Source organism: Haemorhous mexicanus, chromosome 3 (genome assembly GCF_027477595.1).
Source record: "Haemorhous mexicanus isolate bHaeMex1 chromosome 3, bHaeMex1.pri, whole genome shotgun sequence".
Lineage (NCBI taxonomy): Eukaryota > Metazoa > Chordata > Aves > Passeriformes > Fringillidae > Haemorhous > Haemorhous mexicanus.
Genome location: NC_082343.1, coordinates 101,623,919 through 101,912,276, shown reverse-complemented (window position 1 = coordinate 101,912,276; position 288,358 = coordinate 101,623,919). Strand labels below are relative to the sequence as shown.

Below are 288,358 nucleotides of genomic sequence, written 5' to 3'. Positions count from 1 at the left end.
AAGTGGAGGGTCAAAGATGGTGTCCTACAGGGAGAAGTCATCTTTAGAAAATTCTAGGTATGCCCTTGCATCTGATTCCCTAAATTACAGATATTAATGTACCTACACAGCAAAAGTAAAATATTTTATCTTACTGCACTGTAAGTGGAAACTTTTTCCAATGGAAGGAGAAAAATCATTATTTGGCTTGGCACACACTTTAATAACATTAATCATGGTGAGCTCTTTTAGTATTACTGTGAGTATAATATAATCCACCAGGAATTCCACTGCAATTAAACTAATTTCATCCATATTTGTTACTTTATATTGGCATTTCTTTTCTTTCTGATCAGCTTGCAGCATGCTTTACACATTTATCACAAAGTTCAGCATAGTTTAATGTAGGCAATATCAAATTTTTAATGGGAAATCAGACAGTTTATAAAATGAAAGGGCATTGTCTCTATTGTCCAGTAATGACATTTCAAATTTGACTATCTTCTATTTCTTCTTCATGTCAGTGCAGAGTTGTCTCTGCTCCAAAGAGTCCTGGAGCTGCTATCCAGATTGTACTAGTGACTACAGAAAATTAGACTCCTCCGAGTCTGGACAAAAAAAAAGCCCCAAGAACATCCGTATTTCTATTTGATATCTATTCAGTCATCTGAGAAGTGAATCAAATTGAAGTGTCTGTGTACCACTTCTAACATACCTTCAAGAAGCCAAACTCTGCCCTTCAGCCCCAAGAAAACTGTGTTTCTATGATTTTAAATCTCATCTCTATGACTGCTAAGCACAAACCACACCTTAGACATCCACTTAAATTCCAGTTTTGGTTCTCTGTCCACATAAATGGTTTGATCATGGATATGGTTAGGTGAAAGCCTTTTAGGCTAGAAAAATCCTTGCTCTCATATAATGGGGGGCAACCCCATAGATCTCCAGCATGTTATTGCAAATTTGGTGACATGGGAGTTACCATTCTAGAGGCAGAGCTCTGGATAAATGGTCGCTTACAGCAAAGATTTAGAAAGGTCTCTGAACATTAAATGCAGCTATCAAACAGAGATGTAGCATTGAATTAAAGAAAAAAACATCAATGCAGCACTGAATTAAAAAAAAAAAAACATCCCCCTGAGACTAAATGTTCTGTGTCCTGGAGATAATAAAATAAAACTTACTCATGATCTAATGTAAATAGGAAATATTCCAGAATCAAAATTACTCCAAAACATTCTGCTGTGCCTTGTATTTTAGCTCAGCAGTGTCAGCTGACATGGAAAAGTATCAACAACAGTTACATAAATTTGTGGTAACAACTACTATCCAAATATCTTTTTGGACATCTAGGTCGATCAGTCACAGTTATAAGCTGCATCAGAAATACAGTAATCTTCAACCTTCAGCCTACCCAGAAGTCTTTTTTCAAAGGTGGAGCAGTGACCTACTTCTTTCCTGCAATAGCTGAATAGCTAGAAAACTCTGGGAAAAGGAAACTTAGGTTGTAACTCTTCTTGAACAGGTGAGCAGGTTTAACTCATAGTGCTTGGATCACAGGAGAGTGACCTATTCAGCTCAGTATGAGATATTTGGGAAATGGAGTAAGTGCAGCATCCCCTCTGTTAACAATGGAATGGAAACGGAACAAGTAAAAGAAGGCCATATTCCCATGGGAAGGAGCAGATTCCAGTCCCTGATCTTGATCCTTGGTCCTTGAAATATTTGCTCTACTGTTATTTTCAAATAAAGTAGAAATTGTGTGCTTCAGATCTCAGATCTCAGATTAGGATGTCTGCATCTATCCGTCCTCATGTAGGTGTCCATAGAAATCTAGATAAGAAAACTTTCCCCAGAGCTGTTGGAATTGTAGTTAGCACAGTCAGCAGGACACCTGGCACAGCTGGTAAAATGCCTACTCTAAAATGAAGCTAGTTGCTCCCCAGGGTTATGTGATCCATGCTCTTCTGTGCATCTGATACCTTACTCTGTGAACTGGCTGCTTCACATCCCCCTGAGGCTCCTGGACGCAGGACACTTCCCTGCCCTAGGTTCAAGAGCCTGTGGCTACTCTGAATTTCCTTCCTGCCTTGCCTCTTTGTGTCCTGTGTCTCTCATGCACCAAACTCCTCTACAGTAATGGTTTGAGGGAAAGCAAACATGGAGCTCTCAGGCAGGTAAAAAGCCAATCTGGTGGCCAGGGAAAGTGGGAACTGCACATAGAAATTTGCTCAGGCTGAGGAGGATCCAAGACTCCAAGACTCACAGTTCCCAGGTAATTGTTAATTGCTAAATAAAGGATGGGGTTTGACTTCACCCCTTTAGTCAGTAAGCAGACACACCAAGGGTGAGGAGGTTTGGTGCATAGCTAACAACTCAGTCTTGGAAGCTGGGCAGGATGCCAGCATTGGTCTGCCTAAACCTGAAGTATAGTAAAGCTTGGAAAGAAAACGTCTCTTTTTGCATTTCTTTTTCCTTTTTCTTTTGCAGTCTTACAGTCTATACTGTAAAATAAGTGGGCATTTACCAAATTGTTTATCATGGAAGTCAGGTGCTTGCACTGTAACTTAGACAGGATTTGGGAGAGCTCCTCTATCCTAAAATTTACAGAGTTAGTAGACCTGGCTTATAAATAAGAAATTTTTTTGTGCATTTTTTTCTGGAAAGTGGATGTACACATAAAACCATACCTACATCTATATAAAAGTAATTATCTTTTCAGAAAGGTACACCAAAAGTCTAGCTTTGTTTTACTTTAAAAACTGTGTTTGTTTTACTTTAAAAACAGCAACAACAACAAAAACAACAACAAAAAGCATCTAAATAATTATGTGGCAGAATAGCTCATATTTATTTTGGTAGGTGTTTTAGCATCCAAAGGCTGCAATCATGCCTTACTTAGACTGCAGCTGTGATGGGGTACCTCTGCAAAAAACCAGGTACCTGGCAGTCTGGAAGTGGTGCAAATAGAATGAAAGAACCAGAGATCTTGGGATCTTGGTGTATAACTAACAGGGGAAAAAAAATAAAAAAAAACCAAAAACCCCCCACAAACCACCAAAGAAAACTATCAAGAATTATTTCAGCACTGGAGTTGAACCTTTGAAGATGAATGCCAATAAAAACATCAGTGTGAAAGATTTTTTAAGCATTTCTAGAAGATTAGAAGCAGAAGGATTTGATGTGTCTGTAAGGATAATAAAGCAATGCCTTATTCCAGCGGAGTTTAGGAAATACTGTTCCTGTGCTTCACGCTGGTGAAAGGCATATACAATTTGCCCTATTTCCTATACCAACTTTAAAGTCATTCTTTCAAAGTGCTTTTTAAATCCAGTAAAATTTCTTATATCACTGCCTTGTCAAAGAAAAATCATAGATGAAAATGCTGCTTCTTCAGAGTAGACAATGTGTAGAACTAACTCTTCAAGCAGTGCAAATCCCAAGAACTGTCCTCTGTGCCCTGAGACTCAGACATTTTAAAATTAATTATTTTTTGTTGTTGTTGCATTTACTTTTCAGGTAGATTTCTATATATGACCTCTCCTGAGTGTTTACAGTCTCACTTCAAATAAGGATGCCTACACTTTACCATATCTTTATGTTATACCCACAAGGCATCAGCCAGACGGTTTAGGGTGAGTAACGCAGCCCACAGAGAGACAATACACAGGCAGATAAAAAATGGAACTGGAAACAATCTAGCCAGCTTACTTCAAAGCACAAACTTTCATCATCAGAGAACTAACAGAGCTGGACTCCCATAGCTTTGTGTTCCTGGATTTTCTGTTGTCCAGGAAGGTGAGTAACGTAGAAAAGATTTTCCTTTGATTAAGTCCTTCTTAGTGTCTCTCTTCTAAGTGTGTTTTCTGGCTTAACATAGCAGCCTTTTTCTCTCAGCTATGATCACTAAAAGAATCTATCTATTTTTCATTAAACTTCTTATTTTTGAACTTCCAGCCTTCTGTCCACATTTGTTCAATCTGAGCAACGACTTTAAAAATTATTAATGGGGACATGTAGGTGAGTAGACATGTATGCTCATGCACAGAGGAAACTGAATGAATTTGCTATAAGAATTAGGATGTTAAAAGACACAAAATCTACAAAACAATTGTTTAAATTAAAAAAAACCCCTAATATACAACAATAAAAAATCACCCAAGAAAACAAGCAACCACAATGCAAAGCACAGAAATCCTAGGAGACAAGAAAGAAGAAAGCAGTAATTCTAATAGAAGGCTATGCATGACAAGCCATGGCAAAATTCCCATAAGAATGGCAATGTTAAGTCAACATAGTTTAAGGCACTGTAGAAAAGCATGCACAAACCAAACAACAGCCCTCCATCCTCTAAAGGCCTCCTAAAGACCAAAAAACCCACAAATTTTTGTTTTCATAGCCTTATGAAAATAAAGCTTAAATACAACATTTTGCTAATGTTAGAGATGGAAAAATGTGACAAAAAATGAAGAAAATTCAATTATATTTAAAAACGAGAGAAGAATGAGAAAGAAGAAAAATCAAATAAATTCTTTACATAATAGACAACAGTGACAAAGATATGCCAACAATATATTCATCAAAGTGAAATACAGGTAAAAAAGAAGGAACAAGACCTTTTTTGGCTTCATAAGCAACATTAATTAGATTAAAAACAAAGGGATATGTAGTTTGAATGTCCATAAACAATTCTGAAGACTAAATTCTAGTGAGCTACACAATAATCTCTGAGGGAATGAGTTTAATATTCGTGGTTTAGAAAGATCCTCTCCAAAACTACTAAGATGCTAGTGCAGGAATAACATAAACTGAAAGTTATTTCACCAAATGAATAAGCTGCTTAAAGAAGGCAAAGTGCCTGAAAACATACCATAGGGAGCAGTACTGCAATCTAATATAGTAAAGGTTAGATGGGAATGGTAAGGACTATTTTTCACCAATCATTTCTCTGTTGCAGTATTAGTTGCAGTATTAGTAAAAGTTTAATGTTTCAAGTACAGTAAGATTATGGATAAAAGCTTCTTTCACCGAAGGACTTAGTTTGATCTAACTTTTGCCTAAATATTGCTAAACATTTGCTCCTGGTTTTCAACAATAAAGCTGAAAAGTGGACTTCAAATGATTTGTAATTAAATCTAAATATTAGATGTAGTGTATCTGATATAGTTCAGACACTTCCTAGGGCGAAAAAGGTGTTAAACAACCTTTCCACATATAAATATCTCAGAGCTGGTTTTGTGCCTTCTTGTTCCACATGGCTGCATTACTTTATAGTGTCAGAGCCACGTCCTTGCCCTGGTTTTAGGTTGGAAAACTGTGAGCAGCAGCCTGCCCATAGGGAGCAGAGGGATGACTCTGCTCCTGTTGGTGAAAGCTTCCTGCAGATATAAAGTCGATATTGCCAAGCCCAAAACTCTCCTCTTATAATATTCTCTAGATTAAACATGCTGCAGATAGGAGAAAGGCTTTACCAAAGTTTTTGGTGTTTGATGAGTTCCAGGAAATTTAGAATCAACCTGGAAGCTCAGGGACAGCTTTGAGTTTTTCAGCACCACGTTGGAGCTTAGCTGGTATAACACTCATGTCTGGATTCAGGACCCAAAGCCAGGTCCTGTACAATATTCTCAAGTGCATGGTAAAAATGGATGCAGTCCAGAAACATGTTATTGATATTTCTTTAGCACCTTTCCTATATTATTTTAGAGAAGTCCAAATTGATAAAATTAGAGAGTAGTATATTTCTGCTTTGTAAAGGTGATGTGCTTGTGATAATGACCACTATAAAATGTTTATAATAAAACGACTGAAACAACCATTCATATGTTTTCAGAAATCAGTGTTGGTCCTTGGTATTTTCATCTGTATAACATCCAAAGCAATATATTCTCAATATTATACCAGCTACATTCTCTGACATGTCATGCTGTTTGCTTATCATAAATTGAAAAGAATAAGTAAGTATGATGAGTATGATAAGTAAGACATATTCTATTTAGTATATCCACTCCCTTCAGCAGAGGCTCAGATCAGCAAACCCCCCTTCCCCCCTAAAAAAATCCATGCAAACAAAAAAAAACCCACATCAAAAACACTGCTTTATTTTTTCCTTCAGCAGAATCAAGTACTTGACTGTCTGAATGTGATTCTAGATGAGACTAGATACTACAACTGGTGGCAGCTATTATGCATATGAACAGCCTATTTTTGTGGATCATTGGTGCAAGAACCCCTATAACAAAAGGCCCCCTTTTGTCTAATTAGTAGCAAAAGACCCTATTAGGAGGATGTTTCCCAGGCTCATATCAGTAAATGGTAATGATACAGGTACATAGTAACACATTACTGAAATCAAATGGGAAGGTGAATAATTTTAACTTTAAAAAGATGACTTAGAAAAAAGATTTTGGAAGGCTGATGAGTCTTTCAGGCAGAGAAGTAGCCTGTCCCTTGCACCATTAAAATGTTTCGCTATGAAATACAAAACTCTATAAAAGTACAGGTATTGTTTTACAAGGAGGAAATTAAATTGCAGAGTCTTCAAAAGGCTACAACACACACACACATCCCATGTCTCACAGGTGATTGCAAATTGCCTTTCTTAAGTGTAAAACAATTTTTCAATTAATTTACAAAGTAGTAAATGAGTATTTAACACTTAGATTTGTGCTTTGAAACTCAGCCACTGAATGTACTAAACAGTAAATAAGTAATTGCTGCACATTCTTAGAGTGAAATCCTAGAACTCCTTGTAGAGATATCTTTACCCTGCCAAATTAAGCATCCTATCTGCGATGGTGATTAGATAGAAAATTCACTGTCTGAGTGCTGATTTCTGCTTGCTAAAAAAATTAAAGAAATCAGTAAACTGTTGCTGCTATTGTAGTCTAATGATTGGTTTCCTACAGTAAAAACCTGACAAATCTGTTTTCCTGCAAGTGGCAGCAGTGTGGCTTGCTTTCTTCCTTTGTGCTTCCACAAGGTTTAATTGTTCACATCTTCTGACAGCAGTAAGAGCTCCACGCTGCTCAGTTTGGGTTGAACAGTTATGGGTGATATCACATTTTTATAGTGACACGGGTAAAAATTAACAAAGTACACACGTGCTGCACCAGAATTTTACATCTGGGCTGTGTTTATTGAAACAGAAAATTTGTTTTAAGCAGGTATTTACTACTCAGAAAAGAGCATGAAAGAGATTAATATTTTCAATCTGGAAATTTAAAAGTGGAATCAGAGAACTCCAAATGACATAAGCAAATCATGTCTCCAGAGAAATTCTGGTTGTTACCATGTTTCACATTCATGGACAAACAACATGGTAAGAGAACCTGGAATTTGCTTTGAAAATATAAACACGATTAAAAGCTAAAAAACAACTAACAAGGAATTAAACAGAATTACAGCCAAAACCCAGAAATTTCTCTGACAAGGTGGAGCTGAGGGATATCACTCCTATTTCCAAAATAAGGGAGTTATTTTTTATGGGAGAGGAAGCAGCACAAACTGGAATCTGCCTGTCTGCTAGTCAATCCCTCCCTAACAACTTCTGACTGTGCTACTAATCACAACCAAATTGCACAGAGGGACAGCTCTTCGTGTTTTAGTGGCCAACACCAGAGAAAGGGTGGTCAGATAATATCCCTGTTGGAGTCCACAGGATCAAATCTCAGATCTGTAAGAGAACAGGACATGTTTGTTCAATTACATGAATTACACAGAAACCAAAGCATTTTCTGGACTATACAACCAAATTATATAGCAGAAATTAATTTGATATGAATTGAAATTCTATAGGAAAGTAAAATAATTTTAAAAGTGGTTTGTTGATTTTTTTTTTTTTTTTTTGTATTTTGAGTCTCTTTCCTTTGTTCATGATAATGTGACAGTGTAAGCTTGTTGATAGCATGAAATTTGATGTCATTACTTCCTCCTTTTAAAATAATTTGTGGTGGAAGAGTTTTTGCACCTAGCTATTGCAATACACTACTTGCTAGTTTTTGTAACCAAAGAAGCAAGGATCAGAGAAAAACAAAAAGTGTCAAAAAATAATTTTTCTCCTTTTTATTCCCCCACCACTAAAATATAATATCAACTCAAATGAGAATTTTTGCTTGAATTTTCCCAGTTATGAGGAAAGTTCACTAGGAAGATTGATCAAGATAGAGAATTCATACTGATGGGACTGTTAACCTAGGAGCCTCTGCAAATAATGTTTTATGCTAAATGCAAATACAGACACTTGTTCTTACCTGCTGACTATTCTCAGACTGATTCTTTAGACACATTGAAAAGAATCAGTTCTGCCTCTTGCAGGAAAAAAGCTACACCCAGAATTTTTACATTATTTATGAGATAGAATTGTTCCTTTGTTTGTCCAGCTCTAATAATGACTCTGGCCTTAGGAAAAATTATTTGCTGTGAAGCTGCCATATGATGCTGCAGATGACTGACAATGTGGCATATAGACGGCCTTGGAAAAAAATGCAGTTTAAAGTAAATCACCTTCTTTTTGAACCCTCTAAGGTTCTATAAAGAAATTTTAGCTGAGGAATTGCAAGCAGCCTAACTCCAGTATTCCTATGAGCTCATGGTTCAAAGGACATTTTCATGTTTTTATATTAAGCATTTAGAATTTTTTGTATGTGAAAAATTGTGTAAAGATTTTCAGTTTTTAAAGAGAGCCTTACCAAGATTTTTGGGAGATTGCATAAGCAACGTATCTAGTCCTCAGAACAATCCCATAAAATGAATAAACTTTGACATACAAGAGTCTGTCACATCTTGAAAGTGTTTATCTTTTGAGAATGACTTGTAGAAGATTTTTTCCATCAAAGAGAGTGTCAAATTTTACTATTAGACAAACTTGTGCAGCTCTCACAAAATAAAAATGAAGGTGTTTTGGAAGGTGAAACTTTAGTTCTGTATGTTTGCATTAGTCTGAAAACTGAGTTGAGGAGGACAATCTGCTGAAACTCCAGCTAGCATCAAAAAAAAGACCTATGGGCTCCAAAGAGCTGGCATTTACTAAATAAGGGTTCCCAAATCACTATTCATCTACTTTTAAATCTATACAAAAACACTAAGAACACATCTAACAAACAGAAAATTGCATTTACTTGCAAAAGGTAATCTGAGACAAAAATGCTCAGTACAACTGTTATTCTTACAAAAATCAAGAAGCACCTATTTCATGAAGATGTGTTTTGCAAATGACTCTTGGAGGTTTTAAACCTCGTCTGAAACCCTGTCTCACCATGCTAGATCATGTCAATATCCTTGAGCCCCTGCACCTGTTTCTCACATGGACTGAGCATAATAGTCCACTTGGACTTTCTAACAGTCTACAAGAGAGTTTGCCTTCATGGGGTCACAACTCTTTTTATCTAATGTATTTTCCAGAGCCTCAATTTAACAGAGATCAGACACTGGATCAGGTCATTGTGTACTGAGAGCAAAAAGGGAGTACACCTGGGAGGTGCCTGGTTCCTTATGCTCAGTGATTTTATTGTATAAAGCCATTATACTTTATATTTTCATTTTCCTTTATACCGTGAGGCTCCTGGAGTGCTAAAGAAAGGTGTTTGAGGATATCAGCATTGTAATAGAATTTTACAATTTTTAAGGTTGGGAAAGACCTCTAAGATCATCAGTACCTCTAAGATTATCTACTTACTTGCAAAGAAAACAATTCAGAAAACAGTTCTATAAATGCATGATTTTCTTTATATTGCTCATATTAATTCAGACTCACAGATTAAAAATCTAATGCACATGAAGACACCTTAAGAAATATTTTTAATTCTTCTGTCATGGAACATTCTGGCCATTTCAGACTTTTGGTTTCCATGATGCTTTAAAACAAGTACTGCATTTCTCTCTTCACAAATGTGGCTGGTCACTCAAGTGAGTCTCATAAATATTACTTGCTTCAGGATGTATCTAGGAAATGCCACACAGTACCTTGCCCCAAAATAAAATTATTTGCTAGTCATTTAAAGTTTTCTTAACCAATATAAGCACCTAGTAATAAGTAGAATATCAAAGAGTAAACAAATAAACAACAAATAATGAACATCTAAGCATAGACTTCATGCTCAATCTAGAAGTCTGCCAGAGCTCCTTTGCTGTATTAGTTACAGAGAGAACAAATGATTTGAAGCAGTCCTGATCAATTAGGGGCAGACTTCAGGTAATTCTGTGTTTTTTTTTTCTAATGACAGTATATTGTTACTAGGTCTGTGGCATTTCTCTAAACAACTCTTTTCCCAACTATAAATTTTATCTGAGCAGAAGTGACAATTCCTGATATTTTTCAAGGAAACTCCTATGTAACACAACAGCCTAGTCAGGGCAGTGTCTATAAATCCATGGGCAGTGGATGATAGGTGCTCAGGGTAGCTCTGCTGGACTTTTAGAGGCAGGAAGACATCAGAACTAGAAACTGCCTGTGTTCCATTGGCTGCTCAGGTATTTATGCAGTACCCGTGTAACAAAATTGCCAATTCTGGATATGTTGGAATCATTGTTCATCACTGTGTAGCTGATGTGCCTGACGCATATGGAACACGTTTGGAGGTACAGAACAAACACAGGCTTCTCATGAAGCAATGCCCTGTGTGTTAGATGAACCCAGACATGTCAGATATGATACTTTGTGTGTGTTTGTACCCATCTGTAGCTCAGAACTTCTGACATAAATAAATCTCTTGTGTATATCAAAAAAAATGACAGTCATGGTCACTGTAAATTTGACATCCATTGATGCACTGTATGGACCTCTGCTAAAGCAAGTAGTCTTTCTATATTTTGATTTGTTTGCTCAACTCACAAAAACAAGGCTCAGAATTCTGGGGTGTTATTTGATAATATTAAAAACCAATGAGAGATTAATAATTAAACCAAAGATTTTCTTAAGACAAACGACGAGAATGCAGAAAAGGAAATGATACTCTATACAAAAGGATGACTTAAAGTCAGTTGAAAAACTCCCCATAACAATTTGCTGTAAATGGAAGGAAATTCTCCAGCTCCCTGTAACAACTGTTACAAGTTTAAGAGAATAAACTAGTTGCAAGATGAGGGTCAAAGATATAATAAGGATTCAAATGTCAAGGGGATGTTCAAAAGGTTGAAAATCAAGGTAGCACCGAGTTTAAAGTAAGGGGTTTTTTATTCTATTTGTCTATATCAGGAAAACAGTTTATGAAAACACTATTAGATTCTAACATGATGGTCCTCAAAAGAATCAAAAAAACCAAAAAACAAACAAAAAAGCCCCCACCAAAACAAAAGAAAACCTAGTAAGTACCTAGTGCAATTAATTTAACTCTGATATAATTAAGTTTCTTTCCACTAGGAAATAGACCAGAGGTTTGAATCAAAAAACTCTCCAAGAAACTTCCACAAGGCTCTGGCTATCTATTGTGACTATCAAGGGATGGTTTACTTTATGGGCTAAAGGACTGAAATCTGCTTTATGGAATTCAGACTTTACCCTAAATTTTGATCTGCTTTAATCTTTCATCTCTGCTAGAAAAACAATCTTCAAAATAAAAAAGGAAAACACAAATCAGAGTCAGTTTTTGAACCACACCTCACTATAGATTGGAAATAAGTAGCAGGCATGAAATAAAGAGTTGTGCTCAGTTGGGCATGGAGACAATATGGCTCCAATCAGAATCTCCCTAACTGTACAATTGTATCCCAAAATGGCCCTCCATTTGCTGTAGCATTTTCCCAAAGAAAACACCTTAAGATTAGAAATGTTTTCAGTGTTCAGTGGCTTTTGGAGATTTTTCTGGTTTCACCCCCATTTAAAGCACTGTCGTTTTCTGAATAACTGACTTAGTAATATCAATGTCTTTGAGCAGGTCTTAGTGTATTTAGGAGGTACCCAGAGCATGAGTAGCTTGCTATTTAACCCAGAAAATTTGTTCATACACATCTATATATGATATGGAAGTTTGGGACCAATGTGTGGGAATAAAATGGACAGAATTCTGGGATACAAACTCCTCTGAGCCTTGGCAGCTGCATTTGATGCCAGCAAAAACACAACCTTATGTTCAGGGTTAGTGAAAGCATGTTTTGGGAATTCGATCAGGGACAAGCCAATATGTGGGATCCCTATGGTCCTAGCCACTTCTGTGAACAGGGATGGAGTTTGTCAGTAACTTGTAGAAGGAAAGGACTTTTTTATCAGACAGGCTGCAAACTTCCAGGATTCATGACGAGCCAATGGGACCCCAAGGATCCAAACTGCTTTGAAGATTATAGGTCAGGAGGGAGTAGAAAGGGAAGGTTTTAAGCCAAAAGAAAAAATAAAAGTACAAAGCTCTAGCTAGTTGTTTTCTGGCAAGAATTATTTTGTGGTATTTTTCTCTATTTGATTTCCTCTGTTTTCATCCAGGGGACAGTCTCTTACAAGATTTTTGGCTTCGTTCTGATGGGAGTAGCTGGTTTGGAAAACAGGAGGTACCTGAGGGTATCACTGCACTTCTCAGGGCAGCTAAAACTTTACACTTCGAGCCACCTACCTATCCTGTATCACCTCTGATAAAGGAGAGAAACAGCATGGCTAAGAATGCCATCTGATAGATTGGGGTTTCTGGGAAAACATACACTTTGAAATACCTGGCTCAATGACAGTATTTCTAAGAATTCCATAGATATAAAAAACTTTGCTTCTCAGCCTAACAAAGCATTTCTGCATTGAACACAGGGAGGCCTGACATTACAAATGGGAACAAAATACTCCAAAATGAGACTATGGGATGGAATTTCTGCTGGAGCCTTTTGTCATTTATTTTGCATGGTCTAAATTAACCAATTAAACATTTCAGAAATAAAATTATTTGGCCTGTAAATTGTGCAGAAAAAAATGTTTGAATAGCTGGGTTCTATAAATCAACCTATGTAATATAAGACACTAGTCCTGTTTTTACCTAACCTTTCTAAGGATTAACAAGGAACTGGCAAGAAGAACAGTAATGTTGATATGAGCTTCCAGCTGGGATTGATTACAGGCTACAGCCTAATGCAGTAATGTTTTGTGCTAGCACAACAGTTTAACTGGAGAGTGCTCACAATACATATCCCCCGCCTTCTGCCTCATAAGTGCTGATATAAAGAAACCAGCTAATTTTGTTGTGATTCTGACCTTTGGTCTGTTAAATCCTGAAATTAATTATCTAGCATGCACGTGACCTTCTACTGCTTAAATTAGGGTATATTTGTAAAACATATCTCTTGTTAATTGCTCTTTTCTAGGCAAGTCTTTTCCCCAGCCCCCTTCCTTACCCAAGCCTGAAGTGGAGCATGAAGTGGACAGTATGGGCATAGAGAGATTGTAGGTGTTATTTCCTTACCAGTACTAAAACAGTCAAAATAATACTGTGGATTCTAAAATCAAGAGTTGCAGGAAGTAATGAGGCTACTCTTCCTACAGATTGTCCAAAGTAAACAGAGAAAATGAAATGAAAGCTAATATCAGAAATACAATTACTAGTTTGCTCAGTGGGCTGAAATATTTGACAGTGGTTTTCATCATCAGAGAAATTCCTGGGATGGAATCACAAGGCAGGAAGTGTGTTGTAAGATGTGTCAACAAAAATGGCAGTCTAAGACGACTGATTCTTTTCTTGTCTAGTTATTAATATTTCTGGATGTATTTTTTAATAGCTATTTTCAAGTAGCTGAGCCTGAAAGTATCTGTTTCTGAATATTTCTGATTTGGAAGAATTGCATGCTGTCCAGAAAATCACAGAATATGCAGAACTTACATGAAAGTGCCAAAATAAAATTCAGCACATAAGCAAAAAAATGTTTTTCACTATCACCACCAAATGCGCTGTGGAACTTAAAGGTCACTCTAAGGCCACTGCTGATCTGAAGTCTTGGGTCACTGTAACTGAGTCTAGATCTAACAGCAGCAAAAATGAAATGCAGACTTTTCTCCTGGAACTTAAGGTGGATATAGAGTGCAGAAAAGGGTTGAAATCCATATGGAAAAAATACAAAAAAGTGTAATGCTTCATGCTGATATCCTTTTGGATATAAAATCCATTATTTTACTCTCAAAATTTCTCAGAAGAAAGTGTCCATGGATTCCAGTTCTATCAATCCTGTCCACATATGTTAAATAAGTTTAAGAACACATGTGGAATCAGGGCATTCAGGCAATACGGATGGCTGAGCCCTGGGTTTATCTTTTCTTGAAGGGGCTGGAGCAGAGCTGAGATATTCAGAGATTTCTGGGGATGTGCAGAGGTAAAACGACAATGCAAAGTGAAATACAGAAGCAGAAAACTGGAGTTACACTATGGGCTGGACATTTTGTTCTTGGCTGTTTCATTTCTGTTGAAGGGCTGCTTCACATTACTGAATCCACAGGATGCAATCTTACCTAAATAGAGCCACAAGCAGTGCTACAGTCACATTCTAACAATCAAGTTTTTCCAGTCCATTAACAGACTTCAGCATTTACCACAGATAACATTAAAACATTTTGTGCAAACATGCAAGTTTGAATCTTTTGTGGAGGAGACCAGAAGTTAGCTATTAATACCTCACACACTAATTACATGATTTAGATGTGATTCTAGGATTTTTCTGCATATTGTCTATCAATAAAGGTGTGTTTACTCAGAAAAGTTCTATTTGCCAAGCTATTCATGAAGGCTGACTTGAAAGAGGTGAAACTGCTGAGAAAAAAAATTGTAGTGCAGATTTCTATACTACCTTCAAGAAATGTGAGGACAATCATCCTGTACAGAGATCCATTTATCCACCAAGATCCACTGTGACTGCAGTGACACAGTGCTCTTAATTGAATTTCTTAAGGTGAATTGCAAGCCAAAAGGATTTTGAATATACTAGTTTTGAAATACTGTATATATGAGGACCTTCTTATCACAACTTCACCAAGCTCTGATATTGAACATTTATAAGTATATGTGGCCAAGACCTTTGCAAATATGGTTCTGCACAAATGGAAAAGACTGATATTCTCTTTGATAATGGTAAAAGAAAATTGAATGGATAAATGTAGCCTTTATAACTAATAATAAGTATTTGAGAGCACAAGATGATTGTTGCAAATGTAGCTACTTGGAATAAGGAAACTATTTACATGATTAGGTGCAGCTCTTCACCTGAGACATTTTAAAACTTTGATTTAAGAAATCACTTCATACCTATTCTGACTTTCTACATGAAACACATTTTAGGAACTTTTGAATTAATTCTTGATTCAATGCTGATATTTGATACTGCACTGGAGACTATAGGGGAAAGTGCAAGACAAAACCTTATAGGAAGGGGACCGTGACCTGTGATAAATTTTTTAACTGAATGTGCTTCTCGTCAACGTGCAGGACATGACCAAATAGAAAGAGCTTCTTCCCTCTCTTCATTTTGTAACACTACCCAATGCACCAGGACAGAGAATTGGTAAGACCCCCAACTCACTTCCAGAATGCTAGAATACCAAACATACTCTAGCTTGCTTTTCCAAGGAAATTAAGGGTTTATAATGGTATTTTCTCTTTGCTTGTCTTTCTTTCTCTGGAAGAGCTGGTTTTTTTCTTCACTTTCTGTAAATGAAGGAGCCTGTTATTCAGTTTCAACCAGAATTGACATGGATCCAGCCCAACAAATGAGGAGAGGATTTAGGAGAATGGGAAAGAAGAAATTTGCTGGGATGCCCAAAAGGAGCCTGTAACAAATCAGGCTTCACTAGCTGTTCTTCTTTTATTTTTCTGAAGTGATCTGTGGCCTCCCCTGTCCTTGAATCATATCTACATACTTATCTGACAATAAGTGCTTTCTGTTTACTACAGCCTCAGAGCCAAGACAGTTAAGGACAAGAAAATTGGATTCTATTCTTCCTTATGAGTCACTAGTAAAAATGCCAGCTATGTGACTGTACAATCTTTATTCTCAAAGATAATATAGGAGAAAGAAAACAACCACATTTTCACATTCCAGGCTATGTATGCACTTCTAGAAGCTGGAAAGTTTCTCTCCAGGGCCATAAACTGAACACATTGGTACATATGGGATACAAATGGAATGAAATCCTCAGTGTCTTTTCTTTCCCTGACACTTGAAAATACATGAAGTAGAACATTTAGCTATGCATATTAATGGCTGGACTGCACAGTCCTTTGGTGCTGCATAAAAGTGGAATAATAGTCTACCTTAATAGCAACACGAAATGAGGAGTATTGAAATAAGGGGGCTAGATGCCAGGTTAATATCAAGAGACCATGCACAGTACTAGTGCCACATGGCTTGGTTGTCCACTGCAGACATTGAGTTTTGCTGGCAGGAGCATAGCAAGATTGGGCAGTAAGATGGGACATTCCAAGGCTGAATCTGTTACTCTCTGAATGAATCATTACTTACAACTGGAAAGCTGTTGGAGAATAACTTAGCATCCATAGCTCATTAAAAGCATCTTCAAAGTGAATATTAATTACATCTTGGAAAATATCAGGTTTTCAACAGTTGGAATGACAAAGTAGGCTAATTCGGTGGGGAGACTTATCTTGCCCATCAGCAACCAGCCTTCCGCTTATGTTCCTTTGGACATCTCCTGCCTTACTTTCTTGTTGTTGCCAAGAAAACACTTCCATATTGCTGTACATACTGTACTGGACACTGCATGGCCATGTGCTGTTTACTGAATAAGAAAACCAGCCAATATCAAAGTAATTTTCCATACCTCTTGATTTTTTAAAAAAATTATTTCAAAGTTATTTATTTGTTCAGTTGTTGAGTTTGTGTTGGCAGTACAGGAATTAGAGCTCTGCTGTGACAAACTGGGGACTATGTGATATTCCTTAAACAGGATATCAGACTAAATGATAAGACCAGATCCTTCCGGACTTCAAAATATGTAATTTTATTTAATAATATTTATTAACGTCTGCTACATTATACTATGATATTCTGATCATGGAACATTGCTTCTATCTCACATGTCTACAATTATCCAGTATGGAAATGGAGAAAAAAGAGGCTTGTTGAAAAATAATGTGCTGTGGAATTATATTTACTATTTTGGGAAAAACTGCCTCCGAGGCATGTATCATGAGTTAACCACAGTTCTTGTAGCTTGCAGCTTAGATGGGATCATGTCTAGGCTGGCAGCAAAATGCAGGGCAGAAACTGTTGAAAAGAAATTTTATTTTGTAAGCTCTCAGAGTAGAGACTTAGAAATTTCTTCCATGTTTTTGTTTCATTTTATGATTTATAAAATATGGGTAATATAAGCATTTGGCTCCATATTTCTTTCACAGCCTCTCTAGCTCTCCTCTTCTTCATGGCAAGCTTTTAGGACACCCTTTGTCTAACCTTTTTTCACACAAACACAGCCACAAAGACAAAAAATACAGGTTCATTACTAGTCTATAGAAAATGTAGGTTTGTTTTCTATTAGTACTCTTATTTCACAGATCCACAGGGGAAAAAGAAAAAAGTGAAGAGGAATTAGGGGGAAAAGTGCACTTTTCCTAACTCCTAACTGGAGACAACAGTGTTGCTGCTTTCACTTGGCTGCTATTTCTGTTGTACAGTCTGAATCCATTCTTGGTGGTAAAACCGCTCTGCCCTGCTCCATTCCAGCCCTGTCCCGTGTGAGGAAGTGTAACTGTAAACAGTCCACTGGGATACTGTAGTATTTCTAGAGATTTCTGGCCACCAACAAGGTAAAAATAATTAAACCAACTTAAAAAGCTATGATCCAGTCTTGTCAAGGCCCCCTGAAGTTCCAGAATCTCTAGTCAAGAAAGAGGTGTTATGGAGGTACCAGCTTATGGAGTAACAAGTTTGAATTTGCTAATTTGCAAGGCATGGTGTTCCCCAGCACCTAACCCTTTTTACTTAACAGGAGGCATATATTCCACCTAGAATATCTTTTGTCATACTAGCAATGACATATTCCTTACAGTTTATTTCAGAGAGCATTCTCAAGGATTTTTCTTCTGTCAGGCTTCAGGACACTAAATAAGTACTTTTAAGAAAAAACGGTATTAGAGTCCCAAGCCTTAAATAGTTCCAGCATGTTTGATTTTATTAAACAACCTAAGAAAATATACAACTATTCGATTGTCCTAAATTGGTATGGAAAGATGGTCATTTTCAAGTGGAAATTTTCAAAGAAATTTCCAAAGAAATATATGCATTTCATATGTATTAACATTTCTCTAACTTTTCTTTACATGACTGTTCAAAATGCTTTATAATTTCTCATTGACTACACCTTAGTTCAGCAGCATCAGCTTACCTGAAAATCCAAATATTCTAGAGAATACAGAAAAGATCTGTTTGATGCAGTCTTCTTCTTGACAGCCTGTCTATGCTACCAAGGCACTTCTCTTCTTGCTTCCTGAGCCAAGGAGCCCATCCTGGACTCAATGCTTTTACCCCTGTTCAGATAGAGAAAATGTGTCAGAGGCAAAGGGTAGTGTTTCCCACAAATTACACACACAGCCTAGGAATGATCCACTTCCTCAGACAGGAGCAGGACAGCTGGGGACAGGTAAGGGCAGCTCCTGCCCAGGGCATCAGCACCTCCCTGGGGGTGGGAACATGAGTCCTTGGGTGCCCAAGGCTTGGTGGAGAAGCCCAGATGCTGCAGGGTTGGGCTGCAAGGAACAGATCAGCCCTGCTGTGGAACCTCTTGGCATGGATTCTGACAAGGCATCCTGGGACATGATGAAGAGGGGCACAGTTTGTGGGGGCTGGTCTGGGACACTCAGACCTGTTTGTGTCCTCAGAGCCCTGGAACCCTCTCAGGGAAAAGAGAGACACCACTCTAATAGCAGCTGCACAGAAAAAAACAGAGTGCAGTCACTATTTTCAATATATTTAAATCAATGAACCAGGTAATTTGTACCTAAATAGACAAAAGAACCCATAATAAACAATAAACTATTACTAAAGACAAATGTATTCCTAATGTAGTTTTGTTCTTGCATTTTAATAACATGAAAATGCAAGGGAGGTGTACAAAAGGAAATTAACTCAACTTTCTTGCTGACAAGACTTTTCAAATAATCTGGTTGTGGTTGATAACCTATCAGTAAAAGAAACGCTTCTGCTCATTGCAGATGGGTTTTTGGGAGTTTTTTTGCAGCAGTTTCTTAACATGCAAAATGAAGCTGTTCATTAAAAAGCAAATCAACAACAATGAAAAACACTCATCAGCCTGAAACAGTGGAAATAGTTTCAAAATCATGGTGCTACATTGAAAATGTGAGTTCTTTTGAGATATGTGATGCTGCTGTTCCTCTGAAACTGCACAAGTTCAAAACTAGTTTCACTCAATTTAACTTCCCATTGATCCTTTGGAATTACAGATATTAAACACTTGGTTTCACAACAAACTTAATGAACAATTCTGAGTCTCTTTATGCACAACCACTGGAAATGCATGGACCAGTTGGAATCAGAGATTACAGCAATGTCCCATTGGTCCGTAATTTTCTGGCAGCTGAGAGTCATTGCCTGGATATATATAATGACTCGTGCTGCAAGTTTTTCTCCTGAGGGTTGAATCTAAATGGGAAAATCCTGGCTTCAGAGGATAAACCTACTGAAATAAATAAATCTATTTCTGTGGTATGTGTAAAGCTGTAAAGAGAAGTTCAGTCCAGAGGACAGGCATTTATGTTAAGACCTGTGGGTATATTTATGCTCTGAAGAAAAGAAAAAGATGATGAAATGGAAGATTTAAAGAGGTGAGATTGAATGTGTGCACAGTGCGAAAGAAAGAGAACACTGAAGGCAGAAGGAGAGGTCCAGGCTTTTTGGAGCAGCATGCTGATGATTTCTATTAAGCTAGAAATTTCTGTGATCCTTTCCCTGAGTCCAAGCCCATGTCCCAGCTCACAATATACCCAAACTATTGAATCCTTAAGCCAAATGTCTGTGGCCACTGCTATGGTCAGAGGACTGTGAGGATCACGTGGCTCCTCATGGCTTGAGGGGTATACTGTTTGCTGGATAAAATCTGGCTGGATGGCCAGGCCCAAAGAGTGATGGGGAGAGGCGCAACATTCCATTGGTGACTGGTCACTAGTGGTGTTCTGCAGAGCTTGGAACTGAAGATAGTCCTCTTTAAAATACTTATCAGAGATCTGGACAAGGGGATCAAGGGCACCCTCAATCAGTTTGCAGATGACCAGAATTGAGTGCAGCTGTTGATTTGCTGAAGGATATGAAGGCTCTGCAGAGGGTCCTGTACAGGCTCGATTGATGGGTCAAGGCCAGCAGCATGAAGTTCAAGACAAACTGCTGGATCCTTGGATCACAACAACCCCCTGCAGAACTACAGATTACTGTCTGGAAAGCTGCGTGGTGGAAAAGGGTCTGGGAATGCTGGTTCCAAGCCAGCTGAACATGAGCCAGAGTGTGCCCAGATGGCCAAGAAGGCCAATGACATCCTGGGTTGTACCAGCAATAGTGTGGCCAGCAGGACCAGGGCTGTGATTTCCCCCCTGTACTCAGCAGCGGTGAGGCCACACTTTGAGCCCTGTGTCCAGTTCTGGACTCACTGCAAGAAGGATGTTGAGGGGCTGGAGATGCCCAGAGAAGGGCAAAAGAGCTGAGGCAGAGTCTAAGAGTAAGTCCTGTAAGGAGGGGCTGAGGGAGCTGGGGTTGTTTAGTCTGGAGAAAAGGAGGTTCACAGGGGACCTTATCACTCTCTACAACTGCCTGCAAGGAGGTTGTAGCCAGGCTTGGTCTCTTCTCCCAGGAAAGCAGTGACAGAACAAGCCAAAATGAACTAAGTTTCTGCCAGGGGAGGCTTAGGTTGGATGTTAGGAAACATTTCTTCACAGGAAGGGTGGCCAAACATTGGAAAAACTGATGATGGAAACGCATTAATTACCAGCCCTAGAGGTATTTAAAAGACAAGAAGATGTGACACTTAGGGAAATGGTTTAGTGGTGGACTTTTCAGCATTAGCTTAACATTTGGATTCAGCAATCGTAGAGGTCGTTTCCAATCTAAATGATTGTATGATTCCCATTCATGTCTGATATGGACTGTGAATGAAAGTGACCTGCAGTTAAGGTGCTTCCACCCTTCTTCAACAAAATGAGTGTCTGACTGACTCCAGAGCCCAGTTGCAAGAAATCTCTCCCTTTCCTCTGTGTCTAATAGGCAGTACAGGCAGCTCAGAAATGTATTACTAGAACTGTCTTTTACTGAAAACTTTATTAGGCATAAGAAACTCCTCTCTGCACCACCTCCCACCCCCAAGGTCAGGTCCTTTTAGAAACATTTAACACACAGGCATCTGATCTTAGATGTGAGAATCTACCTCTGCAGGTGAGGTTCAGGCCAGGCTGTTGAAGATGTTCCAGATTTCGCATGGAGCCATTAAACATAGAAATGGAAATCTCAGCTGAATATCCTGATATACAGATATGGGTTTATGATTGCACTTCAGGAGGGCAACAACAGCGTAAGGTATGAGCTGTCAAAGCTCTTCTGTGGTCCTGGGTGTGTGTGTGGGTTACCTAAATCCCTGCTGATGAAGTACTGTTTAAGATTCTATTGGCAGTATTGGACCTACCTTGGTTAAACCTTGCTTCCACAGTTTAAATGGGATTTGGGTTCAAGAAGAGAGGAATACTTTGTATTTAAAGGTAATTTTTTCTATTAAAAAAAAAAAAAAAAGGAGTCAGTCATATTCGTCTAGTTTAAATGATCCAAACTGCTTTGAAACAGTCTAGTAAAACTGAAAAGTTTGAGTGGAACAAAAGAGCAGATGATCATGATATAGCAGAATAAATCATCACAAAAAGCCACCAAAGTCCCATCTCTGGAGGTTTTGAAAGGCAATTCAGAAAAACAATTTTCAGGAATGGTTCAAGTATATCTGCTCCTGTTTTCAAATAGAGAAAATTCTCGATAATATCTCAAGGTCTTTTTTACCCCGGTTGCTATCAGAATATTATGATACCTGTGTTGTCTGCTATCGCCTTCAATGTGAGGAAAAATGTCTGCACTGGGAGAAAACGCATTACCCCAACTTATCTGACTGATAAGAGTAGGTTTATTTTTTTGAGGTTCCTTGTGTTTCTTTGTGTAATTGTTGTTATTAAGTCACTTGAGTGTAATGTAAGTCAATTGTGCTATAAAGGAAATGTTAATATTACACATTCTTTACAGAAGTCCAGATTCCATGATGAACTATCTGTGGTGAATGTGTAATTTAATAAACCTGCAATGATATCTGCAGTTTCCTTCATTGAAGAGGATGAAGGTTGGTGGTAGAAGATTGTGCTTTCAAAGCTCACAGGATGATGAGGAACTAAAATTCATAGATAATTTAAATAAAGACTTGTAGTGATGGTCTAAAAGACTACTAATCCCAATTTAAGATAATGTAACTGCTCCTAGAATCTTATAGAAAATATATACACAAATCCTAAACATTTGGGACAGACATTTCTAGCATGATGTCATGATACATCGTAATTTATTCTTCTGGTAAACTTAGCCCAAGAAAGGACTAAAATTATTTGGGCATATTCTAATACCCTCACCTGAAATGTCATGGTGCTTTTCTTCAAGCAGTTCTACTTAAATGAGAGGGGCAGTTGTGGATTTTGTTACACCTTAACTGGTATGAATAAAAAAAGGTGGGGTTAAAATAGGCTCAAGGAGCAGATGATTAGGAGACTCTCTTATTTTTAAAGAAGAATCAAGTATCAGAGAAGAGAGTGAGTTAACAGTGATCCCCCCTACCTGCACAAGCTGAAATGGGATTCAGCTGCATTTATTATTCTGAAATAGCAGGTGCACCAACACCAACTAGAGAATACCTAGTATATGTACTGCTTTTCATGTACTTTTTGTATAAAGAACAGATTGCCTTTATTGCTCCTGACCTTACATTTCTTTGTCAAACATATCAATCACTCTCCCTAACCTTTAATAGGAAAGGCTAAAGTTGTTTATTGCAGCAGTTCCTATTCACCACAAGGACACCACCTCCATTCTGAACCAGGCATATTTGCATACCTACCACTGATCATCCAAAAAGATTGCTTTTTCCCCTAAAATATTTGTCCATTTATAATTTTTTTTTTCCCAAGGAGGTCATTCATTGCCAGTGAGGTTAAATCTAAAAGTCAGCAGTATTTGGCAGAGATTTATGTGGGAATAGATATGAGTCTGTACAGCTCTCAGACTGATTAAATAAAGAATGTCATGGGAGTAGTATGATAGTATATGCATACTCCAGTAAATGAAAGTAATGCATTAGAATGCAGCTTTAGGGTCTAATTTAAAAACATAATTCAGACACAGGCAGAAGCCTTTAAAATATTGGCAGATGTCTTCATACTGTATTTCATATAGAGGACAAAGTGGATTAAAGATAAATGTAATCCAAATAATGGTGCTGTTTCATTTATTTTTTCACTTATGTCTTATTTCTTTTAAAGAAATTCAATTTGTAGAGGATTGTTTTCTGGCTTTTCATATTTTTATGCAGATCCGCTTAAAAATATGAGCGGGGGTAAAAACCCCATTCATTACAAATTGCTGCTATTCCTGAGACAGCCTATGGTAAGTCACAGTTTTTACTCTTCCTAGGTGAAATAAATACTGTTGTTAAAAGGAGCATTTCAATAAGCAGGAACTTTGATTCCCCTCTTTCTGTCTGCCATCCCCTTTCAATCTCATTATGTGTCAAGGTGATTAGGCTTAAATGGTTATTCTCACTTAGGATTCTCAACTTTTATTGCAGCCTATTGCTGAAGGACAGACAGGCTATTATTATCTCTGCTCCACGTTATATTTTTCCCTAGTGACATTCTATCAGGTTGGTGCTTTCAGAAAATTTTTTTCTTCCACCTTCCATGCACTTCTTTAGAAGTCAGGAGAAAATGAATGAAAATTCAAATGTGACTCAAGCATATTGTTAAATAAAGTGAAAGATTTGGGATAAGTTGGCTGGGGGTTGTGACACACGTTTATGTTCTCCTATGTCTGAAAAGGCAGACAATTGATCCTAAGTGGAGACTTTCTACTTTTCTCACTCATTTAAATGCTTTTGATGGATGGCTTTGGTTTTTCCCTTGGACATTGCAGCATCCCCTTTATTGAACATATTTCTGCATCCAGAATTGTGAGGATATTTGAGGGAAAGCAATCTGTTTGTTTTGAGCTTTGAACAGTTGAACAAGGTGAATACAAATGTAAAGTCAAAACACTGTATTCAGAATTTCAATTCCATTTTGTGTTTGTCCAATCCCTTTAATATCAGCCTTGCCTTTAAAATCATGGGGAATCTGAATCTTTTCAATGGAAATAGGACTGGATTCTCCCAGCTTTTCACACTCACTGCACAAGTGGCTAGTTCAAATTTTGGAGGTAATGAACACTTTGGGCTTTCTTGGGATGTAATTCAATTGCCAATGTTCTCTATTTTGAAAGAATAAACTTATAGCTAACTTACAACTGAACTTTTTGCATACAAATGAAGAATTTTTTTCTTTGAGGAAAGTTTGTTAATGCTGTTTAAGTGACACCCTTCGTATTCATTGCCCCTATTAGGTCGGAGTGGTTTTGGAAGCACACCAGCAGTCAGTGACACCAGCTCTGGTAAACCACAGGAGATGAGAATTGCACCATTCTCATCAGGAGATGAGAAACACATTGTTTCATGGCTTTGTTCAGAGGACTTCAGTATTTATTATAAATGCTAATTAGTGACATCTTAGAACTTGCTGCAAATACTGTCAAACCCCATTCTTGACTATTGTTTCTTTCCAAGCTGATACAAAGCATACTAGACAAGATAACCAAGGGAGAGGAGATGCAAGATTGGACACAACCCCTAAAAATTTGCTATAATTTGGAACCAAAAATGGCAATATTATTTTGAACTGTGAAGCAAACTAAATTTTACAGTAATTTTCTCATTCAGAAAAGAATCTCTCTTTTGCAGATCTGATTAAATAAAGACAGACTCTGATTTTTTGAAAGGAAAGCCCAACTCAGGAAGAAATTTGGATGTTAAAGAAGGAAATTCTGCTTGAAGATTTCTGCTGCTTGTTCTGCAGAAGGTCCAGCAGAGAGCTCCTTGAATCTGAAAGTCATGGAAATGTTGACTGGAAGGAAGTTTGTAAGCCCTTTTCTCTAGTCTCTTGCCTGAAGCAGAACTTTTGCTACATTGATCAGATTAATCATGGCCTTGTCAAACAAAGCTTTGCAAAGCAGAGGTTCTGAAAACCTCCAGAACAGAGAACTGATCCATCATGAATGTAATAATTTAAATGTCAGTTAAGATAGGTACTTCTGTGACTGCAGATGAAATAATGAAATCCTACTCCTGGCCATGACCAAATCCCTTTCATTATCTCATGATGAAGCAAGGACTTTCCTATCTTCAAAAGCATCACTGGACTCTCAATGGGGGTGTGAGAGAGAGACATCCTCAAGTGAGGATCATCCTCAAAGTGTGTTTTTCTTCTCTCATGGGCAGTCTACTACAGCCATAAACAAAGTACAAAAGGGTCCTTCCACATCCTTAGATTTGTATGAGTTTTTTGGTTGCTGATGTGTTTTGGTTGGTGGTGGTTTTTTCCAGTATTTTCTGGTTTTTGTGTTGTTTTTTTTTTTTTTTTAAATCACAAATGTTACTTTAACAACATCTCAGAGAAGAGTACTAGCAGAAATGGAATCATCTTGCAACTGAGAAGCATTGTGAATAAAATCCAAACCTGAGGTGATCAATTCTATAGGCTTCAGAGTGAGCCCTAACTGCATCCCATTTACATTCCAGTTGCATTCCCAATTCTTGGATACACTCTGTGCCAAGGTGAACAAGATCTGCACAATTTTGTTCCTCCATTAAAACTGAACAGGAAACACAGTGCCTGTCCCTGGTCCTAATGATCAGTTTATATAAATAGTGCTCTGCTGGAGTTGTGAAGGACAGCACTTATTTCCAGGTTTGCCAAAAACAAAACATGGAAAGCACAACAAATATAATAATAGCAAAACCCCTGAAAAAAAGAAAGAAAAAAAAAGTGGAAAATGTAAAAATCCAATGTTTTTCAGTCTGCTACAAAAATTAAATTTCTAAATTTTATTTAATTCATAAATAACAAGTGCCTCCTAATTTACAACAGCATTGTCTTCCTTAAAGTCCAAATGGTTTTGGAAACTTTTTATTTCTGTTTGTTTTATTTGGCTGACATAAAAAAAAGAAGAATGTTCTTGGTTTTAGTCTGGAATATTCAGCGTGGAAGTTCTGGAAATGGAAGCCATATGCTGTACCAAAACTATGGTAAACAAAAGCAATTGAGAGATAATTTTTTCTGAAATATGTGAGTGTGTGAGGAGAAGACGAGAGTACTCATACTACATATGTACACATGGCAAGGGATTCATTAGGCTGAGTATCTGGCTAATAATGCTGTCTCAAAAGTCTGCAGTGTGTCAGACTGGAAAAATAATGGAAAAAGACAGACTGGAGGAAGTTAACTGAAGAAAACATGACTTTCGTCCTATAAAACTTGTATTTAAAATACAAGTTCTTGTTTTAAGGAAAATTTAAAACAAGAACAACAAACCAAAACACCAAATAAAAAGTATCAAATAAAAAGCAATGCAATCATAGGAAACAGGAGATTTTAAAGATTAAGTAGCTGTGGTCACCCTTCATAGAAGATGGGAATACATAGTTTTGAATAGCAGTGCCTGCTATAAGTGTTACATTTCTGTGATGTAGAACTCCATAGTTCTGGGATTATCACTGAGCATTGTTCCTGCATTCTTTATTTTGCTACCTACTCTGTGCTTCTATTTCAGGCTCCTTTTAAATCAAGTACCTAAAATCCCTTGCACTACCCATGAACAGAGAAAGGTGCTTCTGAAGGGCATAAGAGAAAGACTGAATCCACTTCCTGCCTTTTAATGCTTGAGCCTCATGAAAAATGCTTAATCTTGGTCTGTGCTGGGGAGAGTTCTTGGCTTAGTTCTTACCCATGCTGCCAGAACAGACCGGGGCAGGTAAATTGCAGCCCAGGTGTTCAAAGTGCTGCTACCCAGGCACACCATAAGCATGCTGATGCCAAGCTCCAGATGAGGTAAAAGATAATTACAAAGCCAGAAGGCTGATCACAGGATTCCACTTAATCAAATCAGTTCTTGAACTCTCTGCTTCAGAGAATAGATTTAAATGTATACACACACACATGTAAATGTAAACAGAGATGTTAAGGCACACATCAGCCAATTGTCTGCTGAGGGACTAGGCTGACTTGCCAGAGCTCTAAAACCATTACACAGCTATGCAGAGCTTTGACTGAGTCGTTCTCGTGTTTTGCCTCAGACAGGATGGATCACTACTGGCACTGAAATCCCTTGTTTATCCCATTCATAGCACCATGCCCAGGAATATATTTGGGAACATGAACTTTTTAGATAAGATATTTTTAAAAGCATACCAATATTATTTATTTGAAAATCTAGAGAGACATTATCTTTTAGGAATAGTTTAGTAATATTGTATATCTCTGATTCCTCTTGTTCTGCCTAATAGGTCTAGTGAGTCCCAAACTAAAACACCAACTTCGGGAAAAAACATTTCTGTCAGGACAAAGATTCTGCATTATATGTGCCCATATTCTTCTGGTTTATGAACTCCCTCCTCAAACATATGTCTTTCTTAAGATTCATATCCAAATTCTGAGCACTTACATAGGATGATGTAAGCAATTTAAAGCACCTTTATCAGATGTTGGTCAGTGGGACCACACCAGAAACAGTTAAAATCTGCAGAAATTTCCCCTGCTCTATCACTATGCAGGGTGTCTATGTGGAAAATACAGACCTTCTTTCTGGAGCCTTCATCAACATGTTTCCAGGCAGGATTTTCAGATACAGTGTATTGAAAAATGTTACCTGACATGAAACTTCTGTGAACCACAAAACACTTCCTCAGGGTGTGCTTCAGCAATATGTTGACAGAATAGACACTTCAGTCTGCATTGACAACAAATATGGCCTTATTGTCAGTAGTGAAAAAGTGTAAGGGATTCAACCTGGCAACAAATTACCTGAATGTAATGCAGTTTGGCATTAGTCTAACACAAAATTGACTTGGTAAATGAAGCAACTTGAATTTTGCTCCCTTTAGGACAAAGAAAGAAAAATAATTATGGAACACTTTCACTTGCAAGAACAACAATTACCATAAACTACATGTGAAATGCTGCTGTGTTCAGATAAGGAGTTAATCTACTTTACTAAATAAATGTGTCACCCTCACATAGGTGAATTATAAAATTATGTACTTAAATGTTATGTAACCAATGTATGGTGTAAGATTTACTTTCCTAAATGCTTTGGAATGTGAACAGCGTGAATTTATATTTATATTTATTGCTCAAGCAGTTTATTTATATATAATTATAAAATTGTTTATATAATTTATATATATTGTTCAAGCAGTTTAAAATTCAGTAAGTAAATGTAACATTGAACAAATCTTCCATACATTTAAAAAAAGTAGGTCAGTATTTACAGCATGACCTTTGTGGATAAAGAAAAGATACCAGAAATTTTTCTGGTCTAGAATTTAATATAAACATAAGATGAAGAGAACATTTCCAATACTAGGAAAGGTAATAACCTCGTGATTAAGCACAGGATAATTTTGGTTTTAGTTACAGAACTGGTAAGATGAGAGTGAGGATATGGCATACAGGTATGAAACCCCTCACATTTAATAAGGCATTGAATGAAAGGAGGAGGAAGTAGGAGAGGGTTAACAAAAATGCACCCTTGGTAGTTTAGTGTGCAGGTAATTTGAGGAGCTTGTGTATCTGTTCATGTTTTTACAAAAATATGAATCTGATTCCAACATGATCCAACATAATTCTGTAGCTGAGCAGATTCACAGATGTTAAAAGATCTTAGGGGGTTTAGAGTACTTCAATATTTATTTTTGCATGGACAGATTCGCCATTTCAAGCGCATGCTCCAACATTTGAAAGCATCAGCCAAGGCACCTATTTTTATAGCCTACACATAATTGTTTCAAATTTGACTTTAAAGTTATATTGCACTTTTAAATGATATTTCTGTTCCTGTGCTGGTGGTTAGATTAACAGGAAGTCTGAAATAATTTTTTCTTCAGATATATAAGTAAATTTTTTTACTTTGGCACATACATTTGGGAAAATTCTTGCTCTGCTTTTCCCCCTATTGATCTGTAAGGGAAAAATAATGTAGTAATGTTCAGTGTTTGAATGGGGCATCAGAGACTGGTGAACTTAAAGAGCTTAAGGGAAGAAGAACCATGAGATCTTGCAGTTTGACTTGATCCTATAGTGTGACTTTGATATACCTTGCAGAATCCATGGCATTTTGGTTTTTTGGAGCCTAATACCTAGTCTTCAGCTGAAACACTATTTTCATCTACTGCAAGTGTTCCTTGTGAGAAGATACCCATCGGTCTTGATGGGAGTACTTTGGGAAACAGGTGGGACAATCCATCATTATCCTCAGTAATTTGTTCTCAAAGTTAGTAATTTCCATTGATAAAAATTCAAACCTAATTTTAATGTCAATTCATGTGCAAATCAGAAAACTGATTGTTTTCTGCTATGTTTTCCTACCTCTCCAGTGCCTGGCGTTTTTCTTGATTTCCATTGAAATTAATAATTTTGAAATTAATGTTTGTAAAATTAATGGCTAGTATGTCCTCTTATTTAGAGGCATGATTTTTAAGAAGGGAGGTTGGAATATTTCTCTAAGAAGGGACAGTTTTTGGGTTTTCTTCAGCAAAGAACATAATAATCTGATTGTAGGCTTTGGTCTCTCTGGCACATATCTCAGGTACCCAGCACTCACCACTGATAGCAGAGAGACCTAACTTTGTAGTGGTGCCTAGTTCAGGTACTGAAACTATCTGGGATGAGCCCAGCAAAGATTGATGCTGAAGAACTTCCTGACTCCGAGATATTTCACTTTCCACATGGCTATATAGAAAATTTTTCTGAACAGAGACAATCACTGTGGAGGATCCAAGGCACTGTATTACTGCCTTGCCACCACATTCCTGTCAAGGTTTCAGGTATGGGAAAATTTTTATTGAATTGTTTTTATGTTTTGCTTCCAGACTGATGATGAAATACATATCAGACACATTGCAGAGCTTTGTGGATGCTCACCAGAATATTTCACATGCATTGAAGCTTCTACCAACAGACTCTTGAACTTGCAAGGAAATAGTTAAGTATTACTTTTTAAAGGAAGGGAAAATCTGTTCAAAAATTAATCTTTTTTTTTTTTTTTTTGGTTTGAGAATGCAATTTATGAGCTCTTAAAGTTCTTCAGATTTGTTTTTAGAAATCATTTCTCCTGTAACCAGAATGAGTTTTTATTACAAATTCTACAGAGCACATTTAATGTGTGGGTGTTCAGCAAACCACACTGCAAGGGTGGTGTTTTTTGTTTTTCTTTCTTCTATAGTTAGGGCACATTAAATAGCATGTGCCAAGTATCTTAAGAAATCAAAAAAGAAAAAAAACAAATTGCAGCTCTCCACCTCCTTCCCTCAAGTAAGTGATTAATCCTCTAGTATTTACTACATTCTCAAAGGCATTCGGCTTCCACAAAATAAACAAACAGCACAACCAAAAAGTCACAGCTGCCCACTTTCAGTGTCAGCTGTTTGAAAGATGAAGGGCTAAATGCAGTCCATTTTGTTATCTTGCAGCTGGGTTTCCTATGATGAAATATCCATTGATCCATTCCATTTTATTGGCTTTAGATGAGTTTTTTTCTGATATGGCAGTAGGAAACCTCTTGTGCTATATAATTTAATCATTGTTTTGGAAAAAAAAATCACATACTTTGTAATTTTTTTGTCCTTGATATTCTCCACATGTTTAGAGCATTGAACAGCTGGGGCCATAGAAAACATTTAGAAATCACATTCTTTTATGTAGATCAATCACTTTTGTATACATTGCACCAGGCAAAAGAAAATTGTTCATTTCCATGTCAGTGGGAGTTTGATGTCTTAAAAGAATCTTTCAGACATTAGTATGGACCACTCTCTGTTTTCCTTTGGAAAAAAAAGACCAAAAAAAAAAAAAAAACGAAAGGGAACTACATGTTCAGGAATGAAGTTCTAAAATTTATTGAGGATTGAGAAATGAAATACATAAACTAGTAATCTCTTCCCCCCATAATAGTATTTCTGATTTTAGACTGAGAAGCATAAATTCCTTCATCTAATGTTATTTGGGCAGACTTAAAACAAGGTCAGAAAGAGTGTGATATGCAATGCAGACTATGAATAAACTTTTTGTGAGTTAACAAGTAGACAAAAATTATAACAGATGTTTGTGGAAGTTATGAAATGCCTTATATCATGATTTTTTTTCTCTTGCCCTCATGGCCCCTTTTCTGGTAGAAGAACTTGTCATGAGTAGCTTCAAGTGGAGAAAAACCTTCTAAGTTATCTTATGTTGCAGCAATAGATCAGAAGAAGTCATTTGAAGATATTTATGTTGTGTAGCTGCAGTCATGTTTAAGGCACCATTGCAGTGAATATGCTCCTTAAGATCTTGCCAGAGCTCACTTACCAATGTCTTTTAGAGGCAATCTGGAAAGTTTAGCTCCTCCTCCATTAAGCTGTGTACCTCGAAGATCACTAGTGGCACATTCCCTGGTAGCTCAAAAACTCCTGCAAAGGACTTTATCTGAATATGTGACTAGCCTGGAATTATTATTTAATGTAGGAGACTTTAATTTCCCTCAGTTCCCTGTCTTAAAAAACAAGATTTTTTTGGCTGGACACTGGCAAGGTGGGGAACAATGATAAAGATAGGAGAACCAAAAGATAAATACGAACAAAATGAAGGCAGTCCTAGTTTAACAGGATTTTCATATCAGCTGGCTTCTTCATTAGCACCCAGAAAATATCCTCCTCTTTCTTAAAAGGGAGACCACCAAGCTCTGTACATAACTGGTCTATCCTAGTAAACAGAATATGAAAAGACAGGATATGAAAGGGATTTGAAAAAGTATGGTGAAACAAAAATAGGTAGACATGGTCAGTTTTAAGACCAATTATATTCAGAGCAATTGATATGGTGAATATATACAGAAGGTTGGGTCAGAAGTACATATGTTTTATTTACAGCTATTAGAGACATAGGAAAAGAGTATTGAGTTCTGAGATGTTTTTATTGACCACATGGAAAGGCTAATGGAAACACAGACACTAAAATCCACAGTGAAGAATAACTGCTGAATAATAAGTGTTGGAAATCTGAGGCAAAAAAGATTTCATTGCAACTGAAAGATATTCTGCTTGTTGCATTTCTAGACACTGTACAGACAACTGCCAGCAGTGGAAATGAACAGGTTTAGTTGTCAGAATAATGGATTGTGAAAACTAGAAGTGTCAATAATCAGGGTTATTGACTCAGGATAAAACTGTGAAAATCTTCTCATCCTCTCATCATATTAATTTCCCCTGAGCTGACCCTGCTTTATCTGTGAAGTCAAAATAAATTAATCTTCCTGATTTCTAGATGGAACAATGTGACATAGGAATGGAGATTTCAAAGCCTGCTTTCCTTTTGCTAAAAATTATTCATTGGGCTCCTACATTTTAGGTGAGAAGAAACCCTTCTGTCCATCTAAACCGATTTCCTGCACAACTGCAGTCTAATTGCTGGGTCACAGCTGCATTTTCCTTGTAAAATCTATTAAAATTAACCTGTCTGAAATGTGAGTGTTGCAATGTGTTTCAGTGATGAGTGATCTTTTGGCATAGTGAAAAAGCTCCAAGCTAAAAACCCTGAAGTCAGTCATGTACAGGCGGCAGTTTTCATTTTGAGTGGTTTTCATGATCCTTGAAGGGACTTTGAGAATGCATGGATGTTCTTTTCCTTTGCATGGAAAAGATTTGGTGCTACTCAAGTTCGAGCAAAATCTGAATGGTTTTCATGGTATCACTGGTGGTAGGTTTCTAGATTTTCTTCACAGCTGAATGCTCTCTGCACATTCAGAATATAAATGTAGGTATCTTCAGATATTTTTAGTCCTGGAAAGAATATGAATGGTTTATTGAACATTCGGAATGAGTTCAAGGAAACCAAACCCAAATTTAGGTGAAAAAAGCTTCTACAGCATTTTTAACTGCCCAAGTCTATGTGGACAGATACAGACAGGTCTACTCTACACTACTTGTGTCCCCTATGGACTAAGCAAGTAAGAACTCCAGTCCATAAGACATGTACCAATGTTAAGAAAATACTATGCTTAAGCTGCTATGTCCTCCTAATATGGTTTAGAGAGCTGGAAAACTACAAGAAGTTGTTCAGCAGAGCAAAGCAAGGGAGGCATATTAGCCAGGTAGATGGCACAGCTGTGTGGAATCCAGACTGGAACCAGCACCTGTCTGGACTGATTGCAGCAGAGGAGGTCACGCTTGTCTGCAGTCTGGACAAACATTTCCACAGTTGCATTGCTTTTGAGAGGCAACTGGTTCTCTCATGACTGCCCAGAAGGTTTGTATGTAACACCGCCCTGTGACATCAAACTGCCACCAGAATTTGGGCAGAATACCATAATTCTCTGACTCCCATTTTGTAGGCACTCCTGATTTCCTCTGCTGTTTATGCTTAACTCATGTGAGTTGGTACTATCTCAAACCTCATGCATCTACAATCCCAGTAAAGGAGGGAAAAGTGGGAATATGGAATGAGGTTTGCAGAATGCGCCTAATTAACAATATGATAATGAGATACTACTTTTTGAACTAGTTGAAAGCAGAGTTTAAGCAATCCCTGCCTTTAAAAAAAAATGAATACTCAGGGTAGAAATGTTTATGTTTTCAAGAAATAAGAATATGTTCATTGACCTCAAGACTAAATGTGGAAGCGTGTCTTGCCTGACACCAAATCATAAAGCTCTTTCAGATCCCAGGCTATTGATGAAAATATTTATTTTCCTTAGCCCATAAAAGCTAGCAAAATATTGCAGGGAGCACATATGATCTGGTGTAAAAGAAGACTGAATGACATCAAGGTCTTTGCAGTTTCTAATCACTATAATTCTGTGATTTGATTTAAGATCAGTTGCATATAAATACCAAGCAGCTTACTGGCTTTTTTTCCATTTTGGGACATCATGAAGAACATTTTTTTTTAAATACCTATGTAAGCACTGATTTTTACAGATGTCTTAGAAGTTGTGTAATACATACAGTAGCTAGGAATTAGCATATTGTGCATACGTTGCTTTGTGTGCTTTCTGGAAGGGGTCCAAGGATGACTTACTAACACATGGGATGTTTCCTCTTCACAACATTAATGCGAAGTCAACACCTGCAGTGATGTAAGCCCATGACTCACCTGCCTGAATGGAGGTCTCTTTAGGATCAACTGTTGTGTGCAGAATACATCTGCAACATCCAAATAAATGAGCCCTTCTAAAGTAAGTCAGCACTACCCCTATTTAGAATGCAAGGCCCTTGTGAAGGCTGAGGTGAAGCAGCTGTCTAGCAGCTTTTGTGAGTCATTTTAAAAAGCCACTCTCACAGCTGGAGAGAAAATAGCCCTGGCAGCACTGGCAATCCATTATGAAATGCAGAAAGTCGTTCTCTGGGCGGAAGGAGAACTTCACCCAGCTGTCAAGTGTTTGAAAGGTGGGGGGGAAAGTGTGCACACACACGCACATGGCCCTGCTTGCAATGCAAGGCATAGAGGGGCCACATTACATAAAATTAAATCTCCCCTGAGAATGGAAAAACAGCATGGGCAGGAGTTCGCCTTTCAGAAATGAGCAAGGGTTTTGATGAATGGACACATCGAGCACTTGGTATAATCCAGGAAGGACTGGTCTGCAAGTGTCTTTTCTAATTTAAATTGTTCTTTTCAGCATACTTGTATCAAAAAGACTCTTGACCTCTGTTTACATTTTGTCCAGTTGTATCGATCTGAAAGTTTCATATTCCAGAGAAATGAAAATTTAAGTGGAAGAATAATCAATCCCTAATCTCATCTTTTTCCATTTGGCAAATGTGAAATGTAGTTAGTGAATGGCTTCTAAATGTAAATCAATTTAAACCAAAAGTTGCTGATGCTGCAAATTTTCAGCATAATAAAAGACTAATTTAGAAGTGTCCAGAGAATGAAGCAACAATGAATTCAAGAAAAAAGATGTGGAGAAAGATGTCTTGCATAGCTGTGAAGCCTGAAGGGATTCCATGGGAATGTAATTTGCAGACCAATGAGAAAAGGGATCTTTAGAAGTGAGGCGCAAACAGGGCTTTCTGGTGTTCACCTTATTTACTGCCACACAAAAGGCAGCCTGGGGAGTATTTTCGTGGATCAGTAGTGACATCTAGTGTCAATTCAGACTGTTCCTGCCCAGCTGTCCCACCCGGAAGCCAAAATAACCTGCTTCTGTCAGCAGTCCTGAATATGGTCCCATCCTACGATCAGACAGCAACACTGCATCACTTCACTTTTGCACACCAGTGAGGCCAAATGTAGGCCCGACTGAGGTCTCAAAACTTGCAAAACCTCTTTGGAATTTTTGAGAAACAATTTTCAAATTTCTTGTGTCTTTCTGTTTGAGAAGTATTAGCACATAGAGGCAGTCAAGGACTCTCCATTTTAATTTAAGGTGCAAGCAATCCATAACCAAATGTAGCTGTTGGATAACATGTGGCCAGAGATGATTATCAAATTACTGTGTTTAAATGGAAACTAATGAGTAGAACAATAGCTTTATCTGTATAACTGGAAGTGCTGCTTGATTGTTTCTGAAAATTATTAATTTCAGCTTTTTACTATTCCAGAAGGGTGATAAGCTGCAGGAGATATAAAGAAGAATTTCTGTCAAGACAAAGCACTGAAAAATAGATCTTGTACTGAAAGACCTAGAGACCAATCTGTTTCCTTTAATAAAGGGAGAAAAGAAGCCAAACATAGATACAGACAATATATACAACAATATAGACTATATCTATCTATATCTATATCTATATCTATATCTATATCTATATCTATCTATCTATATATATATATAGATAGATAGATATATATATGATATCAAAGATTTCTTTAAAGTGCTAGACAGAAATATACAAAGATAGAGTGACTGGCAGCTAAAAGGAAAAAAACTTGGAGTTGAAATGAAGCAGAACTGTTTTCACTCATTAAAAAAATCAGCACTTGAATGGATGAAGGCCTGTGGTAGAGTTTCAATTTCTGGGGCATTTTAATTCAGAATAGAAGGTTTTCTAAGAGAAAATATTCCCTGAAATGGAAGAGCAACCATGAGAACAGCCATCTATTGGGGCAGATTGTGTCCGTTCTTGGAGGTTTTCAAGCCCTGTGGAACCTTGCTTGATCTCATAGCCTGCTTTGATTTGGGCAGTTGGTTAGACTAGAAATCTCTTTAGGATTCTTCCAACCCGATTTATTCTTCAGTGCGATGATCACATGATGTAAATTAAGGAAGTCTGGGATTCTATGGCAAGTTGTTCTAGATAACTTTAAGATTATAATCTCTATAATTTTAAGATTATAATCTCTACAGTGTATAAAATGATCAAGGAAGGAAATACTGCCTCACAAAAATTACTCATTAACACATTCCAAATGCATGGTTTTTAATTTAATTTTTGTTTTTTAACAAAAAAGGATAGACATTAGGAGAATACTGTAATTTCTTAATGCATATTCAAAATCAAAGAGAACTCATCAAGATCAAGATTACCAATGCAGTCACAGAATCACAGGATGGTTAAGCTTGGAAGGGACCTCTGTGAGGTCAGGAGGAACCAGAAGTCACCTGTTTCAACACTTCTGCTCAAGGAGGGCCACCTGGGGCCAGTTACCCACATCTGCACCCAGAAAAAAGTTCTTGACTATGTCTGGGGATGGATCCTCCACTACCTCTTTGGACAGCCTGTACTGGTGCTCAGTCACCATCACAGTAACAAAATGTTGGCCGGTGTTAAGCCCCTAATATTTCTGGAAAGGGTTTCCAGAGATAGCAGCTCCATCACCTACCCAGGGATTGAGGTGAGGTTGACCAGCCTGTTATTCCCTGGGTCCATCTTCCTTCCCTTTTTAAGACAGGAGTGACATTAGCTTGTGTTTATCTTCAAGTGCAGGGGAAGAAGGCATTTCCATAGGTGTTGCAGTAGGAGGGCTAAAAGGCCATTACTATTGCAGCAAAATACAGAAAAAAATAAGTCACCAGAGACAAGAAAAAAAGAACAAATTAAATGCTCCATTTAAACATCTCAAAAAGAAAGGAAAATTGTATGAAGTGATGGGGAAGGAAATAAAACATCTCATGAAGACCCCACAGGCAGATTCAGTCCAGTCAAATACCTTCTCTGTCTTGCTGGAACTTGAGATACATGGGAGTGTGCTGTAGGTCGCAGTGGGATAAGAGGTCTTCTAACAGGACATTTTTAACTTGGGTTTTGGTGGGTAGGATACCCAAAATCTAGTCCAAGAAGGACTAAATAAAAGGAAATGAACATTTTTTTAGGATGCTGGATGGTGGAAAAGCTGTGGTATAAATCTGAATTAACACATGAGCTGTAGTCTTAGTATCAGAGAGCAAGTTATCTAAATTGTGTTCTGGGCATCAGACCTGACAGGATTGTAGGCTGAGGCACAGGAAAGAAGAAGAAGTAGAAAAGGAGCAAAATGAGCACCATTTTTTTGGTTGTTTTGTTCTTCACACAGTCCAGTTGCCAAAACTACTTGTACTTTTTCAACATCACTTATCACCGACTGCACTTATATATATATATATATATATATATATATATATATATATATACACATATATATATATATACATGTACATACATATATGTGTGTGTGTGTGTGTGAACAGAAATAGGACAAATAGAAGTGAGTAAACATTAAAAATATCTCTATTTGAGGCATATGTATGTATAAATATGTACATATATATTTATACAGTTTATTGTATGCTATCATTATATTAAATATTAAGGTGCCATCTCAAACTACAAGAAGACGTTTGTCATTTCAGGCTGGAAGAAGCCATACACAGCTACACCACATCCATTCATTCCCCTTGAACAGGTAAGAAAAATAATACTCTGCCAGCCTTGACTAGCAGTGGATAATGTAATTCCTTACAGCAAAGGAGCTCCAGAAAATATCCGCTCATGATCACCCTTGTCCATATATGTCAACCACCTGTTTAAAGGTCTCTCATACTTCTGCTGTGTGATATAAAGACTGATTTTTCCTCTACATCATTCTATATACAGACAAGCTAACCAGCAAATAGTACAGGATCAAAGAAGATAAAAAAGCAGTTTAAGAAAAGCTCCATCTATTTTTTTTTGATAGCAGATGTGTTAAAAACATTAATGAACATAATAATGTCTCTACCTTTTTCATAATAATAACCAGACCCTGCTCGGAGCTTTAACCCACAAAGTCTTGAACAAGTGGAGTAAATATTAAGCAACAACTTCAACCATATTTGCCTGGCACCTTTACACAGGCTTCAACGATATTATTAGAAGAATTAAATACACAAGTGCATTTATGTCTATGATTTCACTTTTACTTAAAGCTATGTACAAATTTTTTTATTTTACAGCTGCAAAATCATCCTAGCAAGTCATTGTGCTTCTTTCCCTTTGTCCTCTCCTTTGTATTTTCATTCTAAAACTGCATCACTCCATTCTGTCCCTCTGCTCTTTTCGAATTTGTTTTCTTCTTGACCCATTTGATTCAATAGATTATCACTATATACAATTTTCCATCATGCTTATTTTGATAAAGCAGGTAGCAGATGCTTCAGAAGACAGGAAAACTGACACTTCTTACAAATAATTCCTTTTGTTGTATTACACATAGGATGACCAATACCATTAAGCCAAAAGGAAGGTATTTCCAAACTTAGTTATGGTGAATACATTTTTTTTTAATGGTACATGTTTTCTTATTGAACTGCTACTTCCATTTCCAAATCCAGATAACCTCTTCAATGCCATCTGTCAGAGAGTTTCACAGGCTCTACATATTCTGTGAGAAAAGGTTATTTCTTACTCTCTTCCTTTCTCGTGCTACCTGTGAAAGTGACACAATATTTGCTTGCTATTTCAAAATGAGACAAGAAAAAGATCCTAATTACACCATTTCTATATCCTTAATTATTTTTTTGCTTTATAATGAGATCAGCTATTCCTCTTCTAAAAGGTAAACACTGTCAATACAATCATTCAAAGCATCATGTAGATGGATAAAAACATAGAAATACTGCATTTTCTCTTTTTTTCCTCCCCATCACGAAACATGTTCAAATTCATTGCCTTTTCTCCTCATGCCACCAGTGTACTTGCACTGACAGAAAATATACTGCAAAACAATGAAGTATGTTCCCAACAGTATACTGTTGACAGAGGTGATTTTGGTCCCTCTAAATGCCATCATGAAACTGATGAAAAAAATGTTTTCCTTATCACAGAATAATACAATAATTTCAGTAGGAAAAGACTAATAGGATCATCAATTCCAACCATTAACCCAGCACTGCCAAGCCCAGGGTGAAACCATGTCCCTGAGAGGCACATCTACATAATTTTCAAATACCTCCAGGGTGGCAACTCAACTACTTCCCTGGGCAGCCTGTTTCAGGGCTTGATGATCTTTTCTGTGGAGAATTTTTTCCTAATTTCCAATTCTAAAGCTCCTCTTTCACAAGGTAAGGCTTCCTCTTTTTCTATCCCTTGTAAACCTGGGACAAGAGACTGACTCCCAGGTTTTTACAACCTTCTTCTGGGTACTTGTAGAGTGCAATTGAAGCCCACAGAGAAACATAACCTATCAACATAAAGGCTTGGCTGATTTCTGTGATAAAATAAAAATAAAAATTTATTTGCACCTACAAATTCTAAGGCAGAAGAGTTTCTAAAAAACTGGTTGCACCAGTATAACTATATTTTCTGAGAATAATTTAATCATGTGAAGAGGTGCTAGACCAAAATAGTTTTGTCCACCCTTGATGACAGCTGATGTCATAACACATAATAGTGCTGCAATGTAGCTAAAGTTTTCTCTGTCTGTATAGAAAACTAACACTGAAGTAAAGTCACTGTGGGCAGCACTACTTTGCCAGAAGAAAATAGACCTGAAGTGTAAACCAGACAAAAGGATGTGAAATCAGGATTGCCTGACTGCTAAGTTAGCATCAGCCTGAAGATATGTTAGGACAGAGGAAATATCCTCTAGCTGTCTTCTGTAAATCTGACTTAACTGCAATTGTTTGACTAGCTCCAGTCATCATTTAGGGTGTTTTTGTAATACCAGCTATACAAGGGAGCTGTTTCTTGTAAAGGAATAGTCGAAAAGTGAGTAGTAGTCATTTTTATAGAAGATGGAAATAAATGTGATAAACATGAGGCAAAGATTTTTTTTGTCCTTTCTCTCAAAACAGAGAGATAGAACCTTTATATAACAAGATAGGTACCATCTGGGCAGGGTTGGATGCTCCAAAGCAAAGACATAATTTGAAATCCTAAGAAGTCCCAATAGTGGCTGTTTTTTGTCATTTTGGGTCGAGATTGTTGTTTGTTTATATTCAGGTGGGTTCTTTCTTGGCCATACCAGCACTAGAACACAAGCTCGTGGACCTGCTGAGCCTGGGAGACCCATCACAGCCTGAGGAGGAGCAGGATGCCTGACCAGCACTGTCTCTTGAGCAAGGACAACTGCATCTCACCTTGTTTCCTTTTCAGGCAGCTTTTGGAGCCAGCTGAATGCCACAGGGAGTGCCAGGACACAGCACGGACCTATGGCTCCCCAGGGCAGAGCAGCAGCAGTACCAATGGCAGCCGCAGCCCTGGGCACTGGGACAAGGACAGGGTGAGGCTCAGAGAGGCCATGGCCAGGATGGACCAGGCAGAACTGCCTCAGGGCCCTGAAACAGAAACCACTTGGAGGAGCAAGAGTACCCAGACAAGCTCAGGGGACAGGTCTAGTGAAGCTCATATGGCTGTGCCTGCTTGTATGGGGAGCAAAGTTTGAGCAGAGCCTGAAGAAGATTTTTCTAGTTATGCAGGTTGCTGCTGGCCTCACTCAGTTTCTCTTTCTTAAAATTAGTTTTATTTTATTTTACTTTTTATTATAATTTTACTCCTATTTCAACAAGAACAAATATTAGTGACACAATATTGATCTCGTCACTCCCCTGAACATCCTTGGGGTCACTAGGAATAGAGGACTTCTCAGGAGCCTGCAAAGTTGAACTGGGGTAGGGAAAGGACTTAGAAAATAGCAGCACAGGACTAAATAGTTATCTAGTTTCTTCTTTAAAGTGATATTTTTATTTTTATTCTTTTCCTCTGGAAGGTTTCCTCTGACTTGAGGTCTAGATGGGGAAAACGTAAAAGGAAAGAGAAAAGATGAAAATAAAGTCAACTTCCAAGATTGAAAGGGAAAGATTGCAACAGGCACTTGGAAAGAGACTGGAAATCTCTTTTTGAAACACTAAATCTTCTTTGTCTGAAGAGATTGGCATAGAGAATGGAAATAAAATCAAAATGAAAGCCTTCGTACATGTCCTATTATTACATACATTTAGCTGCAAAACTTCAGAAATTAAATAGCCCAAAGAAAATATGTTGATAGAGTATTTCATACAGTTTAACAGAAACAGAAAGAATCTGAATGATTCAAAAAGCTTATATAACTGTTTTGTTTTATTCATTTACATAAATCACATTTACCGTAGGTGTTTTATTCAAAATAAAGTTTTGGGAAAATAAATTGAACAGATGAACCTAAGCAAACCTGGTGATTTTTTCATGAGTAGTGTTTGATGATAAAAGCATAAAAGCATAATGTGGTATCATTTCACCAAGGCACAATATGGATCATCCATATGGAGCAGAAGTTGATAACACTGCAAAGAAGCAAAAATAAACAGAACAGATGTACTTGTAAAATCAAGTCTGCACCCACCCTGAGTACCTGTTTCTTTGTGTAGAAACTTCTCCTGCAAGTTTGTCCCACAGAGTTGCTGGAACAGGAAAACACTCCGGGATGCTGCACTGTGCACTCGGCTTTATGTGTGACCATTGTGGAGAACAGAGCTCCCAGTGAGGCTAGCTTAGAGCCTCATGGTGCTAAGCAAGATGACAAGGGAATATATTTTATTTTCTATCATTCCTCTGCAGCCTTCTTGAAAAAGTACGAACTTATCAAATTCAAACTTCCTTAGAGCTGTGGTACTGAATTGGTTGAGTAGAAACACCTCTCAAAATCCACTGTGTGGTGTGGAGTCATGAGGAGACTAATGGCACACAAGAAGCTCTCCTGCTTAGACTTGGTCTGGTTCTTTGAAAATGCTGTAAGTTTTCAAACCTCTGCTTTTTATATTCTAGAGAAACCAAAACAGTTTCCATTCACTAGTGGAAAATTCACCTGTTTTTTCATGTCAGCAAATAAAACAATTGAGCAATTGCTTGCACAACATTACTCCAGGCCCCAGTGTATCTCCCATGCACCTAAGGAGACAGAGCAGTCTTGTTAAGCTCTCCATGTGCTGAGTAAGGATAGCCAAAGCATCTGGGCAAGACTGTTTTGGCCTGTTTGGGTCTTATCAAGTTTCAATATTGGCTTTGTAGTTATGAAAGTCCAATCACTAATGCCTCCTAGCTGACACTGAGGTTTATTCCTCCACTATTTATCAGCTGCATTACTAATAGCTGTTTACTCTTCTATATCCTTTTTTTAATACAGAGTTGAAAATGTCTTCTTCCACTCTCTTCCACAAGCCATTGTGGCCATATTGCTGCTCCTTAAAAAGTTAATGTATTTATAAGCATGCTGTGCCATTAAAGCATACACCACGGTACTTGAAATAAAGTGACTGCAAGTTCTGTTGTATGTTTATAAGTGCATCAGAAAGTACTTAAAATTATATGAAAAGCTCTCAGTTGTTTTTTTCTTCTTTTTTAAAGCCCATCTCCCTAGTTCCATCAGTAAAACAGGACAGATGTGAATCAGCAGCTCAGCAATTTGGTGGAATGAGTACTTATGAACCAGAATTTTAAAAAGTGGGCACACAGGAACAGGTTCTTCATGACCTAGCAAGGCAGACCATGTGGTCAACATCTGGGAGATACCATACATGGACTCTGATTTAATAAAGTACTCACCCATCTGCTTCTTTCTCAGAGTGAGGAGAATAAATAGCATGCCACATCCCACACACTCCAGCTGTCCCCAGCATCCAGTGCTCTGCAGTTCTTCTAAAAATAAAAAAGAAACTTTACTGTGTTTCAACAAAGATTGCCAGTCAAAAAAAGAGAGGGAGAGAGTGTGCAGTAAAGAGAGCTGTTTAAGAGTGCCTGCAAGCACTTCAAAGTGAAGAAGAAAGTTGTCTTTTGTTTACAAGCTCTATATAAGGGAACATTGTGGTGCTGCAGCAAATAAAGCCATCAGAGTAACAGGGTTACATCAACAAGGGCATCTCCAGCAGAGATAATGTTGTTATCTCACTCTACTCAGTGATTGCCAGACCACACCTGGAACACTGTGCTCAGTTTTGGTCCTTGTCATTAAAAATGTTTGTGAATGGGCTGGAGAGGTTCCAGAGGAGGATCACAAAGATGATCAAAGGAATGGGAAGAATGACATATAAGGAAAGGCTGAGAAAACAGGGTTTGTTCAGTCTTGAGACAAGAAGTCTAATGAGAGACATTACCACCATGTTCCAGTATTTAAAGGATGATTGCAAAGAAGATGGAGATTCTGTTTTTCCAATGAGTCACAAGGAAAAGACAAGGGGTAATGGATACAAGTTACTTATGAGGACATTCCAGCGAGCACAAGAGAAAAATTTCCCATAATGTAAATAATCAGTCATTGCAATAATCTTCCCAGGGAAGTGGTGGATTCCCCAAAATGAAACAATTTTAAGATTCAGCTGGACAGGGTCCTGGGGAATCTTGCCTAGACCTTGCTTTTGTCAAGAAATAACAGACAAGACGATCTTTGTGGTCCCTTCTAATCTAATCTATTCTACTATTGCATGATTTTATGATTGTTTGAAGATTACCTTGTCTTCGAGCACTGTCATGTAGCTGGCTGACATATAAATCATAGCATTCTGACTTTTCCAGAAAGTACTCTAGTTATTTCTCCTATATTCTTTTGCTGGTGTGTTGATATGCAGTGATATCACAGTAAATGGACTACTGAGTCCACAATTAATTGATTGCAGCTCAGTAATGAACACTTTGCAGCTTTACTTACCACAAATCTCCTAGCATGAATCAGTGAAACAGTGTTCCTAACTGTGCTGTAGTAGTGTGAGAAAGTTAATGCAGAACTTCAGAGGTGGACCCTTTTTTCCCTTAGAGAGGAAAAACTTCTGAAGCAGTAGGTCTTTCTGTATTCCCACAGGAGAAAATTACAGGCAGATCATTAGAGAGAATACAGACAGGGAAGTTCAATACAAGTTCAATTAGATATAGTAGACAAATAATCATTTTCCACTATATCTCAGGTGGGTGCAGACTTAATTTATTTCTTTTTACTCAACCTTAAGATTCTTGAAAGTCTGGAGCACAGCAGAAAATATTCTGTCTGGAGCAAGTCAGAAGATTAAACAAGGTATATATTTATATGAAATCTAATCCTAAATAATTTACTGATTTATCTGATTTATAGCAGAAAACCAATAAAATTATGACAAGAGTATTTCTAATATACACTTTGGATCTGCATTGCTTTCAGAACAAATACTGTGGAGCTGACATTACCATCTTCCTGGTGCAGCACAATGTCTTAGTGAGTGCATCTTGGTGGTGACTTCTTGCTTTTCAAGGACAATCCACTCTGCAGTCAAACACGTAGTCACTGCCTGCAGAAATAGGCATGCACTTCAGCTTGCTTATCTCAGAGGTGAAAAGCCTAAAAAGCAGCACAGGTTCAGCCCCTGAAACCCCATCCCTGATAGCCGTGTGCTGTCAGATCTGAAGATTTTTCTGTTGTGCTTTTCAATATTACTGGTAGCAGGAGGGGTTTAAATGAAATACACATTCTTTATATTTTCTAATAGTAGTGTAGATGTAACCAGAGTAATTTGCTTATTTTCTCCTTTACTAAAGTGTGTTTTTAGATATTAATATAAAAACCTGTTACTGTATATTTTCTGTCCTTTTCAATCTGAACCATACAAAGTGCAAAATAGTGCTAGCCTACTGTAACACACTACACCAGTTTAGACCTGAAAACAATCTGATTATGATAGCATGGTGCATTCTGGAACTGGTGAGCCTCTCTGATGCCTCACTAAATATATCTTAACTAAGTTTGGACCCATGCTGTGCTAAAACTTTGGGGCTACATGGAGAGAGAAAATGAGAAGTGTCACCTGATGCAGGAGGGGGAAGGTGCACAAAACCTCTATTCAGTGATTATAAGGATGTCTAAACGGTATCATTCCTTCAGAGGTTTAGTACCAAAATTTCTCCAGCAAGTTTTCCTGTAATTATCCACTTATTCATTTTTATATTTTATCCAACAACGTGTGTTCTACATTAGATCATTATTAAGTCAGACTAGATTTCCAGGAAGTTAGTGTGTAAAGCAGTTCTGTTGTCTGACTGCATGCCTCATTTCAGCTGCAGTAAAAACCTTCCTCAGAGATGGCAAGGGTGTAACTAATTCACACCACTGCATAACTGCAATGCAGACTCCAACACATTCAGAATGCAGAGAACTCAGACATGATGGCCTATTAATTCATAGATAAATATTTTAGCTACTAATCTATGCATGCTAAGTAGGTAGTGTCTCTGAAAAATGGTAAGGCATGAAGCTGATAATAATCCTGTACGTTTATTCCATTTGCAGCTTTACTAGAGATGGAGTTCAGATTCCTAGATGGTTTTATCTACATCTCCATGAAGCATTGCTTGGATATTTTTCCTTTATTTCCTAGAAGAGATGCTTTGGTCAAAAGCAATTAAACACAACCGGAAGACTCAAAGCTAAAGGTAAGTGTATGTTCTAAATTCAGTATAAATGCAAAAAGTAGGTGTCCTGGAGTTCTACACGGACTTAATTAGAACCTAAATGAAGTGTAATTCTAGAAATCTGGACTCACACTCTAAAGTTATGATGATGTAATGGAAAATGGGGTGGCATTATCCAAGACAACAAGTAATTGCACTGAAGGATTTTACTCTAGTGGAAGCAAAACAGCTAAACTTCTGACAGATGTTTAGAGGATTCTCAGCCTTGTACAAGCAAGTTATTATTGGCATTTGTCTAAATGTACTCATATGCCACCCTTGAAGTGTGAACAACCTTGCTAGAATTAACAATGCATTACTCTGAAGCATAAGCACGAGGGTGTTTAAGAGTTTTAACTTACTAAAAGTCTTATTCTCCTTTGAGTTTTTCTTAACAGGTCATTTATTGTTTTCTCCGGTTCTATTCAACATCAGATGTATAAAAAGTATCATCTGAACTTTGTACATTCCCTGTCTTCAAGGATTTCTTCTTGCAGGAAAGATATTTGCCATCTGGTGAACCACCACACACACAAAATTATAATTAAATTGCCCCTGGTCCCTTGCATTCTGTTTGTCAGAATGTTCTCTGAAACAGTCATGGAGTGTGTTATAAAGTTGGATTTTATTAAAGCAATTGGTTTTGTGTAAGGTTTTTTTGTTTTCTACACTTCTGCTAAAGAAGCAGTACTATGAATAACATTCTAGCCTGTTTTTAAGTTCACAAGACCTAAATGTTACATTTGAATAAAGTTCTTTTAAAGTTGTTCCACTAATTTGGGTTCTATTAATCTTATTGCTAATTCTCTGAATTGAACCTTAGCCCTGCACAATCTCCTTGCAGAGATCCATAGAAGGGTAATTTGCTTATGAAAGCAGGACATTTTTGAAAGTAATTTTCTGCCTTGAGAAAACCTGAAACTTGATGAATTATCATTACATAATTTTGCGTGGCCCTGAAATGTAAAGTAGATTATATAATGGTACCTGATGTAGCCACCTCAGTCCTGGCTATGAATGCTGAATGAAGAGTTCATAGCAAATGGTTTATTCAATTTTAAGGCCCTCCATCTCTGCTCAGAGAATACAAAAGAGTAGAGAAGTATTGATTTCCCATTGTCTTTTTTTACTTTGGAGACTGATTGTGATCAGCATGAGATAACTGGTTTTTACTTAATGTTTGAAATCAGACTCATGCTGGCTTTATCAGAAAAATCATAATGCATTGTTTCTCTCCTCCCTGAATGAATGCTGCTCTTATAACCTAGAGGGCATCATAATGAAACCCTTTTTCTTTCCTCCAGGCAAGTAAATATAACAGCTAAGATATTTTAGATTAATTCTATGAGTTTTCCTTTTGAATGCAGATCTCTCCTGATGTGAGTGTGAGCTGCCTATTGTTCTGAACAGTACTGAACTCCTGCATCATTGGTAGGTCTGGGGAGGCATGACAGAAAAAAAAGTTTATCCCTATCATTTTTCTCACATTACTTCAAAATAACTGTGCCTGTGTTGTATTGGTTGTAATTTTTGTGTTTATACCTTGCTTAATTGCACCTGTGTCACAGCTATGATAAGAAGGAATGAGAACCTCATTCCTCTGATTTGGTTAAGTATCAATTTCTATAATGGATCTCTGCCACAGATAGAGAAGTAGTTTCAGCAGCAAATTGAGAGATTTTCCTGTCAGGCAGACTTCTCTGCCCTAGGTTTTGCAAGGGACTAACCCTAACATCAACATTAGTATAGTTTCCTCATTGCAACCCAAGAGATAATCTTAGGTGAAAACCCCACAAATAAAATAGTCAATTTTTGGACCTTGACTCTGTCTATCACACAAAAGGATGTGCTATATGTCATCTGTATGCCAGGATTGCTACTGAGTGCATGAATGGGCACTATCCTTGCTGAGAACACAGTGTGGCCTTTGCCAAGGTCATATTCCTGGTTCTGCACTAAGAAAAGCTTTTCCTCCTATTTCCTCTTTCAGGCCCAGACTGCATCCTTGGAACCAACATCCTCTGCATTTTTTTTTATCACACTGTTTGTTGTTGCTTCTTTCCCATGGAGTAACTTCTGATAAATGCAATCAGCACTGCCATCCTGGGCCTCCTGCTCTGGATAGACCTTCAGCTTGACCCTCTCACTCTGCTTTGTCCAAACAGCATCCTTTAATGTCTATAATGAAAATGCTTTAACCAGCCCATGGCTAGACTTCCGTGGAGCTGAAACCTTGAAAGGTTGTCAAGACTGGGTATCATGTAGCCATTAACCTTTTTTCATAAGATTAAAGGATTTTCTGGGGACTCTGCAGCCTAGTCTTTGCTGCCTAAAGGCCCTCAGATGCTGTGAAAAGCAGATTCTCAAGACCTTTCTCTGCTCTGCAGAATGGGCAAGAGCACAAAGACCTGCACACCCATAAGTGGAATATTTTCACCTATTTCAAGGCAGACTAAAGAATACACAACTGTATATTCACAGGACTTTTCCTCTTTTCTAAGAAATGCACAAACAAAAGCTGTCCTTGTATTTTTCTCACTGCCATGAATGCACCTACCACACTAATACTGGTTTAGTTGCAGGAATTAGCAATACCTTTCAGGCACATTTTTGAAAAAAATAGGAAAAAAGATCTTCTCACACCCAATTTTTGCATGAATATCCTACACTTCAGTTGCCTCAATACAGTAGAGGTTTATTGACTTACTGCAAGCTACATTTGAATGATTGCTTCATATATTATGATATGCAACATTACATCCTGTTTCTTTTCTATTTCTATAGCCCAAAGACTTATTGGAATCGGTGTGTCTCAGACTCATAAAAAATACATGACTTTAAAAAAAGATTATTATATAAAAATCCACCAACCTTGAGAAACTGCAGAGGTGGGGGATTTTTGTGCTGGAATTCATTTCAGTTTGCTAACATTATCCCTATGTATCTTCAGTTTGAAAGTACAATCTGGCAATTTATAATAAAGAGCCATGAAACAGCTTTCCAGAAAGGAATTAAAAAACCCTATAAATTAAAACTCCCAGAAATCTGGATGCCTGATTGCAAGAGAGAGTAATATACTTCAGAGCTGGTGAAGAATGAATTCAAATAATAATAATCTCTGGTATACAAGGACTCTGCTACTTAGTCAATAAAAGATGGGTAATCTTCTCCCCAGAGCTTTGCAATATGAACAGAAAATAACCAAAGTAAAATGTTTTACATGATGCTATTGTGTGTGATTATTTAGTGAGCCACAGAGGCAGATGAGAAGCAGCACTCCAAAGGGGAAATATTGTCACTGAGGGAGAACTGTCAAACTATTGAGATGGATGTTTCTTCCCAGTAGCTGAGTGGTAGGGTACTGAAAATTGGTAGGCAGAGGAAGGGCTTAGGCCAAAGCAATAATCAGAAGCAGTAGTAAGGCAAAACACCATTGCATTACAATGTGAGATCCCCCATCCCAAAGCATTCGTATTTGATATTTTAACCTAAAATTTTACAGCCAAAGTAAAAAAGATGTATTTCTTTTACAAATGTATATATATAAGGACACTTATTCAGAGCATGTATTGGATTTAGAAGCTAATAACAATCTGAAATAGCTGCCTGAGAATAAGTACTCCAAAATTCAATCTCTGCACTAAACTAAAATAATTCATAGGTTTTGTTTTAAGCGCCAAACTCTCATTTTTTTAGAAACTGTACAGCTCTGTAAGAAAGTGATCTCTAGGACTAATATTCTTTATCAAAACCAGTTCTGAAATAGTTCTAGTGAAGTGCCAAAGCTGGGTCCATACAATTAGGTGTTTGTAGAGGAGCCTGAAGCTGTTAAATTAGGAAATGGATCACTGCCTAATTTCTCGCAGTTAAGCTTTTTCAAGAGCTTCTATAAATCTTCGAAAGAAGTATTGAATCTTGTATTATTCTTAAGTAACAGACATATCAAGGCAAAGTTGTGGTACAGTTATGGCTTACCATGTCTCCAACAGCCTCGCTCCCTCATTATGTTACTGACTTATTCAGTTGGGTCAGCATCTTATAAAATTACTCTAAACTCAAGTTAGACCAAATTAACACCATTGAATTAAACACTGAACAAAAGAGACATTTTCTAAAACAGTGGGATTGAATGGACGTGAGTTAAGGTGCACACACAATAACCCTCAAAAGAATCTTAGCCAAAATAAATATGAGCTAAAAGATATGTGACCACATCCCATAATACCAGTTGTCTGGAGTAGGCACACTCAAAGTGCATCCTCTTGAAACTGGGATACTGTGCAATAAAGTCACCTACTGAGAGAACAAACTTTAAGAACCATAATTTTGGGCTCATGATACACATAGTAAGAAAGGTCGCAGGTGGTTCCAGTCATTTGTTATTAGGTTTACCTCATGTTTAAAGTTATCTGTTTCAAAGACAAGAGACCAGAACACAGACTGGAAGTGCAGGAGGTGCTTCTGCTTTAATTGTTTGTTCTTTATCCACCAAAATGAGAAATTATAATCTGAACATCTTGAAATTGGAGAAGGAAAATAGTTGCCTAGATGATTAGACATGGACAGTAGTAGAGCTGTAGGGGCCTTAATTGGTGCTGTAGTATTAGAAGGCGGATAGCTTTTGGGCATATTGGAAATTTGGTAAAATGTGTGAGTTACTCTGTTTGATTGAAAGGCAATATTCAAAAAGGCAAGTGAGTCCATTAGAGACTTCATTCACACTGCTCAAAATGTCAGTATTTTAACAATATTTTAATTCAACTGAGAAAATTAATAAAAATAAATGAGTTATTTCTCATTAAAAATGCATTAAAAAAGCTATCAAAAAAGTTAAGTAACAGGTTGTCGTGGCTTAATCTCAGTGGGAAATGAAGCCCCACACAGCCTCAGTCACTCCCCAGCAGTGGGATCAGGAAGAGAATCAGAAGGGTAAAAGGTAGAAAACCTGTGGGTTGAATAAAGACAGTTCAATAGGGAAAGTGAAGTCACACACATAAACAAAGCAAAGCAGGGATGAAATCATGGCTCCCAAGGGTCAGGCAGGTGTTCAGCCATCTCCAAGAGAGCAGGGGCCCCTTCACATATCACATGTTACTTGGGAAGACAAACACCTTCCCTCTGAATGTCACCCCCTTCCTCCTTCTTACTGCCATATACGGAGCATGATGTCACCTCGTATGGAATATCCTTCTGACCACTTTGGGTCACCTGTCCCAGCTGTGAGTCCACCTCGTGCATTCCCAACTCCCCACCAGCATGGAGTACAACACCAGAAAAGGCCTTGTCTCTGTACAAGCCTTACTCAGGAATAACAAAAACATCACAATATTATGAGCACTATGTTCAGAACAAATCTAAAACACAGCCCCATACCAGCCACTGTAGACAACTCTACCCCCTTTAAATCCAGATCACAGGTGTTTCATAGTTGATGTCTTATACTACTCAAGACCCAAATACTTCCCCAAAACTGAATTAAGCAAAGCTTAAGACCCTCAAAAGTGTTAGAAAATAGATTAGCTTTCTTAACATGGAAGCATTTTTGTACCATAAAATTGCTCACATGTATAGACTCGTATAGATTAAGTAGAAGAGCAAGCAAAATATCCAACCAGTATAACTGCACAAATTTGGTGTCTGTCAAGAAGACATCATTTTCTTGCCAAAAAAGCTGAACTTGCAGTCTAACTATTCCTCTCAGTGTTGGTATATAATGAAGTACAAATTCCTTTGGGAGTTGCTTTTGCTGCTGGAATTGAAACTGGAAAAGCAGACGCTACGGTGAGATAAGGAATACTCCTGTTATGCTCCACAGCTGCATTGTACGTCTGCAGTGTGCAATGTGAAATAGTCTTTGGCCTCCCAAGCATAGGCAAGGAGCCAACAAAGCTCTTGCATGTATCTTTGTGCCTTTGCAGTCTAAAGAATGTGGTTATGCACTTCATTGAGGAAACAGAACCTTGAGGGAATGGAACTGATTATGGGGAGCTGCAGGTAAGGAGCAGAAAGGAAAGTGTGTTGCAGTCATGTCATCTGCATAGTCCTGAAAATAGAGTGGGCACACAAATGGGTTGGAAATTTCCACATATGATGCTGAAAACTTCTGAACCTCAGCCTTACCCTTGCCCATATTTAGCTATTTATCTGCAATGCTTTTGATAGTTCAAAGTTTACTTTTTGTTCATACGGCTACAACTGTAAAGGAAGATATCTCACTCTTCCGTCTCAGGAAAGCCAATGTTATAAGAACTGTAGTAGCAAATGTAAGCTGTAATGACTCATGCATTAAATAAAAAAAGAAACCAAAATGGTTGCTGCTTTTCTTTATGGCTCTGAATTTTAATAAAGTTTGATTAGAATTTTATTCACACTATTTACATGATTTCCATTTCTCTAATATAGAATCCTTTGTAATATTTTAAGGGGATGGGGGAATTCTACAGTCAGAGAACTCTCTCTCATGTCGTTTCAGAGCTAGAGCTAACAGTATGGAGCAGTGATATAGAGTAGGCTTGCTTAAAATATCAGACTTGTTTGTGCTAAAGAGTGTCTGCATTAAACACCAAAATGTTTTCTATAATGAAATCAGCTTTCTAAAAAACTTGTTGGAGTGCCTTTATCATGGAACCAGCGCCCATGAAGGTGGATTAGGGAAGCCTATGCCAGTAACATAATTTACTGACAGAGTACTGGCTCATCAGTTATAAGCAAAAACTCAGTTTCGACCTAAATTGCAACCTGCATAATTTGAGTAGTCATTTAAAAGCTACTGATTGTTACATTTTGGCTTCCACAAAAGCAAAAAAAGAAAAGAAATTACAGGAAGAGTTCTGTAAAGGAATGTAGGAGCACAGCTGAATTAAACAGTAATACCTTACCTGTGAGAGAACAGTAAGGCACCTCAAATATAATAATGTTTCTCTCCGAAATCAAGGTCTTCAGAAAAGCATTTTCTAAGGTAAAAAATGAATTAGGTAATATTTTATTACAGGTGCAAACAGATTTTTTTGTTCTCTTTATAACACAGAATTACCACTCTGTAATTGTAATCTAATCATTGGTGTAGTAATATTTATTCCTTTTTAAAAACTTATTATTTCTGCAAAATATACAGACCAGATAATGAGTCAAGTTCTTACTAAGTGGCGAAGAAGAGTTTAAGTAAGTGAGTTTTGGACTGAATTAAGTAATAGTGTAAATAATAGACAGTGATTTTAAAGAGAAATCAGGTCAAGACAAGTTTGTGAAGAAAAAAGAGATAGAGAATATACTAAATGACAAATGGAAGAAAAATAAATATAGGGAAATCTTAAAAAAAAAATTAAAAAGAAAGAAGAGAACATCAAAATATAAGTTATAATTTTAAGGTTCATCAAGAGGATCTAGGAGAACAAATTTTTTAAGTTCATTTTGAAGCAAATTATAGTTACAACTCCTTTTAAGAAAAATGTTGAGGACTAACATTAGAAATCACGTATAAACCACTCAGGATGGCATCCCTATAAAACAAAAGAATGAAATTTACTATTTAGCAGAGAGTGTCTTCAACTGAGAGATCTAAGGAGAAATCTGGAAAATAAAATATCCAAACTAATCTTTTAAGGCATACAGGAAATTCAAAACAATATTGAAATATAAGGACACAAAAACATTAGACTACAAATTATATGGAGTTTGGTAGAGAGCATTGCTGCTGAAGTTTATCTTTGTTCAGCTCTGTATCTGAGAAGGTAGCATGGCAGTAGTGAAAACTGCATGTGAGGAAAAATCTTTAAGTGAATCAAATTCACCTAATTAATTTACTTAAATTTTGGAAAAACCTTATTTGCCTTAATATTTCCTGAAGCATTTGTTTAATTAATCCATGGAAAGAATTACTCACTTTTAAAGATCTTCAGTGATAGAACCAGAGAGATCAAGCTTAAACATCTAAATTAGACAACAGGTTTTCTTTCCGGAAGCTTTAGATTAACCAAATTATTTTTACTGACTAGGAAACAAAAATCAGCCAAATATTTATGAAAAAATGCTTTTTGAGGCATTTGAACTTATACATAAATCAGAGTATGATTTCACTTTAGATTTAGGTAGGACTGGTAAAAATTCTAGTGTTATTAGGCTTAAACCTATTTACATTCACAGCTGAGACAGAATTACACCAAAGACAAACTGTTTGACCACAAACAAGTGATAAAAGGGGAGATATGGTATAATCCAAAAACAGAGCAGTACCTAACAGAAAAGTAGAACAGTTCCCTCAGTTCATGTAGTTGTCACTTTTGTAGACAATATTTTTTTTTCTAAGCAAAAGCTGATTTGTGGGGTCGAAACGCAGCCTTAAACAAGTACATTGCAAAGCAAGTAAAAAGTAGAAAATGGCTATGTATTGGCACCTCAACCAAGTATCTGGTAATAATTTCTTCAGGAGATACCAACATGTAGCATTTTGTAATGTGTATTCAAAAGTATATGTGTTCATGAAGGTGATTTTATCAAAGAAATTGGACTGTCAAGGTATGTTAGTTTCTCCTTGTGCCAAGCTTCCAAGCAGAATTTTTAATGGGACCAGCAGGAGGAAGTGTTTCTTTTTTGTCAATCCTTCCTTTTCACTGTGAACTTTAAAATTCCCATGTGGAACTAGAACACAAGAAAAAAATCATCATATTCCTTAAAATGCTTTAAGCTATCAATAAACCATCAGAACATGAGTAGGCTGCTGATTATGTAATCAAACTTGCAATGTATGCATTAAATCTGTTTTTAAAAAGCCCTGTTCACTGACAAATTGTAACTAATTTTTTTTCCAAACATGTAAAATAAAGAGTTATGTTAGGAATCCAGTTAAGTGTCTACTTTGTAACAGTAGTTATTTTTGGTAAACGGAAGTAATTCAATGTCTCAAAAATGTCAGCATTTTTAGTACATATTACACCAAAAGCATATCTGGAGAGTAGAAGTAATTTAGGATAAAATATATTCTGATAACTAGTGCGTGGCAAAGCTAACAAATAATGTTAAGCCTTTTATGTGATACATCACACAGCATCCATATGGCGAAGCATAGTTATATTAGTGGTTCCAAATAAGATTGAACTGATTACAGACAAGTTAGATTTCTTTCTTCACACATTTTCCTAACCACTATTCTTGTGTTCTAAGAATACAATGGTGTCACCAGCTGGATTAGGTGTTCTCGGTCTGCTGTTCTCTTATGTTTTTAATTAGATTAATTCAGGATCTGGATGCACTAAAGCTTTGAGATGGAAAACAAAGAGATGAAAATAAAACAATGGTAGAATTATACATCATAAAAAAATAATTAAAAAAAAAAAAGCAGGGTGAGAGGAAAGACAATCTTCTGATACTTATGGAGAGGCTGGGTTAAGGTATGCCAAGATGAGCAGATAATGTAGCTGTGAGGACTGGATCAAAGGAGGAGACTATTGAAAAAGGTCTTAAACAAAGTCTAAGGTAGCTTTGAAAAATAGCAGAAGAGAATTTGGACTGTGCAGATTGTAGGTTACAAATTGTTCTGAATCTATTTTGGTACAGAATTCCCATTGCCCTAGGAGTTCCACACAAAGAACAGAATGGCTCTCTGGACACAAACACAGCCTTGCTCAATTTATTGTCTATGAAAGAGCATTTGCACAAAGACCCTCAAAGTCTGCAATCTAAGAAAAAACAAACACGCTTTTACTGCAGCAGCTTAGAATTTTTTTGAACATTCTTTGTGCAATTCAAGTTGAAAATTGTAAGATGAGGTTGATGCAATTTAGTTCATTTCCCTTAAAAAGAACCCTAAAAGTAAAATATATTTCTTAAGCAGCAGGCACCTTTTCTTTTTCAAGCTGCTTCTTATGCCTCAAGCAGGATGCTTATAGTCTGAGCATTTTTATTATAACAAAAAAAATTCCGGAACAATGCCAGAGACTCCAGCAGCTGCGAGTCAAAACCAAATATCACATGGGTGGGATCGCCATAGTAACTAACTCAAATACAACAGATACAACAGAAACGGGTCCACTCTTCAGTTTGTCTTTCACTTGAAGTTTGTGATTACTTTCTCTGTAAAGCTTACTAAAGAATACTACTAATAATATTGATATATTATCCAATAATATAATAATCTCTTTGTTTATAGGCATTTAATAGTCTACAGCTATAAATTATATTGTACCAAGAAAGAAGAGAGGAGTTGGTGTCTGAAAATAAAGAGGCACAAAAAGGTATCATGAGGTCCCTGCTTCACTTCAGAACAGGGTTAAGTTCCTCTTCTGTTTGCAGAAGAAAATGCACTCTTTATGGCTTCTGATAGTCAAGATAAAAAAAACAAGTGAACCACCTTAATAGCAGGTCCTGGGAAAGCAATGGAATTGTAGCAGGTGAAAAACACCACAGCTCTGGACCTTCTCATGATACAGTCCTTTAAATATGTTGGCTCTGTGAGCCCCAGTTGGCAATGATGTCCTCAGCCAACCTGGGACCCCCCTCCTCAGTGCTCAGGACCCTGTTTCAGCCCCCCAGGGCCACTAGTCCCTGTTCTGGCAGTGCTGCAGCAGTACTGGTCTCCACCCCATCTTTTCTCATCTCCTTTTGCCAAAATTCATCACTTGCCACATTGGGGACTGTTAATGGACCAACCTGTGCCCATGGGTGAGGGCATGGCCAGTTCTGGGAAATCCTCAAGCTTGGCTGCCCAGCTCTGGGGAATTTGCTGGTCCATACTCTTCTGGACAGACTCTGTCACAGAGAAGGTGAGCAGCAGGGCAGATCACCACGTACAGCAAGTAACTCACAATTATTCAGTTAGAAATGGAAGGTGGTTTTGAATGCAGGGTTTTTACTTGGTTTAATTTTGTTCAATGTTTTCACTAACAATCTGGTGAATGCAATAAAAGGTATGATTTACTGGGGCTGACCTAGGGGGAAGGACTACATGTTGATTGGAAAACAGCATAATCAATGAAAAGGGTCATAACTGCATTTTACTAAAATTGGGATACAATTCATTACAAAAAAGTGAAAGGATCTGTGCTTAAGTGAAAATTGCCAGATGAAGAGAAGTATATGGAACATCAGTCCCTTGGGAAAAAAATTAAAGGCAAGGGTGAAAGAGCACACAGGAGTATATCTGGCAAGATACTAATGAACATTTTCTGCTTCATCTGGGAGAGTAGAAGACTTGACCTGGGGTGTGGCTACAGCACAGGCAGTCTAAAGGAGAATAATGCAAAAGACCAGAGGTTTAGAAAACATTAGCTATGAGGAAAGTTTTAAAGAGTAGAAATTTCTTCCCCTTAGAAGACTGGAGGGAGATAATGATAAAAAACTTCGAGTATGAAAGTCTGTTTTGAAAAAGTGAGAAGGTATTCTATGTCTGTAGGATAAATTGTGACAAGAAACAATGAAGCTGAAAATTTAAACTGTGAAAAGTTAAGTAAAACAGAGTGCTGAGTATTTTGTTTTGAGTCTCTCTGCCACTGAGGTCTTTAGAAATATGCTAGACAGCCATCTGTCAGCAATGATAACATGTATAGTTAATCTTGTCTTCTGGGATGGACTGTCTCTTAGAGACCCTTCCAACAGTTTTTTAACATAGTTATTGCCAAATCCCAGCAGATCTTTAATGGGAACATTGGCAAGATAGTATATGCTGCGGTATCTGTTAAAGAAATACACAACATCTAGAAATATGGTCAACTGAATTTTCAGATAATTGTGTAGGACTCTGTTCTTAGCTGTTATTGCTGCTACACTTTGTGGGGAAAAATAAGACACAGCATGTTTACAATGGTTTACAATGGTAGCTGATACTTAAATTATTAGTACAAGGTTTTCTGGAGAAACAGAAATTCAAGGAAATTTGAAGGACAAAGTATGTCAGATAAAATGTTTGTTACTGCTACAAACCCCATGAAAGAACTTATTTGGAAGTATCAAAGACAACTTCAGTGATACACTGTGAAATATAAAGACAAGTTCATAGCTACTCTGTGCTGAATACAGCATTCCTGGGATGAAGTTTTGTTTTGTTTGTTTTTGTTTGTTTTTTGGTGGTTTTTTTTTGAACAGTAAAAAAGAAAGATTTGTGGAAGGAACAGTGTTATAAAATAAACTAAACTTTAGGAAAGGTAAAGCATACAATACAGGGGAGCTGAGTGATAGTTTTTTTAAGCAACTGGCCACTGAGAGGTCTCCTTCTTTTTTATGTCAAAGATGAGGCAGATGTCTAAGGTTGGATTCCTGTTTCTGCTCTTCTTCTGGTCCTCTGATGAAAGATTTATTATGTTCTGCAAAGCAAAACTAGTATTTTGGTTTGGTTTTTGTTTGTTTTTTGGGGGGAGAAAGGGTGTAGATAATAAAAAACTGGAACTGATTTTGGCATATATCTTAACTGTGTCCTGTTGTAGTTAAACTGAAGGGGAGATCTCAATTTGAGAAGGCCAGTGTGACTCCCATACCAGCTAAATGTTTTAGAGGGCTGTTTCAACCACATGCGGCAAAGTGAGGTAATGTCAGAATGTAGAATGATGTAGCAATTCACCTGAAAGAAGATTGAGGTAAATTCTGAGAGTCTTTGCTGCCACACTAAAGGACAAAAGGACAAGTTACTATTTAATAGGCATTGGACAATTCACACAGATTTCTACAGCAAAAACTAATTCACTAATTTGAAGGCATTGGTTCCATCAGAAAGCACAGGTACAACAGCAGTGCACAATTGCAATGGTATATAATATTATATATATATAATGGTATAAAACAGCTTTATAAATGGCTGAACTGTTGAAAGCTCACATACACGTTGGTCATTGCAGCTAAAGCAGCAATTTCTTAAGGCAAGGGATGAGACACTGGGCAGCAGTTTTTCAGTGTATCAAGTGTAAGGCCAAATGACACAGCCTATAAGGCTCAGGCATAAAGTGTGCAGAAAGAAGTAGCTGGGTTAAAAAAGACAAAAGCAATAGCCCATGTGTATGGTAAATCTCATTGGAATCAGTAGTGTGGCACAGAGCCAACAGCAGGACTAAGAATGCTCTGGATACGTGCATCTGATCTGGACAGGTTGTGATTCCAGATGGCCAAAAGACAAATCACATCCAGTTTCAACATTTTAAATGTTTAATTTTATTTAAAAGTCCTAACGGAGCTTTTCTGAGCAGGAAATGGCATGATCACTGCAATGCGCAGCTCCAGGTGGGAGCAAGTGCATTATTGTCATTTTTATTTTGAGTGAAGTCCTCCTGGTGTGGAGCAGCTGCATGGTCCCTAGGCATCCTGAAAGGTGGCACTCCAACAGGATGTCTGGAAGCACGGCTGGCGTGTCCCAGAAGGGGCTGCTCAAACCAGCTCTGCACAGACGGCTGGGAAAGTGAGAGTTCCCCTGTTGGTCACTGGCGTTCAGAGCGCCAGCTTGGACGCCAGTCTGTCAGAATTTAAACTGCCTTCACAAACGGCATGAACTTTATACATGAGAGGAGTAGGCAGCCTACAAGGACCCAGCAGGGATGCTTTCCAAAATGATCTAAGGCATGGGGAAAAAAATAAAAGTAAAAAAGGTTTTTATTGCTAACATGAAGTACAGTTTGAAAAATGCAAAATATAAAAACTTCATCATTGGATCACTTTTCTAAAAGCAACTTCCTACTGTTCACAGGAGGCATGACTGAGAATGTAGCAGATATTTAAATTGGTATCATGATCTTAAGAAACTTTAGAGATTTCTTAAAGGGAAAAAGTTATTGAATAAAACTTATTTGAACTTTTTTTCTGTTCCATACCTTCCTAAACTCTCTAATCATGTTCTTCTTCCTGCTAATTAAAGGCCAATATACTCCAGCTTATTAACTGTCCACGATTCACTGAGAAAGAGAATGAGCTGTCTTATTCTACAGAAAATCATCCATGAACCTCCATCCCATCATCATTTATTTTTAGAAGTAGACTTGACAGCTCCTCTTCTGGGCCTTGCTGGCAGCCTAGTATATTTTGCACCTCTGTGCATTGCACCTTGGACAACACCAGCACAGAGGATGCAGAGCACAGGACATCAGGGCAAAAAAAGGCTAAGGGTCCAAACTATTAAACCTCACCAACTGGCCATGTCCACCCAAGGAGATTTCTAGAATTATCTTTAATTAGTGGTAACAATTCTGTTGTCAGAAAGAAAAGATGGATATGAGATTTGAAGCCCTCAGCCCCAGATGTGCTTTGCAGCTGGCAGATAGAGGACAAAATGCTTTTTTCAAAAGCCAATAGCTACCTGTGGAAGGGCTTTGACTTCTCTCTTCATGAGAGCTTGGGAATTTTAAGGCAGCAAGCTTTCTTGTAGAGGTTTGCTTTAGTGGTTTTATGCGTCTCTAACTTAAGCAGAAGGAGATGTCAGGAGGTTACTAGGTCGAAGGAGGAACATTGCTCTTACATACAAGCACAGTATATCTGTGTTCCTGTGACATAACATTACAGTCCTTTTTTTATCTAAGCTAGCCAGTGGGAGTTCATTAAATAAAGCCAAACTATTCAAACCACAGGTTGGAATATTCACTGCCAATGCTGCATAAACTCACAGGACTTCTTTGAGTACATGGGTCAACCATTCAGTCATATCTGCTAAACAGCTGTGAAGTAGCAGCAGTGATTTGCCTGCATCCCCTCAGTTACTTAAACATAAGCCATGAAAGTCTTACTAGAAGCTCTTTTGCAACAAGTCAACCACTAAATTAGCTTGTAGATCCATTAGACCCAAAGCTTTGTTTATATTAGAACTGCCAGAGAGGTTGTAATTTGCTGTTCTTTTTAGTTATGAATACCATGGATTGCAAGACGAAGTAGAACAACACTGAACAATAAATGAAATTAGGGAACAGTTAACATCGATTGGTTCATGTCTGTTGCCAAGGGCAATCTTGGTGAGCCTAATTTTAAATTCTATTGAACAAATTAATGTGTAATTTCCTTATCGCAAACAGTGGCTGATCAGAAGAAGTTTCAAGAGGTAAGGAGTGCTAATGGATTATGAAATTGGATCCTAGCCATGGCAATGAGCCTGGAGCTTTGCATCACCAGTAATGGATGGTCTATAAGTACAGTGTGAAGAGATAGCATATTGGTCACTTCTTCATGCTGAGTTTTCTTCATCAATGTTTCTTGTCTTTAGAGCATCTCTGCCTTCTTTCAAGATTTTTTTTAAATGCCATCAGGATTATTTATTTTCTTTGCCTCCATTTCTTTTATTTCCTTGCACTTTTCCTACTTTGATTTATTTTTAAAGGCACCTAAAATAAACTTGAAGAATTTTATGAATCAGCCGTGTCAACTTCTGTAGGAGCAGCAAACACAACTGCAATTTTTGTGTGACCGGACAAGTGCGTGTTCAGGCATGCACACAAATCTACCCAAATGCTGAACTACTTTGTTGTAGCTTATTTGTGATTTGGTGAATGAAAAAGAGCAAAGGGATGAAAAAGGAAGATGCTATTGATTAGCACCTCTGGGTACAAAATCAAAATCATCTCTTCATCTTATTTTTTTTTTTAAAGATGGGACAGAAAAACAATTATACAAGAAAAGCACCTTCAGCTGCATGTTGTTATTTTTGTAGCCTATTTGGTTGAACTGGGTTTTGTAACTGAAAATTATTTTTGTTCTACTGGCAATCTAAAGGGCTTTGAAATGTCACATGGAAGTTGGACTTTTCATAAACCCTTCAAAATAGCTAATTCCATATAACATAATTTCTTCAAACAAAGTAAGAATTACTTCTACAATTTTTTTTTTTAGCCTTGTTTTACAAGCAGATTTTCACAACATCACCATAAATGTTTTTCCTACTAGAAAAAGTTAGAGCAATTTGTTTCTGGTTCTGGAGATCTTTGTTTATTTCTTTAGTAAGGGCAATATGCCTTTCCAAATTTCTCAACAGAAGCTTAGAAACGGCAGAGGTTTCAGCTCCAATAGAATCCAAACAGAATTATTTGATAAGCTGGATACACAAACCCACCTACAAAGAGCAAACTGGGAGGACAAATGGCAATTTTGACAGAAGCAATTTAAGAAATTGATTCATATAAATCCCTATAGCAGCATATATCACAGGGCAGAACTGTAGGATGAAGGAAAAAAAGGAGGAGAGAGAATACAGAAATGTGAATGTTGGGTGCTGAGGAGGGAAAGAGCAGTAGGGCACGGAAATGGCTTTGATGCACAATGCAATTATTAGCTTTTATTTTCCTTGTGCTATAGGTTTTCTCTGATCACACTGTAGAGCTTGTTCAAGTATCAATATATCGGTTTTGTGTTGAGAAGAAGACCTTATCAGCCAAGCATGATTCAAAGTTCTTATTGAGAAATTAATTTTTGACTTCTCCAGAGAAGGTAGTTTTTGTGATAACGTTTTGCTGTTGTATTATTTTACAAGTGCCACATATAATTTACCATAGACCAAATATCTTCTTTACCACTGGTAAACACTCACTGCCATTCATCAGTATCAAAGGTGTTTTATATATGGTCATAACTGAGAAGCTGAGCAGTATTCTTTGTTAATAACTCTCAATATTCATCCTTTTTGACATATTCTTTAAACATATCCCAGAGAGGTATATAGTTTTTAAATAACATGTGAGATCTGTTCCATCCAGAAAGGAGAAGTAAACAAATAAGCCTTCATTCAGTTAAAAGTAATCTTGAAATTTTCTAACCTGTTTTTATTACTGATCAAAATTATGACTTCTCAATCCTTTTGACCCCTACAAGTTTAATTTTTCATTGGCTATTGTTTCCAGTAATTATTCCTTCAGCTTTCTCTTTAGGATCTTTTTTTTCTGATATCTCAAAATCTGGTTTTGCCAAAAATTTTGCCTCCTTAATAAACTATTCATTTCCATATATTCTCTCTAAAGTCCTGGTTGTTCTCAGTGAATAAAAATGACGTTTCTCTTGATGTATTCTTTGGTTGATTACAGATTAAAACCCTTTGGTTCAAGTGAAAGAATCCAAAACGACACAAGAGAAAACCCCCCACATAGCTAATATAGGAGGATGATGTCCGTTGAAAGCAAATATCTCATAGTTGGAGAAACTGAAAGCCCCTGAGGCAGAACAGCACTGTTCTGCCTGGAACAAACTCCATAATGGAGTGGAAAGTACAGTAAAAAAATATTCTGTGGACATTTGCTAAGCATCAAGGTTTATGCTCCTGTTTTCCTAGAATTCCTAAAATAATCCATCTCTAGGTGTTCAATAAACAGCTCCCGAGTTCACTTTAAAAATTTTGTCTTCACAGAATCACAGAATATGCTGAGTTGGAAGGGACCTACAGGGATCATCAAGTCCAAATCTTGGCCATGCAAAAGATTACCTGCAAGAGTCAACCAAGAGCATGTCCAAATGCTTCTTTAACTCTGTTAAGCTGGTGTCCAAATGCTTCTTGAACTCCCTAGGGAGCCTGTTCCAGAGCCCAATCACCCTCTGGGTGAAAAAACTTCCTCTAATACCCAGCCTAGACCTTCTCTGACACAACTTCAAGCCATTCCCTTGTGTCCTGTCCCTGGTCAACACAGAGCAGAGATCAGTGCCTGCCCATCCTCCTCCCCTCTCAAGGAAGTTGTAACTGCAGTGAGGTCGCCCCTCAGACTCCTCCAGCCTGAATAGACCAAGTGACCTCAGCCACTCCTCATGTGGCTTCTCCTCAAGGCCTTTTACCATCCTGGTTGTCTTCCTTTGGACACTGTCTAATAATTTAATTACTTTTGTATATTGTGGCACCCATAACTGCCCCCAGCACTCGAGGTGGGGCCGCCCCAGGGCAGAGCAGAGCAGGACAATCCCCTCCTTTGCCTGGCTGGTGATTCTGGGCCTGATGTCCCCCAGGACACAGGTGGCCCTGCTGGCTGCCAGGGCACTGCTGACTCATACCCAGTTTGCCACCAGCCAAGAATCTCCCTTTCCATGGCACTGCTTTCCAGAATCTCATTCCCCAGTCTGTCCATATGTCCAGGGTTGCCCCAGCCCAGGTGCAGAATCAAATGCATTTTCTCTTGTTGAACTTCTTCTGGTTGGTGATTGCCCAGCTCTCTAATTTTTCAAGGTCTCTCAGCAGTCCATCCCTGTCTTCAGCTGTCTTCAATAGCTCTTCCCAGTTTTGTATCATCTGCAAACTTCTTTGATATCCCCTCCAGTCCTGTGTTCAGGTCATTTAGGATGATGTGGAAGGGCACAGGGCTGAGGATGGAACCGTGTGGAACTCCAGTAGTGACATGTAAAACATATTTATATATCACTGGAACACTAATCACAGGTAACAACTTCTATATTTAATCTCACTGAAATGTTAATACTCAGAATAAAAAAACATTCCCAAGTCCATGCTTAGGAAACTCTATAGCCAAGCTATTACTCAATGTCTGTCATGAGTTTACTGGTTAATTTAAAACAAAAGGAAACAAAAACTGTTTGCAGATGACTGATCAGTTTGGAACCAACAACTTGCCACCTGTCCTGTACCAACAGGTCTCAGCAATTTAAACCACCTTAACTCTACATTCAGAGTATTAAAGAAAAAAAAAAATTAAGACACTTAAGGGCTGGTTCCTCAGAGGGACAGCATTACAAAGATCTGAAGTGTTCAAGAATTGCTAGCTCAAATTTTCCATACAAGGAAACAATTAAGTATCAATAATGTGATGTACAGATGCCACAATGTGGACAAGCTGCTACTTACAGTAATTAATTGAAAATCCTGAGGACAGCGGCAGGACTAAAACCGGTTATTTACCAGGACCAGAGCAAATAAAAGTGCTCTAGCTGCTAACTCAGCCATCAGAAATAGCAGTCCATCCTTGGATTGTGGTGTTTTAAGAGGAATCCAAAGAGAACTGTAGAATTTTTCCTTTGAGCATTCCTATATTGTGTTGGATGCCCCATTCAGCATCTTCTTCATCTCCCTAAGTTGATGCTCGATCTCAATTTATTTTGAGATGACACATCCAGAAAACTTTTCTTTAGAGAAAATGCTTCAACACTTTAGTTATTCACAATAATTGCAACCCACATCTGCTATTAGCTTTTGCAGTGTTCCCCACTGGCCCCTTAAACTGCAAAACTATAAGATATTTCTGAACAATGAAACTATACTGACAGATCATGCAGGTGAAATGGCTTGAATCATTACACACAAGACATATAGTCCTGAGTCCTGCCCTGAGTAGCACCACCATTAGCTTGTATATGCCCAGCATTATAAAGTTGGGAAATTAATTTTGGCAGGTTGAGATTAGCCAGCAATGGAGAAGAGATGTTGATCATTTCAGCAGGATGGTTGCAGATTAAAGTACTTTTTAAAATAAAATATTAGAATCTTTGGGTCCTATGAACTTGTGAAAATATACTTTAAATAGCTGGCCAGCATTTCTCTTCTAAGGACCCAGGCAGAAGAGTGAGCAAAAGTGCATGATTCCACCCATCACTACAGGAACCCTCATATTTTGGTTGAAAAGAAGATATGTGCTATAGTCCCCAGCAAAATGGCAATTCTTTTCACTATATGCTATAATCTATAATCTATAATCTAAAATCTATATGCTATAATTCTAATCTCTAGTAATACTGTCTGAACATTATAAAAGAAATCATCAGAGATGGAAAAATGGAAAATTTCTTGCTGCGTCCTCTCCAAATATGGAAAACTCAACTGAGAAATCATCCCCACAATATAAAACATACTAAGCAATTGTTAATTTGCTGGCTTTGTCCAGTTCTGTCATTTCCAGGGCCTTGACTGTATGAATCCCATTCCTAGAGAACAATTATTCATTATTTTCTTTCATTTTACAGCTAATTTCCATGCATCTACATTGCAATGCAGTTCCTCTAAAATACTCGTTTGATGTGTATAATAGTTAATGAGTTCTCAAATAAAAATACAGGTGCATTAACCAAAGAGTTTACAAATGTTTTTAATTATGGGAACTGGATGCAGAACACTCAACAACTGTGACCTTTGTTTCAGGCTCTGAGAGTCTCATTACAATAGAAATGTTCCAGCAGCAGCAGCAAACAAGGGTCAGCTTTGTGAAAGATACCTATCAGCAGCTGCTGTCAACAAGTCAAGGCAGAATTAAATACAGCAACTAGAGTTTTAGGGTTGGTCTGACCTTGTACTCCTATCTGCATGGTCCCAAGATAAAAAAAAGTTGGTAATACCAATGTTAAATGATCAGCTGCTTCCCTCTAAGCAGGATAGTCCTCTATTCAAACAGGAATAAAATGTGTTATTTACTAAGGTTTCACTAACATTTTAATTGGAAGAAAATTCAAACTATAATTTCATAATGAGGTGAATTTTAAGTTCACATATATGCCATGATCAAAATTTACATCTCATAATCTTCTCTAAGGTGAAGTTTAATGTGGTTGTATTTTTAGTATGTATCAGGCAGTGCTTGACAGAAGGTGCCATGATGGAGGTGGACATTAAAAGATTGTTTATTATGAAGTGTTCTTTTTATTGGATAGAAAAGCTTTATAGTTTGCTGGCAGTGAGGTACTAATGGAACTAAACCTTCTGGAAGATATGGAAATACAGCAACACAAGCTTAAAATTCAAGTATTTTTAGCTTGAGGCAAATCTGGCTAAAGTCTGGGAAAAGTGGGACAATCCTCCAGAAGGTCAGAAGTTTGTAACATATCATTATTTGACATAGATCGGAATGCAAAAGGGCTACTCCCACAGAAGAACAAGAGCTCCTGGTTCCAATCTGTCCTGGGATGGGACAGTTGCCAGAAGATGCCTTCCTGGCAGCTGTTGGACCATGCTGGTTCTTACGAGCCTGATGGTTTCAGTGCCAGCAGCACACTGGAAATGCAGGGCCTGGATTTATGAGCACCAAAGCTTCCAGTGTTTGGAAGGGTCTGAGCATGTTAACAAACTCAGGGATATTGCAGGCTGCTTCCCTGCAGACACCTGAATCCCACTGTCCCTAGCTTCTGGATGAGCTCCTGAGGTGTGGGGGCAACCAGCAGCCAGTGTGATGCACAGACATGGCACAGGTACAGAACTTGCTGTGCTTAAACTTGTGTGCACCTTGGTGAGTGATCCAGAGAATTCCTTCTTCATATGAAGCTCTGTACTGTCTTCATGCTTAGCCCTAAGCAACATTTATTTAACCTCTCTATGACTCAATTTCTCTGACTGTAGTGTGACTATACAATAACATACCATCTTTAAAGACTATTGTGCATACAAATCTCTAGAGCATGTGGAATAGTATCATCATTATTATTATTGGCATTTTTCAGATTTGGAAATCCAATAACCCTCCCTTCTGTGTTATCTTTTGCAGGCATATGTGTTCTATTTTACCTGTGTCCTGAAGCAGCTCTACCATTCCATGATGTTTGCTAAGCCAAGCATTTCTTTATTTTAAATTTATATATCTGTAAACTCCTATAGTTTACTGATGCTTGAAACACTAGCTTGATTTCTGTTCTCATATCATATATAATAACATTTTTTTTTTGCTAATTTGTATATCATTGCCAATAAATGCATTTGACATACATGTTGCATTTTAAAGACATTACCTAGAAATGTAATCCAAGACCTGTATTTGACAAAGCAGAAACAGACAGGAACTAACTTTCAGGGATTTCAACCTCTTTCCATTCTATGGAACAAAAAGAGTAACAAGGATGCTCCTCATGGATATAAAGATGTTTAGCACTGAAAATCTGAGTCCTTAAATAGGAATCTGGCTTAGATCAGAAGAAGTTAGTATGATGACTTTTGCAAGAGTATTACAAGTTTCCCACATGACAGTCACTGAAAATAGATAAATATTAAAATCACAGAAAATATCTTGAAGATGGTAAAGCTAAGATGCAGATACCTTTTCTTTTACACATCTGTCACCAAATTTAAGTGCCTCAGTGTCAGTGCTAGGTGGACAGTCTTTCACACTCTTTGGAAGAATTCAGTCCCTTAACCCTTAATCAAGAAGATTTTTTTCTTAATTAGAATGACATAAGCTGCACCAACTCATTCAATACATTAATAACATACACTACAATGTAAATGTACACATCAGTAGATATTTGCTTGGGTTTCTCCCAGAAACACCATCTGTATAATCACAAATCATTTCATGAGTGCTTTGATTAGAGGTAGTTTGGGTTCCTCGTTTGATGTAAATAATTTTGCAACAGTGTTTTGAAAAAGTGGCCTAGTACTTTGTACCTGACCTGTTTGATACATCTTTGTAAACAACTAAAGCTTTATGTATGTCTATATGAAATAATCTGATTTTTTGAGTATTCTGTTCTTCATTTATGAACAAAAAAATAACCAAAAATAACGAAAAGACAGTGATAGCAAATCCATGGTCACTTTTCTTCATAGTATAAGGTAAGTAGATGGGTCTAAAGGTTCTGATCACTGTTTAATATGTTTACAATGATTTACAAATTGTGGTGTAAAAAATTAAAAAACGTGTGAATAACCCAAATCAGAGTCACCTTGGTTAAATCTGCAGAGGCCAGAAGATAAAAAGGACTGAATCAAGTTATGAAAATTTTTAACACAATATAAAAAACCATCCCTGATGATATCTGGAAATCCACTTGGAGAAAATATAGTGTCGCAAATTATGTTACATGTATAATCTTGTCTAACAATGGGTTAAGCAGTATTCTGTGTTCCTGAGCCATAATGCAAAAATATAGACTGCTCAAAAGTTTCATGGCAGAGGGAAAAAGGAAATGTTATGGACTGTTCACCATGAACTTTTGCTCCATGTACAAGTGTTTGGAAAGGAAACAAATAGATTCCTGAAGTACATAAAAACTGGGATGGCAAGTAACACAAAAAATGTATTTTATATTGTCACTGATACTTCTTGCTTTAGACTGATATCTTATGAGAGAAGGCATACTGCAAAAATAGACAGATTGAGTGAAGACAGATAAGAGCAAGTTATTGGTATGGGAAAAAGTCTCTACTTCAAAGATTAAAAAATTATTATTATGTTATAAGATTAAAGGGAAACATGATAAAAGTGAATTAAATAAGATTGAACTGAGAAAGCAGACTTTACAGGAAATCATCCATCAACACATTGAAAACAAGTATTTCTAATCAATAAACATAATTTCAACCTGACTTGTGATTGCATAAGGGAAGCTATTTTCAGAGCATGGCTTTGACTATGGAAATTGAGAAAGCTTGAAAGTGTTTGGATGAACAGGTGATGAATGGCACAGTAATAGCACCTGTACCTATTCACTCTCACATTTCAAGTTTCCTTTTTCTATGATATTTGGGGTTTGATTCAGTCACCTGGGTCTAAGCATGCATATACCCCTAGTGCAATTTGAGATCCTGCAGGATATGCTGTGTCATATTGACACTAGATGATGACTTAGTTACAGGGTGGATCTCAGATGACTAGACACTGGAAATCTACAGATCTGAAAACTTGTCACTGTCAAAGGAAAGTCTGATCTACAGCAGCCACAGGTCTACTGTAGTGTGAAAATCACAAGTTTCTACTTAGTATTTCCACAAGACTGAACAACAATGTGGTGAAGAAAAAATGTTCTTAGTGAAAACCAAATAGAAAATGATCGAAAACCAACCTGAAGACAAATCATTATTTTCAACAATATACTCAACAGAGAACCCAAATTCCGCAAGACAAACTCCAAAGGAATGGGAAGATGGAAATTGTTCAGTTCTTCCCTTGGTGTCCTCTATCCACCTTACAGTGGGTCATGCAGCTGCGAAGGTCAGTGATAAACCGACTGCCTGCTGGCTTGCAGGTCTGTAAGATTACACCAGGTACCTGATAATTATTTTTCTGAACATACTTCTAGGAAAAGCTATTATGTTCAGGGCTAAGGGGGAATGTTCTACTCACTTCAAACCATTTTCTTCATGGATAAATGTATCCTTAAGTTCTGTTTAACTACTATAAGCCTGTAAGGACCAGTTTGTCTAATTTCCCAATGAAGGTGATGCTGGAAAAGAAGGGACTATAAAATATTGTTTTACCTCAGTATGGAAATCTGATTTCTGTGAAACAAATGAAGAAAGCATTATACTTATTTAGAACATAAGCATACTATCAGGAACATAAACACACTGCTTCAGGAAATTTACATTTGTATGTATAAACAAAGACTTTTTTTATTTGAAGGAAATACCTTATTAACTTATTCATTTAATTAAAAACTCAAGAGATCTTACATCCTAACAAGAGCAAACAGCGGCATTCATCATAAAAAATGGAAATATTTGAAATTTGCAAGAGCATAAACAGATTTCCTTTAAATTGGTAAGTTTTTTTCCAAACCTTCTGTCATGTATAGTAGAAGGTTTAATGGCCATCTTACCTGAAAATGCACATCTATAACAGGGAAACAGACAACTTGTGTAGCGTCTGTTCTGAGGTAATTTTCTATCCCATTGTCATTAAGTAGAAGATGAATCCTTTAATTATACTTTAAAATTCAGTCATGCTGTTATCCCACTAGTTAATTCAATTAAAATGAACCCTTGTTAATTCAATCAAAAGGAATCAAACCAACTCTTGAACTGTTTTTCTTCCTTGTGTTTTTTTTTTGGAGGAGGTCTGAGGGGATAAAGGGAAGAAGGATGAACTAACACCAGAGTTCTTGTCCCTGGACCCTGACAAAGCAAACCTTACACCCTTTCATGCATATACAGCAGCTCCCTGTAGGAAGGGGCCCTTCACTGTTTCAGTAGCTTTTCCACATGCTCAGAGTCTGTCCCCTTGTTCATGTGCAAGCAATAAAGATATCATCAAATTATTAGATAAGAGATTAGAAATGGTGATGGGAATGGGAGATGATTTATTTTATATGACGTGCATTTTTGTTTGTGCATTCATGAAGGCCATGTCTGCAAGATCTGTAATGCCAGCTTGCACACACTGCACAAATATGAATAAATGAATAATTGTTTTGATAATATTAAACAGCATGTGTGATGTAGCAGAGCAACATCTGTTATTAACGGTATAAACAAAAGGAGTTTTTACTGATTGCGTGTCATTCTGCATACAAGAACAATGTAATAGGCCCAATTTGGGAACTCGTTGCAGACAGCAGGAGGGATTGTGTAGGCCTGCTGTGAAAAACAGGAACAAGATTAGAGCAACAGTTCTTTCAAATGTGGAAAGCAAAAATGCTCTATAAAAGTGCTAGAGGAAGAAGGAATAAAATGTATATAGAATTGCTTGAGCTCATAGAAACCATTTCTCTTTTTGAATGTTACCATCTTCCCTTTACTTTTTCCTGTGTCCTGCAGCGAGCTGAATAGCAGTAGCTAAGTAACCTGGATTTCAGAGGAATCTGTCAATGTTAAATACTTTTAGGCACCACCCAAGATTATAACCATACAGTTATAATATCATTTATGATATTATAGGAACTAGAAATGATAAAAACAAGTTTTTCCCGTTCTAAATGTGTTACCAAATCTTGATTCAAAGAATGATAATATTTACTGAGGATTGCACAAAAATGCAGAATGTAGTTTTGGCTGTATAGATGAGCAGAAATGGTATCTCATTGCTGCTTAGAGAATGGTGTGCCTAAACACAACCACCACTCTCCTCACTGAGGCCATCATTGGCATTTTTCTGATCACAAAATGAACTTTTGCAAGAAAATAAGCCAACAGAAAAGACACCTCTAAGGTGTCTATGTAATGAACTCTATGGTGAAACTGGACTTTCTGTCCTCCAAAATGATTTATAAATCAGTATGTCACAGTGTCTGGATATTTCCTCACTGGTTTTACTGCATATCACTCTTTTGCAACCACTTTAGTATGATTATTTATTTCCAACTATTGAATGGAAGCCCCCAGGTGTCTCTAAAATGAACCCTGTTCTGAATCCATACCTGAGCTCCTCACTCAGCACCACCCAGATGCAGTATCTTTACCTGACTTAGCAACTGCTACCTCATCACTCCATCTCTGAGGCTGTCATATGTTTAAAACCATGCACAAAATCAAATCTCCTTTCTTAGCTAAACATATCAAATGGCTGCCCTTCTGAAAAATTGGAGTGGAACGTCAAAACACAAGCAGCAAAGTACTTAGGAGAAATAGTACAGCTAAGTAAAAATGGGGGACTCTCCCTCCTCTGCCATGGCCAGCACTGACTCCATTTCTCACGCAGGGCAGCAAGAGTTCTGCTCCTTTCATCCCTCCTCCTGATGGTAGGGACTCATCCTGAGCTTGCCTTCTTTAGAATGCAATCATGAATAGGCTTTCAGTTGCACAGTGTGTCTGAGACAACAAGTACATGCTTATGTTGTCTGACTTGTACAGTTCTTTGCTTTCATTCAAATATCTAGTTGTTTGGGTTTTTTCTAACGTGCATAGAAATGCAAATGTCTCTTTCAATTATTTCATATATAACAGAAACTTAGAAATTTTTTGTATTTTCACTTCTGAACAAGGCAAAAAAAATTGCTTTCCATGCCAATCATTTGTCTTTTCATTTCACTTTTGAATTATTTGTGTACAAAACTGAGAACATCATACTGCGCTCATGACATCACTGTAAATATAAGCAAGCTTTTCTAGTGAACGTTCTGAGTTGTAGCAAACTGACAAGTGTGAGTTTTGTGAATATGAATGCTTCCCTTTATTCCTTCTTGATGAGCCAGAGTGGCTTCTAAAGAAAGGTATAGGACATTTTCATGAATATTCCAGTATGGTTAACACAATCACTAAAAAGATATAGCAACCCCAGAGAGAGGTACCTTCCATAAATATCAGATAATATTTTACCTGAATTATCAGTGAATCTTAGAAATCTTCCTAGAACAGACATAATAAATATTTTCTTCTACTGCTTAATCCAGCATTCAGTACAGAAGTGACAGGTCAAAGAGAAAGCATACAACTTGCAGGACTGGGACAGCAATCTCATTCTTGAAGAAAATCCAAAAGAATTTGGAAGAATAGTGGGGGCGAAAGAGGGATGTTTGTCATTTTGTAAGCAATTAAAACCTGCCTTTACGTGATGCCAAAAGGACAAAGTGGTAAATCTTATACTGTCAATCAGAATTAAGCTAGCATGTACCATGGGAGGATTTTTAAATTATCACGACAGGTTTTCATTGTATTCTTGCCTGCTGATTGTTAATACACCTTATCTCTAAAAGATTCAGTATTAGAAACACCCTGTACTCTACTTCCTCCCTTCCACAACAAATAACAGCTACAACACCTTAGAGAGACCCTAAAATCCCCACAGATACCAAGGAGAGAACTTCTTTGGAACAACTGAAAAAATGGAAAATCTGATCACTAGCTTTTCAGAAGTTCATTTGCACGCTTCAAAGCAGAGTTTTAATGCATCTTCTATGGCTCTGAGAGAAAATGGAGCAAGACCAGTGACAGCAGACATAGTTTTGTGGAAGGTAAAATCCAAAATGACAGTCTGCTCTCTGCTTTATGAAATCAGGATGCCAAACAATCTGTGTTGCTAAAAAAGTACATTTTGGTCTTTCTATAAAGAAGAATCTTAGTTTCTGAGAAAGACAATACAATCCCAACACAATCTCCTCTCCTGCATTAAGGAGAAACATAAGATATCCCCTGATCATTCATTTCTGTGTCATTAAATGTCTTTGCAGGACATAGAGTCATAGCAAGACCACTTTATAAGCTATCACAGAAAAGGAGGCATTTTAACATCTGAGATGAGTGACACAAAAGATTATTTTCACTAGGATGTCTCATAAACCAGGGGACAGTTCAATGCTGCAATACTGATATATCCTAATGTACAAGTTGATCCTTAAGAATTATTTTCTAAATTATTGTTGGAGACAACTATGAAACACTGTGGTCACACAATTAGTACAAAATAAATATAGCTACAGAAAGGAGTCACAGTCCACACTTTCTAGTCTGAATAATATTAAAAGAAAAGAATAAATAAATAGAATACAACTTATGAAATCAAACAAAAACTCCCTCAGAAAGTACTTTCAAGATCCAGTATCCAGAAAGAGAATTTTTTCAGATAAGGCACCAAATGCAAAAATAAAGCACAATTATTTTCATGCAGGTTTTGATAAATACATTTGGCCCACTATTGCATTAAAAAATTTACAGCATTTTCGCTGACATGTGTCTGTGACTTGATTTGCATAAAAGAAAGGAAACCAGGAGTTGTTATGGCAGCAAAGAGCAGGAACATGGTTGCAAATCTTTCTTCCATCCTATGTTAATTAAATATACCACAGTGTGTGAAGTAGCTCTCAACAAACTTGTATTTTAAAATTCTTGAGTGTAATTGAAAAACTCACTGCAAAGAATTCAAACGGCTGCTGGACAGATCAAAGAGCAGATGAAGAGTTATTTAGCAGGTTTGCTAATGGAAAGATAATGGCTTTTATGAAGATGATGGAACAAAAATAAAGCAGCAGACCTGAGGATAAATTAAAAGATGGAAAGAGGCCTTGCAAAATGAAGCAGTATCACAAATCCATTAGCTGTAAACACTGGGTAATATTAATCCTGTAAATGGTACTCCACGTCCATTTTGCACATCATCTTGGGTGAAAGGTGGTAACTTGCAGCAGAAAATAGGTGCTCTTTTATTTTAATGGTCTTGAATAAGGCTGTTGCCCATATTGACAGCTGTGCTGAGTAGCAGCTGGTAGCTAGGCAAAGTTGTTTAATGTTTATAACAATAAATAATAGATTTGTATGGTTTAGAACGAAAAGCTTTTTTTTATAAGTATCTAGAATAAATATTATAAAGTGTTGGAAAAATGTTAATTCACAGGTAATTTCCCATAAAAATGACATTTTATTGAAAGAAATAAAAGACAGAAAAAGGATGAAGGCAATTTTCCATACCACATACTCAGATTCATTAATCATATCCTCACTCAGAGCAATAAAGTTTAAAAAAGTAAAGAAAAATAAATATTTTATTTACATTAAATAGTTACATTAAATGAGAGATACGCAAAGGAAGAGGGTATGGGGCCTGATCTGGCTCCCAGATGTTTTCAGTAAGAACTGGTCAGAATCAACAGTTTGTTAAAAACCTATTAAACCTTATTGAAGGCAGTGGAGTCTATTACTTTGCTATGAAATGTTATGGGGTCAGGTTTTTGTTCTGCAATCATTTAAAAGAATCTTGAGAAATTAACCTTCCTTCCTTCCTTCCTTCCTTCCTTCCTTCCTTCCTTCCTTCCTTCCTTCCTTCCTTCCTTCCTTCCTTCCTTCCTTCCTTCCTTCCTTCCTTCCTTCCTTCCTTCCTTCCTTCCTTCCTTCCTTCCTTCCTTCCTTCCTTCCTTCCTTCCTTCCTTCCTCCCTTCCTCCCTTCCTCCCTCCCTCCCTCCCTCCCTCCCTCTGTTCCTTCCTCCCTCCCTCCCTCCCAGATGGACGGACTATTGATGGATGCATGAGAACACCATGGTAAGGTAGGAAGAGAGAGATAATCAACTGGTTTGATTTATTTTTTAGTAAATTAATTTATTATTTCAGGCTTTTAGACCAATATTATTTCGTGGTGTGTGAAGTTATTACAACAAAAATTACCCCCCTACCACCATGTTTAAAAGGGGTAAATTGAAAAACCTCAACCATAACTGATTTGCATAAAATCGAGCTGGTCCCTCTCAGCCACACTGTTCAGTTCAGTTTTTTCAACAAAAAACATACTGCTAATGGTTCAGAGGTGGACTTAAAAGTTTTAATGCAGCGTTTCACTTGCTTTTGGTCCTGTAGACAGTGCATAATCAGGTTTTAGAACCTGCTGTGATCTTTCAGTTTCTGAAATTAACAGGTCACAGACTGGGTTTATTTTTATAGGCATTTACTACTCTCAGTGCCTTACTTTGTCAAAAAGAAAAGGAAGAAAACCCATTTGGTGCATTGTGTTCTGTAACACTGAGAAGAAGCAAACAATTTCTGCAAAATCTTAGAAAAGCTTTCTGCTATTTCTTTTTGTAGAAGAGTTTTTCATCCACCTGACTCATCAAGGTCCTGGAGCAAAATGAACTGGGCACTGAGGAGTCACCTCTGTAAGAGAGGGGTTCAGTATTCAGTAAGATGGACATTCCACTGGCATCTCACTGGAACTGACAATATACCAACTACCTGGTGCATTGACAATTCCCATTTTCCGTTTTTCAGAGGCCTTTTTAGACAGGTGCCTCTCCACAGGTTGACTCTTATGGTCATACATGGGTGATCTCAATGGATTAACATTGCATTTGGATGATCTGCCAAACCTGTGTCTTTGGGAAGGACAACTCTGCCAGAAAAACATCTCTTTTCACTCCTCCTAGATCCCAATCAGTAATCTAGAGAAGCACATATTCAAGAAAATCCTGTTTTGCCCTCAGGTTTGTTCCACTGTAAGCTGCAAAGTCTGGTTTTACATTTAGAACTCATTGCACTCTTCAATGGTGTGCAAAATAACTATTTCATGCTGCAAAATTCAAGAAATAGAAATAGGTGAGAGTGGTTGGGTCCCTTGCAATCTCCATGTCTTTTAGGGCATGTCATTGCATGAAGTCAGTAGCATGATGCAACATCTTGGCAATATCTTATCCAGTCTTCAAAAGAAGTTCAATAAAAGAAGCTCTTCTCTAAATGAGAGATAGAACAAGGGCCAGGAAAAGAAATAATGTGTTTCTCTTTAAATAAACTCTTTATCGTGAGGAGGAAAGGAAATCTCTTCAAATACTAAAATAGGTTTTCTAGTTTTAAAAGACTATCATTATGAAATTAATTTCTAAAGAGCAGAATTATTCTGTCAAAAACTAGGATTTTAAATTACTTTGAATTAAATGAAACATCAGCAGAGATTGCCCTGTGTTTCACAAAGCTGATTTTGTGATATTTCATAACATTTTTTCATGCTCAGACAAGTTAATAAAGAAAACTGCTTATCCAATGATGGCCAACCACAGATACCTGATGTGCTATTGTAGAACTGCCAACAGTTCCATAGTTCTTCTCTAAAACATCACCTGGGTTTTCTATGTTGTCAAGCTATGACATGCAAAGTCATTGTAAGTGCTGTGGGTAATGAAGTTTCTAATCGTGGCTCTGAAAATGCCATCAGTCTAAATTTTCAATGCATGGTAGCAAAGAAAAAAAAAAAAAAAGCAGAGAAGTTTTTCCCTTTATAAAGCTAGGAAAAAAGTTCAATGATAAGACAAAAGACAAATGCACCATTTTCCTGGAAATAATCACTGCTGATATAAGTAAGTGAAAATAAATATTTTAAAATTATTATTGCAGTTTTTAATAAATATAAATACCTTTTCATATGTTTGTATGGACATTTCTGGTGTTCAGGTATGGAATGGAGCTGAAAGGAGCTTTAATTTTTTTTGTGTGTGTTAGAAAATTGGAAATTGATATGGTATTCTGTGATCGCTGAGGTATTTTTTTCAATTAAAAAAAATTGCAAAAAAGAATGGAGAGCTGCTGAATTTCATTTTCTGTCAAGGAATGATTGGGTTTTCTGGAAATTTTGATTTTTTTCACCAAAAAATAAAACCACATATGTTAATTTCTCTCAATATTGATTGACTGCATGCCAGAGAAGTTTAATTATTAGGGAAAACATGCCTGTCAGATTTATAGTTATTATAGTTATACAATATATCATTTTATATGCATATATATTTTTTAAATCTATGCAGTATATATATGGTTATATAACTATATTTATATATCTATATATATATAGATATAAAATATATATATATATATATTTATAACTGTGTTATATATTGTTATTAACACAATGTTAATGTATGTCATTAAGGGTCAGATTCAGTTGAACACGGAGCAGACCTGCACCAGTTCTTGGCCAAAGACAGCACTTCTGCTATCCAGTGACTCTACCCAGGGACTTTACCCAGCTTTGAGGAACACTTATGGTTTCACTGTCCTGTACACTTAATAAAAAGGAGATAATCCTTTCCTAATGCCACTTCTCAGATTTACTGTCTATGTTCACCCTGGGCTATTTTCATTTCTTAGTATTGGCACCACACCATACCTACAGTGAAAAATTAGTTTATTTTGAAGACATGGCCAATCATCAGTGTAAAATGCCATGGCCATTCTCAAGCATCCTTTGGAAGGGCACAGAAATCTAAGACTTCTGACTTACTAAACTCATAGAAATTCATGTGAAGTTTAGTACTTGTTAATTATGTAGTACTTCTATATTTACACTCATAGTAATTAAACTCATGGAGAGCATGTGAAAATACCTGGATGGGTAATAAAAAAAAAAAGACATTTTCTTGTCTCTCTAAGGGAAGGACATGCAGAACAACATGGATTCCACCCCTGTGGGTGATAGCACAAGAGCCCACCAGCATTCATGAACGTGCCATGCAGGTAGCTCCACAGTGCTCCCTCTCCTGTACTCTGCATTTGTCACAGCAAGTCTTGGAGGAAGCTACTCTTATGATGGAGAATGCAGTGGTTTCCAGGGCAAGGATTAAATGAAAACCAAGTTTTATGAGTTTTGCTGATATCAAAACAGCTCATTTTCCTAAAAATACGTATATACTCTTAGATGTTCATGCTACAGGAAGACACTTTCTAACAAAATTTAAGTCTTGGACACTGAAGGCTTCTAGCTGCAAGTGCATCAAATAGCACAGTTTTTCTGAACTCATTTAAGCTGTGTCCACTTATATTTTTCTCCATTTCTACAGGAAAATGATGGGGTGTAAGTTAAATGTACTATAATTCAAAGAAAATTAAACAGCTTCTCTGTATGGGAGATGTGGAATGTCACATTTCCAAGGGTGGAAACAGAAGAATTTCAGGTATAAGGTTTCATATAGGTTTCTTGAAAGAGCTAGGAATAGCAGCCATCTTACTATATTTTTCAATATGAAATATTAGGTGCCTAGACCGAGCTGCTTGGCCAGGTCAATCCTCTGCCATTATTGGGGAGACAGTCGCTGCAGGACAGGAATTCTTCCATTTGCTTTTCTCCATTACTTAGACAAGAGGTCTAAAAGAGCAGTGTAGGCAAGATGACAAATGGCAGATGAGCTAATCCTCTCCCTGTGGGACTAATAACAATGTGCTCTAAAAATGTTGAGAAGTGTCCCTTGGTGAAAATCTGGAGTCACTTTTTTTTCCCATAAGGAGCCTCCTGTCTATTCTTAATCACAGGGAATACTGTGGTTGCTGTCTATTGTCTTCCTCCTGAGTACATAGAAAGGTTATGTGAACATTATAAAGCTCCAGAAAGGAATGGATCCTCTTAAATCTGATGGCTTTTATAGCATCACGTTGTTGCTGCTGCTTGCCATCTTCAGGTACCCATTCATTTCAGATCAGCCTTTGTTCCAATCTGTGTAACAAAACACAGGGATACAAAAAAAGTGTCACTAACAATAAAAATCTACAGCATTAAGAACCAGTATTAATTTTTACTAATATTTACTATGGCACTGGTTTGACATATGAGACCTCATTTTAGGGAAATTCAAATAAATCCTAGCACTTTTGCCAAAACCATGATTTTTTACAACTGTAAAAGAAAAATATTTATTCATCTGCCGCCTGAATTTATCTCTTTGTTTCAAATTTGAATGCACACCCAAGATTTTTATGTGTGATTTCAATGGATATTTTCTTTGTACAGAAAAAGATGTAATTTTAAAAAGTTGAATTTTGTCATATGAAATTTTCTTTAAATTAGTTTAATGTTTTCTTTACTGGTAGCATAACTGAAGAAAAATCAAGTTATGTAAGAACACAGCTCATAGGGTCTGAATTATAAACAAACAACATAAAAATATTTTAGAAAAGTAGTAAAATAAAGTATAAGTAGTAAAATAAAGTATTCCTCAGATGTATATGTATTGAAAAACCAATTTTGTGCAAAACAAGTCTTCAACTGATTTTATTAACTTCACACCTTTCTTTCCTTGTAGCTCCAGTGAACATTCATACACATTTGGAATTTTTACATTGTGTGTGTATCTTATTTAGTATTTGCACATCCAGAACTTGCATTTCCAAGTCAGCATTAATATGCATAAAAACAATTGGAAGCTCACTGCAGATAAGATGAAACATGTAGTGTCTATTTCTCTCACACCAGAAGCCAGGCAAGGAACTGAAATTTAAAACAAAAATATTGGTCAGTTCAAACCCAGACGTGGCCATTTGAGTCAGATATAGGTGTCTAGACAACTTAAATTAGACATTTTGACTCCAATGGAAAAACACACTAATGAATTCTGTGCTTTGGACACAACTGAACCAGCAAACTGGTGTGAACTGGATGGCAGCAGGACTGGTGGCTGCCAACAAAGAGGCAGACAGACAGGCAGAAAGACTGACAGGCAGACAGAAAAATATGAAAGAGAACAAAGAGTAACACAGCATCAACTGAGTTATATCAAGAGTTGTTTATGCAAGAGAGGCATTCTCAGTATTTTAGCTGCTATTGATAACTAATCACTTGACATTTAACTTTCTATGCTGCCATTTTGTGATAAGACAGAGAATTCACAAGAATTCCTATAGTATGTGGAAATTCATTCATATACATGGGCAAAATCCCCAGCATTTGTAGCAATTGCAAACAATGATTTCTTAATCCAGTCAGATTAAATATATTTTTTCATGCTATTGGATTCCCAAGAAAAGGAAGAGTTAGAAGTCCTTAGAGCATTCCCTCATTCTCTGAGATCCCACATTAGTACGAGTAGAAACAGTGTTGCATATAGTTCTGGTATAAACATTGTCTTTATAAAAAAAAATTATACCAAATCAGGAGTTATATACAATCTTTGAACTTAGAGCAGATTGCCCATGAAAATAAGAAAATTTGTGGCTGCTAATGTTAACTATTATGTGGACTGATTCTTATTTCTCATTATAAAAAAACTTTTAAAAATTACTAATAAGTTTTAAAAACTTCAACCAGTTGAACTATGTTTTTACAGCCTGGACACGTGCCTCTGACTGTTCTGTTTGTTTTCATTTGTGCATGGTTTTTTTTAATCTTTGCCAAACCAATTAGGTTATCTTGAAGAACAGAGGAATGAGGTCAGGGAAAACATTTCTTGGCAAAATTAAACAATTCTGAATATTTGCCCAGTGAACGTCACCCATTTTGTGCACTTCAATTAAGAAGGGTTCCTATCCAGAAAATAATGAGTATGCAATTAATGGTCATCTCATAACACATGCACACAAGGGATTATAAAAAGGCTGGCCAAACTTCTGAGTGCTTTTGGTTCAAACTTTGGATTTCTTGGACTTATAACTTAATCATGCCCTTATAACGCAGCTTGTTGTTGCTATTTGCAAGTCTCATCGAGTGTTACTGGGAAATCATTTTTTCTTGTAACTCATTGCAGCATTTATTCCCAGTGAGATTAATGCAAGGATCCCAATTATGTCACCTCTTCTTCACAATCAAACAATGCCTTTCTATAACACAAATTCCAGTTGCTGATAATGGAGTGGTTCCAGTTTTGGCTGGGTTCAGCTTCTCATATTGCTGTCCTGCTGCTGACTTATCATTGTCGGCTTGTCTGGCTCCTGCTTCTCTCTCCTGTTGCAGCTGGGTTGGCTTCAGGCTATGATGATTTTGCCTGCAGTCCTTACCTCCTGTTGTTCTATCAAGGACAATAGTGCTTGAGGCTGAACCTTAAATTTCTAAACCCTTTGTTCTGCAAAGCCTTAAGGCACATTTTACTGCTTCAGAATGAAATCACAGTGATAAATTGGTAGGTTTGTATTATTTTCTAATCCTGAGACCTGAACTTTTTTGTGGCAAATGTTGAGCAGAGCTGCTCTAGACTGTACAGCCTAGATAAAAGTTGATTTCTTTAACACAAGAATTTCTAATTTCACCTTTCTTATATGCTGGTTCTCTTACAGAATTTCTTTTTGCAAAGAGCAAGTTGGTTAATATTATAATGTAAAAACACTGTATGCATAGTTCCTTTCTTGCAAGGCAGAGTGAAAATCTATAGTAGGAGACATGCCATTCACAATTTTTTGACCTTGTAAGTAAGTTTACTCAGGAGAGTTTTTAAAACATGCACTCACCAACTTGCAAATAAATAATTAATTGTCAGAGGACTCTACTTTACCATTTTACATTTGGAATTATAGCCACTCCAAGTAATGTGTGTCATGTAAAACCCACATCAAGACAATCAGAATCTATATTTTTTTTCTGTATCATAATTGTTGCACCAGATCAATAACAGCTTTGTAAAGATTAAGTGAAGTGTATGTGTTATTTATAATAATTAGAGCTTTCTGAAATGGCATTGCTTTTCCACTGTGTATGTTGTCCTTTTGTTTGACTCTTCTTTTTTGCTCTGGTGCAAGGGAGAAGAGAATATCTGCAGATCCTTCTAGTTCCACATATTCCTACAAAGCAGTAAGTTCAGTCATTAACAAAGAGCTTCAGATTTGGAATAGTTCAGTGAAAAGCAATTAAGGTATTTGTGTGATTAATGCTAAAAGTGGTTAAGTACATTGGTTGGGACCTAAAAGCTACAAGCTTTATTTATCTGTAGATTGAACATTTTATATTTGCATTGAACTGACTTATCTTGTTTTGATTTTTGTACCATTGTGTCCTATTTCAGTGTTAGCAATGCAATCACAGCCATTTAAAAGTCCTGGAGTAGTCCAAAGTATAAAAACCTTTCAAATTTTTTTTTAAAGATTCCTTTGGGCTTAAAAAGCTCTGATGATCACAAACAGGAGCAAAAGCAACACTTTTTACTGAAGAAATATGTCAAGAGGAAGAATGCTCATTACAATTTAGATTTAGATTTAGATTTAGATTAGATTTAGATTTAGAAGTGGGTTCAAATACATATTGCCTACGCATACTGAGCAAATGACACTGTCTTTTAAATATAGCATTTTTAGTCTGTAGAAGGAAGACATTTAAAGATAAAGCCCTTACATCAACTTGACTGCAAAGACAAATGTGTGTGTATGTTTGTGCTATGAAATAAATGCAAAGGACCCCATGTACAGTATATAAATTGCATATTATATGTAGATACAGTTTCTCCCACTTCAAGCATCTCAAAACACTCTCTAAAAAACCCTGTTCATAAAGGTAATTATTTGTCTTCTGGTTTATTTAAAGAAACACAAATGTTGCAAGATGAAAGCTTCATTCTTGCTTTATTTAAACTAATAAAATCACATATTGACCTTTGCAGAGCACTAATGTCAGTCTGTGACTTCTCCAAAATCACACTGGAGGTTTGTGAAAGAAAGTCTCTGCTCTTCCTACATAGTCAGTAGGACCATCCTACAGTCTTGCTACAGATACTCAGGGCTACTAGTCACTTTCTCTAACATTGACTGATAACTATTGGTCAAAATTCACATAAATAAAATGTTCCAAGTTGTCATTTTTTTGAGTGATAAAAACAAGATTCACATTTCTATTTGATTTACAGTAAGTACCAAAAAATGGTAGAAAACACCTGATGTTTTATCTTGAGGAAAAAAAAGCTCCCTTTCCTTCAAATTCATAGTTCAGGGCCTTTTGAATGCTCAAAAGTTTCACAGTTAAGGTACAACAGAAGCCAATCTTTATTTGAAAGATAAAAACATATGTTTATCTCACCTTCTAATCTTGTTCTTCTGGCTCCAGCAATACACCCTCAGCTGCCAAGCAATCTGAATGTACATCTGCCTCCAAGGTGTATCTGCCTCCAGAACTGTACAGAAAGTGGCCAGCTGTGATGACATACAAACCAAAAATACTTGGAGAAAGTGAGGAAGAAGCAGTGTCTCAATGACGCTTTTGCAGCACATCATCTGTGAGGGGCCAACACAGAAAGTCTGGCTGCTAATCAGAGCTGGATACAAGCCATAAAGTTCAGCTACAAATGCAAACTTTTCTGAAGCCTGGGGACATTTGGCTTTGTGCATTCAGTAAATAGAGAAGGGCTAGTACTTACTAAGTGTAAGTATTTTAGCTTGTATAAATCAGGGGGGTGTTCTGGTGCAGATGTTTTCTTCGGATTGGTGTCCATTAATACTGCTGAATGAGGACACAGCAGGAAATAATTGCAGACTGAAGGCTATTGACAGAATTTTCCGCAAACCTACTTGTTCTGTTTAATAGGCTTGTTTTTTGGGATATAATTTTTCTTCAAGAAGAGAACAAATGGGTTGGTAAAAGGAGGGAAACTGTCCCTTCTCTGTGTAGTTACAGGGCCTGATTTCACAGAAGGCTGTGGGATGTATTAGCAATCAGTAAGGAGGGACAGAGAAGCAATTAGGAGCTTGCAGCCCAGACAGAGAAGCTACTGAGAGAAGAGGGCTGCAGGAAGCTGTGCCTTGGCACAGTAAACCAATTTCATAATGACCAGGAGGGAATTGCTGAGCTTTCTGTTACTCAGGCAATCAATATAATATCCAGAAGTCCTGACAACATGGACCTTCCCAGCAGACAGAGTAGGCAGTGAGAGACTGAATTCAAAGCCTTTTCTTTTCATTGCTTTTGTCTAGTAATTTTGAGTTTCTTTTTGAAAGTTAAAAATGTCTGTTTATATTCTAATGAAAATTTAGTACATTTTAGGTTAGAAAAGCTAGATATCTTGAAGCCACATACAGGCATTCAGTCACAAGAGATGGGACACAGAGATGGTGAGCTTTCTTTGTTCTCATGATAAGACAAAGAGAAACCCAGAGTGTCCATTTGTTTACAGAGCTCTGCACTTTGCTCTGGAAGGATATTATTTTTCACTGTTCATCATTCATGCCAAATCTTCATTCAGCTTGCATGTGCCAGATAAAGAAAGAAAGTTTTAGTTTGTCTTTTATTTTTTTATTTTGTTGTTTACATTGAAATTCTTTGTATGAAGACATTCTTCCAACTCACATACAGATTCCATGGGAGAAGTTGAGGTTTAGGATATCTGGGAGCTGTTCTAACTCAGTCTCCAGTGGCAAAACAATCTTTCATTAAAAGAGTCACCTGGGAACAACAAATATTATTTTTCCCCCTCTGCCCCCACTCCTCCAACAATGATTTATGCAAAGTTAGAGGACTACACATCCAGCAGATGTGTTTGTCTGCATTATATAAATCCATACTCCCAAGCCTAGACTGAATAAGTGTCACCTTTATGTCCAGGAAATGCCACATCCCACAGGGAAACTTGTTTCCAATTCTTTGCCTTGTCACTGTCAAGCATCTGAACCCTGGTGCTCAAATATATCTTTGCACCTTCTGTCTCTCAGCCTCCTGATCATTCAGACCCCTCACCCTTTGGTTCAGGGTGAGGTACCATACATTTGATATATACAGCCTGATGGCTTAGCTGCAAAACTTGGCTGTGTTTTTCCCTAAGGTACACACACTAAGATTATAAATATCTCACTCTCAGGGAAGCGGGATGGGAAAGAGTATTTGTGGTGGTCTCAGAAGCAAATTAAACCGCATCTAGAAAGTCCCACTGTGAAATACTTCCCTTTTTGCAGAGCGGTTTAAAAGTGCTTTGTTGAGCTTTGTGACCTTGGAAGAGTCAGAGCAGAAATAGGTGAACACAGCAGGTGGAGAGTAGGAATCTTGTTGGCTCAATGAAGGATAATTAAGCTATGGAATAGTTTTCTCTAGCCTTTGTTGTTCACCTGAGGACTGTGGTATCATCTGCCCCAGCCAGAGGAAAGGCAGGAGTGTGGCAAATGTCAGTCAGGCTGGTGGCAGTAAAAGACTGATGGTTGAGCAAAAGTCTGCAGTGGAGTCTGAATTACTTCAGCCTTTCAGTCAGGTGGACCCAATGATCCAAGGGGGATTTTGTTTCATGACAAATCACAGCACCAGCACCTCATATTTCTTACAAATTTTCCTGCAGGTCTACACCATAATTCTGTCTCAGATTTTACAATGAAGAAGGTTAAGAATGGATTGTTAACTGGTAGGTCCTGAAAAAACAAGCCAAATTACAACAGAAAGCAAAAAAACAAACAAAAATCGTGAAGTTTTTGGTTTTAAAAGGTTGCCTTTAATAACACTTCAAGATCTGATTGAATCACTAGTGTGTATAAACTGGTGTTTATATACTATGTAACATATCCTAAGGCACATAATAAAAACATAATAAGGTATACAGAAAGACAACAATTGAGTACTGGAGCAGTGGCTACAATAAAGATCTGCTAAAAAAAAAATTGACCACTGCCAGTTTTTGCTAGTGGTTGTTTTAAGAAATACTGATATAACTCATTGTGCTTGCACTGAACAGGATATTTGAATTTTCTGTCTTAGACTTTGGAGAACCTTGTAAAGAAATGCATTTTGAACAGTTTAAGAGTAGTATTTAAGAGAGTATTTTTTTAGGTAATTTGAAAACTCTTCCCCTTTTTTGTCCCTAACTCTTATTTTCAACTGATGTTTGAGCTCAGCCACATCTGTCTTCAGCATTAGAAAATTTCATATAAGATCTTGCCTTCTGTTTCTTTTTGCACACTGTTATCTTTTTTTAGTTTGTTCTCCCCAACCCAGAAAAGTCTTTGAATCTATTTTATTACTTTTTCGGTCGTTTTTGTTTTTCTTCTATTAGAAAAGTCACTGAGATTTTCTTTAAATCTAAGTTTCCAACAGTTGTCTTCTAAATGTAACTTGTCTGCATCTGTTCATAAAATTTTATAGTTTATGCTCTTTCTCTGGAAAAACCTTCAGTTCCCAGAGCTTCTTCTCTGCCAAAAATGTAACAACATAAGCACATAAAGGTAGATTTCTATCCCAGATCTGCAAAAATAAACCACCTCTCCTCTGCCATTTGTCCACTTCTTGACAGCTTAGTGCTCAGCTTAGTGCTGACTTTCTTTGAGGCATATAGGGAGCCTTTTTTAGAGCTCCCTCACTCTATCCCAGTAATGAAATCACCAAACATCTCACATTCTGCATACATGGAAATCCTCGGTCTTGGCACTGGTTCTCAGTGTTATCTGTGAGCCATGATCTACCTAACAAGATCTTTTCTGAAACATTTTGCCAGTGTATTCTGTCAAAATAACTTTCTGGATTTACCTTTGACAACTAAAAGTGAATGACTTTCCTCAGGCACTGAGGAAATATCTATATTCTTTCTCTGCTGAAGGAGTATTCCTGTCTATCTTCTCCCTCACTCACTAGCAACTCAATTTCTGATTTATTCCTGCTTCACGGGTGTGTAAACCTTACTATTTTCTGTAATAAGCAAAAGGAAGATAGAAACAAATTTCATTACCTCACTACTATCCTTCTTCTTTTTTTCCTTGTTTGTGTTTAATTTTGTAAGCAAAAAATTGGTCATGCCAGGAAACTCAGCTCCCCTGTTCTCTTTCAGATCCAGGCCACCACGTCAAGAAGAATGGGAGTGGGCTCAGCAGTGCTTCCAGCTGTCCTGTTAAGAAGCTGTTCAATTACTTAGAGGAGAAAGGCATCAGTCCTGAGCAGGCCTCATATGTGTATGTTAGTCATTGCCAGATGAAGCTGTTACACCATCTGTTCTTCTTCCTTATGACTGCAAATCTTTTTAAGACCCTTCCTCAGAATGACACAGGCAATGAAGTTACTTATAAATGCACAAATTATTGTATAGCATACTGAGCATGAATATGATAGACCAAATTTGAATCCAGTAAATGCTTGATATTATACTTCTGAGACATGATTCTGGCCTATTTTAGATACCTACTCCAGATTTAGATAAATGTACCCCAAGGTGCCCTCTATGAATTATAAAAAGATGCTACGTTGAGTGCTTGTAGACATCTGCGCTGTCAACTCTAAAGTTGGGCAAGATGAATACCATCCATAAGGCCTAAGAGTAGTAGGGCTGCCTGCAAGGAGAAAAAACAGGTTTATCCACAGTACATTTAATCTCTAACAGCTCACTGGAGCACAGAGGGCCAGAAAACCTGGGTTTGGTCCATTTCATCATTGTCCTGCTTATAGCTGTGGCATCTCACACTCTCCTAACTCCTGTTCCACACATTTTTCCTATCTCCTTCCAAATGGGTGAAGCTGCTGTGCAGCTTCAGAGACCACATATACATCTCTGTTAGTCAGTTACACAACATTCTTCTTGTGGGTCCATGCAGATCTTCTGTTGGATTAATTAGCCCAACTCAAACTGTACCTGAGGTACCAACTCAAAAAAGGAGAAGGCAAGGATCAGTCCCTTCCTTGCATTGGAAGTTGGAAAATGATAGAACTATATACTATATTCTGTAGTAAGTGGGGCACAGAATGAAAATGCAGTGCTGAACATGCACAATTTTACAACTATAGTAAATTTTATACATTAGTAGACCACTTGAAAAATATGGGTTGTTATGCAGATATTCAAGACAAGGCACAAGTATTTGCAGGAAGCTAATGTAAATCAAACACAGAATCCATAGAAAAAGAAAAATCTTCTGTGTTCAAGTCTTCTCTATTGTAACCATAATATTTCTTCATATTTCTGTCTTCACACAAAGCTACAAGCAGCTTAGATTGAACATTGTAATGACAACAATACTCTGAAGTATGTTTCATGTAAAACAAATTGCATGCAAATGATTCAACCCAGAAATTTGTACTGCCACTGTATTCTGGGAGCCTTAATTCCTTACATTCATGGGGGCTGTAGTGATTTCTGATAAATCAAAATGCTATCTCACCTCATGGCCTCTCTCCCACATTCTCAGATTTCCCTCCCTTGGTTGGCACCACACACCTCTGGGATTGTGTTGGTGGGTCCTGCTCATATTATGGGCAAATAGTGCTCTGGAGGTCCCCTACCCTAGGATACTACAAGGTCGAAGTCAAAAGTGTTATCTAAGAGAAAAAAAAAAAAAGATGTAACATTGAGCTAAATAACTCTAACAAATGCAATTTTGTTTGATAACAATTTCATTTAAATTTTTTTACTAATTCTCAACGGATTTCAAGTATGTTCTTGTTTTGCCAGTATTATTCAATGTCCCCTAATTTTAGACATACCAGTGCAAGTCATTGTTTCCAACCAGCTCGATCCTGAATTCACACAGCTATTAATCAGTTTAATATGCTTCGTGTTGCTAATTTGAAAAGCACATAAGGAAGAAGTCTGTGCAGTACAGATATGACAATTAGTGAAACAATCCTTTTTCTAAAAATTTGCTTGGGTAGCACAAATTTTACCAGAAACTTTGTCTCCTTGCACTAAAGAAGAGTAAAAGAGACAGTTGTTCTCATGCCAACTACTTTTGGTGCCAGAGGTAGAGATAGAAATATGTTGCCTCTGGAGGTTCAAGAGTATTTCATAATCCTCCCCCTCCCATCATTATTTTCTATTATTGGTCCCTCTTCTCTCTTCCTTGTTATCGTCTAAAAAACAGACAAGTGTGCAGACGCAATATATAAAACTTAAAAAACTAACATGTCCATAAAGAACTGGTTGTGTGCCTGAAAGAAAAAAAAAGAAAATGAAAGAGGCAGTGAAACTCCAAGAGAGAACAACTTTGACTCAAATTGTGTCATGCTGAGGTGCAGCATAAGATTTTACACTGTACATCACATTAAGTTCTGACTTCAGTTAAAATTTTAATGTATTTTTACAATATTTGTGCTTGATTTCTCTCACCACATGTGTTTAGAACTGGTGAGATTAAAAAAAAAAAAGACCCTGAAGAATTTGAAAGGTGCAGGGGGGGAAACAAAACTTCTGACCGGAGGAATATGTTGCATTCAAGAAATTAAGAAAAACAACTGAACAAAATGGGGTTTTTACCTAGTTTATGATGATGGATATTGGCTGAGCTCAGCATCCAGAATCAGATCAAATAAAGACTGATTTTTTATGAGATATTTTTCAGAATCAAAGCATAAGCTGAGTTGGGAGGAACCTACAAACATCATCGAGTCCCACTCCTGGCCATGCACAAGATCATCCCTAAGAGTCACACCATGTACCCAAGGGTATTATCCAAATTCTTGCATTCTCCTGCAACCACTTCCCTGGAGAGCCTGTTCCAATGCCTAACCTCCCTCTGAGTGAACAACATTTTTCTAATATCCAACCTAAACCTCCCCTGGCACAGCCTCATACAACTCGCTTGAGTCCTGTCACTGGTCACCACAGAGCAGAGATCAGCGCCTGTCCCTCCTCTTCCCCTCATGAGGAAGCTGTAACTGCAGTGAGGTCTGCCCTCAGTCTCCTCCTCTCCAGGCTGAACTGACCAGGTGACCTCAGCCACTCCTCACACAGCTTCTTCTCAAGGCCCTTCACCATCTTTGTTGCCCGCCTTTGGACTCTCTCTAACAGCTTTACATCCTTCTTGTATTTTAGCACCCAAAACTGCCCCCAGCACTCGAGGTGATGCTGCCCCAGCTCAGAGCAGAGCAGGACAATCCCCTCCCTTGCCTGGCTGGTGATGCTGGGCCTGATGTTCCCCACGACACAGGTGGCTCTCCTGGCTGCCAGGGCACTGCTGACTCATACCCAGTTTGCTCCCTTTCCATGGCTCTGCTTTCCAGAATCTCATTCCCCAGTCTGTCCATATGTCCAGGGTTGCCCCAGCCCAGGCGCAGACTCAGATGCATTTTCTCTTGTTGAACTTTTTCTGGTTGGTGATTGCCCAGCTCTCTAATTTTTCAAGGTCTCTCTGCAGGGCATCTCTGCTTTCAGGGGAGTCAACAGCTCTTCCCAGTTTTGTTTCATCTGCAAACTTCCTTGATATCCCTTCCAGCCCTCTGTCCAAATCATTTATGAAGATGCTGAAGAGGACAAGGCCAAGGACAGAGCCCTGTGGAACTCCACTAGTGACAGATCACCAGTCTGATGCCACCCCATTCACTTTAACTCTTTATGACCCACCCATGAGCCAGTTGCTCACCCACCCCATGATGTCTTTATACAGCTGTGTGCTGGACATTTTTTCTGAAAGGATGCTGTGAGAGACAGTACCAACAGCCTCACTGAAATTCAGAAATATCAGTTGGCTTCCCTTGATCAGCCAGGTGAATTACCTTATAATAAAACAAAATCAAGCTTGATAAGCCGGACTTTCCTTGCATGACGCTGTGCTGGCTGTGAATGACTGCATTGTCCTTTAAGTGCTTTTCAATACCTTCCAGAATAATCTTCATAACCTTACCAGGCTGAGAAGTGAGACTAACAGACCTGTATTTTCCAGGGTCATCCTTGCGCTTTTTGAAAACTGGGACATTAGCCTGCTTCCAGTCAGCTGGGAGCTTTTACCTTGCCTATCTCAATGCAAGTGCAAAGCAGTCTGCTTTTGAACCTAAAGACTTATGATACTAAATAAAAATGAGACAGTTGATAGTTATCAATATAAGGACTATAATCCAGAAAAAGATGTATCTAATCTAACTTAAATATCCTACAGTATAAATATCTACTACTGTTCTAGTCATAAAAGATTCCTTTTACAGTCATCAGATAGAATTTGCATATCTAAAATGCCATTTTAAAGCAGGTGTCCAAAATAGACCAGACTAACAGATTTAGAGGTATAGTACTCACTAATTTATTGACTGTTAGTGAATTTGGATGAGAACTGTCATTTCCATGATTCATATGTGGCCTAGAAATCATCCTTGAATTTAAATAGCCTGGTATATTTGATATCATGTGTGTATGTTGGTAGGCCCTCATCCAGAGTAAGGTGAATACTGGAGATAAACACGTCACATATGCTTTGTCTTCAGATTATCCTTTCTCAGTTATAAATCAATACAAAACACTTTTGCATAGGCAGATAGTGATGGGACAAGGGGGATTGGTTTTAAACTAAGCGAAGAGAGACTGAGACCAGATGTTAGGAAGAAGTTCTTTACTAATAGGGTGATGAAGCACTGGCACACATTGCCCAGAGAAGTTGTGTTCCCACCCTGGAACAGTTCCAGGCCAGGTTGGATGGGGCTCTGAGCAACCTGGTCTAGTAGAAGGTGTCCCTGCTTACAGCAGGGAGTTGGAATGAGATGATCCTTTTCAACCCAAGCTAACATACTGTGATCAGTGGGATGCACCACATCTTGCAGAAGTGAACAAGCCATTTCTTTCTCGGAAAGAACAGAGAGGTTGAGCTAGATGTGGTTATGTGATTTAAATTATACTTACTACTAATGTCTTCTATTTTATCAAGATGAGCCAGTGGTCTAAAATATGAGATACTGGATTTTTAGGATAAATATAGACTGTTTTATTGCTAGCAAAAACAGTTTTGCTAGCAAAAAAATTGCCATTCTCATTGAATCTGTGAGTACATCTAACCCACTCATCTGGCCAAAGACAGGTTGAATGCATATTAACCATATTCAACATGTAGCTAGACCCATTTAGAGCCTCTCAAAAAGGGGATTCCACAGCATTTCCAAATAAACTGCTCCAAAGTTTAACTTTTTCAACCTTAACAATTCTACAATTCTATGATTCTGTAATAAGTGCAGTAAAATCTTCTTCCTCATAGGTAACTAACAACTGTTTTGCTGAAATGTAATCCCATTGCTTATTGTTCTCTCCCCAGCAGACAAGAGTACATGTCCATTTGGCAGCACTTTATTACATGCTTATTCCACATATAAGAGACATTTCATGCCTACTGAAAACAATATCTTTGTCTGTTATCTGTCTAACTAATGTAATCAGAAAATAACATGAGTATTGTGTGCATCTGTGTGTGTAGCAATGAGGTCAACAAAATTCTGTGCTGTTTGAGATGTAGGTATTCTGTGCCTAGTTATGTATTGTCAATCTGACTATTAACATCTTGAATCCTACTCCCAAGAAGATGTCTCTCAACATGCAATCCATCAGGATTCAGGTTGACAGCACATGAACGTGAGTCCAAGTAAATGAATATTTTGTATAGAGCAGCTTAGAAGAGGGGTATCTGGTGATATTCTTTTTCAGTAACATGTTAAAAAAAACTGAACTTCAAAAATGCTATAAGACATCATTCTGTTTTTTGGCATTGCTCTCTTTTATATTACAATAAGGTACCAAAACACCCACATTCTTCATAAATCAGTCCAATACAATCTAATTGGAGCTAATTGTCATATCAGGTATGCCACTGTAAGATTAATACTGAAGGAGTTTCATAGGTAAGCAGAATTATGCCCAGGTTCTGTTTTTCCTAGGAGTTGTAGTTCAGTCTGCAAGTCAAAATTTCAAGGAGAACTGTATCAGCTGGGTGCACTATAAAGCATTATAAATAAAGTCATAGCTCTCACTGAGCTGAATTCAAAAAGAGTCCTCTTGTGTTATGGATTATTTTTCTTTGTCCTTTGACTGAAACATGTTCTTGGAAGAATACAATTTTTTCAGGCATGTTATGGATAATGTGTTTAAATGTTAACACTAGTAAAGATAAAAACAAAAGGAGATACAGCACCATTCTTATCCCATATATAAAATCTCCAAATCTGTGTACTAAATGTGAAGCCAACATTTTATTCCCTGAACAGTTTACAGTTCATTAGCAACAGCATTCACCACCATCTGACAGTTGGCCAGAACACTGATTTAAACTAGAAGATAATGAGGTCAGAAAATATCTTAGAGCTGTATAAGAGCTATGGAGTATCATCAGAAAGTACAAAGAAAAACTGAAAATGATGAATGGATCTTTTTGTTTTAGAATGCCTCTGCAATTTCTGTGTGGTACAACAGAATGAACCCTACTCTGAAAAATTCAGTGATAAAACCCCAGGAGTAAGAAACTCTTGTGACCAAAATCCAAAGCAAAACAGGTTTCTTTCAAATCCTTTATGTAGTACTTACAGGAACCAGTAATGGGAAATAATCTTTTGGCCATCAGTGTCCAAGGGACCACATTCAGTGTTTCCTTGCTACGTGGCATTTAAGACAGGGCAGCAGAGATAATCTCCCATGTTTCTTGTCCAAAATGCCATTAGAAGAGGAATCCAAAGGATTAGGTGTCATGGGATATGAACGGTTTTCCAGGTACAAAAAGGGCAAGGTAATGTTGTCACTTAACAAATATCCATATATATTTCCTGTGGAATCTAATATAACAATTGCAATTTGTAATAGCTTCATAAAATAATCACATGCATTTTGCCACAAACAGTACAGTTATCAGTCATGTCCACAGATCCACAAAACCAAATTATTCCAGAAAGCAATGGCTTTTGCAAACAAACATTACACAAATTAAGTGGAGAGGATAAAGAGAATGGGAATAAGAGAGACAAAATGCTGAAAGGAATACAATTAAAGGCCTTAGAATGGAAAATTCTTCTAAATATTAGATGCAACCATTACTGCTGGATTTGAAGTGTGATTTTAACAAACTGACTTTCACGTAAACCATCAATCTCTTTGCTTTCTTTTCCAGCAGCTTTGGAACTTAAAAGAAAATATGTCTCTGAGCCCTTCTTTTTTTATCGTATCCAAACATGACAAAACCATTCAGGAAATGACCCACTTACCTATGCCAGTAGGGAAGCATAGGCCATCTTTTTCTTTACAGGATAGAGTGCTGTACAGGCTGTTAATGACTACAGATACACCCTCCTTCAAAAGTCTTGGTGGCAGCTAGGGGAGCACTCATCAATAGACACTTCTGCAACAAGGACTGGCAGCGATGCAGATTTTTCCCAACACTGCACCCTGGGCTTGGTGATGAGCAGGATGTTGCATCAACACTCGTAAAATTTGCTAGAAATGAGAGCTCTCCTCCACTCCATTAATTTGGGGATGCCTCAGTTGACACAAATGAGATTAGTTAATAGCCTAAAAGAGAAGGATCTCAAAGGGTTGAATATCTGAGTCAGAGATTACACTTGCAGTCAATTGTTTTCTTGGAAAGCTATCAAGCAGCTCTTCTCTTACAGTCCTTCTCACTCACAGACCTGAAGTACTTTACAAGATTACTTCTGCTACTCTCTTTCACAAATGGTGGACTCAAGATAAGAAACGTGTGTGTGGAAGCAGAGAAATTAAAACTAGAATTCCCTCTAGGCTTCATCTTTCTCTTGCCCTGAACTACCAGTAAAGATGTGAAGTTTAGGCCTAAAATACATAATATTGAGTATTATCTCCTTATATGGATGTGTATGTGTTAAGGAATTGGGAAAAAATTCTAGCAATTTTGGTACAAAAGTCATGTAGGGAGTCTGGCCTGTTTTGTTGAGTTGCCATCAAGGTTGTCTTGCAATTTTGCTAGAGATCAGTGAAAATCCATCTCAAGCGATTGTACACTGAACCATTGTAATATTTTTGCTTGGATTATCTCTTTTAAATTGGGAGCCGAGTTTTCCCTGACTACCCAGAACCACAGAGTACTTGAAAGAGTTTCAGTCAGTCTCTGACAGCTCCTGAACATGGTGGGCTTTCATGATCCCCTTACTGTGTGGGGGAAGAAGCTTGAAGAGCTGCACATGCTGGATAAGAATTATCTTCCCACAACATGAGTTGCTCCTTTAAGTACAAAGAGAAATCAGGTAACTGTATTCCAAACTGACAATTAGATAAGAATCTGCAATTCCTGTCTTTTCAGCAGGAGTTCATGGGTAAAGTGTTACCTGCTTTATCCTGTATTGTAGAATACTCAGTCACACATGCTACACTTCAAGTACAAAGAAACACAAGGACATGCTATGCACCAAGGTGATTATATGCCAAACTAATTTAAAAAAACCCTTGAAAAAGGTATATTTCATTCTGTGGATCTAATTTAAGCCTCATATATCTCTATTCTAGACTGACATTTATGCAGCCTGATGTTCTCTTTCTCTTTAAAATAATACTGACAAAAAAACATAGGTCATACATATTTATGTAAAGACATATCTGTCAACCACTAAAAAAATAAAATTAGACATTTTTGGTTTGTATTGTTCTGTTTCAAGGCATAGAGAAAGCTATATGGAAGTATGTAGAGAATAACCTTGCATTCTCTGGGAAGTCCTAAAAATGATCCCTGTTGTTTTGTGTGCTTTAAACTTGAGTTATACTGAATATGAAGTCACAAATATGGGTTATACTAACATGTTTTCCTTTTACAGCAATAATTACTTGGAGGGACAAAGCCCGGATAGAGGTTAACTATTTAGTGTAGTGATACTCCTTATGTGGATTTACTTTAGTTCCATAAATCTGGTTTGTAGTTCAAGGAGGATAGACCATACTGAAAACACAGAATCTGATTATTATTAATAAAAAGAGACCTCAAGTTGCTTTAAACTCCAAACTTTATAAGAACATTTCTACAAGCAAAATGGCTCTACATTCTTCAAATATTTTTCATTTATCTTTTTGGTTCATCAGAATGATTCAATCTTAGAAATTTATATTTTTTGTCAAGACTGCTTTTTGTTCTTTTTCTTAAGATCCTAAAAAACTGCAGAGAATTAAAAAAAAAAAAAAAAAGCACAAACAAAATACACAAAGAAAATCCCAAGGGAATTGGCTGTTTCTTTATTTAAGTACCAATACCTTACTAATTAGTGCTACTTACCTTGCAAACCTGAATGCTGTTATTTTCTTACAGGGCATATCTTCAAATCACTAAAAGATAGTATAATTAGTAGCCACACATTTGAATGTGTTCACTTTTGACCACTCCACAGTTTGCCCTTGTTTAAGGAAACATATTTTTTCTTTTAATCTCTTAAAGTCTGAAGTTTCTGAATAATGTTTATTGAAGTCTTGTTATGAACATGCTGTAGTAATGATGAGTTACCTAAGCATTTGCTGAAGGCAACCCAATATAAATTATTTTAATCATGTTTTTGCTCCTTTTAATTTCTGAATGATGCATTAGAAAAGTCAGGAAGATTTTTCTTCCCTCTTGTTTTTTCTTTTTTTTATTCATTTCTTTAAGGAAACAGTGAGGAAAACAGGAAAATGTTTTCTTTTAGGGTCCTGAACCTTATCCAAAAGTATGGGAGTGCCATATCTTCAGTAGAGACATCCTTTGTCTTAATTATTGGGATTTATATAGTAGCATAATGTTCATTAACATGCTGTGGGTAGCTTGAACCCACATGAAACCCTGCTGAGGTCACTGGACTTCTTCTGTAGTGCAAGAGTTAATACAGGCTCATTGAGCAGTGAACCATCCCATTATAAAAATACTCTGAAGCTAAATTGACCAGAAATTTTACAGTTTGAAAAAACAAATCTGATCTTCTGAGTATTATTCAATTAAACCCAGCTAGTCCAAAACCACTGTGTTTCAAATGGTCTGCAGATGGAGTCAGACTGAAAGGGGAACAAAGTTGTGGACACAATAGTGTGATTTCCCCATTCATTTGCTTTTAGATACTGAACATACTGCTCTTTTGCAAATATTCCTCAGGTTACTACAGTGACAGCAGCCTTGCTTACTGGCTGAACTGGTCTGCTCTACATCTCTTTTAGACAGTGCTATTCCACTAATGCATGAGACAAAAGAATTGCCACAAAACAGGGGGTAGTAACAAATGACTTTTGAAACATGTCCAGCTAAATACAAAAATAAAGAGATATTCAAAACAGCTCTAAATAAAATGGAAACATTTAAATATAACCCTCCAAAATACTAATTGCAACCATTTGTTTCATAGGATTAAATCCTTGTAGAACATTTTATCCGACTGTTTGGACTAGGATGTGAACTTTACAAATTACTACATTTTTTTCGTTTTATTCGGCACCAGCTGTGTGCATGCTTCTGAAACATCACCAGTCATGCTGAGCATTTAGTAGGAATGTTGCAATGGCAATTTAGATGTTAAAGGGCATTGTGATTTTTAAGGGCTTGTTATCATGGCCAGCTGTAGCTAACAGCTTGTAAGAGATCAGGAAGAGGTATGTGATTTTCCAAGTAACAAAAGCAGCCTGTGTTTACCACGATTTCTTTTCTGCCACAGTATGTGAGGTGCTGGATATGGAAATAGATGTTTTCTCAGGAACAGAATTAATAAATGACATTATAATTCTGTTGTCTTTATTTTAATCTCTCAAATAGTCTCAATATTTTTAAAATGTATCAATTGTCCTCTCCAACATGAAATTTAATTTCAATGAAGTTGTTACATTGAAAGTTCTGGAAAAGTAAGAGGTTTTTGGGGTTTTTTTGTCTGTTTTGGGCATTCGAACTTGGGAATATTTGTTACAGCCTCCTTTCAAAATTTCCTTATTTAATTTTTACTAATCAGAGCCATTCCATGGAAGATGGTGATCTCACAAGCTCTTCCCAGAGGATATTCTGTAGCTTCTTCTGATGCAATGGCTGGTCCATAGAGACCAACCTGTTGAATCATTCAGGGTAAATGATTCAGGGTGAATTAGTGTGGTTTGAAGAAAACACCACTATTATTTCTACACAAAACCAGCATTTTCTTGATTACTTGGAAGCCTTGAAAAGATATATGTGTACTGATCTTTTGAATGTGAAGAAAATCAAGATACATTTCTGACTATTTTCTCAAAGTTTTCTTTTGCTGGAGTTCTTACTTAGAAAGAGAATTATTCACCACTCAGTAAACATCTCATCAGATCTGTTTTTTAACACGTTTCAAAAACTTCTAAAAGATTGGTAACGTAGATTCTCTAGTATATAAATGTCTGCATAACTGCAGATTAAAGCAAAAGTAAACAAGCAAATTATATCTCAGATGCAGACTTACCAGGACCTCATTAAAAGGTTGGAACCATTGGCACCCCACAACTAGCTTTTGTGTCTTGTAATTATGGCTTACAGCAAAAGGTAAATTGATAAATCTGATGAAATAAAAGCATGTAATGTGTTGGAGGTGCCCAGTTAGACTTCCCTTTACACATTCCAGGAAAGATTAAAAACCTCTCTGGACATGCTGAATGTTAATTGTACCAAATGGGCAACGTTACAAGTAACTGACCTACAAAGAAAGAAGGATGCTTTGCTTTGTGTCTTAGTTTGGATATGTAAGATGTGATTGGGGCTGTGTGTTTTATTGCCAGAGGTAGGACAGTTATCTTCTGTTAATTAGGTAGTTTTCTTTATCTCTTCCACAACCCATCCTCCCTCCAGGAGATACCTTCTGTTAACGGGCCATTGAGTGTCACTGTCTGACTGATAAAATGACACCATCCCTTTGTGAGGTGCTCTGCCCAGGGGGAGGAGCCAAGCATTCCTACCTGGATATAATCTGAGATTTGGAACACCACTGCAGCATTTTCCCACTGGATTCCCAGAGGAAAACCAGGCCCATCTACACCACCACTGGACCTTCAGAGGAAAACTCCCCCCTTCTACAGGAACCCTGCTCCAACAGAACCACGGCTGGCACTGCAGGTGGGCTGCAGCCACCATGGAATGGGACTGCTGCCAACACCCTGACCAACAGGGTGCCAGGTCATATGCTGACTCTGTCAGTGTTGTTTTGTATTACAGCATTTTTTTATTTATTATTTTTATTTTTTCCGAATAAAAAATGTTATTCCTACTTCCATATCTTTGCCTGAGAGCCCCTTAATTTCAAAATTATAATAAATTCGGAGGGAGGGATTTAAATTTTCTGTGTCAAAGGAGGCTCCTGCCTTCCTTAGCTGACACCTATCTTTTCAAACCAAGACACTTTGCTACAACTCTGAGACATTATTCTGTGTATTGCAGTAAGAGATCAGTCTGTATTATCTTTGTAATAGGCAGAAAACAGGAAAAAATGTAAGCAGGAGTGCAGAGTAGCAAAAAGAAGACCTTAAATATGCATATGAAACTATGATTATGACAAATATCAAACATACACGGAAGAACACAAAGGTTTCCATTAAGGAAGAGCTCTTAACTGACCTCTGCAGTAGTTATGTCTTGGTAAAAAACAGACTCCAAATTAACTTTTTGATATCTGGTGACCAAACCATCTCCCACAAGGTAGTTGTCATCTTATTCTCCCTTGAATTACCAAATGTTTCAAAGTAAGAAATGTTTCGAATTTCTCACAACTTCATTATGAAAAATTTGAAGATAACCTGCTACGAGATGTCCTGATTTCATCCACAGTTTCTGTGCCTTGTTTCATCTGATTCCAGTGCTCCTTGTGCTAATGTGAACCAATATTTAAGTACAGCATACAATATGCTAAATGCTATCCCTAAGAAAAAAGGACCAGTCTCCCTTGGAATGATGCATTTTAGCTGCTTTAGCATGCTCTTGTCATGAGTTCTGCAGTCTTTTAATGGCACTCCCTCTAGAAATTTTTCCCCTTGGTTTTTATCTTGCCTCCCTTCATAATCTGAAAGTAAAAACTTGGGAAGTAACTAGTAGAAAGTAAATTTTCCTAGGCCACTCCACTCCATCTATTCATGATCCTCATGGTGGAAGTTACATTTTTTTCTGATTTTTCTGTTTCCCAGATGGAAACAGCCATCATAGGGCTAGACTACAAATACTTACCTGAAGAAGAAATCTGTGTCTTGTTTTCCTTATCCTTCCACAGGAAACCAAATTAAAAACCACTGCTTTTTACATAGGCTTAGCATAACAGTTATGTCAATTCTGTGATCTAAATCATCCTGTGAATAAAGTTCATGTTAAAAGAGTAGGAATTAATTTCTTCATTTTAACATAGATAAGGCTGAACAAGGAGTATGATTTCAACATCATTTTGATATTCAAGATTCAGAGGGGGTTTTCAGGGCAAGCAGGGTGCTACCAAGATCTTTAGTTTGGGACACACCCTTGACTCTTCTCTGACTTTCTCATTTATAAAACAGGATGAATTCTGCACATTCTCTCTCTTTGCTTGTGGCACAGAGAAGGAATCTCATCCTAGTCTGCAGGTACTTTGCTGATTTCTGCATGGTGTGCCTTTATTTCTTGTGGGATACATGACTCTGCAGCACTTCTGTTGCTCTCTCAAGCAAGTGAGGTAAAGGATTTGGTGCAGACATCAGAGGTATGGAAGATAACGAGGTTGTTTTCTGAGTCTCTCTCTCTGCCTCTCCCCCTCTCTCTCTCTCTGAGTCTTTACACCAAGCAGTTGAGCCAGAAGGGGACCTTTTCTGCTACCTTTCTTCAGAGCTGGGGAAGAAGAGAGAACATAGCAACAAACAAACCTATGCTCCTCATGATGAGGAGGGGAAAACAGAAATTGTGTCCTGGGAGGAGTCAGAAGACAGGTATCATCAGTAAATAATGATGCTAAAATGTAGTGAAGCCATTGCATAATATTACAGCAAACATCAAAGCATTCTCACTGTTAAATTTTTCTCACCATCCTGGGAGCCATTTTTGATGAATCAGATACTTGCTCTAGTTTGTGAGACCTGCAAAAAATATTTTTCTTCAATTATAGGCACCTTGATTTGCAGCTGCAGTAAATGAAAGCAGGAACAGCAGGGAGTCTGGCATGTTTCAGCATCACATGTAACTTGTGATGCTATATCTTAAATTAGGATGCTGCAGATGCCCTACTTTCTGAAATATGGTTTGATTTAAAATAGCTAATTATGAAAACAGCTAGTAACAATCCCAAACAAATAAAATCCATTTTCTGTTAGTAAGTAATAAAATAAAGACTATTTGCTATGAACTAGAGAAAATGCCCATTTTTCATCAAAGTCGCTTTGACTTCTATGCATTTTCAAAGCTTTAGTCTGTCCAGCTAGAGAGGAAAACAAGCTGAAAATCAAGTTGCATAAATATCTGCAAAAATACTACTCATTCTCCATATGTTCTGGCTTAAAAAAAAGCTTTTATGAATTTCTCTGAAGTGTCTTCCATTTCAAGATTCACAATAATTCTACAAATCAATTACCCGTGTTTGTGATAATAGGGGTGTCCCTCTTTGTGCCCTTTTTGAGAAAAATCTGTTTTAACCAACATGTTGGTGCAATCCTTTCCAGCTGTCTTTTTTTACTACAGCTAAGTTTTTTTTTCCGAGGGCCCAAACTATACCTCCTCTTGGCTGCACCAAATGAACAAAATGCAAGATTCTTCATGTCTGCTTGATAATGAATAGGGCTGAAGACACAGATGTTCATGTTATGGGGATTTAATTTTTAGTCCTAATTCCTCAGGGCCTCAAGTCTTCTCCAGCAAAGTTAGAAGGGCTTTCATTCTTGTCTTCATGGGAGGTTGGTTTATGACTCTTATTTCTTTAAAGTGTTTTGAAAATCCTCTTTTAGTATTGGCAGAATATGATACTTGCTTTTCTCTGTTGAGAAGTCATACTGCTACTGTTTCTTCCAACACACTCATAAAAAAGGAAGGGTTCCTTCAAGTGTCCTTTGGGCTGGGCTGGGGTTTCAGTGACAGTGCTCTGCACAGAGAATTTTATTCTCAACTTTGAAAGTCACTGGCAGCTGACTGATGCTGAAATAATTTCTTTTTTTTTTTTTTTAACCTCAGAAACTTCTCAATCCTGACAAATGTTAATGCAAACCCTATGGCATCAGCATGACCTGGCATCTTCCCAACCTCTGCACCTGCACAATTACAGCCAAGCTTTCCTAAACACTTTTTTCCCTAACAGCTTGTTTTGGTTTGGGTTTGCTGTTGTTTTGTGCTGTTTTTCCCCACCTTTCTCTTTTTAATCACCAAACACTTATGGCAGGCATAATTTTTCAGATGTTGTTTTGGAGAGTTTCTTGGAGCTAATCATATATGCCCCTTGAGAAGGTTTGCAAGAGTGGCCCACACCTGAAGCTGGAGTCAGTGAATTCCAGCAAAGATCCCAGCAAAGATCCAGAGCCACCTGGCTTGCCTGGAGGGCAGCAGGCGAGGCTGCTCAAGGAGTGCAGAGCCAGCAGCTGCGTTCTGCTCAGGCCACTCTGACAGCTCCCACCCCACTGATGAAAGCAGAGCTATCAATCACCAAATAAGACCAGCCAGCATTTTAGCATTTCCCTCCCCTTCCTGACTCTCTTTTGCAATTGGCCTCGAGTGTTCTGCACTGATATACAGTCAGGTGTGTTTACACACAAGGCATTTGCATGAGGGCTTGTGACCTGTCAAGACACACAAAATTAATGTCAGCTCATTAGCAGAAAGGGGGAAAAAAAGGAAAAATTTTCACAAGCTGGAGACCAGGAACCAGATGCTTATTTATGGTAACTGCCCAAGCCCCTGTGATTTCAGTTGGCTTCTATCAATCAATTCTGCTGGGCATCTGGTATAAGATAAAAAGAAATAAGGATGTTCACCTGTTAGAATGTAGATCTATTATGCCAAGTTTGTAATATTTGAAAGGGTGTAGTCAATAGGCTGTGAATTATTTTCATTTAGGTTGATATAAATCTGGAATAAGCATTCAGAAATGTGTTGTGATGTCTACGTTCAGAATGTGCAGCCTTATAAATGTCTGATTCATTTCTAAGCAGAACCTCTCCTCTGACATCAATGGAAGACCTCTACCAAGAAAGAGATGGTATGGAATGGACCATGGTTTGATCTTTCATCTGCAGTCTGAGAAGCTGGCAGTGGGTCTGCATTACTGATCAGTAGTTAAATTCAGGAGGCCCTTTTTTCAAAACACAAGGAAATCCATAGCTCGTTATCTAAAAGCTAGATCATGAAATTCGCTCCTAATTTCCTTTTTTCCTATTCAGAAGAAAAAGAAAGAAAGAAAACACTGCTTGCTTTAGGATCTTGATCAGACTGATTATTAAGTATAGGCTGTCATTTCAGGACTTTCTACAGAAGATTGCCTGTATCTTGGCTACTGATCTACCTTTTTAAAGAAAAAAACACAAAATCCTAAACTTGTACTTGTCATTTACTTGCCTTAAGCTCAAAATATTGGTCTGTAAAGACTATGAAGAACTAATGTATCAGTTGATAAAAATATATGTGTATTATCTGTAGCACCATATTTTTAAAAAATAGAAGGTAGAACAACTGAGTGACTGAAAAAGAATAATTTGAAATAAGAGAGGATTTTTGAGCAGCTGTTGAAAAGTATATGAGTGAAATTCTGAACTTCTGTTGTGGAGAAGGGATCCAGTGATTTACTGTAGCCTCATGGAGTTTGCAAATTTGTTTTTGGAAAGAATGATTAGAAATTTGTATTTGAAGCTTTACAGACATGTAGATTCAAAAAATGTAAAGGAGTGTATGTTTATGTGGAAGTCCATTAATATAATATAAATTTTAAGGAAGTACATTTGTACTTTGTTTTTCTCCTTAATTTTGAGTTTTTAATAGTCTTTACTGTGTTATACTCTGAGAAAAAAAATTTAGGCAGAGACATCTGTGTTTCAAAACATGCAGACATAATTATCACTTGTTTCATATCCTGGTGTTTGCCTAGATAGTCATTCATTATCTCTTTTAAAAGGTCAGTTATAGGGGTAATGTGCTTACCTTTTTAAATTATATGAAAATTTTAATTGCTTAAATCTCCCCTTGCTGGTTGATTGAAGTATCTTTATTTATATACTGGAAATAATTATTTACAGACTTTCCTTTCAGGCATATTATGGACAATAAGCAGTTTTAGCAAATTCAGAGTCCCTTGACTACTACTTGTTTTGGAAAATCAAGTCGATATTACTAGTTCACACTATTGTCTTCTTCACAGAGATTATGACCTCTACTCCCTCCAAAAGACATGGTAACAGCAATGAAATATATTTATTTTATGACTTGATAACTTGTAATGATTAAAATTCCTTTTTTCCCTCTTGAGGTTTTTACTGTTTATTCTAGCGGAGGAAGATACTCATCTGTGTGTGACTTTAGCAGACCTGCTTCCAATGGACCCTTCTTGATGAAACTCTGCTCACCAGTGGCAGCATTTAGACTTTGCTACTCACCCAGTATGATCAGTAAGTATTGCTATGGCTGCAACCAGACATTTAAACTCTACAAAAGGGCTGGTGAATGTAAACTGACCTGCCCTACCTCAGCCCAACACTTATCTCACATTGTGCTTGTCCTACAGCTATTTAAATATATATCAACAGTGAAGATATTACAAAAGGAGGTCCCAAATTAGAAAAGTGCTTAGTGTCTAAATTCAAGCTAATAGGCATAATGGCTTTAAGACCCTGCTGAGTCAAATTTTGTGTGTCTAAATTGCAACCTGAAAACTTGCAGGTCTGAGCATGACAGATACCATGAAACAAATAATTGTAGGTACCCAAGAGACAATTGCACATCTGCTTATGGAGCAGGATGGAGAAACTGGAAGGGGGAAAAAAACAAGATTGAACAAGTCATGTTGTGTTTTGTTAGTTAAGAGTAATATTTTGGTATGCAAAATATTTTTCCTTTTTTTAATTAGGATCTGATGCAAATTCAATTAGCTTCAGTGGACTTTGGATTGTATCATGGAAAATAAAAGAATTTACCTTGAATAGAAAAAATTCAGATAGAACAAATGGGTAACCCTACTCTCAAATATTTGATTCATACTGAATAATGTTTTATGCCAAATCTTTTGCTCTTTGCCCCAGACAGTATTAGTTTTGATCAAGTTAGGGCCCTTTGAATTATTTCCAAGTTTATCCACGCTTATGAGTCTTGAAAATAACATGTCTCAGTTTGGATTTGAAACAAAGCTGAGAAATGAGAAATCAAGGTGGTTTTTTTTGTTGGTTTTTTTTTTTTTTAATCCAAATAGACTTGTAATAGAGGCCTTCTGGGGGATTTTTTTTCAATTTAAACATTTACTCTATTTCTCCAGACTAAAACATCATACTGACTTCAGGGAAATCCAGAATTGCAAGAAATGGTTCCTCAATTCTTTTTATCTGTTTACAAAATAGGCTGCAAAGAAACAGTCATCTCTGATATTTGTTCCACTCACTAACACAGTTTTGAAAATCCCCAACTAGTATCCTGGACTGATTTCACCACAAGTCTTGCAGAAGTTGCCTCATAAACTGCATGTGCAAGATCAATTTCAGGACATTGCAGTCTAGAAACAAATGAAAATGGCATCAAGGCTTTAAATATTGATGTAGAATTTGCTTCTTCTGGTTTTACTGTGTTCACTAAACATACTCAAGAAAAACAAAACAAAAACCCAAAAAAATAAAATTTTAAAAAAATTTAAGACCCCAAACAAACCAAAAACCCCACAAAACTTTTTTGGTATCTCAAATCAGGTACAGGTCTTGCCAGAATTATCTGCCAAAGTCAATGAGAGGATTTCATACAGAAAGCATGAAAATTCTTGTATCTTGACCCAGTACTACACACAGAATGAAGGGATTTCACATCAGTGATAAAGATGTACAAAATACCTGCTATCAACCATACCCTGATTTCAAAGAGTTTGCACGAGGGAGGAAAAGAGTTGCTCATTTCAAGTTATGAAAAACCCACATAACCTCAGCAGGCAAAATGAAGCTGGAAAAAGGAACAGGTAGGAAAAAAATAATGTGACCACTGACAAGGTGATAAACAGTTCTTCATCTGTGACTAGCAATTGGCACAAATGCACATCAGCTATAACATAACAGCATGGATAAAACCCCATGATTCCTGAGGTTAAAGAAGCCAGGGAACAGATACAGCTGTCACGAACATAGGCAACCATCTGTAATAATCCACTGCAATTCACTGAACTCCTTTGGGTGGACACTAGGTAAACAGGGGCAAAAATGGGTGGAAAAGCCTCCATTTTAAAAAGCGAAATAGCCTTTTTTTTTTAGAGCAGTAAACAAAAACAGCAGGAGCACTTCAACGTATCTGGGCTACTTCCTGCATGTAATTTTATCTTTTCTCAGTTTGAGCAGGAGAAACACAGAGTAAAATAAGATATATATTGCTATGCACATTTCTTTTCAAATGACATCTCAGGGTTTTTTAATGATGGGGGACAATAACAAGCACTTTTGAACTACACATACTTTTACTGATACAGTAAAATGCAGATTATGATGTTTCAGTGATGGCTGTAGTGGAAGAACACTTTGTACACAATACATACACTGGAACTGCTGGCTCTGACAGCTGCTTTTAGTGTTAATGGGGATATATCTCCATATATGGGCCATACAGATTCATATACACATGTACATGGATGCACATACATAACCTCTTATGGGATTAAAAGAGAATTTGCCAGCTATACAAATATGAGAATGCTGGGAAGTAAATACTACTTTGACCTGTGGCAATTGCACAAGAAGCCATTAAGTGCCATAGTTCCTTTTGTGACAAATCTACCTCAGGAAGCAATAGATCCTTTGTATATCTTTATTTTGCAAGAAAGATCAAGTGACCTTAGACGTCCTTAATGTATGGATGTTGGTCACCTATGGATGTTGATTTTCCCTCATGCCATGCAGAGCAGACCTTGGGAAATGACTGACAAACGACCTTATGAATGCTAAAATTTTTGATTATTGATTTACCTGGAATTAAGGCAAAATTATTTGATTTATTTGATTCACCTGGAATTAAGGCAAAATGAGGCAAGCATTCAATAGAAGAGATGGAAGAAAATCCACCAAAGTTACAAAAATTATAGAAATCCTCCTTGGTTCAGGAAATACATGGAGTCTGAAAGAAACCTGGGAGAAGGATCAAGGCCTCTTGTTCTGCTCCTGCAGATGGTGAGGTGTTTCCTTTGCAGCCCTCCGAACAAAAGCCAGACCCAGGCTGACTCTTGCTCTCACCCCCTACACCCATTCCAATCATCTGTTCTCTTCTCTTAAGACACCTAGAGGTAAAACTTAGTTAAATAAATCCAGATTATAAAGGTTCACATTTGATTAGCAAAGAGCAGATAATTATTTGATGAACAAAACTGCAAAACATCCCTCCTTTGATTTTTTAGGCACCAAAACAACAATTCCATATTTCACCCATGATATATCTGTCATTATTCAGACATAATTTTCTGCTAATGTCTTTCTTGCTAAACACTTTTATGTCTGGCAGAATTCAAGAATTCTACAGAACATATAAAGTCACACAGTGAGGTATGTAGATTTTGTGTAATTCAAGCTTTTATGATCTTGGAAGTGATAACACTTTAAAAACCCTTTTTAAGAAGAGGCCAGTCTACTACAAAAATGATGCCATGGTTTGCCTACAAGTCTGTAATTAAAGCACACTTTTATGCCATTGGGTTGATGGACACTATTTCTGGTCAGGGAAAAGACCCACATCTTACTGCAAGTGAGCTTAGCAAGCTGATTTTTTCTGGTTTTGATAGAGGTTGTTTGGTTTGGTTGTTGTTTTCTGAAGATAATCAATAGCTAAAAATTAACTATAAATAACATTTGGTATTCAGTTCTTTCCTCTGTATTAAATATAGTCGTGGTTATCAATCAGTAAAGGAACTGGCATATTAATAACCTTTAATGTATCAATGACTTTTGTAGTTCTAGCCCAGGCAATAATTGCTTCTGCTTCCTCTTTAAATGCCACCCATCACCCCCTCTCTACTGAATGCTGTGAAAATAATTATCTACCTCAAGTCCCTAGATCAGATCAAGGCATTGATACCTTTTCTATAGTTTTTTCTCATTCAAAAGTGCAATTAGAGAACATTGTGTGCAACAAATCTCAGAGCAGACTATGGACAGGACAGGAGTTTTGTCCACAGTGTATCCATTTCCTGTCCGGTGGCACTGTTAGAATGGGGTGCAGAACATTATTTTACCCCTCTTTCCTCTAAGTGAAAACATTTCTAATGATTAAAAAATGTCATCATGTCCTCTTGTGAGGGAGGGTGGAGACCATGATCCAATCTTCCATGGTCCCAGAATTTAGGTCTCAGGGATGGAAAATAAATTTTACCTTTTAGCTTGTACCTTTTGTAGTGGTTTTCATGGATGCAAAGAAAGTGTCGCTTGTTACCCTCTAATATATCTTTTATCTTTTATAACTTTATATCAAGGTGTTTTGCCTTGTGACATGACAATAACCAACACAGCAGAGAATCAAACTGTTACACTTCAGCTCTTACCCCACAAAACTTAGGTACACATCTACCAAAATTCTATTTAAATATTTGCATACTGCATCAACATATCCTCCTTTTCAGGGGCTTTTTTTTTTCTGTAGATCTCCAGAAAATGTTAATCACCAGTTTTAAGCTGCAGGAGGTGGAAATAACTTGAGAGTTATTTTTGCTAACGTAGCAGAAAATAAAAACTATCAAAAGATGTCTGCTAATGGTGTGATTCAGGTAAAAAAAAAATAATAAAAGTAACAGAAATAGAAAATAGCAGGGATTGAAATAAAAGAAATGGAATGGAGTGTCAGCAATTTAATGTGCATATGAGTTCCAAACACGACAAAAAACGCTTTGCTTCAGGCAATTTCTTCAAATAGAAAAAAACAACCTTCCATCATTTTTATTTGTGGAGGTTTTTTGAGTTACTAAGTAACCTCTACACTGAAACATTTCTCCTTTAAAAGAAAACTACGGAGGAAAGCAGGAGCCATGTCTTGCAGCTTCTGAAACAGATCACTAATCTATGATGTCAGGTTAGAAAGCAGAAAAGATCATTCTTTAAATAGCCTGCTTTTGCAGATTACCCTCTGTCTTTTCTTCCATCACAGGTTTCAAAGGTTGAAGAGCTCTCTAAGAAAGCCTAATGCAATGGTTCCCAGCAGGTATCCTCTTAAAAGCATCTTACCCACACAATTTTTTCCCCTACGTCCATGGATAATATCAACTCTCACAGCTCTGACTGTGGCAGTCAGTCCAGCTGGAGAGCAGACATAGGGTCACACAGCTCTTGGCTGCTGAGTGGGAGGTGGCTGCAGCTGAGAATAGGTAAAATTTTGATTTATACTACTTCACTTTTATCAATATTCTGATCATTTCAGGAGCCCTATAATTTGTCTTTTTCATATAGAACCTTTATACCCTCTTAGGCTCTTGAACTAAGCTCATAGGCAGTAAATGAAGAAAATCTAGGGTAAGAAGGGAAAGTACTCTTTTACTTTGAATCATTGTTTATATTTAATTAATTTCAAATTTTATATTTTTCTATTTTTAATTTTCCTTTTTATTGCATTTCAGTGATGGACACAAATTAAAATGTTGAACTCCCATCACCACTGCTGAGTGATAGTGTCTTTGCTACCATTTTCTCTCAAAGCCACCAGAGAGAAAGAATAGTTATCAGCACCACTCACAGCCTGCTGCCCAGGTGATAAACAAAATATTCCTTTTGGGGAATAAGGCTAAATAATCATTAAAATAAAATAGCACTTACTCTGATGAAAAAATAAATATTATACTTTCACCAAGAATAAAGTAAAATTCCAAATAGAATGTGACTCCTAAAGGACAGTTTTAATTTAATACAGATGATAGTCATTTCAGTTCCTGAAAGACTGTCTTGTAAATTTGAGAGCTCTAAGAGCTGAATCTTTCCCTCCCACTTCATTCATCTATCCTTTCACATCATCAGCCAGAGCAGAACACTTCCTTGCTTGCCTGCTCTAATCAATCCTGAGAGCCTGTGAACTCCCATTAACTTACTTAACTACTTCATAGGGGGTACTGGAAAAATTAATTAAAGAGTTCCTGTTTGGACACTGCTTTGAATATGTATGGTGCTGTGGAAATGCTATGCTATTATTTAAGCAAATTCATTATTTAAGCAACAAATATTGAATAAATAGTTTCATTTTTTGGCAACCTCCAGCTCAGCTGCAGATCAGCTATTTCTAGGCTTTAGGAGTCACTTACTGGGTGTGTGGATGTAAGTCCATGCATTGGGCATGTGGTTGATTTCAGTATAAATAGGTCAGAATCCATCAATTTATTATCTGAGTGTAAATAGGAGTGTCTGGTTTAGGTTCTCCTGTATTCCTGCAGCAGGTATCAAGTATTAAAAGAAATAACTTTATCTCTCTTTTGGTCCCCCTTTTTTTTCACAGAAGGCCTAATGTATGAGAACAATCTCCTCATGGAAGCAGAAATGCAGAAAACTGTGAAGAGATGAGAATAAGCATTCTACATTCTGAAGAAGAGAAGATGGGGTCCCAGAAGCATGTACAACTTGCAGTACAGAAAGAAGCTGGAAAATTTGCTTTTTCTTCCCTAAATTGTACCTTATCCTCAGCCCACCCACGAGGATCCCAGAGTGCCCTCTGTGTTCCCTGCCAAACGTGCAGCAGAATGCCTGCCAACATCACTACAAAATTCTCAGTAAAAGAAACTTAAAATTGATTAACTGAGGCACATATATGTTCACACAGTCCTTTCTGAATGTTCGTACAGTGTTTGAGGAAAGGTGAACTATCTCTACTTAGTTTGGGACATTTTCTTTTCTTTGAGATGAGCAACTTCAATGCTCTGGGGTAAAAAAAAAAATATTTTCAAAATTTTTGTTCCATATGCTGATTTCAAAAACATTTTTGAGAAGCATGTTATCCCACTGTCCTTTCTTCCTCCTTTTAGTATAGGATAGACCGGAAAATGAAGATTTAAGTACAGTTAAGAAAGAACAGAGAATAAATTTCTCTAAAACATTGGCAAACATAATTGGGCCTGGTTGAGGAAACTGCTCACTAAACAATTCAATCTGCAGATCTTATTTCCCCCATTCTCAGGACCAGTGCAGCAGAAAAGTGACCTATTCATTCTCTAAAACTATCCATCTTAAAAGTTGCAGAAACACTTCAGCCTCCAGGTTACTCATGACTATCAGTTTTTACTGTTCATTTAACTGCCTTCTCCAGGGGGTTCAGCAATCATGCTATTGAAATGAAGCTACTACCAGAACAGCCCAGGTGAACCACTGGAGAAAGACAGAGGGACATATGCCAATTTCCTCCTCCCTAAGGCCATGTATTTGCAGCTGAAGGGCTGGTCTGAGGTGTAGTAGCACCAAAGGATTCAAGAATTACTGAAGAGGAGAGAGTGTGAATGTGCAAAATTATAGTCAAAAGGTCAAGGCACTCAAATAAAAAAATAAAAGAAAAAAAAGCAGAGACATCTAGGAACATTAGGGAATATTATAGAGCAGTATGGCAGTGCTAAATTGACTCAAGCACATAAAGGAATGGGTAGCAGGATAAGGTAAGCTGGGCTGCTTTCCTATGTGAGCAGGAGAGAAGCAACAAAGATGGTGCCTTGTAGTCGAGGTGCCTTCACTATTTGGACTAAGGAGCTGTAGGATCACAGCAGCATTTCTCACCAGCTCCCACGGTCTTTTTTTTCCATGCAAAACTCACTACTGGGGAATGAAGAAAAGGGTGAACACCTCATTCATATCTTGGGTCAGGGCCAAGTCATGATCTTGGACATGAAAAAGGAAGAAGGCTGCACAAACATGCCTCAGACACCAAGGGGAACATCTGAGAACAGTGTTTGCAAGAAAACCTCCTAAAAAATAATAATTTTTAACCTTTTCTAAAAAAAACATAGTCTTCAAACTTCAGAGGTTTTTTAACATTATATACTTTTATTTTGACAAACTTCAACAAAAAAGTAGATATTTCTTCCCCTAACCCTTGCCAAGACTGAAACAAATCATGGAGAAATAAACTTTAAAAACTTCAGTTGTGAAAGCACTAGGTCCAGTCCCACTAGACCCAATCACAAACACACTTGGGGAAAACCCTCAGAGGACAGTGCTGCCTGCCTGAGGCATGGAGCTCTGAACTGGTTAAGGGAACTGAAGCATCTCTACCTACTCCACCTCTGCTGAGACAGCATTGGGTGGTTCCCAGTGATCCCAGATTTCAAATATTTTTTCCTTTTCTATTTTCACTTTTTTTTTTTTTTTTAATGTCAAAGAACCAAAAGAAAAACTCAAAAAAATCAAAGGACACGGAACAGGATTCCTACAGATCTTGTCAAACTGGATTTCATGTAAAATGGTCATGGCAAACAATTCATAAGGATAGTATTTGTCATTTTTCTTCACTTCAGAAGAGAGTTTGTCTAAACCAACTTGTAAACTGTGTGAAGAAAGCTGTATGGGAACATGCCAGACAATTAGCCATTCAGGGATGACCAAATGTGTCTCTCCCTACTCTTGGTTTACTATTTGCATTGAACAAAATACTGTGTAAAGCATCTTCTTGATACCAGAATGAATTGCTGAAGTTTCAACTCGAAAGCTACTGCTCTTAATTGTTGGGTACAAGGAACTGACACTACTACCTTGTTTAGATGCTTACAGAGGATGACCAAAGTTAAGAGACTTATCTCCTACCCAGCCAAAAAGAGAGAAATAGGTTCCATGTGGAAGCTAATATAGAGCAACCTGTTGAAAAGGATACTATGGATTTCTCTTGGGAAAAACTTAATTTTCTCTGCTGACAATAAAGGGAGGCTACAGAGACCAATCTCCCAGACCAACACATAAAATAGATACTTAAAGCTAAGATGAGCGCACACCTTATTTATTCTCCTTCATAAAAATTCTAAAAGTGTACTTCCAATCTTGTTTATATATATACATGTATGTGTATACATACATGTATTTAATATAAGTATTAAAACAGGGGGAAAATATACTTTTTGTGTAAATATTCAGGATCCCAGATGAATATGTGTTTGCAATAACCACAAAAAATATTAATAATATCATCTGTTTGAGCATTTTGATCACCACTTCTTTATTTTTTACATAGCAGGCTCATAATTTCATAGCTGAATTTTAAATATGCCTATCAGTAATCAAGTATCCTTATAGGGACTCTAAATGTACAAAAAAGCTTATACAAAATGTGTAAATCTGAACAGGTAATTGATATTTTAGGTCTCTTTTTTTGAATAGCTGTTTGCAATAGTTAAAAAAGTAAAAGTTTCCAGGTCACTAAAATCATGTGTTTTATCAAACAGGGAGGGGAGCCCTCTGGGTATGCTGACTAAGAACTCAATAGAATCTAGCCTTAAAACTTTATGCTTTAATTAAAATGTATACTGATGTGTAGTCATTTTCCTGAGCACAGCAATATGGTAATAAGCCTTTAAAAATTCAGATCTCTGCAGTTTCATAGTACATTTTTCAATCTGATCAAACATTTTTTTTCTCTTGCTAATCAGTACTTTTTGTGGTTTATGAATACAGTATTATATTTGATTCCATTCCCCTGTGGGTTGTTACATATCTTAAGAATGTTGAATAAAGATTCCTCAGAAAAACCAAAAAAGGATACAAAGTAAAACTTCCCTGAAAAGACTTGGATACCTAAAAAGACACTCCTTCCATAAGAAAATTTTGTTGTTCTTGCTACCTTGCTCAGTGTGGGGGTTTTGGCTGAGAGAGGGTTAATTTTTTTCACAGTAGCTGTTATGGGTCCATGGTTGGGATTTGATAATTGATAATTTGATTTTGATAATTCAGAGATTATTTCATTACTGCTGGACAAGGCTCACAGAGTCAAGGCTTTTCTTCTCCTCACCCCACCCCACCAGTGAGTGGAGTGGGGATGCACAAGGAGCTGGGAGAGGACACAGCTGGGACATCTGACCCTGCCTGACCCCCCTGTAGCATATTGCATTCTCAGCACATAAAGCTGGGTGGAGAAGGTTGAAGGGAACATCTTTGGCATGATGACATTTGTCTTCCCAAGTCACCATTATGTCTAATGCAGCTTTGCATTCCTGGGAATGGCTGAACACAGAATCACAGAATCATTTATGTTGGAAAAGATCAATGAGTCCAACCTTTGACCAAACAGCACCTTGTCACCTGGACTGCAGCAGCAAGTGCCTCATCCAGTTGTTTCTTAAACACTTCCAAAGAACAGTGATGACTCCACCTGCCTGGATAGTCCATTCCAACGCCTAACAACCCTTTCCATGAAGAAATTCCTGCTAATGTCCAACCTGAACCTCCCATGGTACATAGCTTGAGGCTATGTGCTTTTGTCCTGCCAACACCTGCCTGCCTATGGAACACAGTAAATTAACTCCTTGTTTTGCTTTACTTGTGTGCATGGCTTTGGCTTTACCTGTTAAATTGTTTTTACTTCAGTCCATGAGTTTTCTCACTTCTGCTATGCTGATTCTCTCCCCCATCCCAGCAAGGGGGAGGTGAGCAAGTAGCTACATGGAATTGAGCTGGAGTAAAACCACAACACTTGATGTACTCACAGCAAAGCATAAGCTCATGGTTAGATTGTTCCCAGTTCTGTTCTGCTGCAAAAGCAGCTATTAATCTCTGGATGAAACAAAAGAAACTAGAGGCAGCCATGGTGGAAAGCAAAGTGTGCAGACATAGGTTTACCTGGAAGGCAGCCACAAAGAAAATGAATGTATCTACTTCTAATATCAGGAAAAATCATTTTTTCACATTTCTTATATCCTGTAGGTGAATCTTTCTCTTTTTAAGTTTCAGTCTTCACTGCTGTAATGAAGTGGTGTGGAATGAATATCTGCTTGGAAGAAAAGGAAACTTGTAGGGTTCACCAAGTTAAACAATCAGTTCATAACTGAAGATTACAATAATGATTCAGTAAGACATGTGAATCACATTATTCAGGAAACTTGAATTTAGATATCTTTTATTGTTGGGAATATGAACATAAACCTTCTTATTTCACACCGAATTTTATGTGTGTGTGTTTTTTATGGACTTACAGTGTCAAACTCATGTACACATGTAGTTATCCACCTTCCTTTCTCACTAGCTGATATGCTAGAAAGAGAAATAACTTTCCTGCAGTTGCCTGAAATGAGGAAGATTTTAGTCCCAGAACCACCCAATAATCGTGTTCATTGTTTTTACCACATGGAATTACTATAATTAATTACTATATATTACTATATAGCTTTATTTTGTATTTAGATGAAACTGTAAATATAGTCTGTCTGATCAGCAATAAAATAACTTTTGAACTTGAAATCCCTTAACCCCTTGAAGTTAATTTCAGTTACTTGTAATTTAATTTCAATTTTGTTAATTGAAGTTGTATTTTTATTTTGCTTTTTTTAAGATGGTTACAGAAGTCTATTCAATTTACTATGTATAGAACTGCAGTTTTAAGAGTCTGCCTGGTGAAGGGCAGAAGGGCTGTCCTAGGCTGTCAGGATCCTAGGACACTATGACATGCTTGGAAGTTAAGAAACTGCATGTCTTTGTGGAAAATCTTTCTAGGTTTCCTTGTTGAGACTTTTCCTTCTAGAAGAGAGACTGTACAATGTATGGTGCACTACTTGAATGCAGCTGAATGAGTGAATCAACCATGGGTTTGTGCAGTGAATTCACAAGGAGCAACTGCAGGACTGTGAAAACAGAAAATGACAATTACACACGAGCATTTAGATTAAATGTGTTCTGGGAATTTGTATAGAAAAATACTTCTTTCATTTTTGTTACTTCAGAACAGCTTAAAACCAGATTTCAGATGGAATAGTCTGGCATAACACATTAGTTTATCCTTTTCATCTTGCCTGCGGTGTTTGTGAAGGGTTTGAGCCTTTTATCCCTACCTGGCTCAAGGAAGAGAACTTCACTGTACATATTTTGTTCAATGTCCTTTGCTAGAACATGTAACAGTGTTTGAAACAAATTCCACTAATCACTCACATCTCATTTCTGTGCCATTTGTGTTTCACATCACACAAATCTTTGGCTTCAACAGTGACTCCACAAACCATGTACTCCTCCAGTAGGACTACCTTTATATTTATGATACCAAAATCAAATTTGTTTTATTTTACCAACATTTTTAACATTTATTTTATTTATCAACTCTTCTGTTTACTAGAGGCTCAAAAAAGTTGCAGACTAGAAGTTCATAATTTAACTTATTAGAGAGAGGTCATTGACTTTGCCACCCAGCTCTACAATGACAACTCTTATATAGAGACTGGTACAGAGAAAAACACTGATGCAGTTGTAGTAGAAGCAGCTTACAGGTTCATCAGAGCAAGCCTTAACGCTGGAAAAGACCAAACAGAGGAAAGTGGGGGAAGGAATGAAACTGGTGGCTATATCAAAAGGGTTCTTAGGTCTTTCAGGCAAGCACAGCACCACCAAACACTGGATCCAGCAAACATAACTGGTGAATAATTACTCTGTGTGGCAGGGACTGCCTTTGCTTATGTCCATTTTATGATGTCAAGTACCTTTTAAGCCCAAGAAACAATAAGAATTATCATTATGTGTTTATTTATGGGACCACTGGGGATAATAATCTGTTAGAAGCTTGCTGTGCTGAAGAAAGCATTTAACTTTTCTAGACACGCTCCATGATTCTTGTGTTTTAACCTATAAAATTAATTAAAATATTGCAAATGTTTCTCCTCAAGTGGTCTCTAATTTGCACATGTATAGAATCCTAGAAGTTAGAATTAGAACAGGCACATTATTCAGTTTCATTACCTGTATATACTGTATATTCTTTAGAAAGAAATTGTCATATTTAAACTCAAATAGGCCCATTTGAAAGGGCAAATGTTCAAAATAGTCAAGATACATATCTATTTGCATAAAAGACCACATATATTAAACTGTGAGAAAATTTAAAAGATTGAGCTGAGGAAGACAGAAAACTTAGTTTTACGTCTGGGGTAGACAGGTTATAAACCACTGTGAAAACTCTCAGTGTGAGGTAGATCTTAATATAATACTAAAATAACTTAGTCTTGTTCTTTTCATAGATATTTTTCCAGTCAGACCTATGCAGAGATGTTTCAAATTGCTAACTTAGTTTGAGTTACAACACCTTGTACACTGCATAAAATCTCCATTTTCCACCACAGTTTTGAACGTATTCAGGGGCTTTCACAGACCAAGGGAACTTTTGGACATTTACTGCAACTGAGTTTTGAAGTTCTTCTACTAGAAGATAAAGCACAAGTTGTTTTTATTTCATTAAAAAAAGCCAAAAACATGGCAGTGTGAAACTCAAACTCCATTAAACTTTAAGAGGAAATAAACTATATTTATTAGGTAATTTGGTGTCTGTAAGTCAGAGCAGGGAGATTCAGACTTAATGTCGCAGGCTTTTTCCAGGCTTTGTTATCTTTTTCATAAAATAACATGCATGTGTGATGCTGGAAATAACTGGTTAGGCAAAAATATCATCCTCAAACAATTAATTTTCCTTTCTAGAGGGTTTGGGATGGGGGCTGAAAGGCCACATATACTGATGTTTTCACAAAAGCAGCCTTTCTCTTACTACTAAGTTGACTAAAGAAGAGCTTTTGCTGCTCCTCTTATTGTAACCTTGAACCTTCAGTGATGTTTGTGTCTTGACTGATATGAGTTTTTCATTTCAGCTCCCATGAGTGCATGTCAGAGAGCACTCTTTTTTTCACCTCTTGATTTCTGCCTCAAGGAACCTCAATTACCGTTGCCTTGCACATGTGGGTCCATCAGTTTTCAGCGCTGAATAAATGAGAAGTTTCAGTAGGGGTGAACAACTCTAACATGCTGTTTTTAAATGGAAAGAAGCCTAAAAACTATTGAAACAGTTGCATGCTTTTAATTTGCCCCCTCAGTCAGAATTACATATGACTTACAGAAATTTGGGTTCAAGCCTATACGCACACATCCCACCCTGACCAGTAGTTTCCCTTGCAAAAACTCAGCAAAAAATAAGGATCCCCCTGACATTAGTGTGGTCAGCACCACAAAGATGACCAGAGCCCACCAAAGCACAAAAAAGTCTGTTACTTTTCAAAAACAAAGCTATTATTAGAAAATAAATGAGTTTGCTTTTAAAAATACTTCACATGAGCTAGATTGGAGTCTATAAAGAGTTCTGTGCCTTGCAGAGCCCTCTCAAGCACTTACTCCAGCAGCTCCCTTCAGTCACTTGGGACAAAACTGGTTGTGGTTCAGCTCTGTCTCTGCTCCCTACTCTTGTTTCACTCTCTCTCCTGGATGTTTCTGTTTTACCTCCTCAGCAGGAAGCCTCACACTCCAATATTGTAAATCACCGATGACTCCAACGAAGGGGAGAGAGAATGATGCATCTGACTCCATCATCAGAAGGCTAATGAATTACTTTATTATACTGTGTACATGGTATCTAAACTGAATCTGCCAGGCACTCACTCTTGCTCACAACTGCACCGAACTGCACTCATCTCTCCTTCTCTCGTGACTGTCTTGTGACAGTCCCACACACACACACTTCTTGGCCCTGATAGGCCAAGGGAGCAAAACATCCTCACTTTGGGTAAACAATCTCCATATTGCATTCTACTTTAGATCAACACAGGCACAGCAAGCGAGATAAGAATTATGTTTTCCTTCTTCTCTGCTTGTCTCACAGCTTCTCTCTGTTCAGAGGGCATGTGAATACTACACTCCAAGCCTCACTTGAGACAGGGGTAATTGCTGCTGCAAGGGTGAACTTGACCACTTGGGCTGTGGTCAGGACAAAGCCACGGTCAGCTGTGGCCTCAGCTGCCCGGCTGCAGGCTGTTAGCCCAAAGCCCTGGGAGGAAGCAGTTTATCCCAAAGCCCTTGGAGGAAGCAGTTTAACCCCAAGCCCTTGGAGGAAGGAGTTTACCCAAAGCCCTTGGAGGAAGCAGTGTGGATATCCCTTTCTGACCCTGCCCCGTCACGCCGCGGCTGCTGGCACTGATTGCGGCTCACCCCGGTCACGGTGATTTCCACGACTGATGGATGAGGAGATTGCAGTGCAGCTATTCAGATGCTGCTGGTGTTAATGAGAAGACAATGTGGGTAATCAAACTAAAACACAATGCAAATGCTTTGGTCCAGGTTATAACATCAATATTTGTTCTCCCTGCTAATACAAGCCTCTTCCTTCCAATGTTCGCTTCCTTCAAATGAAACAGCTTGTTCTATCTGAAATGAAGTGTTTATTTCCAAGAGACAAAAGGAAGCATTTGTAAGGAACAGCCACTATTTTTTAAAATTCCATGTAAGTACATATGAAAAATCAGCCAATTTTTTTAAAAGCACGAGGACAAAAATTCTAACCTTTTCCATTTTTTGTTTGTTTTCCCCTAAAATAATCTGACAAATTCAACACATATTCCCCATTCAGTTCAGCCCAGAAATGAACTGCATTGCTTTCTTTACAAGACATTGTTGTCATATTTTTGCAATTAAAATTTGTCTTTTATGTCAATCCTGTTGCTGATGTTTCCTGCATAATAAATCTTATCTGTGGTCCTATCACCCAGCTTAAATTCTAATACGTGCAATGTCCCCCCTACTGATGCAAAGCTGGAAAAATACTGCACTCAATTTACTGGACATTTACATCCTAGAGCTGCGTGGATAAAACCTTTAATTACACAATGAACACAGACATTAGCAGTCTATTGATGATGTACAAGAGCCCAAATGAAATCAGCTCTTGGGAAAGATATAAGAAAAATCTGCCTTTCTGGCTCATTTATATATTTTCATATCATGCACAAAAGAAAAAATAATGCCAAAAGACCCATATACTGTTTCTCCTTCTAAGTTTTCTTTATTTACAATTTTTTGGTCTTTGCCTAGAATAATACCTATCATACTCACTTTTAGAAGATGACTAATTACAATAGTCAGAAATTACCTGGAATAAAATTTCAAACTTGTTAAAATGCAAATTCATTAAAATCATTTCCATTAATAATGGTCAAGCTTGTCAAGGCTTGTCATGAAACACAACAATACAGTTGGGTAGTGACTTGAACATGGGCAAGAAATCTGAGCTCTAAAGCCATGTTTTCTCCCTGGTGCAAGTGCAGCAAAGGGGCTGTGACTTCCCTTACCAGAATCTCACATGACAAAAATTTCCAGTCTTTCTTGTCTTTGATAGTAACCAAACAAATTGGTCCCTATTTCCTATTCCAGTACCATGAGGCAGAAGGATTATTTGTGGGTGATTGAATCCAACCCTCTTCATTTGCAGGGATCATTAGCTTTGGGTTTTGTGCTTTCTGAACAGGACCATGCACCCATCAGTAGCAGGACTTCAGTCACAACTGCTGTCTTGGTGTCCATGCTATGTCTGATATTGCACCATGTCCCAGAAGCTTGATTTCTTCCCAGTATGTTTCTTGGGGTGCTTGAAAACATGTGCACATATTTGTGTGAAACTGAGCTACAGGGGCAGAAAAGTAAAGTGCCATTCACATGCCCTGAGACCGGGCAGTATGGCACTGCAGCAGAAGGACATCCTTGTCCTCTGGAGCAGCTGGAGGTTGAGATGTGCTCAGTCATCTCAGATTACACATGTCTTCTTTAGGCTAGTGGAGCCCATCCATTTCAGTAGGTTCTTACCCTGAGATTAAGTTCAAGAGTAAAATACACACATGTAATATCTACATATCAATATCTCCCATTATCATCTATGGATGTTCAGGAATCTGTCTGGGTTCATAGAAGCTGGTATCTCACATTCCATCCAAGGAGTGCTGGGGTATCCTGCCCATCCTCTATCTGCTGCACCAGAAAAAAACAGGTCTCCAGATAGGCTCTGGATCCCCTAAACCAGCAGATAGTCCAATCTGGGCCAGATTATCCCTAAATTGCTTTTATTATCCTGCTTTTTGAGTCTGAAATGTAACTGGGGACTTTTTATCATATGTATCAATTATTTACTTAACATCTGTATTAATATTATTACAATATTATTGTTTATTATATGGTTTTGGATCTATAGTTTTTTATTTATTGTATATTCTCACGGGAAGAGGCAGTTATATCTTCATACCTTATTCTTTATTTTCCTCTAAATATTAGACAGTATATAATGATGAAATATTGAATGTTGTTAATGCTGTAGTGGAAAGGAAATGAATTAGATTGGGACCCTGAAGGTTTATTAGTCCTATGGTCTGTGCTTTTTTAACACTATGCAAATGCTAAGTGTAATTGCTTTTTTACCATTGATTTGCTTGATTTATAGAGTTTAGGGCCTAAAGTTCGACACTGATTATCAAGAATGACCTTTTTCATTATACAGGCTACTAAATATAATCCAGTAATTCTTTATGCAGCCCACTATGTTCTTAGTGAAGTAATTATTACTGAAAAAAAAAATCAGATGCAATTTGGTGACCACATCTAATTTCTCAAAGCCATAAAACCCCTTATAAGTCTTTGTTTTCCTGAGGATACCCTTCAGCAAGAACTTACTTTTGTGCTTTAGCATTTTAATATCTAATTATAATTTTAATTAAACAATGAAGATACTGCAATAATAGTTTCCTCATTAAAATATGAATCAACAGGAAAATTAAGGTATTACTGCAACCTAAAGTGGACTGTGTGGTTGAACACTAGGTTGTATTTTATTTAAGAGTTAAGTCTTTATTATAGTCTCTTGTCTAAAATGTATATTATAAAATAATAGGTAGACAAAGGATCATTGTGTTTAACCATTTACATGGTGAGAAAACACCAGGCAAGATTATGCTGCCAGCTCCCACTGGGTCTTTTATTTGTGTCCAAACTTGCCCAAATATGAGCCAGTTGTGGTCTTCTAATTTCTGGTTTGGGGTTGTTTGGTTTTTCTTGCACTTTTTGGATTATTTGAAAAGTTTGCCTTGCTGAGGATTTGAATTTGTGGCAGCCCCCCCTGAAGTGGGAGCCACTCCTGAAGTGACTTCCTAACTACAAAGAGCTTCCACACTCACAGAGATACCCTCAGGGGCAAAAGAGAAGTTAAGGAGTGAAAAGATGTGCTGGAAATACACACCTAGTCTCCTGGAAATATTGGAGACAAGATCTGAATTAGCTTTTCTAAAGGGACTCAAGGAAGTAGACTTCTACAATTGATGTAGAACCCAAGGAAACCAGGAAAAACTGCGTCAAGTAATTTCAGAAATTATATATATGCCATAATCTGGGAAGAAAATTATACAGGAACCAGTGTTGATGTAAAAGCATGAGACATTCCTAATAAATACAGGGTTGAGGATTGTGACAGTTGTTTCCTGAGAGCAAGTTCTTCTCAGGGAGCTCCCAGAAGCATCACAGCCATATCCTGCCTGTGCCACCAAGCTGAATTTCCTCATGGCTCCATGCTGGCAAGCGTGTGACACAGCACCAGCTCTGTGACCACCCTGGGTCACCTGGGCAGCTGCTGACAGCTGTGGGACTGGCTGCTGGCACTCACAGAGGGGCACAGCAGTTACAGCAAGTTAGTCTGCAGGGAGCAGTTTGGGAATTTGGGCTAATTTGCTCCACCTTATAACTGTGACAGGAGGGTTTGAGATAGACAGGGTCTTAAGAAATGTTTTCATTGTTTGGTTTTTTTCCTCTTATCATGGCAAAGCTTGGCTTTTGCAGATCGGAAAACACTGCTAATCTCAGTTATTTGTACCGGGTAGTTAATGAAACAAAAATGGGGCGTGTAGGGGGGAAGCATCTTCAATTTATTTGTAAGGACTAGTTCTAACTTCTCTAGCAAATATAGTTGTCATAGAGTGAACGTGTGCTGCCACCCAAAGGCAGCCCCAAAATTGTCTCCCTGCCCTTGCAGTTCTAACAAGCATCACGGCTTGACTCGCAGAGGCATGGTCCCCTGTCCTCTCCCATCTATCCTCAGAGCTACCTAGAGAATGCAGCATTAAATTAAGTATAAACAAGGTGAGAACGAGCTAATTTCAGTAGTTAAAGGTAGCTCGCAGAAAACGTCTCACCACTTGTGAATACGGTGAAACAATTACTGCTGTTTTTCTTTATCTATTAAAGGAAGTGAGCAAAGGGTGATTACCCCCCCCCCCACTCCCCATTATCTGGTGTGTTGCTAGCAATAGTTTTCTGTTAAATATAATATTAATGATTTTTATTAATTAAACTCAAGTATGCTTGCTTAGCAAGAGGAAGTGAAGGCTCTGGGGAGACTACAGCCTTTCAATACTTAAGGAGGGTGCTTATAAGACCTGTAGCAACAGGACAAAGGGCAAGAGTTTTAAAATAAAAGAAGGTAGATTTAGAATGGATATAAAGAACACTTTTAATAGGAGGCTGTTGAGGGACTTGGCCAGGTTGCCCAGGGAAGCTGTGTCTGGAAGTGTTCCAGGCCAGGTTGGGTGGGGCTTTGAGAAACCTGGGGTAGTGGAAGAGGTCTCTGCCATGGCAGTGAGGTTGGAACTAGATGGTCTCCAAAGATCCCTTCCATTCCAAACCACACTATGCTTCCATGATTTTTATGTGAAATAAAGGTTAATTAGTACATTTTGGTAACTTAAAATTTCTGTACTCCACACACCTGAATAATACTTTGGCATTAATTAAGTTAGCTATTGCAGAGCACCAGCTGATGAGTTGGTTTAAAAGAGGGAGAAAATTTCATAGTACTGAGCCTTCTGACTTACTGACTTATTGCAGCCTTATTGGCTGCACACTGGAAGCAGTAAAAATAACAGGTTTTGTTTTTTGGGGGAAAAAACCAAATTAAGATCAGCAAAATCATTTCCAAGCAAGACGTGAATTCAATAGCATAAATACTGAAAACTTTGCATGATCATCCAGGAAAAGAGACAGCTTTGTTAATATCATTGCTACTAGCACTAGTACATTGCTACATTTCAACATATGGCTTCAGCAAAACAGAAAAAAACTATTGATAACTTGACAAAAGTGTTGTGTCTCGGCCTCTTCGCAGCAGGGAGACTGAAAAAATCAAGACTGTTATAATCAGTATCAAGTGTTCCTACTGCAGTTTTCCTTTTGCCTGATTTTTTAAAAAGGTGAAGAGGGAAATCACATTTAATATTTCTTTTAATTCATACACTCAAATGGTGGCCAGTTTTCAGTTTTTAATCTTCACTTTAACAAAGAGCAGTTGGGCAGCCATTGACAGTGGAGCACAGCAGTCGCCTACCTTGTAAATTAGAAGCTGCGGTAGTAAAAATGGATTTGTATATCACCGGGAGTAGAGAGAGTGTCTGCCTTGTAAATTTAATTAAACAGCAGGTGCAAAATCAGGTCATATGGCTTTGATGTGCCCCATGTGAGGATGACAACTAGACAATGATTCTAATATGAAGAAATTTGCATACATTTGCATTGGATTGCATAGAACATTGTAGCTCACACCTACTTTCTGTGTTTCATTTTGGGGAAGTTGGAAATTTGAATGAACAGTTCCTATTTAGCTCCTACGACGAAACACAAGCAATGCTTTTGTTCTGTCATGGTAGGGAACATATGGGTTATGATGCTATTATGTACCATTTTATAGAGTATGCTTACATGATAATCAAACATTTGAAAATGCAGCTGAGATACTTGTAATGACAGGAGAAACAAAACTGGAAGTAGGGGGGAACAGAGAGGAAGAATGGAAACCACCTCAGTGTTTTAATCTTTCCTTGATGATCATTTGTTTACTGGAGCATTAATGCAAATCTACATTCTGGTCTTTGTCCAAGGGGTGTCACAAGCAATTCTTTTTGCTTTTGCAGCTAATATTGTAAACAATGAAATTATGTAGGCTGGAAGTATTTTCAAATCTGGCAATTAGCACCTCATAATGATTATTAGTTATATAAAAAAAATGCATTTTCTCACATTACTAGGAGAAGTTAAAGGTAGAAACGTAGATGATAGTTATGCTACTTATGCTATCAGTTTAATGGGAAAACTAACTATATAGATCCCCAGACCTTTTCTTTGCAGTTAAAAATGTTAATGAACAGTTGGTTTCATTTTTGACAGTTTGTCTGTGAGATTCTGAATCCCAGTGCTGGTTTTGCTGACTATGCTAGAAGTATAAGTTTTAGAGGCTATTAAAACACAACTGGGAAGGCAAAACAAATCACTCTGAGAGCAGAGGATGCAGCTGAAAAAAAGGCTGAACTTTTCTCCTTAGGTAGTGCCTAAACCTGGATCAGAGAAGACTGAAACCTGCCAAGAAAAGGCTGCTCATCGGGGAAGCTATAGGCATGAGCCTGTCTGCCCTTTTTGTAGTCTGATCTGCAAAGCGACAAACCCACCCAAATTTAGAAGATTGCAGTGGCTCAGTCCTGGCTGTGGCTGTCCCTGTAAACTGCCAGATCTAACAGCTATTATGTCGTGGTTGCCATGTCTCAACTATTGTCACTGAACTAAGTGCAGCAATCACCCCAGACAGTTCAGTTCACTTCAACTAGACACAGAGATCAGATCTAAGGACACAGCAGAGAGTCCTTGTGGCAAAGGTCTAAATACCACCTCTGTAGGAGAGCTCCCCTGAAAGGCAGTGCCAGGTGACACCAATCTGGTCTGCATGGATACTCAGGTGACCTCAGCTCAGGGTGTCTATGTTGCCCTTTAGTTTATGGGACAGCCTTAAAAGAAGCACCATGATGTATCAGGAGGCACCACTTTTAAATGCTCGTGATGTTGATTTTCACACATATTTCCCAGCATAGACTTCAGCTCCTAGGGAAGAAAATGCACTTTGCACTAGGGTTACACAGTGGCTGGACAAAAGCCAAAAATAACATGAAAAAACTTCTGGTACAAAGACATTGGCCCTTTAGGAGCCTCACTCTACAGAATAGCTCCAAAAAGAGACATGTGAGGGTCTTTCTGACTTTGAGTGCTTCACTTTGCCTCTGCTGGAGCTCTCGACTGCTGCTGTGAGAACACCAACCTTCACATCACTCAGCACAGCTGGGGGGGTTGGTGGGGAACAGCTAGAAAAGGAAAAAGGAAGAGAAGGAAGTGGGATGAGAATTCAAGGAAAGGATGGGAGAAATCTGGTCTCCTAGACAGATCATCTGCCAACATAAAGTACTTCCATTATATCAACAGCTGATCTGCTTCAGGAGTTTTCTTTATTTACTGCCTACAGCCTCCTCACTGAGGTTTTCTTGTGGTGATTGCTAAATCAACTGTTTCTGTTTACCCTCTTTAGGGATAGAGACTTTCCAAATGAGTGGCAGAACTACTATAATTTTTGTAACCATTGTCCCAGAATCAGTCATCACTGGTACTGGCTCTGCGAGGCACTGTGTGCACTTTCTCAGGTAAGCGCCCTGAACTTCCCCAAAGTGGGCACTGAAGCTTATAGTGCCCTCAGCATGTAAATAAAGCAGGTTTACTGAATTTGGTCCTAAGTATTTTATTTTAAAATATCGTATTCTTTGTCCTGGAGCTCCCAGAGGAAGTGTAATGAAACTATCAATATACTGGTTGCAAACATGTAATCTCCAGCTCTAAATAAACACCAAACAATAATCTAAAACTTCCATTTTTAGAGAAAAATGTGTTAGTTACTTTCTTTATTCAATTTCCTACCTTTATTTTTAAAAGAATTGCTAAAAATTAAAATCGAAGAAAAAAAAAAACATGAAACAAATAGTTTAAATAATAATAATCAAGTAATTTATTTAATTATATTTTAATTTCGTGGGATTTTTGTTTGGTTTTGCTTTCCTTGTGGTTGTTTGGGGTTTTTTTAATTACATGAAATGGTGCCCAGGAAAGCAAACATCAGAAGTAACACAATTAATTGTGGCATCAATAAACAATTCAGCAGTTCTGAGAAAATATTCAAATGACCTTCCCAAAAAAAATTTCACCAATATATATTAAACACCTGTAAAAATCTTTTTAAAAATAGTTAGCATGCCAAGTATTTTCAAAGAGATTTGTTACCCACATTAATTGTACAGCAAGGTTATTCCCATGGTTCACAGGGCAAGAGAAAAATTAAGAGAACAAAAGCAAAACCACCTGTCAAAAGCAACCAAGCACAGTAAAGAGGACACCTACAAAAAATAAAGACTGAGGGGAGTAAAGAGGTTTTGTTTTACTCGCCCTTCCTGCAGTGTGAAACCAAGGAGTCAGTGCTTAGGAAGGGCAGGAGAAAAGGAGAACTGGTCAAGTCCTGCAGGTCCCAAATGTCCCGAGGTGGTGAGGAGGTATGGGAGGTGAGGAGGGATGGGAGGTGAGGAGGGGTGGGAGGTGAGGAGGGATGGGAGGTGAGGAGGGATGGGAGGTGCAGCCTGCATAGTCACTCTCTCCTGGTGGCTCCAGAACAAAACTCCTGGCAGTTTTTCCAAGTCAGTATGACTTCAGACCATTCCTGCACAGGCTGACTCAGGCTAAACTGGGCTTCAGTTTCAGGAGAGGACCTTTGTTGCTTCCACAAGCCCTTTTTTCCCAAAGGGCTGCAAGCAGTTTCAAGGACTGGGCCAGAACAGTTCTGCATCCAACAGTTCTGCTGCTGGGCAGCAGAAATCCCCCCCACTTTCTTGCAGTGTCAGCTTTCTCACCTTCTCCTGAGAAAAAGCACCCAAAAATATCCAGCAGAAGAAGTAACACTGGTCAATTCCACACGTGTGTAAAAATCTCTACAAGGTGTGAAAGGAATATAACTTTCCAAGGGAATTCACCTAACATGATATCAAAACTAACATTCATAGCAAGGTGAAATATCAGACCTACCCTTTCCTAAGCTCCAAAATGTAAAATTAAATATTTTATATGCCAATGTGCTCAATTTATAAACCAGTTGGATGACATTTTCAAGGAACATGTATATGGATATTAAAGCAATAATTTGACAGATGTTTTAGAAAACTAAGAACCTGGTTCCCAATACCTTCAACCTCACAACAATTCTCCTTATTGGATTCACTAACAGCAATAACTGATATCAGGAAGCATTCTGGCCATTGAGATAAGTACCTCAAGTGAATATAATTAACTTTGCTAAAACTGGTAAACTTTTAAAAGTCCCCACTCCAGTGCTTTGCTTCAGTTTTTCACAGTTTGCTCTGGTGCTTCATAATTGATATGCTTTTCTTCCAAGGTTATTCAGACAGAAATATGTCCCTCTTCACTCCCACATCAACCAGAGGAAACACCAGATGGGCGCAACTTACTGTTATTAATTTGTACTGCATTGTAAAAAAACATAGCAAACAAGCCTAAACTATTTCCAGCTCACTTACAGAAAATACAAAAGTGCAGAATGAGGGGAATGGTCTCTGTTTTACGGAATGACACACTGAAATCAACTTGGCTTAGGGAATCATTAAGCTAGAAGTTACAACTAAGTCTCAATTCCAAGGAGAGCTGGGGAAAAAAAGTATTTCCCTGATATATCAAAAAAGTATCCAAAATCTAGACAATTGCATAATTTGATGAAACTAAGCCCTTTCAAAGTTAAAAAACCTCCATTTAACCTGGGAATATTCCAGAATTTTAGGTGCAAGTAAGAAATGGGCTCAGGTCCTTAGGTTAAATGAAAATGAATTTTAGTTGGAGTTTTTTTTCATAATTTGAGGTGAATATCCTAATTTTTGGGTTAATCTGGGGTAGAATTATTTGTAATTTTAAGCAAGAATTTTATTCTCATCAATACTACTTAGCACATTATTTGGAGAAGTTTGAAATTAATGAGTTTGCAATTTTCAAAAGAAAAATAATGAAGTCTTAGTATTATCTAGTATCAATCCTTTAGGTTCTTTCAAAACTTCTTTTCTTTCTTTGTGGTTTCTTAACAAACACAACACAGTAGAAGACAGAAATTTGAAATTCTGCAGCTTTGCTATACAGCTTAGAATTTTCATTATGGTTTCTTACTCTCACTCTTGAGCTGCTATAATACCTCTGGTTTAGCTGCTCATTGCTAGAACAGAAATTATTAATACTTTATCATTTTAATGCTGCCATCATGTCTCCTTTTTAGATAAAAACCTTACATATGTAAGGTGAGCTTCACTGTAATGTTCAGATAAGATAACCAAGCTTAGTGCTTTTCCTATTTCATATGGAGCAAACATGTGTAAACACTTTATTAAAATTAAAAAAAAAAAGAAAAAGAAGAAGTGAAAGCTGTTCCCTGCTGATTGATTTTTCAAAAGCTCCCTAGACTGAATCGGCTACAGATGTTTGCAAAATGATTGGATGTAAAGTGGGCTTAATTCATAAAAGCAATAAAATGTTGCTTATTGACTGAACAGATGAACTAGCTGAGGGGACATAATTTGGAGTGTTCTTATTGGAAATGCTTTGAAGAAATGTAATGATAGTGCAGAAAAAAAGCCTTATTAGATGTAGTAGAATAAATTTACTGCAAAACATTTTACAAGATTTGAGAAACTGAGAAAATTAATTCCTGAAATTTGGATTGTACAGTTATGCATGCATATAAACTTGTTGTGGCTTTTCAGACTAGCAGTGTTATTCACAGTTAGAAATGAAATGATTTAAGCCTACATTTAAGAGAATGTTAAGATGAACAAAAAGAAAGAAGTGCTGGTAACTAAATTCTCTCCTGTCTACTAGTGTCTACTCTGCATTTTCAAGGCTGTAAAACCTCAGGCATATTAAAAAATAGCTCCTGCTATCTGAGATCATCACTCCCTAAAGAGAGAGTGAAAAAATCATTGTAAGATTTCTATGAGTTTTCCTTCCTTGAGAATCCATGCCTAGCAAGGAGGTGCAAGGAGCAGATTCAAGTCATGCTGCTGCAGGGCAGTGAGGTATTCTGCTGTCATGTTCTGATCAGCTGGGACAAATGTCTGAGGACACACTTCTCTACAACTTATGGGTAATTTTTAATATTATTTTAGGTAGAACTAGCAGTCACCTGGAAATTTTGGTTTCTTAGGGTCTCTACCTTACTAATACTCTGTTTCTGGCTCCTTAAACCTTAGCCATGGGAATTTTGAGCATTAGTCTTTATCTGAGGTTCAAAGGAAGACTAGTGCAAGATCCCATCTCAAAATTATTCTGGTAAGTCTTCTTTTTGGGAATCTTGAAAAGCCCTTATACCTCTGCATAGGGAGCTGAAACTCTTACTTTAGAGCTGTTACAGACAGTGCCTGAAATTTAACCTTAAAATTTAGGTACCTAAAATGAGCAGATTGCATTCATATTCTCCAGGCCTTTCTCCAAGCATGTGTTTGCAGATGTGTTAACTGCAATGGATATGAGTTTTTTCTGTTTGACTAAAGTTTTCCCTTGTGTTGGCTCATGAACATTATTCCTGATGACAGCAGGGTGCTGTGAAGAGCACTGCTGGGCAGGATGGCAATGAAATGATCATCAGTGGGAGCATCTACTTTTCTCCTGGCATGACTTACAGCACAAAGTATGGGACTATGAAAAGAACATCCAGTCGTGCTTTCAGCAGTTGCAGAACAGTGGAGTGGCCAAATCACACAACTCTGAGCATCATTTAGATGCCAATGCTTCAAATGTCATGTGTATTACTGTGATCTGCAATTCCCTGTATCATATACTCAGCCAGGGGCAGAAGTTTCTGCCACAAGAAGTTTCTGCCCAGTTTGGATTCTGGAAGCTGATGGAGTCTGTAGACAGTTAACACAACCCACACTGGAGCAGCTGAGGAACTGCAGCCTTCGTGAAGGACTCATGTTGGAGAAGTTTGTGGAAAACTGTTTTCTGTGGGAGGGACCCCACAATGGGGCAGTGGAAGAGTGTGGAAGTCCTGCTCCTGAGGAGGAATCAGTGGCAATGTGTGATGAAATGACCACAGGCTCCATTTCCCAAATCCCCGCATCACTGCCAGGGAAGTGCAGAAAATTAGGAGTGAAGTTGAGCTCAGGAAGAAGGGAAGAGTGGGAAGAAAAGTGTTTTTAAGAATTTGGTTTTATCATTATCATGTTCTGATTTTATTGGTAATAAATTAAATTAATTTCCCCATGACAGTTACTGGTGACTGATCTCTCCCTGCCCTAATCTTGACACACAAGCCAGGCATTATGCTTTCTCTCCCCTGCCCAGCTGAGTAGGACAGTGACAGAGTGGCTTTAGAGGACAACTGGCATCCAGTCAGGGTCAACCCACCACAGCCACAGACATTAGCCTCTACATTGAGAAATTTGATTATCTTAATGGAGCATGACATTCCCATTGAATATTACTGTTTGAGTCAGTAAGGGTTTGATCTTTTTCTCTTTTAGTTTTTCTATTTTAATAAACATGTGAGAAAATTAGAGTCATGGACTGCCATTTTAGTTCCTGACACCCACCACTTGTCTGAGGGTGATCTGTCTTTAAAAAGGGAAGCAAAGCTATGTGTTTCGCTTGTGTAGGAAAAATTTTGTTTCTAAATGTACCTATACAGTCCCATTTGATATGCCCAGGATGCCTGAGACATCCATGTGGAACTAGCAGATCCCACAAAAGATGTATAGAAGACTTCTGGACAAGCAGTTGAAGTCTGGGCAGGATTGTGTGAGGTGCTAAAGGAAACAGAATCACACTGATAATTTTGGTCTGTTGAAAGAAAAGATTGAGACAAGCACAAAAACTGCGCTACAGAAAAACATGAAAAATAGTAACAGAAAGTTGTATTTTCTCCCTTTAAGTTATGAAAAGGAAAAATTCAGCCAGAGTCTTTTTAAAATCCAGCAATGCAAATGATCAAAGGTTTTATTCATACAGGCACTCTCATGTTTAAATTTTAAGCCCATTTGAAGTCATCTTCTCATCAAGTTAAGCCCATGTACAGGGATTGCCAAGATCACTGTCTTTTCCTGCTGTAACTGATGACAGCAGGGTTCCATCTGCGTGTACTAGCCCACTGCTGCCTGTCTAAATAGATGCAATTGTCAAATCTCTGCTCATGGTGTTTTTAAAGCAGCAGCGAACATTTAGGCAGGCACATGAGCAATTGTGTGCTTACAGGTGAGCTCAAACTCTTTATAATGTGTTCCTAGAGCTGAGAAGAGAGGGGAGGAAAAAAGGAGAGGTATAGACAGTGAAAACTGGGGCTAGTAACTTAATAATAGAATAACTGAGTCTTGATCTCTACAGCCTTCCATTCACCATGTGTATATGTCTTTTTCCAGTTGGAAAAAGTCATTATCTGGTTTCAGAATTTGTGACACATGGGATAACAACCAATGATAACCTTTTGAAAGTAAAACCAGCACAAATGATGGTTTCTTGAAATTTTAAGCCTTTGTACTGAGTTGCATTTTGTTTCACCTACATGAGGCAGTGCTGAAGAGGTTAAACAAAAGTTGCCCCCTTTTCAAAACTGTGTTAATTAAAAATGCAAAACCCAAAGAAATCACAGCTGGATAAATAAAAACAGCCCAGATGGTATAGCAACAAACTTCTGGCAGGTCTTGAAGCAGACAGTATTCCTGCATATTTTATTTCCTAGCACAGGCTATCAGCAGACCACACCAGTGATGGCTTGTGCAGTGCCCCGGAATGGGGGGCACTCAGGCTGTCCTGGTGCTAAAGGCACAGGACAGCACAGTTCCAGAAACAACTGACTACATACCTGGTGTTTGTTCATTGCACAAAACAAGTCCCCAGATTCCTACTGTAAGTCAACTGTATGTCTCATGACTGAGAGCAAATTCCTTTTGGTGATGCTCTTTCAAGTGTGCACATAGGCAAAGTTCTACCTTTCAAGGTGTCCATGTGTGTTTGTCAGCTTGAAATGGACTCTGCCAGGGACTGTAGATCTAGTTTGATGAGCTTTAGATCATGTTCCTGTGTGCAGAACTCCAGCAAATTTCAAATCAGGTTGCATTAACTTTTGGAAAGAAATGGGGTACTACCAATTCTCCACAGACATGTCTGGACAACTCCTCATATCCTGTAGAGTGGCTCTGCCTAGGTACAGGAGGGGAGAAATGGAGATGTGTTGTTACAGCTGTTGCTTCCCTGGGCTGCTAGCTTCATGAAATTCTAGACATTCAATATCTAAGAATATTTTGACAGAGCTTTTAGGTGAAAAAGAAGTTATATCTGGATAACATGGACACATGGTGACCAAGACCAGGCTCTGGACAGTAGGAATAACATTCATAGATACTTTATAAATTGTGTCTTTTCAAGAGTCTTCTAAATTGGTTAGTCGTGAGAAATCATTCAACTTATCTCAGTTGTTTTTCCAGCTCCCTGCTAAGAAAGCAAGTTTCAGAAGTGGTGCAGACACTACAAGGATTCACATCTGAGAATTAAATGGTTGGGACAGAAAAAAAGTATGTTTGAGGTACGAGAGAGAGAGGGGGAGAAAATAATTGAGTAAGGTTAAAATATCAGACTGTGTACAGGAATATCAGTTAAAAATAAGTGTGTCTAGAATGACCATTCTTCTTCTGAGTGGTCTGCATCTTATATTTGTCTTTTTGAATGCACTCTGTTCTTAGTACACGTGGTAAATCCAGGGCTAGCACTACACCAAGTCATTGTGCTCATTACACACCACACAAGCTATGGAAAAACAGTGTGTGAAATGCACAGTTTTTTTCTTTTGTTGGAGCTGTGGGTTGGGTTGTGCTCTCAGACCAGCCCCACTTCAGTGCACGGCTCTGTCTTGCAGCCCCTTGCAAGGACTCCTCACAGCTGGCAGGGCTTTCTCTGCAGGCTGGAAGGTTCATCCTCCTGTAATGGAGAACAGAATGACCTGGACTTGAGGTTGCATCTCCAGCCTTGGGGAATTCCTTCACAGCCTTCATTTACATTTGGTGTTGTGATGAAGATCAGACTCTTTTACTGTCATATAAACTTTGGGCATATGGCTTTATCCAGCACAGAAATTCTCTGTAAGATGCATAAGAGGCTGGAAACAATGGATTGCTTCTGGTCATGAGGCACAATGGATTTTTAGGCTTTATAATTGAAGAAAGCTTTTGGTGAGGGAAAGAGTCCTGAAAGGCGACATGGCTGTTGCAGCTACAAACTTTATTATTGCTATAGCAGAAATTAACAACATCCATTTTGTCTAGGAACTCTGAGATGGACTTGTTCCAAAGATGGTCTCCTGAGTGATTTGGATTAGACTTTGACTTCATGGCCAGATTTTCATGCAATGCAAGTTGTTGTTGTTTTTCTCCTTCTTTTTGTAATAATATATGTGCTGCTCTGGCAGATGTTCTATTTTCACAATTTTTTTTCAAAATCAACACTACTGAGTGATACTGAGATGCTTTGATGGCGTAATCCTGACTGAAAAAGCCTTCTGGCACATTGGATAAAGACTCGTGATATGCATGCTGCTGTGCTACAATAGATATACCACTGCTCAACCTCCTGTTCAGGTTGAGCCCCCACATACTTTTCTCACGTCTTCTCCTGAGCCTCCCATATGGTTTTGGGAACCGCTGAGTTCATGGGCTGACTCCCACCTTCTGTGGGGCAAACACTGCAGATTGAAGATCCTACTCACACACAGACTCACCCCCCAAGCACGAGCACAAATAGAGACAAACCTGTGTTTCAACAAAAAGAAAAAGCAGCTGTCAAGAACATGACTGAATTCTTCCTTCAATAGATTTCCTTCTGCTTTCTTTCCACCCACCCTTTTCTCTTCGGTTGCTTGTCCCTGGATCATTTCCTGCTCCAGGTGGTGTTTCCTTCTACATGGAGAATTCAAAGACTGGAGTGCCAGCACCCTCACTCCCTCAAGTAATAGCCTACTCAATGTGCAAACATCTGTGTTACCGCCTGTATAGTTAATAGCCTTGAGTGAAATTTCCATTCTCTGGCAGATAGCTTGGTGGAACTGAATACTCATCCTTAAAGGGTATATTTGCTCTGCTTTGATGTGGTGGGGACAGGAGTCTCAGTGAGAGGCAGGTGACTTATGCTGTGTGTTTTAACTTGGCATTAATTCCCATGGCAGTGATGACAGTGGTTCCTCTCTGGTCTGGAAAACTATTAATAGAGACTGGACTCAGTATTGAGCTTAGTCTTGGTCTGAGGTAGAGAACAAAGAATTATCACTCACTTCAGATTGAACATGGATTTCTAATTAACAAGTTGTTTATGACTGTAATTTCATTGCAGTATAAGTTTTAATTGCACATATATTTTATATATATTTATAACAACATACTAGTCTGAGGTATTTAATTATTTCTTTTTTCTTTTCCTATCCTTTACTTTTTGCTTTGGTCCCAACTCTGTTTACTGGTATTTGGTTTTTCCTACTGGAATAATATTGACTTTGTTCCTTGAGAAATGTACAACAGCTGCACATAGTGCACTTTTGGAGGAATTTATCAATGGATATAAAAAAAGTGGAAAGCATTTTGCTGACTTTTTCAAATATAGATAAGGATCACCTGAATGACAGAGCTGAAAAACAGTCTGGGCCCTTGACAGAGGAAGGCTGGCCCTGAGCTCCTGAACCAGGAGGCCGGGGTGAAGGGCTGTGGTTTTTACCTGAACAAAAAGCTGGTGCTCCGTTTGCCCCTGCTCTTAGCTCCTCTATCATTGGGTCAGCTTGTGTCATGGGAGCTGTAACTGCATTGGCAGTTAAGGGGGCAGTAAGGGTAGCATTTCGGGAGAGATCTGGGAGGCAGTTACTTGTAGCGGTCTGAGATGACCATTTCCAGGGTACAATGACAATTTGTTTCCCAGACTGATGTCCCTGCTGAAGATCCAGAGCTCCACGACCAGATTACAAAGCCTGGCTCTCCTTGGAGTGTGCTAGAGTCCTGACTGCATCTATAATTTTTTCCTACCAATAGAATCTCTCCTGGGCACAATCATTCCTATTTATGAAAAATTTAGAAAGGGGAAAGTATTTCCCACAGAGCAGTATATATTCTTTAAAAACATCTGAAAAAATGTAATTGTACTCAGTGCTGGACTGAATTTTCACAAGCAGTAGATTAATTTACTCAGGGAACAACTTTATGCATAAGTACTTAAAATTGCTCTACAAAATGCAATAACAGGGTGCATCTTTAGATGCAAACAGTCCATTTGTAAAACTATTTTTTTAGCTCAAGAAATTAAATGTAAAATTAATTGTTCAAGAAGTAGCATCAGCACCACAGTGACACGAGCTAATTGGATGTTATATTTCACAAACATCAGCCAATTTAGTATTATACTTTCTCACACAATTCTAGGTACTCTTTTCTATTGGAATCTCAATAAGTTAATGTGTTTTACCACTTGAGAAGATCTAGAGGTGCCAGAAAATTTTCACTGCTTCTATAAATGCATGAGCGATGGGAACTGCTGTCTGTATTTGTTACCTGGCAAATCTGAGAGAGCTCAGTTCATAAGAAAAGGGATCAGATTGGTGCTGAACACTCATGTTTTCATTTGAAACAAATATAGCTGAAGGAAGCAAAGAATTTTCTGGAGATTTTCAGCATGCTGCAGTATAGAGCCTTTAATGAAATTACAGTGTAAGGATGTCCAGCCAAAAAGATGGAGTAGTGAAGGTTTAGTAAGGGTAGTGTGATCAAAACTTTAAGACAAACTAGATCTATGGGGGTTTTTTGTATATGTTCTTCACAGGTCACATAAAAACAGTTTCACAGTAACTAGAAAATGGTCTGCATAGCTCAAATATATTCAAAGCAGCATTTCACACATCATCCTTGGTAAGAAGTCAGAACAGATTGTGTTTATTCCTGTTATTTGCCTTTAGTTTGTCCAGATGTACTCCAACAGGTAAATCTTACTCATTATCAAAGATCTATGAGTCACTGGAAATCACAGACTCATTCTCACCCTGACTTGCACATCATGCAGCCTCTTTAATTTATGAGCACTGCAGAAGAGGAGGATAGCTTCTGGACTGTCTCCTTTTTATGAGCCCTCCTACATCTCAACTTCAGCCTGGCAATGAATATCAAATATCTGCTTGTCAAGGTATGTATAGGCTTAAGCCATAGCAAAGTTGGCCTTTGAATGCATCATGCTGCTGTTCTTCCACCAGAATTTAGCTTTTCCTTGTGTCAACAAAAATAAGTTTAATAAAATTTACGTCTGACTAACTCTGAACGGAAGCAAAAGCTGGGTACGCTTTCAAGTCTGCAAAACAATGTCAGTACAGCTGCCCCCTTAAAGAGAGGCTACTGCAATCAGTCAGCTATTGCTGATTCATGGGCCTGAGTCCCACAGAGGCCGAGGACTGATGTTATAGTAACCTCTTCAAGCTAGGTCTAATAAGCTGTAAGAAGCCTACGACACACCCAAAATAGCTCAGCTACTTTTAGAAGCATAAAAATCAGCAAAATAGCTTTTGTTGTCAGAAATAAACAAAAGTTTAATAAAAAGCAAAATAACAAACCAAAAAACCAAGCTAAATGCTAGATGTTCTTACTCCTTGTAAAACACCTTACAAAAGCAATTAGTTTCTTTGTTCCCTCCTTTTTCTAATTAATTGCTTAAATGAAACTTTTTGGCTTCTATCTAATTATCTATCCTTAAGTTTGAAGTAAAGTCCCCTAAGTCCTATGAAGTGTCTTTTCACTTAATAGAAGAAAAAAAATTCTAAACTTCTTTCCTTTTTAAGAGACAAAAAATGGTTTTGTCACTCCATCAACAAAGAGCACACTCCTACAGACTTATTATATTTCTCAGGCATGGTCAGGTCCGTGGTCAGATTTCAGTTCCATGCCTGCCAAGTTATTAAGATACAATGCTTTATTTTCCATAGTGCAATCTTTGCCATCACTGGCAAATAGTCATGACTAAAAGTACATCCTTCTGGCTCTTACCAAGATAAATTATCACATTAATCTGTTACTCTGCCTATATTTGAAATTGTGTACTTATTTTCTTTTGTGAAAGTCATCCTCTATTTAACAAAATGGACAAGAGACATAAAAGTGGTTTGGTAAGCAGTGACAGAAATCATCCTGTGACAAAGCTGCCTGTGAGAGGGCTCAGTGCATGTAGAGATAAGCTCCAGCCCCACAGTGAGGATATGTGCTGAGATTGGAGGATGACTAGGACACAGCTTGAGCAAACACTTCATTAGCCATGAATAATAAATGAAGGCACTGGACAAAACTGAGTGCAGTGTTTAGAAGGAAAAAGAGAAAAAGAGCTGAACTGTCAATACTTTGTGGTATTTGTAAAGAGCAAGACAGGGTGCAAAGCTGCAGTAGGGACCTAACACCAGCTAACTCCCCTGATAACCAGCAGCTCAGATACCTTCCTTCTCCAAGCTTACGAGGGATCAAATTTGACTCTCTAAAGATTAATATGATGGGCCAGCTGACTAATGATTTGTTTTTACTGACTTTCTGAGGTCCTAACGTACTTAAAAAAATCACCAACAACTTGAAGGGATAAGACCACTATGTAATTCTACAGTGGAACTCTTATTACCTTCAGAGTTGTGGTACAGCAAAATAATTGTTCAGAGTTTTTATCTCTAGCTACAGTAATTAAAGCTATATTTATAATATAAAGAATTATATAAGTATATATTAGCACATATATATATATGTATAATATAATAAGTAATAAAATCATTCCTAGATCCTACTTGAATGTGTTTGCCATAGTCTATCCGAGTCTGTCAGAGAACATGCAAGGCTTGTTTAAGGATTTCAGGTATAAAAGAAGCAATCATAAGGGCAATTGAGGGAAATAATTTTAATTTTCTTGCCTTGTTGTTTTACCTACAAACTAAATTTTCTCAATGGATGTGAATGGGATTTTCTAAAATGGGGCTTTTTAAAACTGTTGAGGGTGCATTTTAGAGCTCGTGGATCAGTTGCAAAGTAGACATCAGCCTTTGTGAGACTGTAAGGGGTGATATTTATTTCACTGACACTTTTCGTGGGACATAGGACATGACAGGAACTTAGAGTACTTAATAAGAAATGTAATGAAATAAAACTCACATCACTCTCAGAAATGCTGTAGAGTATCGTTAATGTTCCTTAATTAGTCCTTTATATTATGTTGATGCCTAAGCCATTAGAGTAAAATCTGAATGTCTTATATGCCCTATAAATAAAAGAAAATATAACTTCATCTAGTGGGTAACAAAAAAAAGGGAAAACAGAGGTCAAGAATCTTTTGAAAGCCCTGATTCTTGTAAGTACACTTACTGTGGTACAGACAAGGTAGATGTGAATTATTTTTGGGCTGATGATGGTGTAGGATGGCATGTCATTTCACACACCATCAGCCTCAGAAAAAAAAACCTAATTAAAAGAAAAAAAAGAAAAGCAAACCATGCCGTTAATAAAAACCAAACAACAGATAATTTGAAGTCTGTGCTGAAATCTGCAAAAGACCACTCAAATTAAAAGCTGGAAGTCTGTGTCCTTCGTGTGTCCTGTTATGGAGTACAAGGCAATGCATGAGTTGGGGAAGGTATAGAAATGGCAAACTGATGGACAGGAATGTGGAACAGGGATTTGGGGATGTTCATAAAGGTCTGCCTAAATCTAATCAGGGGAGTCCTTAGATGCTAGAGTGGTGTGCTCCTCTTGGGAGCACCTAAAGTTGGTTTGCAGATGGAAACCTGAAATTGTCTTCTAAAGGGACAAACTTCTTGTTTTCCAAGCAGAAGTGAGAGGGCCTAGCCCAGCTACCCTAGGCTTTGGGACTGCCTGCTACTCAACCTAATCACATCTGCAATAAGTGTGCCTCACTTTGAAGCCAGTTTTAAATGACCTTAGTAAACTACTTCAAATTCAAAAATTTAAAATAAAATCACTATGTGTCATCTAGTTCATATTAAAAAGAACAGAGTTGCAGAGGACCCATACCCTCATCTTTTTCAGCTTGCCTATTGAGCTGTTTTATTATTTGCTTGGTTGATAGCACTGCCTTTTACCAACCATTTTAACCTTTTGCACACCAAGTTTTTAACCTTTGGACAAGCAGATCTCTAAACTGGCTGTCTTATGTCCTCTTTTGGAAAGAATTTTAGAGGGAATTTAAGGACTAGTTGAGTCTTGGCGAACTTTTCTAAAATGCATTACCTCAGAAAATACCCTTTTTTTGGGCAGGGCTCAACTTTCATGACACATCAGAAAACATTTTATTGGGACACTTCCTGGAACCACCTTTGCTGCAGTTTGCTTGTTCTCTGAAGAGAATTTTGATTAAGCATCTTCCAGCAAAGAGTAGGCACCATCCCAGGTTTTCCCCAAGGGTGCATTTCTGGACTGCCACCAAATGGGATGTACCATATCCAGGACTGTAGAAGTACATAGGGAGCAGGGAGTCTCCTCTCTTCCATGATCATCAGTTGCTGCTGTAGTATTACATAAAATAATCCAGGATATGCCCTTTTCTGAGAATAAATGGCTTTATGCAGTTTACATCCATGTGATTTAATTCTCTTTCCCCTGAAAACAATGGCCTTGCCTGTGTCTTTCATCCTTGGAACTAGTTATGCCCTAAGGCATTTATGGCGGTTATCTGACAAAATATTACTTACTGTGATGAAACTTAGGCAAGTGAACAATCATAATGCAAACCATTAAAAAAATAGGAAAACTCTGGTTTCAGCAATCTTCTGTACTAGTCCTGGGAAGTTGCTCTTGTTAATCTGAATACTGAGGACTAGAGGGAATTTTGTGGGAGAAAAATGTCAACCATGAAAGCTGGCTCGACTGAAACATGGAATGGAAGCTGTGAACTGACCAGCCAAGGTTTTTGTCCAGACTGGAATCTGGACAGAGGGTGAAAAGGTTAAGGCTACATGGAGTCAGGTCTGACAAACTGATAAGGCAGAGCAGGGTAATGAGTAAACTGCATTGAATAGGAAGAGAAATTTACCAAATTTAATGAAATAATTTCTGTTCTGGCCCAATATCTTCTGCTTGATCCATACTATAAATATTAGAGGAGCAACAAATTTTGATTTATAACTTTATAATAATGGGAAAATAACTTCTTTGAAGCAAGTGGTTCCAATAGATAACATGGATTTCAAAACATAAATCTTAAATTTGTTTTTCAGATGACACACAGTACATTGTTACATCTTTCTATTAACAGTAAAGAGGCATCTGTTACCATTTTCTGCATAGGGGACACTTAAACATTGAAATAATTTCTGAAGCTTCTCTTGAGCAGACTCAGTAGACTGATCCCCTCAATTTCCCATCATAAACAGAGTTTCTGGGTCTCGTGCCTCTTCAGCTCCTTCGGAGTCACGTCACTTCCTCAGCACTACTGAGACCAAAAGTTAGTGGTGCATTCCCACGGGCTTTTAGCATGTCCTGCAGTGCTGCATGGCTGTGCTGCTCCTTAACACTCCCAGCTCAGCCACAGCAGTGCTCACCCTGAAGGCAGCTCCCTGCAGTAGGGTCTGGGAGCAAGCTCTTCTAAGTGCAGAGACACTGCCTTCGAGAGTGCTGCTTCATCCAAGATTTAGGCCTCATGGATTATCCCTCTTCTCTCCATCACATTGTTCTTTGCATAAATGTAATGAATATATGAAATCCACTGGCAATCAAAGGGCTGTTCTCGGGTCCCTGTGGGTTTCACTCAAGGAAATCCTATGAACAAACAGTTGAAGAGATTGGAACTTGTTTGCTGTGCTGTGTTTAATATCACATGAGTTTTATACACGAAGTAGTAAATATCCTTCCTTATTCAAAGGGTAACTTTTCTGTTAAAACTGAAATATATGGCTTCTGTTGATTTTTTATCACTAATCTTTTCAGAAAAAAATCCAGATATTAATGTTTTAATTTGATAATTTTTGGTGTAGAACTTGAACATTTTTCTACCACAAAAATATCCATGATAAATAATGTACTGTAAGTTCTCTTAATGGAATTTTTATTGGAAACTTCACATTTTTTCAGCAGAATTGTTCATAAAAATACTGACTAAAACCTGGACACATCACAGACATCTCATGCTCTAATATTGAGCTACTTTTCTTTTTTTTTTCTGGATAATTTTATTGACCATGGGAAAAAAGGAAACAAATCGAAAAAGAAAAAAAAAATGAAATAGAAAAAAAATATTTTAAAAAACCTGAAAAAATCTGCAGTTTAAGACCTCTTGTTGCAGAAGCAAAGTACCTTCTAATTCCTAGTATAGGACTGAAATGCTCCAGCATAACATCTCATGTAGAGCTCTTAAGCATGTGAACAACTCTTGAAGACCTACTGCTATTTAAACTAGCAATTTGTTCGAACTTTTGTCTTTGGTACCTTGTTTTCTGAAGAATCCACTTTTGTCATTATGAATAATCCCAATGGTAAAGACTTCATCATTACCTTTTGTGGTGAATGGATAAAACAAAATAGTTTAACTGCTCTACTCCAACCTTATCTTTTTGTTTTATGTTCAGAGTGATTAAGTGGTTCTACTGACTTTATTAAAAGGTGACTCTTTTCTCCTTCATGGTTTTGTTTTCTTAATTGCAAGGGAAATATTTTCCTCACTATTCTGAAAAACATACTCTTCCTCAACCAAACAGATGCTACAGGGGTGATTAGTCACCTTCTTGAATGACAGTGAACGAAAGTCCAAAGATTGTGACTATTTTTTTTCCTCATCACTTAGTGTAAGCATTTTTTAGTCATATTTTGTACTGCTGATGAAGTGTTGCTCACTGACATGTTACAATTTGGCAACATCCTTCTTCACATTGTGTTAGTTTTATTTATGCATCTTTTAACTAATTGCAGGTTAGATACATAGTCTGATGGAGAGAAGGAAATTTGTTTTAGAAGTCTCAGAATTGCAGAACTAACCAGGAAGGAAGGAACCTCCAGGGGTTTCTAGTTCAATTAAATGTTCAAAGAAGGTCTAATAACTCAGGGCCTTCCCCAGTCAGGTTTTGATTATCTCTGAGGACAAAGATTCTTCAGCTTCTCTAAGTTCCTGTTCCAGTATTTGTTCACCATCAGAGTTAAAAATCTTCACAGCTTGTATTGAAGGTTGTGCTTGTTGATTCTCAGCCCTCAACTGCACTTGACACCTTGTATAAAGACAAACCAGCTCAGGTACTTGCAGGATCAAAGAATCAGATTCTGTGATGAATTTGAGAGAAAGCAACCATCTTGTTACAAACATCTTGAGTCTCCTTTCAGACTGAATTAAACTATGATCTGGGCTGAATACATTCCAGTGTTGCCATTCCTCTATTACTATTGTCTCAGGCCAGTAGTTTAAGGCCATGAGATCACAATCTGCCAGAAAAAATTCCTTACTGGAACTGGGCACTTATTTTACCTAAAATATTCCCAATTTAAACAGCCTAATAGGTTGTCAATACCCAATTCATTAACACATTAAAAAATTCATTAATATTAGCTATTTAGATAACTAAATAATTCTTAGTGTTGACTTCCAAATTCTTCCTATTTCATTGTATGAGCTATTCTGCTACAAAAAAGAAACCTTTTTTCAGTGTCTTGGAAATTTTACTTTGCAATTTCTGAGTAGTGGAGGAAAAAAAATTTAGAGATCTCATTTCTGGGAGGCAGTTAGTAACTACAGGACATTTATCCTGAAGGAATCATGAAGAATGGATGATAGCTACTTTGAGATACATCTCACCAAAGGAACCCTTCTAGGAAACACTGGTCTTATCCTAGACCAGTTATGGAAAAACAAACAAACAAACAAATGAAAAACAAGCAAACAAAAAACCCCAAACAAAACACCAAAAAAAAAAAACAAAAAAAAAAAAAAACCCAAGCTAAATGAAAATGTGTTGCAGAACAAAACCCAGAAATAAAAAGACATTAAGGAATAATAGAAATAAAAATGAATATGTTGGAGCCAGAATATGCACAGTGCCTGTGTGGGTGGACAAGCAAGTGGGGATATGCCAACAAGAAAAAGGCTGACATTTCCTATTCTGTAAACTTAAGATATAAACAAACTTTCTGAGGTCTGTTGAGGCTTAGCTTCTCTGACCTTGCTCCTACCAAGTGGTAGGGCTAAAAGGGTAATATTTATGGGTTTGTGTTCCTGTAAAGAAAAAAGAGAAACATGCTCTTATTGCAGCTCAGTTATTACTAAACTGATATTTCCACTCTTTTTACCATTATGATCACTGGAAAAAAAATGCTAGCAGGATCCTGCTGACTATTGCTAGATCTCATTTTAGGAGTAGTGTTCTTTGTTGTACTCCATAATCAAGAATCCGATCAACTCCATGACGATTTCTTCTGCTCTTCTACTTTCTACCCAAGCAATATTCCCTCAATATTTCCTTCCTCAAGCTCTATGCATTGTCCCATCCCTCCTCTCCATGTGCCTCAGTTCCAGCACGCACTCAACCCTCCCTTTCCCAGCTTTTCCTTTTGAGCCTGGTTCATCTCCAAAGTACCATTGGATTCATTTCTGCTGAGATCATCTGTCACCTCCTGCCCTCTCACAAGACGTCAGTGAATTCTGGGACCATCTCCAACTGCTTATCTAGGAAATAAAATAATTAAGAGCTGCTTCAAGCATAGGGGTGGCCTAATTTCTTCAGACCTATTCCTGTTCCCCATCCAGGATAAAGAGCTGAAGTTCTACAGAGCAGCTTCTTAGCCCCCCACCAGGAAACCCAAAGTAGACAGAAGAACACACAAGGAACTATCCCTATTTACTGCCTCCATCCACTCACTATGCTGCTCTAAACAATGTTGAATCCTTTTATTCATAATTACAAACCAGCCTGTTCCATACTCAACAGTGACAAGACAGGGGTGAAGAAAGGAATTGTGACTGCAAGGTAGGGAAATAACTGTCAATAATACCAACAAAGTATCCAACCAATGTGTTATTTTTTGTATTTTTAAAGAAATTGTTGTAACTGAGACTAACACTAACAATAAAAGCACTTGTGATTGAAAAGACATATGAAACTTGTTCAGCTAAAATTTTAGTTACAAACTTTTAAGTCATCTAGTTGGAAAGAGATTTGAACATTTTAAAACACTGGGATCATTCATATGTTAGTTCAGTAATCTGCAATGTCTCATGTAAAAAATCCAACACTCAAAGTTTTACTTCAAAATATGGAAAACCTACTGTTTTCTAGAGAACCTTTCTTTCAGCTCCTGGACAGGAAAATCAACAGGTAGAAAGGTGAAGAACAGCACATCATTCTCAGTTGAAAGCACACATGAAAAGTCTACCAAGGGCTGAGAGCAGAATGGTCCAGGAGTGACCGTGGAGATCACGCTGTGCCTCAGGGATCCCAGTGCCTCCAGCCTCACTCCCACACCTCAAGAGAGCCCAGAGGTTCCACAGCTGCACAGGGCTATGTGCCGGGTCAGAAGCTGTTTGGCTGAAATATCTGTATCAGCTGTCTGAACACCCACTCCTCCTCCACCCTGGGACCAGTGGTTGGATCAGATGGAAGAAATTTTTCGGCCAGATGTGACCCATGGGCCATGTTTTGAACTGTGCTGATTTAGTTTTACAGGGTTTCGAGCCTAGTTCTCTCCTCAGTAAAGACTAATTAGGATTTATTTAGTTTTTTATAACATACCTATAATTAGGAGTGTTTGGAAAGGAGGAATCTTACCATTATTTTTGTTATAATCCATAGTGGAAATTTTCTAAGTTTCAAACTTACAGACTCTCCACATTCTGTAACTAATTCTAGTAGCTTTAGGGAGTTCCCCAGCTGGGACAAATCCAGGCTCATCTCTTTCTGGAGCATATCCAGGCTCACTTCTACTGGGGGGCCTTGAAATTTTCCAGCATCCCTAGCCATGATGCAGACCCATTTGGAACTCCTGCCTTCAGGCTGGCCATTCTGTAGCTTACAGAGTTCCCAGGACTTGGGTAGGCCTGCCAGAATCACAGTTTCTCTTGGAATCTTGCCTTGGATTTGGCAAAATTTTATCAAACCCAAGCTGTTTAAAGTGAAATATTTCACACTCAACCAACTGGAATTTTTTAGCAAACTTTGTTTCAGCAGAAAATTTCTGACCAATTCTATCTATTAACAAAACATCAGGTCCTTAGGGAATGCTATATAGTACCATCCGAGATACTCAAGTGTCAACTCCTATGAAGAATCTACTGTAACAATATAAGCATGCCTTTGGTATCTGGATTTGTTTAATGATCATTGTATGTGCTGTAACAGCCTCCAGAAACAATTAATGTTCAGATTCAGTGGGCTGCTGCTTCCTCAGATTTTGTAAAATTATATTCTCTTGTCCTGGTGGCTGGCAGCAGCATTTGGAGCCAAGGAAGCCTCCATTTCAAAGGAATCTACCTATGTGGGTGATACCATAAAGGATTGTGCTGCCATTCTCTACAACAAAAGGTTGTAGAGATGGGCAGAGAGGAGCAGCTTGAAGTTTAACAAAGGCAAATGCAGGGCCTTGCACCTGGGGAAGAATAACCTCAGGCACCAGCACAAACTGGGGCTGGCTTGCTGGGATTCATCTGTGCAGAGAAGGACCTGGGGAGGCTGGTGGACAGCAAACTGTCTGTGAGCAGCAGCGCCCTGGGGGCCAAGAAGGCCAGTGGTGTCCTGGGGTGCATTAAGATGAGCATTTCCAGCATGCTGGGGAAGAGGATCCTGCTCCTCTACTCAGCCCTGGTGAGGAACATCTGGAGTGCTGTGTCCAGTTCTGGGCTCCTCAGGACAAGAGAGACATGGAGCACCTGGAGGGAGTCCAATGGATGGTGACAAAGATGATTAAGGAACTGGAGCATCTCTCTTATGCAGAAAGGCTTAGGGAGTGGGCTCTGTTTAACCTTGAGAAGAAGCAGCTGAGAGGGGACCTTCTCTACAAAAGTATCTGAATGCAGGGTGTCAAGAGGATGCAGACAAATGGTGGTGCCAAGCAATAGAACAAGAAACAGGCAACCAGCAACAGGAGGAGGAAATGGCCTCAAGCTGTTCCAGGGGAGGTTCAGGTTTCACATCAGGAAGAATTTTTTCACTGAAAGGGTGGTTAAGCCCAGTAATGGGATATCCAGGGAGGTGGTGGAGTCACCATCCCTGGAAATGTTCAACACGTGACTGGATGTGGCACTTAATGCTATGGTTTAGTTGCTGTGATAGTATTCAATCAAAAGTTCAACTTGATAATCATGGAGGCCTTTTCTAACCCTAATGATCTATGACTCTATGGAAGTGATGGACCTGAGCATGAGTTATAACTTCTTTACTGTGAGGCTGACTGAGCACTGAAACTGGCTGCCCAGAGAGGTGGAAGAGTCTCTTTCCCTGGAGATATTAAAAACACATCTGGAGACAATCCTGAATAACGTGCACTGGGTGTACTGTTGGAGCAGGGAGGTTGGACTAGATTGCCTCCAGTGGTCCCTTCAAACCTGACCCATTCTGTGATTGGGATTCTGAGATGGGATGGTGAATAACATGCATAGAAAATGGAACGGGGATGATAGATCAAAGATGGATCAGAAGAGTTATAGGCAAGATAATAACTCCTCAGCCACTCTCTGGGTGCTGTGCTCCCATGGACTTTGAAAACTCTTCTGCCTGACGAGCTACCCCAGAAGCAGTTTTGCATACTTCTCATTTGTAACATGCTTCACATTCATAAAATGGACTACAACCATGTCCTCAATATCTACAATCTCCTGATGACTGAAAACAACTAGCAGTATTCAGGTAACAAAATGATAAGGAGAAAGAAGCTGTAGAGAACACAGTATCCCCAGTTATATGCATTTTCAATCACTATTTTATCAGTATGAGAACTGAGTTTGCAGTATAAATCATGGGGAAAATGTGGTCTGCACCTAAACCTTACATGCAGAATTCTTGTTAACATGATAGACATTTTAAAAATATAAAAACATAGTAATAATCTACAGCCTATGTTCTGACTTCATTAGAATCAAGCACTATTGTATAGTAAAAAAATATTTTAAATAGTATTCTTCTTTTATGGATGATGCAATATCTCTTGATATTTACAGCATTTATAATAGACTAAACAATATACATTAACCATACAATTTGCCTTATCTTTCACCATTCCATTTGTTTTATTGCTCCTATAAAACATAATTCTCTAGGCAGTTTAGATGAGCGAAGAGTGTGACATACTGCTGGCCCCATATCTCTTCCTTCCATAGCTCCAGACAGATTTTTCTCCGGAGTGACTGGTCTCAGTATTCCCAGGCATTACAGGAGAATTTTTTTTTAGCGATTTATCGATATGCTTTTGTAGCAATCCTCAGGAAAAAAAATCAAAGGGAAACAAAATAGCTAAGGAAACTAAGATTATTGCTTTGTAAAATCAGTTATCTGAATTTGAACTGCGATCTAATAAATGCCATTTATGTTTAGGGTTAGGTTAGAAGGCTAGAAAAGTAGTCAAAATGAAATTTACTACCTGAAGGGTGAGAAGGAATGCAGCAACCCCACATTCTGTTACAGGAAACATGAAATGTATGAAACAATTGGGAAGGAAAATGCATTCTGAGATTCCTGGGCTGGTTGGCAGAGGTTACTGTGTGAAGTGGGCAGCTGCTGGAGGTGTTGCCATCCTGGCTTTCCCAAGAAAAACAAGCAGCAGGACCCAAGCCTTTTGCAGTTTGTTCTCCTACATAATTTCCCTATACTTAAAGTCAGCAAAGATAGGAGACACACCCAGTAAGATTTAAATGAATAATGGCCAATAAAACATGCCAGATGAGAGCAAGCACAAGCACTAATATTTCAAATAGCTGTGGTTATTTCCTCAGTAGAGATAGGACTCGAGCTGCATTGCAGTGAATGTACCCGGAAAAGTGCTGCATGTTCTTTGTGCCATGCACTGTGATTTCCTGAGAGGATTCTTGTCATTTTAGCTTTTTAGGCTGGTGAGACTTCAGCAGAGAGAAGGAATGATGGAATAGATTGTAACAACTTTTTCTTTTCTAAACCAAATTATTCTTTACAAGGCCCTGTAAAATGAATGATTCCACTACTAGGAATCCATTCCTGACTCAATTTTTTAGCTGTATAGGCATAATCTGTGAATACAATTGTTTTGGTGATTAATTCAAATAATTTATCTTGGTGGCTAATGCCAAAACTCTTTCTTTCATGATAAAAATTACCTGGAGAAATTTGATGGCAGAATTTGAATGTCTAAAGGCAAAGCAATCTGTTCTGGGTGTTTTTGCACCTTTGCATGGCAATCATCAAAAAGCAAATATTTAAGATAAATATTTCAAAAAATTAAATGCATATTTTAGTGACAAGTTTTCTTGCAGATACATGTGTGTGTAGCTGGTGTCACTGTTTTATGCACATTGATAATATTCTAGCAGAATAAAAGGGTTTTGCAGGGGATATACAAAAAAATATATTACAGACAGCGTACTTCAAAAATGCAGCATAATTCAGAGTCTCTCCAGAAGTAATTTTTTCAGAAAGTTTGAAGCAATAAAACCTTATAAAAGTAAAGACTATTGCTACAAATTATCCCAGTGTCTCTTGTTAAGTCTGACATGGTTTCAGGCCAGCTGATTCTGCTAATGCCTAACCAGATTTCCTAAGAATTTTACTGCATTTTTCTAGGTTTGCTTTGTTGCTGATGTTTTTCCTCCGGTGATGAGATAGTGGCTTGCAAAATTTCTGGTCATTGAAATGACAGAAGACCTTCAGATTACTTCAAAACCACATTTCATCACTTTATTTAAACTATTTTCTGTTCCCATAGGGAAGAGCTTATCTTCTCGGGGCATGGGGGAATGGTGGAGAATTGAACATTTGTTGAGCCATGCTGAAAGCCTGGGTAGCCCTTGGTCTTTCAAAGAATTGTAAAGATCTTTCCCCAGGATGGAAAAACAAAACCCAGAAAACACAAAACAAAAGCAAACACACACCCACCCACCCCCCCCACCAAAAAATCCCAACCCAAACCAAAACCAAAACCAACCAACAACAACAACAAAAAAAACCCAACAACAAGCCCTCCCAAAAAACAAACAAAAAACAGCAAAAAAACAACAAAAAAATCCAACAAAAAAAAAATTAAAAACCAAATTGAAAAAAGCAAAACAAAACAAGGCAAAAAAAGACAAACAAAAAACCCTAAAACAAACCAAAACCACACCACAACCCCAACAACAGTTGCCTGGAACACAGCTTAACCATGTGATTAAATAATGCATCCACAAGACCAAAAGTCCAACAGGGCTATTCAGCGATGCTCACAGTTTGATGTGCTCTTAGGGCACTGCAGAAGTTACTGTGGGTCAGGAATTCAGTCAGACATTTCCCTGGCCATCCTGTGGTGTATCAGGTCTAGACATTGACACAGAGGCCAGGTCTGCAGAATAAATTCTGGCTTACCATAGTTAGTTAGGTGTTGTGACGAAGTGTGACTGTCAGAATTATGGCAATATAAACTGCTAGCGTAGACAGGATTTTCTAGCAAAGCTTTTCATGTGCCTAAACAGTGTCTTTAATTTAGAAAAGAGGGCACAAACTCAGCCAGCAAAATCATAGTTTTGCCATTCTAAAATATATGGCCTCACATTCTTTCTGAGGATATATATCAGGTGGGATGGTAGGAAGCTTTCCAAAAGCAGACCTTTGCTTCATTTGTAAACATTTTTATTAGAAAATGAATATGTCTCAAAGATTTGGTTTGTGTCGTTTCTCCAAAGTCAGGAAAATTCATTAGATCAACATTTGTTTGAAATTTGACTTTCCACCTCCTTCTACCTCATATATTATCTGTGAAATGTGGATTAGAGTATTCTCCTGCTTGACAGGAGTGTTGTATATATGTTTATTGAAAAAAAGAAGTTTCTCAGGTACCTTAAGCTCACAGTGCTTTTTCTGGAAATTGAAACACTCTTTTATTTTTTTTTTTTGTTCAAGTTCTATGGGAAAATACACTTTTTAAGAAGTATTTTTCAACTCAGAGGCTTCCAAATTTCCAGCCATTTTAAGACAAGAGAAGGATGGTGGGTTCAGGAATCTGACATGTCAAGATGATGTATAATTTTTTACTTATTATAAACAATGTAGAAAAGAAAAATCTGTTCCAAACTTGGATAAAGATTCAAAGAACACAATGTTACCTTCATTTAGCTACCATCCCAGGGAAAATCTGAAACTCCTTTACTTTCTGACTACAGCCTGACTAAATATTAACAGAAGAAAGTACACCTAGAAGAGTTAGAGAAGTTTCTCTAATTTATCAGTAAGACATATCAAAATCAGGAAAACAGATATTTGAAAAGCATAGCACATTAGCAAAGAATGTGTTTGCACCCTAAATAAAGAGCAGAGAAATAGTAAATTAAATCAAGGCTTGGTCTTTCCTCTGCCAAACACCAGAGTTTCTGAAATCCAGACCAGGTCCTGGGCTTTAAGTGGCTTTAGGTGGTTACACAGAAAGCAGCATCATTATGCTCCTGCCATGCTAAAGGTTGTGCAACTGAGAGATTAGAGATGCAGTTGACCACTTAAGTACTTTCCCAAGTCCTTTTTTATTTGTGTTTTAAACTGAAAACACTGAACAGGTTAGGTCTTGGTAGAGAAACACCCCACCACTAACCAATGAATACCTTCCTTGCCACAGTGCAGGTACCAGTCACTCCTGCTCAGCCTCAGCCAGCTGCAGCAGTTATAGGCCCATCCCCTGAGCCACAGCATTGCTGCAGTGTGTGTTCTTACCCTGACCCTTTTATAAGGCAAAATATACTTGCTCATTCTTGGTTTAGGCTGTATAAACTGGCCATACTCCAACTCAGCTAAAAAATGTATGCGGCAAGATTTAGGGTGACTGAGCTAATCAACATTACTAAGACACTGAATTTGCTCATGGACTCATGCTTTATTTCTGTTATATTGGTTTCTGCATTCACAAAATTTCCACCAGGCATTCTGTAGACTGGTGGGTAGGTACATTTTTGTTTACTGTGGTTTAAGAGTCGGACACCAGAATACAAAGAAAGAGCCAAAGTCCAGCTAAGGCAATTCTGTTCCCTTCAGAAGCTGTTTTTCCTGGCCCTCTAAGGAGGGATAAGATACCAGGGCACAGGCTGAATTATTTATAAAAAATGACATAATATTCAGCATATAAAATTCTCAAGTCAGATTTTCTATTTCAGACATTTTATTTCCTGACCATTATCAGAACAAATTTGTCTCTTTAGGTACTTATTCACACCTTTGGTCTCTTATAATGTTAAAGTGCACAAAAAGGTATTTCCATCAATTTAATTTACAGATGTTGCCATTTAGTAGCATTAAGTGTCCCTCTTTTGTGTAATATCAAAATCATGGGGTTTCACACTCAGAGAATCAAACATTCCTCGTGAATATAACTTCCCAGTCCTTTCATGAAAATGAAATAGTGAAAATGGTGATTGAAGAGAACAGATTCATGACCATGTTACAAACTGTCACGTTATATTTCCTGAACTATGTTTCACTGGATGACCTTCAGGACTATTAGCAAAGTGATTTCAAAAGTTTTCAGATTGCTTTAGTGGATATGCCATTCAACTGATGTTAACATTTTAATATATTGAATTTGTTGTGATGTAAACACCCTAGAGTTTTTCTCTCGTGAAAAAAACTAAACAACAGATAATCAAATTATGTTGGCATGCTGCCACTTTCAGAACCATGACCATGTTATGTCAAGGCATTTGGATGATGGTAGATATTTTTTATGGAAGGTAGCTTTCTGTTTATAGTTACAGTAAAAAATGTGCATTGAGGGAGGAAGGAACAAAGTTCTGCAGCACTTTAGCAAAAGCAATAGACCACTGCCATTAGTGTACCTTTGGATATGCTCTGGATTATCCTTGGCTAAAGGCCAAACACCTAGCCAAGCCTCTCCCTCACTCCCCTTCCTTAGCAGAACAGGAACAGAAATAGGATGAAAAAGCATATGGTTTGAGATAGTCAGGGAGACCCCTTACCCATTATTTTGGTGGACAAAACAAATTCTTCTATGATAAATTTATTTTATTTATTGCTAAATACAAATAGTTAGGGTAGCAAATAACAAAACCCTCAAAATTTAGAAAACTGCCTTTCCTCCCCCTTTTTCTAGGCTCATCTCACTTCACTAGTATTTTAATTCCCTTTAATTTTTTCTATTTTTTATCTTTTCCTTCTGCTTTATTTTTAAATGACATATTTTTCTTTCTTGCTTCTTACCCTACAATTATCGTATTTTTAAATAGACAGCAGTGCAACCTTACTTCAGCAATCGTTTTAGACAAAATTATTTTATACCATTCTTATTTTCCCTCAGGCATCAAAAATACCAAAACAGAGAAAACAGAAAAGTGTTTGTTCCCTGAAACTTTTTGTTGTTATTTCTAGAGCTGGTCTAAAAATAGAAATAATTTTCAGTGAAAAAATATTTCTGAACAGTATTCTGCTTTTTAAAGATTCAAACCCTTTTCCAAAACACCATAAAAGTGATAAAAATAGCAAATAAATTCAATGCAAAATGTAACAGATTAGTGTTGTTAAAATTCAGTGAAACCTCTCTGACATGCAGAAGTAATCTCTGTGAAACACCGCTGTGAAATACTGCTTCCAAAGCTATTCTGAATGTATTTGATATCTACTGCAGAATTTAATTTGTATCCCCAAAACATTGCTAAGTTCACTGGGATTGTTCTTATTCCACAGCAATTTCAGTTTCAGCAAAGAAAAGATATTTTTTATTTTGATGAACTTATCTATGTGAGCTTCCATCACTTGATAATTAATGCTGTTTTAAAGGAGCTTTGTAACACTATGGACAATTGTCCATAGAAATGGCTTAATTTACTTCTGGAGTATCCTATCAATGGTATATTACAGTGAAAGTTTTATTATCTATAACTTTGCTTTCAAAGTTATGCCAGCTTTTTCATTTTTTCCATTGCTACTCCCTATCTAGAATTATTTTCTTATATTTAATGGTAAATCCTGCTTTGTTAACAAGTTTTAGGAAATATTTTGAGGTTTTTCTATCACTGCAGTGACACCTGGTGTTGAAAGCAAAGTTGTTAGTAGCTCAAAGGTAGAGGAGAATCCATTTCATAGCATGTATTGTCTTAAACCCACCACTGTCTCTGACTGTTCAGCACCTTCTAACTTGAAAGAGAAGGAAAGGGAGAGGGGCTAGGAGAAGAAAAGCAAGGGGGAAGAAAGAGGAAGGAAGGAAGGAAGGAAGGAAGGAAGGAAGGAAGGAAGGAAGGAAGGAAGGAAGGAAGGAAGGAAGGAAGGAAGGAAGGAAGGAAGGAAGGAAGGAAGGAAGGAAGGAAGGAAGGAAGGAAGGAAGGAAGGAAGTGGCGGAAGGAAGGAAGGAAGGAAGGAAGGAAGGACGGAAGGAAGGAAGGAAGGAAGGAAGGAAACATTTTCACAAGTATTAAGATACTTATCAGTTGCTGCATGATTAAGATTTCTCCCCAGTAAATAATAAAAAAGAATTTTGTTTAACTCTGATGTCCCTTGGTCAGGGTCTAATATAGAAAAATATTGTCAAATAACTCTACTACACTGAAGACAAATTCAGACATTAGCACAGTTGCCAGGGTTAATTTTTCAACCTCACAATAGCAACTTCTCAAATGCACTGGATTTAGAAAAGCCTGAGGTGTCTGTGACAATAAATCAAACAGAGAAGTGAAATACTCCGGTATACTTAATTTTTTCCTGATGAGAAACATTGACTTTAAAAAATATAAAAAATTAAGGGAAATTAAAGCATTCCTTTACATGCCTGTGTATGTTGTACATACACATGTTTCTGTTTCAACTGAAGAAATGTAGTTCTGCGATTGAATATAGAGAAATGCTTCAATAAAGTCTAAGTGGAATATACAATCGATGGATTTAAATCCATATATACAGTTTTCTCTGTAACAGAATTCCTGTGTGCTAGCATACATAAAATATGAGCATCTCTAATAAACAGCAGCTGGAGTATATAGCAAGCTGGATCTTTGTGTGGAATATCTTTAAGGTGTTTTTGGCACAACTTCCAGGACTGTCTTGACCAACACTTTCCCAGATGTGTAGGATTATGGGATATATCTTCTGGAATCTCTCAGGAAAGCACTTTAATTCACAGCCACACCTGGGCTGGATATTGCAATCAAGCTCCCATTTTCCACTTACAATTTTCCTTCCTCGTTCATTTTAATTTCTCTGTTTTCTCCCTTATCACTTAATATATTTTCCTCATTATTGGCATCTGGGCTGTGTGTTCTAACACAAACACCGAAAGACCAAATCAAGATTAAAAAAAAAAGAGCAAAAATATTCCCATTTCAGATGGAAGAGCAGATGGAGCTCTTGGCACTTCAGAGGATTCAAATTGACCCTCTGCACCAAGCACAGGGAAGACAGACTGTCACTGCTGACTGGAAAACACTAAAGAGACCTGTTTTCCCATTGAATATACAGTAGCATTTTCTAATTCTTTAGCTCTAAGCTGTGCATGGCCATGAAAGAGCAGCTGAGGGTTTTTTGGTTGTTTGTTAGATTAGACTCTTTCATATCTCATGGTTGCTAACTTCTCTTTTGTGTTGAAATTATTGTCCTGAATTTTGAGATTAAAATTTGATTCTTCATATTTTTATCAAGTGCCTGAGAGAGGCTGTGATAAAGGGGTGAGTACACCCTGCTCTTCCCCATCCAAGGATTAAAATACTCTGAACAGAAAGGGATAAAAACTCAGGTGGTGCAAAAGAATTCAGCTCTGCACAGAGCAGTTCATGATCTGCCTGAATTCTCAAAGCTTGCCTATAAACATTCAGGGAATAAATATCTTTCCCAGGTACTATGCACTATGATGGTTGCCTATTGTCAGTATTACCACACTGAGCCTTTAATGAGCTTTTTTGAATACTTTATGCTATTACATTGTTTATAGCAATGTCTCATCCGACTGATACAAAATACTCAGTATGAAATATAATAACTTGTTTCTAAATTATATAACTGCAATTTCAACTTTTTTTTCCCCCTGAAGAGGAGAACAGAGTTACACTTTGGTTAATTTTTTTCTGAAGAAATAGAGCAGACACAAGCAGTATAAATCTTAATGTAATAGATATCCACTTTAAAGGCATCAAAGTTTCAGCTGAATTCAGAAGCTGAAAAACAGACACAAATCAGATCCTTGCAAAATGCTCAGGTAACTCAGATTCTGACAGAGCCTGAGATTTCTTGGAGATGTCTCCTACTTTGGTATCTTCACATTATTCCTTATTCTGATCATATTGGGTCCACTATATCAAATATGCCTGTACCTGAACTTACAGGAAAGATGGGGCAAGACTATTTACAAGGGCATCTAGTGACAAGACAAGGGGGGATGGCTTCAAACTGAAAAAGAATAGGTTTAGATGAGATGCTAGGAAAAAATTCTTTACTGTGAGGATGTGAGACACTGAAACAGGGATGGTTGTCCAGGGATAACCCATCCCTTGAGGTGTTCAAGGCTATGTTGCATGGGGCTCTGAGGAACCTGGTCTAGTGGAATGTGTCCCAGACCATAGCAAGGAAGTTGGAACTAGATATCTCCATGGTTCCCTTCCAACCCAAGCCATTTTATGATTCTATGATTATTTTTGTGCAGTCACATTCAGGAAAAAAATCTGTCTGAGAAGTAAACAGGTGATTTGAAATTATTTTTTATGTGAAGAATGATATCTTTGCTGCTTGACCAGCCTGCCTTTGTTTCCCTAAACCAGAGGAATGAGCAGGGGAGTAAGCACTTCCACAGGTTCAGAAAAAGTAACATGTTTTCAATATTTTAGAAAGGATATTCCATAATTTGAGCTAGATCCTGAACTGGGTGCAAGTTGCTGTATTAAAGATACTACTTTTCTGAGGAATTTTTATGAACAATTCTAAGGAGAAGGTAGGCTCTGAAAGATACAATAAGGCTCCTCTCCTCTCTCCATGGAAGAGAACTCTGCCTGGGAGATGCCAAGAATCCTCTTTCCAGACACAGATCACAGAACTTTTCATTTTGTCCACTTTCTTTGTTTTCTGTAATGAAAGTCTAAATAATCACTGAGTTAATTTTAAAGAGAACCTTGACAGAAAGCTACCAATTCCACCCTCTCTGCCATTTTTCATTATGCCATTGTGGATGTATTGCAAAGGGGACTTAGATGTGATGGCAGTACTTCATCTGGCAGGAGCTGCAGAGCCACATCACACAGAGCCTCCACCATGAAAGATGCAGATATAACCTAAAATGTGCTGAGATCCCTCATGATTTATTTAAATCTGAAATTAAAAGTCAGAGCTGTGCAGAAATATTTCTCATCCTATTTTGCTGAAACTAGGATAATAAAGAAAAATCCTTTGCTCTACTGAATGCATAGCAAACTAAAGGTGGCTCTTTTACTAATACAGTTTTAGCTGTCCCACTCTACCTCAATTTTTAAATTAATTCATTTTCTTCATGTACCCTTATTTTCTCTATAAAACTGGCAAAAACAGATTAGCTTCAAAAAACATTTCCCTTTTAAATAGTTATTGTTCATTTTTAAGGGAAAATAGAAGCATCTGAAATTATGAACATCATTCACCACTCGAATACAGTTTTGTGCCAAGTTTTGGTAGAAAGAAAATTTTCAGCTGAGTGACAATCCAATAAATATGTAGGCTTAGAGTAGCTCTTCTGAGAAACTGAACTTCAAATAGTAACTTCATAATACTAACAAAAATGTGCTAATTTTTATGCTTATTTTTCTTACTTAGTTTGTTCCTGATGGTTAGGAAGTTGATTGTTCATTTTTCTGCTGCCATTCACACCAGCTGCTATAAAGCAGCAATAAAAATACTCCCAGTGCAGATCTTGACCGTAGATCACTGTACCTAGACCCAGCTGCAGATGGATGGAGCAGCTGGTCCAGAGAGGTGCTGTTCCTGACTCCCACACACACTTGGTCATGATGCATGAACAGCACAGTTGCTCCCCAGCCACAATTCCCATTCAGTCACAGATTTATGAAATAATGAGCCGCCTACCAGAAAAAAACAAAACCAGCAGCTCTCCAGCACACTTTAAACAAACACCCAAGAATATTCCATAATTATAAATAACTGCCACTCAGCCATCAGATGAATTACTAAAACTTTTTTACATAACTTGTTAAATGGGAAGCAAATGGAGTAGAGCAAGGAAAGAAGGAAATCTGCCTATGTTGGGAGATAGCAACATAAAAATTGGTAATTCTTTTTCAGGATATTTTATCTTTTATTTTTAACAACAGTGTGATGGTTGGTGGGGCTGTTTTGCAATGATTTATTAATATTTCATGTAGCCTGGCTATTTAATAATTATAATGTGAACATGCCAGCTTACCCTGACTTCAGCTATAAGAGAAGCATGAAGAATGGTGTGAGATAAGATATGGATTCTGTAGTAAATGCCAATATACTGCAAAGGGACAATAGGCAGCCTACAGCTTGTGAGGATGCAAAGTCCTGGCTCCAAAGCAATTAACATTGTTTTTCACTAGCTTGGGTATAAGGGGCCATCAAGAAGTAGTGGCCAAATGGAAATAGTCTCTCCAGAAGGGAGGTGGGAATTTCTTGTGAGGTGTTCCTACACAGCCCCTTTTTGTGGCATGTGTGCAAAACAGACCTGTGCAATCCACAGTTTGAGATGATGGGGCTTTTGGTAAGGAGGGCATGGAGAGGGCTTGCTGTTCTAAAATTAATTTCCTCTTGCTGTTTTGCTTCCAGTTTTAAACTATTATTTCAAGAAAAATAGTTACTGCAGCTGCCAAAGCTGTGAAGTTTTTAAGTTCTTGCACAGAGTATCTCCCAGCTGTATACTGATCCTGCTTAAAGAAATCATGCTGGTGGAGGATACACTGCTCTTCCCATGTCTAATTCTTGGGTTTCCATGTAAAAACAACACAGGAACAGACAGAAGAAACCCAGTGCATAATCTGAGCACCAGTGCTCAGCCTTGACCTGGACACTGCAGTTCCCAGAGGGGTGCTGTGGTGCAGACACTGCTTGCTTTCATCAGCCACCAGAGCCTTGAGTAGACAAGAACTACACTTGTCCATTCACTTTGATCTGATGGATGAGTACAATGAATCTGTAGAAAATAACTATATATTACACGTTAGACAAAGACCAGAAATAAGAGCCTGAGAGTAAAAGTTTAAAACCAGTTATTTGTAAAAAGATTTACATAACAATAATGTAGCCTGCAGTACGCCTTTCAGAAACCTAATATTACTTGACTTTGCTTAGCATTATTTAGTGCTGCTAAGAAATATGTTCACAGCTCTAAAGAACCCCACCTCCTGTTAGCTATTTGTTCCTGCAGAAGCAATACTGAGCTGTATTATTTATTTTGTTTTCTACCAATTTTTCTTGAAAGAAACACCACTGATCTTAAGGCTTAAAACAGTACAGTAACAGTGGTTGATTTTATTTGATGTCAATTACCTTTGAAAGGGCAGGCTCAATCTTTTATGTCTCTCTTCTTCAACGAGCATAAGTAATTCAATGACGGGTCCTGTATCAGCAGGGAAATGGCTGCATTACCTAATAGCCCGCTTCCATCTCTAACTTGTAAGATCCTATCAATGTCAAGAGTTGAATTGTATAACAGGGCTAATGTATTTACAGAAAACCAATATAATGGAAATAATAAAATCTAGACTGAGGAACTCTCCAATTTTAATAAGATAATATGTTGATTTATTTTTTTTTTTACCAGGCAAAGATTTTCTTTCTTCTTCTCAATAGCTCTCCTCATTAACTTTGTCCTCTTTTTTTTTTTTTTTTTGGAGACCTCTTATATGAATGGAATCCCAGAAGAAATTAACCATAGTCATATATAAACTGATTAGTTAAGCAATGCATGACAGCAAGGGCTTGTATGCACAGAGACTGAAGGGAATTTGGGACAGAAGTCCAAACTGTGACCTTCCCAGGTACTAACATTTAAGAAATGAGAGTATGCACTACTCTAGAGAAATCTGGAATGAAGTTCTTCTCTAACCTTTGCCTTCTCACACAGAATTAATTGTCCTTGCTCATTCCATTAACACTTTATTTCACTGAGTCTAGCCAATGTAGTAGCAGAAGAAACATAAGGGTTTTAAAACTGGGGCTTATAGGCAGCCTGGGCTACCTATACCTGGGCAGAAGACAGCTAATTTCAGAAGGTGATTCCATTCTCCTATTACTCCTCACAACACAGTAGAGTTGTAACCAGAACGTTCATTTTAGAGGTAACAGTTGGAAAAGTCTCCTTTTTGTAGCACTCATGTAAAGTGTACTCTTTGATATAAAGGAAGTCCCACCGATAACCCACCATGGTCATACAGAATTGTAAAACACAAATACAGAAAGCCCTTCTTTGCTTGCTGGGAAGTTTAATTTTATTTCCAACAAGAATGGTTGCTGAGCGAAAATTGTATTTCTAAAGTCCACTTCCAATATCAAGATGTGAATGAAATCTAAAATATGATCAAAAATTCAGTTTGCTGTCCTGCGGCCTCTCTGTTCTCAAGCACAGTGAAACATATCTGTCCACAAACACAACATACTTCATTTGTTTGTTTTCTGAAGTATTAGCTCAAACTCTGTGACTTTTTCCAAAGTTTCATGTGCTGCTCTGAGTGCTAAAATGAACCACAGCATAATTTTCTGTGAAGTTCTTTGGAGTTTATTTTAGATGCATGAATTTCAGAGGCATTTACTGCAGAGGCATTTCCTCTGGAACCATTTGCTTCACAGCTCCCACAGCTCCTGAGCAGTGTATGTGCTGTGCTTTTTGGGGTGCAGTGTCATTTTCCACTGCCTCTGAAGAACGCCTTTCTGTGCTGTAGTGGCTCACCTGCATAATAATAGGAAATTGCTATATAATCATTAACTGATCAATATCTGGTAAAGTAAACCTGAAATAAGGAAAAACAGATGCTGTTTTCTGTGTTTAATGAAAAAGGCTTATGCATTCTCATGCTGTATTGTCTGATCTTTCTTGGGTTTGGATCTTATTTACCAGACAGAGGTATTTGCCACATAATCCATGTATTTGAATGCTGTTTACAGATTACCCAGAATACATCTGGAAAAGCAAAACAGCAGGCCCTGGCAAATGTGCTGATGAGCATAACCTTTGAGGGAAGGGAAGCAGGACACCTGAGAGCTGCAGATCCTAGATGCAACTGCTCACATGCCCTGTCATCCCCTGGAGGCATATGAAAGTTTCTACCGTTAACGAGAAGCCAGAACATTTCACTTTCTTCAAAATTTCACAACTAGGTGAAGAGGAATAAATATCACCCCATCACCAGTGCTCTTTAATTATTTCATTCTGCTGTGGGAACAAAAATGCATCATTAAAAGTTTTCCAGACAGAAACAGTTTATGACACATCCAGAGTGAATGGCAGCTTTTCGTGGTTGAATACAATAAGGACTTAACCCAAAGGGCTGATAGTAAATGTGAAATGGTGGGATGATTTCTGAATAAATGGGGAGCACAAGCTAAAACTTTTTTCACAGGGGGCAGACCACCTTAGAGATAGCATTGACATGGCCATAAATCAAGATGCAAAGATATCCTTAAAGGTATTTGACTCCATTTTACTGGTATAACTCAGGTGATTTCCCTCTTACGGCAGATTTTATAGCCTCGTTGAAATAATTTCTTCTATGGCAATCAAGGCTTCAACAGGGCCATTAGTCTCTGTGTGTGACCCAGTCACCTCTGGAGGGAGGGTATTACCCCAAAGAGGCAGGAATAGCAGCAAGAATAGAAGCTGCCACACCCTTACTTCAGCACTGAGAGTGTTACTCTAGTGCAGGAGGGCACGAGGGATGCAATCCACTGCTATGATTTCCAGCATTAAGCTGCAAAGTCATATAGATATGCTAAAATTAGTGCCTTTGCTATCAGAACTGTATTGAAAACCACACCTCCACCCTCTCCCTTATTGTCCTATAGGAAACCAACACCTTTCCTCTCAGGGGAAGTCTATCTACATGACTTTGACCCTCCTTATGTTGAGTCAGATCAAAGGTTCATCCAGTTTAGAAACTTGACTTACAGTGAGCAGCCATGGACTCAGGAAAGAATAAAAGGAAGTCACGTGTAGAGGGATCCCTGCCCTGCTGCTCCCCTCTAGTTTCTGATCATCTAGATGTACTGACTTTCATTGAATGAAATACACAGCTTCTTTCTGTTGCAATGCAAAGTCATAGTTTTTATTTTCAGCTTTTTGTTTGCTGGCTTGTTTTTAATCTGACAGCCAATTTCACTGTTTTCCCTCATTGTTTTTTGTCTTACCATGGTCCACAGGTACAAGTGCAACAATTTTCCAACTATGCCAGTTGCTCTAATTAAAGATAAAGTGTGTCTTCCTGTAAAATTTGTTTTGCCAGGGGCTGCTTTCTAGTTCTTGTATTCTAAGAGATAAGTATTCAATGTATTATGTATACGTATTATCCATGGTTTTATACACCTTATCATAATTTCTTCCAACTGCTCTTCTGTGGATGAAGAGTCCAGGTCTAGCTTCAATTCTAATGGAAATAAGAAGGATTCACTGGTATAGCAGCTGAGACTCTTTGTCGAGCTAGTCAAGAACACTTCAACAAAGCACTTATTCTTGGAAAATGTCAGTGTTTTTCCAGGAACATTCCAGTCTTGAAAAATCTTCAGTGAGAGGTTTCTCTAGTCAGGTAGGTTTTCTGACCAAACTGAAAGCAGAGAGGAGAGAATTACTGCACAACCATTAGTAGCTGAGATGTAACACAATGGAAATGTAAACATCATTCAACCTATCTTCAGAACCACAGTGCTTATACAAAGTTAAAGAAATGATCACTGGATTAAGTAATTTGCAATTGATCCAGGTCAAAGAAGGAACCAGTAGGATGGTATAATGAACCAACAAATTTTCACACTTCTGGCATTACTCTAAGCACTCTGACCCAATGCACTCCATTCTCCTTCGCCCTACAGCTCTTTTACCAAAACCAGCAACATAAAGAGCCCTCAAATTGTAAAGTAAAAATAAATTATTATCCCTTTTCATGTAGTTCTGCACAAACTGTGTGTTGCTGCCCAAGAAACACTAAATTGCTCTGAAATTATAACAGAAAGGAAAATCATTCACCAGAAATGTGGAACTTGCCTTTGCCACTGAATAGTGGCTTAAGCTGCATATGGACACCAGGCTGCATCTTTGGTGAAACTTGCCACAATATTTTGCTTTTAAAGAGAGCAGGGTAAGAACAAATTCACCATTTCTCATTTAGGAGGCTGAAGATGGAGGCATCTAAGGGTCATTTCTGGTGAAAGGCAGGTTTTGGATTGTTTACCACAGTTCTCAGATACTCAGCATGTTGCAGCCTGTTTTGCATGAAGTCAGCTGTAGAGCCAGTGAGCATCAAGAATGTCATAGCCAACATTTCATTTCTTGGCTCAGTTAACAATTGCAGAGTAGATGCTGCTGACTGTGAAAAGTAGGCAGTGAAGTATTTGTGCATTGAACTCAGTCCTGAGTAGATGTTTTACTTAATTTAAAAAAGTTTCAAGATTTTCTTTTTTGCCAAGTTTAATACTGATATTATTTCCAAAGTAAGAACCAAGGCTGATTCCTCCAAGTGCTCAATCTCCTCAGCAGCAGCTGAATTCCACATTAAGCTGGTGTGTGCATATAGTGCCAACCAGAGCAATGCAAAGATACCACCTAGAGTTGTACAGCAATATTAACAGTTCCTATCAGCAAGGCAGGCTGATACATCTCTTTCAGCCCTGGATGTGATGTGGGTAACTCCAGAGCAATAGGCAATTTCTTTAACCCACCTGCCTGAAGGTATAGTGAAAAAGAAGTATGTTTTGAAAAAGAACCTCTTTTCTCTTTTGGCTCCATGTAATTCTCTTTCAGATTGGAATAGCTTTCTTTCCCATTCTACTGCTAGAAAGCAAGTGAGCTTTTGGTGAGGCTGAACAAAAATGGGAAAAAATCAGTGAAGAATCAGTGTTCTTTACTATTTAAGCACCATGTATGAATGCAGCTCAGAACAAATGTACCTCTGCTGACAGGTGGAAGAGACAGACTTACTTGTGTTGATATAGCTGTATGAGAAAGGAGCTAAATTATCACTTTTCCCTACCATTCAGTATCCATGCTGGGAAGAGAGCTTATTATCTCTATGACAATTACTCTCCTGTGCATTGCAATGTGGAGAGTGGTTCAGCTAAAGCATGTTATCTCTGCTGAACTAAAAATGACAAATTTCACAAACTCATATTCAATGTCAGCTTCTCCTTTGTTCTTCAGTTTTTGTGATCCACAAGATTAATCTCCTGATTAAATCACTTAACAGCCACGGTATTTACAGCTTTATTGTTTTCACATTTTCCAGCACATCAAAACCCAAGCCAAAGCACCCAGGCCAAATCTTTGAATGGGTGTGTCTAGGAACAAGTTTTTCTTTGTGAATAAGGAAGCATTTATATAAGGTTTTGATTAAGAGTGAATACTGTATAGCCAGTGAAAAAAATATTAATTTTGTAGTGATTCTTTGAGCAAAATGTTTCCTGTTCTGTGCTGCATTGTTGACTAAAGTGGGGAAATGTGGTTTGTACTCTTATTTTATCTACACCATGTTTTGATGTCCATAGTTTTTCGTGTTGCAATGAGTTCACAAAAATCCAGGGTCAGGGCAAGAAAGCTCCAGAATGATGAATGTTAAAAATATACCCTGAAGAACTGTCAAAGATAAAAAATTAATGATACATACAATAAAAAATCCTAAGCCCTTCCAGAAAACAAATGAGAGAACAAGCAAACAAAAAGATGTAAGGAAAGAACTGTGTAAAATTATTTTTTATCAGAAATTTGTAAAATGTACTTATATCAATAAAAATATTTCTTCAACCTGCTGAGAAGACCCAGTTCTTCAAGACCCAGAGATTTAAGGGTTTTTTTGAGGATAATACAACTGCTTTTCACTATGACAAACGTAAAACACATATAATTCCAGTTTTAATTCGATTTTCTCAATCTAATTAAAAAATTTGTATCTGTGTTCTGAAATCAGATGTTTCCATAGAATTAGAGGCTCTGCAGAAGGCCAGGTAGATTAGATTCCCCAGATTTTCTTTGTCTCAAAAATCAGATATCTTCCCAAAGCAAGTGAACAAGCTAGTACATAAAAATTACCTTAAACTGACTTTTTTGTTCAGTTTTTAGTTGCATTTTTCTGCGCTTTCCTTTGAAGTTTGTGCCACAATCTCACCTGCATTTAAGAGATTGGCACCTCAGCACTGCCTGCAGCTGCCAGATGGAGGGAAGTCCTGGCCCAAGCCCTCTCTCTGTCCCAGACTTTTGCAGAGACCTTGCATTATTTTATGTCTGTGACTCCTGTGTTATCTCTGAAGTGGAGCTGCCCTTCCTTTAAACAAGCAGTGAGGAGATTTACAGCGCTGCTCAGTGGCACCCTCGAGCTCCCCCCCAGAAACAGCTGCATGCAGGCGTTTGCATGTCCGCACGCAGCTCCCTCCTCATGGGCACCCTGCAGCTTTCCAGCAGGAGAGCACCGGGCAGCTTTCCTTCCCAGGCCACATGGCTTTGTGTGAGTGCTCATGAGGCCCCTACACACACACCTAATCAGGTACCAAGCGCTCTGATAAAGGTGCTGGATGGCCCCTTGGGAAGAAAACACGGCTGGCAAAAGGTTTCTCCCAGTTCTGCAGAGGAGCGCGCTGGTGCCTCCTGATAGCACGCGCTACCGGCTATTGCCTCTGCAAAAGAAGGTAAAATGTGAAATTCAAGGCACTTCTGCATTAGAAGAGACACTGAAGAAGCAGAAGGAATAAATGTAGTGAATGTAGCTGTAGGGGATAAAGCTATCCTCCTTCCACGGAACATGTCTGCAGAAAAACACTTGAGATAAGCTTCATTATCTTTCTGTAGACACCTTGCTAACACAGGTGGGAGGCACTTAGGTAACTAGCAGATGAAGGTTTTGCTCAAGGTCAAGCAGAGTCTGTCAAAGTCACTGTTTAACCCAGTGAAAGAACATATACTGAAAGCCTCCCACCGATAAAAAAGCTCTTTTTCTCTTCTCAAAATGCAAATTTTCTCAGAGAATGTTTTTTTTCTTTTTGTTCAGTTTTTTCATACAAGTCACCAACAAATGTTTGATTTTTTAATTGTGATTTTCAAGACCCTGCATTTTTCATGTCTTTCCAATGTTTTGTGTGGACAATATTGCATCCCTCTTAGCTGTAGTTGGTGCCAGTTGTGGAATCTGGAAATACTGATTTCCAGACCCTTGTACTTAAGTATTTCATTTTATGTTTCAGTATTTCAGAAATACTGTGGCTAAAAAAAAAATAAAAGAAAAAAAAATAAAGAAAGGAAAGGAAAAAAAGAGAAAAGAAAAGAAAGAAAACTCCCAAAATATAGCTCCAAGTGATCTGCATAAAGCAAACAGAAATGTAGATGCTGGATTGTGTCCAGAACTCCTGGTTTCCTGCTACACTTACAAGACAAAAGTTAGGGCAGCATGCTGCAAAAAGATACCATGCTTTTCCAGCACTGATAGGCTTTCCACATCTGCAATGCCACAGCTATAGAACTCATTTTCAGACCAAAATTATCTCTCTTGCAGGCTGTACTGTCTGGGTTTGCAGGGCCATAAATCAAGGCTGTAGTCTGGCAATTGGGAAAGGAAAGAGCTTTTAAATAAATATTTTAAAAAATCTATTTTTTTTTTTTAAGTAATTCCAATTAACTTTTTTATCTTTCTGATATTTTGTTTGGTAGTTTGGGTTTTTCCCCCCACCTTCCCCTGTTACTTTTTTGTAGCAAGCAGTGGGTTCATTCCATGAGAGCTGCTGGAATAGGGATTATAGGGGAAAGACAAACGTGCCTTCAGAGATGATTTTTTTAATTAATAGCTGAGGATAGTCTAGGAGCAAAGATAGGCTAGAAAGAAAATCTGGATTTAAATACTGCTGAACAGGGACCAGCTCATGCAAAAGCTTCAAGTACAGAACCTTCAGAAGCAGGTCAACCAAAACAGCAGAACTGAATTCAAATATGGTTTGACACAGGTCTAAAATTAAGCAGGTTGATCTTATATTTCATTCCTTGATCCTTGTCTTTCTTATTCCCATATTAATGGCCAGACAGCATTTCTGCTCTTTTTCCTTGATTTTAATTTTTTCTTATGTAAAATAAAATTAAGGGGTTTTTGGGAGGTTTCTTGGGGTTTCTTGGGAGGAGAAAAAATTATGTGCCTTTTAGGTAGGGGGCTCCTCCTTTTCTGAGGAATCACACTGAAAAAGAAAATTTTTGTCAGAGTTGGAAACCTGAACATGAATGCCAGCAGGAATGCAGTTGAAGTGCTACAGCACCATCTCCTGGAAGTCAGACATTTCTGAATTTCTAGACCAAATTAAATGTACAGTCACGCAGCGAGATTAAATTTACCTTGGGGTTCATTTAACGCATTTCTCTTCACAAAAATGTCTTAACAAAATCTGGAGGTAGTAAAACCGATTTCCATGACCTATAATATTTTCAAATAAATTTTTCTGTATATGGGTTTACTGCCATCAGGCAGTACTTAGTCCTTGAATTCAAGCATTGCAGGCTAAATCATGAGAAAAGGGAGTCATAAAATTTGACAATAAATTTGGTTAGAGATTATCCTTCAACTACAAATTGTTAGTTTAGTTTTTAGTAATTTATTCTGAGATAAAAATGAAAATATCAAATTAATTCTGCAAAAACAAAAAATAAAAGTATCTAACTCTGGGAAAAAAGCACTAAAAGCAGTATTTAAAATGTTGAGAGTTTATAGTATCGATTTCTGCTGTCCTAGAATCAGCTTTATAACTCAGTAGTATAGTCTTCATAAAAAAAAAGATAATGTGTAAGTATGTATTAAAAAAAAAATACAAGTGTTATATCCTTTTGTCATGAGTATTCTTGATGATTTCCTCCGAAATATCTACTGAAATTTTTTAGCTGATCATAGAATGTCCAGGCAAGCTTTATCCAAACCCAGAGGTTTTCCTCAATATTAAGAGAGTGATTTCCCACTCTGGCTGAAGATATGACTCCCTGAGTAAACGTCCTGCTTCTCACCTGTTATGGCCTGGAACCTGTCCCCAGTGTGAATGGCCCAGAGCTGCTCTCAGTTTCTGGTCCACACCTCCCTGAGCTCCTGCTGGCTCTCAGGGCACGTGGGATGGTGCAGAGCAGAAGCTGCAGTCTAAGGAGCCCTGACTGAGGCCATTCACAAACAGGGTTTGGCAGGTCAGCTCTGTTTTCCAGTTCAGGTGTTTTGTGTTGGGACTAAATCTTCTCTTACCCTGTTTTTGATCCATATGCATTTTTTCTGCAGAGGGTCACTTTTTAGAAAAGTTATGTCCAGCAGTAATAACTCAGAGAGCCCTGGAAAGTGGTTTCCTTTGCTACAACTCAGTTCAGCAACACTGATAAGCATAACAGGCACTCAACAGAGCTCAATAGGCTTCAAGACAATTTGCACCACTCATGCACCACTGCTGAGACATATTTTGGCTTTTTTTTTTCCACTGAATTCTTCCCTCTTTTCTGCCTGTTCTCTGCAAGAAGCCGTGTCTTGTTGAGACACATCCAGAAACAGCTTATGTTTTTGCCGTATTCACATTTCTGTTTTAAATTTACAGTGCGAAATGTCTCAGCCGAGTTTGGCAGCCGGGGCAGCTCCTCCACCCCGCGGAGCTCCGCTCCTGGCAGCAGCGCCTCCGGGCTCCCCGGGGCGGCCCCAGCCCCAGCGCCGGGCACCGCACACCGCACAGAGCCCCCAGCGCCGGGCACCGCACACCGCACAAACCCCCAGCGCCGGGCACCGCACATGGCACAGAGCCCCCACCGCCGGGCACCGCACATGGCACAGAGCCCCCACCGCCGGGCACCGCACATGGCACAGAGCCCCCAGGGCCGGGCACCGCACACCGCACAAACCCCCAGCGCCGGGCACCACACACGGCACAGAGACCCCAGGGCCGGGCACCGCACATGGCACAAACCCCCAGCGCCGGGCACCGCACATGGCACAGAGCCCCCAGGGCCGGGCACCGCACATGGCACAGAGCCCCCAGCGCCGGGCACCGCACATGGCACAGAGCCCCCAGGGCCGGGCACCGCACATGGCACAGAGCCCCCAGCGCCGGGCACCACACACGGCACAGAGCCCCCAGGATCGGGCACTGCACACTGCACATGGCACAGAGCCCCCAGGACCGGGCACTGCACACCGCACAGAGCCCCCAGCGCCGGGCACCGCACACGGCACAGAGCCACAGCGCCGGGCACCACACACGGCACAGAGCCCCCAGCGCCGGGCACCGCACATGGCACAGAGCCCCCAGGGCCGGGCACCGCACATGGCACAGAGCCCCCAGGGCCGGGCACCGCACATGGCACAGAGCCCCCAGCGCCGGGCACCGCACACGGCACAGAGCCCCCAGGACCGGGCACTGCACACTGCACATGGCACAGAGCCCCCAGGACCGGGCACCGCACACGGCACAGAGCCCCCAGCGCCGGGCACCGCACACTGCACAGAGCCCGCAGCACCTGCCAGAGCTGGGGACAACCCGCGTGCTCCTTGCTGCCATCGGCAGCTCGTCTGCACCGCCGCCCGCTCCCCCTGCAGAGCGAGGGAGCGCGGCACCTTCCCTCCCGGAGCGCGTCCGCGCTGCTCTGGCTCGCTTCCTTGTGCCAAATTGCAACATGGTCTGGATGCACACCCTTGGGACCAGGGAACGGTGCCCTTAATGATGTGAGAAAGACCCTTAGAGTGTCTCAGGAGGAAGGGCTTCAAGTTCTGCTCCTCTGAGCATCGCTGATTACATCTACTCTCACCAGGAGAGGAACTCAAACGGGGCACAAAAAAGGTTAATACAACAGTGCTTTCAACATGGAAAGTTAACTCTTGTACAGATGAATCATGAAAAAATCATGTTTAAAGATACCATGTAGCATAGGGCTTCTCCAAAATTATTCCACTCATGAGTGAATCATGGCTAAACACTGAACTGTTTCATATTAAAAAAAAAACAGAACCATAAAAAAATAGGATTTGAAGGAATTTCAAAACCCTACTGCTCTGAGATCAGTCATACTTTCTAATTATACCCTAACTATGCCTTGAAAGTATAAATACATAATATATATGCTAAAATCTCCTAATCATCAATCAACCTCATCCACTGTTTCACTAACTTCTACTTTATTTTTTTAATTTCAGTAAGCTTCCACAGTGTCTGAACTGAATGTCTTCTGCATTTCTTCAATTCCCTCATTGTTCAGGATATCCCTACTGGATGTGAAAAACAGATTATCCTTTTGCTCTCTGCATTAGCACTTTACATTCTTGAAGCTTTTGTTGTTCTGTCTTCTTTCAGGTTTTTCTTCAGGTTGCCCTGCCCTCCCCTCCCCTTTAGCTATATATGACAGCATTTCCTCATTATTCATGCTCTTCAGACCTCGTATTCAGCTTCCAGACTCTCCAGAAGGTCCACTTAATTCTTGCAGTACAGTACTCATGGCTGTGCTACTCAGCAATAGCTGTAGTGGTCCAAATAAGCCCTTAGCAGCAAGGAGAAAACTTTCACAGTACTTATTTCTGCCTTGTTTCTTGTGGTTTTGGTTAGGTTTTCTTTTTAGATATAAAGGTATCTTCTTTCTTTTGTCTTCTTGTGGTATTTTGTCATCAAGTGTACATTGTATTTTATTATATTGTTCAAAATTCCAGAATGGATAAAACACACCCTCCACTTGGAAATCCAGTCTTTTTTGCATGTGAGCTCTTCAAAGTCAAAACACTCTCATCCTTGAAACACAGACTGGGGTCATGTCAAATGTATTCAAGATTGACTTCGCCATGAATGTTACGGTCCAACAGGAAGACAGAAACCAAATGGGCTGAGAATTTGGTTCCACTTGGAACAACGGCAAAACACAGTTGGCCTGAGCTTCTATCCATCACACCTGGCTCAGAGGACTTCTAAGCTAAAGAGTCATGCTGGCATCAGCTGTAGATTGCATTTTTTTATTATTATTTTTGTGAAATTCCAGGAGAAAGAATGTTGAAACACTGCATATGTTACATATCAAAACCACCTGGACATATGTTGCTTCAACTATTGACATTACATCATGACAACTGAAATAGCATTGCATAAATCTCTCTAATACCCTTCATGAAGGCCATCAATAATTTTTAAGTGTTCACAACCCTGAAGTGCAAGATAGAAAAGATAATGTTGTTCCTTTGGATGTAGGCATGCATTGCACTTAACCACAGCATTTTTAATAAACTCTCCATAATGAGAAAGTACATAGTGACACAGTGATGGTCTTGATTTATACCTCAGTTACCTCTGACAATTTAAACATCTTATCTTTAAGCAACTTTACTTGTACTGCTTCTCATTCTCTACTTTCTCACAGTTGTAAAATAGACTTACTTCAAGATACAGTTTGAAAACTGCTTCCGGATCAGAAATACATGAGAAGCATTGAAACATATAGCTTTTATTTTCACATCTGTGTAATCAAGATTGCAAAGAGTAAAGTCTTCCCTTAAGCAAGTAGTTTTATGAACTTTACAGCCCACTATTTGCCTGTTTCAGGAATAGCAGAACAGGTATTACACCATAAATGTAAAAATCTTGCAATTTGAAACAGATTAGTAATGGGCTTTGGGCTATCTAATAGAAGATATCAGGAAGAATATTATCTGTTAGACACGTAGTGAGGAGCAATATTAAAATTAAAATTACATATCATTATATTTGTAACTTATTTCCTCTTTTTTCTTTGCTTTGAAATTTAGTCTGGGAACTTGTTCCCACACTAGAGAGCCTTGCTAGCCATGGACAGACCCAAGAGCACCGACAGATCCAAAATTCCAGGTGCCACATGTAGGCCACCACTGTGCCATCTGATTCAGGATGGGAGAGGCTGGCCCTGCTTAATTCTGTGTGCACCTGCATGTTGCTGTGCCAAGCAGCATGGACAGGTATTTCTCCTCAACAGCCTAGTCTGTTTTATGGATGTAAGGGATCAGGAGATGGGAGAAAAGCAAAAAGGAAGAAGAGGAACCAGATTGAGGGTGTGGTAACATTCTAAAGTTAAAGAAAACCAAAACAGCAACCATTTCTGGAGTTAAAATTCCACTTTTCCCCTTGCTCCCTACGAATAACATTTAGTAACAGCTATCCTGGTCTTATAGCAAACTTTATTCTGAGACCACTGATAGCTCTGAGAAAACCAAAGATTTTAAAATATGCTAATTCTCATCACAAAGGAAAACATGTCAGCAGGGAAAAAAAGCAGAAGAGTGAACTGCATCTTGTTCTGGAAAATCTATCATACCATGAGCATTGCATTGCTATAGAAAATAGTCACACAGCAAGCTGGAAAATAAGGTTTGCCACTTTCCTGCCCTTTTTTTTTTTTTTTTGCAACAATCTCTCCACATCTTTCTCTAGCATCACATCTCCAGCATTTAGATGATGAATGAAAGACCCATGAAGACTTTTTAGAAACTGACATTTTAAGAACCTTTTAAAGTACTCTGCTGAGTTTACTGACTGAAATAATAATAGTCCTAATTTTATGCCACATTTTTTAGTAATAGTTATCTGAAGATTTTCTTTAATAGATCTGTTCGGTTTTTTTCTAACAACAATTAAGTAACACCTGATTCACAGGTGGCTCTTCTTTAAAGGACTTTCCATTTAAACTATTATATATATTGACATAATATGAAAATGCAATAACAGCTGACTAACTATCAGTTTGCTCTGAAATTAGTATAAAATATCCCATTAACTGCAATGGCTTATGTCAGACTCAGCTGCAGCTTTCCTTTAGATCCCTTTTCATGTCCCCTGCCAAAAGCTATTGACATTGATTTGTTTAGTTTGTGTCAAAAAAGGTGTCAACATAGGGGAGTTCTGGTGTTCTCCTGGAGATACTGGAGGATGGAATGCTGCTGAGCTCAGTGGAGAAGTCAGTATCAGAAATAAATGGGGCCCTGGTCAACTCATTTACTTAAGCACAGAGGTTTGATCCAGACTGTTGGTCTGGTCTTAACTTGAGGCTCAGAGGCAGCAGCTGGGAGGGTTAGCTACCATGGAGAAATGCTGATTAGTAAAATGTGACTAAAAACCTCTTCAGAACATCAGCTGACATTTCGACTCAAATTTCAGTTTCATCTTTGAAGTATTAAATCAGGGACTTAATTAGAAGCCCCCTTTCCCATAGAAAGGTTGGGATCACTTAAACAGCAACAGATGGCAGCAAGAGAGACCTTCATAAGGAAATTGGAACAAACCAACAGTTTACATGCTATGGAAAAGAAGGCCATGTGATTTCTCCCTGCTAGAGCTGTCTCAGCAGCCAGCTCTTCCTCCACTTGCCCTCAGGGGAGCTATGACCAGACTAGGATCCCAACTGGAGGTGTTTTTATCTGGGTCACAGTCTGGATTTTCAGGGAATGTGGTTTACAGCAGAATCCAGAAAGCCAGGAAGTGCAATTTCCTAGAAATCAAATGGAAGAGCTACAGGAAGAGAGGGTGGGCTGAGAAGTATGAGGGAAAGCAAAAACTTCACAGATATGCTAGACGTGGAGACTCCAAGAACAAAGAAGCTGAGGTCTGCAGAAGCCCCAGCAAAAGAAAAGGAACACATTTCTCCACAGGGAGAAAGTTGGCTGTGACCTACTATTGCTGGCAGATGGAGCTTCAGCCTCAGCTGGCAATCTATTAGGCTTTAAAAAATGTAGTAAACTGTCTTGGCAATGAGAGGGAAGCCAACTGCATTGCTGAAGGAAGAAAAACCACATGCTCTGACAGCTTAGTAGTTCATGACCCCTGCTCACAAAAGAAGCTGAATGGTGGCAGTGGTTGGTGACTCACTCCTCTGCGTAGCAGAGACATCAGTTTGTTGGTATGACCTAATGCTTATGGAGAGGCTTTGCCCAAACCAGAGCTATTGCACAAGTTTGCCAAGGCTCGTTCAGCCCTCTGACACCTCCTCCACATGGCTCAGTCACTTCAGAGCTAATGCCACTGCTCTAGGAACAAGCAAGGGAAAACCATAAAAAACAGCAGGGATCCTGAAGCGATGGCAAGAGAACTGGAGCCTCAGCTGGTGTTCTTATCAATCCCATCAGAGAGGGTAAAAGCCCAAGCAAGGACAGACATATCCTGGAGATAAATATATGGCTGTACAGATGGTGAGCCTTAGAGTACTTGAGTTTCCTGAAGGGGGAGGCTGTATTCATAATAGGGTCATAAGAGGGATGAGAAGGAAATGACTGAACCGGTTGTAGATATGTGTAAAGTGTTTTGCCTTATATGATGCAGGATGCACATGTTCACTCTGAGATCTGGAGTCTGGAGGTAGACAGACCTGGTAAAATTCCCCAGGGTAATAACAGAAGGAGGAAAGGGCATATTTGGGGGAAAAAAAAAAAATGCAGAGAATGCAAACTAGGGTGTGTTTAAATTTATTTTAGTCTTTTCATAATTAGGTATGGAATTTAAACTAGTATTGTAGGCTAGTATCGCAATCAGACCCTTTCACCTGTCCTAGACTGCTATTTTATGATAGGAAGAACTGCCTCTGAAGGAGTTTGTTTCTCTACAAGGACTCTGAATGAAACCTAGAAAACTACTGAGTGCCTAAGATAGCTAAAAAATCAGACTAAAATATTATCTCTTTCACAGATCTAAGTGGAATCCAAATTTCTTCTTGACTTGCATCTGATCAAAAAGGAAAACATGACTGAAAATAAGGAGGGACAGTTCAATTAAAGGAGAATGAGGAGTGAAGTGGTAGAATTAGTACATCTCAGAAATGGAAGAGAAGGGAACATTGGAAAAACAGGACAGTGAGCTTCAAGAAAAGAGACTTTCATAACTTGGTGAACTGAACCCACTAGGAAACACAATTATAGAGAAGAGTCTAAGGGAGTTGCAGCTGGCAGTTTCTTCAATAAGATACAGAAAAGATGAATGGCAAAGTATAAGGAAGAGTGGCCACTGCAGGGCTTAACTCTTTTTTTCACCAGCATTGGAAACAGAAGTGAAATCTTTTACTACCTCACAAGTCTCTTTCTCCCTTGTCTCTGAATTTCCCCTTAGCTGTAATGAAAAATATTCCTTATAAGTTCCACCTCAGATTCTTCTTGAAAGAAAATGAATGAACATAACAGTGAAATGCTTTAGCTACCTCTTCAGTATTTCACTCTCAAGAAAGAAATTAATATAAAATACAAACTGGTCAAATTATTAATGACAAGCATGACAAATGACATAAATGTGAAGAGCCAAAGGCAGAAAGAACAAACAAATTTCAGTACACTTGTCTCAAAAAAAAAAAAAAAAAAAAAAAGAAAAAGAGCAACATTAAAGCATTCCACAATTTTTAAAGTAGTAAGATCTACTCTTCTGCTTAATGGAAGGGGAAGGCTAATGACATGTTGCCAATGGATTTGAAGAGATTCTTGGGTTTTTGGCTTTAGTCTTCACCGACTGCAATTAGATAGCTAACACAATTAGCATCAATGTCAAGGGAGTATGAAGTCTGCTGGCATAAAAAAAGAGCATCTCGGAGGCTATCTAAATAAGTTACCTGCTTTCAAATAATTTTATACTCTCTTTAAATTCTGCTCAGAGAAGTTAGGGCACTGTCTAGGGCAATGCCAGAAAATGCAGTCATGGAGGATAGCTGGATAGAAGAGAGAAGAGATAAAATACAGTGTAATGTGTATAAAAAGGAGGAGTCCTCAGTCATTTACAGACCAGTGGAGCTTCACTTCTGCTGTACAATGATCCTGGAATAAATAAATATAAAGAAAAAGGATATAAGTGTTTGACACATAGATTAGCAAAGAAGAAACACTGTTGAATCCATTGAAAGACATTTGATGGCAGAATAAAGTGGTATGTGGATAGTAAAGAAGAAATAACCAAGTATGACATAGTTGTGTTTCTTTAGGTTTTGACGTCTTCTATCCCAATTCTATAAGTAGGTTAGGAATATATGGTTAAAAAAATAAATGCAACATCAAGATGGGAAGATGCATGAAGATGAGATCTTCAAGGTTCTGTGGATGGTATGGTAGTCTCTAGATGAACATTTAAATTATTTAAACATTAAATAACTTGGACAGGTTAACAGAAATGTGCTTTTTAAATCTGAGGCTGTACAATCCTGTAATGGTAAATGCAGTAGACAGCAAGATAAGAACTCAAAATGATTTTGATAAATTGAATATCTTCTTGGTGTCAAGAATGACATTGAGATTGAGTAAATGACATGCAAAAAATGGGACACAATTCAACAAGGCTGTGTGCAAAACATGGCACTGTGAGAGATAAACAGAAGTGAAGTACAAATATACCACTAAATTAACTGGCTACAGATAAAGCACTTGAGGCTACAGTGAATAACACAGCACATAAACTGATGGTTCAAATAAAGTGTGACTTCAGCCAGATCTCCATTCTAAATGTGTTTCTGAAAAATAGGACACTTATGGAGAGGGTCCAGAGGTCACTGACAACTCTGATCAAAAATTCGAAACATAGAAGACCTAGCAAGGACACTTGGAGTCTTTGTGTTGGGATTTTTGGTGGGTTTTTTTAAGTGCGAAGAGAAGTGAGGGAGAGACTTAAAAGAAGTTTTCAACTACATCAAAGTTTTTTGAAAAGGAGGAAGAAAGTTTTGGCATTAGTTGTTTTAAATTTTATTTTTGTGCACACTGGAGACAGAGCAAGTACTACTAAATAGAAACAGTAAAAACTTTCACAAAGTTTTCACACTGTAAGGAGAAGGAAATTCCAGATTGTTTTGTCAAAGATGATTACAGTATTCTCAAAGTCTGTTGACCAAGTTAAGCAAACAGGTATTATACACAGTAACAAGGGAGGTAGAGAAGGAGGGATTTTGCTTTAGGTTTAGGCCTTTTGAGTTACTTCTTTTAAGCTTTTTCCTTCATACTTTCTTTGAACCTATTCCTCAAGCTAGCTGAGGTCTCTCACTGCAGGGCAAGCACCTGGTAGTGTCAGTGTGTTAACCCTAACCCTAACCCCACTCCCCAGAGTTTTGCAATGACATGGATGCAAGCTGACACCATGAATTTATGCACAGCACTGTTGGTTCTTCTTTACACAGAGACATATACACACACAAACATGCATATGATGCACTGGAATATATAAACAATGTGTAGGCATTGGACTGGATGAACATTCTAGCTTCCTTACAACTGAAATATTCTATTACTCTATTTTATATATATATATATATATATATATATATATACACACACACATATGTATAAATGTGTATGTAAGGGTATGTATGTATGTGTATATATATATATGTGTGTGTATATATATCTATGTATATATATACACACTGATAGGTATACTTGAGGTGTACTAGAAAAAATTCATGGGGTATGAGTAGCTTTTAGGTAGATGACTGACATTTAGAGCACATATTGGAATGTGTCTGTCCCATCCTTTAGTCACAGACAATGGAGAATTATGATGGTGGACAGTGAGCCACCCTAAATCTGATCACCAGAATGTGCCAAGCGCAGCACAGGGGTGGCACATGCCAACACTCTCCTGGATCTGTCAGTTCTTCAGAAGGTTGGAGATTGTTGTACCTACATAATATCAGGGTTCATTGAAGCACACACATCCTGTCTGTCATCCAGCTGAACAAAATATGCCCACCTTGGCAGCAAATCATGGAGAAGATGGCATTAAAATGCCTCTTTGCCTCCACCCAGTGCAAAACTCCTTTTAAAATTCTCTATGCTGCAAGAACTGTGCTGTTATATTCAAAATTCAGAAGTTAGTTGCATTTTGATGAGCGTTTTAAACAACTTAATTAAAAGGTGCCTGCAGGAGAGCTGACATTCTTAAATGTCCTTTAATAGGACATTCCAATGCCAAATCTAGAAAACAAGCAGTATTTAATGTCTTTAACAAAAGGCTTTGGATGTCATAGCCACAGCAGAAAGTAAAACCTGGATTTAGAGAGAAGCAAGCTGATATTTAGATTGAAAGAGATTTAGATATGAGATTTAGGCAGAGTGGACAGAAAAAGATGTAGATGGGAAGACACAGTGCAGAGATGGAGAGATGAAGAGCTAGATACAGCAGATAGATTCTCATGAAATAGCCTTTCCGTGTTTGGTGTGCAGCTGCATAGCACCTGCCTGACATTTACAGCAGATAGCTTTTATTCATTTCATGGGATATTCATCAAAATGTGGTTGAGAGATGGAGAAAATTCCAAGTATGTGTCATCACTTTACTGGTTTGTGCAGCTGTTTCCTAAAGCACACAATGATGTTGTGTTGTTAAGGAAATACACTGTCACCCTGCTGAACAAATAAAGCATTTAGTTTATTGAGTAACATTACAATAAGGATGGGAGATAATAGACTAAAAATACTGTTTATTCAGTAAGAATGGACAAAAACTTTACTGTCCATGAAAGAATCCCTTCATGTACAGAAAATAAAAATTGTGTTGTTTATTTAAGCTACCTTTTTAACAGCACTAGTGCAAAATACTTCCTGACATAAGCTTTGATCAAGGATAAGAACCAGCAAACATCAGACCAGAGCTCAAACTGGAACCAGACAGGGGACTGTATCTACCACATGTAACAGCAAATAATTATGCTGGCAAATACATAAACCTAAGATAGATGAGGGGTGGGGAGTGGGGTGGGTGCTCTGATGCTGTTGGGATATTGAATGAATAAATTTCTGATCATAACAAAGGCTCATGTTACCCTTTCCTGGGAATAAGCTTGTCTTGATTTTACAACTCTTTTTATAGGATGCTAAGTATTTCTCAAAACCTTATGATTTCAGAAATATTTATTCAAGATATTTCTGACGAGGATGGTATGTCAGCCAAATCACCTGAGTCAGTTACACAGGACTAGGCTGTTAATTGTATGAGGCTCTTTTACACAGGCAAATCTAGCCCAAAGTCACAGCATTCTCTTCTGTCCTATTTTGTTTCTTTTGATTTTGCAACTGATGCAGGAGAAAAAAAGAAAAAAAAGAGAAAAAAAAAGAGAAGAGAAAAAAGAAGAAACAAAAAGGAAAAGGGGAAAGAATAAGAGGAAGAAAGAAGGAAAGAAAAAGAAAAAAATAAAGAAAGAAGAAAAGAAAAAGAAAAAGAAAAAGAAAAAGAAAAAGAAAAAGAAAAAGAAAAAGAAAAAGAAAAAGAAAAAGAAAAAGAAAAAGAAAAAGAAAAAGAAAAAGAAAAAAGATGAAAAATAAGTCTCATAATACTTCCTTTAGAGAGGCAGGTGGGGACAATTTTATTGTCACTGTTTCATCTGTAATAGATTTTTCATATGTTTCTTATGTTTGAGCTTATGTTTTGGGGCTCTCACTTGATTTAAGCAAACATTCACAAAAAAGTTCAGGGACAAGATACAAGTATTTTGTGTTTTGCATGCAGGACTGTCTGTTGGTCTAGACTGGATCAAAATAAGACTTAATTTCAAGCAAGGCTCCTTTCATATGCTTTGCCTGCTTCATCCTGAAGTTGTCACCACCTTCCCACACATTTTTCCCTCTGGGATATTCCCCAGAGAACACCTTACCCCTCACTGCCCCTCAGCAGCTCAGCAGGGCTGCTGCAGAGCACAGGGACAAACCCACCCCTGGGCTGGGGAAAGCACTCCCATGAGGACAATCCTGGGGTGCACACAAGCCACCCCATGGCTGTGGGACAAGTGCAAAGGCAACATTTTATGGGGCCAGGATTACCCAGCAAACCAATATGAGTTCCCCTCCCATGGCCAGAGGAGATGTGCAGACAGGAAGGACACAACACTGTGCTCTGCTGGACCAGTCTGCTGGAGCAAGGGACTGGAATGGTGCTGGGAGCCAGGAGATATAAAAGGGGAAAGGTTCTACAAATGAGAGAGACTGCAGGAAATAGTGTTCAATAGATTTATTGGAATCTAAAAAAAAAAAATTCTTCGGTGAACAAGTTGCTGCAGAGGGCTGGATGCTGAACTACTGACGTAAGCCCTCAGGACAATCCCTGCAATCAGCTATGGTGCCACACATTTACTGAGCTGGCCCAGGCCATCTGGGGGGGCAGCTGAAGCAGGGGGCTGGGATGCATGGCTGTAATTTATGGAGAAAGCTTCAGAGCTCCCTGAGACCCCTCCCTGTTCTAGTGGCAACCCCAGCCACTGCGACCACAAGCTTTTCTGGCTTGAGCACTCAGTAGCATCCTCTCAACTAAGAGGAAAGATGATTCAATTCATAATGCAAACTGTCTCCTGAAGCCTCCTGGAGTTAAACAAGGAACTCACAAGTGTTGGAACATTGTAGACTTGGTCCTTTAGAACAAAGTTGTTAAACTATGACCTCATGGTTCCTCTATCTTGGCCTAGATCCAAAGGCAATTGAAGTCAACTCCTATTGGCTTCAGCGGGCTTTGGAACAAGCCCCCTTCCACTTCAGCACAAGGCTATTTTAAATTAATCAAGACAGCCTCATTGGAATCCGTTTTGGCCTTTAAAAATGGAGTGCACTGTTGCCCTGGAACTGAAGGTCTCATCATGATGCTTGGCTGTGATATCAGGATGGAAGCAGAGATAAAAGCCCTTTTCTTGCATCAAGCTGCTCCTGCTGGAGCTGCTCTTTTCTTGTTTCTTGTTACTAAAATAGCAGTGCTATTGTTTCCTTCATTACTCTCATCTTTGGGGATTTGGAAATTCCTTTTAGGGCAGGCAACCTGCACACACACATGCACCCAGACCCCCCTACCCACACAGGCACACACCAGTCCTGCGTGCTCATTGCTGCCTGTATTTCTGCAGAGGTATTTTAACTTCATGGTCTACAATTCAATGGTTACCTATTCAAAATAATTTATTTTTATTTATGTATAATCCAAGACAGATTTTCCAGAAGAATCTGCTATCATATTGCTATACACAAGCACTTTTTCCATTTCTTAAATATGCAGCAGAACAACTTAGGTATTATTTTTTGTGCTCGAGGGAAATTTTTTACTTTATTTCCATTATTTTTCATAGTGTGTTATCTTGCCTTAAAGAAAAAAAGACTTGTAGTAACATAAACAGGAGACATTGATTAAAAAAATGTAGAAAAAAAAAGGGAAAAAATAAGATATTTCATTTTTGCTATGCTACTAGACAGCAGTCTCCTCCACAATCCAAAACATAAAATCAAATAAAAATGGATTTTTCAGTCATATTTCTATCACATTATGATTGTTACAGGCAGTGATAATTTGTATTTTGGACTGTAATTAATGATAGATGTTGCCTGTCATATGTATAAAAAAAGAAAATCTAATTTCATAAGTAAAACATAAAACTTAAGAATGATCTCTGACTTGGTATTTCAAAATGTTAATAACTTCTTAGGTTATTATATTTTATAATATTTGTGTCATAAGAAATCAAAGAATTATAGAATATTCTGAGTTGGAAGGGACCCACAAGGATCACCAAGTCCAACTCCTGGCCCTGCACAGCACCATCCCCAAGTGTCACACCATGTACCCAAGAGCATTGTCCAAATGCTTCTTGAGCTGTGTCTGGCTTGGTGCTGTGACACTTCCCTGAGGAGCCTGTTCCAGTGCCCAAACACCCTCTGGGGGAAGAACCTTTCCCTCATATCCAACCTAAACTTCCCCTGATTCAGCTTCACAACATTGCATTTTGTAAATGTAAATCAGAATGAGAACAATGCTACAATTTCGACAAAAATTAATTACAATTTTAAGAGGCCTCTGAACTGTGAGAAGGTCAGAAGACCTGTGTTTCAAGACAAAAGCTTTTTATCTTGCTTGATATTAATAGAACTCATAAAAGGAAATATTACGAGCTTTCACTGAGCTTTGTGGATGCAAGTCACCACAGAAATGGAAAGTATTGTTATTAAAAAGAAAAACAGTGATTTCGGGTCCTGAGCCAAAACGAGCCAGGATATGGAAAGATCCACATCCAAAGCCCTCTGGAGTTAATCAAAGTCTTTCCATTGCTTGCTGTGGAACTTTATTCAAATTGTGAATTTCTCATGGTGACATCTGTGCGTCCTTCAGTGATGGATGTGGTGAAACAGTGCTGGAGACGATCACAGATAGATGCCATTGCTGGAAAATGACAATTTCCTGGCTTTGTGTAGCATTTCTTCAGTTTTTTTTCATGCCATTCTTTAGATGTCATCATTCATCTGTTTCCCATGATTCTTTTCTGTTTCCTACTTTGATTTAATTCTCTTCCCTTTTTTTTTTTTTTCCTTTCACAAGGTAAAGTAATAACATATACAATTGGATGTAAAACATAATTCTGGAACATGATGAGTCACACTCTACACTTTCTGTTTTACTCTATAGCATTTGAAATACAATACAATACAGGTAAGGGTGGAAATGAAGTACAGTATGGCATTTGTGACTACCTGAGGAATAACACCACCACTCCTTTCCCATGTGAGATGAAATTACGACATGTTTTCATGCCACTTCTCCATGTGTAAGTTCTGATGTCATCTTACATTAGAAATATGCAGGAAAAATGAAAGGGCAGTTATTTCCTTGCTTTCTCTTTCATAGGAAAACACATTGATATGATTTTGCTCCATTGCTTTGGGACTAGGGGAGAGTTTAGGTCCAGTTTAGGTCTCCTAAACATGTGCAAAGTTATGTGAGTTCAACTTGTGTAAGCCTTGCATGAGTACTACTGAGCTGGACTACTGCTCCTCAGTGCATGCATTGTCCTGCAATACAATTGTCCAGCTCGTATCTCATAGCCAGCCCAAAGGGACTAAGAAGGTACACAACATACACCTAGAAAATAGTACATTATCAATATGTGGGGATGTTATCTCCACTTTGATCTACACAAACTGGGAGCAGGAGCAACTTGGGTTTGTGCATGGAGGATGTGTAGGTCTAGAAAGTGTCTCTATATTCCAGAAACTTCATGATATGGTAGGCTTTTAAAGATTATTCCACTTCAGTAAAACAATAAGAAAACAAAGAGAGTAGAGGTTTAGCCTATTGACTTCCCAAATAAGTCTGATGAGGCGAACATCACTGCCTGCTATTTCTTTCCCCTCATAAAAAGCTTAAAACTCTTTTTTTAAGCACCGCAGCTGATACCTGCAAAAACCAGCAAGTCTTGTCTCCAACCAAAGTAGTATTTCATTCTTTTTTTAATCTAGTCAACCTGGCAGAACTGGTGTGCCAAACTGTCCCACTGTGTGGTTATCAAAAAGAAAATAAGGTTATTGAATGTGTCTCCTTCACATCTTGCCTTATGAGCAAGCAAACTTGGTTTGACACAGGCTTTTGAAACAAGGCTTTCCTTTATTATTGTTCTTTCCTAAATACCCTTTTCTCTGTCTTTTGTTTCTTGAGCTTTCTTCACTCCCAAATTTACATTGAAACTATTTCAAAGTCAGATATTTTCCCATACTACTGTCTTTTCTCAAAGCCTCTATAAAACTGACCTCATTGTGCAGGGTGGTCTGTCCTTTCATTGTAGGCTGTTGCAAGGGCAAGCAAAAGCCTCTTGCATTTGTTAAGCAAGACTCCTCCTTTGTTGACAAACAGCCACTAAATGGTGACATGGGCACCTACATCCTGGTAATCATGTGAAGCAGCAGCTAGGACAAACTAAGGCTGCCTTCTCCATGGGCTGTCTTGAGTCTTTACCTCCAGGGAGAGAGATTTTAGTAGAATTCCTAGGTTATAAAATACCTTAGTGACTTGCCCAAGCATAGGTCTGAACTTTCCTGAAAATTAGGAATAGGTACTCGCTGAATCACTGAAGATAAAACAAGGTCCCAAGGTGGATTTAAAATCACTGAACAACAGAGTTCAGGTGTTTTGTGAGGTCCCAATCCATCACCAGAACCATGTACTTCCTAGGAAATATTTGTCCAATCTCTTATAAAAACTTCTATCACAGAGAAATATGAAAATCTTTAGCCTGTTCTTGGGTTTCACTGGTTCTGCAATTAGTGAACTTTTGTTTCACTTCATTGTCCTTTTTTGCAGGCTAAAGCCACTGTTTACCCATCTACTACAGACAGAATATGCTTCAACCATTCAACATCTTGCTCTGAGGAAAGCAAAGCAGCTCAGGTATTGCAGGATAGCCTGACACAGTGGGAAAAGTTGACAGGAAATTATAAGCAACCCCTGCCAGAAGAATTTTGAGATAATCTTTGATTTAGCCATGTAAAGTACCTATTTTAAAATTACTCCATAACTATTGGTTCATAACTTGGAAAAGTTATAGTTGACTTCCTGTACATGAAGAGGGCCTACAAGAGAGCTGGAGAGGCACTTTCTACAAGGGCATGTAGTGCCAGGACAAAGGGCAGTGGCTTCAAACTGAGTAGGTTTAGATTAGGTGTTAGGAAGAAATTCCTTACTGTAAGAGTGGTGAGACACTGGAACAGGTTGCCCAGAGAAGCTGTGGATGTCCCATACCTGAAAGTGTTCCAGGCTAGGGTAGATGGGGTTCTGAGCAACCTGGTCTAGTGGACTATATCCCTGTCCATGGCAGGAGGTTGGAATGGGATGATCTTTAATGTCCTTTCCAACCCAAACCACTCCATGACTCTGTGATTCTGTAAGATTACTGTTTAGGTTTTCAGGGGTTGCATACCTGCAGATGAAAAGAATTGGCTGAGGGGTGACCAGTCTTCAGGTGGAAACTCAACATCTACCTGGATTTTCAATGAAATGCCCAAACAGAAGAGGGCTGATGAAATCCCTTCCACTTTTCATACAGGCACATATCTTCCCTGTGCAGCCAGAAGCTGGGGTGTATTCAGCAGATATCTCATTTGCTCAGCTCAGATTCTGGTGGGGGATGTTGCAGAACCTTTCTCAAATGTCACATATACTTCAGCAGCCTTGAAGGCCACTAATTACAGAATCCCCAGACCAAGTGACTAAAATATAAACTATTTTCTTTTCCATTCTGATACCCAGAACCTTGTTACTTTGAGTTAGGAAGGGACTTAGAGCACAAAATATAAGATTAAAAAAAAAAAAAAATAGAGGTTTCATCCTAGGTCTTACTACTCCAGAAATAATATCATTGGTCATAGCCTTCAGATGTAGGAGATTATGCTTTCAAAGAAAAGTGAATATAAGACACAAGCAAAACTTAATTTCAGCCAAAATACATTAATAGGTAAGACTTGCCAAAAATAGGATAATGGCAACAGTAAGGGAATTTAGTTTGACCTGCATTTTTTGAACTTCATTTTCATTATAAAATATTATTTTGGAATATCAAACTGCCAAAAAAACTGCTTAACGTGTGTTAAGCAAGTCTTATAGAGTCACACCATACAAAGAATTATTATTTAGGATTTTTCAGTAAGAAAACATCAAAACATTCATCCTTCATTGTGATTTTTCAAAGTAACACACCCATCAATTTTTAAACTGATGAATTGCTCTAAAAACAAAGATCAGTCAGAAACAATAAACCAGAGGGGACTATAGACTACATAGAAGTATTCAAAGTGAAGACATATGGCTTCTGGCACCAGTGTTCTGCAGTTATGCTGGAAGAGAAAAGAGAATGGAAAGAAGGAATATTACCCAAAATTGTATTGATTTAAAATGTGAATGTCCTGATATGGATCTTCTAATATGTGGGCTACACCTGGATTTATGAAGTAGTGAACAGCTATGTGGAAAAGGTACAAACCTGGTAGATATGAACAACTATAAACAGAAGAGTCACCAAGATGGCCCCATATGTTTTAGGTGAGTTTAAGCAAGTGTCCCCCACAGATAACTCATATGACTGTTTCTAATCACAGTTCAGAACAGGCACAAAATCTTAACTATTTGCATTTTCACTCTTAATCAAATTCACTTTGAGTTTCCCATGTATGTCTGTATCAAGTTCACTGTTTTAATTTCTCCACTATCAGGTACTTCCCTCAGGAATTCTATTGCTGAAATACAGAGCATGTGCAACACGTTGTTTGCATTTCCCCAAGAGATTTCTAGACTTTTTTCCCCCCACAGAAATAACACTTGAAAGCAGCAAGTCTATCCTGTCAGCTCAGAAATGAAAAACAACCTCTGTAGCAGGCAGTCAGGACCATAACCCTCTAACCACTTCCACAAAAACAAACATTCAGAACTTCTCAGAAACAAATTTATCTCAGGAAGTTTAAGACGCTAAAACTTATTCATCTCAGACTGCGATTTTACGGTGACTACAGTGATACTTCCAAGGGGCTGCCAAATGTACACGAGGAAAAGTATCCCACAAGCTCCAGTGTTGGTTCTTGGGAAGAGGAAAACCTTCTGTCAGGCTTGCCTGGGCTGTGGGAAACCACCCCTATGGTTCTTCAACAGCAGTGGACTGAGAGAGGGAGCATTTAAACTCATCTTACTTTTCTTAGATACTAACTTAGACACACTTGAATAACTTGTGAGGTAAGCCTCCTCTGGAGGGAACTGTTTCTTTCTGTTGGATGTAATAGGAGGTTTTGCTGTGTAGCTCTAAATCACAGACATCCAGTTTGGGTGAGATAAAAAATGTGAGAATCAGTGTAAGAAACTCAGTTTTGGGCTCCTTATTACAGCTTTGTGAAAGGAATGAATGAATAATTTTGCAGAATTTAGTAAATAAGCCCACCAAATGTAAATGCTGGAAATTTGCATGTTTGCCTGTAAAAGGAAGAGAGTAAAAGATTTTGAAGAAATAAGGCTGTCTTGTACATCTTTATTTCTTTTGGACACATTTTCACTGTTGCTATTTATATCCTAGCCCCCAGACTAAAGTGGGATGGAAACTTGCTGTGCTACTGCAAGGTTTTGTTGCATGTTTTGCCACCACTACTAGAGCCATCACTGTTGTTTGATGTAGATTCCTTTACTGTTTTTAAAAATCAGAAGTTTCTTCAAGATACTTAATGTTTTGGTTGTTTCATTGAAAAAAAAGGTAAAAGGAAGAGAAGATGCTGAATAATATAAAACAAATTACTTCTCTGTTTACCTTTTGGGTCAATTTCTTGACTGGTCTCAGTATTTGCTTGCAACACTGAATACAATAAAATGTTCTTAGAAAGAAAGGATGGGAAAATCAGGGTCAGAAACTTTGCAAAGGGGGAATACAAGTGGATTTCTTTGGAAAGATGTCAGGTACTATCAGCAAGGCCAGCAAAGACTGCCACCCGAATGTCTAGTCTACAAAAGGCAGCAGTTTCCAGCCCTGTCTCCTGAGGGGTCTGACCCTTTCATCAGTAGCACATTGTTTGGTTGAGAATGGTGTCTCTGGCTCCCACCAACTTCCTACTAGGATTGCTTAACCTCTAGCTTGGGCAGGAAAAATACTGACTGGAAAAATACCCTTGAAAGGGTGCCAGTCCCTGACTTCAGTCCACATTCTGCCAAGGTCAAATTCCTCTCAATTTCCAAACTCTTTTCATTTAGTATTATTCCCTGTGGTTGAGAAGAATTTCCCATTGACATCTTTGGAACTGCTTCATCATTCTTTATACTGATCTAACTCTCATTAAATGTTAAGCTATAAGAAGTTAAAATTACAGTATTACAAGGTGAGGCCCTTGAACTTGCCCAGTAGGATGATGAAAAATGACTCTCCTCAGTGGCCCTGGTTGGAGTGCTGAAGGAAGGCAAGTCAGTCTGTGCTCAGCCAGGTGGGAATGCTGCTGCCATGATGGGAAAGGTCCTGCCAGCAGTCCTGCCTTGAGCAGATTTGCATGGCACAAGTAAACTAACCCTGATATACACTTTTCTACACAGACAGTGTTTTAACCACAGTAGAAATAGTTTTTTACACAGGTATTCTATGAAATAAAGAATGTCTTTTCACATAAATGTGTTACACTTACTTGATTTGGTGTTTTTTTTTCTCCTTTCACTTGTATTTGCAAGATGGGCTTGTATGGTGGTTTGGTTTTGTTTTTAATTACACTGTGGTGTGTTTCCTTTTTTTTATTAAGTACAGCATCCTCTTGTCCTCTGCTGGACAATTCTCCCCTTATACTTTAAGCTTTTGTCCTTGCCCCCACATGAATCTGCTTTGCCAAGTGTTCAGCTGACATAACATTGTTCATATCCAGGAAGCTGCTGAGCTCCTACTGCTTTCCCACTTCTGTTTAGCTATGGATTAAACAGACAGCCTCTCTTCAGCTGCCTGCAAGGACTCACTCTTTTGCTAGCTGGGACTTCATTTTTCAGAAGTGGCAGTTTTGGGAGCATTTTAGGAGAAAGGGTTCACTGGTATACATCAGGACTCCTGACTGCTGCCTGCTTGCCAGTCAATATGGAACAAAACCTGGGTCTCATTATCACCATGCATAAAACAGAGTAATTTAAAACAGTATCTGAAATAAAAGGCAATAGCAAGTTATGGAACTATCTGAAAACATGCTAGAGCAATTCAGATTTTAGAGATCCTCCAATATAATCTGTAACCAGTGCTGGCTGCAGGCAGTACAGATTCAAAACACTGAAAGAGAGCCACAAGGAAAGCACTACTCCTCGTAACTGTGGACTAGCAAATCTGGTTACTTCCTTGTCTCTTACCCACCCTCCTGGAGCTTCACAAATTTCTCCAGAAACCTGAAACACAAGTGGTATCACATACCAGAATATTTTCATCCTGCATCTTGCGGAAGTGTCTACACCCCAAAATATTTCTGTTGAACTGAGTAACTTTCCGTTTTCAAAAAATATGAGTTCACCTCTTTGATGCCCCATATGCGGACCCGGAGAATCAGGAAACGTGCCTGACTTGTCTCTCCCATCTGGTAAGTGGATCAATTCCTCAGCACTGCATGGAGGACATGTCAAGACGTTGTTCAGTGCTTGTTGCTACTTTTCCCATATGTTCTTTAGCTGCTGAGTTAGCTGTTGTTCTGACAGAAATCAGTCACAATATTCAGAGGTTATTTATGCAATACCACTGATCCCTGATGCCAGTCTGGGAGGGCATTAGTTTCTGGAATTTCAAGTCATCAGCACATATTGTGCAATAGCTCTAGAGATTGTGTTGAGACCCCAGACGTAAATAAGTGTGGAGAAACTCAGGATCAAACTGTCCTGCAAGTAACTCTCACTGCATGCAAAGGCTTGAACAACAATGATGTTCACAAGCTGCAGGACTGCTGAGAGCCTAACTTCTGTGTGAGTAATCAGCCCAGTTAAAGAACTTTTTTACTCTTCACTAAGTCAAGAACTAAATGCATTGTGACATCTGAATATAGGTTGTTGGGGGTTTTTTTGCCCCCCAGACAGATATAGTTTTTCATTCCAATAAAAAAAGCATTTCTCTTTCTCATTAAAAAAAAAAAAAAGAAAAAGAAAGAGAATATTCTGTTTAGTCAATGGTAGGTTGTTTGTGGGCACCTTATACCTGGAACATCTAAGTCAGACTGATTTGGCACAAAGGAACTAATCTGCATGCAAAATATTTTGTACAAAACACAGAATAAAATTCAACACCTTATTATCTCTATTATTTATTCCAAAATCCTACTTCTGAAGATTGTGCTATATCTCAGATTTGATTTTTTTTTTGGGGGGGGGGGATTTTTATAAAAAATATTGGTTCTGGTGATCACAGTGAATGAAAACTTGCGGACACGGATGTTTATCATTCAAAAGACTCCTTTTTCTTTATGATTAATGCCTTTACACCTCTCATGATTTTCCAGAAGCTGCCTCATAAATGGGTCACTCATGCATCACATGAGAACTATTTCTGCATTCTGAAGAACAGAGGCTGAAGGAATCTGCTGCAGGATCTCTCAGTCTGCATTTGGTCCTTCACAGGATGCACAGTATGCCTGCAGATGGAAGTGCAAAATAGACTTGCTGGTACAGATTTGCAGGTTTGCCAGAGCTGGCAAACCAGAAATGGCTTTCCAGGTGTAAGAATTCTATCTAATGGTTAAAAATTGAATTTGATTCTATCTATGTAAAAACTATAAAATACATGACTCTTTAGCAATGTAGAGCAGAAGAGAAAAATTAATTTAGTACTTTGACTTTGAATGAGGAAGTAAAACACTTGTTAGGCTGGAAAGTCTAACTAAATTTTTATTGAGTTCCCTTTGTGTACCATCAAGGTATCTTTCAGGTTAAGGCATCACCATATCAAAGCAGGTGCTGAGCATTTCTCAGATGAAATGCATTCTCATATCTGATTAATTAGTCATAAATCAAATCTTTTTAGGGAAATTGTTAACAGTAATAGTTTTAGAGCTGTTCCTGTTAAAAAGAGCATGCATTGTTTTACTCCTAGAATTTACTAAAGTTTAACAAGATCTGTTTCACTTAATCACTTACTACCTCTTCCTGCTTTTCCCTTTGAATATTTTTTTGTCTCATCTCTCTGTAATAATTCAGTTTTCATTGGCAGCTTACTACATATTCAAATTAATGACTACAAGATCTTTACCAGACAAAGAAAAATCTGTAGTAGCAAAGAGCACCTCTGATATTGCTTTGTCAAAATTAAATCAGGAGGCCAAGCTAAATCAAACATAATACAAGTAGAGCCCATCTTGCCTGGATTATAATTAATTTTGAATTCCTCCTGTTGCCATGACACCATGCATGAAAAGAAATAAGGCAGGCATTGTGCAGTACTCAAGAGCGTGTTGAAATTTTGGGGTTTGCTTCTTATGTTTAAAATAGGAAGAAAATAGTGAAACAAAAGCCAGCAGTAACACAAGAGATGTTTTCCTCTCTGTAAGGTGAGAGAGGGGTACATGCCAGATGTCTTTTGAAATTTTGCTTGTTGAAGGAAATAATAATGAATTTGAGATATTTGCTTAAATTTCCTGATTCTACTCCTGACAAATCAAGTGATTATCACATTTTCTAATCTTTGTGGACTACCTTCATTTACTATTCCTCTGTGGCCACCCCCTCCCAGCTGCTTCAGGGGCAGCAATTAGCCTGAGCACTGCACACAACCCACACACTCTTCACACAAACCTTATGTCGAGCTTTCAGTAGCTCTTCAGAGAAGCCCGGAGAGAATGGGTTCTTCAGGTGGAAAAACCTATTGCACACAAAGGACATACAAGATACTCTAGAGTAGAATGGAATTTTTTCTGAACCTCATGTTGTCACTGCATTTATGGCTTTTAAAGAGATTATGATACTTTCTTGTTAACAGAAAAAGGTTTTCTCCTCCCTACCGACATGTTGAGTGCTCCTCGTATCCAGGAGATTTGTTTGTAGTGCTTCTCATGTGGTTGTTGAACACTCAGATACATAAAGCTCTACAAAACCCTTCCATTGGAGCATTGTTAGATGTTTTATTGGCAAATCCCACCTGACACCGCCTCCTGAGCAAGACCAGTGACTGTTGCTTGAAGAAACACCACAATCATTTCCGTCGGGCTGCTGCCCATGCCTGTTCGGAGATGGCCATCTCTGAGCAGAGACAATCATGACCATTGCTAGGGAGTGCTCCATGGTGCTGTGAGCTGCATGAAAAGGACAGGCAGGTAGCTCTCAGCTGCTTTGCTGGCACTGGATAGCAGCTAGAGCTTCTCTGCAAGCTTCATATTTAAGTTGGAGAAAGGAAAGTCATAGTCTATCCAGCTAAGAGCAGTGCTATAACCTTACTGAGCTGTGCTGACAGGCTGCACATCTGAGGTTGCTGTCAAAAACTTTAAATACTTTAAGCACTGAGTGTCCTGAAGGGTCATTAAGGTATCCTGTGATTCAAAACAAATGTTGTTGCAACCTCAAGCATTTCTCAGTTTCCTTTCCTTCACAGCCCCAGCTTTTCCCTGCAGCTTCTGGCCAGATGCCGTGGCTCAGGTTTTCTCAGGCTTAATGTTAAAAGCTATGAAAGAGAGATGGTTGCACCCAACAGGACTCTAGGTTTGAGGAGCCCTGGGATGTCTCTAGAAAGAAAAAGGATGTTGCTTACAGGTGCTGTAGCTTTTCACATTCAGTTTATTTCCTCAACACAATGGCAGTGAAAATATCTGGGTTAGTTCTCTCAGTCTTAGGGCGCAGGAGGAGCTGAGTCAGAGGGTCAGCTCTCACATAAGGCACTCACATTTGAACTGAGTCACAATTTTCCTCTGCCTCCCTTACCCAGTCTTAGTTGTATGCTAGTCCTTGACTGCAGAACCTGCAATGCAGCACATCCTGAGATCACAAGTAAGGAAAGGATAAAAATTGCTGGTAAGGATGATTGCACTGAGCACCAATGCACATTTTAGTCACAGAGGTGACAAAGAGAAAGGTGCAATTTCTCACAGCCTCTCCCTTCTGCTGCTCCAGATGTCTTTGCTTTCTGATTCCAGTTGTGGGAAACAGCAAGATAGCACACACCCCCTTCCCCACCTGATTTGTGTCTTTCAAGGGCTATTCTTCAATACTCTGCACCTAGAAACACTACCCTGCTCCTGGGGAGCCAGGAAAAGCTGCAAAGAACACTGAAAGGCTGGAGGCATCCTGCACTCTGAGGATTCTCAGTCTGTAGCCCCCTGACTGATGTTGAAAGCTGGGAGAATTTGCTGAACAAAATGCATGGATATGGTAGGGGGAAAGTTTTAGTGGTCTGGTAAGACAGACTGTGTTACCTCAATCCTCTAATTGCTCTGCTCCACCTGAGAAAATTTCAAAGATATGAAAAGGAAAAACAGATTCAGCTCAAAAACATGCTCCAAACACATCCCTAACAGGCTGTAATTGGCATAAATTCCAGGACTTCCTGGAATCCTGTCAGGGAGATGGTAGCAACCAGGACTACACATTATATCGTTTTTAAAAAAAGTTAAAGTCTGTGTTAGTATTAGCAGGATCCTGAAGCAAAGCTCTAGGCCACAAAAAATATGAGGAACCAACTTTTCACTTTGATCTACTCAGAAGTACTTTGTGGCAGGGCAGGGGTAGGAAGACACATGAACTTTGGAATGTATATAAATAGAGAGGTAAAGGCAGAAGGACTCACAACTTCCCTGTTGCATCTGGCCTCCCCTGCCAAACACGTTGACTGTTGAATGGATGGCTGGAGTTATTGTTTGGACAGTTGCATTGTTTCTGCTGAACATCTGTATTAAAGAACACAGATACAACAGCAGGCGTGGGTAGGAAGAGAGAAAATAATTTGGCTGAGCTGCAATATCCGTCCATTATAAAATATAGAGAAGATGCAGTATTATTAGCCAAATTTTATTCTGTTTGTAACCAACATTTTTTAGTGTTCCCCCCTCTTCTCCCAGTGGAATCAGTGGAATCAATTTTTTGAATTTGGCATTTTGAAAGAGACCTCTGGTTTGCACCTCTCATTTTACATTTGTAGACTGGAACATCTCTATATCTGCTTTTTAAAGTTCAACACTTGGTCTTTTTCCCTGTCAGAAAAGGTTTATACACCCTCAGAGAACAGGAGCAATAATGTATGTTAATATCCGAGACTAGAACAGCCCCAGCAGTGTCAGCAGGCCCATCACAACATCGTTATTTTTAGCCCTATCTTTACAATTAGCTCTGCGGAGGCTTTGAAACACAGACTTTATAAGCTCGAGGTAGAAATCTGGCTGCCAGGGATTTCTCCCGCAAGGCAGCCCACGCCGAGCTGCGCTGATCGGCGGCTGCTCCCTGCTGGCCGGCGGCAGCACCGCTCACTGCTCGAACGCCCTTCCCGGCACTCGGCTAAGGCAGCTGCAGGAGTTTATCCCTATTCCAACTCAGGAATCCCGCAGTCGACCTGTGCCCCTCGTAGCAATTACATGGGACTTCAACAAAACGAGTCCAGGCATGAAAACAAAGAAACGCTGCGCTCTGCTCATCTGCCGAGGCAATTTTAAATGCGATTTTGCACAAGCTCATGCATTTCTCCGGTGGCTAACCCCTAAAATGACAGTGGCATTCTCAAAATACAGTAAGACCTCAGGATTTTGTGGCAGCCCAAGTATTTCTGCCACGCACCAAAACATCATTTTGAGGGAGCAGAGGGGAAAAATAAAATGTGTGCTTGTTTGTAATTGTTCTCAAGAATAGCATACAGCAGTGAGATCTCAGGAATGGCTGAGCCAACATCTTTAATTTAGACTGGTATGAGGAGGTCAGGCCTACAGAACCTGCTAAATTATTGCATTTCCTACAAAATTATGCAATAGAATTTCTTCTTCCTGTAGTCATATATGAGTACACAAACTAGAAGACACATTTGACATTAAAGGAGATGCTGTGTATAAAAATAAAGTACACATCAGCTAGACACAGATATGTAGATCCAGATTTTAAAATACTGCACTGAATTAGGACACCTACACTTTACTCCCAGGGGCTCTCTTTATTTGGCTTACAGCGTTTATTCATTTTTGGCCTTAAATACCAAACAAAAAAACAAGGAACATGGGAATAAATTCACAGACAGCACACACAACTTGACATTGTTCTTTCTGTCACACACAAAAGGACTCTAATCTTTTAAGTGCATTTCCATTGCTTGCATGTGTGAGTTGGTTTGTATGATCTACAGCATCTAAACATTTTGTATGTGGCACATGTGTTAAGCTATGGTCATCACACCACACAGAGCCATCTGGAAATACAAAGTAACCTGGTTCTGATTTGCACCTGGTGTCTGAAAGCAGTTCTTGTGATAAGGCACTCTATGACTGTTGTCCTCAGTTTTAGCCGTGTAAAAGATGCCTGGACAAGGACAAGTTTAGACTTATGTCATCAAAGCATATGGGGAAAAAAAAACCCCACACCTGAGAAACAACTTTAGAGGCTAAAAAAGGTAATTTGTCTAGACTACCACCTTAGTAAAAGCAGTATAGGACGGGAAGGGAGAAAAGATATGTCTTTGCATCAATTACCACCAGTTGAGGCCAGACACACATATGTCAAGACACCTAATACTTAAGTGATATCAGATACTACAAGCTGAATCTTGGTTCCCACAGCACAGAATCTGGGTAGCAAAGGCTTCCTTGTACCAAATAGCCTTACCTGTCTTTCTCAAAATCAACGAAAGCTTCATTGGTTTCAATATATCCCACATAAAATTTTGATATAGATGCAGTGCTGACAGGTCAAGTACCCATGGCACAAAATCTCTTATGAGGAACTTCCCAGCTGATCTTCAATTAAAAAAAAAAATAGAAGAAGAAGAAGAAAGGTGCTTTGTAGATGCTGCGGATGCCCTGTGCTCACAAGATGGTAGTGGCAATTTCTAGCACTATCCCTCATGCATGTGTGTGTACACAATACCAAATCCATTAGTACCACTGAAACTAGCAGAATGCTAGAACTAGCACAAGGGTTTTGTGCTGTGCAATTCTCTTGTCTCAATCTTTCAGTTATAACAGGACAGTTAATGACATGATTTTGAGCAGAACTCTTCCATCCAATGCCCAAATACACTTCAGGAGTTATTCTGGGGCTGTGGTCCCTCCTAACAGAACTTACTAGTATGGATGTGGTTCAGCTAGGGCAACTGAATGGTCCTGGACACTGTTTACTAGAACATGCATGTGCTGTAAGTTTGCCACTTGAGAATTCAACTCAAATTTTCTAATTTTAGACAGATGACTGGTACTCTACCTAATTTATGCAGTGCTTGTCATTCTCTGATGACAGACTTGCAATGCAGAAAGCCAGTCGCACAGCTGAAAGGCACAGGTTAGAAAATCCTTCTATAGCAACAGAGACCAAACCTGGTAGAGAAATAGAGGGACTGCCCAGAAGCTAAAGGTCACCAAACTACACAGTTATTGCACTGGACTGGGAAATAATCCTACTCTGCAAGAGAAAACTGCAACACCAAACATCCATTCATGGGAAGCAACACAATGTGGGAACAGCAGAAGCAAGTAGAAAGATCATTGTTAAGAATACCTGCTCCTAGAAGAAGTCAAAACACCTTGTGGCTTTTAGACACTATTTTCTGCCCAATTAATTGAACAAAATATCTAATCAGCTCTTACCTTTATAGAGAAAAATCATTATGCTCCATGAAAATGAAAGAAATTAGTTAGCAGCAGCTATTACATGGCTTTTTCTAAAGTTGTCAGGTAGAAAGCATATTCTTTATGCACACCATTTTCTTGAAGAAATCATGCCTGTTCTTTTTTTACAGGTATAGACAAATGGTATCCTAACAAATGAGAAATAAACTGTGGGAACTAAAGGAAAGTCTGCATTCTCAATTACAGTTAGGCAAAATCCAAAGTGCTTGTTGATCGATTCAAGAACATGAGAACTCATTACCACTGTCAGAGAGCTAAATATGCTCAGTTATTCAGGAGATTTGGCTTCACTTTGTGGAAACCCAGGGCACCAGGAATACTTCCCTGTCTGCTCTGGGTGCCCTGACCCCCAGGGGAACACTGACTTTGACCTTTATTCATGGAGAAAGTTTCCTAAACTCCAGAATAGACTAGAATCCACTAGAGTGTGAAGTAGATTGTAGAGAGTAGTGTAGATGCATTACTTAAGTGGGAAATCTAAGGTTTAAGATTTTTAGTATGTAGTGGATGGAAGCAACATGAAGGGCACAGGGTGTCATCCCGGGCTGCTTCTTCCTCCTTCTTCATGGGTTTGGGTGGCAATTTTGTAATTGGGTGGAAAAGTCCACTTTGCGGGTTATTGGGGATCAGGTATTGGGTTAAAAGGGAAATAATCTAGGTGTCAGCTCATAATTGGATAGTTTAGCTTTAAAAGACCTTGTAACGATAGGCTGTTTGCCATTTTTGCAGTGCTTTTCTAGTGTGCTGAGCCTTGTGTGGTCAGCGTGCAAAACTCTAGGTAACAATAAACAAGAACCTGAAGAGATCCAGTGTGTCTCTCTTTCCTGACACAAGACCATTCCAGGAGGGTCTCCTCCAACAGGGGAGCCTCCTGGGAGAGCCCAGCCAGAGTCCCAGAAGTCAGGGAATTGGCAACAGGTACCCCAACATTAATTTTCTCTTCCACACCAACAAGGGGGAGTACAAGGTGCTCACAGTCACCTGCACCAGACCTAAACCCATGGTGCAAGAACACACCCACACCTCAGAGTGATCCTTGGGGCAGCACGTCCACCTGCCCAGAGTATCCATGGACTACAAATGGGAGCTGGATCAAGGATTCACTTAAAAGATGGTTAAATTTAGATAAAAGGCAGTAAGTGACTTGGCCAATGTCACAGGGGAAAACCCAACCCTACCACCATTGAAGATGAAGTGGGCTGTGCTCCTGATCTCTCTCAGGACTGGCTTCAGCCCATCAAAGATCCAGCTGTGTCCTAGAGATATTCAGATTCCCTCTTCTAGCTAAGCTAGAGGAGATGGTGTGGCAGAAACCACAATTACGTCCAGAATTGTGGCAGGAGGTTTCCAGGTTGCAGGCTGTGCTTTCTCCAAAAGCCTGAGAGGCAGAGAAGCACAGAGAAAAGCCACTATGAAGAATCACAGGAAACACATTCATTTAAAATATCTATTGAAATTACAAATTAAACTCTCCAATATGATTCAAAGTACAAAACACCACATTAAAAGGCATTCAACAGCTTCTTTATACATCACAGTGTTAGTGGCACAAAATGCACTTACAGTTCAAATACATCAACAGAACTATTTTTACACTGGTCAAATACATTATTTATACATACGCATGACTCCTTCATGCTTATCCCTATACAAGTTTAAAATACATCATAATAAAATGATCAAGAAAGGTTCAGTTATGTACCATGTACCTGTACCTAATGTTCCCGGAATTCTTGTAAGATATACACAAATCAAAGCAATAATGAAGACCACAGGGCTCTAAACACAAACAGCATGCCTTACTTAGTACAAGTGCATTAGCAATTAAGGGCTGATGCAGGCTTTTTTGATGTCCTTAGTATCACTGTCATCAACAACTGTAATTTACTTGTATTCCTCAGGCTTTTAGATTATGTACATGAAATGTACAAACTTTGGTCTTAAAAAAGCAAACCTACACAAAGGTTTATGCATGCTGCACCTCACTGGAATGATAATGGCCTGCATTAAAAATATTTATTCCTATACAGTAAAAGGTCTGCAGATGAAATGCACAGAACTTCATTCTAATCTTCCCGCCCGTAACAAAATTTTTTTTAAAAAACACTTAGTATTTTTCTCACCTATGGGTATTTTATTCTGTCAGCTCCATAAATGACAACTATTCACTAATTTTGATGGTTTTCTGCATGTCAGGAGCTCAGCTGTAAACTGAGCGTTGATTCAGTCTGCTGTTATTTGGGATTTTGCCTAATTTATGCACCAGCGTATCTGAGGAAAGATCATGCTCCTTAGTATGTGGGGGAAAGTAGCCTAAATTCTTGACATGCTAAAGTCAGTAGTAGGAGGCTTCAGGATGAGTGCCAACATGAATAAAACTGAAATATTAACATAAAACTACAGTAATCTTTTATATATAATTGTTCGTCATTCACAAACTTTTGAAGAGCTTCAAAAGCAATGAATGTGTCGTAACAGCTCTCCTGAGGTAAGCACTGGTCCATTCACTTAAAAGATGGTCAAACTGAGATAAAAGGCAGTAAGTGACTTTGCCAATGTCACAGGGAAAACCCAACACTACCACCATTGAAGATGAAGTGGGCCGTGCTCCTGATCTCTCTCAGGACTGGCTTCAGCCCAGCTAATGGCAAGGCTAGGGAGATGCAGTCTCTGGAGTGGGACTCCACACTCCCTAGATGTGACACCACATGATACCCCAGAAGAAAATGCAGAGGATGCACGAGTACAAACTCCATTAAACAGCATTTATGAACACACCATTCACTCAAGAGCTGGACTTGATCCTTGTGGGTCCTTTCAAATCAGAATATTCTATGATTCTGTGGGAATACAAACCCCCAAAATAATAGCATAACCATAAAAATGCAGTAGAAATCATGCCGTGATACTTATTTTTCTGGTGCAAATCCGAAAAGCCATAACTGTTGTAACAGATTTTCATTTGAAAGACAAAGAAACATTCCCTTTCCCATGGCAGGGGGTTTAAATGTCAGAGTTTAAAATTATGTATTTACAATTGAGTTTTGGGGTATTAAATGTCACAGTATCAACATAATCTGTAACATAAAAGCACCCTGAACTTAATAAATCACCACCACAAGTTGCTACTTTGGAACCAAATCAGCATTAAAAATAATAATAGTCATAATAATAATAATAATAATAATAATAATAATAATAATAATAATAATAATAATAATAATATTAACGACCATAAAAACAAGCAAAAAATCCCCGAGAATACAGATGGAATGACATTTAACAAACCTGAAAAGACTGGGTGGCTATTTGGTAAAAATATGTAGGCATATAGTCTGTTCCAACTGCTGGGATGTGAAATGAGCTGTGTCATAAAAATCACCAGTAGCAATTCAAGTATGTTGAGATCCGAGATACACTGACACAGTTTTCTGATTGCATATAATGTTACCTGTGAGTATCAATTATAAATTATCATTTTAAAATTTCTGTATTTGCAAATAACTTATTTATCTTTTTCTTTTAAATCTGGAAATGCATTAATTCTGACATGGATTATTAACTGGCTGCACAGCACTTTGGAAAAGGCAAGTTTTGCTGTATTTTGACATAAATTCTCTAGAAAGGCACAGAGAAAATAAACCTCCTCATACCAGGGCACTCAATACTGTTCACAGGCCAGTGAATCTCTCCTGTTTACTATGATCCCAGTAGGAGAATTGGTCATCAGTCACAGCCACAATACAGCAAAACCCCTCAGCACCCCAGCTAGAAAATTAATAGCCCATGAAGTCTTTACATCCTATTGTCCAGGGGTTTTTCTCCAGCCAAGCAGGAGTACAAGGCCAGGGAGGAAAGGTCATAGTTGAAGCTAACCTTCAGGAAGCTGTCCTTTGCAGAAGGGTTTCAACTAATTCTGGACAGTGAAGCTATGACTCAGGACAACTCAGGGGCGTGGCTTGGGATCCCTCTGGGAAATGGACTGAGCTGATGCCAGAGGGAGAGAAGCACCTCCCTGCCTGCTTCACACTCAGCAGTGTGAACTCAGCAGTGCTTCACATACCCCTGGAAGCTGGCAAACAGGGATCAAATGCACTACCAGCTTTCCCTACAGGTATTTTTGAACAATTAAGCAATTTTTAATAACCAAGATAGTCAAAATACTAAAGATACTCAGATAACAAAAGAGCTGAACTGTGCATTGTCATAAACAATCTGAAGATATCATGCGTTCAGATTTGCTGGAAACAAGCTGTCCTTTTATTCACATTACAGAAGGTAAACTTATTAAAATCAAACCAAGTAAGTGAATTGCAGACAATCTCCCGCTCCTAGAGGTAAAACCTATGGTTAGTTAGATACAGTTTGAATTTGGATAGCACTAAACTTGGAAGATAAGGGAGGAGAACAGTTTTATAAAAAGAAATTGACCTTTTCAAAACTGTGCCCTACAATATTTTTATTTAACAGATAGACAGTGTAAACCAAAAGCCAATCAAGAGTAATTTTTTGATGGCTGAGCTATGAAAACATATTCCCAGCCTGTGACAGCAGCCAGAAGCAAAAGCATTAAAGTATCTTAAGATATTTTCAGTGTAAATTTATCCTGGTTTTAAGATATTCATCCACGTCAGTACATTACTTATGGCAGAAATAAATGATGAACAAAAAATGCAGTAGAACTTCAGTCCACAAGCAATTCAAAAGTATGTTTTCCTTCGTATTACAGACATACACATTGTTTCAGGTGCTTCACATTTCATGGCAAGAAGTTATTAGTCAAATTCTTGTTGGCTTTAAAATAGAGCAAAATGGTTTTCAAAAAAATATTTCTAAAGAGAAACCTCAGTGATGCAGTACGTTGAATAGCACACTTTACTACCCTGAAAACAGAGCACTGAATTCTGCAAAACTATCAAGTGATTAGTTCTCAAACAAAAACTTATTTTGTCACAGTATTGTTATTAGCACAATACACCACATATCATACAATACTATCTCTGAAAATGGGCTAAGTAGTTTAAATGCAAAGCACAACTTCCACAAATATCCCAGGCATTTTCATATTAACTACAGGGATAACCATGATGTATTTTTGTATTTAAAAGGAAAGACTCATTGATAACCCAAAAGTCTGCTAAACAGTACAGTTAGTCCTGTATTTTTTATTAATTGTCCTAAAGACAGAAGCAAGCTATTCTGAATTTCCAAAATATTTCAATAGCACAGCTATTTACACATTTGGTTTAAATAGGATTTTTTATATATATATATATATATCTATCTATGTATCTATAAAAAGATTAAGATACCTGGATTAGAAGTTACATAGCCCTATAAGTGTAGCAGAACCCTAAACAATAGCAAAAAAATAACAATTCAGAAAAACACTAGTGGTCCAGGGGTAAGCAATACCATCAATGTATTTTTAAAAGAAACTTGATTAAATAGGTTTGTGTCACCACTCAACCTTACAGCTTCATCAATTAATTTTAAAACATAGTTTTTAATCAAACAAATTTTTTGTAAGACTTTATAAAATTCATGGAAGGCAGCAGGACTAACTTTGTCCCTCTGATCCTCCCCAAACTTTAAGAAAGGCATAGGATGGCCTATATGCACCTTACTAATTTTGTTACACTTGGAAAAAAATAGGTACTAAAAAGGACATTGTGATGGCCTTAACAAAATCAGATGTGTAATAAAGTCACACGAAGTTGACTGTCTGATTTAAATGATAGTCAACTCAAACATATGCAGGAATAAGACGCCAAATTTGGAAGCAAACAGATATGCAGAAGTTTGTAGGCTTTTTCAGCTTAGTTTGCTGATGTCATTCAATACAGTCCCCAGTACACCAGCAGGGCAGCACCAACCTTTTGCATTATTTTTAGCAGTATCACCTCTTAATTTCAGACAGCTACCCAGGTCTGTGGTCTCCCTTTAGCACCAAACTTGCCTTCTATTACCCTCCTTGTCTGTTATCAAGTGATCTGCAGAACAGTAGTAACAACAGCTCCTGGAATCAAGACTGTGTCAACGAAAAGCAGAATGGGGCAAGTAAGGCTACAGCAATGTAAGTGCAAGAGAGAAACATAACAGCAACAGTAAAATCAAAACATGTTGTCACGAGTCCAATCTTCCCTCAGTCTAGCTAGGTAGAGGGTCATCATCTCCTTTATTACATTTGCACTTGCAGCACAGAACAAATGGTGTAGCAAGTAGAAGAAAAGGGGAGGCCACCAAAAGTAGAAGACCAAATCCTGCAAAAATGCCTACCACCTGTAAGAGAAAGGAATAGCATTGTGTCAGGACAGCATTGCCTAGATTCTGTGTCTCCTACACCACTGCATCATCTGTTCTATCACAAACACCTCAGCAAATGCCACTGACTTTAACAGAGCCAGAACTCCTCATGTGTATACTACAGTCAGCTCCTGAGACCGGAAAACGTGAGTGAAAGCAGTGTGAATGTTCATGTCTTATGGCTCCTGTCAGAACTGTGCCACAGAACCCTGTTTTATCACACAAGGTGATGCAGAGGGCTATTTGCCTTTTTGAGTTTTCTTATATCTCAAACAACTAATGAAGCAAATCACTACTTCTTTTCTAGACCAATCCTAAATATTGAAATCAAGGCTACAAAAAAGACTTCCACTTTCAGGTGCTCCCTTTTTTTCTGGAAAAAGCTTCAAGAAGAATTAGTCAAGGTGTTGGTGGTGTTCAGAGAATCTGGGAAGAATCCCACAATGTCCCACCAGCATGCACTCAAGCTTGGGAATTTCAGTCACAGATTACTAACATCAGGGGCTATAAGAAGACTTTGCATATGCAATGGCTTTTTGCAGTCACACCTGAGCTCATGCTGCTGCTTCAGGGCAAATGATTTAACTCTAAGTGCATCTTTTTCACTTACATTTATTGACCACCTCCTTCCCAGGATGAGCAGAGGATCATAGATTATCTAACTGGTCAGCGTGACAAAGCAGTTAATTTCTACAGAGCTTAAATTTGGAAAATTATTTAAGAAACATTCAAGTTGAGCTTCATCACCTGAGAAAGTTTCCCATTTGCCATAGGCAACTCTAAGAGTGATGCTGCAATGATATGCCCACAAATTATTTAAGAGAATAATTTAGATTTATTCACATGAGAGTGTCTGTGAATAATTTTGAATAATGATGGCAAGAGTGGAATACTAATGCAACAGCAAAACCTCACAGCAAAAGGCAAAATGAAATTAGAGTGCAGCACTCATTACAGATTCTTCTAGTCAGGGCTAGATAGGCCACTTTAATTAGATGGCAAACATTAAATTAGCCATGGTATAGATGGGACGATGCAGGAGCACTTTTGCTGGCCACGGATAATCGGGCGTGGATGATCCTGCACAGGCGGTGGGCCGTGCTGCCGCGGAGCTGCGGCGGGCGGAGCGCCGGCAGCCGCGGGAGATGGCGCTGTGGGACAGCGCTCCGGGCGCGCACCCGCCCGGCCCGGCGGGACCGGCACCCGGCTGCTGCTGCCCGGCTGCGGAGAGCCCCCGCTGCCTCCCCCAGCCATTCCATTCCTTTTTCAGCTTCAGAGGTGGGCACGTTTCATAACCCATTCTCTTTTTGTTTGGTGGTGCTGACAATCTGATGCAACTTCTACTAATCTTTGCATTTATTTCCCAGAAACTAAATTCTCATCTTTAAAAAACATGAGCTGCCAACTACTGCCATGCTGCTCTTTGCAACCCAGGCTGAGTGCACTGGTCAGACAAACTAGAAGCTGGCAATTCAATGGACCAGACTGACTACTGGTAATTAATATAAAACATCTATTTACACCTTCCTTTCAACCTCAATATGCCATCAATCATCAAGTTTCAGGTTTTTTTGTTTTGCTGTTTTTGTTTTATGGTGTGGCTTTGTGTGTGAGTGTGTGTGTGTGTGTGTGGTGGGGGGTGTTGTTTATTTTTGAGTAAAACTGCCTGCTGAGTATTACTTACTTTTTCCTTGGTTCTTTTTCTTCTGAAGAAATTGCTGCCCTACTAGGCATCAAGCCATTTTCTCTGGCCAAAACAAATATTTTTTTAAACCCACAAACAACAAACCAAAGACTCACCTCAATTTGCTTTGGATAAATCTAAGAAGAACCTTAACAACTTACTCAAAGCTAATATAAGGAAACAATTGCAGTGTTGATTTGGCTTCAGCAGGTTTAGCAGAATTACATCCTGACTAGAAGTGAATTATCACCTTCTTTCTCAACAATAACCAGATCATCAAACATTCCATATATCAAACACATTTGCACAAACTGCAATGGCTTAGAACAGATTCCAAATATCAGATTAATCACTTTATACTACAGGTTTATCAAGTAAACTTCATGTACCCACACACCTCCTGAGATACCATTGGCTAATCCAAGCAAAAGCCAGTCCACAGCTCAGACACCCCATGGTGTGGGTGAAAGAAGAAGGGTGAGATCCTTCTCCTTTTATTTCAGTTTAGCTGTTTATCCAGACTTGATGATTATTCTATAGACTTGGGGTTTATGCTCACATGGAAAGAAATCTGTACTTCAAAAATGAAGTACCTCATCTCAAAGGTAGCTTTTTCCAGGCACACAGTTAATTTCGGAAGAGATGACTCAGATACACAGATGTCCCCCTATCTCTGACTGTAAAGGAGGTGGATTGGACCAAGTCACACATTAGCATTTATACTGCATGCATCAAAGTGCTGCAGAGAGCTCTTTTATTACAAGCATTCTTGCTGAGTCAAGCAACACTGAATCTAGACTACAAGAGGTATTCCCACACTCTCTGCAATTATCAGTTTGAATCTGTGTTTGAAACTACTGATAAACCCCCAGGGTTATTTCTAGCCAACCAACAGGAAAGAGTCATTGAGAGACCACAGCAAGATAATGTCTGTATTCAGGTTAATTGCTTTCCAGTTCTGGATCCATAGCTAAAACTGCCTCGCAGAAAGAGCTTCCTTGTAAATAATACTGACAGTGGCAACCTAGTTCATCCTGCAAATTCAGTGAGAACAATCTGGACTGGCACTGAACCGGCTCTGCAAACATACCTTTTCTGGTTCTCAGAGGCATTTTGCCAAGGAGGGCCTTCTGTAGGAGAACTAATTGTTCCACTCCAAGCTACTGCCCTCTTTTTATCTGCTACAAAAATCAGTTACCATTTGGCACAGAAGTTAAAATGAGGCACTATGACAGTAGTAGACCTGTAGAGAGCTTTCAAAGATGTGAGCTTTACCTGTGTCCTGTGCCAGATAACAGATGCCCTGGAGTGCCCCAGCTTGTTTCGACAAGGTCCTTTGTCGTAATGTATAAGGAGAAAATCATCCTACAAATATTAAATGAGAAGGTAGGCAATAAACAGAAGTTCTTCAAGTTACAAAACACTATATTCTGACAACTTAAACCCAGGAATCACACAGGAACATAAAAGCAAGTGGATATGGCCATGTCCAACCTTTCCAAAGTGCTTTGTTTATAGTTAGGCGTCTTCACAAGCAGGTTTGTTTGGTGTGTGTTATAGATACATAACAAATTCCTCTCCCAAAGGGTCTCAAGCTACATATTTAAATGCTAGCATGAAGTTTAGTAAGAGAATCCAAGAAGATAAGCTGACCACTGCATGTATTTTGCACACATATAGCAAGAGCAAAGGAAAATCACTTCTTGTCCTGCAGACTTCCCAAAGCTGGTTCCTTAATCTAGCTGAAGAACAGAATGACAAAACAGATTTTTGAGATATTATATCCCTATCAATTCTATCAGCCTCTTACAAAGCAGACAAGATAGCAGGCCTAGTTCTAAAGCAACATTGCTTTTTTTATCTGTGAGAGCATGTGAGAAGCCTGTGACTTCAGGATTGTTAGTAAAGTATTCAAATGGAACAACCACAAGATTTGAATAGTTGGAGTAGCTCTCAGGAACCTAATTTCCTTTACTATTGTTAACAAAGTTATAAAGTAAAACTGATGACATGGAAACAGATGTTGTGTATTGTATATACTCTGATCTGTGGGCATGATAACAGGCTGATTTTTAAAAAAATATAAACATATGACAGTAGCAGCTTATAGACCAATAAATTCCTGCTGTTGGGAGAACACCGTATTCCTTCTCCTATGTCAGATCTATTTCTTGTCCCACGGAATACAATGAATGGTAAACAAATTAGACTGCTAGTGACATACCACACCTAGTTTGTTAAACATCCTAAGACTAAGAGCATTGCTAGTCTCATACTGTAATGCCTTCAAGAAAGGCAACATTGAAAAGTCATCACTGGAAAAAAAAAGCAACACCCTTCCCCATGTTAGGTGCCATGTAAAGATTGTAAACAAATTACTGTCATTAAGATTTTACTTTTTAATAATTATTTACTGACTCAGACCAAATGCTAAATTCACACAGGTCAGACAAGTAAAACAGAGGATACAAATCCTACCAAATTCCCAGCACCAGCTCTGGTGAGTTGTAGCCAGAAGCTAGTGAGCTATTTATTTAACTGATTAAAGAGACAGCTGGATGGCAAAGCAATGAACTTCTAAGCTTCTGAGAGCCAAGAGTGCACAGTGTGTACTCACATCAAGAGATTCCAGACAGTACCAGCAAAAGGCATGTTTGCAATTCTTACACATCATTTGGGCACAGCCTTCATCTCGTTCAATGTAAACTTTACACTTTGGACAGCGTTTGATCGGAGCATCATCATCTTCCACTTTGAAAACTGAACTGTGGGAGAGAGTGAGAAATTAGTAAAATGCATGACCACGTTCAGTTTAGAAAAGATTGTCTAAGAACTGTGCTATGAAGGCAAGCCTGCTTTTTTTGCTTAAAAAAAGAGAAATTACTAGAGATTTAGGAATTCAAGTGGTTTTATTATTCAGATATTATGCTGTGCACTACTTTTCAACTATATCTTTAGAAATATGCTTAATGACTAGAGTGTCTACATAAAGTCAGGATATTTTCTTAATCATGTAAAAACCAGCTTTTTTGTTATGTAGTGATACTAACAGATATTAAAGAGTTTTTTCCTGTAACTTACCAGATGAGCAGCAGGTAGCTCACACCTAAATATTTTGTACATCTAGATTATTTTCCTTTTCTCTCCTTTCTTTCTCGGATGAAGAAACAATCCCTTGATTGCGCAATAACCCCAGACCACACTCCTTTGGACTGGGGCACCAGGGACAGAGAACTTGTCTGTGCCTTCCTTGAGGACCCTGCCTAAGAGTTTCCCTCCAAATCAAGAGCAATAAGGTTTTAGTGCATGTTGCTCTTTCAGTAAACTTTGTCTCTGTTGACAGATTCCTAACAAGTCACTGTTCATGAGTTAGGGTCACCCCTGACTGTTCTTGCACAAGTGTTCAAAACCACAGATACCCCCTGATACAATCAGCACAACACCGAGGAATGTTGAAACAGCGGAAGAATTTTTATTTCCCTTGGGTAGCTTTCTACTGTATGCAGGTTTTACGCTCACTAACAACTAAAATGTACCTTAAATGCCGAATCCTGCAGCTACTGCCATTGTGAGATACAAGAATGACTGATGGAAAATCAACAATTCGCTGCAAAACAGGACTGATGATTGATTGATTTGCCCAATAGCAGGATAAAAGGACATGCACTAATTATTAACTCCAGGGGTGACTGTACTAGAAAAAAATGCTTTGTATACATAATATGTATATGAAACTCCTAATGCTGCTAACAGGCACATTATGCTCCAGAACAATGAAAAAACAATTTTTACTTTTACTTGGTAGAGTGAAAAAAATTAAACATGGTATAAAGACTAAAAGCAACCAAAACCCTAAGCAAAAGTAGATAAAGTTTGTTACCTTGCCATGAAATTTAGCAACCTTCAGTTCTTGTCATGCACACACAAAAAGCATGTGCCAAAGTTAGTGTATTTGATCACGAACGCATCCTAGCTAGTCATCTGTTACAGCAAAGCTTGAAAGAAGACAAGGTATGAGTAACCAAGTCCAAAACTGGACAGGGCTTTAATGCTGCCTTAGAGTGCAACACAATCTTTGAAAAAGCCCAGACATGAAGTGGAACACATGCACAGTGGTCTTTCTTATTCGGTGGCTGCAGTTTGCCACCAGAGACCACTTGAAACAGAACTTAAGATCATACAGCAAATGTGTAGCAGAGGGGATGACTGACAGGGTATCCTAAAAATCACTGTCCGGCATGATGTTAGCAACTCTCACATTGTCCAGGAAACAGTAGTAACAAAATCATCTCTCAAGTGAAGCTGATGAGCTGCCTGCATGTCATATTTTTCCCACTGAGGCAAAAGGCCAAAGGCTCAAGCAGCTCTTTTATGCTTTGCTGGGAATGCTGGCAAAGAGTGAGGCTGCCAAGAGCTGTTCAGTTTTAGAATACAGCATAAAAAGAATAGGAACAACTAAGTGAAGGAAACAGCTTCAGAACAAAACATCAGGAAAATGCCTCTTTGAGTTTTTAGCTTCTAAATACTTACTCTTTTGCAATATCTTACCTTGTTTCTCCTGGAAGAAAAGAGATTGGCATGCTTTCTTGACAGCCTTGACCTGGATGCCAATTAGATTTGCAAGCAGAGCAGAACTCAATGTCACACACTTTGCACTGGACCAGCTGAGGGTCCTGTGGGCTTGATTCCTGGAGCTGGCAAACTGCCTGGCACGTAGAGGATGGACACCAAGTCCGGCATGGATCCAAAAGCACTTCTGCAAAGGGACATAAAAGAACCATATTCAAAGGCGGATACAAGATCAGCCTTCCATAACAACACATTTCAGCTGAGGTTGACTGGCAGGGCATTTGAAGACACATATTTTCAAAAGGAGCTTTTTAATTTATATGACCCACACTGACAAAAACCTGGCCTGATTTACAAACAGGTGCCAAACCAAAGCGAGCTCCATGAGTCTCAATTAACTGCCCACTTTCATTCACTGTACCAAACTTGTTCTGAGAATGAGATGTATTTTTCTCAGTTGTACTTGAAGTTCAATACAGCGTATACTATGCAGTTAAACCCACCAGAAAGTGTTTTTACAATGCCTTGCCCAGTAGGAAGCTATTTAAAGTTGACCTCTACCCTAATGGAACCGCATGCTTAACAACAGCATAAGATACAGTTTCATCTCTTTCTTGGATACTCAGTGCAGGTAACTCATTTCAGATTTCAAAGCCCAGTGAAGGCAATAAAAACCTACCAATGATTGCAGGGGTTTCTAGGATGGGTCCTGCCCCCAGCAAAACTTTACTGTAAGTTCTCTATGGCCACACCATTTCATATCTCCATAGGCATGCAGTCAGCTTATGCTCTTTATGCATTTGTATGCATACACACTTGCTCATTAATTCTGTACCAAATGCTAACCCAGGAGATAATCTTGGCTCTGTGAAACAGGTCAGTATTCTTCTCCAGCCCCTACAATACTAGTAGTCAACTTAAACAGCAAAGCTCAAAATAGAAGTCACTCCCTCCCTTAGTTATTTAGGAATATAATACATAGCAATTTTCTTTCCTTAGTTTATTCCCAGAGTGCTGCAGTTCTGGGAATCATGCAGGCAAGAACAGTAGCAATTACTTTTTAGGTTTTGGGGTTTTTCTTTATGATGACCAAGCAATTAACACACAATGCTACTGCAAGAACATTTGCAGAGATTCTGATTTATGGGACTGCTCTGGAACAAACCCATTATCACAGCCTTCAGTGGGTAGTGTTACATGTGTTACCTCTTTCAAACTGTAGCTTCTTATACCTTTGCATGATTTCTGATGCAACCATGCACTCAATCTGTTGAAAAAAGGAAAAGAAAAAATTCCAATTAGGAACAGTAATAATCTGTTAAACAGAGTATTTGACCTTTGAAGAATTAATAAAAGCATATGTTGTCAACAATGAAGCAGTAACATAAAAAGCAAGACAGATTTAAACATCCTGTAAGGAAAAGAAAACACTCTCTTTGCAGGAAGAGTGTACCTCATTTTCTTGGAGATGACCTCGCTTTGGGCAGGCAGCATCAGGGCAGCTGATTGCTGTTTCTAGACCTTCTTTGATCAGAAGTTCCACATACTGTTTTAGGCACTATAAGAGAGACAAACACTGAGTTAGCTATTCTGCCAAGGTTAAATCACTCAGTATTTTAACAGCTTTAGTCTGAAAACCTGAAGAACTCAAACTTTGAAAAAACTGTGTCTGTTTTACAGCCATGAGCCACATTCATAGCTTTTGCCACAGTTATACCTCTAAGTAGAAAACAGAAAGTTTATTTCCCCACTAAAATTATAGAATCATTCAGGTTGAAAAAAACTTCTAAGACCACTTAAACCAAAATTAACCAAACAGCTGTTCATCAATTTAAAATATGCAGCAAATTACAAAATAACAATGGGGGAAAGAACAAATCAAAGAGAATGCAGAGGTGGAAAAAAACAATAAAACACCTCCATGATACAATTAGATTAACCACACTCTAAAGAAATGTGTGACTGGAAGCCACAACATATCTTAGTAAGCAATAATTCCCCACAGACAGGCATCTGTCAAGCATACTAGAACACAAAGGAAGCTGAGTATCCTGACATCTATTCTTGGAAAACAACTACCTGAACTTCACGGTTAAAGAAGTAACTTTTCCACAGAAAGGAAAAATGTGAGAATTAGGACTCCCTGAAGAACTATAGTTTCCATGGGGACCAAATAATAAATATTGGTAATACTAATACTTTTCTCTCCTAGCAACCACAGAATTTTACCCAACTCATAACTGCAAATGTAGCCTCCAGCACAGCAGTGCACAGCACGGCTGTCAACAAAGCAGAGTAGAAAAGTGTATCTTTTTGACCAAGGGCAAATTAAAATTAGACCTTGTTATTCTTGATGAGCAACAACTCCCCTCCACCTCCATCCTTCTTACAGCAAGCTGAGAGCTAATGCATAGATGTCTACTAGAAAGACAGGGGAGTGATGAAGAGATCCTGCTTTCTGCTGCTACCATGCAGCTTCTACCAGCCCAGCCCTACACAGAAAGAGCAGATGGGGGTCTGCTTCCCAGTGGATGGGGCACCCTGTGATGTTCTCACCCTGCCCATGTGCTCAGCTGGCATAAGCAAACTGGAGACAATTACAGAATGAGGTTCCTAACTCTCTGCTTGCAGATGTGTGAATAAAGAGTGAGGCTAGACCAAGAGCAGAGTGAAATGAAGATATATAACACCAGCTCAGCATACAGCTAGCTGTGTGGGAGGCAAGAAGGATTACACACTCTGCAGCAAACTGGCAAAACAAGGATTTCAGTTACCATTTCCAGGCATTTGCTAAAGGTATGCAGCTGCTGACTAACCACCAGCCTGGGAAGGCTGCATTGATGGTACCAAGGCTGGTGTGCCTAACTTCAGGTCAGAACACAAAACTGCTTCTCCCAAACCGCTTCTTTCTTCATCCTGTGCAAACAGCCCATCAACAAGCATCTTCCAGCCTAACCCTCAGGCAGGTGGCTTGTAGCTGGTAAAGTTCAGACTTCAAACCTGATCTCTTTCTCTTCTGCCTCTCCATTTGTCTATTCAGCTCCTTTCAGACACCTCTACTACCAAATTACTCAAGATTTTACCTCTTGCAGCTTGATTGCAGCAAAGACTGTACTTCCTGCCCACACACTCTCAGCTGCTCTGGTCCAAAGCATTTCTGGTGGCAAGTTGCCACCACCTTGATAGCACAACAAATCATTTCTGTTAGAGCTCCCTTTCTCTGTGTCTCCCACGCATTAGAGAAAGCGGGTCAATTTTTTGGAAAAATAAAACAGAGATCAGATAACTGAAATTTATAACATTTTTAATTGTGCAAAGAAATCCATGTGTGACAGACTACACATAGTCTTTGTCTTCCTCAGTAGGGGTTTAATGAGGACAACTGTTCATTTAGTAGATGTTGACTCGCAGAAGGTTTCCAAGCCTTCGCTCGGAGCTCTGCAGGGCAGGTGGTGGAACACTTTAGGAGAACCAATATCACTAAGCACAACAGGCTTGAGCTCTACAAGACCCAGACCCTAGGCTGTGTGCCTTGGCAAGCTGTGATTTCAGCTGTGGTGAGGTATTAGTGCTGCTATAATGACACTGCTGGCTCTTCCCTTTCCTCTCCATTCGCAGATGCCAAGTGTGGATTAAAATGAAAATGCATACATTTTTAATGCCAGCACTTAGCACTTAGAGAAAAGTACTTTTCAAGCTGAATGAGCTTTGCTATCATTAATCATTAATGTGGCTAATTTTCCTCCTCAACCTGTTTAGGACTATTGCCAAAGCCTACTCAATTTGCTTCCCTTTCCTCACATTTTCCAAGAAACTACACAGTTCATTCCTGTCATGAGCAGTGTCCATGGCCTTTCCCTTCCCCTTGATGGGGCATTGGCTGCTGTCTTCTCAAAATCAGCACAGCCAAGTGCACTTCTCATGCTTCACCATCTGAGAAATGCCTCAAGGCTACAAAATATTGCTGGAAAATAGGTGGAGGATAAAACATGTTATCCACTCAAGACTCCCCTGAGACTTCTTGGGTAGAGAAAGAGGAATGCAAAGCAGTTGCAAGAGAATTTGATGCACAGGGTGTACCTGTGGCTTCTCTTGAGAGCAGACACAAGACCTGCAACTTGTATAACATTGGCTACAGTACCAGAAATGCAGCAGTGTGCAAGCAACACAACAAAGCAGGATTAGGTATTCAATCATATACTATGAAAAATTTTAAAACAATTAGAAAAAGATGACAAATTTTTGCAAATTTTCTGTGCAACTGGATTCATTGCTGGAAGAAAGTATTTTCATAGTCCTTCCATTAAGGCAATAAAGTGCTCTACAGCATGAACAAAAAACATGGGAGTGTAGGTCACCCCAAACAACATTCAAATGAAGTCTATTACATAACTTTTCTCAGAGAAAACAGGAGCTAAAATTAGATACCTAAGGCATGAGATTGGAGTAAGGTTACAGGAGTACACTGACGTGTATAAAACTAATATGCTGAGGAACATCTTCATTATTCCTCTGATGGATGTGTATCAGAAGAGACCAGTTAGCTCCCCTGAGCACTACTCCTGTATTGTTCCCTGTGTATGCATACTCCTTGTGCATCCCTGCTCTGTCCTCTTTCCATCCCTGTTGTCCTTTCTAACACATGCATAACTTTTTTTGCCACCTGGTAACCCATGAATCCTACAGGCATTTGCTGTCCCCATGACAAAGAGCAGAAGCACATCCATTTTTTAGGAGTATTGGCCCAGATCCATTTCCTCAAAAAGATCAATTGAGACCCCAATTCAGCAGCAGTTTTACTATAAGCTGCCTATATAAATTGGGAACACTTTTTTTTTCTGTTGCCTCAGAGACAGATGACTAATAAAGGAATGACTTTCTGAAGCTGCCAAGCACAGTGCGGTATTTAAAGCTCAGCAAGATGTGTTGTACTTCTAACCTCTATACATCAAGGATTGTGCCACACAGGAAGGTATGTACTGTGACCACTGAAGTGACACGGCTTTAGAGCTTCATATATTTCTGCTTAATGTTACAAAGATCAACACACTCTATATAGGAATCAAAATGCTTATTTTTTGCCTAATTTCAAAACCACAACACTATCTTGCTCTCCTGCATTTAGCTCTAACAAATCTGCACAGGCCACAGCAAAATTTTTGGATTTTCCTTTTCTTCTAGAAGAATTCCAGAAAAAATCATGCTTACTTCTGATGTTGGTGCTTTGATTTACATCTCCTGACATCAAACCCCAAATAAATCCCATCATAATTCCAAAAAAGGAATCCTGACTTTCACTGTTTACATGGGGGTAACACTTATCTACCATCTACTCTGACAGAAAAAATGTATTCACTTGGCACCTGAGGTCATTTTTCGATACAAAATGCATGTAATTAAAAACACCTGGAGATGGTTTGGGAAAGTTACAACTAATTTATTTTTAGGAACATGTTATTGCTACTACTGCAGCAAACAAGGAGTGGTTTTCCAAGAGACCACCTTTTATTTGAGTTAGGCAGACAAAAAAATTATCATGCACTATTTTCTTAACAGCTGATAGGTGAAATTTGTTAAAATGTAGACTTCTGATTACACTAATGCTGAGATGCAAGTGCCAAATCATATGGGAAATTTTTAAATCATTCCATGGATTTGGAAAGGCGAAAAACACATGACAAGAATGAGGTATATCATCACTACATCATTTGACTTATTTCTTAAACCTTCAAATGTATTTTAGTGCTGGCACTAGGCCATAGCCATCACCATATGAAGAGTGCACTACATGCAGAATCATCACATGCTGGTATTGGAAAACAATTTTTAAAAAACCAAAACACATGCACCGATAAAATTGAAAGGGGGAAAATAAAAATAAGAAATCTAGCATTTACCAAGTTATAAAAAAGGACAGGAATTATTTTTTTACAATGTATTTAGTAGCAATAAATATTAAAGTTAGGCAAAGGCATTTGCTATTGTGCACAAATATTAACCTTGGAGATAAGTCTGCACTTTGGGTAGACAATCACTAGGAGTTTACACTGCACTTCAGAAACACAAGGAAGGGCTGACATGCTTTTTCAACAAGGGAGATTTTTTAAAGCTCAAGCTGAAAATCTTTTCAAAGAGGATAATTATTAACATGTAGACTAAATTGCTGGTCTCAAATTCTATATCATCTGCAAACCAGAATTAGATGAACATCCAAAAATATCGTACATAAATACACACAAACATAATTACATAAACGCGCATTCAACCACATGAAGACTCAGGAAAAGCTGGTTGGTATTTTGAGACCCATGTTACAAGTAACATTAGGATAGGTAAATGCAAAGATCCCTTTGGGTGTTGCATTCTAGGGTAAGAAGATTCTTCTGTATGAAGAATATGAAAGTATATTGAGTGAGAAGCACTTATTTTGTTTCTTGTAGCTAAAAATCTACAGTTTGGTCTATGGGTCACTTTTATGCTAACAGGATACTAAGACAAAGCTCAAAATTCATGTGATGGGGCTATACAGATGACCAAAACTACTACAGCATCAACTAGATTTGGTAGTATTTTTATGCTCTGCATACTGAGAATTTTTCTTTAATTGCTTTAAAATTAATTCTAAGAAGGTAATATCTTTTCCTTCCATAAGACAGGCCAATACCATGGTTATTCTGCTGCCCTGTGCATATTCCCCTAAGCTAATTCTGCAGTCAGTCTGGTGAATATGTACAATTTATACTTGTACACAAACTGCCTGTAAATCTTTTGGGTAAAATGATGTAATGTCCTATTTTAGGTTCAGATTAGAACAGTGCAGTGATGTAGCGTGCAATACTCACTGGGGCAGGAGGAGAAAGCATGTGTGAGAGAGAGTGAATTTCTTTCACTACAAAAAAATCAGAGTGTCTGTGTCTTGGGTGAAGACTAACACTCTTGGAAAAATAGCTCACTTCCTTTTGTCCAAATAGCAAATTCACTCTGAATGTCATTTTCTAAAAATATTTTCCATTTAGACAAACCTGAACAATTTCAAGAAGAAAAACTCCCCTAAAACAAGCAGCCTGCATCTGGGGGGTTCTCTGAAAAAGGAAGAATGATACAACGAGGCTAGAGCCCTCCCTATTCTTGAAAGAGAGATTCCTGTAGCCACATATAACTATCATATGCTACCTTTTTAAATATTTCAGTGCATACTTCTTAAAGTAACAGGAATGCTTATCTGGTAATAGGATAAATCACAGAATCATAGCATAGCTTAGGTTGGGAAATACCTTACAGATCATATAGTTCCAACCCTTTTGGCATAGGCAGGGACACTTTCTACTAGACCAGGTTGCTCAGAGCTCTATCCAAAGTGGCCTTGAACGGTTCCAGAGATGGGGTACTCACAACTTCTCTGGGTAACTTGTCCAGTGCCTCACCACCACCATCATAGTAAAGAATTCCATCCTGGTATCTAAATCAATTCTTTTTCAGTTTGAAGCCATTCCCACTTGTCCAATCACTACATGCCTTTATAAATAAAGCCCCTCCAATCTTCCTGTACAGCCTCCTAGTTGGACTCCCTGTAGCAAACCCCACCAATAAAGTTACCTGCCCCTGGCCTCCCTTTGATCCTGACCCATAAGCTTTTGGTTGTCTCCTTAGTCCCCAAGTGTAGCTCCACACCCTCCGGCTGGTTACTGACATACAGAGTGACACCTCCACTTCTTCTGCCTGCCCTTCCTAAAGAGTCTGTATCCTTCCATTCCAACATTCCAATCATAAGAGCAATATAATTTAATCTTAGTGTTTTACAGAAGAAGAAAACTACTTTCTGAGAAATTTCCATGGTATACTTACCGCACACAAGAAAACACATGCAAAAAAAGAAAAAGAATGGTAGGTTCCTCAGAGAGGTTTTAAGCTTCTTTCAAATTTACTACATGGCCTTTTTGTGTAAAGTAGTTATAATACTGCCTCCAATCTACTGTTGTTTAATAACAGGCTCAACTCGAAACCACTCCTGCACTGCTGCTCCAGTGTGCCCAATTCTCTACAATAGACCTACAGCCTAGCTTTTTAATATCACCCTAATCCTACTTTGTTAACAAGGGACTTACTGGAAAATATCTATGCACACTTAATCACAGAGATCTCTTTGAGGCATATGCCTGACTGTGGGAGTGATTTTTCTTCTTTACTGGATAAAATGTCAGCTATACTGACCAAAGCTGCAAGCACAAGCTACATTCAACTTCACAAACCTTGTAGATCGGAGACAGATGCACATTAGAAGTGTTTAATGTTTGTGATAATACTTTGAACTTAAATAATTTCCACTTCTACAGACATCTTTTCAGAAACAATTATCTACTTGCAAAGAAATCTTCACTACTAGAACTCAAATTTTTATTAAGCCTAATTTATCATCTTAAGAATAAATCACAGGAAGAACAAATTCACTTATCTTGACATGCAGTACTTCAAATCTGAAAGCAGTACCAGAGAACTGTCTTACATGCTTATCCTTTATATCCTTTGTTTTGTTACAGAGACAAAAATTCTGCTACACGAGCATACCAACCCTTGGCTCCAAGAGAAGCACCTGCAAGGCACTCCAGAGCTACATAACAGGGAAATACCTAGAGCCTTATGTTGTGAACAAGAAGGTACACACTAAGAGAGACTTTGGCCAGGACCAGGGAGAGATAACATCACAGCTGATACATGTTTTTCCCAAAGTGGCAAGCAATTTGGAAGATCCCTGTTTGACAGGTTTCCTGCCTCTATCCTCCTGATACTTGGCCTAATTTAAAGATACTTTTTGTATGAAATTGCCAATTCATACTTTTTGTATGAATTGCCTTTTTCCCATGTTGTCAATGTTTAAAGACTCCCTTAGCTGTTCTGTAGCCCTGCTATAGACTATATTGTCAGTCTAAATACAATCACATCATCTTCCCTGTGGATGATGGCCAAACAGGATGAGGGCTGGGAAAGATAAACACAACCCATGTCCTTCCATGTTTGAGAACAAACCATCTGAGCATTCTTTCCTGAGCTGTAAAAATTATTGTTGTCCAAGAGTCCTTGTGCTCCCAGCAGCTGGTATAATCTTAATATGGGGACTGGCTGCATCCTGGCAGGAGCAGGCACTCACCCATTGCAAATTCTGCTGTAGTTAGAGCAGTGGTGGCTGTTGATTCCTCCTGTGGACAGCAGAGTAGACTTTGCTGCATTGGTTCCACCTCTGTCCAAATGCCTTCTGACAGTACACCCAAATATCACAGCAGTCCCTGGTACATGCTTCTTAATGAATGCAAACAACAACTCACAGACAAGATGTTTATATCAGGGATGAGGTGCATCACCCGTCTGAGTCCAGCCCCCAAATCCCTCCACATGAGACTGCGCCAGTTTGAGTACAGGGAACAGCACCATCAGGCCATTAGTCAACACATGATGAAGTAAGGCAAGAAGAAATGTATTATCAAGAAAACAGAAAGAGGAGCCCTGATGACTACTCTAGCTTGAGAAATGTCAGGACATGACAAATAACCTTTGAGACACAGCAATCAATGGCTGCAGAAATCACAAGCAAGACCAAGCAACCAGAACTAAAAGCACTGGAAAAACAAGTGCCTTTCTCCACCTGAGTATCTTGAAAGAGAAAGCAACACAGACTAACAGCTGCCTAGCCTTTGAAGTGGTGGGCTTATTTTTTATATACACTTTTATAGCTCTGTACTGTAAAATTTATAGAAGTTGAACAATTTTTCTTCAGAAGAATCAATCACAGCAGTAGACAGCAAAAAATGATCAAATGACACAAGGATAATACCTTGTGATACCTCTTCATCTTTGAATAGGTATTTCAAGCAGATGTACATGTAAACTTTTTTCATTATAAATTTTTATTCCTCCATTACCTTGCACAAACTTTTTGTTCTTACCTCTTTAGAGCTGCAACTGGTAAAAACACACAGCAAACTTTACAAAAATTAACTTATATTCAAATGCCAACATATGTGGGATGAAAATTAAATATTCAGAAGGAAAAAACACCACAAAAAATTCTTGAGAAAAGTTTATTCCATTTCAGAACAGAAATAGCAATTCTGAGTGGGAGGAAAACACACCTGCAGCAAACAAAGGCCCTTCCTTTTTACATGCAAAACACTATGCAAACCAAAATGAGCTAGTTTTCCCAACAGCCTGATAAAGACAGGTAACATTATTCTCACTTAGTGACATCACACAGGAGAGGAGAGCTGAAGGCTCTGAATCAAGTTTAGTTTTCACCCAGGGTTCTGTGGTACCTGCTAATTAAAGCAGGGAGGTCTGCCATCCCACCACCAACAGGACAAATGAGAATGCAACCAGCCATGTGAACTGCTATGCAAACACACAGGGACCTCGAACCATGAAGCCTCTATGACACATCACGTGTCAAGATCAGTATCAGTTCTCTGCTAAGGTTGTGGTATATGAGCACAAGCAAGCTCTAATCTTTGATGGTGGGAAAAAGAAACATTACAGCTGCTAAGAAGGACCTTGAACTCCATAAAACCTCACAAGCCATTAGGTTTCCCCCTCCCTCCTGTCTCCAAGCAAGTGAGGCATTTCCTTTGGTAGAGGTGAGGAACAGCCTGGTGTCAGCACAGTGCTGCCCTGCTAAGGCAGGCTTCTTTTGGCAAGCAGAGACAAGCTACACAGGAACAGGAAGGCAGCCAAGCCCACCTGTTTCCATCCACGTGGCTCTTGGTGTCTGCCTTGCCCTGGGGGAAGGAGAGGCTGATGCTGCCTCTGCCTCATTTGGAGTGAGGGATTACACTAAGTAAATCACTTTTTTCTGTCCTTCTACTCAGAGAAGCTCCATGTGCTTCCGGTCAAGCACGACAAGAAAAAAAAGGGGTGCCTGATACCAGTTATAGGCATGAGAATTGCCTTGCTGATCATCAGACTATAAGGAAGATCAAATAACAGAATGATTAAAATTAAGAAGACCTGTAAAACCAGTCATGATTAGGCAAATTCAGTAATCGTGTTTAAAAAGGACTAGTGATAACAGAAGTCTATCCTACTGTCAAGCTACTTGGGATAGAATACAACAAACTTAGAGGGACACCTAAAGGTCCAGGTAAGATTAACCAGCTGGCTCAAGTGCTTAAGGCAAGAATCAGAGTATGAGTATCTACAAAGCAGTGTTAGTTTCAAACACCAAAGTTGATCCACATGTGCTATCTGACCAAAAAGAAAGCACAAACAGGAAGCAGAAGGCAGGTCTTAACCTTAGTTTTGTTATTTTCTGACTGTTGGTGGCCCTCTCCTTCATGTACCTGACTACAGTTTCTTCTATCAGAAACAAGGTAGGCTACAGAGGAGTAATTAAATTTTTTTATCAAAGACAAGTTTTCTGACATGCTTCATATTTCTTCTAGACATTTGCTTGTTTGGACTGCCTACTTGACAGACTTTGGTTTTAAATTTGAGTAAAGTAAACAATGATTCCACTAGTACCAGAATGATCAGTAGTGCATAACATCATGAAGGGAACTAAATAAACTAATGTGAGGTCAAAAGGAGCTTAGCCTGTCTTGAGTAATGGTGGCATCACTGCACTTGGAACACATTGACACATCTATGTGTGTGTTTTATATGTGTATAAATTATACAGTATTTATGTACACAGGTGTACATGTAAATCATGAACCAGAAAACATTCAAGCAACTAACTGCTTGACTTCCATGCAAGAATATAAACTGAAAAAAACCTGTTGTAACTCCAGCACATATACAATTGGTAACACATCAAAGAAACATCCTGCCCATTAAGATGCACGTTAACTTCATCACAGATTACAAAATAATGCAAATTTCAGACAGGAACTGGATAAAATTGCGCCCTGCTTATCTCCCGTAATTCCCTTGAAAAAGCAAAAGCTACGTAGTAAGTAAAAATTCAGTGCAGCAAATACAAAAAAAATTAACAAAAAGTGGTGTTCTCTGCTTTACTCTCTTTTTCCTTCTCTAGCTTTCTGAAGAAAACATGCAAAACCAATTACTTCTTCTGAGGCAAGCAACTGCTAAGTGACTAAGTATGTAAGATAAATAGCACACAGTACATAGCTAATAAAGTGGGGAAAAATTTTAATAAAAAGATATTTAGGTGTTTTGGTCCAAAACTACACAAGCACACTTAAGACTGGTCCTATTGTTAACATTACTGGTTTGCCCCTTCATAATACTCAGAAAAACAAAGAAAAAGCTAACAGCAGGTTAGCTTGTTTTTCTCCCTATTCTTTAGACTTATGTTTCTCTGGTACCTCAAGCAATCCAACAATGGATTTGCTTGATGTACCAGAGAAAATGCACTCTCATAACATTCCTAATGGATGAGATATACAAAACTTGAGAGCTCACAGCATTGTATGGGCATTAATGATCACAATGATAAAAACAATAATGGAGTATTGTACTAACTGGCAAAATAATACTATGGGAAATTGTAATGCCTGTGCCTTATCAGCAGAAGAGTGGCAGTCTGCTCTATTTAATCCATGCACAGCTCTGCTAGAAAGTAAATGGAAACAGTGTCCCCATTCTATCTTTCTGAATAGAAATGCTCTGCTACTATAGAAGTGTCAGGAAGAGACAATCCTTCATGGTATCTTTACTACAGCACTTCTATGATTATAAAGTGTCAAGACTTGAAAACAGAAATATAGGATTGAGAGACCTGTACATTGTTCCAAATGCTGCCAACATAGCAGTAGTACTACACTTGAAAGATCTCTTTGTAATACATATTCATGTTATTTCAGCTTGCTGTGATTTAGACAGAAGGGCTAGAGCTAGTAGTAAAAGCTGTAGAAAAAGTAGTCCTCACACTTGTATGGACATTCCTTTTTCTTTTTTGCTCATATTCCTGGAAAGACTACTGTTAAGACCACAAAAAAAGCCTGAACAAAACTACATATTGGTCAAACAAGAACAAAGCAGAGATGAACTGGATCTATTGTACATAGACTCCATGCAAAATCTTGAGTCAAAGGGCTACTCTTTTTGATTGTTTGGCCATTTACAAAGCCCAATTCATACACAGTGTCCCTGGTGTTTCTGGAAATCATTGCTGAAAGAACACCAGTGGAGGATTCTCTGTATATCTGTCACACTCTTCCTTAACAACTGTCAATAGGCCAAACAATCTTGCTAGACTCATGGGAGTATTTTCTTTAGCAATTTATCAGCCTTCAGGCTGGCCCAAAGGTAGAGATGAAGGCCTTGGGTTTCAGGTGAAGGCCTGGATGGCAACAGGTTTATAGCTATTGCCGCTTGCAACATTGGGATTAATTCTTAATACTTCCCTCACCATCATCAAGGAAAGCAAGGGTAATACTATCTGTTAATTCATGGGAAAGCTTTAGGATAAAAAATCTTTTCAGGGCACTCAAATGTCACTGTATATAAAGCTTATTAGTAACAAACAAGAGACAGACCAACTACAAAAATCTCTTTAAACAGGACAAAGCTGAACAAACTATTCAACACAATCAAATAGAAGTAGGAAAAACTGGCTTATGATTCCACCTGAACAGAGTTCAAAATGCAAACTCCATGTCATCAGTCAGATTACTACATCAGGTGCTAAGAACAGGTTATCGGTAAAGGTTACATATCTGGTATCTGCAACTGGTTATATCTTGCAAAACAGCTGCAAGAGTCAGCAACCACATTCTAACCAAAAAATCAGAAGATCAGGGATGGCAGTAAACATTGAAAGGAACAAGGTGAAGATGAAAGAATGTATTTGGTAACCCAATCCTTCTGCTGCCATGGAAATGTTACTGAAAACTGACATTTAAATATTATTTGCATTCAAGCACTAGGGAGAAACACAACACTCAGCTGTAAGCACTAGAAGAGAAGTTTCCATGGAGCCTATTATTTTATATGCTTTTGCATGCTTGAGCAACTTTTCTTTCACAGTAGATCTACCTGTTCCATTGGTTGCCTCCTATATCTTCAATAACCACCAGGAAAAATGAAATCTAGTATTAAAAAAACGGTAGTAATTCCATGAAGAAAAATCAAATATATAAGATCAAATCCTTGATCTTATATATTAAAAACACACACCAAAAAAACTTTTCTGGGAAGGACCTTTTAAATTAAAACAAAAGTCACCCAATCCTATGTCTGAGTCTATAATACCATATCATAAACTCTTGGGAAATTAAAGTCTGAGCACTACATGTCCCACAAGTTATATTCTTACCGATAATACTCAAATTTTTCCTCTGCTGAACCATCATTACAAGGTTTTTGGTGCAATTGCACTCATTGCAATATTTAATGAACTGAAATTTTAATTTGATTCAGTATAAGGGATGGAAACTGACTAGAAGTTTCCTTTGTTCCTAAACAAACAATATTCATTAACTGTGATGATGTTATTTGTGAAATACTACACATGGTCCTCCATGTTTTGTATTTAACTGACAAGATTCTTGTTATTCTGGGTAGGCACTTGTACAATATGGTAATGGAAGCCTGTTTTGTGACTGTAATTATGATGCAGTGAAATTAGAATCTATAATACATTAAATACTTCTCTAGTTACAAGTGTGTGCATGGCTATGCTGGGCACTATTGAAAGGCATTTAAAGAACAAGGCAATCATCAGGCACCGTCAACACAGGATCAAAAAGAGAAAGACTGTTTAACTAATCTGATAACCTTCTATGACAAGGTCACCTGCCTGGAATTAAGGATTAGGCAGTGGATGTAGTTTCTCTGGATTTTAGCAAAGCTTTCAATGCTGCCCCTCTCAGCACCCTTCTGTATAAGCTGTCCAGCTGCGAGATGAGCTGAGTGTAAAACTGGGCTCCAAGGGTTGTAGTGAATGGAACTACATTTGTTTGGCAACCAGTCACCAGCACTGCTCCTCAGAGCTCAGCTCTAGTGTCTAGTGTCAGTTGCGTTCAATGTGTTTATCAACTGTTTGGACACAAGAATCAAATGTAACATAAGCACATTTGATGATACAAAATTGGAAACTGCTGCTGATTCTGTTGAGGGGCAAGATGCCTTGCAGAGGGATCTAGTTAAATAGGAGCAGGGAAATGATTAATGGAATGAAATTTAACAAGTTGAATTGCCAGTTTCTGCATGTGGTATGGAATAATGCCAGGCACAAGTATGAATCAGGAGAGGAGAGGCTGGAGAGCAGCCCTGCAGAAAGGAATCTGGGGTGCAGGGTGACAGCAGGCTCCATGTGAGTCAGCAGCAGCCAGCAGTCAGGAGGGCAAAGCCCATCCTGGGATCACCAAACCCAGCATTGCCAGCTGCTCAAAAGAGGTGATTGTCCCACTGTGTTCAGAGTTCAGCCTCACCTTCAGCATGGGTGGGGTTCTGGGCCCCACCACTTCAGGATGTGAAGGTCCTTTGATGCATCTCCAGAGGACAACAAAGCTGGTGAAAGGGCTGGAAGGAGTGTCCTGTAAGGAGCAGCTGAGAACCTGAGATTTGTCTAGTTTGGAGAGAATGAGACTGAGGGGTGATCTCATTGCTCTCTAAAGCTTCTTGAGGAAGGAAAGTAGAAAGGGAGGTGCTGAGCTCTTCTCCTAGTATCCATTGACAAGACAGATGGGAATGGTTCAAAGCTGCACCAGGCAAGATTCAGACTGGACATAAGGAAGCATTTCTATACAGAGAGGGAGACAAAACATTGGAAAAGGCTTCCTAGAGCAGCGTTTATGAGGTATTTGGACAATGCCTTTTAACACCATGCTTTAGCTTTTGATGAGCCATGAAGTGGCCAGGCAGTTGGACCACAGATCATGGGTGAAGCGATCCCTTTCAGCCGAAAGACTCTCTTCTCAAGTTAAAAAAAAACAAAAAACAAACACCTCAGCACCAGTCAATCATAAAACCACTGCCAGTAGTCTTTGATATTCAACTAATTGTGGGCATGACTCCACCAAGGTCTCTAAAATTTCTGAAACAAAGTGAAGATTTCGTCAGCCCTCCCATTCAGTCCAACTCACTAGAAGATGTCTTTTATAAGGTACATAAGGAGTACGAAAACCATCCCCAAATCCAAGCCACTGAGAGATAAAAGGGAAAGTGTGAATAAACTTGGTAAGCAGGTAACTATACAGTATACTGAAGTGCTGAATAATTTATTTTTTTATTGCAGGTAAACAAAGGTTTACTTCCTAGTTTTTGTGTCAAGTACACAGTAACAGTATTTATTTCCACTGCAAGATCAATACTTCAGGGTGAGTCCCACCCAGCAGAAACATCCTATTTCTGCACTAAAACCTATGTCTTGTTTTTTATGTCTAATAAAGAACACAAACTCACCAGGGTACAGAAGATGCATTGGCATTGTGCTATTGTTGTCATCTGTTCCACAGGGTATTCACCAAGGCAGAGCTTACAGGACACTAATGGGTCAAGTACCAAGTCCCAGGTAGGCCTGTATCTTGCTGTAGTCATTGCAGAGCAGTCTGAAGAAGAGCACAAAAAGTAAAAATACTCCATTATTTCCTTATATTGATAGTCAGTACACCTTTGCCATTGAAAATCACATTGCCAGGTATTGCCTGTTGAGTTTGTTTTTTTCAACAACCACACTACCCAGCAATAGTTAACTTGACAGTGCCAGAACTTGCATTCCCTCAGATATCCCCTGCCTGATAGAACTTGCATATAGAAAGCAGAAGGAAAAATAACGCCACACACAATACACTACACATATGAAGGCAAGCAGGAATACTCTTAGGTCACAGGCTTTTGTCACACATTACAAACACAAAAATCCCATTTCCAATTCCTGTGATTTTCATCACTAGTTACAAGCTTTCTCTCACAAACATTAAAATTTTCTCATGACGTTCCTTAACCTCAGCTACCCAGGCAAGACTCAAAGGGTCTTTCATAAGCCAGACATTTATTATGCCCTTTTCCAGCATGATGATATTTCAACTCACAGAGCCAGATATTTTTGTTCCCAGGAGCATGACAGATCAATCAGTTTGCTGTTAATTTTAGCAAGAACAATAAATATTTTGTGTACACTGCAAGTTTTAGCCTGCAATTTCCTCAACCCGTTCAATATGCTGAGAACACAACTTTGTTGTAGCAACAACCATCTGGGGCAAATAAGAGCACAAAGTGAGCTACAAGAAGAGGCTAAAATAACCTATATATCACCTTCAAGACAGTGATAGGATAGGATCATGCAGAGAATCTTTATCCTAGGCTTCAGGGCCCAGATGGTGTGTTGTCAACTGACTAAGCAGAAAGAAAATCTCACACGTAAGAAATGTATTCCCAAAGAGAAAAGCTAATTTATGAATTTTACATGAAGAAAAACAAAACAAAAACCCACACACTCCTCCAAAACATCTAGGGTAACTTATGGAGCACATCAAATTTTAACAACATATTTACTAGTAATGTTTTATCACTGTGACATTGACCTCCCAAGCACAGAAAATTCACATCCCAAGCTGCTGAAAGGTTCACATTATCATGCCTTTCTTCTTCCCAAAATTAGATGGTTCCTTACCATCATTATACCGGCAGTTACATTACTCGAATCACGGTTACAGTTTTTTTGGGGTTTGTTTTCTTTTTTTTTTCCTCCATTTTCCCCCCATCTGCCTCCACTACTCCTTTCAGGAACTGCTAATTTTTAAGTCATATCTGTTCACTTTGCAAGGCTCCAGAACTGCAACAAACTAATGCTCACTAGACTAGATTTAGGCAAATGTTCAAGAAAGTGTGCTTTCTGTCCCCCAAGAAATCACATGCAGACTTCACAAACATTTCTTTGAAGTCCAAATCTTTGATATTCAATTAATTGTGGCATGACTCCACCAAGGTCCCTAACATTTCTGAAAGAAAGTGAAGATTTTGTCAGCCCTCCCATTCAGTCCAATTCATTAGAAGACGCTTTTTATGATGTACATAAGTACCACCCAAAGATTTTTCTTCCTAGTGCAGTCAACAGGGAGAAGAAGGGGCAAGACAATAAAGGTTAAGCAACCCCATTTCCAGGGCTGCTCTAGAGCATTTCCTCTGAAAGCCCACACACAAAACTCAACACTGTTTCAAAGCAAACATATGGAACAGCCCCACAGGACAGCACAAGAATAATGGCTCCACTTCACAAAATACAACTTGTGCTGTGCAGTCTTTTCTGAGACCTCAACACGAAAGTCCGACACGGTGATATGAATAAAACCCCATGATTTCTAAAGCTACTAGACTGTTTCTATACTTCACCACTACTTTTTCATTTCACTCACAAATTACTAGCAAAACCAATTTCCTTCTCCCAAACTTTGGTTTATCTGACATACACAGACATATTCATGAGGTATTTGAGAAGTAGTGACCAAACACATCTGAACTGTCTGCTATTAGTTATTTGCTTGTCCTGCCTAGTTTATTGCATATCTGATGCTTATGATTGCAAGTAGATGAAACCAGGAAATGAACAACAAAGGACAGATTACCTAAAGGATGCACTTGCGTACATCAGGCAGACCAAAACCACAGCAAATTTTATGGTTAAGATGTAGAATCTGACAATTCAGACTAAAGCTCACCAAATGTATGGCATGGCTCAATTTAGAAAAAAAAAAAAAATACATATATATATTCAGTGTGGGTCAATAAGTGACAACAAAGGGAAATTATCAAGCTTTCAGCCCCAAGGCTTAGCCTCATTTTCTAGGATATTCAATAGAGGCTTACTGGTATCACTGTGGTAATTCCACTTTTGCAGAACAACTATACTGCAATAACACCTCACTGGCAAATATTTCTCCTCTTTGTCTTTTGCAAAGCAAGAATGAATCAAATGCCTTTCAAGTTGGTTTCAATAGACCAGCAGAAATCAGCTGCCCCATACAGCTGGCATGTAATCCATGCTGAATTCAGCCAGGGTAATAACTGAGCAAAATCTGAATTCAGCCCCAAATAGTAGCAGAGCCATTCCTTCTTTCCCCTCCTTCCAAACACCTTCTTTTAATATAGAAATTTTACATTCATTATGGGGCAAGGAGAAGACACAATGTCACTGGTGCCATAAAGCAGGGACCAAGATGTTTGCCACCTATCCTAGAAAGGCTTGTACAAAAAGCTTCCACACCCCATTGAATGATTTCTCCTGAGTACCCCTGTAAAGGAACAGAGAATGAAGCTTTTCAATGCATGGACCAGGTCTTGTTTCATGACCATCCAGCACATTGCTGCAACTAAATAATAAGCTTCTCTGTTTACATCACAACACTTTAAAAAGCTTAAAAAAATAAAGCATTAAACAAAACAATAAACTTGTAAGAGAAAGTAGAAAAACAAACACCTTCTTTCAAAACCAGATTAAAACTCCTACTGTTCCACAACTGTGGTCTCTTGTAGCTTCAGATTGTATTCAAGCTTCATGCTTTCTAGTGATGTGTAACACCTCAGAAAGAATGATAAGTAACTGCAAGAAAGACAAGGTAACTAAAAGGATTTCTAGAGGAATAAGATATTGAAAAACATCTTGGTGTGTGATTGTATTGAATGACAACACTAGGTTACACAAACAGCCAGTAGAAAATATTGCCCCATGGTTTGGCTATTTACTAGGAGGTCCCAAGAAATAATGCTAGTGAAGGTACAGCTCAACAGACCTCAGCACACTAAATATATAGTTCACTGGAGAGTGTGTTGCTTGCCAAAGTCAGTCCAAACATCAATACTGCAGCAGATACACCAAATCAGACTTACACCAAATCAGACTTAGAGGAACAAAAATATCAGAAGAGAGGTTGGTCATCAGTTCAAACTCCAAATTCTACTGCAGTCAAGGTCAATCCCATTTATGTATTTTTGCTGACTGTGGTCAGCCAAATGGTAATACTGAATTTGTAAGATATATAGTAAGGTAGCACGTGATTTTCTGGGACAGCATCCCAAAGCAAACTGGAAGTCAGAAGCATAGGAAATAGCTTTAGTAAGAGTTTGTTCAGAGCAGTCTTGTCATAAATAATTAACAACCTAACTAATGACTGTTTAATTCTTCAATCATGTGCATGTCCACACTGAAAAGGAACCTCTGCGTAAAGAGAGAGAAGGGACTGAAGTCTTCTTACTGTAATAACACAACACATATGAATGTGACTCTTAGGGACTCCTGGAGATATACATGGAATGAAAAGGAAACTTTCATTCTTTATTTCTGAAGAATTAATGAATTAAGTGAACAAAGTGAACATGAACTGTATATTTGAACAGTAATCCCTCAGCTTTTGGTCCACCTACACAGACTACATTTTCTAGTGAGAACAAGTGGCTGATAACATCTGAATAGAACAATTCTTTTTAGGCCTCAAAGAGTTGCAGAAAACAGTGAAGCAGAAATACTGTGAAAGCTTCTATAAAAGCAGCAAAGAATGCTATTTCTTCATAGAAGTCATTCAAGAAATCATAAAACAACATAATTTTTCTTTTTGCAGGCTAGTCAAGTGTTTCACAGCATTGTACATTTAAAATGCAATTGCATCATCAACACTTAGGATACGTGACTGCCTATGTGATAAGAGTGACAAGAAAATAGGGATGAATAGAAGTCATATGCAGCACACTAGCTGGTGGGTCTTTTCCACCAAGTGAGACTCAAAATAGAGATTTCAGCAGAATCTCAATTTCAGCTTTAGGTCAGGGATGAGTTTAATTTCTAAATAAAGGGCTTCAGTCCCCACTCCTACCAGACAGATAATTAATCAGGTACACTTAAGTCATCTGCCTTAAGGAGTTAACTCCTTGACATGATGAAAAGCATGAAAATAGAAATCAAAGGAAGGCACTTAAATGGGATTTAAAATTTGGTCTCAATCTTCTTGTCCCTCTTTATCGAAATAATTCAAATTAAAGTAATACAGGCTACTAGATGAAATCAAACATCTGCTATAGTATAGTTTTAGTATTGTGTATAAGTATTTATAGATTTAAAAAGTATATAATACAGACTGCATTTCCTCCTATATAAAGTCAAACACATCTGTTAGTACAATTGTATGGGTTTAATATATGAAGTATGCTTCTATACTATACATTTATACCACTAATATTTATAAAAATATAAATCTGTACAAAACCCTACATCTTTTTACTTATGTGGAAGAAGCCCACAGATGTCTGAAGTGCAGTCATCTGTAGAAAGGCTATTACACTGCACACTGGAACTGACACTGCCTACCACTTCTTTTAAGTCAATATTTTTGACTTTGAGCCTTCCTCTGCAGCCACAGCTGTGGCTCATCACACATGATCCCACAGCTATGGGCATAGCAGGGCAGCAGGGACTACCCCCCATGATCCAGGTGGCTGAGGGCATTCAGCAACAGTCCTGGAGCTTGCATTATTTGCTACCCCTCTGTCAGAGCTAGAACTTGATCCCATTTTTCATTGCTCCTAGGCTTTTCCAAAGATCTTCATAAGGATCATATGAAAGAAGCATACATGACATAATTGACCACTTTACAAATATTCTGTGGTGGTGGCACCAGTTTTTATTATGCAACTATATCACAGATAAGGTCATTTTAAAGTCACTTTATATAGCAAATTAATTATTACATCCACCCACCAGGTAGATTTTACAATAACAAACTGGCAGGAAGACTTCATATCTCTCACTTATCAGTCACAGTTAGTTACTGGCATCTATCACTGTAGTAGCTGTGTCTCCAAGTCTTCATCTTCACACAACTGCCTGGTAAAGCAGAATCACTCTCTCTGATAGGTGTCAGTCACACTAAGACAAGACTGATTTACATGGATGTTTAGGGATTACTAACTTGAGTTTTGATGCTTGCCTTCCTTACGTTCTTAAATCTTGTCAACCTGTCAAATGCCTACCAAAGTCTCCAAACTCATTCATAAATCTGATCCACAATCAACTGCACAAGTCCAGCAGATAGGTATCATCCTTTGAATTCCAGAAAATCCCACTAAAGACACATTCTTTATTCCAGCAGTATAAGAGGCTGCTGTTTATAGGCATAACTTTTTTCTACATCAAAACTTCAACTTAGAGTAGTGCAGAAAGTCATGTCAGCTTTGTCTATCGTGAGCTCTTCAGACCTAGCCTTAAAGTCCCTACACAGTCTAACCACCAACTTCAACCTCTCCAGGTTCTTATTTTTTAAGCTATTCCAAGGCCCAAGCCCAGAAGAGATAAAAAAATCATGTATAAAAGCTTTAGAACACTGTCAGCAACTTCAGCCTCTCAGACAATAAAGAGCATGGGAAACAAGCTCTTACTTTGAGTTGAAACAATTATTCCAGAAACTTTAGTCCACTCATGAGTAGCTACTATGTTTCTTTGCTTTACCTCCCTGACTGATAACATCCTGTATTTTAAATATTTATACATGTATCATACACACACACACATTTGTATATGTATATATGTGTACAGATAGAGGTGTATAAATATATACATTTATAAAGATTACATTGAAACATTCCAATGCCAAGAAAAAAGTGTCTTTTCACTGATAAAAGCTATCTGAACAGTAACATTGAGTGCAAAACAGAATAAATCTAGCGGACTGCTTCAGGGACAAATCACTGTTCGGGCATGTTAAAAGAAAAAAAAAAAAGCTCCACACCAATTTCTTTGCTAAAAACCTTGGTAAATTTTTTTATTGTTTGTTTTCTAGAGAAATTAGATTATTATATACAGCAACCACCCCTGCCAAAACCTTAGACAATGGGGTTTGGTTACTGCACAGACCATGAAAGATTTTAAAGATTAGAAAAGCAATGGACAGTTTCTAGATCTACGGATATGAGAATACTGCCTATCAAATACATGGGTGGGTAGAGAGGAAAAGAGATTATCAAGACAAATGCAGAAAAGACGAAATTGCTAAAACTCTTTCTTCAAAAGAATACTACAAATAGACATGCCATAAGCTGTCCACGCAGAAGTGCCCCAGAGAGCTAGATCCTTGCACATATTCCAAAAAATACTTTCAGCAAATGCGACAGAGCCAAAGACTTTCCTGACCTTGCATTTTCCTATGTTTGCCACCAGCACTGGTGCCACTGTGGCTTCTTGTAGCACTGCCAAACAGCAGCAACCTGAAATAAACTGGGTGAGGTTGTTATTCAGATCCTGTAGGCAAGGGTGAAAACATTTCAAAGAAAAAAAGAAAATCAGTTAATTTCATCTGAAAGAAACTGTAGATGGGACAGGCAAACAGGCAGAAGGGAAAGAACTGAAACAGAGTCAAAGGTAAGGAAAAAGAAATGTTATAAAAAGAAAAATGGTGTAGTAAGTAAGACAATTGAAAACATAGGAAAGACGGGAGAAATCTCAAGAAAATAGCTGAAACAGATCAAACAGCTCACCTCAGAAGTAGCGTACTTCTATATAGAGTAAAATAACAATTAAAATGGAATCCCACTGCAATATGACCAAACATTCAATATTCCCAAAAGAGGACATGAACAAAAGGACAGGTATGTAACTACTAAAGAACATTGCTCAGAATTCATGCGTCTAATCAATGTTTGCTATCCAAGAGATTATAAAAGCATTGGAGCAGATGACCTCAGGCAAAAACTGGGAAGCCCTTGCACTATGCCACTTCCCAGTAATAGAGCTCTAGATTCTGCACACCTCAGAGCTCCCTCAGCAGCCAGAAGCACAAGGCTTAAGGTAATTTGAAACAGTGAGGTCAAGATGATAGGCATTTTAAAGGCCTCTTTATCTCTGCTGGATGGGAAAACTCCATCCTGCATAATATGGGAGAAAAGCCTGAACACTGTAGAACTGGTTTTGCAACTGGATCTAAAATGGGCACGAGTGCAACACATTTTGGTCTGGAGTGAATGAGCCTGCCTGTCTCATTTTCTTGCTTTAAGAGTCATGGACCTATTAGATCCTTATTAGAGACTTCCACAAACTTTACTGCAGAACCATTGCCTTTGAATACTGGGGCCAATACCAAGGCACCATCTGTGAATTACTGTGTAAAGACATAGGTGTATAAAATACAATATACAAAATACATACAAAAATGGGGAAGGTCACAGGTTAAATCACTAACAATCAAAATGTTTAAGCTCTGAGTATTTTAGAGAAGGGCACATCAGCTGCATACAGAACAGGTCTGAAAGTGAGGCAAGATGAAGCCAACCTAAAGCAGACTCATCTTAAAGTCAGTTGTAACCTAAGCACAACTGCAAAAACCCCTCAATGTAATCTGGCAGTCAGAAGTGATCTGAGACCAAACAGTGTCCTAGCTTGTAAAGGCCACAGATAATTCCACTGCTTTCTAGGGAAGCACCTTATTGTTTTCCAGAAATTCCTAGACCACCCACTCAAAAACAACCGCTTTGCTCTGTCCTTCCTCCCATCCCTTATATTTCTTCTTGTTTTTATTTTCTCTTCCCCAACTCTTTTCCCCTCCACCCCCTTTCTTGTTTCCTCCTATTCTTTCCCTCTTCTCTGCTTACCAGAATTGATGAATTAATATACTCTGGGCTGTCTCTACACAAGCAATAAATCAGTAAGGAGCAGTCTGACGCTCTGACATATCACAAGCTTTTTCCTTCTCCACAGTTGACTCTCCCAGAAAAGCAAGAGCTATGCTTACACAAAGTCCAAATAACACCAAGTTTGAGCTCTGTAAGAGCCTTCTTCCCAGGGCGAAAGAGAAAAACCTCAGAAGCTTCAAGCTAGAAAGCACATTTGAAGCTATGCAAAGTTATTGTGAAACTGAAAATACGGGCAAGGAGAATGGAGCCCTAGTTCTGACTGAGACACTTGGACCACCTCTCAAAAGGAAATCAAAACCATCTTTTACTTGCAACTATGACAAAATGCATGCTTAAGGCATGCTGTAACTCCATTGTGCTTCACAAGTCTCAAATGAGGAACAGAGTACCTGGGGTTGAAAAACCCACCACAAACCCTCTCAAGGTGTCACTTGCACACTAACAGCGGAGCTCAGGTTAGAACAACAGTGCTCCTGCACTACTTGTAAGGCAGCACATATCCAAGCACCATCCCTTCCTATGCTAGATCTGAAATGGAAAGCATATATGCTGCTGGCTGAAAGCAGCATTCAGAGTGGGGTGAAGTATGGTTTACTTCCCTGTAGCTCTTTGTTCTTTTGACTCAGTAACAATCACAAAATTCCAGGTAGGTAGGTACTGATAAGAGACAGCAGCTTTCACAGTTCTCAGTATGGACAAGTTCCTGGTCTCATGTCCCACATCTACCCCTCAGAGTTAGAGTAAAGGTTTCCCTTGCTCTGAGGGTTATCTTCCACAAGCAGCCTTAAGAGGAAGAAGAACCAAGCGAGCACATTTAATCAATAGGAGCAGAAAGAATGTATTGCCAAAACACAGGAAAAGAGAAAGATTCTTCATAGAGTAAATCTTTATAGGTGTGTTTTGTGCACTCATTACAATCACATGGAAAATTACTTTTACTTTTTCCATAACTATTCCTAAAACTGGAAGCTCTAGTGAGAAGTCAGCTTCTCTCCCAAACCACTAGCTTGTGTCATACCATTTCACCCTGTGAATTAGATGGTATGGTACATGCACTCATTCACCATGCTGGTGTGACACACAGGACTGAGCATAAGGAAAAACTTAGGATGGGATTTAGACTGCACAAGATAGTTATGCTGCTGCTGGTGCCTAAAGAAGCAGATTTTCAGATAACTGCCTACACTACTTATTCAGAGAGAGGAAGGAAAGTGATTCTGAAGACCTTCAGAGGTAGACAGTGTTTCTAATACCAGACACCTCAACCAAGGGGAAAAAACCCACCCAAACAGAAAAAAAAAAAACAAACCACCACAGATGTTTCTGTAAGAATTCTGCCCCCAAATAATAAACCAAATGGCTTGAGCTATGCAGTGGTCTGAATTATATATCAGTATATACACCCTTCCCCCACCCCAACACTGAAAAAACTGATACAGCCTGCTCAGTACATCCTGCAGAGAAGATCTAGTCTGATCAACACTAGCTGCTACTCACTGTTTTTCTTAGTAGTAGTCCTAAATTTAAAAATAGATAAGAGAACAAAATATTTTTATCATTATTCATTTAATCTGATGCTTTACATGACAAAAATTACAACTATCAGCTAGGACATTTTACAACAAATCTCTGGCCTGAAACACTAGATGACTCTGGAGTCAAATCTCTCTTTTTGCACAGTTCAAATCCAATTGATTATTCCCCAGCATCCTCCTAGAAGTTTTGTCTTTTTATCTCCCGTTGTTCTAATTTCCTCCTGCTCAAAGGAACCTGCCCTCTTCCCATCATATCATCAGTAGCACAATCCACTTCTTCGTTCTCACTGTCCTCCTAGGCAACTGGCTGTTCCTTTCCTCTCTGGCAAAGAGGAATTTTGCCTCTAAGCACAGTGCTACAAAATTTAATTATATTTTGGTCTATGTTAATATCTCAGCCATGCTAGAGTGATGAATAAAGTGGTGCTTGTTTCCAAGTTTCATCTTGCATATCCAGAATTCCATGTTCCAAATATGAGTCTCCATGTCTTTGTATGACAGCCAGCACATGCCTGTGCACAGATATGTCACTAACACAGGCCAGGGAACTTAAAGACAGATGTTTAATATACAACAGTGCTTGGACTAGGGACAGATGCTTAGTTTCTCCCTCTCTAAGTGTAAGTCATTTAGCCCACAGGCACACTGGTCAAATCATTTAGCACACAGGCCTTGACAGACCTTCAACAAGGTCTGTTCAAAGGAAAGTTCAAGAGAAAGTTCTCGTGTCAGTGTGAACCACTAAGTTTGCATGCACCAAAAAAAAAAAAAAAAAAAAAAAAAAAAAAAGAATCTGATGATTAGAACATCACCTGAGTTATAAGGAACAACTGATAACCTCTTCTGTCCCAAACTTACTGCATGACTGAACAGCTCATGCAGCTTAGTCACAGAGACACTTCAGATGGTACCTACCACACCACATGGGCTGAGCAGAGGATGGGGGGATGAGCAGTGCATTAGCTGCCTGAGTACATGTTTTCCTGCACTTCTCCCTCTGCAGAGAATCAGCATGTAACAGTACTCTCAGGGGTATAATGTATTAGCCTCAACATCAGCCCCAGCCCTAATTCTTCACAGTAATATTACTGTTGCACAGTAATGCTTCCAGCTTTATTGCTGTTTTTTCCTCCCTCCTGATCTTGAAACAACATTTGCAGTACAACACACATATATAAATAACCCTTGTTTACTGCAGAAAGCAGCAGCACATGGCAGAGACCGTGCCTAATGCCTCTGCAACCACACAGGCAGAGATACCAAAACTAAAGGCTGAAGTACTGAGGGCACAAACAGATAACTGAAAGCATAACAGGGAAGGAAGAAAGAGCACAGAATCACTACAGTGATGGAAATGCTCCCTACAGGGCTTCCCTTGTCTAGGTAACAAATATAGTAAGTTACAGACCTCTTGATTTTGGGAACATATGCAGAGAAATTCTATTGTGATTTCCTCTGTACCACCTTCTACACTTGAGGACAGCTCAAAAATCAATAGTCTGGTTTATTACTTCTAGTTTACATTTAGTTTTCTCCTTTTACTCATGAATAATTGTAGCAAATTAAGATCAAAAATGAAATTTTGGCACTGGCACTTTAACTATAGTTTACTTCCTCATTTACAACAAAACGTTAGGAACAAGCTTCTGAAAGTTCTACAGTGGCAAATCACTTTCCCTAGTGATTAATTCATTTCATAAAGATAAGAGTCAGTAGGCAGAAACTGATGCACAGAAGGTTCCACCTGAATATGAGGAAGAACTTCTTTATTGTGGAGGTAACTGCGCAAGAACAGGTTTCCCAGAGAAATTCAATAACTGTCTGAACACAAACCTGTGCCGTGTGCTGCAGGATGATCCTGCTTGACCAGGGAAGTTGGATTGGATGATTTACTGCAGTCCCTTCCAGCCTGACCTACTCTTATTTCAACCTTTGTGATTTTAAACCTTTTCTATTATGCAACAGACTTGGCTTTTGAGTTACACAAACAGAAGAGATGTCAAAAGTTATTCAAGGAATATACCAATAGAATAAGCTATCAAAAAAAAAAAATAAAGCTTTTCTAACATGGAGTTAGCAAAATCAATTTGAATTGCAATAAAAATATAAATAAAAAAGGATGCTACCTTACTGTAGCATAACACTCATAGTACTGTATTGCTATGAAGAGAAAGCTGAAGGTAATTAAGCCAACATCTTCTACATACTCCCATAACTCATCCTGTTAAAGAGGGAACTCCTCAGGTACCAATGGTGCAGGCATTAATACCTAGTGCACCAGAGTACTTAACTCTGCTGTAGATTTGGTATGCAGTAAATGTGACAGCCTACACAAGACAGAAATTGCCTGCTACCATTTTGCATCATCTCCTAGCACTCCTAGACCATATTAACCCCTTTCCCAAATTAACACAGATGTTGCAAATGATAGTCAGTCCTGGTGCTGAGGATACAGCCCATGCTGAACACCCACTGGAGCACTTTTGGGTTTTGCGTCTGTACAAACCACCCGCATCCTGCTCAATCTGTAACTTTGATGTGCTCATGCACATGAGCAGGAAGGATGCTGAAACACAGCCCTCACTGCACATCTTGAGGGTCATAGTGCTGACCTGCTTACTAGCAGAAAGCACTCTGGGCACACAGATGGAAAACACCTACTTACTCTTCAGTTTCCCAGCAAAGAGATCTGGATTGCTGCATAAAGTGACTGAAATTTGCATAGGCTGATTCTGGCAAGGAGAAAAGCATTTTTAGAGCAGCTTAAGCTTGTGGCTATTATTCTAGGGGTTTATATAAAAAAAAAAACTTTTAAAACAAAAAGTCAAACAAAGAGCTTTTTCAGTGAGTCCTGATGGTTTTTAGAAGAAGTCAAAATTATCAGAATTAAGTACTTTTATTTCCTAAAGAAGGAAATAAAATAAAGCAGTGATACTTTTATTTAAAGCATTTACATACACAATATTTTCCCTAAGTCACTTCATAAAATGAGCTTTTTCCACAGGTAAAAATGATCAGTCTATGTCCATTACCAAAAAGGTAACTAAAAAGGTAACTAAAGCTTGTCCCATGAAAACATCCAGGAAAAGGCTAAGAGTTCTTTGAAAACATACTTCTCCTTATGTAAAATAACTACGTCAGACGTTTTACCTTGGACATTGGTTATGTCTGCAAAAAACCTTTTCAGGACCTTGACATATATTCATATGGGTACTCAGAACAGCCTCAAACAGTTTAATAACAGAAATCAACTGCAAATTCCTCTGTGGGGAAAAGATCCTCTTATGTTTGCATGGTGCACACTGCAGTGGGCCAGAGGTTACAGAAGTTTACATCAATACAAACAAGCTGTAAGACAATTCAACTAATATCAATAGCCTTGGTACTAAATTCTCTGTATCAGAAAACATGAGTGTCTGAATTTAGTAAGCAACCTTTTTTTTTTTGGTTTGGGCATCAGGAAGTATCCTGATACAGTATTTTTCTGAGCAGTTCTGATTCCTGTAGCTTCCATCCCTTTGTATGCAGCCCAAAAAAAGTAGACCAGTCAAGTCAAGTCAACACTGAAATAAGGAATAAAGAAAAAAAAAAGTTTTTTTCCTTAAAAAGTTATGACTAAAAGACTGAATTTTAAAATGGTAGGCAAAGATCCTCTACACTTTCCAGAGGTCAAGTGTATACTTCAGATAGTAGGAAACTTTCCAAGTTCAACTCATGCTTTCCCAAACCAAACAAGACACAAACCACAGAAGCCTGCCTTCTTTCCAGCTGCTGGGAAGATCACAGATGAGGTTGTTCATTATGGTCCCAACCAAGTAACATGGCACACACACCACCACCCACCTCTTCAAACATACTCTCTATTTAAAGGGAATCCACTGCACTAAAAAAAAAATAATATATTTTTTTTTTTTACGTTCTTTAGTTGTTACTTTTTCCTATTTACTTTAATGGTCAAAGTGTTTTATGTTCAGGACATCATAAAAAACAGAGAGGTCTGACATACTGGTTTAAAATAGACACTTAGAAAGGAGTTGCTGAAGGGGTTCTAAACCAAACAGCATGGATTACAACCCACTGTTTAAAATTAGGTTTTGTGGTTGGTTTTTAGATATTCCTAGTAACAAACTCAATCTGATTGCTCTTTCTTGGCTGAAGTTATTGCACCTAGCAATCTAGGAGGCCAATAATAGAAATTTCATTTTAAATATGGCTATTAATGTTCCTAAATATAGTCTACCACATGACTGACCTGTGTAACAGGCCTTAAGTCATTCTCTAGGTTTTGTTGGGTTTTTTTTTTGACCAAAGACAGTAAATGCCTGACTAGAACTTAAAAATTTGACATGTTATTGGGATTAAATAGTTTGTCAATATTAAAACCACGCATTAAAAAAAAGCTTTCAGGAAGGAACTAAACTTGGAACATGTTGCATGTTTGATGACAAGAGCCGCCACCAAAGAACTGCTGTTCTTTGAACAAAACAACTGTTAAACCATCAAAGGTATCACACATTTCTTAAAATGAAATCCTTGGGTAAATCCTACATTGTCTTCTAACAGAGTGTTTTGTCCTAGTTAATTGGCAAAGGCAGTCCTTGAGTTTCTTTCCAGCAGGAAACCAATTAAATAGATGCAAGAGCAAAGCAGTGCTACTCTAAAAAAACAAACAAGAGGGAAGAGCACAGGAGCTGGCTGCTGCTCCTCCAAAAGAGTTGGAACCAGCCATTCCTTTAAAAAGAGGAGACACAAAGCAATGTGTGTCCTTTATACTGGTGAGCACAGATGGGAGCAAGAGCATCTCCACTTGAACCAAGGCACTTGGTGGCCTTCAGAACTCACTGTGCTGGGAAAGGCTAGAACATAGCAGTGTAGGAAGACCCTATAATGCAACAGAATAAATTCAGGGTTGTTTTCAGCCACACCAAACTCTGTTCTAGATGGAGAATAGGGAGGATTTAGGATCAGACATAGGGGATCAGCTGTAAGCCAAGGCAGTGCTATATAAACTCTAAACCCATGAAGTCTAATAGCTGAAGTCATGCAGTTAAATTAATGGGGAGTTTGGGAATATGACTGACAAAACAACTAGGTCAGTAACTACCAGCACATTCATAATTGATCTGTACTTGAAAAGAACAAAAAACCCCAAACCCCACTAAAGAAGGCCCATGGAAGACGGTGAAATGAGAAGGATATGTAGACCAGGAGTCATCCAAATATTAGATTTAAAACATATTAAGCAAAAGCTGAACACATGGGGCTTCTAACCATGTGGTCGTTAGAAATTAATAAAAGCAACTAACCATTTGCAAAAATAGCTAATAAAGATTTAAGAAGTATAAAAAAAAATTGAAGCACTATAAAAGTAACAAATATGGACACAGATAAATGGCACTAAAGTAAGAATTGAGAGTGCTGGGCAGAGACCCCTTCACCCAGGTATTGAACAGCAATACAGGCTCTCATACTTGGGCACAACATTTTAATACTGGGCAACAAACTGAGTTTAAGTTCTAACCTCAAGCCAGTTCAGAATCACCTGAACTGTCTTGAGGAGGATGCTACAATATCTGCTAGTGACCTGAAATAACCAGGAGGTCTGGGTTCTTGCAAAGACAGCAGTGGTTAGAGAGTTAGCAGATGGAAAAAGCAGGCAAAGTGGTATGTAGTGCATAAGACAATATAATTATCCTGTGACACAGACAGTTTGTGCTCTCTCCTGCCTTCCCTACTAACACTCAAAATGAAATGTTTTCTTCTGTGGAGACTGGCTTTGCTGTTTGGTTAAAGAAAGCCGTGTTGAAAAGTAGCTGTTGGGCTTGGAACAGAAAGAGCTGAGGTTTGAGAGGGCTCCCAAGTGCTTGGAGAAGTTCTTTCCATATCCCCTGAGAAAACCAGCTTGCTTGTGAAGCTCAGCTTATGTCTGACAGACCAGCCACCAATCTGCTTCTTCCCCAGCCCTGAGCTCAAGGCTTGAAAAAAATGGCAACCAGCACCTCAATTTATAACAAAAATATTAAAAGGACTGCTGAATGATATGGCAAGCTGTAAATCAGCCTTTTACCATAACAGAAAAGGAAAGGGATTTGGGACAGTCTCCCTCTGAGATCCAGATCTCTCTAGCAGTTTCACTCCCATTATCAGTCTTTATTCTGCAGTATTACTCCAAGCCAACCAGCAAATTTTATAGAAAAGTTTTATAGAAAAGTGAAACTGGAATGAGATATGCAAAATGCAAGCCAGAAGAAAGCAGGCAGAGCTGAATTTGTAACTGCTAGGGATAGGAAGAAGATTTAGTAATACTGACCCAACACAGAACACCAGAAAGAGCTATCAATTCTTGTTAGGATCAATACCTTACCAGGAGAATGGAAACCTGATCAGAGAAAATTAGAGACTCCACTGTAATGTCTGAATCTAGGGACAAGAAAATTTCTCACTTCTGCAACAGAGTTGTATACATTGCATTAGAAAAAAAATAGAAAAAGTGGAGGAAAGCTCGTGAAAGCTTAGGAACTGACTGTTATGCAGCAACGAGATTCTTTTGCACAAAACAAAAAATTGCTGTAAGGTGTGCAGTGGTTACTTCACTTTATAAAGGTCAAAACACACAACAGCAGACAAGTGTCTTGACTTGTGACTCTTTCCCTGCTTCATGCACTGCCAGTACATTCCACTGAATACTCTATACATCTGCAGTAGTCAGTGTCCACTATTTCCTTTTTCATATGCTGAGCTGGAGAAAATTAACCATCCCCAACACACTAACTCTTGCAATCCCCTCAAGAGAAAGGTGATCAATTTTACAGATCCTGGAACAAACTACAAAAAGGAAATGTCACATATACATGGCACCCGTGTAAAAACTAAATATTCACAGCCAGACTTAGTTCTACAAACTTCAAAAGAGATGAGAAATAACTCCTAATCAGGTTTTGGTATATGGTATGACCCCAACACATTCCCATGTTAGAAGCTAATACTGGTTTAAAAAAAAACCTGCCTGCAACAACAAAATGAAAAAATATATAGGAAAAAAAACCCTCCAACATTTGAAACAAAGCCTCAGAAATACAATCTACAGCTATTTATTTCAATAGGATGCTAAGTTCTTCTGCAGCACTAGAGGGGCATTCAAAACTAAGAATTAAAAGCAATGAAGGCTGAGAAGGCCATGCCTGGTCAGAACCACTTCCATGTCAATATGAGGTAGCCACAGACCCAAACACAAACAACCAGGTAAACAAAGAAACACAGATGGATTAAGAATGAGCAGAGATAATTTACTTCTAAAAATTTTGCATACTGATAAATATTTCTCACCCTCAAACCCTTCTTTATTAGAGGGGAAGTGTTTTGTGACTAAGGCAAATAAATACATTTAGTTTTTCATCTTGTTTCATTAACTATAATTACAAATAAATTTTATTTTGTGGCTGACATCATAGAATGAGTTTGTCACCTCCACAATGTAATTCTTTCTTTATGTCACAGGCTGAAAAGACACTTTGACTTTTGTAAACAGATATCTACATCTTTATCAAATTTTATTTTAGTTACCAGTTTCCTATGCTGGACTGAGCCAAGTTGTCTCTTTGGCTACTGCTATAAGACATAAAATAATAATGATGATTATTATAAGAATTCAAATTATTACTGTATCACTAGATCTTGATCACACACTTGTCACTAAATTACGGTACAAAGATAAAGTCTATATAGGTGTCAACTGCCATTAAGGTTACAGACAGCTACTTAGAAAACACCTTTATCTGAAGCAAAGCCAAAATATTTTGATTGTTTCCTTCCACAGTGAAATGAAACATTAGAAATATTAAGGTTATAAACAATGGAACAGAAATTATCAACTCTAATAGAAAATCTGACAATTTCAAGCCAACACTAGATCATTAGAGAAGAATTTTGCATTTTACTGGCAAACTCTGACTTTCCCCATCTGCTCCCTTCTCTCCCTATTAATGAGCAGGAGAAAGCTATGAAAGCAAGTCTAAAGAAGATGACAAGAGCACAAGCCTCTTTAGATGCTTAGGAAAGATCAGTGAGCTGTCCCCCTATGTTCACTACCACACAGACAGGAGTGGCAGGATCCTGCCTGCCAAACAAGGAAAATCAGAGGGCAACGTTTCTCTGCTTTGTATTAATCATCTGAGCTATGTATGGTATGTTCTTGTTCTTTACACAAATACCTCATGATCATCTGTATGCCACAAATATTTTCCAATACAGATCTCTGCCAGGACATGCTCCATTTCAGTAATCCCTTAGAGCCATTTCAGTGAAATAGGGTTGGAAAGCAGTAGAATGATTCAAGAAGTCAAGGCACATTTTAACCGTCTATATTCACAAGATGTCAGAGCTGCCCTCACACTGATCAGAGGCCAGGAAAAATCATACAAGTTCACAGTTGTTTGACTTTTGCCAGAACATAACACACTCAACTTCGGTTTCCACTTGTTTGAGAAAATGAAAAAAAGACTGACCAGTTATACATGCCTTTCCAAGACAATGGACACAGATCCTGAGAGTACATTACACCTGTTTTTCCCCTTGTGTGTCAGAAAATGGGACATGGTGCCTGGAGAAGTTTGAGGATCTTCAGAGGCACCTTGGCAGAAAACTAAACAAACAGCAAGGTGAGAACAGAACAAGATGCACTGCTAAAAGAACACAGTGGTGAATGGGTGCAGAGGTAGATGACCATGACAGGACTCTTCAGGAGAGGGATGGAGAGCTGAAGGAAGGGAGAGAGAGGCTGAGGGACCTCTCATTTACCTTCCCATAAGGAGATCAAGAAGAGCTGTGGTCACTCTCTGAATACCCATGATGCAGGGTAAAGCACATCACTAAATGGGAGAGGAACTATTTCAAGAAATCCTTGACCCCAAGGACAGTCATGTATAAACTTGCCATTTCCCACCTCTTATAAGGATTTTCTTCAAGTTTCTAAGTATCAGGAATGAATTATATATTTCTAGCATAGTTTTCTCAAAGTAGGAAAAATGCTGATTACTTGTAAGCTGAAAGTTTATCAAAGGAATTAACTATAGCACTGTGAGGGACAAAAAAAAAATCTTTTTATTTCTTTGTATTTAAATTTTAAATCAACTAGTTAAATTAAAGAAGAAAACAAAACTGTAGATTTACTTTTTCTAACCATAACTTTTTAAGCTTGGGGTATGAAAGATAGTATCAGACATTTTGGTTTTAAGATAAATGTTATCTCTCTTCTTTTCTCCTCCCATTTAGATTTTCAGCTTGTAAAAAATATGTGAAAATACAGACCTTTCCACTTAGTACTAAAAAATGAAGCAGAAAAAAAAACAGATGAAAAATATTTAAACTAGATATAATTAGGAAATACTTCATTATATTATGTTACTCAAGTAGAGCATACAAACTGTTATATTAAATCTTCAATACTTAAATACAAGCCAATGAGGGTATGTTTTCATAAGAGGTTTTTCCTGTAGTCAAAATGAGTCAAGTAAGAACACCATTACACTTTGATAACTAAGCCAAGAATATGAGTTTCAAAGAAAAGGAGGGGAAAATACTGTACAATCTGCTAGTCCTTAAGTATGACTTCTCAGTACTATTTCCAGAAAATCAATGTGTGCAAAAGTGACATTGCTTGAAAAATGGAAAGCTACTAACAGCAGGTCATGAGCTCAAGCAAATAAAAAAATCTAAAAATGCCATTACTTCTGCATATAGCCATATATAAGAGCAAGCATAATGCAGAACTTGCAGCTGTAGTGATATTAGCAGGATGACCTTTTTCAAACCACAGAGAAACAGACAGGTTTTCATTACTTAAACATAAGTTCTGCTGCCTTCTAAAAGACCTGAAACTAAATATGTGCTATGTTTTTGACTGGACATACATTTTCCAATTATATCAATAATTTGCTATCTAGTACATATAGAACTGTAGCTATCTCAAAAAGGAAATCAGTTTATTATCACTCTCCTTTATTTGGAGTATGAAGTATTTGGGACATATGGACTACACAGGAAATGGAACTATTAAATCAAAAACCATATATGAGAGCACCACAGGCTCTGTTATAGAGATGAAGATACATTTTTATACGTGTTTTATACATGTGTGTATATATATGCTATGTAGAGATTTGAAAATGAAAGCCAAGTGAGCCCATTTTAGGTGGTACCATTAAACTGAGCTTTGAGGATTGCTATCAATCAAATCTCCGTGACTTGGATTTTGCTAGGAGGCTAATTAGAATGCAGATTTGGTTGTTTTCCTACATTTATTTGGTAAATGAACCAACCCTTTTCATAGTAGAGCTCCACAATTAAAAGCAAATTTTGACAAATTCCCTCCTCTTACACTACACCCCTAAGGCTAAGTGGCTTCCACTTTTATGGGGAACCACAAGAGCAATTCCAAAGACTGTAAAACCCATCTCTCAGGCCTATTTTTTCCCTCCCACAGCTTCTGTTGGCATAAGAGTCCTATGAAAGTGTGGCTGCATTGAAAATTGCATCTGTCTGTAGCCCGGCCTAATGTTATCAAGACAGTCAAGGCAAACACCTACCACAACAATCTCTCCTTTGTCAGTCACAGGGATCCCATGAGAAAGCACCAACCAGTCTACGATTTTGGTAGTATTAGACAAGCCTGAAAGACAAAAAAAAAAAAGGGTCACACTTTATTTCAACTGACCATATAAAACCAGAACTGAGAGTTCCATTTTGCCAAGCAGCTTTTAAAATTGTGTGATAGTACAGTCTTAGCAGACAAAATTTTGTGGACTTGGCAGTGCTGGGTTAACAGTTGGACTTGATGATCTTAGAGGTCTTTTTCAACTAAAAAATTGTATGACTATGAATTCAGAAAACAGCAACTGGCAGGAGTCCTACTTTCCCTGCAAGCTAGTTCCCATTTTTCAGATTTATCCAATAGTGTTTTTTCTCAGAAATAAACTATTAGCTGAGTTCCTTTCCAACAAATACTCATAAAACTTATTTACACAATCTGAGCATGTAGATTTTAAACATAAAACCTGTTTTTTGTTATCAAATATATTAAAAAAAAATGCAGCTTGGAGTAAGTTTATAGCCAAACACACAAAATTCTCATCTTCCTTACTCATCTGAAGTTTTAAACAACATGCTATTAAAAAATATTTGTAATTATTGAATTATGCCTTAACATTTAAAACTCCTAAAAATAAGTATTTTTTTACATTCTCATTCTGCAACATTCTCATCCTCCACTGATTTCCATTTAGAGGGAGATGTGATATGGGAAAAATATCTACCATACTTCTAGAAAAAACAAACAGTAATTACTGTTACTCAGGCAACCAGTGCTCAAAAAAAGCTCAGATACATGTACTCCAAAATTCTAGGCTACTGATTAGTTATACAGCCAACAGCTCTGTCACCAAAACAAGGTTCCCCCCTCACTTCTTCCACATCCTCCACACTTTAGCCTTCCCCTCCTACTTCTTTAAAACAAATCCTGCTTGAAAATTAGGAAAACTGAAAAAAAAATTGTTATTGCCCTCTTCCTAAATTATCCTGACATTTCAGGAGGAAAATAAAAATTTATTTTCATTATAGTCTATCTACTTGTAAAATAAGAAAACTGTTTCCTGTACCCTAGGGTCAGAATGTCCATGGGATGTATTAGATTGCTAACCTCAACACCACCAATTAATACACATTTTCCAAGTACCCTGACAGCAAGACAAGTAGCTTTTACATGGATAACAAATACTGCCTAGGCATACAACCTGCCTTGGGCTGGAAACCTTGAGAGATTCACCACTTTCTCTAATGGCAGGCAGGGCAATTTACTGGTTTGAAGAGCTACAGCTGTTCACCTTTCCATGTAAATTTCCTTTCAGACAGTGTTCCTAGTTTTGTTTATCACTCTCTAAATGGGAGGAGGAAAATTAATTTAATAAGGAAAGAATTGAGTACAACACACTTTCTTGTCAATGCAGTCTCTTGTACAGTAAGGGTATGGTTAGTGCTTAAGTTGCTTTCAAACTCATTTCCTAAAGCTCTATCACAGATGTTTTTCATCTCTTCTGCCAGCTCTCTTTCTTTTTAGCATCCAACTTGTCCTGGGCCAACACTCTCAGTCATTGCATCAGATTCATCTGACTTATGCATCTCCTAATCTTTCTTCCTCTGAAAACCTTGCCCTTGCCAGCACCTCGCTCAGCACTTCCTAACTGCTCTAGCAGCGCTGCCTTCCTGGGGCCCTCTCTCCCACTCGTATCTCGCAAAGGCGGGAGGCATCCTGAGGAAACAAACACTTCTTTATCAGCAGTGTTTCTCACTCCTCCTGTTCACTCCTGAGCAATCTCTTCCAACTACAAAAATTCAGTTTACCCTCTCCACAGAAGGACCTCACAGATTTACCTCCTACTCCAAGTCTCTCCCCTTATCCCAACGGGAAATTTCAACCCTTCTCCCTGACATTTCCTTGCAGTTATCCAGTTATTAGGTTAAGCTCCACACAGATGGACAAACCAATTATCTCCCCTCCCAAGACTTTCCCAAGGGGCTCTTCTTAAACAGCCAGCATCCTGCCAGTCCCTCAGCCTGCAGGCTGATCATAATATTCAACAAGAAGCTGTATTTCTAAATCCTGTAGAAAGAACATGCATATAAATGTACATAAAATGCAGTCTTTTTTCTGATCTCTTAGACAAATAAAATGGTTATCCTGGTTTATAAAATGGTATCCTTTTATCCTGAAAGATCTTCCTCCTTTTCTCAAGCTTCAACCAAATGAATCCAACCTCAAGAATTTCTGAAAGGACAATGGTCATCTCCTGTGCATGCCACTGGGCTATTTTAACTCTTTTATTGTTATTTAATTCATGCAAACTGCCCCCCAGGTGCTTTTCCCATAGTCTTAATAACCTGCTCAAATCTTCTCAGCCTTTTCTCTTGATCATTTTTTACTGATGTTTTATCCTGCATCAGCAACTAAACAATTTATCTCACAAAAACGACCTGACTATCAACATTCAACATTTTTTAGACGATTCTCTTCGGATGACATGAAGTCAGTATTAAAATTATCTGGACAGGAATCCAGTAACTACTAATAAAAATGGAGGTGGAAGAAAAAAGCAGTTGCTCACACTCCACCCTTTCCATATTACATAATTTCCAGGAATTTTTTCACCACTAATAATTATTGTGGCTCTTTCTATCCACCTGAAGGTTTTCAAAAGACCTTTCAAAGATGTAAAAACTAGGATCAGATACAGAAGTTGAGTGTTATTGTCATTAGTAACACCTCTATCATGCCAGGAGAAAAATGCTTATTTTATAAATCACATCAACCGAGGATTAAATTAGTCCTATCTTCCCCTCCTGTACCAGTGCACTGATATCTTAAGAGTCTTGTATCCAGCTTGATCCCAACACTTTTGCAGAGTTGCTGCTCTCCAGGATGCAGCCCCTCGTGCTTCATGTCTGGAAAGCTTTTCACCAAGAAACCTGAACAGCTACATCCTGTACACATACCTTTGGTTTTACTCATCAAAAAGAAAGAAATCATTATTTGTGGCTACTTATTATTACAATCTGGTGAACAGCATATTTGCTGTTTATGAATGCTTTTTTTTTTTTTAAAGTTTCTGTCTTAGAAATGAAAATGTTAAATGGCATCTTGCCTAGGCCCAGTCCTGAAACATTGTGATTCTCAGTTTATTTCCCACAGATACCTATCTACTTGTTTATACTTTACAGCTGGCTGCTGCTCCATTCACCTGGCAGGCTTTTGCTGATGTGCTGTAATGGTTTCCCAACAAGAAAACTGTATTGTACAGAGCCACAAGCTGACAGGCAGAGGAATTAAAAAACCTGTGTCAGCCTCAGCAGAAGACTAGTGGCAGATGTGGAAAGAAAGGCTGTGGGATCTACTCTATATTTCTGTGACAGCTCATGGGTCATCTGTTTTTTTTGTGTCAGCCAAGAGTAGCCAGGAGGCACAAATGGCCATGAACTCATCTCTCTGCACTTCATCCTGTCAGAGCTTATGATGCAGCTCACAGCCTGGCAGCCACAGGGTCCAAGGACAAACGCTAAAGGGCACACAGGAAAGAGGATGAGGTTTGACAGGTTATATGCACAAGAAGGAATTTCAGCTTTGGATTCTCACTTTACTTACAGTGGTGATAACTTGTGATTATGCAAAACATATCCTCAGCAGCCTCCTTAGCTATGTCAGGAGACAGAATTTCATACAGTCCTACACTGTCAGCCCTAGTCACAGGGGGAAGGGAGCAAAAGATGAGATCCCTCAGCAGCACCAGCTCCCACAGGGAGCCAGGGACACAACACAGTTTTCAAAGGGAAATTCTGCTGTGCAAGAACAGGTCACAAACAAATTGAAGCCCTGTGCCAAGGAGACACAGAGCTACATTCTGGAAACTTAAGCAAAATTTAGGCATACAGCTTAGGGAGAAGCCCTTATGAACTCTGGGTAAAGCTCCTTGCTGCACAGTGCCAGCTTAAGTATGCTGTTGCTCAAGCCAGGAGATGAAATTCCCATGGATTCCCTGAAGCAGAGTAGGAAGCTACCCACCTGCCACAGCTCCTCCCCTCCTTCCCTCTGGTTTACATATCCCACACCATTTTCTCTTGGCAAGCAATATTCAGGTTACCACAGCTGAACAGCTACTCGACTGCCTGCTTCCCAACAGTGAGGTGCTTTCCATCAGATCACATGTGGGAAGCTCTTTAAAGGCTTTTTAGAGAAAGCAGCTACATGATTTCATGAAGACAGAAAAGCTCAAAGCACAGGGATAAAAGGCATTTTAATAGATCCATTCATACTAATACAGGAGATACTGTGTGCTGAAAACGGGGAAATTGAAGACATTTTTAGCATGATAGGCCAGAAGATTTAATTGCTAGCTTTGCTTTGAACTTGACAGCTATTACTACTCTACTAACTCTTGGATGCACTTCTAAAGAAGCTCTGTCATTTTAGATTTTTTTTAAGAACAGATGGTCGGATTTAAGTATCAGGTTTATTATAATATATATAATAGAAAAGCACACAGACTTGAGTCTTTGTGAGAAGACAATTCCCCACCACATACACACCTGCTTATTAAAAAGCAGGAATGGAAAATGTCTTCCCTGTATTTATTTTTCCCTCCAATGAAGAATAAACAATCAAAACCTATGGTTAAAATAATGAAATCACAATTACATATTCATTTTGCCAGAAAAGCTTTTCTAAGCCTTTCAGAAGATCCCCAAATGCAGTAATGTTGACTAAATATTCTGTTTTCCTATAAAAAGGAAGAGTAGGCATATTACATCACTTCAAAAAATAATATAATTTTTTGGGAAAAAAATACCTTCTCCACATGGCTAGTCTAATTTCCTAGGGAAAAATATTAAAATAATTTGGCCATAATTGGGATCTGAGTGAGGTGTAAGAACAGTTTAAATTCTGTAACTTTCTCATAATTGTGTGAGAAAATAAACCAATTTTTAATTCCCTCATTTGCAAATATTTTTAAAGTTATTGTTCACTTAGAAGTACTAGAGAGAAATTAAACTAAAAATGGGTCTAAGGTTCAGTCTGACCTAGAAATCAACACAGACTTTTAACCTGCTCTCATTTTGTCAGTCAGTCATAAATGGACCAAAGAAGTTGCCTGTAATCTCAGATACATTGAAACACACAAGGTATTTGACTGAAAGAAAAAAAGGAAATACTCTCATTTTGAAGACCGTAAATTCACATTCCTTCCCTCTTGAAACTTGACCACACAGGAGACGTAGTGGGTGAAGAGAAACACACCTGGCAACCCCTTCCAGGCTACAAAGTGGCCCCACAAAACAGGAAGAGGCACAGATGTGAACTGAGGTACAGCTGCATTTTGCATAGGCTAAGCCAGATGGACTGACTTGGCAATGGCTCCATCACTTCAACTGGCAGTGAACTGCACAGCCAAATTAAAGGCAAAACAGGAGGCAAGAAGAAATTGATATAATGGCATTATCCCAAAGCATATACTACCTGTAACCCTGGAACTTCTGGGGATAGTCTGCCTATGCCTGTTGGATGAGAACTGTTTCAAGGTGACTGTCAGTACTCTTCTATATCTTGTGCTATATCAGACATTTCCCAAAGGCAGTCTATCAGTTAAGAGAGGACTGTGGTTCTTGGATGTCAAAAAGGGAATTACATATGCAAATTATCTTCAGTTGTCTGCCTCAAGTTTCCCAAAGAGTGTCAAAACTAAGTCAACTAACCAACACCCCTCTCCTCAGACAAACAGGAGAACACAGGGATAGAGTGAGAAGAGGGAAAAGATCCAAATAGGAATTATCGTGAAAGAAAATACAGCTCTATATACAGAGCTGCACCCAGCCCCTTCCCTGTGTGCTCATTTATGACAAGGCATGCAATGCTGCAATTCATAACACCACAGTAGCCAAAGGCCCACTCAACATGGCTGTCTTCATGGCTAGCACCAGACAACCCTCTGAGAGGATTCTGGAAAAACTCACATCTTTCCCATCACACAGCACTGCTCATTCACTGGCAGGCACATCAAGCCTTCACACATTAAGAGTTCATACAGATTAAGCTGTACCATCAGATGCCCAACATTTGGTCACTTTGGGACACACTGCCCCAAAGCCACTCTTTGCATCTGCATACTTTGCATTTGTGGTGCTTTCCCAGAATAGATGATATCTACAAAAGTATACTGCATTGAGAGGAAAACCACTTTATTTACATTATTGCTTCCTGAGGAATTCATATCTTTTTTAATTTGACAGTTTCATTATACTCCTTAACTGTTAACATTCAAAGAAAATATCAACATTCAAATCCAGCAAATATTTTTGGAAATAATTTATGCAAAGTATCCCTATTTCAAAATATCCTCATTTCCTTATTTCCATGTACTAAATGGCTGCTGAGTAGGAAGAAGAATATGGAGAAGAAACTGGAGAAAGCTTTTTCTATTATTATGAAAAGTAACTTGTTTTAAAGAAATATGGACACAGTATATTCAGGAAAAAATCTCTCTGCTAAATGAGAGAATCTTTTCTGATCCCTGCAGATTTTCCAACACTGGAGGTATGTAATCCTTTCAAATGTCAGGAGCTACCTCAAAGAGAAAGTCAATTTGGCACTTAGACTACTGAAGAACATAATGATGCAAATCACAGAAGGTTCTGTTACAAAGCCCTTTTGAGCATTCAATAAGTGCATGAAAACATGATCTGCTTTATCTGATGCACATATTCAAAAATTAAGTGTCTGTATAAAATAGGAACACAAGTCTTTAAAAATATTCTTTATTTTCTTTTTATAGCATTTACTGTTCTCAGGTAGTGGAATTCTACATATTTTCACTGAATGGAAAAAATCAAAGCCTGACGAATCCCTAGGAACAACCTCGTTGAGCAACCTCCGATTTTCTCCCACTCAAGCACTGAAACAGCTGGACAGCAAACACAAAGACTTCAGCTAATATGAAATACCTAAACTCAGGTCTACAGCTCCAACAAAGAGCATTTCCTACACATTTCTAGGAAGACCTAATTGCTGAGGGACAGATACTAACCTTCTTCAGCCTTTCAGCAATTTCCAAGAGCTTGGACACACACTGTCTTTCATTTAAGCCTGTTGTTTTAAGTTTCTTTGACTGTAAAGATTTTTTTCTTTTAAGAGAATGATTTCCTCGCTTTCCCGTAAAGCTCCAGATACTGCGAATTCTTCATAACCACTAGGGATGAATAAGTCCCATACTAAGGCAATCACATGGAAACTCCCTTGGTATTGAGAAAACAAATGAATTTTTACCTTAGTTGAGGTGATTTTGATAGGACATCCTTATGTGCACATATTGCTTTACCCTGGAACTCTCCAGGTTATAGTTTTAGTAACATCCTGTCCAGCACAGCGCAAAAACTGTTTTGTTTTGCAGGGTTTTTGTGTTTGTTTTTTTTCCCCTCCAAAAATAGCACCATCTTTGCCCTTCCACAGTTCAAGATCAGAATTGGTTGATAGCAGAGTGAAAATACACTGTCATTTCAATGAAAAGGATGGGCTCAGTGTCATGGAGTGAGAAATGAAGCTGCACGAGAAAAGATCCTAAGGCAAAAGGGAAAAAGCAGAGATCCTCACTGCCCTTGCAGCAATCCCTTCTGAAGCTGCCACTAACAGCAGTGCTGCCAGCCAGCAAAAAGGTACATCACTATTATTAGCACAATGAAGAGGCACAATGTTTTGACTCTTCCTTATATTGGCAGCTGTGGTGAATCATCCCATCTAAAAGCAACTATTCCTATTAATAAAAGTTACAAAGACATGCCTGTGTTGGTCTGAAGACCAATACAGTAGAATCATGGAGGACAGGAAACAAAATCAAACGAAAGAAAACCCCCCAAAACCCCATGCAGACTTTTCCGAGAAGACAGAGCAAAACAGTAAACTTTCCAAAAAAGAGCAGCCCCTGAAAACATTCATCTGTAACTATAAGAAAGCTTCACAACAGTAGTCTAAACTGAAAAGCAAGGAACACAGTCAAACATTATATTTCATTCAAATCTGTGAAGTTCACCTTTCTAAGGAATAGTGGAAATGTGAAGTGACTGATGCAAATATTTAGCACCGACAGTTCACTAAAAAGACATCACATTTTTTGGATTTATGAGTTGTCTATGAATTTGTCATACCTTGATTTTTGCCTAAATACGTAACATGAACTGAAATTAGAACTACCCTGTTGCTCCCACTGAAGTAAGATTTTATTTTTAAGACAATGACAAGCTAGAACAAAAGAGAACAGAAGACAGAGAAATGGCTTATCACACTCGTAGTGACTCTACAGATGCAAAGAGGTTAAGACAGTAAAGCCACTAAGAACTATTATGTTTCACCCTCAACAAAAGCCAGTGGTAAAACCTTTAAGAATGGTTTTTCAGACATAAATCCATGCTGAGTAAATGGCCAATGCTGCTGCCCCAGTGGGACATCACATCATGCAAGAAAGGAGATAGGTGACTTGGCGTTACATGTTCTGAACACCACCATAGCTGATGCCCAGTGACAGCAGCAGTTTGATGGAGCCAAGCTGTTTGCTTCAACAAGCAGCAGAAGTGAAAAACTACAGCGGAGAGAAGGATGAACTCATACTGCAGAGAAGTGCCCCCTTAGAGCCACAAGGATCCAAAGTACAGGGCACAACCAAACACAGAGCGGAGCCACCTACAGCATGGAGAGGTGCCAGGGTCAGCAGCACTGCTTTGAGCAAGCTTCACACAGCACCAATTCTTCCAGCACAACCTTCCCCAAGGCCAGACACTGTCACATCACATGGTAAAGAGAAAAAAAACAAGCTTGTAGCCTTGAGATAAACTTACATCCTGCAGGCGAGTATGAATGGATGAGCACCCACAAACTTTGTAGGTTTAAGTGCTTACCATCAGAACTACAGATAGTACATACAGCACCCTTAGGAAGCAGCTGGCTTCAGCTCCTGTAGCAACTACGAGGTTCACCACCATGTTGTGCTTAACCTGTATCAATTTCACTTCTCAGTGATTAACAGGAAGAGAGCTGCTCTGTTTTACCTGAGGCACAAAGCTTATGAGGTCAGCTCAGCGTTTGGAGCAAGCCAGAGCCCAGCTGGCTCCAAGTGTGGTCCAGAGGATCAATGAGACCAAACAACAAGATGGAATAAACATCAACAGCCCATTTGAGCTGGCACATGAATCCTACAGCTGTGACCGAGGTTATCCTAGCTCTCACAGCTTTCCAGTGACAGTGAGACCTAATGAATACTGTCACATGTTTGCTAGAAAGCTAGACACACACAACTAAGAAACAGTAACTGATACCAGCAAAACCTGGTGATTTAAAGTAGAGAGAAATCACCAGCAAACCTTTCAAGATACAAGTTGCCAATAACTATCAAAAGTACAAAGGAAAAAAAACTGGAAGCTCTAATAAAAATTGTGGCCTGGTTTGGTTGGTTTTATTTAAATATGGTCTGCCTTTCCACAAATCTAACATACCTTATACACCCTCAACATGTATCTTTTGGTCAGCATTTCTTCCACTAAAGTAAGAATAAGCAGTACACATCAAAGGTAAAAGTAATGCATAATTAATCTAAGAAAGTAGGTATAGGAGTCTTCTCCTCTGGGCTCCAACTGTATGACAGGAAATACATTATTCATGAAGGAAGATGATGGTACAACATTAATCAAGTCAGCGTGACAAGACAAACAAAGACCACAAGATGTATTCAACAGATAGCAGTGTGCAAAAGTGATCAGCTAGCTGAAAGGTTCACACAGAGTCTGTTTACAGAAAACAAACACAGAAATAAGACTGAACTGTTTCAGTATGCATCTTATTAAGTCTTGTATCATATAAAGATTGTTCCCCAAATGGAACAACTACAAAGAAAGTTTCTGGGTGTCTAAAGAGTAGCTATTGTAAAGTAAAATTAATAAAAGAGTTAAAATAATTATTTTAACAAACAGGAATTCACATAAGCAGGACATATATGAAGAACAATAGTAAAATAAAATCTTTTAAAAAAATAGTGACTCTTTCTTTTCTCATCATGCACTTTTTGCCATATTATAAAGCTACCTGGGGCTAAAGACTAAACACTTGCTCTTCTTCATATTCAAAACTGTTGCAAAAATACTCAGTAATGAAAGTATAATTTGAAAATGTGTCAAAAAATAGGAACACAATGTAAGTTGATTTGTAAGCAACGGGGGCAGCAAAACCCAGTTTCCTAGGAATGTGTGTCAAAGTTGCAGGAAGAGTTCAGATTTCAATCTGTCCTTCAGCAGGCATCTTTCCATCTGCCGAGGCTACCTACTGCCAGAAAAGGTGTAGGTTTATCAGCCATAAACTACCACCATCTCACAAATGCAATTGGAATTACTCAAAAGGTTTAGAAATTGGGAGCAACAATGAAAGTCAGACATTCACAGAGTTGCACGAAATCTCTATTTTCTCAGAAAACCAGGCTAGAAATATGTATAGTGACTGCACATAGCTTGGTCTTAAACTTGAAGTTTCTGTTACTAGACTGCTCTGGAGACATGAGCCTGACCACACAAGTCGCAGGGCATTGCTCTCATTCTGTCGGGATGGATGTATTTCTTAATAGGGAATAGAGAGATGAAGGGAAAACCGTAGTAATAGAAGGAAACCCAGACTTAAAAAACATTCATTTTCCTCCTAAGAAGACAAACACTGTCTGAAGCATCAGGCCCAGAAAAATACAGCTGCTTAAGAGAATACAGCAAGACCCCTCCCGTCACCCCAGGAAGGGGGCATTTCAGCAAGGAACAGACTCTGCTCACCCATACCACCACAACCATCCTGTGTAGTCACTGCAGGGAGACAGCCCTGACTGAAAATATTGTGTAGGAAGACAGCAGGCAGCCACTTCTGATGCTTCTGTCAGACCTGCCCCCATCAGAGAAATGAAAAGTAATAGATATGTTTCTATACATACATTGCATAAAATGTTCTAGATAGCATATATTTTATATACATACACATAAAAAGTATATATAGAAGGAAATTAATAGCTGTGAGATTATAAAACCCACACACAGATCCTCATCAGTGATCAAACATGAAGCAAATCAACTGCTGAACAACACAGAAACAACAAGCATAGGAAGAAGCTGATCATATACCTAATTATCAAAGGCTAATAACAGATTTTTGCCTTAATATATTTTCTTAATTAATTTTAATATTCCTGGCTAAATATAAGAGTTGTCTGCAAGGACTGGATGTGTAGAACAGTATAAGATTCTTATGCTATATATGATCTATTTAGTGGAGAGTAGAGTTGAGACAAAGGCTGGTCAGCTGAAACTGTCTCCAAGAACCATAAGTTCTTGGAGAACTTATGGTTCTGTAGTTCATACTGGAGTTTTATGGTTACAGGAAATAATCCAAATATTCCAGAAACAGAACAGTCAGTAAAATTTCCAAGTGAAATTCAAGAATAAAGACTCCAAAACTACAGAAACTGGTTGTTCACAAACAAAGCAGTTATCAGTGCAAATAAAGCTGAACATTTGTAAGTAATGAAAAAATTACACCTGAACCTGGTAAGTTAGCACTTTATTTTCCAGACAATCTGAAAGACCTGTCCTCATTCTGAAGTATTTCAGATGATCCACTGGACATCATGAAGAAGAAAAAGTTTGTATTTAATAAGCTTTAGTGCATTTTTTCAATCACAAGCAATTTCCATTGAATATAAACAGAATGAAGTTGTATTAAACTGTCATAGTGATACTTGGAAGATAACAGCAAGGTGTTTCAATGCAACAAACTACCACTCACTTGATAGTCTATGAATGAAAAGGTGAAAATGTTGCTGTAATAAGGAAGTAATAGTCATGTCAAGACTAGAACAATCTGACAAGATATTCTGTTTTCACAGTAAACAAAAAGTTACCATACATACTGATTCACTTTCTCTGTTCCTCTTTCTTCAGCCTTTTAGAAAGGACACTATAAGAGGCACCATCAGCCAACAACCAAGCTATTTGAAAATCCATTTTATACTATCTTTGCCGGCTCCAGAAAAAATGTAAGCATTTCTTATCCCAGTTGATTAGGAAATAAAAAAAAAAAAAAAAAAAAACAACAACTTTGCAGCAAGCAGCCAGAAGAGCAAGTCTATTTTCAACAGCTTCTTCGCCCAGGCATCAGAAGTGAAAACCAGACATTATCATTATGATCTTTTTGTCTGATTGCCTTCAAAATGAATTTTATGAACTTGTTTCCACAAAGCAATACAGAAAAGGATCATGCCTTATAAAAAGAACAGCTGACCACAGCCTAAGTTAGACACAGCAGAATCACTACGCCACTCAACACGAGTGGTGGGTTAGTTTGCAATTGTTTTCCATTTCCTATTTGTAACTCAAGATGTAAAAAGGAGCAGAATGAAAAGCAAGTCTTCTAATCAATCCACAGACTACTAACTCAACTGCATAACTACTGATACTAATCCACAGGAAGCATGATGGTAAGTATAACAGGTTCCAATTCCCCTGCTGCATCAAGTCTCTAAGAGAGAGAAAAGGTCTGTGCTTGCCGACCAGGCTGCAGGATGATCAGAGCCATTATTTTTCCCTGAATCAGCACTGCGAGGGCAAATACAAGTTTTCTGCCAGCCTATGAGAGCATTCCTGTAAATACAGCAGATACACTGAAGCCATTCATACCCACTGTATGACACTGCAGCCAAAACTCATGTTTAAGACAGCAGCTTTGTCCTTTGGCTTAACTGAAAGAAAAGCTGTCAGAAGTTTTTAAAAAAACCCACATGAAATCTTACAAATACTTGGAATATAGTATTGAGGGGAAAAAAAACTAACCCAAACTTAAATCCAAAGAACTTAAGCAACTGTATTTTTCACCTAAAAATTATTTTTTCTTTTTTCCCCCACAAATTATTGCCTTAAAATACTGAATCAGGCCAAAAAAAAAAAAAAAAAAAAAACCAGTCTGTGTTACCTCTAATAGTGTAAAAGTGTAACTTTCAAAACTGTGCTTCAAGGGCAAAAGTCTACAAACTGCAGACAACAAACACATGATTTGATCTAGCAGCTCCTAGGAAATGAATCATGGTGATTTAGATATGAGGGGAAATCAACCCTGTTTTACATAAAGGATGGCTTATTCAAAGCAGTTATATCAAACTGAAACACTTATCATTGTAGTATTATTTCAATCACAAATGTTTTTTGCCCCCCTCATAAGACACAGATTGTACAAGAGGACAATGACAATGAGACATGATGGTCAGGGAAAGGAGGGGAGGGGGACTAAAAAAATAAAACTTCATCCCAGGGAGCAAGGATGGCAGTGGGGGAAATCCTGTCTTTTTCAAGACACTCCTAAACAAAAGGAACTATTTTTCCCTCCTGCCACTATTCTTCTCACTTGATCTTGCTTCTCTTGGGCTTTTAACAAGCTTCATGTCAGGACACCTTGATACCTCAGTGCCAGGAAAAAAATAATCTAAGTTTTCCCACATTGTAAAGTCCCATTAAAGTATAAACTAACCATTTTCATGAAAAGGCACAAATCTCCCCCTCTCTACAACCCCACATACCCTTTCACCCCCCCAGTCACCGTTTCACTAGCCTCGGATGCCTGTGAGAGAAGCACACACAAGCAGACAGGCCAGCCACCAGAAGTTTACACTACTGATATAATCTCTAAAGTAGCACTCGGCCCAAGAGCATGTAACTTCAGCTTAGCCACTCCTGGGCCAGCACCGATAAGCTAATGCGAAATGAAGCAATCCATTTCCCAATGTAAACAGTTGTTTGGCTACACGGGGAACAATATAAACAAACGGCTCTATTTATAAATCATCATTTATGCTTGTTATAGAACGGGAATATTATGTTCCAGGACAGAAGTGACAGTATTTCCAAGAACACAGCAAAAATTCAAAGAGCGGGTATCTTCTTCCATCAGCCTGCCCTGCTGACACTCCCGGTTTCAGTACTATAGAAGCAATAAACACATGATGCAGGGCCTGATCTCTTTAGGAACAAGATACCCTTGATCCAGCGGGTGGGAAGACAACCTCATTATCGTACCTATGGCTTCTTCCAACAGCTCAAAAAAAGTCAACGGTAACATCACTTCAGCTCCGGGAAGGAAAACCCGAGCCTTACTCCTACTTCTTCCACCCCTGCAACCCAAACGATCCGGTTTCTCCCTAGGCTGCACACTACGCTTGTACTGAGAGCACCGGCTGGGGGTGGCACTCCACAGACCCCTGCACTCATTATCTCTCCCTCTCCGAAGAATGGCTACTGCACTCCAGGGCACTGGCTGGGCTCTTTCCAGACGTTTTCCCTCGTTTATGGAAACCCCAAGACAGAGCACACTGGGGACTGAGCTGCCGCTGTCATTACGCCCCCGACGCGGCGCTCTGCCGGCGGCAGCGCTTCCCGCCGGCAGCCTGCGCCCCGCCGTGCCCGCCCCGCCGCCGGGCACCGCTCCCGGCACAGCGCCCTGCAGCCGGGGGCTCCCGGCGGGCGGCAGCGATACGGCCGCCGCGGGGAACGCCCGCCGCAGCCCTTCACGCAGAGGGGTCGAGGGTGCCCGTGCGCTCCGGCGCCGCCTCCCGCTGCCACAGCGCCCCGGGAGGCGCCCCCGCTCCCGCCGCTCCGGCCGCCTTACCGTGCCGCTGCAGCCCGTGCCGACGCGGGGCGGCCCGCGGGCGGTGCGCGGCGCTGTCCCGCGCTATCCCGCGGAGCCGCGGCAGGACGACGCCGCCGCCCCAACCATGGTCTCCACCCCCCGCGGAGCCGGAGTGTGCGCGGCGGGCGCCGCTCCCGGTCTTTTCTCCGGCGGGGGAGGAGGAGGGTGGGGTGAGGGCGGGCGGGGGCGGGCGCGCCCGCGGCGGGCGGGCGCCATTAACGGTCGCGCTCGCGCCGCCGCCCACTTTGAAGCGGCCGCGCCGCGTCAGGCACAGCGGCGCCCCCTGGCGGCGGCGGGAGGCGCCTCCCGGGCGCGGGGATCCCGGGATTTCCCGCTTGGCAGTCCCGCCGGCCCGGGCGTGTCGAGCCGAGCCGAGCCGCCGGTTGTACCGGGAGGCTTTTCATCTGCTTGAAGCTATAGCACTTCGGGTTGCCTGAGCGTGATGGGCCGGGCCCAGCAGGTCCGTTCAGCGGCAGAAAGAACAACGGGGCTGGTTGTGCCGAGGAGGCGGGGGGTTCGTCCTGCCTGCCAGGGAAGGAAGGAGGGGAAGGCACGGGAGCCATGGCGGGCACGGCTGTTCTGCGGGAGCTGTCCGAGCCTCCCTGCTGTTGCTGTCTGTGCGGAGCAAGGGCCCGTGCTCCTGCGGCAGGCAGGAGGCAGGGCAGGAGCCGCACGGGAGCTTTGTGGCGGATTCATGGGGCACAGCCCAGCAGCCGCCCGGCGTGACACGCACAGAGCGCAGCAGCCCCGGGCGCGGGGCACACAGCGGCTCACTGCGGCACGGCTGCTGGGCCCCTCACAGCACCGCAGTGTGCGGGGGATGGCAAAGCGGGCAGGGGGGAAGCCAAGCATCCTCTCACACACGGCCAAATACTGTGAAAAGCTCAATTTGAGGTTGTCTAGTACAAGTTTACACCGAGCGCGAAGATGGAAGATGAGCTTGAGAAGCTGCTTGTCGTCAGTCTTCTAAATAGACTGGCTTTTCTCTCTTATTTACCATAACAGCAGATAATCTTATTTTTGTCCTCGGGTATTTATGGATAGCTGTGCCTGTTGGGTCGGCTGTCATCTGAACAGCACAAGGTATTTGAACTGTCTTCTCCCAGCACAGACCAGTCCTCTCAGGCTTGTAACAAGTGCCTTTCATCACGAGGAGAATCACCACCATTGTTCTGCATTTCGGCCTCGATGCTGCCCTTGGCGCCATGCAAGCAGCCCCCCTGCTAAATACAGACTAAATACAACCAGAATTACAGATCTCTTGTGAATGCAGCCACACGTTCTGCTAGTATGGCTTGTACTACAGAAAAAAAAAATACAGACAAGCTTAGGAAAATAGAAACATTTATTGAAAGGTGCAACACACTCATGAAATACTTAGCACTAATTATTTGACACTATTAGTCCAAAATTGATCATTTGTAACATTCAAATATATCAGCATCCTTCACACAGAAAAAGAGGGCATCCTAAAGTGCATCTTAAGTGACAATTTGACTCGTTACCGAAGGTATAGTCACAGTTTTATCAGAAGTCATCCTTCCAAACATTCATTCTCTACATATTTTTACAAATAGAAACAATTTTAAAATGTTAGTAGAATGCAGTGCCAGTTGCTTCCCAATTCAGCATCTTTAGCAAGAGCTTAGCTGCAATACCATGATATTGTACACCAAGATACAATTAAGCATGTCTGTGCTTATGAAACTTAAATTTAATCCTGACTTTTCAGGATCACAACATAGCTGTAATCAATAAGCCTGGGAGTAACTGTGTTGAATTCTGTTTTATTTTTCTAGTCCCATACTGGAAAATAGCCCCTGCTAATGAAAGCCCAAAGTCCCCTTTTGGTCCAATATGAACTGTGTTTATAATTTTTTTAAAATAAACTAGACTCATCAACTGTAGCCAAATTTTTGTTGTTTTACACAACAATACATTTTGCATATAAAAATGCCAATAGCTGTTCATTAACTTAAATTACTCTCAAACTGTAATGTGAGATTCTCAATTTCCAATGTACACAACTCATATTTCCTTTGAAAAGGAGTCTCACACAGAGCAGAAACCTTTTACTAATTATGTAGGTGAAATCCCTAACGTTTTAAGAAGCTAAGCACATAGAACCTTCCAACAAAAGCCATCTTAAGTGTCTGTGCATTATTTACTGGATTTTGACATTTTCATCTCCTCCTTGTTTCTCATACAGTTTCCTCTGTAGGCACAGAGGAAGCAAAAGAATAGCAATTTACAGGGTAAATGCAAAGGAAAGAATGGCAGGATTTCTGGATCTGAGCAGGAGTTTGTGTACCTCATATCTGTGTGCTGTGCTTCAGCTGGCATTTTCTGCAGAAGCTGCAGGGTGGTAGATTTTTTTGGTACATTGATGCACTAAATCTTTCCCCATCCTGGGACTGAGACAGCAACAAAGGAAAATGCTTATTTTCTATCAGTGTGGTGTAGGTACTGAGGAAGAGACTAGATTTAATATTTGGGCAGGGGAAGTCAAACACCAGTTACATAAATTTGCACTGCACATAGAGCCAGGGAGAACTCCAGCCAAGGTCAGTGAAATAGCTGCCAAAAGACTGTGAGGTTACTGTGTGTGGGCCACATTTTAAATGTCACTTAGTGTTAATACGAGAAAAAAAAATACTGAAATGTCAGTGTCTAGGAAATGTTGTGACTGAAAAATGCAAAATACAAAGGGACAAAAGAGCACCACTGAATATAGTTACAGTTAGGATAGTAAAAATAGACACTGAAGGAATTATAAATGGAACCATTTTCACAGAGTACTCAGAGGAGCACTTTCCTTTACACAGAAGTAGCAGCTCCTACTTAAGCACTTTCCCCCTTCAGCTTTGAAGATACATTAGGTAAATGCAAAACATTTCTTTCAAAAACTTCTCAAAAAAATCAACTAGCATTTCCAAAAGGAATTAAATAAGGTGTCATTTTCTCTATGTGGTATATTTAATGCATGCTGGCTCCCAGCTGCTGCAAATATTTAAATGTGTGAGACAGTCCAGACATTGAGCTCAGTGGACACGATGAATGAGTAGTGCCATCTCCCTTCTGCTCTGTGCAGTGCCTATCCCCGTGCCCTTCAGACAGAGGAAAGATGGAACTAGTTAAATTTGAAAACTTGCAATTATAAAGCCATAACAATTGCCAGAAAACCAAGAATGAGGGCAGTATATTAGATTATTTTTCAGGTTTGGGGGATTTTTCTTTTAATTTTTGTATTTTATATTGATGCTACCTGCTTTTAAAGTCAAAGGTAGCTCTCACAAAACCAAATTAGTTTCATTTAAAGTCTGCAGGTTTATAACCAGAAAACTAATTAGTTACTGAGATAAGCAACCTTTAAAACAAGGTTGCTTAATATATGAACTTTGTTGTTTGCAGTTCCATAGCTTAGCAAAATAAAAAGCTAGTATGCAACAGAAAATATATGTTAGGTTGTTCTACATGGTATTAATTAGTTTAAGAAGGAATATTAATCAGAAATATATGCTCACAATTTAAAAATAGTTTAAAATAATAAATCAATATTTGCAGATTAAAGGAAAATTGAGACACTAATAAAATGAAAACAATGTTTCCCTGTAAATATTTGTTAGAACAAATATTTGAACGACATTTCCAATGTGAAATATGATGTTGTTTATCATTAGGTAAAATGTACCTCTAGGTTCTAGGATGAATGAATATAATATTTTTTCATGACTAAAAATATATTTTCAAAAAAACTACATGCCCCAACATTTTTGCCCCAAAATATCATGTGTTTATACAGCAGAGAGGGAGAAGATGCTGTTACAATTAAGTCTTAAAGAATAAAAACTGCCAGTTTTTTCTCCTCCATTTCCTTTTAAATACATTATTACTGAATGATTCCTGGATTCTGCCCCTCTCTTACCCCTGAAAAAAGCAGAAGGTGCTTCCGGAGGCCTGCCAGCTGGCCCTCCAGTGATCTACCCAGGAACTGCAATCCATCTAGCCCTGAGAAACAGGCAGAATGTGTTCCCTGATAAGAATTTTGACTTCTCGTCATTACAGCTGTTTTGAATGGATTAGAGTTTGGGGTGGTTTTTTGTTTGTTATCTGGCCTGCACACTCATGTAGTATTTTATAAAAATAGTTTGCCTTTTAGTCCTTGGTGCAATGGATGAGAAAGTTTATTTCAGAGATCTGGTCATGTGAAAGCTCTGAAAGTATTTGGTCATGCTCAAGAAAGGAACAGACAATGTAATCTGCATTTAAAAAGCATGTAACATATTCACATGTAGAGCTATGCTGAGCATCAGTCTGTGTAAAATACCAAGTGTAGTTAAAAGCATTAGATACAAGTATCCACTCACCTATAAAGATACACATATTCTTACAGAATGCACTGCCCTAACTCAGTATATTGAGTCACCAGTCCAATTTCATATCTGCTTTACTCCACACATACTTTCCTCCTCTTTTTAGGAACATCTTCTCATCAAATCCACTGAATTTTATAGCTGCTTCTACACCAACATCCAGGATAGACTTGGAGGGTTCCTTCCGCCCATTTCTACAGTTTAGAAAACGCATCTGGAAGGTAAGATAGATAAGATGATAAGATGTTAGAAAGTCAATTTGCAAAAGCCTAATTTTTTTACAGACTTAAACAAGTTGCACTGCAATTCCACCAAAGCCTATTGTAAGTGCATGAAGAGGTTCACTCTAGTCCTTAGAAGTCTCAAAAACTCATGGTTAGACATGTGAGATATCTTAGCAGGAACAAAGCAATATCGTAATTCTTGAAAATTAAATGCTGTCACTTCAGTTACATGTAAGCTAAGTGGGAACTCTGAAACTTACCTTTCAAGGCAAGTTATGCATTTTTATATTAAAGAAAAAAAGCAAAGATGTCCTGCAAAAGTAGACATCTACACCTTAAGATTTGTGATGCAAGGATTATGTGTGTAGGCTGATGGCAATGCCTCCTTAGGTCATACTATATTGTAGGCCACAACATGTCTGATGGGCATAAATCACCTCTGTTCCTTGTACTGCGTGGTAAAATTGTTAATTAGAATGCAGAGAAAATTAACTGGTTATCACTGTTGTATACATACATACATATATTAGCATACAAATACCACGTATCAAAAAAAGACTTACATATTCATCCAGAATGAGGTATGAATCCCTCATCTGTAATAGAACAAAAGAAAAAAGTAAATTCATGTACAAATCAAAATTCCAATCCACTGAAAAAGAAGGGACAAAACAAACAACTAATTATTCAAGGTCTGATACAAGTCCTTAAAACATTTGCTGTATTACCACTGTTTCAGTGAGCTTGGATGAAACTTATAGAAATAAATGACAGAATTACTAGAAAAACTTTATGTATGAATAAACTAATAAGTCCTCTCCAGTGTCTAAGTGAAATGTGGGTGCCCAACTGGACAAAGTTGTTTTAAATAATATCCAAGTTTTCTATTAACTTCTACACCAGAAGAACTTATTTGCATGCTGGAATGATTATGCCATTTTCCAAACAAATGACATGACCATTTTAACTGGAATGTTTAATTATAACCCCACTAAACAAAGGTATTCTGCTGGCTCAAAGGTAAAAAAAAGCTCTCAGGTCTCCACAAAGAAATATGCCAGCAGCTGAAATTAGACATGTTTGCTTAGCTAAATGGGCATCTCCTAAATCCTCTTTAAAATTCTCTGTGTTGCTGCTGTGTAGTACAGGAAATCTGATCAATTTGGTGTTCGTCTTTCACACAGGTTTACCAGAAATCAGAATCAGTCTTCTGGAACCAAACCTATCATGGGAAGCCTTTTTTGTAGGACTTCCATTATGAAAAAAGAAACAAAAAAGAAAAAGTAGAAACAGTTCTGGGTTCTCATCTTAACCCTTTCTCTGATGAGTGCTCCCTCTCACCAAATGCCTTAAATGCTAACAACACAGCCCCACCTTTAGGTCTTACATAACAAAGGCAACCCAGTCTGCTCACTTAACCTCTACATACATTAAGAAATAAACTGTAAATGGAGTCCTTATCTGCAGAAAGGAAAAGGAACACAAGACAGGAGATTTAATGCATTCCTGAACTTGGTTCAACTTGCTATTTCTTCACTTAGTTAATAAACTTTCCCAACAGTGAGTCTTCTAACTCTCCTCATCCCATCTTTAGGGTCTCTAGGCATTTACAAAATGGCCTGAGCTCCACCCTTAGGCACCAAAGTCCTTTACTGTGGTTATGTGAGCTGGATGGCAGCTGATCAAGTTAACTGGTAGGCTCTGAAGTAGCACAAGGAGTCTTCTACTGATTAAAGAGCCTAAGTGTGCAATCCGAAGGAGTTCAGACAGAAAATGTTAAAAATGCAACTTTATTGTGAGAGGGATTACCCAAAAGTACTATTAGTTGGGTACTGTTCCTCAGTACCCAATATAATGCTGGTTGGGATGCTGTCTTATTCATGTAGGTTGATGGCGCTGGCATAATGTGACATCACAGTCAATCTCTATTAGGAAACTATACTTAGACTATAAAGTGTGTTTACATTATCTCTGAAATTTTCAGGATCTTGTGCCCAAGTCAGGAAGAGTACTCCCACTGGTGTCCACAGGACTGAGAACAATGGGATTTTCCTCTTCTGCTAATAACTTTGTTGTCAATGAAAAGCCTTAAGAAAATTTAACATCTTGGATTCCACCATAACAAAAGCAGTTGCTGATAAAGTTGTACTGCACCTCTTCTAAGCCACTATTAACAGGGAAAGTATTAACTGCCATTAAAGTTTCTTGTTCCTTTCAATTATTCTAGCATTATTTAAAAATAAAGTTACAGAGGGACATTTTAATTTTTACCTTCTGATTAGATTCAGGTACCAAGCAGGAGATGTCTTTGTGGCGTTCCAGGAATCTGTCAAAGTCTTCATCACTGATAACAAATTTTTCTGCTTCTCTTAGAGCATCCTCACCACTGTTCTCCCCTTCAATAAGCAGGCACTGGAATACCTGGACAAAGAAAGCACATGCTTAAGGCTTTATGTTTTCACATGCCTTGAGGATAAGAGAGACTTCAGTCTCAGTAGCAATGTCAAATTTTTATGTCAGTGGAGCCAAAATGACACAACTTGTGATAACTGAATACTCCACAAAGGGCATGGTGCAGATTTATTTTTTGTAAATTAACATTACAGAGCTCTAAATGTTATAAATGATGATTTTCCTTACTATCAGAGATTTCAGTTACAGTGTTTTTTGAGGTTTGTTCTTTTTCTGAGTTATTCTGTGTCTCTTACAGTATCTGTCGTAATAGAGTACGACACGGTACAAAAGTACACGACTCCATCAAAGCTGCAAGAGCGATATATTTTAGCAACGTTGCTTTTTATACTTGACACACCCATCCAGCATACACATTCAGTGCCCATTGGTCATATGAGAGAAACGAAGTTCCCAGTAGGTTATTGGGGAGCCACATCACTCTGTGAGCTAGCCAGAGTCCGTATCTCCTAACTTTCTCTCCTTCATCCTGTCTCCATGGTGACAACCTTGGAGACTTCCTTCAGGAGAGATATAGGGCTTCCTTATCTTCTGGAGGCCTTTGCTAGCTCACAAAAACAGCACAGAATGTCTTTCCTACAATATCCATGAGGCAAGTATTGAGAAATTATTCCACATGTTCTCTCTTATTTATGTTACATTATATCTACCCATTTTCAAACTTATTTCTAGGAAAAAAATAATAATATGTGTACACTGGCCTCTAATACTCTGTAAGAGAAAATTAATATACACTTATATCTTACTAACAATATATTGACTTTAATGTGTCATTGTTCAGTAATTTTTCCTAATTTTCTCTACACCGTAACATATATTCACATGTTAAAGGCTTTCTGTGCTAATCCTAATATACTAAAACAACCGGGATCTACACACACTGAAATAGTAATTTTCTGTATATAACACAACCAAAATAAAAAGATTCTTGACCTACTGGGCTCCATTTAAGTGCAGAATGAGATAGGACCTATCTCAGCACCATGCAACATTGACAAGAAGGCTCCTAACACCAGCCCAAGTTGGAGCTGGAGGTAAGACTCAGGTCAATAGACGTTCAGATAACTTCAGGACTTTATTATTACTTTTCTTTGAACAGGAAACATGTGGTATGTATTACTTTCTTACCTTCCAGCGCACAGGGTTCAGTGCCTTGATCTGCTCATTCATATCTTCCTCAACATTAAATCTGTTGATGACTGAGTTTATTTTAAAAGCAACAGCATACTCTCGGCACCACTGCCTCAGTTTATGGAGATTTTCCACATGGTTCTTCTTTCCTTGATGACGGCCAATTAAAACGTTGACATCCTCATCAAAACTATCACATGAAATTGCCAGAATATCTAAATATTCACCTGAAAACAAGTTTTAAAAATGGATTAATATCCAGTCCATCAGCTAAAAGCTGTCAGGAGTCTGGTCACTTTCACTTCCTTGTCATCTGTCACAAAATGCCATGTAAATGCAGTTCTGTGGAGTCATCCCATCAACCACAAAAGCCACATCAACAGCAGCATTGAAACACATAGTTTGTGTGTGTGTGTGTCCCAGCATTATGGAAACAGGTGGAACACATGGAAACATTTGGTATAATGGTGTAATAATTATTTTATTACACCATTATACCAAAAAGTTTTTGTGGTTTAATGCCTGCCTTTACAGAAGATAATCAACACTATTTCACTGGTATTTACATTTGATTTGCATTTACTAAAAATTAAGCACTAAGAAACCATCTCCCACTTTCCCCCAAGCCCATCCATGGGTGATACTGCCCTATGGAGGCTCCCCAGCCCAGGGCTGTGCCCAGGGCTCCCTCCTTACCGTACTTCTCGAACCACTGCTTTCTGATCAGGCTGCCGTTGCTAACAATGCTGACACTTGGGAGCTCCAACTCCTGCTTGCAAAACTGGACCAGTTTGCCTACAAATTCGCCTCTGTCCTGAAGAAACGGTTCTCCTCCTGAGAAATTGATTTTTTCCATTCCTAGAGAAGGACCAAAGAAAGATGCTATGAACCTCTGCTGCCCGTCACCTGCTCCTGTTCAATGTTATCAATCCCTCACGGCAGCGGGACAAGGGACATCCTCGGGATAACTTTTTCCACGGCACTTGGTCCTGAGGGGTCCCCCTTCCCCGGTTCCCTCCGGACCCACCTCTCCCGTACTCACCTCCTTCCTTGAGCATCGCCAGCCCCCGCTTGGCCTCCTCCAGGGGCAGCACGAAGGAGGTCTTGGCCGTGTGGAAGCAGAAGCCGCACTTGTAGTTGCACTGCCGGGTGAAGTGGTAATTGACGCTGGTGGGCGTCGGGGGCGCGTCGTCCTGTTCCTGCTCCCGCTGCGGCCGGGGGGTCGAGTCCCGCCAGCCGAGCAGGGACAGGGGCAGGGACAAGGACAGGGGAGCCAGGCTCCAGCACAGCGCGCCCAGGCGCCCTCGCAGCGCCGCCAGCACCGCACGCCCGACGGACAGCAGCCGGGCCAGCAGGACCAGCTGCATGGCTCGGCTAGGCTCGGACTCGGCGGGATGCGCTGCGGTTTCGGACCCGCCTGGGCACAGTTCGACTGGACTTGATTCGGCTGGAGTCAGTTCGGCTGGTCTCGGTTCAGTTCAATCCGACCCGGCTCGGCTCGGTTCGGCTCGCAGGCTGCAGAGAGGTGTCCGGCGCTCCGCACTTAAATGTGCGGTGACCGCCTCCCCTCCCCTCCCCGCCCGTCCCGCCCCGCCCTGCAGGACCGCGGGGAACAGCTCGGTTTCGTTTTCCCTTCTCCCAGAAGTGAAACTTGGCACCGAGGCGCGGTGTTTTCCTTCTCCCTCCTGCCCCACCCGTGACTCCAGAGTCCCCACGCTCCAGAGCCGCTTTTCGGCCACGGCCACCGCAGAACCCGCCGACTGCCCGGGGCTGGGAGCAGGTTTGAGCACCTCGGGGTTTCAGTGGGTCTAGCACCTGGGACCCCTTTTGGTGTGTGAGGTCTCAGTGACTTTGGCTTCTGTCGTTAAACTCCTGTAGCGGGGGAAAACTGAGCTTGTATAACTGCACTGCACCTTTGTCAGGCATTCAAGAGCTCCTTGAAGTTTGAACAGTTTTGCATGGAAGAGCAACCCAAGTGAGGGAGCCTGATGGCTTCAGATACATGAAAAGAAAGTAATTACAGGTTCTTTGATTCCTGGTCTCAATAATGCTCCTCAAGCAAAGCTGCTGCACCAAGTTGAGCACATGGTTTTAACAGCAGGAACAGCTGGCAGCCTGACGTGAGACATTGGTGGCTGCCCACTCATGGTAACACCAGGAAAGACCAGGACAAACCTGCCAGTTTCCATATTCCTCAATTCCTTGGTGGTACAACAGGAAGGAACTGCTGGAGAAGGAACTCCCTCCATGATAATACCAGTTGCTATCTTCAGTTTTCCAGTGTGTCCAGACAAATTTGCTGCCTCACTTTGATCCCTCAGCCTGTCCTCACTCTTGTGTGGGCTGTTTAACATTGCCACTACTGCCAAGGTGCAGTCATACTCTAATCTTAACACCTTCCACCTGCATGTTGTCAATGGTCTAAAATGGAGCTTCCCTCACTTCCATTGACCGGCCCAGCCAGAACTGCTGATGTAGCCAACCAGTCTTGCCCTCATCTTCCCTTCTTTTTATTTCCCTTTTTTCCCCCTTCGAAAAAAGGGGTAGCACTGTCTTCATCCTGTGCAATTTTCATGGGAAACAAAACTTTCATGTGAATAAGAAGTGTTAATTAGGCCTGTCATTGGCTATCATCAAATTCCCATCATCCTTCCTTCACCTTCCTGGAGGTGATCTAATGGCTGAATAATGTCTGGATCAGCAAAACCCATTTTGAGCAGTTTTTATTGTTTGAATGGTTTTTATTGTTGTCTCTATCAGTTGTTTCTTGCTGGAACAAGTTCATACTACTAGGGCAGGATGAGAAACTTCTTGCAGTGTCTGGCTCCAGTAATGCCCCCTCACAAAGGTATTGCTGCAGCATGATGTGAAACATCTCACTTCTGAGGTTTTCCAAAATGGTCTCAGAGGCTGTCAGCTGAGATTATTCCAGCAGGAGTTAACTATGTGCCCTTCCAGTTCTGTGAGGTTTAGGTAAGACACAAGATTAAGGATAAAAGCAGGCTACTATAATACATAAAGAGTTTGTTGATCACAAACTTGAAAATATGATTGAAAAGAGAGGTGGACAAGACAATTCAAATTTAAACTGAAATCTGACATTGAGTTGCTAATTGGTAGCTTCAATGTTTCAATTAATTTGGAGAATTCTGATATGCCCTGTTTCCTCCTTACTCCATACATCCCTTCTGTTGCATGGTAGGAATCCTATTTCACGTGTTACCTTCTCTGGCCCCAATTCAAATTCCTTTCTGTCCTCATTCATATCCCTTGTTCCTGTCAAGTTAAGCCAATGCAGGTGTAGGAACTACAGTCTTTCTCTCTTCTTTAAGGTGGAAGGCTCATGACCAGCCCTGAACTTGTTGCCTAGTACCTCAGCTGGCCAGAAAAAATAGGTTCAAAATACTTAATTTCCAAAGTCAGTAAAGAATCCTTGATGATTATCAATTTCTCCTGACACAAAAATTACATCTGATACCCAAACACTCCAAAAACATGTCAGAAAAATATTGCTCAATAAATCAGAAAATGAAAACATTAGCATTTTTGTACTGTTTTTCTTTGAAAACACAGATCTCTGTTTCAAGGAACAAAACATGCAGAGAACTTTGCACCCAAGCATACTCAAGGCTTCCTGTTCTTTGTAATTCTATCAGTGCTTTCTTAGAAAAATGGAAATTATAGTTCTTTTTACTTTTTGCCTCAACTAAGTATGTTTTCAGATGACACTCTCTGCTTTACTGTAAAGCCTCTCAAAGTAAACCCAGACCAGGATGTGCCCCCTACACATATACAAGTCCCAACAGCATCAAGAAGGATATTCACATTTTACATCCCAAACTGTCTTAACTCACAGGCTCTATGGTGAGGCCTTCAAGAAAACACAATTCTGCATTTTTATGCACAAGATTTGAATCTACAAGAAATATTGGAAGCAAGAGCTGTAATGAAACTTTCTGTCCTGATGCCTTCTGGAAGAACCTCAGAAAAGCAAGCATAAATATTCTTTGAAAATTGTAGGAAGTATGATTTCTTCCTCTAGTTTCCTACAGAAGCCATCTTACAGTGGCATGATGGAGTCCCAGTAATAAAAATGCTTCTGTTTTCCAAATCTGTATCTAAAAACCCTTTAAAGATTAATATAATTTTTCAAAAATTATTGAATGATGTTATTAATTGTGCACTAGATAATAAATAAGTACACAGCTAGCATGGAAGAATCCAAAGGGATAAACATAGATAATGCTCTTGTGCCTAGTTGCTAGGAAAGCAAAACCTTGAAAACAACTATATAATATTTATTGAATTAATGTAATTTTATATTTGAAATAAATGTATTGTTTTCTCCAGAGTGGCCATTTGGCAGTTCCAGTCAAACAGTATTTTGCTAGGTAAACCAAACTACTGATAGAAACAAGCAACATAAAAAAGGTTAAAGGGGGAGTCATATCATGTCACCTGGGAGCACCAGAAACAGTCCAAGGACAACCAAGCAGCTCATGCAAATCATGCAATGTCACATGCAATTTTAGCATTTGGTAAATGCCTTATTTCTTGCTCCATCTCATCTGGAAACTATCTCTTTCTCATTGCATCTGCAGCACTATAAATGCAAATCTGTCAAGGACCTTGTACTTGGATTGACTCAGCTCTCCTTGGGATGAAAAAATCCAAGGGGAAATTACCAAACAGAAAGCTCAAACCTACATGCAATTAAGTTATGAAAGACATATGAAACACACAATATGAATATAGATACAGATTAGGCACATTTGAAAGAAGTACACCATGGGCCCTTAGTGTATATGTTTATATGTGTATATGTGTATATGTGATTTCCCATTCAGGAAGTATTAAAAAGATGGTTTCTATGATCTAGGAAAAGATCATAGACTTTTAGAATGATAGAATGCCAGGCTGGGAGGGACCTAAAGGATCATCAGATCCTTTCTTGACAAAAGTATGTTGAGAGAAGGATCCTTCTGTGTCCTTTCTGTAGCCTTCCCCAAACATCTGACAGTGGCCACTGTCATGGGCAGAAGAGGAATCTCTCTTGGCCTGACACTGTACTGACTTCTGTGTTCTTATGGTCTTATTCCCAAATATTTTTCTTTACTGGAGGGCCCTTTATTGATATTCTTTAAAGTATATTCTGCATTAAAAGAGCAGTTTTATTTGCCTGTATTCTATGTACCTACACATTTTATGGGCCTTTGACTTAAGTTTTTCCTGCTTGTGTATCAGACAGCCAGACAGCTGTTTACAGGACTGTACACTTAGATACATTTTTAAGTTACAGGCTAATGGATTTCCATGGTTTGGTTTTGGTTTTTTTTTCTCTTTTTCCACTTTGTGTGGAACAAAATTTTTTGAATATTCATGTGGCCATATATTCAATATATCTTGTTGTCTCTGTATCTCATCCCTATAGCTCTATGTACGCACAGTGGACACTCAAAGATGTAAAAATGCTCCTGAACAGTGTTTTGTACATAATTAGCACATTTGTTCTTCAACATTGCTTCATATTATACAGAGGATAAAATTATAAAGGTCCTTGTAAAGAGGCTGAAAAAGTCATACTGTCTCCACTGATTTTAAATACAACAAAACACCTTGGGTATAAAAAGACAACTCTCTTTTCCTATACTTTTACTGGAATCCTGAAAGAGGGTAATTTAAAGTAATTAGGCAGGAGAACAGGTATCACATGCCTATTATGAATGATCTCATAAGCATATTATAAATGAAGCAATCACCACCAGATTGGTTCAGGAGTGGTTGTAATATGGTTATATCAAAGCAGAGAGATGTGAAAAGGGAAAAGAGAAAGTAAAAGTAAGTGCTTTCCATTTGTTCAGCTGAGAGGGGAAAGGCAACAGTAGCATTGGAGAAAAAACAAAGAAAAAAAGCCAAAAAAAAAAAAAAAAAAAAAAAAAAAAGCTGAGAGGTCAGTGAGGGAAATGGCCAGCTTTACAAGCACTTTTGAAATGAAACTTGGCTACAAGTCAGTTGGACCTCAAGTAAACAAATGAACAGAAAAGTGACAGGTAAGTTTCAGTATAGATAAAGGGGAGGCAGTGCAGATGCAAAAGAGTCACCAAAACCTTGTGTACCTGATGCTGAGCTCAGCAGTGGCATTTGTGCTCAGGAAGGACATCTTAGTCACAGTTGCTCCTCCTCTGAAATCAATGGCTCTGCAGAAGGCAGCAGAGAAAAAAGTCAACTTAAAGCTTAGTATTACCCAGAAACAAGATAGATTGCCTTACTCTCCTTGTCTGTGAAACTTTGGTAAGCGTAACCAAACCCTGACTAGTGGTTCAGTTCAGGTCTCCACATCTTGGCAGCACCTTACAGTTAAAGAAGTTGTCCTTTTTTCTAACTGATCAAGGGGATGAAGCAGCTACCTTACCAAGGGATAGAGGCTGTCATTTCTGACATGAAAAAGCTGAAGGGGAAATCTGTGTGATCTTTAAAAAGTCCTGTAGGTAATAAACTGAATGCTGAACTGTTATTCACCAAAATCAGTAATATTATCAGAAGGGGCACTTGTTGAAATAAGGATGTGAGTTTAAAACTTATAAAATTTTTATGCAACAGTAGCATTGGTGGAATTGGAGACCACAGGGGTTTGTGGAGGTAGATTGTAGAACATTTAGCCAAATACAAGGGTCTACAACAGATGCTGAAAGATGAGGATGTACTGTTTAATATTCCTAATTCAGTGTGGAGGCTGGAAGAGCAGAAGGACTAGGAGAAAGGACCACAGATAAGCCAGGCATGTACAGCATGTCATTCTGCCAGACAAAATATTGGCTGAGAAGAGCCCCTATTCTTAATCAGTGCATATTATTATGGTCTTAAAACTATCTGTTGGCTTCCTATATAATGAACCATGTTTTGCCCTGTGTCTTCTGGTATCCATACCCATGTGTTTGAGTGATGTGGAATGGTGCTGGAGTTCTCAGGTATGAAACAGCCTTAAAAAGAACCAAATGAATTTTGGTGCATGATGCTGGGACTGTATTGAAGAGCTTCCAAGGGTATGCTCCCAGTTATGGCTCTGGCCCAGACTTCCATTATCTTCTTTGGGATGGGCAGTTTCCTACTAGTACAGATGATGTGCAACTGGCACTGCCTACCAGCTGCTCCCCTCTCCCTGCAGTTACACTAACTAAAAGGTATTTGTGCAGGCGTTTGAGATGACCAGAAGAAGACAGGTTTCCAAGGAATTTCTTGTAGAGTCTAATAGTTCAAAAAACATGTCAGAAGTTTAACTTTAGATATCTCTGGCAGTTCTCCAACTATTGAAAAAGAGATGTAGGTTCTTCAACATTTTAAGTTACATCTTCTGAAAACTCAAAAACTACATTTTGGGCAATGTTACTCATAGCAGCTGTCACGAGACTAAGTCTGTGCCATTGCTATTTGCAGTGCTCCAGGTTCCTACATTTGAGCTGATGAAAGCTGAAATTGGCCATTGCAAAATTGCTTGGAAAATGAAAACAGGCTTCTAAAAGTCCAATTTACTCCCCAAATTATTTGTTTGTTGGTCTCATTATCAAGGCACTGTATCACCAAATAATAGGGTCAAGTTACTGATATGCCTGCTTGGGCACTGCAACTCAACAAAGTAGTTCAGTTTGGGTTAGGACTTGTTTGTCATTTTGGGCCAGTCCTAAGCAGTGGAGCATATTTTGCAAATCTAATTTTTTTAATTTTTTTTTTAATTTTTTTTTCTTTTTTTTTTTTTTTTTTTAAAGAAGACCGCCAGGATTCAGCCACGAGAGCCCGTGGGAACGGACCCTTTGTTGCTGGCAGGCGGCCAGGCTGGATCCCGAGGCTGGGACCTTACACCCCGTGATTGCTGGCGTCCGTCCGCGCACAGACTCATTCCCCGCGGGACTGAACCCGTTCAACCCGGTGCCAGTGACGCGAGGCGGGGAAGACAGAAGGGCGTTCCGAGGAGCTGTCCCTTGCTTCGCGCTGCTTCCCGCAGACCAGCGCTTCCCGGACGGCCGGGCCAGTTTCGTTTCCCGCTGGCTCCTCCTCCGCCTCCGCCCGCCCCTTCGCTGTGCTGCTGGTCCGGTTCTGGGCTCCCGGCTCTCTGCTCCTGGCTCTCGGCTCGTCACTCCCGGCTCCCGGCTCGCTGCCCCCGGCTCTCTGCTCTCGGCTCCCGGCTCGCTGCTCCCGGCTCTCTGCTCTCGGCTCCCGGCTCGCTGCCCCCGGCTCTCTGCTCTCGGCTCCCGGCTCGCTGCTCCCGGCGATGCTGGGGCGCTGCGCCCCGGGCTCCCCGGGCCCCCGGCCCGCGGTCCGCGCCCTGCCGCCCTCCGCCAGCGCCCTCCGCCAGCGCCTGCGCCAGGTCAGCCCGGCGGGCGCGGAGCGCGCGTTTGGCTCTCCAGCGCCGTGGGGCGGGCGGGTGCCCGGGAAACGCGGGGGGTAATCGTTTTAAACGAAGGTAGGACAGGTACTAACCAGATGTAAGGGAGAAGTTTATTACGATGAGGGGAGTGAAACACTGGCATAGGTTGCCAATAGAGGTGATCGATGTTCCATCTCTTGAAACATTCCAGGTCAGGTTGACAGGGCTCTAAGAGACCTGATCTAGTTTAGGATGGTCCAGTGCACTGCATGGGGGTTGGACTAGATTGTCTTTAAAGGTCCCTTCCGACCCAAGACATTCTGTGATCTCTCCTTGCAGTGTGCAGAACGGATCCCAGAGGCTGAAGCAGTACTCGACCTGCTGGAGAAATGCCCGGAGCACCAAAAAAAGGGAGGTTTTCCCGTCATAGTTTTTGAGGGGCTGGATGCCACAGGTAAGAGCAACGTGTGGTTGAAGAACCACATATGAGAAATTGTTGAAAGGAGCAACTGCTATGTTTTTTATTAGGCATAAGGCTTTAAAACAAAATTTTTAAAATCTCGGAAACCTGTGACAGATACGGAATTAATAATTACAAATGCCAATCTGTCTTCTCTTACTTGTAAAAGATTAGTCTTTGCTAATTTACATTCAGTGGTTTCATTCCTTACCTATGCAAATGAAAGAATACAGAGTGGAGTACTGAAAATTATATTTCTTGTGCAGATGATGAAATATACTTTTACTGGAGAGTTTTCAAATAAATAAACTAAACTAGTGGTAGTCTGGGGAATTGTCAGCAGTTTGTCTAAAAGAGAAATATTACTTGCTTCTGACTAACCTTGTTTTCTGACTTGTCAGTTAAAGAGAGCTGAAAATCCTTCTTCCTAAAAAGAAGGAACTGGACGACCAGCATTCATATAAATTGCAACCGAGAAAAATATTATAAATGAATGGTTAGGGAAATTGCCATGAATATATAAATTGCCATGCACCTAATGCATTTAAGGGAAGGAAAACTGAAAGCTGGCTAAAGGAAGGGCTAGAAGAGTAATAATTCCCAGAGAGCAGGAAGAGGAGTAATAATTTCTGCAACCAGACTCAGAATCATTTTCCACTGGAAGCCCTACGACAAGATGCTCGGGTTACATATTCAGATGTCAGAACCTGTACTCCACATGAACAGACAGGAGTGTTTTTCAGTTTTTAAAACTCAGATGTATCTGGTAAATAATATAATGAATGTTTCCTTCTGTAAATGAAATGCAGGCAAAACCACAGTGACCCAGGCTGTTAAGGACACCCTGAATGGCATTTTGCTGCGGTCCCCACCAGCCTGCATCAGCCACTGGAGGACTGTATTTGATGAGGAGCAAACACCCATTAAAAGAGCATTTTATGCTGCGGGCAACTACATTCTGGCTTCAGAGATAGCGAAAGCATCCACTCAGGCACCTGTGATCATAGACAGGTTTGTGTATTTAAGAAGCCCTCCTATATCAGTGCCATCGTACAGTTGTTCAGTGTTGCAAGCAATCAGTGATGGTCTATATGTTTCTTCAGGGGTTTTCTTTTGGGGTTTTTTGTAGTTTGTTTAGAGGCTTTTTGGAGGCTCTCTGCAGAGAGACAGATAAATATTGTATCTTTTAAAGAGTAACACTTGTGGTAACAGTAAAATAGGGAACTTCAATCAGTGTAATACTCATAACTAGCTTTAGGACCCGTGAAAATTGGTACATCTTTAGTTAGGAATAGTGAAGGCACAGACTGTGCATTCTGACCTAAACCAGGGCATTGTGACAAACCAAAGGAGACCTGTCTCTAAGATGTGTCTCATATATGGGTGGATTGGAATGACTGAGTTTTAGGTAGACTTACTCTTTGTGAATTTAAACACAGAGATATATTTCCTACTTTTTTTTTTTTGGGGGGGGTTTGTGTTATTTCTGGTTTTCACTAACTGTGTAGGCGGCTTACAATATTACTGTTCATAAAAAAATCTAGATGTACTTTGAACCCTCTAGCTTATTTCAGTAGGTGTACTGTATCCTCCTGCTACAGAACACACTGACATTCATGCACACATATGTTGTTTGCATGTGAGCGCTGTTTTCAACCAGCCCCAAATCCACTGAAATCTATCAAATGCAGTGCCTTGTAGTAGGGAGAATGTTAAATGCAAGTGAAATTAATAACATTAGTAATGCCTGTGTTCCTTCACATGTTTGTGAAGACTGCATGTTCTTTACCAAATCTATTGCATTAAGTAGGATGGGAACCACAAAAAAGGGGACTCAGACTAAAGGATTTTGATATATATTGCAACTCTTCTTTGACCTGTCTCAATATATGAGGAGACTTTCTTTTGATATGAGTATCTGAAACAGTCTCTACATAATGTTGTAATTAATAGTTCACATTAGCTCTGAATAGTGCACTAACTATTATCATTGTTAAGAAATAATGGATAGCACAGAACTGTTATTTGGATTTCCCTTCAAAGCCATGGTGTCACTTACCATTATTGACTTGTTGTTATAATGCTGTCTCCTGTATTACTGAAGAATTTCTCTCCTTCCATTTTGTATTTTCCTGACAGATACTGGCACAGCACAGCTGCCTACGCAATTGCCACTGAAACAAGTGGGGAAGTCCAGGATCTTCCACCAGCTCAAGATGAGGTATATCAGTGGCCTGAAGATCTGCTTAAACCTGATCTTGTTCTTCTCCTGACTGTTGACCCTGAAGAACGAGTCCGGAGACTTCAGCATCGAGGGCTGGAGAAAACAAAGGAGGAAGCTGAGTTGGAAGCTAACAGCTCGTTTCGCCAAAGGTAATTCCTTTAATGGGGAATAAGAGGCTGGAGGCAATCTTGGCTCCTGTGGGATCAATAACAAATGTGCCTCTCACATTATTGCAACAAGAATTTCCACAAGAATTTCCTTTGTATAAGCTTTTGTTTGGTTTTTGGGTTTTTTTGGAAAGACTGCATGGCTGTCAGGGAGGGTAAATTCTCTCACTTCTAACTCAAAGTGTTTGAAAGATGCAGATGTATAATTTAATTGTAAAGGAGCTTTGAGTTAAAATACTTCTATTTTGCTTTGCTGTTTTTATTTTCACATCTTTCTCAGTGAGATCATGAAGGAGATGGACTTAAGAGTCCTGGTTCTGGGAGGCAAGAAGCTGAAACACACAGCTTCCCCAGGAATTTCTGGAATTGAGCTCCAGATTAAGAGAATAAAATTTAAACATCCTCTTGTTGATGTCTTTAGTTGTACAAAGTGTTTCATGTACCAGAATAGTCAATACATTCATTGAAGCCTTCAAAGTCATTTATCTCACCACTCGTTTGGAGCTCCGTGATCTAAATTTAAGTATCTAAAGCCTGTTTGTATGAGATGTGATGCAGCTCTTGTGGAACACTTCCTGGGCTAGGAAGCTAAATGAGATAGTCCAGAGCATCTCAAGCAGTACATTAATTTAAGCAACTGAATGGCACCCTAGGTATCCTGCTTCAGGGTATGCTGAATTGCTGTCTAGGCTCTGCCAAATGTATTGATTAGATCATCTTTGTCTAAGGTGGAAACTCAAATACCCAGTGTTCATGCAGACACCTCAGCAGAGACACTGAATAGTGGTTACCGTATCTACAAGCGAGGCTGAAATCTTCCTTTAGGATTTTAAATTTCTAGTGATAGTGTACCTTAAAAATATTGTAGAGTCAAAAGTGGCTATAATTTGTAAAGCCAAAGTGGCTTTACAAAGGGGAGATTTTGCTTGACCATTTCAACACTGGTGAATGGAGCAGAGCAACTGATGACATCTGCTTGGACTTCTGCAAAGTGTTTGATGGTGTCCTGAAGCAGCAAGTAGCCCAAAAGGAAGGCTCGTTCCTTCCAGTCGCCCAGCAAGCCTACAGCACTGCTTGCAGCTGGGGGCACTCCCCTGGCACTGGTTACCCGGGAGGGCGCCTAGGGAGAACTGCTCCACGTTATAGTGGACACAGCTCCCTGTCGCGGACGGGGCTCACGGCAGCAATCCAACAGGAAGAGAGTGACTCCAGCTGAGGGTTAAAACAGCCTTTATTGCTGAGGGGACTCCCAGTGCTGAAGAAGGAAATGCTGACTTGCAACAGTTTATAAAGGGTGCTGGAAACAGAGGTGGAGACAACATCGGGACCAATGAGAGGCAAGAAGGGAGTGGTATTCAAGGGATCGACATTCAGGGAAGACCAATAGGAATACCTTGAGGGTGGGACCCTGGCCCCTGAGCCAATCACTCGACGCCCCAGCTAGAAGTTTCTAGAGGGAGGGGAGGGAGTGCCGAGTGACAGACAGGGCACCAGGGAGGGGTCCAGGGAAGGATACCTAGGGTTTTGGGAGGAGCAGGGTGAGTCAAGCCTGAACCACAGTAAACTGAGGGGGTAACAGCATAGTCCAACATACAAAACTGAGGGGGAAACCGAACAACTTAACACAACAGTGTCCCACATGACATCCTCATCTTCAGATTGGAGAGACATGGATTTGATCAATGGACCATTCAGTGAATGAAGAATTGGCTGGATGGCAGCACACAAAGAGTTGTGGGCAATGGCTTACTGTCCACATGGGAACCGATGCCAAGTGGTGTCCCCTGGGATCGCTGCTGGTGCTGATACTATTCAGCATCTTTTTGGTGACATGGACAGTGGAAGCGAGTGCACCCTCAACAGCTTTGCTGACAAGACCAAGCTGTGTGGTGCAGTGGACATACTGGAGGGAAGGGATGCCATTCAGAGGAACCTGGACAGGCCTGAGAGGTGGGCCTGTGTAAACCTCATGAAATTCAACAAAGGAAAGTACAGTGTCCTACACCTGGGTTGTGGCAATCCCGAGCACATCTACAGGTTGGATGGAGAAGTGATTGAGAGTGCCCTGCAGAGAAAGACTGTGATGGTTGATTCTCGGGACTCTAGCTGGTCAGAGTGACTGTGAGATAAGTTAGAAAGTCTCTTTTCCTAGCCCAGTGATCGAAGAAGGACTCAGGGCTCTTCAGTTCTCGGTCTCAAGGTTGTTTATTGTTCCTTACCTACAAAATTCTTTCTCCTGACCTGCCAAGGTCTGCTCAGCAAGATAGTCAGAGGCACTCTGCCTGCCCCCAGGCAGTGTTATCTTTTCATACTAAAAACTACGTGTCCAATATTTACAATTACTTTCTAATACCTATCACCTATGTTAGACAGTGAGCTTCTTCTCTAAACCAATCTAAAAGTGCCAACATCACAGCAGAAGATGGAGGCCAAGAAGAAGAAGGAGAAGGAGAAAGGCTGGACGTGCCCAGATTCTTCCATCTTGCCCCCTGAACCCCATGCTAAAAACCCCAAAAATCTATTTTTCGCCCTGTGATAAGTTCACTATCATTCTACTTAAACATTTGTGGCTTGTAATTCTTCATGTAACATTGGTAATTGTTTTTTCCAAGGGCTAAATCAAAGGCACAGGGGTCTTGGGCTCTGTGCCAAGGTCTCTGAGCCCCCTGGCAGGGGCTCGAGTCCTCAAGGAATTCCTCGGGCAGCCAGAGGAATTTCCTCTGTTCTGACAGTTGATGAAAAACTCATCATGAGCTGGCAATGTGCACTCACAGCCCAGAATGCCAACTGTGCTCTGAGCTGCATCCGTGCACCATGGCCAGCAGGTTGAAGGAGGGGATTCTCCTCCTATACATTGCTCTTGTGAGACCCCACCTGGAGTGCTGAGTCCAGTTTTGGTGTTCCCAACATAAGAAGGATGTGGAACTGTTGGAGCAAGCTCAGAGGAGGATCACAAAATTGATAAGAGAACTGGAGCACCTCTTCTACAAAGAGCCTGAGGAAGGGGGCCTGTTTAGCCTGGAAAAGAGAAGGTTGAGTGGACACCTCATAGCAACCTCCCAGTATCTGAAGGGGCCTGCAGGGAAACCAGAGAGGGACTCTTCATCAGGAACTGTAGTGATAGGACAAGGAGTAATGGATACAGATGGAAAGAAGGGAAATTTAGGTTAGCTATTAGGAAGAAATTTTTAACTGTGGGTGTGGTGATCTACTGAAACAAGTTGCCCAGAGATGCTGTTGATGCCCCAACTCTGTCAGTGGTCAGTGTCAGGTTGCATAAGGCTTTAAGTGACCTGGTCTGGTGGGAGGTATCCCTGCCCATGGTAGGGGGATTGGGACTAGATGATCTTTAAGGTCCATTCCAGCCCCTTAACATTCTATGATTCTGTGAATGCCTAATTTTGACAGAAATTCTGTGTGGACACATAGCTCATATAGTGGGACCTGCAGAGAGATGAGTTTGCTAGGGAACATACTACCATTAAGCATCTTTTACATTTTAATCCTGTTACTGCATATTCGTGTTGGAACCTGTTTATTATGTCAATCTGAATATGAATATGACAACATCCAGAATCTTCCTTGATTTGTCTTGTGACTTCTGTCCTGAATGGCATTATGGGAACATAGACAATAATATTCACATTCACATTCACACCCTCGAAGACACAGTGTGGAGGGTTCTGCTTTATACTTATAGCCTAAGTGAGGAGGTTTTCATCCTGTATTTTATCCTGTTATTCAGCTGGTTAGTTGATTGGAGGAAGTTGAATGATATGTCAACTCTGTAATCTAGTGAGTGAAAGCTGAGATCAGTCAATGAGCACAACTACACAATGCAATGCCATATAGTTCAGAGATACCTTAGCAGAAATGGAAAAAAAATTAATCCAGGTGCTAGAAGCAGACTGTCCACTCTACTGCTATACCAAACTGTATCCAGTGATAAGCTGTAAAGAAAGAAATACTTTATGCCATGTCTTGTTAGTATGGCTGGAGCTCTGGGACTCAATGTCAAGGAAACTTCTTGGTTTGAGATTTACATTGTAATAGTTACTAATGGTTTATTGCTCTTTGCTGGAGATTTCATTCTTAGCTTCATATTAGATTTTCTGTCCTCTGTCTCTGCAGTGTGAGCGCTGTCTTCTGAGGCTGATGATTAATTTCATTTCATATCCCTGCATTTTGAAGTTTAATTTCTCTTGTTTTGTTTTTAGAGTTGAAGAGTCTTACAGAAGGATGGTGAATCCTGCATGCCAAGAGGTTGATGCCAGCCCCTCCAAAGAAGAAGTTCTCAAGACTGTTCTACAACTAATTAGGAAACACTGTGCTTTTTGAAAGCAACTTTTGTGTAGTAGCACTTAAAAGATACTTTTGATTACCACACACTGTTTTGGTACCTGCAAATGTACAGTGATGTGTTTTGTCTCACAGAAATACTGAATACGGTTTTATTCTGTCAACAGTAATCTGTGCAGGTTTTCTGTTTTGTGGTTGCTACTCTACTTTTCTGTATAAGGCAAAATGCTACTCACATCATTCAGCATTATTTGTAAAGAAACAGGCATACTACAGTCATGCATGAAGTGCCTCAGAGTGCTTTCTGACACCAGGACATTTTGAGATGCTATCATGTTGCAACTTCATCACCAGGATAACTTAATCCCCAATCCATTGTGTGTCAAAATTTACTGCACTGCATCAGGAGCATTAGATGCCCAAGGAGAGGCTGAAATATCATCAGCACTAAAACCATAAAATTATTATAACGTTTAGGAACAGAAAATCCAGTGCCCAGTGTTGAGGGTTTTTTTGGAATAGAGGATGAGCAGCTGTTGCTGTGATGGGCACTGGAAAAAAAAAAAAGTGTTGTAAATGAGTGCCAGTAAACCAAGGGCTCTAAGTAATAAAGTCCAAGCCTGTTTATATATTCTAATGAAAAATCAATTATTTTCAGAGGGAACCCAGACAATGCCAGCAAATGAGAAACAGAGACCTGAGGAGAACCCGAAACTAAAAACTTATAAATGATCACTAAAATATTTTTTACAAAACTTTTTCTTTATTCTATTAATATTTGTTAATGAGAACTAGTATTCTTTTGAGAGAATGTGAAATGAAAAACCACAGAGATTCTGAGCAATGGGAATGATTGCACCTTTTCAGTTCATCTTTTTTTCTTGTGTGGGTGTTCAAACAGGTTGAATGTGACTGCAGGCTACATCAAGACTTCAGGTCTGCAAAAGCTTATTTTGGTGTACATTAGTTTAACTATTGTTATTCCTAAGTGTGAAACTAAACATATGGATAAGCCTTTGTGAGGTCAGAGATAAAGCTGCAGTTCCAGAAAAAAAAAATCTTAAAATGTAAATTTGATTTAAAACACTTTAACTTACTTTCCTGTTTTAAGCAAATGCAACTATCAATGAATCTCTTCTAAATAATAATAAACTCAGTACTGTAGTTCCTATGTCCAGTCTGTATATACAAGGTGATAGAAAGAAAAACTTCTAAAAATATATTTTATTCATGCACTGTTTAATGGTTTTGAGTATGTTATTAATATATAATTTACACAGCCTATAAATTTATAAATTCTAGAAATAGATACTGTTTTGGTTCATATATTATTTTTATTTCAGCAGCCTTTGGATTTGCTATATATGCAGACTGAAAATGCATACTTGTAGATGCCTCAATTATTTTAGAAATTACAAAGCATTCAGGTACTCTGTCTTGGATAGAGGAGATTCTTATACAGAAGACACTACTGCATATGAATGATCAGGGTGCAAATATGTGCCTGTCCTAAATATTGTGTAGCCTTAGCTTGTCCAGGTAAAAGATCACTCATCCTGAAAAACTCCCCTTTCCTTTTCTCCTTACACAGACTTGCACATGAAGCCAGACTTTCTGGGTTTTGATGCTGGGTTCTTAGAAGTTTAGAAATTGTGCAATTAATATATATCTGCAAAAATTGACGACAGACATTATCAATTGCACACATGCAGAATATATTAATAGTCTAAATTTTTCTATAACCCAAAGCTACTGATGCAGACCTGGAGAACAGCAAAGAAAGGGAGATAAAACAAACATTCCCTTTCTCAAATCCTTGTTAGAATTAAAGGTCTGCAAGTAGCTCTGTGCCACTGTGTTAATGTGCAGACCCACTCCCATGCTTCCCATTTCTGTGGCATTTCTGCCAGATTTTGTCCACAGTGTCTAAAAAGACTGCACTTCATTTACATTTAGGACAAATCACAGAATCAAAAAAAATGTCTTAGGTTAGAAGGGACATTAAGGATCATCTGTTTCCAAACCTCCTGCTGTGGACTGGGATACCACCCACGAGATCAGGTTTCTCAGGGGCCCATCAAATCTGGACTTGAACACATCCAAGGATGAGGCATCCTCAGCTTCTCTGGGCAACCTGTTTCAGTGCTTCAATGGTCTCACAGTAAAGAATTTATTCCAATTATCTAATCTAAATCTCCCCTCTTTTAGGTTAAAACTATTTTGCCTTGTCCTGTCACTCTCTGCCCATGTGAAAAGTCTTCCTCTAGTTTATAAGATCCTTTTAGGTACTGGAGGCTGTTTTAAGGTCTCCCCAAAGCATTCACTTCTCCAGGCTGAACAGCCCCAGCTCTCTCAGCCTGCCTTTGTAGGAGAGGTGCTCCAGCCCTCCGATCTCATTTGTGGCCTCCTCTGGACCCACAGAGATGTTCAAATGTGAGGTTTGTCAATGACTCCTGGCACACAGGCAGGTCTGGGACCAGGAATACACAAATGGCCATCTTGCACCCAGCAAGAGCATCACCTGGGTTAGAAACTGACAGAAGCTTTTGCTGGACAGTTTGATGGCCACGAGAGGTCAGGATTTTAATGTTTCAGTGTTTGAAAGACCTGTAATCTCCCAGGTATTTCCATCCAGATTCAGAAGTTGGTTCCTGGGCATGTGAATGTTTTTCTGCAGCTTTGGAGGGTGCTTGCTGTGTAAACATCCTGTGCAAGGGAGGTTAAGCCATGACACAGTGCTGGCCCATGGCCACCAGCCTCTGCCAGCCAGTCCTGGGTGTGGTCAGCCCAGAGAGCATCCCTGCTTACCTGCAGCAGCCCATGCTGGACACCAGGAGTTTGCTAGCAACAGAGAAGGGCTGCTCTCTGTCTGTCACACTCAGCACAGAAAACATGCCAAAGCCTGTTTCATTTATTACTATTATTCCATTTATTACTATTAGTAATTTAATAATTTATTCATTTGCTAGCTTTAGGATATGGTCCTGCAAAGACTCTGATGCTACAGTCCTCAAAGCATCTGGGGAATTAGTCCAGTAAATTACACAAATAGAAAGTGAATCTCAAGCTTTGCAATAAATCTGTTAAATTCAGTGAATTCAGGCCTTACTGAATAATAAAACGAATTTGTAAAATTTAGCTGTTTCTTGAAGGACAAAACAATACTTTTGTTGTTGTCAGATTAAGCTTTGTATACTGTTTAGATTATTAAAAAAAAGAGTTTTAATGAATTTTTCAAGAAATTATATTTTTATTATTTTGTTTATTCTGTATTGTGCATTTTATTTCATAAAACACACCATAGTATTTCAAGCATCTGCATTCTCATTTTTAATCTCATTTGCTTCAATTTTTTTGGTCTAGAGGGGAATAGATGCTAAAATAAAATGGAATTCAGTTGTCTAAACATAGACATCCACAGCAGTTAGTCTCCCTAAGGTATCTGAGATGTCTGCGTGGGGCTGCCAGATATGACACGAGACATTTGGTTGAGCTGTTGATCTGCAGAGTGGCAGCTGGAGGCCTGCAGGGATACCATATGGTGCCTAAAATGGACTATTCACCCATTTAAACAGTGAGAGGGTCAGAAAGCAGCAGTGCAGCCTCTTTGGGTTGAGTCTACATTAGCAGGTGGCCTGGAACAAGTAGGAGTGATCTGTAGCACAGAGGAGCTGGCACAGGGGACCAGTGTGTGCCCTCTGTGTATTTCAGAGATTTATTTTAGACCAGCTCTAATCTGGTCACATTGACTGGCCTCATGTTAGCAGCTGTAGTGCAACGAGTGCACTCTTACACCAGATTTTTTGTGTAGCTTTGTCTGGATGGAGTCCAGTTGATAGATGCCAGGGCTGTTTCAGCACGTGAAGCAAAGCATGATAAGGAGGGGTGGTCAGGAGGAAAGCTGCCACAGCACTCTCCTGATCCAAGCTGAAGTGCTAATGTGGATGTATTGTGTATGAGACATAGAAGCAACATAGATCTCTGGGAAAGGTTTCCTTGGAGTCAAAACAGACTTTGGGGCCAGTTTCATCAGTGTCCTAATTGAGGGCTAAGTTGGAACATGCTACAGTTCCTTTTGGTCCATGTTCCTGGGCTGCCTGCCAGATATAACCTATGGACAGGCACAAAGAGTGAATTTTGGT

At 38.8% G+C, this 288,358-nt stretch overlaps 3 protein-coding genes across 4 annotated transcripts; 1 reads left to right on the top strand and 2 right to left on the bottom strand.

Annotated features, from left to right (window-relative positions):
• Nucleotides 1-160,162: 160,162 nt before the first annotated feature.
• On the bottom strand, nucleotides 160,163-260,628 carry RNF144A (ring finger protein 144A). Of its 2 annotated transcripts, none has more exons than XM_059842840.1 (9): nucleotides 260,484-260,628; nucleotides 245,806-245,888; nucleotides 225,480-225,625; nucleotides 210,580-210,684; nucleotides 210,333-210,393; nucleotides 209,106-209,313; nucleotides 207,175-207,322; nucleotides 205,833-205,922; nucleotides 160,163-163,174 (listed from the first exon to the last, which is right to left on the bottom strand). In XM_059842840.1, the coding sequence occupies exons 3-9, from the start codon at nucleotides 225,612-225,614 to the stop codon at nucleotides 163,133-163,135; spliced, it is 789 nt and encodes a 262-aa protein (XP_059698823.1). In that variant the 5' UTR covers nucleotides 225,615-225,625; nucleotides 245,806-245,888; nucleotides 260,484-260,628; the 3' UTR covers nucleotides 160,163-163,132. The 2 variants fall into 2 exon arrangements, with proteins under 2 accessions (XP_059698823.1, XP_059698822.1); XM_059842839.1 differs by lacking the exon at nucleotides 160,163-163,174 and adding an exon at nucleotides 198,001-202,849 and having other exon boundaries at nucleotides 260,484-260,627.
• A 1,203-nt stretch (nucleotides 260,629-261,831) lies between these two features.
• On the bottom strand, nucleotides 261,832-270,236 carry RSAD2 (radical S-adenosyl methionine domain containing 2). The gene is made up of 6 exons (XM_059842841.1): nucleotides 269,747-270,236; nucleotides 269,401-269,562; nucleotides 268,702-268,931; nucleotides 267,373-267,522; nucleotides 265,665-265,697; nucleotides 261,832-265,091 (listed from the first exon to the last, which is right to left on the bottom strand). Exons 1-6 carry the CDS (start codon nucleotides 270,069-270,071, stop codon nucleotides 264,927-264,929), a joined length of 1,065 nt encoding a protein of 354 aa, XP_059698824.1. The 5' UTR covers nucleotides 270,072-270,236; the 3' UTR covers nucleotides 261,832-264,926.
• Nucleotides 270,237-276,638: 6,402 nt separating this feature from the next.
• Nucleotides 276,639-285,459, top strand: CMPK2 (cytidine/uridine monophosphate kinase 2). Its single transcript, XM_059842838.1, has 5 exons — nucleotides 276,639-277,066; nucleotides 277,406-277,520; nucleotides 278,336-278,537; nucleotides 279,666-279,899; nucleotides 284,135-285,459. Exons 1-5 carry the CDS (start codon nucleotides 276,971-276,973, stop codon nucleotides 284,253-284,255), a joined length of 768 nt encoding a protein of 255 aa, XP_059698821.1. The 5' UTR covers nucleotides 276,639-276,970; the 3' UTR covers nucleotides 284,256-285,459.
• Nucleotides 285,460-288,358: the final 2,899 nt, after the last annotated feature.

Bases quoted from the DNA above. Each gene is read 5' to 3' on its own strand.
- RNF144A (XM_059842839.1), bottom strand. From the start codon at position 225,614: ATGACTACAGCAAGATACAGGCCTACCTGGGACTTGGTACTTGACCCA. The intron at 207,323-209,105 runs GTAAGATATTGC...TCTCTCCCACAG, and splicing joins TTTCTTCCAGGAGAAACAAG to TTCAGTTTTCAAAGTGGAAG. The intron at 205,923-207,174 runs GTGAGTACACAC...TAATATTTGTAG, and splicing joins ACTGTCTGGAATCTCTTGAT to GATGATTTTCTCCTTATACA.
- RSAD2 (XM_059842841.1), bottom strand. From the start codon at position 270,071: ATGCAGCTGGTCCTGCTGGCCCGGCTGCTGTCCGTCGGGCGTGCGGTG. The intron at 269,563-269,746 runs GTGAGTACGGGA...GTCCTTCTCTAG, and splicing joins GGCGATGCTCAAGGAAGGAG to GAATGGAAAAAATCAATTTC. The intron at 267,523-268,701 runs GTAAGAAAGTAA...TTCTTTGTCCAG, and splicing joins TGAACCCTGTGCGCTGGAAG to GTATTCCAGTGCCTGCTTAT.
- CMPK2 (XM_059842838.1), top strand. From the start codon at position 276,971: ATGCTGGGGCGCTGCGCCCCGGGCTCCCCGGGCCCCCGGCCCGCGGTC. The intron at 277,067-277,405 runs GTCAGCCCGGCG...CTCTCCTTGCAG, and splicing joins TCCGCCAGCGCCTGCGCCAG to TGTGCAGAACGGATCCCAGA. The intron at 277,521-278,335 runs GTAAGAGCAACG...AATGAAATGCAG, and splicing joins TGAGGGGCTGGATGCCACAG to GCAAAACCACAGTGACCCAG.